General features: G+C 42.5%; 9 protein-coding genes, 1 long non-coding RNA gene and 1 other non-coding gene across 20 annotated transcripts in view; 4 read left to right on the forward strand and 7 right to left on the reverse strand.

The window, feature by feature from the left end:
* Nucleotides 1-353: 353 nt before the first annotated feature.
* Nucleotides 354-130,949, forward strand: kcnd3 (potassium voltage-gated channel, Shal-related subfamily, member 3). 4 transcript variants are annotated; one of them, XM_049580659.1, is made up of 10 exons: nucleotides 354-457; nucleotides 604-693; nucleotides 1,565-2,744; nucleotides 104,603-104,771; nucleotides 120,379-120,480; nucleotides 122,834-122,890; nucleotides 124,473-124,505; nucleotides 124,648-124,740; nucleotides 126,268-126,527; nucleotides 127,559-130,949. In XM_049580659.1, the coding sequence occupies exons 3-10, from the start codon at nucleotides 1,642-1,644 to the stop codon at nucleotides 127,731-127,733; spliced, it is 1,992 nt and encodes a 663-aa protein (XP_049436616.1). In that variant the 5' UTR covers nucleotides 354-457; nucleotides 604-693; nucleotides 1,565-1,641; the 3' UTR covers nucleotides 127,734-130,949. The 4 variants fall into 4 exon arrangements, with proteins under 4 accessions (XP_049436616.1, XP_049436617.1, XP_049436619.1 ...); XM_049580660.1 differs by having other exon boundaries at nucleotides 354-693; XM_049580662.1 differs by lacking the exon at nucleotides 122,834-122,890.
* Nucleotides 104,010-127,660, reverse strand: LOC125891396 (uncharacterized). Its single transcript, XR_007449629.1, has 3 exons — nucleotides 127,525-127,660; nucleotides 104,272-104,392; nucleotides 104,010-104,052 (listed from the first exon to the last, which is right to left on the reverse strand). It is a non-coding gene; the product is annotated as an uncharacterized LOC125891396 (long non-coding RNA).
* LOC125891395 (D(4) dopamine receptor-like) lies at nucleotides 130,950-132,876 on the reverse strand (the record flags this gene model as incomplete). The annotated part of the gene is made up of 2 exons (XM_049580664.1): nucleotides 130,950-131,240; nucleotides 131,806-132,876. Coding segments are annotated over 2 exons (1,227 nt in total), but the record flags the coding sequence as incomplete, so codon positions are not given.
* Nucleotides 132,777-145,712, reverse strand: ddx20 (DEAD (Asp-Glu-Ala-Asp) box polypeptide 20). The gene is made up of 11 exons (XM_049580658.1): nucleotides 145,507-145,712; nucleotides 142,168-142,262; nucleotides 141,626-141,794; nucleotides 141,422-141,536; nucleotides 141,078-141,220; nucleotides 139,567-139,705; nucleotides 139,407-139,465; nucleotides 139,005-139,087; nucleotides 138,797-138,902; nucleotides 137,294-137,395; nucleotides 132,777-135,749 (listed from the first exon to the last, which is right to left on the reverse strand). The coding sequence occupies exons 1-11, from the start codon at nucleotides 145,700-145,702 to the stop codon at nucleotides 134,587-134,589; spliced, it is 2,370 nt and encodes a 789-aa protein (XP_049436615.1). The 5' UTR covers nucleotides 145,703-145,712; the 3' UTR covers nucleotides 132,777-134,586.
* Nucleotides 145,713-151,320: 5,608 nt separating this feature from the next.
* On the reverse strand, nucleotides 151,321-151,392 carry trnag-ucc (transfer RNA glycine (anticodon UCC)). The gene has a single exon. It is a non-coding gene; the product is annotated as a tRNA-Gly (tRNA).
* Nucleotides 151,393-153,638: 2,246 nt separating this feature from the next.
* parapinopsina (parapinopsin a) lies at nucleotides 153,639-157,352 on the forward strand. Its single transcript, XM_049580952.1, has 5 exons — nucleotides 153,639-153,972; nucleotides 156,125-156,215; nucleotides 156,317-156,554; nucleotides 156,845-157,087; nucleotides 157,179-157,352. Exons 1-5 carry the CDS (start codon nucleotides 153,639-153,641, stop codon nucleotides 157,317-157,319), a joined length of 1,047 nt encoding a protein of 348 aa, XP_049436909.1. The 3' UTR covers nucleotides 157,320-157,352.
* A 2,700-nt stretch (nucleotides 157,353-160,052) lies between these two features.
* On the reverse strand, nucleotides 160,053-219,490 carry LOC125892239 (cyclin-dependent kinase 17-like). 6 transcript variants are annotated; one of them, XM_049582123.1, is made up of 17 exons: nucleotides 219,132-219,490; nucleotides 207,042-207,202; nucleotides 202,392-202,556; nucleotides 188,022-188,155; nucleotides 181,550-181,675; nucleotides 173,429-173,485; nucleotides 173,221-173,335; nucleotides 172,984-173,078; nucleotides 172,829-172,891; nucleotides 172,416-172,539; nucleotides 171,075-171,195; nucleotides 170,685-170,782; nucleotides 170,467-170,572; nucleotides 167,956-167,998; nucleotides 167,755-167,845; nucleotides 167,593-167,670; nucleotides 160,053-162,691 (listed from the first exon to the last, which is right to left on the reverse strand). In XM_049582123.1, exons 1-17 carry the CDS (start codon nucleotides 219,344-219,346, stop codon nucleotides 162,654-162,656), a joined length of 1,830 nt encoding a protein of 609 aa, XP_049438080.1. In that variant the 5' UTR covers nucleotides 219,347-219,490; the 3' UTR covers nucleotides 160,053-162,653. The 6 variants fall into 6 exon arrangements, with proteins under 6 accessions (XP_049438080.1, XP_049438078.1, XP_049438083.1 ...); XM_049582121.1 differs by having other exon boundaries at nucleotides 207,009-207,202; XM_049582126.1 differs by lacking the exon at nucleotides 219,132-219,490 and adding an exon at nucleotides 212,732-215,940 and having other exon boundaries at nucleotides 207,009-207,202.
* A 1,471-nt stretch (nucleotides 219,491-220,961) lies between these two features.
* LOC125891593 (secreted frizzled-related protein 5) lies at nucleotides 220,962-222,728 on the reverse strand. The gene is made up of 4 exons (XM_049580971.1): nucleotides 222,535-222,728; nucleotides 221,586-221,761; nucleotides 221,417-221,503; nucleotides 220,962-221,281 (listed from the first exon to the last, which is right to left on the reverse strand). Exons 1-4 carry the CDS (start codon nucleotides 222,711-222,713, stop codon nucleotides 220,962-220,964), a joined length of 762 nt encoding a protein of 253 aa, XP_049436928.1. The 5' UTR covers nucleotides 222,714-222,728.
* A 13,214-nt stretch (nucleotides 222,729-235,942) lies between these two features.
* si:ch211-117c9.5 (sodium- and chloride-dependent creatine transporter 1) lies at nucleotides 235,943-253,212 on the forward strand. Its single transcript, XM_049582120.1, has 14 exons — nucleotides 235,943-236,490; nucleotides 237,793-238,095; nucleotides 242,640-242,771; nucleotides 242,923-243,253; nucleotides 243,501-243,633; nucleotides 244,827-244,961; nucleotides 245,102-245,205; nucleotides 248,700-248,824; nucleotides 248,947-249,059; nucleotides 249,860-250,000; nucleotides 250,354-250,456; nucleotides 250,546-250,646; nucleotides 251,662-251,832; nucleotides 252,078-253,212. The coding sequence occupies exons 1-14, from the start codon at nucleotides 236,460-236,462 to the stop codon at nucleotides 252,204-252,206; spliced, it is 2,052 nt and encodes a 683-aa protein (XP_049438077.1). The 5' UTR covers nucleotides 235,943-236,459; the 3' UTR covers nucleotides 252,207-253,212.
* A 4-nt stretch (nucleotides 253,213-253,216) lies between these two features.
* Nucleotides 253,217-270,035, reverse strand: si:ch211-117c9.2 (solute carrier family 26 member 6). Its single transcript, XM_049582119.1, has 19 exons — nucleotides 269,692-270,035; nucleotides 266,973-267,112; nucleotides 266,356-266,466; nucleotides 265,630-265,802; nucleotides 265,352-265,516; nucleotides 264,949-265,101; nucleotides 264,657-264,739; nucleotides 263,180-263,327; nucleotides 259,894-260,007; nucleotides 259,684-259,761; nucleotides 259,480-259,575; nucleotides 259,272-259,378; nucleotides 259,097-259,166; nucleotides 257,336-257,428; nucleotides 257,046-257,156; nucleotides 256,586-256,936; nucleotides 256,381-256,435; nucleotides 256,014-256,144; nucleotides 253,217-255,883 (listed from the first exon to the last, which is right to left on the reverse strand). Exons 1-19 carry the CDS (start codon nucleotides 269,835-269,837, stop codon nucleotides 255,857-255,859), a joined length of 2,352 nt encoding a protein of 783 aa, XP_049438076.1. The 5' UTR covers nucleotides 269,838-270,035; the 3' UTR covers nucleotides 253,217-255,856.
* Nucleotides 270,036-279,856: 9,821 nt separating this feature from the next.
* LOC125891499 (kelch repeat and BTB domain-containing protein 12-like) overlaps nucleotides 279,857-288,358 on the forward strand; it is an 8,559-nt gene continuing 57 nt past the window's right edge. The window contains exons 1-11 of one of the 2 annotated variants that reach the window (XM_049580837.1): nucleotides 279,857-280,620; nucleotides 283,919-284,135; nucleotides 284,229-284,410; nucleotides 284,611-284,743; nucleotides 285,500-285,733; nucleotides 285,848-286,206; nucleotides 286,298-286,357; nucleotides 286,442-286,571; nucleotides 286,937-287,084; nucleotides 287,186-287,383; nucleotides 287,618-288,358. The exon at nucleotides 287,618-288,358 is cut by the window's right edge and continues 57 nt beyond it. In XM_049580837.1, the coding sequence (XP_049436794.1) occupies nucleotides 283,965-284,135; nucleotides 284,229-284,410; nucleotides 284,611-284,743; nucleotides 285,500-285,733; nucleotides 285,848-286,206; nucleotides 286,298-286,357; nucleotides 286,442-286,571; nucleotides 286,937-287,084; nucleotides 287,186-287,383; nucleotides 287,618-287,766 (1,764 nt within the window). In that variant the 5' untranslated portion in view covers nucleotides 279,857-280,620; nucleotides 283,919-283,964 and the 3' untranslated portion in view covers nucleotides 287,767-288,358. Of the gene's footprint in view, nucleotides 280,621-283,918; nucleotides 284,136-284,228; nucleotides 284,411-284,610; nucleotides 284,744-285,499; nucleotides 285,734-285,847; nucleotides 286,207-286,297; nucleotides 286,572-286,936; nucleotides 287,085-287,185; nucleotides 287,384-287,617 lie in introns of both variants that reach the window. The other variant, XM_049580836.1, reaches the window with a different exon arrangement.

The raw sequence follows: 288,358 nt of genomic DNA on the forward strand, positions 1-288,358 counted from the left end.
CCCTGCTGGGATGCATCCTGTGGATAAACTCAGCAGGAAACCTTTGATATGTGGAAAAAAACAACAACATTTGGTGCACTACTGTATCAATGGTTAGATGCGCGCATCCATTTTTGCTTTAAGGAGAGGAACCCCTTTTGTCACTTAATTTTGAGTGACAACGGAGGAGTATATCATCTTTACTGTTTCTCCTCAGTGAGTAACCCACTTTCTGAGCGTCGTTGCGAGTCCTGATCGAGGTTTCACATAAATGCAGTTTTGAACCAAAATCAGCCCTGCGCAGAGAAAGAGAGAGAGGAGAGAGAGATGCTGCTGCTCCTCCTCCTCCTCCTCCTCTTCCTCCTTCGTCTCTTCCCACCACTCATCCCGAAAAGCCAACGTAAGACGGTCTTCACGGCGGAGTCCTCTCTCGTCACATCTCCACTGGCATAATGGAAACTGAATTAAAACAGCTGTGGTACGTCCGTCTCCGGTACTTTTCCGCTTTCACCTCATCATCATCATCATCAGCAGCAGCAGCAGCGTTTGTCTCATGTAGCTCTCCTCCTCTTCGCTAAAATAACTTCTCCTCTCCTGGTTTAATTTTTATTTCTCTTCCCTCAGACACGCTTTGAGAAATAACCAAACCTACGACTTGTAACTAAACTGCTGTGGAAGAAGGTCGCGTTTGTTTGGATGGAGAATTTTGAGTCGGTGAGTTGCAATGGAAGATAAAGCTGTTGCTATCAGCTGTGTGTAGTTATCAGCCTCTCCCGGCACATTGTGTCGCTTTTTGCCTTTTCCGCGTTGAGGGATAGTTGCCAATATGTCATCAGGGATAGTCAAAAATTGCTTGGTAAAATCGCAACTATATTTAATGGTGAATTTGACCCGGATAATGATCATTTACTGTCATCAATTTAGAGTAAAACAAAGATCCATCTTCTATTTAGTGGCTGGAACTCAACAGGTTTTGAATCTCTGGCTTGTATCTCCCTCCTACCGCCTTGTAAATGTGCCTGTGTATATTGAAGAGTTAACAAAAACACCCTCTATATGTAATTTTGTGATGCAGTTGCTTTGCTTCAGTTTTTTTTTTAACTGTAAGATGCAGTGAGCCCTGGTCCTCAGAAGGCTGCTTCTTAACTGTAACCCAATAGAGGGCATCTAAGAAATATAGCCTTAAAGTAATTACTGGGAAAGATGATGCTTAGTGGAAATTGCAGTATGTCCCTGTAATTACATTAAAGCACACTATATCAAAGAGAAATGTTATTTGTATCGTGCACTGTAAAGGTTTCTCACCTTATGTGTGATGCTTAATTTGATTTCCATTTAAGATACTTTTTCTGCTGTCTCAGCTCGACTGCCATATCGGATATGAGTTGTATTGTTGGTTTTTGTCTTCATTGTTAAATCGCTAGATCTGTGTCTCCATCATCACGTTCCTCTCTCCCACATCTATAGCATTCATTTATCTTTGATTCCCATCCTCTCTTTCCAATCGATCGCTCTCTTGTGATGATCAAAGCAGCACTCCTGTCCTTCCGATCCTTACTAACTCCTTCCGTCTCTTCCCTTTTAGTTGGTGAGTGAGCTGAAGGCAAGCTGGTTGTGAAGGTGCTGGATTTGTTCCCCCCTACGCCCCAAGCCGGACACAGCATGGCGGCGGGAGTAGCGGCATGGCTTCCCTTTGCCCGGGCAGCGGCGATCGGCTGGATGCCCGTGGCCAATTTGCCCATGCCAGTGGCACCCACTGAGAAGAACAAGCGTCAGGATGAGCTAATCATTCTTAATGTCAGTGGACGGCGCTTTCAGACCTGGAGGAACACGCTGGACCGCTATCCAGACACCCTGCTGGGGAGCTCAGAGAAGGAGTTCTTCTACAACGAGGAGACCAAAGAGTACTTCTTTGACCGGGACCCTGACGTGTTCCGCAGCGTGCTCAACTTCTACCGCACAGGCAAGCTCCACTATCCACGCTATGAGTGCATTTCCTCCTACGACGAGGAGCTGGCTTTCTTTGGCATCGTCCCGGAGATCATTGGCGACTGCTGCTACGAAGAGTACAAGGACAGGAAGAGGGAGAATGCGGAGCGTCTGATGGATGACCAGGAGGACAACAAGGACGCTAAGCTGCCTAACATGACCTTCAGGGAGACCATGTGGCGGGCTTTCGAGAACCCCCACACTTCCACCATGGCCCTTGTCTTCTACTATGTCACTGGCTTCTTCATTGCCGTCTCTGTCATCACCAATGTGGTGGAAACGGTGCCCTGCGGCTCGTCACCCAACCAGAAAGAAGTGCCATGTGGTGAGCGCTACACCGTGGCCTTTTTCTGCATGGACACGGCTTGCGTCATGATCTTCACCGTGGAGTACCTGATGCGCCTGTTTGCCGCGCCTAGCCGCTACCGCTTCATGAGGTCCGTCATGAGCATCATCGATGTGGTGGCCATCTTGCCCTACTACATTGGCCTGGTGATGACTGACAACGAGGACGTGAGCGGCGCTTTCGTGACACTCCGTGTTTTCCGCGTGTTCCGTATCTTTAAGTTCTCCCGTCACTCGCAGGGCCTGCGCATCCTGGGCTACACGCTGAAGAGCTGTGCCTCAGAGCTGGGCTTCCTGCTTTTCTCCCTCACCATGGCCATAATTATCTTTGCTACCGTCATGTTCTACGCAGAGAAGGGTTCAAGCTCCAGCAAATTCACCAGCATCCCAGCCTCCTTCTGGTACACCATCGTTACTATGACAACGCTCGGGTAAGAGCAGAGCAGACACTTCTTTTATTTGGTTGCGAGTGCTGTGTGTGTGTGTGTGTGTGTGTGTGTGTGTGCAAGCGCATGCGAGTGAGTACATGTGTATTTGCAGTTGGGTCTGTCATGTGAGAGTAAATGTTTGACAATGATTCCACTTGAAATCTGTGTCTGACTCTGTGGCCCAAAAACCTACAACTGCTTCAAAAGTCAGTGCCCCCCTTTCCAAGACATACTTTACAAACTTTACGCATAATGATGAGAGACTACAGAGTACTTTTCTGTCATCTGTGTCCGCTATGCTTTTATAACTAACGGTATTCTTCTGGGGGAAGAGCGGCCATCAAGATGTTCTCTCCCAGTAATGGCGGTGCCAATGCATGCCCTTTACACATCACCGATAACAGAGGGAGAGAGATGTAGGAGATTGTAGAGGAAAGGGAAAAGCTGAAAGCATCTTAGTGAAACCAAAACACTGGATAGGAATTATATCATTACTTTCATCTCCAACATGCCCTGTGGTTAGTAGAAATGCTCTTTCGGTGCAGGATGAACTGAAACAGTGACTTCGCATTTTGAGAGCCCTCCTCCTCCTCCTTCACTCGCTCTTTGTGAGTTACACTAGTTGCTGGCCTTGAAAATTAAGTGCCTCTTGGTACAAAGGCTCTGATGCAGAATATCAAAACGCTCTCCATTTTAAGAGGCAAGTGAGTGGGCTCACTTATTTGCGTTTGGGCAACAGGCAGAGATAATTATTGTCATTAACGCATTTTTTTTAAGGCATGCATGTTTTCATTATTCACTGAATGCCTAATTAACCTGTAGCCCACAACTGTTGTTATTGTTTGTTTTTACAATGTCATGATTGTGCTTTAAATGAGTTGAGAATGAACACGAGGAGAATTTTGATGAATCCGTTTCGTCTCCCAACCTGTTTTTCCCCATTTATATGTCATCATATATTTCACCAGTCGTTTTATAGCGAGTGAGGGGAACCACACATACATCATTAATTTTACACTGCATGCACAGGCACACACACACACACACACAGAGTTCTGTGATGCGGCACTATTAGGCCTAATGGTAATGTGTTTCATGAGCGTCCCCTGTTGTGGATGTGTGAGTCAGACTGAGAGGCTGACAAATTGCAGCATCCTGCTAAATGTCAGAGTCATGGAGGCCATAAATGGCTCTGAGCTCATTGCTGTGACACACTTGGCACCCTGTCATTGTGCCCCACCATTCACAACCTGCCCAGAAGAACTGGTGTTGAGCAGATGTTTGATTCTGGATCGGTTGTTATCTGCTTGTGGACAGATGAATTGTGGGCAAATAGCATGGCACTCTCCGCTCTGTTGTCTGTTAATTTTGTGCACATGCAGCAGCTTGCTTTGCTGCCAGTCGTCTCTCGGTGAGACCTGAGACACTAAACCGGTCTCCTTTTGCGTTTACAGTAGGACTGTGAAAGACGAGGGTGTGTGCATGTGTATCTGTTTGTGTATTATGAGGGGGGTAGTTGTTGAGCTTGGCCTCATCAATAAAGCAGGGGCCAGAAGTGGGTGTCAGAGTGACTAATGATGTGGCCCACTGCATCTGCTGACTAATGTAAACCTGCCTGACATTCTGGTCTCTGCTCTTGGTTTACGTCATAAACACACACAAACTAACCATACACACAGAGACAATATTTGGCTGTCTGCATGCCTTAACCCACAAAGGCAAATATTGCTGTGACTTTGCATGTGTTTGCATGTTAAAAGACTCTTGCTCTATTTCAAATGGGATACTTATACTTGATATTTTATGCATGAATGCGTTCACACTGAGAGGTTTGAGAATATGGATGGTGCAAAAAGTTGAGCGTGAACTTGGACACTTCTCACCCTCAGTGGTCGCCATGTTGCCTATGTAACAGAGGGGGCAGGACCACAAACACATTTCAAACTTTTGAATTGAACACTGAAGCACTGCACAAAATATACATGTGTATTTTTCGCTACCACTGTACTGTCGTCGGATGTTAGCCATTAGTTTGTTTATCGGGTTAATTTTGATACCGCAAGCTAACAGCGGCAAATTGTATCATCAGGCATTGACATTACAAGTGTTTTGACATGAACTATAAGGTCTCTGGGCGTAAGTTACACTTGGTGTTTTTGCATTTGAAATTGTCATGCATAATGTGGCAGCTGTTATGAACTCGGTACATCAGCTGGTGACAGACGCAGCCGGTATCAGCCACGGGCATTCATAGAAACATGCCGTGACAGCACATTCATTTTTAATGCAATAGGCTATTTAAATAATACAGAAGATGCCATGTGAACAAACAAACAGATAAAGTGAGCATATATTTTGACGAGTGACAATTGTTCGTCAAATGTCAGCAATTGCATGGTTGCAATTGAAAAGCTGCCAGATCTTGCAATTGTCATTCATTTAAGAGTACTAAAGTAAGTATCTGATCTGAGACACAGCACTTGTATGTGGTTTTTCCTTGAGATGGCATAAGCATGTTTTAAAGGATCTTCAAGTGAATGTGATTTCAGATTTGCAATTTCCCTCTTTCCTTCTCTAACTTGCACTGAAATCCGTGGATAGATATCTTGACTGTCTGCTGTGCAGCAATTTATACTCATCTGACTAAATAAGATGAAAGCCAGTTCCCGCAGACAATGTTTTCCTTGACTTCTTGTCTTCCTGTCTAGGTGCCTCAGGGCTTAGTGTTGCGCTGTTGAGAGTGTGTTCTGCTTTGTTCTCCTTGTGGAGATCATATCATCTGCAATCTCATGTTTAATTTACTGCTAACTTGCGAGCTTTAGCCCCTGTGTTTGTGCTGCACTCGGGGAAAGACTGAAGAGGGGGGGGGTTGTGTCCATGTGTGTATGTCAGATTGTGCTTGTTACATGCACGCACATGTGCTCGTCAGCACTATGTATGACACATAACAACAAGGGTGCCCTGCCTGTGCCACATACTTGCTGCCTTGCCCACTGTGGCTTTTTGAGTGTTTTGTTTATCTGACAATAATCCGGCCTCAGTCAGAATCCATAATCCCCCTTCAACAATGGGCAATGAAATACCAGGTGAATAGCTTTTTGAAGTGCAGCTCTCCTCTTTCTTCCTGGCAGTGGAAGTTGCTTTAATGACAACAGCATGTCAGAAAAGACGGGAAATTGAGTCTGGGCTGAGAGGAGAGAAAGAAAATTAGAGATAGATGAAAAGACACAACCAGGCATCTGTTTATTGCATCTGACTCTTAGTTAAATTTGCAGCAGGACAGAATTGTAGGGGACATATTTTGGTAGAAATTGGCTGTGGTACAAACAACAACTCTAAAATCCTCCAAGACAGACCCCTAGAGGCTGTGCTGCTCCTTATAAGCAATTGGACAAAAAGAGGTTTAACCACCCATGCAAGCTAGCGAGCCACCAACCAACACTGCTGTCCTCAGAGCCCTGTGCTCACTCTATAGCAGAGCTAAAAGGCTTAGCTCATATCCGGCAAATGAGGGGCATGCAGGCACACAGTGGTGAGGCTTTAGTTAAATCAGAGACATTTAGGCAATGGGACCTGTGAGGGATTTTGTTCCTCAGGTTGTTAAACAAATTGATTTTGACCTTTGAGTGATGATAACTTTGAGCATTTTTCATATTTGGTGATCCTGTATCATAAACTGCTGTCTGGCTGGAGCAGAGGCAGAGAGGGTGTGTGTGTGTGTGTGTGTGTGTGTGTGTGTGTGTGTGTGTGTGTGTGGGAGAGATGCAGCAGCTACTAAACCTCAGCTTTTCATTACTGGTCCATCTAGACCTCATGTAGTTCATGTCTTTGTTCACGCTGTGGAAGAGACACAAGAAAATGAATTGTTCTAGTGTGATCCCAGTTCAGCAGTTAGGTTTGTAAAGTTAACCTTGTAATGGTTTCTAACAAGACTTTAAGTCTTTTGTTTTTTTATTATGTTTATTCATCATGATCTCGTTTAGGGAACTTCTGTTTACATTTAGCACTGGGACCAAATTGCTTTTATGGCTCACATTTTAATGATAGTGAGTCTAAAATGTGAGTCTCTAAATGCAATAGCAAATGGTCAGCGTACTATCTAAAAAGCAGATAAGAGCAAATTAAAAGTATTGTTTTGAAAAGCTGTATCTTTACATATCACGTGTTCTGCTGCAGTGAATCACAGTCAGTCCAATCTGTTATGTTTGGAATTACCCAACAGGTTTGTCACAATGACATTATGAACATTAAAATGCTAATTCAGCACAGAGGAATGAGGTATTTGCCTGTATCTTATCAAACTTTACTGACTGCTGCACCACTTGAGAAACTCATTTTCTCCATACAGATAATTGGTTGAGCGTTATCTAATTAATAGAAGGAAATAAATGGCTTGGGTTTTCTGTCTATCTAACTATGAACTGTACTTTTTAAAAGGCCTCCATGCTGATTGTCAGCGCCCACTGGTGTTTAGAATCTCTGTAGCAGCTTACCCCGATACCTCTCTCTGCTGTTATGGAGTTAAAAGGGGGTTCCAAGCGTTGTAGAAACCACCACCCATCAGCACTGGTCTGCTGCCATCGTCTTGCTGGTGAGACTCAAAGGGTCCACCACATAATGAGGCTCTTGTGACTGATGGTGGAAGCTAGGCTAGTAATAAAGCGAACCATTACAGCTAAGTGGATAAGGTCCAGTGAGTAGGGTTTAGTGGGATCCAGTGGTGAGGATGCTAAACTGAAAGTTCTCCCATGTGCCAAGCGCATTGATGAGCTACAGTGGCTGATGCAAAAACATGAAAGGCCCCATCTATGGCCAGTGTTGTGTTTGTCCATTCTGGGCTAGGTGGACTCCATGGAATAGACCCAGGTTGTCATTTATAACTATTGCAAATGCACAAAGCAAGGCCTGAAAGAGGCGTACGCCACAAGCTGTGATCTATAAAAACAAACTCTGACCCATGCATACAAAAATTTTGTCGACAGGGAAAAACTTGCAACGCGGATAGTTATGTGGCGAATTAAAGCCAGATTGCAGAAATTAAATGCAAGAAGAATCATTATATGTATAATGATGTCTCTCACACATTTAATTTGGCCTCATATCAATCAATTTCAATCAATTTTATTTATAAAGCCCAATATCACAAATCACTATTTGCCTCACAGGGCTTTACAGCATACGACATCCCTCTGTCCTTATGACCCTCGCAGCGGATAAGGAAAAACTCCCCAAAAAAAACCCCTTTAACGGGGGAAAAAAACGGTAGAAACCTCAGGAAGAGCAACTGAGGAGGGATCCCTCTTCCAGGACGGACAGACGTGCAATAGATGTTATAGTTCTGGCTACTGTGTTACAATATGTTGAAAGTATATGTTAATATCTGACAGTATACGTGTGTGACAATAGTCGTATAATAACAGTAGAAGTATGACTAATGACTAATGATGGCAGCGGCAGCAGGAGGCATCTGGCAGGACCACGGCAGCAGTACAACCACACACGTCACGCTGTCCAGGCACTGTTGCGATATGAGTTAATCTGAGAGACAGTGGAGCACAAAGGCTCCCGAGAAGAGTTAGTGACATCCAGAATGGCCGAGTTAGCAAGATGCAGTAATAGAATACGAGAGAGAGAGAGAGAGAGAGAGAGAGAGAGAGAGAGAGAGAGAGAAGGTGCCCGGTGTATTATAGGGGGGTCCTCCGGCAGACTAGGCCTAAGTCAGCCTAACTAGGGGCTGGTACAGGGCAAGCCTGAGCCAGCCCTAACTATAAGCTTTATCAAAGAGGAAAGTCTTAAGTCTAGTCTTAAATGTGGAGACGGTGTCTGCCTCCCGGACCGTAACAGGAAGATGATTCCACAGGAGAGGAGCCTGATAGCTAAAGGCTCTGGCTCCTGATCTACTATTGGAGACTTTAGGGACCACGAGTAACCCTGCGTTCTCAGAGCGCAGTGTTCTGGTGGGATAATATGGTACTATGAGCTCTCTAAGATATGACGGAGCCTGACCATTTAGAGCTTTATAAGTTAACAGCAGGATTTTAAATTTAATTCTGGATTTTACAGGGAGCCAGTGCAGAGAAGCTAAAACAGGAGAAATATGATCTTGTTTCTTAGTTCCTGTTAGTACATGTGCTGCTGCATTCTGAATTAGCTGGAGAGTTTTTAAGGACTTACTAGAGCTACCTGATAATAGAGAGTTACAGTAATCTAGCCTAGAGGTAACAAAAGTGTGGACCAATTTTTCTGCATCTTTTCGGGTCAGGATAGGCCTAATTTTCGCAATATTACGCAGATGAAAAAATGCAGTCCGTGAGGTTTGTTTTAAATGAGAATTAAAAGACAAATCTTGATCAAATATTACTCCGAGGTTTCTTACGGTAGTGCTAGAGGCCAGAGTAATGCCATCTAGAGAAACTATGTCATCAGATAAAAAGTCTCTGAGTTGTTTGGGGCCAAGAACAATAACTTCAGTTTTGTCTGAATTTAACATCAGGAAATTGGTGCTCATCCAAGTTTTTATGTCTTTAAGGCAGTTATGGAGTTTAGTTAATTGATTGCTTTCTTCTGGCATATCACACGTTACTAACAGATCCACTTTATCATAAACATTAAAAACCAGCAGTGGTGTTTGTGCTTGTGCTAGTGAGCCATAACTTTTCCATAAGCACCTTTCAACTGTAAAATTTTAAGACAACATTTCAAATCAAAGTCCACTCAATATTTCATCAGTGCTGTCTCGCCATGACATTCCCCCGAGTGCAGAGGAGAGGACTGGACTGTATGCTGGAAATGCACACATCAAATAGCCTTAAATAATTTCAGAACAGAGCGTCAATAGTTTTTTAAATAATATCTTCTACTACTGTGTAAAATCGCTGCAGTAAACACGACTGTGTGAACACAAAGCGCACTGGAGACAGCCCGGTGGCTGTCACACACTGACTTCACCAGTCACCTCACATCTTCACAACCTGCACATATGGTTTGTGTAAATTCACTAAGTCTGGAAATAAAGCCGGTTACCGCTCTGGCACAATCAATAAACCACGACATCTATTGCACGTCTGTCCGTCATGGAAGAGGGATCCTTCCTCAGTTGCTCTTTCTGAGGTTGCTGCCATTTTTTCCCCCGTTAACGGACAGAGGGATGCTGTATGCTGTAAAGCCCTCTGAGGGAAATTGTGATTTGTGATATTGGGCTTTATGAATAAAAAACCCTCTCTATGAGTCCTAATCATAATGCAGGCCGTGCTTACCTTAGCAAAACTTAAATAATGAAATTGTGTTCACCATTAAAACCTGTTTTCTAATGTTAATCCAGGAGTGGGGATACCACTGATTGTCACGATGACGACGGAATCAGTCTGATTGCTGTAAACATATAATCTGCAGTGACACTCGTTTCCATGATTCGGAATAAAGAACTGTCAGCTGCCTCATTTCTATGCATTAACATTCGTGAGGTGCTTTACATTGACCATTTATGATAGAATGTGTGCGTGTAGAGGCTGATCCACATGTGGGCAATTCCAAGGTAATTTGGGATTAACTTGGATTAATAAGGATATCGCGCAATGGCAGGCGTACACGCTTTTATAAACCAGTGTATTTTTTGGCGCATGCCATTACTAGCTAGCTAACTACATGCGTAAGACTCAAGGGTTATCTCTGGTTCTCGGAGGTGAAGCCAGTTGAGAAGTGCCTCAGTCCTTCATTCTTCTAATGGCCAGAAGCAGGCAACTCTACTGGTTTCAAAAAGAAGAAATTGAAATGTTTGAGAAAATGACTCTACTTGTCACTTGATTTATTACCTCAGTTAACAATATTCCTAGTGAGGAATGAGTTTATGCTGGTTTCAAGTCTTCCTTTGATACAAAGGAAGACTTGAAACCAAGTTTTAAAAAAAAAAAAAAAAAAAAAAGGTCCCATTTTGTGTGAAACAAACAATAAGCTCCTCTTGTCCAATTATGGTCACTTCTGGCTCCAGAAACCAAGATGGCGCCAGCCAAAATCTCAAGGTTTCAAAACAGCAGTCTACAAACCAAAGGGTGTTGTCATGGTAGCTACATCCACTTCTGCTATACAGTCTGTGCTAAGACTTTATGATGTAACTTGCATTTAATTTCTTGCAGTCAGTTTACAAGGCCTTTATTTCACAGTATATAGTATAAATAGTATATTTGTTTGAGCATTTAAAAAGAACTCATTCCAGTGCCCTCTAAGAGTGCACTCTGTTACACAACAGAACACGTCAGCCGTTCTCTGTGCATCTAGTCATCTTCGCAGACTCATTAGGCCGTTCTATTTGATGAAGTATTGATGAGAGTTGGAGTGTTTGGTTGTGTTGTAGTCATTAGCATAGCCATGCCTGAGTATGATTAATATCCTTATCAAAGACCAGCTTCTTTTGATCACTGCTCCTCCTAGATCAATGGACTGCTCTCTGTCTCCCAGACAACCACACAAGACCTTTCACGTACACAGTTTATTGCTGTGGTGCATAGGTTACGTGTGCATGTGGACATTGTATGGAGGGAGCGGTGTCTGCACTTTCGGTACCTGTGCCTGCTCATGTTCACTTGTATCCGTAAAGGGGCGTGTGTGGCTTTCTTTTTGTGCGTGTGTCTCCACCCTCTTTCGCAAGTCATTGTCACCGTGCTCTGATTTATAGAGCATTTATTTTGGAGCCAACAGCTTGTGAAAAACAATGATCAGTGCAGATGAGTGAATATTGATTTTTTTTTTGCAGTAGAAAGAAAAGTGGTGGCCATTGTTAGTGGTACTAATTAGAATGGGTGATGCAGGTATGACTGAAAGATAGCGCCTAAATGTGATGTCACTGACCCCTTATCTTGGATTTATGAGAGGGGTTAAGGAAGTAATTTGTTCATGGTGATTTAGATCCAGGTCTGTAACCTTTTCTTTTTTTAAGGTCAGGATTAGTGGTGAGCTGACCTATACTTATCTCAATTAAGATGTATTTGGAGTTTGCAAAATGACAGGAGATACTGAGTGCATGACATGCATACAGAACCCTGCAGTGTGAATTAATCATGGCTCTGTGCCATGAGGTTTGTAAATGCAACATGTAAGAAAAGTAAAATGAGAGAGTTCAGCTTTCCAGCTATTTAGAAACCATGTACTGAAGTGTAGCACGTTGAAATGCAAATAATGTAGTGCATGTGTACAGTCAGAGCACTTCAGTTCATACGCTGAACCAAATCAAATTATTTCTTTACCCCTCAATAATTTCTTCATTAAATCAAGGCTAATTATTCATGAAGATAGTAAGAGTTATTATCATGGGTTTTAAGGGATTTACTCATGGGGTTGATATATGGAGATATTCCAGGCAACATTTACAGTCACAGCATTTGGCAGAGAGTCTCATTCGGAGCGACTTACAGTACTTTTCAGTATTCTTTATTTAGACAGCACCATCAGTTCACGTTAAGACAGGGAGTGATTAACTGACCACAAGTGTTTGAGGTACAAAGAGTGTAACAATGTGTGCTAAACTAAACAGCTTTGATTTTAGCTTAGATTTCAGTTCAAAAAGCACTAAGCAATCAACCATGCTTATTTACTGTTAAATAATGTACTGTTAAATTTACTTTCTTTAAAAAATGCAGTGCAACAAATTCTTACTTTACTCTTTCTTACTTACTCCATTTATACATGACAGTAAGGGTCTGGTGTGTAGGATTTAGGGGCATCTATTGGCAGAAATGGCATATAATATCCAGAATTATGTTTTCTAGGGCTGCCCCTTGAAAGTCTGAGATTCAAATCATCACTCTGAGACTGAGGCTGCTTGAAGTCGAACAGTCTTCTTTGTGGGTTTCTATTCAGTGTGCTGTGCAGTGTACCTCTTGGGATGTTTCGGACCCCAGAGTTTGCTGTGGAGTGAGCGCTTCTGACTTTACAGGCGTCTTTCACAATGTAAATCCATGTGAGAAAGTCATTTTGGGCCCAATGGCGTCACGCAATGGACCCGGAAGTTGTAATGTGATGTTTGGCCAAAGACTGGCGCTGTTCCTGGGACTTGTATGGAGTGGGTCCTCTTCAGGGAGTCTGATATGTTGTTTATAGTAGCCCAGGATGGACAAACCAAACATGGTGTCTAGTGTTTGCCACCGTAGTTCTCCTTAGTCTCTATATACAGACTCTACATTCAGTGAATGTGGACTCTGTAGGCAAACCCTGGAGATCTTGCCTCCGGAAGAAAAGTGGAAGAGCCCTGGTTTCCGGTTATAGGCTGTTTGTAGTCCGCGTGATATTGACCAATCACATTTGAGCCGGCTGCAGTTGTTGCCAGGATAAACGGTCCGTGCGGTGAACTAACAAGGTGGAACATAATTGCCGTCACTGCAAACTCTGAATCCATCGCAATGGTTCAGCATATTTACTTATATATAAACGGAAGTCGGAAACAGAAATTCGCCTCCTCCACCCAAATCAAACCGGAATGCCAAAAAATCGGGGGGCTGCCCCCAGAGGCTGTATCGCCATCTGCTGGAAGTCAGACACTGAATACAGCCGATGGGTTCCAAGAATGAGTTCTCCTAAATGCTTTGCACACTTGAGAAGTTCAAATGCAACTTCACTGCTGGATACCAGTAAATCCTACACACTGGACCTTTAACATGCAGTCTGCATCTAGATGTCTTATCTGGGTAAAGAAATCCACAAATTTATACCACCAACATAACTGCAAAGGCCCCACAGATGTCCCTGTCAGATGTAACAGGCCTAGAACACCAAAAGCAACACATCATATACATATACATACCAGACCACCTTTTTTTGTAGCGGAAGTCATTGTTCCATATCTAGAAAATGTTTCATTACATATTGTTTGTTGCCAAGACTGTATTTTGTAGTCTATTTTTAACTACTTTCAATGGACAAAATTTATTGGTCAAAGATTTCACTTCCTGACTGTATTGTCAAGGGGCTTTCTCTGCAGGCTTGCACAGTCTTGTGTTTTTGTATTTCACTGTAGTGTTTTTGTTTTCCTTTTTTTCGCAGCAGCAAACAGCCAATAAAAGCTATGCTACAATAGGCATTTGGCAGGAATCCAGCCAAGTCTGCAAATTTTAAATAACAGTTAAGAGACTGGAAAGGCTTTGTAACTTAATTTTAATATATCAGTGCTTGTCGTGAATTATGGATTAATTACTTCCCCACACTGACAGAAATCCAGCTTCATAATAAAAGGTGGATTTAACAGATTATCCACTTTTTTTTTCTCAGCCATATTTGGGTATGATATCTTCGTCACCTCTCACTGGCTGTAGAGTGAAACCAGAGGGAGTATGAGTGTATTAAATAAGCTTCACTGACATCTACAGTCACCTTTGGCCTCAAGATGGTTTCTGTACAGCACTAACCTTCAGCTGAACTCACTAATTCTTTGTGATGGAGAAACACTGACACGCACATCCGCACAAAAGCATGTATTTAGAAAAAGTGAATGTCGACTTTAACCTCCCAGCTGTTACTCTCCCTAAATGTATCTTCCTCATCCTCCCTCTCTACCTCAGTCTCCATCCAGAGGAAAGAGATGTAAGAAGACAATGCTTGCTACCTCTCACCCAGCCCACTGACCCCTATTCCCCTTTCACTGCTACTCAAGAAAAAGCACCAGAAAAGAGGTCACAAAATAGAAATGTCAGTCCATTTTCACCCAACTCACCTTAGTGTCTTCCTCTCTCTGTGTCTCCGGTGTGGCTCTTGGGATGGCAACATCACTCAGTCAATCTGCTGTTTGCTCCACACTGAAATCTTGACAGACGACATTTTGTGCAGATATTTTTGTCTCCAGATGGTGAATCCTACTGACTGGATTACCAATAAGCCAGCTATTTATAAGATACAGTGCATCCAAAACTGCAGAACTTTAAAGGAACAGTGTGTAAGATTTAGGGGGATTTAGTGACATCTACTGGTGAGGATTGCAGACTGCAACCAGCTGAAACTTCTCCCAGTTAGTTATTTATTGCTGAGGAGGTTTTTCTTTAGAGGTCTCCTCCTCTCCAAAACAAATTGACTCAGAGATTTAAACCAGTAAAAACACTGAATTGAGCTCATTGAGTCTAATCATACAAATCTCTCATGTCTGAGACGGGCACCTGCTAATGTGTGCTCACCTTTTCTCTTTAATAACTTAAAGCTACTCTTACCTTTCTTGCATTTCACACAGCACAGGAAAATTTTAACATCCACAACTCCTGCCTCCCTCCAAAGTCCCATTCCCTCCTGCAACTCCACCTCCCTCCAAAGGCCTTCTCCCCCCTCCTCCATTACGTCCTCATTACGTCTATGATAGACGTAGGCGTTTGCAAAGGTAACGTTAGATACACTGAAGCAGAGAGTGAGTGTAACAGTACAACCAAGACAGTCAGACACAACCCTGGAGTTTTAAAACTCAGCCGGAGTCAGTGATGACTGATGAGTTTTAGAATAAGGTTACAGTGCTAACATTAGATAGCGTTAACGTTACTAGTAAGCGGGAACGTACAAGGAACATAACATTAATGTTTCAGAGGCTATGCTACAGTAGGCTAACGTTAGCCATTAGCAACTGGATGCTGTTACGTGAGCGGTTACGTCAGTCAGAGGCCTCCACATGGGGAAGACAGACAGGACGCTCGGCCAATCATTCGGTCCGAATGCAATGATTGGTCGGAGTTTTCTTAGAACCATATGAGAATGGTATAATTATGAGATTTTTTTCTCTGGTGGAATTCACTTACATTTTAGTGTGCCATCAGCTTATTAATAGCATTTAACCTAATCAAAGAAAAGTGTAAAATTTCCAGAAAGTTAAGTGTTGCTTTAAGATCCAGATGTTCAGAAGGTTTTTACCAGGAGCCAAATCTTCTTCAAAATCAGCGTTTTCTGATGCTCTCGTCACGGAGGGGTTGCTGTATACAGTGGTGGACGCAAAAACGCAGTCCTGTCGAAAGCCAGGAGAGCCATTTGACGAAAGCTGACGTTATTACTGCTGTAGCATGATGTTATTAGGCTAAATATTACGTTTCTAACAGTGTCTGAGCTGATTTATTGACACAGTATGCTTGTAGGCTGCTGTAATGTTAGGTCTCATAATATTTCGACTTTATTCTCGTAATATTATGACTTTTTCTCAGTTATGACTTTATTCTCGAAATATTACGAGTTTTTTCTCGTAATATTTCGACTTTATTCTCGAAATCTCTGAATTTTCTTTTCTTCAATGTGGCCCTAATAATCCGTCGTACGCTCCTTATGTAGATATAAGCGGCTCATTCTAAGATACGGAAAACACAACAACTCTTATTTTCAGGTGATTCGACACTAAAGAAAACATGCTATTATAGTATATTCCATTTCTGCCGATATAGCCACCTTTAATGGTAATAGCAATACAGATAAAATCTTCCATCATGTTCCATGTCATTTATATATATATCATGAAAATACCATACTGTGCACACTTCTAGTACTGTTAGTGCAGCCTGAAAGACTTGAAAAGAAGGAGATGTAACATATATGTCGATATTACGATGAACCAAATCCTACCCCATTGAATTATGTATCACAGTATTGATGTTTTATTGCACAGCTTTAACATAGCATGCCAGGAGCATTCGGCTCAAAACACAGCTTGGGTCAATATAAAGCTGAGTCTATGATGTTTTTGCTCCACTAGTGGTATGGATCTAAGAACACCACAGTTTTCTTCTTTCGTCCGCCTGCACTGATGAATGATACATTACAGACTAACAGAGCTGCATGGCTGTGGACTTGTATTTCTCTTTTTCTTTGACTTTTTCTACATGATTCACTACCTTTAACCCTCTTTCTTTTTCTTGCTTCCTTCTGAACTGTTATGTGTCCTGAGGCTGTATGTGTGCATGTTTGTGTGCATGCCTACGCTGACAGTAATGTGTTTGTATCCCACTCTGAAGGCATGTGTTTACATGTTTAGTATGTTCTGTTCTGTAACTCAGTGTACCTTGCTAAAGTAATTATGTGCCTCCACATTTAGTTTTATGTCCGTAGCTGCTGAATTGCGACTACATTGAGGTTGTTATGAAGGCAGAAAAATCACTAAAGTAATTTTCCAGGTATGCGATTTCTAGGTACACAGCAATAACTCACAGGATTTTCATGTTCCTGCTCATACCAGTGAATGTAACTTACAACTGCCTCGGTTACTGACGGGCACACTGGGTCCATTACCTGGTGGTCAGACGCACCAGAGCACAGGGGCAGATATCCCAAATCTGAACCGTGTGTTTAAATATTGCACCTGAATCCATATAAATAACTGACAGCACAATGTGAAATGGGAAGGTGACATTTTATGGGGTTGTTTGAAAACCCAGACAGAGTCGAGTATTTTTTTTTATAAATAATTCTTCTGTAATTCCCAATTTCAAATCATTGAATGCACACTCTGAACACTTATTTATATGAATGGTACTGGAATATAACCGCATTCTAACATTTTGAACTGATGATGGAGCTAAATGAAAAGTCATGGGATCATCAGAGTCAGTTGGAGTCATTCTCTAGGGATGACCATGTTCCAACAGAAAGCGAGCATCTGACTATTACGTTATATTGCCTAACGTCAGAGCTCTCTGTCCACACCGAATCTATTAAATACACATATTCTGTTAAGTGATAGAGGAAAACCACGTAAATATTAGGGATGTCCCAATCCAGCTTTTTCACTTCCGATCCGATACCGATATTATAGCCTTGAGTTTTGGCCGATACTGATACCGATCCGATCCAAGCGCGTATTATACATATTCACTTATTTTGTTGTCAGTCATGTTAGAAAAGGTTTGATCAAGCGATATTACTCTAACAAGAACAACTACTTAATCGGGTTAGTTAGAATGATCCACAACGGTTGGTATGAGAAACTGACCTGTTTATTGTTAACAGGGTTAAATAAACAAACTTTAAACTTGAACATTAACATTAAATAGAAAATATAGCTGGTTTGCTTTGGCTGCTTTGGCCCCTTAATAAATAGAAAATAAATCAACACAAGAAATCTTTAAAATGTCTAATATTGAAATTAAAATAGCAGCAAGACTCCAAACACTTGTGCTTTGGCCCCCTAATAATTAAAAAAAAGATTAACACCACAAAACATTGTTGACATTAAACAAGTGTCAGTGCCAGCCTGGTGCACAGGCACACAATATTGTACAACTGTTTAAACAAGCGGTAGTCCATCCATGGCTCCAGTTTCACTAATTGTGCTCAAAACAATGCCATCGGTGCTCTTTACTTAAACAGTAAGAGTCTAAACCAAATATAAATATCACTCTCAAAAAACCAGAGCAGAAAACAAATAGTCAGTTAACTAAGTTGAAGCTACTCTTCCTACCCTTCCCTCCATGCGTGTCTGCATGCTGGCCTGGTGGATTGATAGTAAGTGCTGGAGCGGATCACTGAAATGGACTGCTTGAATCGCGGCGCGCTGGGCAGGCCAGAAAACCTGGATCGGACTCCGTGAAAATATATTGTATTATATTGTAATATTTACTGGAAATGACATACAATATAGCCAACAGGTGATCTCCCTCCAGCCATCTGCCACCTTATTTAGGTTTTTGTAGTGAAATATAAAGGTTATCGTATAGATAAATCCTCATTTCAACTTCATGAATCAGCCGTTCCTTGTCCGTTGCCGTGCTTTCAAAGCAAGCGACAGGAATTAAAAGAAGCAAGGCGTCTAAACAAAAGTTTAGCTCAAACGGTGCTCTGTATTGCCAGCAGCCAGTTAGAACACCAATTTCATCAGTTTCAGATGAAATAAAGGAGAGCTCAATTAAAAGCCAGGCTAAAAAGGTAGGTCTTGAGTTTGCTTTTAAGAGCCTAGAGTGGTACGTGCAGGCAGTGAGAATCATGCCAGGGGCTAAACAGCACAGCGAAGGAAAACAAAACTATATATTGGCATATCGGTGGAAAAAATCCCCGATACCGATAACCCTAAAAATTCATAATTTTGGCCCTGTTAATCGGCCAGGCTGATTATCTGTCGACCCCTAATTGGCACAGTTTTAGTTTTCTTACAAGACTAACTCTGCCACGTCTCATCTTGTCAACCAAAAATACACACTGAAATTGGATCTCCGCCATGTTGCTAGCCTGAGCTTGGCATTAACTTTTGCACGGCCTATCAGTACCTAGTGGCTCTGTTAGTCAATTTATAAACAAACATAATATTATGTTAATCACGTTGTCATATTTCTTATTACTATTGCATGTTAAGTTGGATCTAGCGCTTAGACACCGTCAGCACAGGTTGCTGATGTAGGCTTTGTTTCAATTTGCTGAAACATGTCATAATGACAAATTCCATTTCAGCCGGTTTGCACGCCATTAGACAGATTTAAGCTCATACATTGGACCAGCAAAAGCAGAAATTGACCCAACACCCAATCCATCTAGTAGTTGGACCGTAGTAGTAGACAGGCAGACATACTGACATTGCCCTCCATGCATGTCCATGCTGGCAGCATGGTGCTTTTTGCCTGGCTTAAAACTATGTCTTCTTGACCATTTTTTAAATTGTTAACAGACAGATTGATATTCATTGTATTTGGTTTAGTAGCAGCAGTAACAGAAGCGCTACAGTGTCTGTGGCTCACAATGATTTTGCACCCACGGCCTTATTACCATAACCTTTAATTGTCCTTGATTACAGCAGCTCCTGAAAAGATTGTCCATTTTTACAGCAGTTGAAAATTGGTCCAAGAACCTCAAAAGAAATCTGCAAATAATCCATAACCTCTATATGAAGAATAAATAAGACCAGATTAAACATGTCAAAAAGAAGGAATGTACTAGCTAGTAGAGCTGTTACCTGCTGCTTGTGTTTTCGTGTTTGAGGTCACACAAGTCAATACTGCTCCCCAGTCCGCCTTGCAAAATCTGCCACAGAAATGATTCTTTTCAGCTCTGCTAGATGCTCGCTCATCCCCCTCTGTTTTGTTGCCGGTATGTATTTTACCCCCCTTTTCATGCAGAGATCTGGATGGTTGCCCATTTTTTGAAAAGAGATATCGAGCGTCAAGCCTTTCAAGCTTTTGCAAAATGCATTTACCTGGCCACCTGTCAGCCAAGGGGGGAGTTTGTTGTGGCCAATGTGACTGTGAAGGGTAATTGACAGGGAGGGTCTTTCAGTGAGGTATTTCAAGCATGTGCTTTGTTTTGCCACCCCCTTTATTCATCATTGACGTGCCATGCATGCAAATGCTGCCCTGTCATAGGACACCGTGTCCTGACTAACTTCATCGCAACTAACTGGGCAAAAGTGATTGAAGTGATGCTCAAGGTGTTGAAGCAAAAAAGAAACAGTATGTCAGACGTGTGAACATTTCATTAAAGAAACTGTCTCTCTCTCCTGTCTTCCCCCCTGTCTGTCTGTCTCTCTCTCTCTCTCTCTCTCTCTCTCTCACTGTCTGTCACAGCTGATTGCCTTCAGCTACGGTCCCTCCAAGCTCACTACACTCGTGCCCACTCCTCCAATTCAATTACCAGCAGGCTCTCAGCAAGGAGCCTGAAAATGAGTCAGTGATTATCAGTTTCCAGGGTTTTTAGCAACATCCTGGACAACTGATGGCTGCTGCCCACTGAGTGAAACCAAACCCACTACATCAAACCCTGAGCCTAGAACCCCTTCTTATCATTTCCTCCAGCATTCAGACTTGGTGTTTGTTGTGTAAGGGTGTTGGACTTATCTGAGCAATCATATTTAGGCTCATGTTTTGGCTTTTTGCCATTTTTTAGCCATGCTGTCGGCTTAGCTTTAGGGATGGCGGTCTTGATCTGTCGGTCAGTCAGCTGACGGTTTGGTCCAGACTGCAATATCTCTACAACTATCAGATGGATTGCCAAGGAATTTTGTACATACATTCGTGGTCCCCAGAGGATGAAGCCACAAAAGTTTGTTTATTCCTTGACTTTTCATTTTGTGCCATCATGAGGTCAAAAATGTGTTTTACTTTGACACCAGTTGAGTTTACTGCCACTAATTAGTAAATATTAGCATGCTAATATGCTAAGATGGTGCACACAGTGATCATGCTTGACATCGGCATCCCAGCATTGTTATTGTGAGAAGGTCAGTATGTTAATACAGCATTTAGCGCAAAGCACCACTGTGCCTAAGAAAAGACTCACAGTGCTGTTACACTAGCAAAGCTGTAGAGTCTTGGTCACATTTACTTGTGTACTCACAATGTCCCAAGTTCAGTTCCAGCTGGAAACTCTCTTTGCATATCACCCCCCTTGCTTCCCCCACATGTTTTCTGCCTGTTCATACTGCCACCTGTTAAATAATTGTGTGATATCAGACAGAATTGCCAACTTGTTTCACTCTGTTTCCATCTTCAGTCTGACATTGCATCCACATTGATGCGCAGCCATGCCAGCATTCCTGTTTTAGGAGTAGAGCTGAGCAAAGTAAAACAAACTACAATATTGGGCGATATTGAGAAGACATGTCAATTTAGAGCAGCCCCAGTAGCAGTGTCTATCTTGTATGTAGCGCTTGCCATTGTTTTTATAACTCCTCATTGGTTCAGGTGTGGCGTTTGACAACAGCTTGACAACAACGTTTCTTCCGCCTGTGGTGCTGATTGGCTAATTGAGTCCCCCCATGGCGCTAATTGGTTGTTTTCAATGTTTCATGTCACAGGCAAATCAGTTAATTTGAACTCCTTATGCCTGGTTCATACTACACTACATTTTTGTCCATTATAACGGTTACTATTTCAGACTATATGACTGTAGAGTCATAAAATCTTGCCGTGACTTATCGACAGACATGACAGACTAATTGTTGGTCCATGATGTGTGTGTGTGTGATGTCACCGTGTCTGTTCATGTGCCAACCGAATTGTTATTGTAGTACCGTAAAAAGCGGCACCAGATGGGAGGAGCTACATTTGAAGAATCGCAAGCAAACTATGCAAGTCACTGAATCCTCCACAACAAGTTCCTGCAAATGTTTCACAATAAAAGCCTGTTTAGAAATTGCAGGGATTCTCTCAACCGAAATTATAAGGGGCTTTTAATTTTATATGGGTACAGGAAGTGTTGAATTTAAAATGACGGCGCAAAGCATTAAATTTACCAGGATAAATTAGAGTGGATTAAAAACATTTTTTAATTTCATCACTTTAAATCCTCCATTATGAATAAACAACATAAGATGTAGCTTCGTTTGTCGTTTACTATGACACATTACATGAAATGAAATGATGGATTATCATTAACGACAATCGTTGTCATTCAAGATCCGAGCCGACACTGTACGAAGTTGCGTCTTGCTATGATATCGAGTAGTGTGAACTCGGCATTAGAGTAGGCGGATTCAAAGGTGTGGACCCGGCCAAGTAAAAAAATGGCTCAAATGCCAAAAACAATGACACTAAGTGAATCTGCTTCCCAGGAAAATTTAGATGAAAATGCAAACAAGGTTCTGAATATACACAAGAATCCCTCAAAGTAATTACTGAAACAACAAAAGTGCCCGTACCTGTTTAAGCAGTATAAACAGGTAAAGTCCTCCTCGGTTTGATTTCACCGTCTTGCATAAAGCAAAGGCTGATTCAAGAGGATGATTATACCATCACTTAGTAATGCATTGTTATAGTCATCCTTTGGAGTGCCCCTTGATTTAGCTGGCTGCGAGCAAACACCACAATGTAAACAATTATGGATTAGACAGTATTGTGTCCACTGGGCAGACACGCTCATTACAGAGCGGATAATGGGGGCTGAAGTGAATGTGAGTGATAGTTCTCCATATATGTAGGCCAAGTTATAGAAATAAATCGCCTCTCATTTCCCTGTAGAGAATGTGATAAACGCTGTCTGAATGACTCTGATTAATCTTCCCAGACTCGCAGCCAAGGCTTTTTGAACAGGTAGACGTCATTGTTCCATTTTTTTGTGTGCCCACTTTTGCACTGACATACATGCATTTTTTTTTCTCACACACACACCCACACTATCTGTGTCGACGTGTTTCTGAGTGTACTGTAATTCATAAACTGTGTTCTGTGCTGATTACCCAGGGTGACAAAAGCAATTGTTCTGCTACACTAAATCTGCAGGGATTAATGCTTGTCTCTGGAGCTGTTCCCTCTGCTTTGGTGTGTGTGCGCATGTGTGTGTGTCTGTTGGTCGTCTTTTCCTCTCTACTCCACCCTGACAGGCTTCACTGAGGATGATCTTACTGGATTTCTTGTCATGACATATGATTTGCTGTGGGTTAATGAAAACAGCTTACTCCTTACTTAATGGTTAAACATTGCACTCATATTGGAGTTCTCTGCTTTCATTCTCATGTCAGTGGACGGACATACTGCAGGACGTGTCCTTCACAAAGCTAGGAATCAACTTTTTTTTTATCCAGATGTCTTTGGGGGATTACTCATGCTGAGGGATTAATCCTGCCATGTGCCATCTGACAGCGCCAAGCACTGGGAAGAGCATAAAAGTCAAGTCATGGACTAACACCATTAATAGATTTCAGTAAGCCTTTTTTTTCCCTTCAAAGGTTGACTGGTGGCAATATTAATTCAATTTCCAAACCCCTTTCGTAAGTAACCCGTCTTCTACCTCTCTGCCCTGTGAGGAGCGAGGCCATGGTCCGCTGCCGCTCAATAAGAAGTCTCCTCAAAGGATTTTTACCAGCCCCATTTCACAGGAGACAATCTGCATTACAGTATGTTTTAATCTTATTAGCATTGAATTAACACCACATCAATGACCTGCTCAAAACAGAGAGCTTATAAGTCCATCCAGTTTTCAGCTGATATGCAAAACAGATTTAGAAGCACTTCTCAAGGCAAGTGAATCATTGAAGCTATCACTTTACTGTGGGTAACAAATCATGCTGGATGCACCATAAGGAAATGACTTTAGCTGTTGAAGGGAGACGGTCCATAACCTTGGTATCGTACACATGAACAATACGCTTCAATCTTACAAGTGAGGGACAATTGAACACATGCGCAGCGTGAGCAAATTGATTTTGTTTCTCTGCAGAGGGTTGGTGGATAGGACATAACCTCCACGTCCAGATGCAGTGTGTAATATGGCGGAAGTCTATCCGGGATATATGATGCTGTCAAGTGTACATATTGTGGGCAGTCTGAGCGTGAGGAAATGGGGTTATAGCATTCAGTCTCCGCTCAAAAGTAATTTGTATTTCCTGTCTGCATTTGTTAAAGGCTACATGGAGTCATGGCATGAAATAAATGTTTCAGGGAGAATCTAATCTGCGAAAGTGTCTATACAGAAACTCAAAACCTGATTTTACCTTTTTTTTATTCTAGTATCTTTTTTAAAACAGTCTTGTTCATTTTGTCCCATAAATCATTTTAGTTTAGATGTCATTTTTCGTAGATATAAAGACATTTAATTTTGCAGGGAAATGCTAAAAGTCTCAGTTGCATATATAATCTTTAATGCGATCTCACTTTATCGGTCAGCTCTCTTATCTTTTTCTTTCCTGTTTCTCTTTATGACATATTACGTCTTTTACTTGTCCCTTTACCGTCTTTGCATCTCATTTCTCTTTTCTCTCCACCTATAAAGTAGTGTTGGTGATATAGAGACGATTTTTTTTAAGATTCTAAATTATGTTTTTAAAAGTAGAACATTTCCTTTCTAAGTTCTGCATTGCAATGCCTTACAGTCTACAAGAAGCCTGTTTATAATCTCTCTCCTTTTCTTTTTGTCTTTCTCTGTTTTCCACACACACACACACACACACAGACTTTGAACCTGCATAGCTGCAGTACACAGGCACAACACTCAAAGCAGGCTCTATTACAATTAATTTATCAGAGTTTGTGCTCTACGCTCAATAGCCTTCGGCATTGTGTAGACACACAGCGGGGGAATCTCATCTCCCAGCATGTTTGTGAGGTGAAAGAGAAAATTATCTGCTGCTCTTTATTAATACTACAAAAGCGAGGGATGAGGAGGAGAGGGATGAAGCATGAGGGCACATAAAGCCCATTGGTCTGATCTCGGCTTCTGTGCAATACATACAAATAATAGTACGTAGGAGCAACCAGTGCACAAGCTAATTGCGATTCGAGAGTTTTAACATTTCAAATATTGTTTTCTGTAACGCGTGGAACAACACTCAGCAGAGCCTCTACATCTGTAAAGCCCATATAGAAATTTCCCCCTGCTGCTCTGGTAGATTAAGAATGAACTGTGTCTTTCTAAAGAGACTGATAAAAAAAACCTGCAACAGTCTGATGCAGAAATAAGACTTTGATTTCTCTGATTTGGACTTTGGACTTTTGGACGTGTCAGAAATCAATCTCCAAAAGATTTTCCCCATGACACACTAGAACGAAATAGGCTAGTGTTATAAATAAAGAAATCACCCGGACTGCATTCTTCCACCTCCGCAACATCTCCAGACTCCGCCCATCACTGTCCCAATCCAGCACTGAAATCCTGGTTCACTCATTTGTCAGATCCCGCATCGACTACTGCAACGCCCTCCTCACTGGTCTCCCCACCAAACTCATCAACAGGCTGCAAATCATTCAGAACTCGGATCACCACCTGCACCAAATCATCTGACCACATCACCCCCGTTCTCATCCAGCTTCACTGGCTCCCTGTACAATACCGCATCCACTACAAAAACCTTCTCCTCACCTACAAAGCTCTCCACAACTTAGCCCCCACTTATCTCTGTGACCTCCTTCAGGAATACACAGCCGTGGGTGACGTGAAAGGCGCCTCCAAATAAAATGTATTATTCTAATTGTTATTTTATTGGTCTTTGAAAGTTAATATAGGAATAATCGTTAAATATGTTTACCTGCTGCGATTTTCTTTATGCAGACGACATTCTGTCTTCAAGATCTGCTGGCTCCGACTTGTCATTTGCTGCAAACCAAAAATGCTGTGAAAGTGCAGCAAGTCAATTCTTCTTTGTGGTCATACAACATAAATGAAAATGCCACATCACTATTACGAAATAAATTATTTCCCTTTCACCCCTCAACCCTGGCAAGCATTCCAATGTGGCTCATAGACTTTACCAACCACTTGAGAACATACACAAACCCTGAATATTCCAATATGTCTTTACTTTAAAGTTTGCACAGCACTCTGCCTCCCTCTGCTACAGTCAACACTTTGCATGCTGAGTGAGTTGTCTGCATGACTAAAACACCAGCACTATCCTGAGGGATTTATCTATGCAATCCAGGTTCCTATCCACACTCTTCACCAATGTGGCTAATCAGTGTTGGACAGTGATGATAGCGGCAGCCTAATGGGTGGATATAGATCAGACAGCTGTGATGGATGTTGTGGTCAAGTGCCTTGGACCATAATGGATGATCCCAGGCCAGGTGGACCAAGCCGGCAGCAGGTGGCCGCAAGTGAAGCAACAGCTTGCCAGTAATTCCCCTTGGCCGGCGCATTGTGGCCATTCACACCCCTGGATACTCTCCCCTCCATCTCCATGAGCTCTACTCTACTTTCGTGATTTGATAAGTTGCATGTGTGCATGAACAAGAAAGTCAGAAGCAAATTGTTAAGAAAGAAGAGCAATTTAGAGGCTGAGTGAGAGGACGCATACCACACAGCTCCAGAAGTGTGGAGACAGTGTTTCTGTGTTGGTTATGCTCTAGCTGTACCGCGGGGGAGCTGTGACTTTTAAACAGATGCAGATGAGGCCTGTGCTGCTATAATTAGCGGCGGTTGGATCGTGAATCGCACATTTCAACTTTCACTTATTCTGTTACCTCTTTCTCTCCCACAGCATTTCCAAACAGCTACAGCGGAGCTTACACCTCCCTTGAAGACTTATAAATGTTAGATGTCTTGTTTCTTCATATTGCTGTTCATCCTTAGTGAGTTTGACCCGTGTACCCTGTGCTTTAACTAAGAGAGGACGCTAAGAGAGTGTTAAAAACAAAAGTTGCCTAGATGAGGTTGAAAAGTGCAGTCTATTGGCCATTAAAGCAGGAGAAAGAAAGATACTGAAGCAGAAAGTGGAGAGACGCTCAGGGAGTAAACTAAAGTTTTTAGGGAAGACAGAGAAGAGACAGAAAAGTGGACGTCTCTTTGTTTGTATGTGTGTCTGTGTGTCTTTTCCTTTTCCTGTAGAGCAGTCGTAAACTTGGCCTGTGCTCCAGTCTCCAGCCGAGAGGTCATTGATGTGTGTTCTATACAGAAGGCATGCTGGGAAACAGTAACAGATTTGAGCCAGGCCCCATGGACAAGCAGACTGATACCAAGAACCTGGCCAAATGCTTTTAGAAATTCACAGATGGCTGCTATTGAAGGCTTTAACGTTCCAAATGTGTGTATGTGTATGTGTACCTGTGTCCGTTTGTGAGTGCATGTATACAGGCATTTGTATGTGTGTGTTTCTGGATGCAAAGATAGAGTTAGAGAAGCAGATGCGAAGTGATTAAAATATCTTCTGCAGATCCTGCAGAAATTATGGTTGTTTCAAGATGGTGAAAAAAAAAGCTTCAGACTCCGCAGTGTGCAGAGGCTGGTTGGCCGAACTAGTCAAATTGTTTGCATGCCATCACAGACTATCAGTCTGTGTTTGTTCTGAAATATCAGATGATGTGTTGCTTTACAGAAAAGCCTATTTTTTCCCAAGTTTTATTGTAGTTGTTTACATCTTACCCATTATTCATAACCAGAGTAAAACAGCTTCTAAATGCTCCCTTTCCTTCACCTGTGCTTGCTGCTTTTAGACCGCAGACATTACTGTTGTGCTCTAAGGTTTTCTTACTGCTATTTTTAGCTTTCTTGGTCATGATTGCCTTTTAATCTTCATGTGCACCCCACTGGAGTGGCCACTAAATTAATGAACAAAACAAGGCTGCAGTGATTATACCAGATGTCTGCAGCCAAACAAGACCCGGGGGTGTTGACACATTCGGGATGAGGCCCATTTTTACACAAGCATACTGAGGGTCCATACCTAAAATATGAATCATGCTATTTCTAGCCACTGGCGGCGACATGGGTCTGTTGATGGCAGTGTCAGTCGGTCGTTCCAAAACTATGGTCCAGGCTAAAATATCTCAGCAACTATTGGATGGGTTGCTATGAATTTTGGTGCAGACATTAGTGTTTTTAAAAAGATTACACCTCATAGCAGTGGTGAACACCTGTCTTTTCTACTTGTGCTACCATGAATATCACATCTATGGCTTTTAGAGAAATGTCTCAACAACTGTCCTACACCATTACACCACCACCAGCAGCCTGAACCGTTGATACAAGGCAGGATGGATCCATGCTTTCATGTTGTTTACACAAAATTCTGACCCTACCATCTGAATGTGGCAGCAGAAATCCAGACTCATCAGACCAGGCAACGTTTTTCCAATCTTCTATTGTCCAGTTTCGAATTGTAGCTTCAGTCTCCTGTTGTTATCAATCAATCAATCAATCAATCAATCAATCAATCTTATTTATAAAGCCCAATATCACAAATCACAATTTTCCTCACAGGGCTTTACAGCATACGACATCCCTCTGTCCTTATGACCCTCGCAGCGGATATATTGTTAGATGACAGGAGTGGCACCTGGTGTGGTCTTCTGCTGCTGTAGCCCATCTGCTTCAAGGTTGGACGTGTTGTTGGTTCAGAGATGGTCTTCTGCAGACCTTCGTTATTTGATTATTTGAGTTACTGTTGCCTTTCTGTCATCTTGAACCAGTCTGGCCATTCTCCTCTGACCTCTGGCATCAACAAGGCATTTTCCCACTGGATATTTTCTCTTTTTGGGACCATCCTCTGTAAACCCTAGAGATGGTTGTGTGTGAAAATCCCAGTAGATCAGCAGTTTCTGAAATACTCAGACCAGGCCATCTGGCACCAACAACCATGCCAGGTTTAAAGTCACGTAAATCACCTTTTCTTCCCCATTCTGATGCTCATTTTTAATTTCAGCAGGTCGTCTTGACTATGTCTACATGTCTAAATGCATTGAGTTGCTGCCACGTGATTGGCTGATTGGCTATTTGCGTTAGTGAGAAGTTGAACAGGTGTACCTAATAAAGTGGCCAGTGAGTGTGTAGTGAACATGATAAACATAATACCTGCTAAACATGAGCATGATGGCATTGTCCAGGCTGCTCTCACCAAAGACAACATCATAGGTGCGAGCAGCTTGCTCCAACCCCTGCCTGCGTTTATTGTCCGGTGTCGCCCTCCAGCAGTCGCAGTAATTATTACAGAAGCGGAAGAGTGATGTAGCATTAAAAACAACAAAGCCCATGTAATGTTGTACAAATATCGAAGACACCCTGTAAGGTTGGCAGAAGGGATGGTGGATGGGTCAAACATATGCAGGACTTTCACCCTGGAGACCAGTGCTTGCGTTATGAAGTAAAGGTAGACTTCAGCATAGCCTAGTATGCGTGATGTGTTGTATTTAAAATATAGTATGTGACAGACATAGTATTATGTTAGTGACACAAGTATTCATTTAATGCTAAAAAATGATGTTTTGCCTGAACCTAACCACGTAGTTTTCGAGCGGAACTGCGACAATTTCATGATGTCAGGGACGTGTTTAAAACTGCGACTGTTAGAATAGTAATATGATGTATGCTGTTTTGGGGCCAGTTGTTTTGAAATCACTGAAATAGACCTATTCTGTCTTTAAGGTATGAGATAGCGTTTGCATCGTCAGTGTGAGCATGTCAGTATGCTGATGTATAGCCTCACAGTGCCACCAGCGCAGCTGTAGCCCATTACTCTTATTTTATTTTATGCTTTGAATATTAAAATTGCAGTGCTACATTACCTAAATGCATGCTGATAATTTCGTCCGAATGTTTCTGTCCCTGCCAGTCAAGCTCAGTTTTGTTGTTTGTGCCTGACCCCGTCCAGATAATGATTCAGAGAGACGGAGACAGAAAGGGACAAGAGACAGTCTCCATTGGAGACAGATGCAATTACGATTAGACCAAAGTCAGAGGACAGTGCAATTCATCAGGCCATTTATGAGAGGATGATCAGATAAATGTTGTAGTAAGTGGAGGCCAGTCACAGCACGGGGTGATTGATGTGATAGCCATATAATCCAATAAGTGATTGTGGCCCCTGCACTGCAGCTTTGCAAACAAAGATGTATCGCAGAAAGGGAAGCCATGTGTAAAATTGCGTGGTAATTTGGCCACAGTTGATCCGACTTTGTCTGTGCAATCACTCATGATGGTGTCCTACCTTCGGGCCGAGTTATTACGTTTATCATGGTGTTTGAGAAATTGTCTGGATCTGTTACTGGGATGTTTTGATATTGCTCCACGATTTGGATTTATTGATTGATGTCACTTAATCCATCTGGTGTGTGTGTGTGTGTGTGTGTGTGTGTGTGTGTGTGTGTGTGTGTGTATAGCTCTGTGTCTTTTATGTCAAAGCCCAATCATTTTGGGATTAACGAGTGATTGAATGGCTTTATAGACATAATCCTGATTTGATTTCATTGTGATATGATTTTTTTTTCTTTCTGCTGCTTCCATAGTGCACTCAATTTAATTTCAGCGCATTCAATTTACTTGGTTTTATGGAGGCTTTCGGCACCTTCGCCTCCTGGCAGGGAAGGGAAATATTGGGGGCAATAGTTATCTTTAGTCACTCATCTGAAAAATGGACTGTAATTATTTTAGTTACGGTATTTTTATCTCGACAGAAATGCAATTTAATGATAGCAGACAAAGTTACTATTTCAGTGTTGACTTTCAGATGTGAGAATACACAGGATCAGTGTATCATAGCCTGCCGGAGCCTCTCCTACTCTGTGATTTGAACACCTATTGGCATATATCACACATGCAGGCTAAAAATAGAAACCATCCACACTCCTATCATCAGCCCCTCCTTCTCCACCACCTCCACTCCCTCCTATTATCTCCCCTTTCTCAATACATCCCTCTTCCCCACCCCCTTTACATACATACAGCAATGCTCACACACCGTCGTGCAGAATACACACTCCTAACACGCAGTCACACACATGCTAGTCCGAAAGCACACACCAGTATGAGGTGTGATCATTTTTTTTAATCGTTCGTCATATTTTTAAACATGTCATCTGTGCTAGGCTGTTTGTGTTTCCGTGGTAACCCTAGGCTGTAAATGAGAATTATGTGTTGAGTACATAATTAAAACACATGCACACGCACATTCAGAGCTGCAGCAGCAGAGATTCCCACCTAAGAGGATCAGCGGTGGAGTGTTAAGATCCCTCTCCCCCATTTTCAGTGTATCCTAATTCCAGATTTGCTGCAAGAATGTGTCTCCATCTATTTTACTGGCGCTGTCTATATCTGTCTCTCCTCTCTGGCTCTTGCTTTCTCTCTCTTGCAGCCACAGCTGTATGTGTTTAATTGCAGAGGTGACCCAATAAAACACTGTTGCAAGTGTTTCTCTCCGTCTCTTTCGTCTTGAAGAGCAAAGAGGAGTCAATCAAACTATTCTTTACTCTGCACAGCACATCTGGTTAATACACAGTGACTCACTTTGTGTGCCCTCTGTCAACATCAGACACCTGTTGTGGCTCTAATTGAACAGTGTGACTGTTGATCACGATCAAATTGTCACACACATGGCGATATATGATGGCGCCTTCGTGAAACACAGGCAGGAAGCAGCTGTTTCCCCGAATAGCTCTTGGCTTTTACAAGGTCTGTTTGTCAGCTTTTGGTTGAGGTTTGTGTTGGTGTATATGAGACAAATTGGAAGTCTAATCCTTGATCCATTAGCTCCGAGCTTCCTATTAGAGTTTGTTTTGTCTCTTTGTCTTGCTACCTCTCCTCTATGTCTTTATAAAGCAGTGTATGCGCATGTTTGTGTGTGAATGCCTCCCCACAGGCTCCTCTCTGCTGATGATTGCACCGGCCATTTCCCTCGGAGGCTCTCCCTGGATGACAAATTCACACATCCGTTATCAGCCTCCTCTTTTCCACAAAATCAATAGTCTCTCCTCAGTTTTCTCTGCATATATGGGGTGGTGTTGCTGAAGTTTTTTTGTTGTTGTTGTTGTTTTTTTCAGTGCATGCCCGCAGTGTTGTGGGTGCACAAAGCTAGCCACTCACACAGAGAAAAACATGGGAACCTCAATGCGAGATGATGCTACTTTTGCTGAAAACCAGCCACTGTAGCCACAAGTCGCAGTGACAATAATGGTAAAATGTAGCACAACAGAAGCAGAAAAGGAGTCATTAAGTCAGCAAACTGACTCAGTGATGGCAGACACTAGGCTTGTCACAATAGCAGAATTTCAGTAGTCGATACCAATACCAGTGAATTTCCACAATTCTCGATACTCATTCGGTACCACGATAAAAACCAAAAAACAGAACTCATGTATTTCTAAATTCACTACTTTATTAAAACTGTTTCAAACTTTAACTTTAACTCTAACCCTAACCCTCTCCACACACGACTCCTACTACCTGACTTTTCAGCAAGTCGAGATGTGGCTCCAGCAGCACTTGTAGAAGCCATTGTCTCTAGCAAAGACAATGAAGAACAGGCGTTCTTCTTTGGCACCGACTGATGCGCATATACTGGCCCCATCAGTTCCGTCAGGAATCGACACGGCCCGCTGAGGGCAAAGTTGTATCCGGTACTTACGGTACTGAAAAAAAAAAAAAAACAGGTACCGACGTATTTTTTGTGTGTTGGCATCGACTTGGTACCGAAGTATTGGTTCTCATGACAACCCTAGCAGGTACACAACAATATCTATCTTAAGTTTGCCAATACTAGACTAAGTAGAGCTGTAGCTAAAGTAAAGAATGTTATTTATTCTATCAAATGTTGCCTAGTCTGTAGTGATGTGCAGTTCTGGGTTCTTATAACCCACACCAGCCCAGCTTATTATGAGAGCTGATCCACCCTACGGGGGTAAATTAATGGCCCAAGTGCAACCCGTAAACTGGACAAACAAGGGTCTGTAATGACCATCGCTAATAACCACCTACTTGCTGTTGGATATGCTGTATGTCATTTACAGTAACAGTCACAATATAAAATGTACATTTCCTGTTTAAAGAGAAGACAGCAATTGCTCGCCCATCTTTTAAGCAGTTAAGTCTAAGTTAAGTGCAGATTTAACGGCTTCAGTATGGACACAGTAGTGCTTGTTTGCTGTGAGGGCATGGGGTTAGGCCTACATGATCTCAGAGGTAAATATTTTTACCAGTCATCATGACCAGAGAGATTTAATACGTAGGACTTCAACAGATTTGAAAGAAACCATGAACATCGCAGCACAGATGATGAGACTGCTTGCCGTGTGTATTTTGACAGAGATGGAGCAAGGGGATGAGAAGGTAGACTACTGCACAGTGTTTCTCTGAGTTATCATTAACTTATTCAATATGCTGCTTTGTCACTTAATGACCTGCTTGCCCGAAACCGGCTGTATTTTCTAACAAGCCTATCCAGATTGCTGAATCACTCATAGCCTGGCTTTAATGCTAACAGCCATAAAGGTGCAACCTGTAGCAATTCAGCTGTCAGAGGCCGGAGAGCCGTTTACAGAATCAGGGTCAAGGCAGTTGAGTCCAATATCTGACTATTACCAGAGCCAAATAAACGACCTGTTAGTGACACTCGTGTGTTTGTATCTCTGGCTTATTATTTTAAATAGAGAATAGAGAACAGGCAGGAAAAAATGAAATAGTGGGGAAGGGTATATGCACATGAAAGATGCACAGGAGGTTGATGGAGTGCCATTGTTGCTGAAAGCAGCAGCCACTCATGGAGATACCTCCGACATTCATATAAAGAACGAATGGCAGCATGAAACATTCATCTATCATTGCTCTGTTTCTGATTCTTACTGTACCACCACCATCTATTATTCATCAGCGCAGAGGACAGGGAGCGACAGACATGATGAGTGTATTGTCGGTGAAAGAAAGGAGGCAATTGTGTACAATAATGCACACACAAACACAAACACATGCCCTCAGAGTATGAGTATAGTACATATATGGACATTAATGATGAAACGTTTGTCTCACAGAGGCACAGTGGATGTTTATTCTTTGGTTCCTGCACTGCGGGGATTAATAGAACGAAGCACCAAGAAAAACATTTAAGATTAATACATCTCATTAAAGACAAGCCTAATTGAACTCAAACCATTTAGTCAAGTCAATCCTCTTCATGACTTTTCCACAGAAGAAAAAAAGAGTAATTCGGTGTTCATTTTTGTTTTATGTGTGTGTTTGGTCGTGCATGTGTGACGCATGGTGGTTTTGTTGCCATTAAAAAATCAGCCCCTTCATCATTTTGCTTCGTCACCCTACTCTCACGGCAGGAGTAATTAATTTCACACCAGTGATATTGAGGAAGACAGGGATAATGTGCCAAAGCTGACTTGCTCAGTGTGAGCATTCACTTCGCAACATGGAACCAAAGAGTGATTACTAATAATATTTACTAATTTTCCAGTGGATATGGTAACTTAAAGCCACGCTGAACCCAGCAGTTTGCCGCTGTGTGAAGCAATTACCCTCTGTCTTGATGGTTGGAAAAGAATCTTAAAATGTTAGAAAAAAAGTCATTTACTATAACTTAGAGTAATCATGGTGTTTTATTCACAGTATGTGTGTAGAGTTCCAGGTTAGGGGTGACTATTTTGTAACAGCAGTAGGTGGCTAGATGGAGAAAGAGACTGAGGATGAGAGCTTTCAAACTACACCCACCCAGAGCTGCCACCAATGCTGCTGCAACTTCATTTCATACTTTTTTTGTGCGTGCAGCAGTGCACTGGTAGCTCTGTCACGATAACTACTTTTGTTGGACGATATATTGTCTCAGAAATAACACATTTAACCATATTATTGTTATTAAGATAAATAAACTTTTAATTCTTAAAGGGTGTGTGTGTGCAGGTGAACGGTGTTTCGCTTTTCCCTGTGCCAGCAACGCAAGGAACTCCCCACCCATGCTGTGAGCAAAAGTCAGCCTATCAATGACGTGTTACGCACCATCTGGCGGATGAAATCTGGCGGACGGGGAGCTCTGTGAGCTGGCTGCATGGTTGCCGCCTTAACACCATTCATTTGCAGACATTCCCCACACCGCGGTGACACAGACCTGGTTGAAAATCGGCAAAGTATCCCTGAGAATACACAGACACAGGAATTAGAATCAGTAGTAGACAAGAGGATTGAAACAGTGCAACCAGAATTGACGGCAAAGTGCATCTCAGAATAGATTTTTTGTCTGCTCTTTCGGCCAAAATGTGTATGTTGATTTTAAGTATTGTAACCGTCAATGCGCTATCACAAACTGGCTCAGAGAATGTGACAAGAAGGGAGTCCACACAAAAGATTTACTTAAATCAAGGCGAATTTATTAAACTAAAATTAACTTAAATAATCAATGAAGTGTGTAGATCAGCAAAGTCAGTCATGAAAGCCATGCATGGGTGAGTGTCAGGCATGCTGTGGAGGTGTTGAAGCAAAACCAATGATGCTCAGTGGATGTCAGCTGAAAGGAAGGGAGAGACCAAGTGAACAGATTAGGCAGCTTTTATAGCTTGGAAGCCCAGGTGAGCCTAATCATGGTAACAACCCTCCCATGTCAGCCAGCTGCCTGATGAGACTGGCTGATGTGAGAGCATTTGTTAGGCCCCACCCTTAGGCGGCCCTATGGGGCGAACAAAACTCCAAACACTGACCCAGCAATAACCACATGAACATCTTTAAAACATTCAAATCCATGGGATTCATTAGAATTAAAACGGGCAAACAAGACAACAAAAACCCCATGGTGAGAGGCAGCAGGACCAGCAGTCCCCACACCAGAGCCTCTCTGCTGCTGGCACAGGAGCTCTTAAGCACCTTCTCCGTGCCAGGTGTGCTGCACCTCGTTAGGTAATGCAGCACACCTGGGCAGATCTACAAGGAGGGAAAAGGGACAGCGGCAAGTATTTTAAGTATTGTAACCATCAATGCGCACATACCTACATGTGCCCATTATGTTGACATAGATACATCCGATAGATGAAACTAGAGGGCAAAGTCAAAGGTTTCTGAAAAAAACAAACATGGTAACCGTGACGGTGGTGAAAGTCTAGTAATGTACCTTTTTAAGAGAGGCATCGTTGTATCGGTTTTGGTCTTTGAAGCCATTAAATACATCAAAACGTGGACAGAGAATTCCGCCATTTTTAAAATGTCTTTTTTGGTCCTAGGTATGTATCTTGCTTGAACCTTGCCCCTTACGGTCTCTGGTGATACTGCTTCGTTTTGTCCACATCCATAAACGTTTAGAAAACCTGCACAAATACAGACGAAATGAAAGCAGAGTACAGACAGAAGGCTCCTTTCATGTCTATATACCTATTTCAAGTTGAGCATAAATAAGCCATTACAAGCTCTGAGAAAACTGTTAGCCGTCTTTAATGGTCAGGAAACCCCTGCTGTTTATTCTGGTCTCATGTTGGTTAAAATGTTGATGATATTCTGATGTCAACAAACACACATGTAAGCATAACGTGCAGTCTCTATGATATGGACATGACCTCAATGATTTTTGCTGACCCTGATAAGTCGATAATGTAATTCTCGTGACAGGCCCGTGCACTGGTGCCTCATCCTCCATTTCTTCCTCTCCTTCCCTTTGACTTAAACAAACGTCCTGTCCAATCTCCTCTGTTCAGTCCACCTGTCTGTTTCCTGCTGGTTCATTCAGTCTAGTTTCAGAGCCCATTGAGAGCGGCTCTGTTAACTTATCCTCCTCCTCCTCTTCACACCTTCTCTTCTCCTTCACCCCACTCTCCTCCCACTCTGCCATCACTCATCTCTTCAAAAGGGCCCCTGTGTTATTTACCAGAAATGTAATGGGGGTCGAAGGCCCCTCGGACAGGAAGGGGGGTGTAAGAAAAGACGAGCAGGAGAAAGATGAAGGGGTAGACAGGGTTAGACAAGGCTGTATAATGACCTAGAGACAGGCTGTGTAATCAGTCTGTCTGTCTCTTACCTTCACTGGTGCTCCGGGTAGCTCGTGGGGGTCACAAGAACAGCGCTTTTGATTGGTACAGGGTTGTCATGGCACAGTCATTTGGACGGGCAGAGGAGTGGCTGCAAGCAACCCGCTGACAGAATCTTCCAGATTGACGAAGGCTGACTTTCACCCCCTTGACCCCTTTCCATGAGCCCTTGTCCTGATGAAGCGGGTGGGAGGCGGGAAGAGCTATTTTTGGTATCCGGGTCGTCGTCAGTGTTGAAAAGACACAATAAGTGAGATGGTTAGTGGAAAAAAAAAGAGATGACTGGAGGCAGTGATGCGCCACAAAATAGCAGTTAAGGATTTCTAAATGTTTTTAGATTGGTCATATCGTATATTTAAAGATATCCCCACCTCACTACATTAATGTTATTACCAACACAATAGAAATCCATGTGTAGTGTTGTGGTTAAACGAACTGTGTTCTGAACAAGCTTGTGCATTTGACTCAGTGAATTACTCATAAGCTCTGTTGCTACTTATTACTCATAAGTAGCAGACAGCTATATATATTGGATGTTAGAGTATTATAGCTCTGTTTCTCTCTCTTCCCTCTCTCGGCTCTATGATTCTTGGACATAAAAGATGCAGAGTGTCGTAGGTGGGAGAGTTGTGTAAGTGAGGAGGCGCAGAAAGAGATGGTAGGTCAAGTAGCCCTGATTATGTAAAAAGAGTCAGAGAGGGTTGGAAACACATGCCGCTCTACCTTTGGAGAGATTAGATTATGGGAAGATCACACTGAGTGGGATACTCCTAATGTGCTGATTGAGTAACTCTGACATGTCATCCGTATTACCGTCCCTTCATCGAATTTTTTTTAATTCTGTCTCCAGTTACCTGAGTTCAAGTCCTCAACTTCATTTTTCCTTTTATTTAAACGCCTTCCCACTCTCTGTGACTCCCATCTCTCCTCTTTTCACTTACACCCTCATACTTTTCTACCGCAGCTGCTGTCCCTTTTTTTTTCCTTTTTTTTTTACAAGCTGCACCATTTAGTTTCTCTTTTAGATTAGTTCAAGTGAATAAGATGGGCTGGTGGAGCCCTGAGGTGCAGGCTGTCTGAATAGCAGCACTGACAGCAGTTCACCCCTCAGGGAACACAAGATGGACATACAGACAAGCTGTCCTTCACACATACAGAGACGCACTGCCGCTCATCACCTGTTATCATTTCATTATACATCTGACATCTAGATTCTTAACTCAGGTTCACATTTTTTCTTTTGTTTTTAACACATTTTATCAGTCTTTGTTTTTTCTTTTAAAGTGACACCCCTAATCTTTCAAGTCTGAAGAGATTCAAACTAACACGTAGCTCCAATAAATTTAAATCCAACCCACAGAGCCTATCCTCAAGTAAATTAAGGCTGCAGTCACCCTGGACTTCGATTTCCTTTAGAGATGGTTATCAGCACTCCGTACTTTTAAGGTGATGACCAAAGTACGAAGTAGTATTGAAACATCTCCAGTCAAGACATACCTGAATTGGATTCTTTTTGCACTGGGGATCTGATCTCAGACCGCCCCGACTCCTCATCAGATCAGCAAACTTTCTGTTGCTGCTGTCTCCAGAGCTGCTCTCCTCCCTACGAATGGTCAGTTCAACATCAAGCTAGGAAAGCAGCAGCGGCTAATATCCAGCCAGGTCCCAGGGACACTGCTCAGCCTTGCTTTTAATTTTTCCCAGTGGCCACTCATGGTACTGCAGATAAATATATTCTTTGAGGCTCAGAAAGCATTTTCCTCATAGACCAACATTATAAAAGAGATGTCTGTAAAACTGTTGACAGGACACATCAAACTGAAGACAAGTTCCACTTTGATTCTTTCTTTTATTACATTTTAATCCGTGGAGGTTTGTACTTGTAAAACTTTCATTGAGCCAAGAAAAGCAATTTAAAAATCAGTGAAGTGATCACAGCGTAAAGTCTATGAGCCAAATGGGAACTTGCAGGCAGGGCCAGCAGGAGAGACACCACTTGGCATATTCAGTGGGTTGCAAACCTTGGAAGTAAACCCAAAAACTAGAAACTTTTTGGATCTAGGTGAGCAATACCATTAACCCTGTGGGCCCGAACGACACATAGTGCGTCCAAATTCACACCTGTTCTTCTCTATTGATTTTCTCCGCGACCGTGCGTCATAGCGAGAAGCCACGCATATCATGTGAAACAGCTTTCCAACAAGACCAAGCACTTGTCGGTAACCCAGTGTTTTCACAGCGAAAAACAATGATAACGTTACACTAAAATTATGTATAACAGAGCTTTCATACAGCTTTGCACACACATTACTCTTGGATGGATTACAGGGTCACACAGAAATGCCACGCATATCACATGAAAGTGCAGGAGCAGAGCTTTCCAGTGATACCAAACACATCATTGTGCTGTCATCCCATTATGCTATAAATCCAGATTAATTATCTACAAAATAAAAACCTGATTAATTTCTTTACAATCCATTATACAGATCTTGTTAGCAGTCACTTCATATAGTGAGGAATATCGTATCTTACCACGTCTTAGGCTTGCGTGTGTTTCTCCCTGTCTGTCCACATTTGTAGTCCGGCTTTCAATATGCAAATACCTCCATATTGTCCAGTTGACACTCCATCAAACTTTGTATGACAAGACCAGCCACTTCACCTTTGCGCACCCAGATAACTGTAGCATAATTATGCATGCATGCAAATTGTCCAAAATGTCCCCCCAGTATATAACTGAAACTGTCCCCCCAGTATATAACTGAAACTTTGTTTACTGCAAACAAAGTGGCAAATATTATCTTGGAGGACATCATTGCACTTGGTTGACTATTTTTCTATGATCTTAGATGTAAATATTGCATGTTTCTTTCAGATTAAACACATTTTTGACTTGTGAATGAGTCAATGGAATTTCTTGCAATAATGAAAAAATACTGGCAATCATGTCGGCCTGGCACAAACCACATGTTTTGGATAACTGTGAAGTGACAGAATGTCCCGCCATCATGGTTCTTACATTGCCACATTCCAGAAAGCCTCCCCTCTTCATATATGGCAGAATATGTCATTTTCCAACTTGCTATGCTGACATACATGTAAAAATATAAGAATTTAGCAACACAGATTTGTTTTTCACATTGATATAAAAAATTAATATAAAATACAGGCACATAGAAGGACATGGAATGATGGGAAATCTGGATAGCCCACATTGTCCTGAAAAAAACAAAACAAGATATAGCATGTGTATGTAGCCTTTATAATGACTGTGATATGAGCTTAAAAGTAAAGGCAGTAAAAATACCCCAAAAACGCCTAGGGCCCATAGGGTTAAACTAAATAGGTGCCATCTTGGCATCCAGTATCTAGTTATTATTATACATCTATGCATCTTACACTGAGCCGTGAAACGGTCTCATGAAAACTCACATTGACACTGAAATGGCTTGAATTTGTTGTTAAACTGGTTAATAACCATTGGGTAACATCAGCCGTGTGATGCACAGTTAGACCTGTCACTGTGTGTGAGCAGCCGGGTGATCTCATACAACTGTCCCTGGCATGGCGTAGCAGCAGCTATAGCACATACAGCCTGTGGTGTGGTGAAGTCGAGTGCCACCAAAGCGTTCGAAAGTATTGCCATACTAAACGCCACTTCATTCACATTTGTATTGACTGAAGTAATCCACTTTTAAACAATACAGCCCTAATTTCCATTCATGAAAGTGAAGGGCAAGGCATATAAGCTGCTGGTTGTGAAGTGACTCAGCCTTGTGTGTGTGGTGCTGCTGAGTTGCACAGAGTTCGAGGTCGGTAATAGAGGGTAATGTCAAGAAAGCATTTGCTAAAATGTAATTTTTGAATTATGAAGTGCTGTTTTAGCCCACTGTCCATGCTAGCTCCTGCAGTTTATGCCCACACCAATACCCAGCTTTCTGCCTTAGCTTGCCCACTAATTTTGGATATTAAAATGCAATATGCTGACAGAAGTTGCATGCGCTACCTCACCTCAGTGACAAGTTAATGTAACAAGGCCACTGCGTGGAGCAAAGTCACTAAACAAATGGGCAGTGGGTTTTAGGAACGCCCCCAGCTGGTGTATAAGGCATAGCCTGTTCCGCTTATATACTGAGAATGTTTCATTTTAACAGATGATAACTTTTCCATATTCGAACAGTAGTTTGAATTTTGAATCTAAAGTGACAGCCTGGCTAACATTGGTATTACCCAACACTGTGCTGAACCTTTATCAGGTATGTTATGATGTTATTTACAGTTAACACAAGTATGTTTCTTTTATAATTACATAACTTGAGCACTAATATTGAAAAGAAATCCTGCTCTGAGTCTGAATACATGTGTTTTTACAAATAAAAGGATCAGTATCAGGTTTTTCTTGCTGTTGGCCCATGTTAAAACGTACTGTATGTCCTCGGCATATCAGTGAAAGCGTGGTACCGGTACATATGTAACTGCCACTTATCATGACTATTTCCACAACCCTTTTTATTCATCGTTCCCCTGTGGCGTTCTGCCCTGCTGAGAGCACAGATATGGAGTGTAAAGGAAATGGAATTACCACACTCTAAAATCTGTGCTTTTATTTTCCTCCCACATCAATGAACACCAGACATCTGATCTGAGTGGAGAATTAGCCTATATAGCGGAAATGGGCTCTATATTCACAACAGATGACTGTGTTTATGCGTTAGTGCTTGTGTTGCTTGTGTGTGCATGTGGGCATGAGTCTTAGTCAGACTCTGAGTGGGAAGTTGCAGGTGTTTGTGTGTGTGTGTTAATAGGGGGCTGGTAGGAGGAGAGTATAAGCCGTCAGCTTACATGCCTGTGGCTAACCCACCTTATTCATGACTTTGATCCAGTACTCCCTTAAAAAGAGCACCCCGATGGAGGGAGGGAACCCAACAGAAGTGATCGGAGAGAAGAGGGGAAGAAAAAAACAAATGTAACAAATGGGAAAAACCGGAGGGAGAAGCACAAAGACAGGGAAGATAAAGGGGTGTAGATAAAAAAGCAGGAAAGCGATCAGGTGGCTGGAATTGATCAGCAAAGACACACATGTTGATGGATAACTGTTTGATTGATTGTGAATTCTCCGGTCTGCCATCGTAGGATAAGGGGATTGGACAAATGGGGGAGGAGAGGCCAAGGTGTAGGGATGTGATGAAAGAAGGGCTCAAATGTGATTTCCCAGAAGGGATCAAGATGGATGAATGAGGAAGAGCTTTTGGATGGAGCAGGCAGTACAGGGAAAATGAGAGGACTTTATTAAATGCTTTTTGGTTTGAAGTATTATTGCTGGTTTGCCTGGGGGGTAGCTGGTAGTGTTTGTTGTGGCTGTCAGCACTCCTTGAGCAAGGTACTGAACCCCCAAGCCCGCACACTGACCTCTACAATGACTGAGTCTGAAATTATGCATTAGTACAAATATTTTACCTAAATTAAATTCAATTTGAATAAGTTTGTGGCTGAATGTCTTCATTGTCTGTCAAAGTTTAGTCAATAAAATGTCATAAAATATTTAAAAAGGCTCATCACAATTTTCCCGAGCCTTGAAGGGGTTTGACATTTAGGAAAATGCTCTCATTAGCTTTCTCGAGAGGTAAATGACAAGATCAATACCACTCTCTTATCTGTCTGTTTAAATACGAAGCTACATCCAGAAGACATTTAGCTTAGCTTAGCTTAGCATAAAGACTGGGAGCAGGAAGGGTTGAAAAAACAATCTGATTAAGAACATCTCCAAAGTTTAACACGTCACACCTCATTTAATGAATTCACAGAAAAAGACAAGTGCAAAAATGACAAGTTAGGACAACTACCCATGGTGACTTTCGAATCTGTCACAGATTTTTTTTTTTACCCTTGGACAGAGCCAGGCTAGCACTTTAATTCTTTATGCCAAGCTAGGTAGCCATCTCCCAGCTGTGGCTTCATATATGACAGACAAACATGAGAGTATTGGTCTTCTAATGTCTTTCTCTCTGAGTGAGGAAGGGAAGAACTTAACTTACAAAAATGTCAAACCTTCCTAGGACTGTCCCAAATAACATTTTTGGGATTTCGAAGCTTCAGTGATAATTATTTGCAAATATATGAAGCTTCTACTGGATGCAACCTGACCTCAGTGGGAGGAGGTGTAATAATAAGCAGTCAAATTCAAATATGCTAATCAGCCACACGAACCCAACCTGACTTTAGTAAGACTTAGCACCGCTGTGTGTGTGAGGCAAAGTGTCAAAGAGAGGAAAGAGAAGGTGGACTATTGCACGCAATGCTTCTGTAAGTTATTAATAACATGGAATGCTGCATCACTAGATCCAAAGCGAGCAAGCAACCTCACTGTGGTTGCTAGCCGTGAGTATATCCATCCGCAATTCCCTTTCCTAGTCAGACAGCCAGTTCAATTGCTTGAAGCAGGGGTCAGTGATTGCACTGGGGACACTGGCCTCATCCATGTCAGACGCTTGCCACCGCCCTTTAGTTTCCTCCAAAAAACAAAGCATTCGAATACTGATTTAGACGTCTATCACCATGGCAACAATTAAAGCCTTAAAGCATTGGGTCAGCTCTAAATCATTCATTCTACATCAATCATTTTTGGTCCAAACAACAATCTCAAAGTCAATTTACAATAATATAAAACTGAGAAAAGCTGCAAATCTTCACATCTGAGAGGCTGCAACCAGTGAACGTTAGGTATTTCTACTTGTAAACGTAATTCAGTTGTTAATCACACATCAAAATAGATGTTGAATTGATTAATCAACCAACAACTTCAGCGTCAAATGTAATTTTAGGAAGAGGAACAAGATACAATGATGGAAAATTAAAGGCTGAGATTAATGAATGAGTGTCGGATGATCATTGACACAGTGGTGAAATATCAGAGCGATAACAGCAATGGAGAATCAATTAATATGCTAAGGATGCAGCTTTAAACAAAGAAAAGCCTCAAGCCTGATGCCACGCTTCAAATCAGTATCTGTGAATCACTCTGTGTCCCTTCCTTTCCACCCTCTCGTCTTCAGATGGATGGATGAATGGCATGCCTTGGGTTGAGAGCGTAGGTTAGCTAGCAGCTGGGGTCTGTAATGATAGAACTGAGTTAGCCCCGGGAGCACGCTCGCTGAGGTCTCACTAACCTTGGAGCAACTAGAAAATAGCCTCATTCATCTGCCAGGAACCTCCAGCTAATCCAGACCCGCTGTGAATCATTAATGGCAACTCATCTGATTCGCGTGCCGTCAACGGGATCTAAACATGGCGCCGGCAGGCTAAGGTCTAGAATATCAAATACACATGCTGCATACTTGGCCTTGTATGAAGGTTGCCGTATCTGCAGTCGCCCTTTCTCCAGTGAAGCATCATAACATTTACTCAGTTGTTTTTTCTTTTGCAGTAGCATGTTACATGGTCATAACATCATCATACTGACATCAGACATATGAGACATTCAAACTCATGGGGTTTTAATCCAGTGAGACGCTAAAGACACTGATGCCGGTGTATGAGAACATGCCGAGATCTGGTCTGTCAGAAAAGGAGAACTAACAAGAACTTTAGAAATACACTGGGAGTATACGTGAGAGACATGTGTAAGGAGGGAGGGGGGGAAGAACGAGTGATGTGGATGGATGGATTTGAGTCCAGCCTTGCATCCTGTTCCCGGTGGAAACCAGTGAGGAGGTGTCCAAGGCTGCTTGATCTTAGATTAGATGACTGTGCTCTCACAGTGGGCTTCCTGGCATAGCACAGCACTCCACACAAGCTTACAACCCCCCTTACTTCCATGTGTATATGCCCAAAATACAAATGAGCTGTTTATTTAAGCAAAATCTTTCCTCTTGTAGCCACAATGTGGCACCTTTTTATTTCATATCTTCTTTGGAACAGTTATACTGTGGAGGGGTTTAGCACTTTGAAGCATTTTAGAAGCTAATCGGCTGCTATCTCAGTATCTTTTCATTAGGTTATTTTTGATAATAGCGTAGCCACAGATAGCGTATAGCTGCTAAGGTACAGCAAATTCTCTTTCATGTGTGTTTTGCTCCAGTAGCAATGGACTTGGTGGTGTATTTCAGTCATGTTTCAGCAGTAGGTTCAATAGTCATTTGAGTCATCATAGCTCTGTATGTGTGGTTCTGGCAAGCTTTGCCATGACAGATGGACAGCAGACCTGATATTGTCCTGGGAGGCCTGAACCACTGACTTTTAGCGGTGGGGTGCAGGAGAGGGGAGGATTGGATCACCCCAGGAGGAAGTCAGAGCAAAACAGGAGAGGCTGGTCTCATGCTAAGACCCATAATGAACCAGGTGGAGGTGCCTGTCTCTCATGTTGGAGGGGGCAGGCGGGGTAAGGAAATATGGAGGGAAGGAGGAAAATGGGAAAGGTGAAGAAAGCAGGAGGTGGTTGGACAGGAGTGATGGAAAGTCAATGTGAGAATTACCATGGTTGTAGCATGATGTCATCACCATGGACGACGGGGTGGAAGAGGATGGCAGAACAGGTTGTTGCATAATTTGCCTGCATTTGTCTACCCACATGTCACTGCTCCGGTCTCATCTTTTTACCTGTCTGTCATCCAGTGCTGTTATAGCGTGCCTGTGTGCCCTTTTGCGGTTGTGTCCTTTTTTGCATGCGGGCATGGGTGTGGATATGTGAAGCAAAACAAAAGCTTTGACTCAGTGATGTTTATAACTTTGTGCCCTAGGTGATGCTTCATCACCATATTTTCTTTTATTTAAGGAGCCAGAGTACATAAGTTAGCCTGACATCACTGCAGATCCCTGTTGTTTACTGTTTACTCATTTACAGCCTGAAGCAGAGATGGAAAGGTTGTGTAAGTCAAGACCTTTTCCTTCATCGCAACAATGCTTCACAACGCCTCTTTTCATCTTCAATAAACGTTTACTTATGTTCCCTGTCAAACCTGATGTTAAATCCTCCAGATCTTTGTCTGATGGAAATATGAAACTGTTTGGATTCCTGGGGAGCCATAAAAGATGGAAAAAAACAGAGAGGGTGAGACGAAGAGAGTGAGAGGGAAACAGTGCGAAGCGCACGCTGTCAAAGACTGATGTTGGGCCCAGTGATGTGGGGTAATCTGTCAGTGCTAACAGATTGTGTGATAGGGTAAATAGGGCTTGTTGTGATGGCTGGCTGGCCGTCTGCATCTTTCTGTCTCTCTTCTCCCTCTTTGGTATTCATGGCCCGTGGAATAATGACTATGACGAATTATCCAGAATCTGTTGCCCGCGGTTGTGGGTCGGAGAGTAGTGGCCGGACAGGGCCATCTCCCTCACTGGCTCTCCCTTGCACAGACACACAAATATGCGTGAATGCTTTACACGCATCCCTAAAAATTAACCCTGCAGCCACAGGTCATCCAGCTTTTGACACATTTTGGAATTTTATCTGTTTTGTTTTTACAACTGGTATGCAGGGCTTTTGGGTATGCACATTTGTAGGTCTGTATATTTGTTTGTGTGTGTGTGTGTGTGTGTGTGTGTGTGCATGTGTGTGCTCATGCACTCATCCACTCCTTTAATGGCCTCCACTTTGAGATAGAGAAAATAAAACCCTCTGCCTCCTGCTTTGTGTTTCATCAGTTGGGGGATGTTTTGTTAAAGTGAGGAAAATGAATGAACATTAAACTCATTTATTCGGCTCCGCGTGTCCTCATCCGCCGCCACCGAGAGAGGCAGAAAGGAACACGATATGTGATGTACAACTGTCATTTTGAACAGAATACTTTCCATTCGGAAAAGGATGTCATCTTTTGGCATTCGGGCTCCTTTGCACTGTGCTGCAATTTGTACCGGGTCATTTTGTGATGGAGAATGTCTCATCCTTTCTTTCATTATGTTGTTTCACAAAGTGTTTCAGTCCTGTAGAGAGAAGTCATTACTGCTCTAGAAGATAGAACGAAAATAGTGGTATGTGAAGTGAAATGCTTTGGTTGCAGATAAGGTGATATTGCGCGAATTACTATTTTCATAACTCAGTGTTTTGTTGAATGAGAGGTACATTATGCGTCCTTGAAATGTATGTTTTCATCAACGGAAAACACCATTTTCATATCTTAAAATAGCATATGTGTTATGAAGCAATAACCTGCTTTCAGTTTTCTTTTTGGTGTTGCCATTAACTTGTTTTCTTTCTCCTGAATCAACATCGTTTGTGCATTATAAAATTCAGAGAAGCATTTCCTGGGGGTCTTTATGCTGCACTCGTGCATCTCGATAGTCTAATCTGACTTTTTCTTTTTTCCTCAACTTTTACACAAACACAAACCTTTTAATGTTTAATGATTTTCCAGAAGACATCACATAGATTCAGCATTGCAAAAGACATCAGTGAAAGTAAGAGGTGTTATTTACCAACTCTGGAGGCTCTTCTCTGGAGAGGCAGTTTTAGGAGGAAGTTCCTCTTGGTTCAGAGAACAGTTGATACCAGGGGAAGACACACAGGACGAGACCACTTATGTGTCACTTGTCGCTTTTACTTGTTTGGAAATTCAGCACACCTGAGCCACCATCTTCCTCTTCAGCTGTAGTGGATGCTGCCTGGGCTTCAACGGTTAATTGTATTGAATTACATAAGAGTGGGTGTGTAACCTCAAGGACTGCTGGGCTCTCGTCTTGTCTGCCCTCTCTGTTAGTGTGGGTGCACAGCTATGTAGCTAGCTAAATGTTTTCCAATGAAGGTTCAGGGCAGGACTTAACCTTTGCTTTTACTGGAAGCAGTTGTGAAACTGTGTAAACAGCACTGGGTAAAACACAAGAAATTCAAGACCAGAAAAAGATAATGGTATATATAATGGCTAACAAAATGACATATATAATCAAATTAAAAATATATTTCATTCATTTACTTAAATAACTAAGATTTACCTGCCTATTCTGTTCAGATATAAAAACATACAGAATGTTTAATGAAAGGACACAGAATAGTGTCGTCCTTAAGGGCCTGTTTCCACGCTTTTTTTTGGTCTTCTAAGTGCCAGTGCTTTTTTCATTTGTTCCCAATGAGGAGAGAGCATATGTGGACACTTAAAGAGAATGGTGCCACGCCCTGCATATTTTTTTCATAGCATTTTTGTTGTACTGCTCTGAGTGCTCGTAGCTAAAAATCTCTGAACTATTCAAAAAGGTGCTGGTGTCGTCACTGCTGCTCTTTTAGCTACTGTCTATCCCAAGCTGTATGAGCTGTCAAACTGTCACAACAAAGACAGAGAAGCCCATTTGTGGAGCAGATTGGCCGGACACTGACTGTTGCTGGTCAGTGTTGTCTTTTCTTCACCGCACCATTGTAAGCATGTTTGTACTCAACCTTCTGTTAACGTATTGTTACATCAGCTAACGTTAGTGTCAAGGGAAACAGAACTCATGCACAACACGTGATTTAAAAAGATAATCACTGGGAGCGCTCTTTTATGAAGCACTGGGATGAAGCTCTCGCTAGTGCCCTTCACTGCTTTTCTGCTGAAGAGAAACGCTATGTGGACACATGCCCTGATGTGTTTTACATACTGAAATATACAGTATAACTTGCATTTGTTCTTGACCCCAGCAGCTGCACAAGATGGCACTACTTTTCACAGTCATCAACAGCACTGTTGCTTTCTATAATGGGACTCATCAGTGTATCTCTGAATTTTTCTTTTGTCCTTGCATTTGCAATTACAAGTTATTATCAGTGCATTATTTTTTTTATTTTTTTATTTTTTTAATGTTACGAAACCAACAATGTGTTAATTCATCTCTCGGTTCATTTTTACTTCCTTACCCTGTCCGTGGCTGTCATCCTCAAGACAATATGATCCTACTGAAGTGCTTCTTTGACAATATGTATCCATGACTCATATTTAATTTAAAAAAAGCTGAATAGTTACCTTAAATAGCTGGGCACTGTAGTTTTAGCAAACCTTCCTCAAACAGAAGTAAATGGTATGTTGATCAGAGCTCTCTAAGATATGATGGAGCTTGACCATTTAGAGCTTTGTAAGTGCGGAGAAGGATTTTAAACTCAATTCTGGATTTTACAGGGAGCCAGTGCAGAGAAACTAAAACAGGAGAAATATGAACTTTTCCCAACAGAATTGGGCCGAGCACAGAACCTTGTGGAACTCCTCAACTCACTTTTAAATGCAAATATGCTTCATCGTGAACATCTATCTATCTATCTATCTATCTATCTATCTATCTATCTATCTGGCTACATAAACAATATGTTTTGGTACACAAGGTAATTATTGTCAGTTGTGGTCTTTTCTTTGAATGAGTTAACAACAAGAAAAATAAAGAAAATTGCTACTATATACACATTACAATATTTAATATGACAGTACATTGTACTCAAAATTCTCCTTCACACAAAGAAAAGCATGTTTCTCAGTAATTTCACATCAGACTTAACCAAATCTGACTGCTCTGCTGTTGCATCTCTATTTTAATTCTGCCTCAGCAAAGTTAGTAAACTCCTTTTTATACTTTTCAGGAATATTTCATAATTACAGTAACCCACAGGTCAAATAACAAAATCATAATTGTAAATAAAAAAAGGCCTCAATATAGTTTATTGCCCACGCACAGACATTGATAAATGACTCCTGGTGCGGGTGCATGCGTATGAGTTGGTGGAAGTATTTTTGTCAAGCTGATTTATTTATGAGCACTGAGCAGATTGCCTGTTTAATTGTGATTTAGCCGAAGTCACAGCTCAGCACTTTAAGCCAGGGAACAGTCTTGGGTGGAAGTGTGTCATGTGGGGAGAATCAGGAACAGGCATCTCCCGTCATCCCAAGGCAATTTATCACTGTGTCTCCGCCTCTAATGTGAGCATAGTTAAACAGGAGGTCTTGATGGTGGCTGCACTTTTAATATTCGAGTCGATCAATAAAAAAGGCTGCTTTATTTAATAGCTTTGGCCCTCGAGGCTGTTTGGCCCTGTTTAGGTTTCTTTCCGCTTTCCTGTGTAAACATAAATTAGCTGTAATTGAACAAACCGTCACATTTGCACGGCTGAATGCGTGCTACTGTGTGCTGTACGCCAGCCAGCCCTGACTCAGTGATCACCACACTTTTCTCTCTCGGTCTTAATCTCACTGTCACTTCCTCTATTACTGTCATCATTTCGCATTTCTTCCTCGCTCATCTGCATCTCTCTTTCATTGGAATTAATTAGGCATTTTAGTTAATTACCTGCCTGCTTTAGCATTATGGCAGCAACCCCATACAGTTGTTTTATGGGAGCGAAGACAGCCGTCATTAACCTCCATTCTCCTCATTGCATTCGCTTTCTGTCTCTCTTTAACTAATTCTCTTTGTAGCACTTCAGTCCACCTTCAGTGTGTTGTTGCTGTGTCATCTCCTTTTAGCTTTTGTTTTGCTCTTTTAAAATTTAATCGTTTCTCTCCATGTTCCGAAGTGCAGAGTCCCACTTGACATCACTGGAACAAATCCATGAACTCTTGTAACACTATTTCCTGTTTCTACTCCTCTTCCGGCATCAAAACACGTTTTTTTTTTGTCCCAGCTTGTATTAGTGAGGTCTCTCATTTACTCAACAGGATTATATTTACTTTTATGAAAGTATGCTTTGATTGCTTTAAAACACTGAGTATCTCCATTATGCCTTATTAAAAAAGCGAAAGAAAGATCCTGCTACAGTGACTGTCACTCCACAAACCTTATTTTTATTCTTCTGAAATAATTTTTGATATTCTGTGCCTGTTCCTCCCTGCTTGCCTCTCACTGTGTGTATCTCTCTAAGTGCCCACTGTTGTCAATGTTACGCAGGGTCGGCCATACCCAGGTGTGTGTATGTGTAATTATCAGTGCAGAGAGCTTGTCTCCATTCATTTTTAATGAGCAATGAGGCTGTGTTGCCCCCATTAATAGAGAATTAGACCGTCCATCAGCCGGCACATAAAAGCCTTGTTCTCTGCATCTGGGGTGTAGACTGTACTGCGAGAGGCGGTTAATGATGCGGCGTGGCTCCATGTCTGCGCTGACAATAACTCAGAGAGCTGGAGATGGACAGAGTGAAGCGAGGGGGAAGAGGAGAAGGGAGGGAAAGAAGGAAGGAGCGGGGATGGAAAGACGCGAGGGAGCCCTTCAGCACTCACAACACTGTCAGTGTGAGGCAATGAGGCTTAACTACAAGTGCTTTGGTTTCAGTGGGATTCATTAGCATGAGACTTGAGTGTAGAACTTTATGATGTTATAGTAACACATCTGTGCATGCGTCTGTGTGTGTGTGTGTGTGTGTGTGTGTTAATGGAAAAGTCTTTTTAAGACCGGGGTATAATTTTCATAGATTTAGCACTTATTGTAACATTTCACTCGCCAAGTTAATTGCTGAGATCTTGGAGTATGATGATACTGCTCAGAGAAAGCAACATGAGTGGTCAAACATGAGTTGTAAATTAACCGCCAGTTTGGCCATATAATAAACCACTTATTCTGAGGTGAGCACACCTGAATTGTTAGTCATCACCCATTCCAAAGAAAAGCTGTGGTCAAAAGTAGGTAATTTACAACACAGATCAGGTAATAGTTATTTTATTTTTTGTTTCTGTACCAAAAAGGATGGTGAAACTCGGGGTCAACCTGTCTGATTGAATGACTCACATCCTGGTTGTATTATCTGTGTTCGAGCAATGTCACCACAGCTGCAATGAGTTTATCAATTTATAAGCAACTACTGTGATAATACATTAAAGGAACACTTTGCCGATTTCAACCAGCTTTGTGTCATAACAGTGTGAGTAATCTGTGTGAATGAACCGTGGCAAATTTCCCTCCATCTTACCAAAGCCCAGGTCACCCTTCATCTCTCAATTCCATCCATCCATTATCAACCGCTTATCCAAACTGGAGTCGCCGGGGCAACAGGCAAAGCACCCCAGGCGTCCATCTCCCCAGCAATGCTTTCCAGCTCCTCCTGGTGGACCCCAAGGTGTTCCCAGGCCAGATGAGATATGTAATCCCTCCAGTGTGTTCTGGGTCTGCCCCGGGGCCTCCTACCCGTGGGATGTGCCCGAACACCTCCAAAGGCACCCAGGAGGCATCTTGATCAGATGCCTGAACCACCTCAACTGACCCCTTTCAATGCGAAGGAGCAGCAGCAGATGTCCAAGCTCCTTACCCTATCTCTAATGCTGAGCCCAGCCACCCTTCTGAGGGAACTTAATTTGGCCGCCTGTACCTGCAACCTCATTCTTTTGGTCATTACCCAGAACTCATAACCATAGATGAGTAAGGAGGTATCAGGTAGATAACATTCAACTTCATCAATCACCCTTTTTTTTCATCCATAGAGGTGCTGTCAAAGCAAGCAACAGTTAGCCTATAAATAGAAACAAACTGTCCAATAACAGTTCAGCTCTAAATGACGCATCACGCCACATGCAGCCAGTTAGGACACCTCTTTCATCGGCTTCAAAATGTTACGAGTACAGTTTTAGTTTTCTTGTGAGACTCGGACATGTCTCCTCTGGTCACCCAAAAACACACGAACGTTCTAGTAAACAAACACAGCATGTGCAGCTCTCTTCCTCCCACCTCTGCTGAAATTTGATCTCCTTCATCTGGCTGGGCTGGGCTCACAGCCTGTCAGACACTGTTGTCTCCATTAGTCCATTTACAAACAAACACAGTATTGTGTTCTGTATGGTGTCATATTGTTTATCACTAATGCAATACAAGTTGGATTCAGTACCCAGGTGCTGTCAGCATAGATCGCTGATGAAGGCTACCAGAACATGTTATATTGACAAATGTCAGTTCAGCCAGGTTTAAGCATGTACACCAGACCAGACCAGCAAAACCAGAAATCTTCCCGACTCCAGCTGAAGAGTAAAATGCTCATAACTGATACAAATGATAGAAAAATGAATGGAAAAATATTCCTATAATAGCTGCACCTGTGCGTAACGTATATCAAGGTGTGTGTATGTTTGTGTGTGTGTGTGTGTGTGTGTGTGTGTCTGTAGGCCAAGGCTGCTACCTGGACTGTCTGGCGCTGTGCCCTGTCGAAGCTCTGCCGCTCCTCCCTTGAGTGAGATATTTAAGAGTGGAAGCAATTTATTACCATAATATTGAATCATGTCCCTTCTTATGTCCAGTAATGAAAAATTTATAGTTTTTCTAAAACGCTCCTGCAGGAGATTTTGCCCCACTAGCTTTCCATGAACTCACACACACACACACACACACACATGCACACATGCTGTCTGTTTGCAGAGAGACTGGTCCAACCTGCTGCAGCTTGACCTCCATTCATTTCTAAGAGAATGGGAAATCACATCCATGGAGCGATTAGTCAAGCCTCCTTCTTTGTGATATTGATAATTTAACCCGCATTAACCCAACCGCCTGGCGTTCTCACTGATCAGTATTATCAGTGTGATGAGGCTGACACCAGATCTTCGCCTGCAGCCGGCCCTGCGTTGCTTCTGTCTCTGATGGGTAACTAGAACCATTGAACCCTCACCTCAATTTCCAGAGAAATGACAAGGACAAAGATGGTATGTTGCATTGGCAGAGGGGACGAAAGCTGTGCAGCACCTTTGTAATCTATGATACTCACAATGGAGCAGCACACGGCATGCGGGCTGCCCTGCTGCTGCCTGATGTAGCGTGCGCCACATCGCTCTTCCTGTCACAGAAGTAAACAAAGATTTATCATCAGCCTGTTGTAAGGCAGTAACATGTATCTGGAATTCATTGTTCCCTGTTGTCTATCAGAAACGCTATAATGTACAGTACGTGACCATTTGCTCAACTGTGCTTTGCGACATTCAGCCTCTGCCAAGTGCCCTCATGATCTGTCTCCGGAGTGCGTTTATTTGGTCTGCTTTGTCCAAATGTTTACACACGACTGTCTAATGCCTCCCAAAAGACCCCTGTTTCAATACATGTGTTGTTTTTGGCATGTGAGAGGCTAGCATGTGTGCCACTGCAGCACCGTCGCATACTGTAGGTCCCTGTGGGATCTCCATCCCTCCGCTCTTTGCATACACACTAAATACAAACAGCCAACTGAGACTGATGGAGACAGCCAAAACATGCTGATGCACTGAAATCAGATAATAAACACAAACATACGATCAGACACACACTCATGCAGACGTTACATAATATGTTGTCTTTATATAATACTTTGTATGGGAGCAGAAAAGCTTATGGTTAAGGTCCTCTTTTTTGAAATTAACACTGAGTGACCTTCGCGTTCCAAAAGCATGTTTAAAGAATTAAAAAATCCAACTCAGCTTGTTGTTCTGGTGTTGCCCTTGTGTCTTTTTCTCTTGAGGATTTCTAGTCAAAGAGGATTTGGGGCTTAAATTTGCACAAATGTCCTCAAAATGCATTTTCTTTTTGCTACCTTTCACTGCTCTATGTCAGTCAGTTGCTTTTTAACATGTTTGTCATGCATGCAGGCACAATGACATTCGTGTTGGTTACCCACACTAATTTAGCCAGACACACAGACCCAGTGTGCAATCTCCTATGGTCGTAGACAGACAGATCAATAACAGCTCTTTGAAGAGCTCTATAAAGAAACAAATCATTAGCTCAAATGGCTCATTGCAGCAGCAGCGGCACCAAGCGAGTGCACAGCATTCAACCTGAGTACTAATGTGCATGACATTGTGCTTCAGGATATGAGCGCATTATGTTTGGGCGAGCTGATGGAGATTTCAAGGCGCTGTGGCAGAGAAGGAAACATATCATACCGGGACATCATTTCATAAAGCCAGGATGCTTTTTTTGGGGAGTGCAGAGTATTGCACACTAGTAAAAATGTTCTCCCTTACAGCCCTTTCACCCTGTCTTGGTAAATTAACTGCATTACTCTGACCCAGAAAGACTCTCTGCCCAAAGATGCTACAATTGCCAAGAAACATGCGTGTGTGTGTGTGTGTGTGTGTGTGTGTGTGTGTGTGTGTGTGTGTGTGTGTGTGTGTGTCCTCCATGCTCCACTGACTTACTTTAGAGTCCTGTCTTCCTGAGTGCCTACATTAGCAGGCACACAGAGCAATCTGGCCCGGCTGATACAGTAGCACAGTGGCTACCTGGAGGCCACAGATGAGCACGGCACTGCTGTGCTTCACAGCAAATGCAGTGAAGAGACTGCAGCTCTTCTCTGTCTTTTTAGAGAGACAGGCTCGCTTTATAATGTTCTGCCTGGGATGTGTTTATGCGTTGAGAGCTACTGAGGGGTAGAAAGAGAAATGTAGTCCTGTTTGGCTAGCTGAGTGAATATTTTAGAAAATATACCAACACATATGCAACGTAGCATCCTAAATATCAGAATAGCATGATGTATTTCTCAGTCTGCCATTTTCGTAGAGTAGGATCATTTCTTCAGCACCCCATGTTGAGCAATGCTGTACAATCAGGCATGACAAATATGTCTTGTGGTGCACTGTCCACCCACAGTCTATTCAAGAATGCTGTTGTTTTCTGTGGAAATACCAGCTCTGCCTCAGGCTTCACATTCAAAAGTATACTTTGAAGCACATTGGATTTGAAGTTGATTTATTTTTTTAGATTTGGTTTAAATCTTATCCACCTGCGTTGCCTGTAAAAAAAAAAAAACACAACCAAAAAAAACAAAAAACAGGTAACATCGGTTGTGCCTGCTGTCGTGTTTGTGAACACAGATTACACAGACATGACCAGTGTGTGTTCCCATGCAGGCTTTTGTGCCGTCTGTTTCAGTGACTTATTGATCCTGTAGGTGCAAATGTATTGACCCCAACTTGGTAAAGTATTGATTTCCTTCAGGGGATCCATAATCAAATTAGTGTGTTTGATCTCTCCATACCACAAGGTAGAATAGATCTCATTCGAAAAGCTGACAACCACAGAAGCCGCAGGTTTCCTCAGATGGAAAAATGAACGCAAATACCAAAGGTGAAGGAATGTGATGATATGAAGTGAAGCACTGGTTCTTGCGCATATGCAATCCTTTGCGTGTAACCTTTTGTTTTGGAGTGTGTCTTTAGACTACACACTGTGTTGCATAAGACCTGAGTGCAGAGTGCATGAAACATTATGATGTGCTGCCAGCAGTGTAGTAAGATATCATAATGGTTTAAGTGCACGGGAGGGATGTAATGATAAGGTTGGTCTCTGACATGGATACAAAGAGAAAAACGTAGATAAAATGTGGACCAGGGAAATGAAAAATGTCCTTCAGAAAAAGAAAATAAATGGCCATGAAGAAGGACAGACCAATAAAAAGATAACATGTAGGCTCATGACAGGAATATGCACACACATGCATCCACAGAGGTGCACAAGAACACAAATATACACATGCACACATATGTACTCCATGCTCATTGTAGGAGAAGTCAGTCATACCCAGCTGAACTTTGGGAAATTAAGTTCACCTCTCCATGACCATGCACACTAAACTGCTCTGTTTGATCCAAATGAAAGGGTCACAGGTGTCACAGTGACACGCACACACACACATACCGGCACATGTGAGGCACATCAGGGTTTATTTAGTCTTTGTTAGCTGTGTACGTGCATGAGAAATTTGCCAGCTACTCAATAAAGCTTTTTTTGTTTATCCATTTTGATTACAAATCTTGTTTTCCAAATGGTTCAATAAGTGCATACGCAAACATGCACAATACACACACTACCGCCGCCAACACACACACACACACATACGCATACATGCACAAATTCACACAAATTCTCTCATTCAACTGAGCCATTTCTGAAACCTGGACTAATATTTGTATGGATTATTGGCCTTTGTGCTTATCGGCTGCACCATATTGGCAGACTAAAACCTTATTACCAGCCTATTGAATGAGAAAAAAGGTTTTCGACAAGCACACAGTCACGCACTCGCAAGCCGGTCTTACAAAGACACACAAACATTTGTTTGACATGCAACAAAAGCACACATTTTGGAGCTGAAATACACCACGGCGTGGTAGCAGGCACCGGGGTCTTCGCAGAGCTAGCCAAAAGTTTCAGGCAGGTTCCGCCTCATTCATTCTGAAAGCTGCTGTAATAATTGCTTGTGTTTTTTTTTCTTTCTTCCCCTCCAGGGAAAGTAAACAAATACTGTTATGAAAGTGCGACTGATTATGGATGGAGGCAACCATAGTTCTTTTTCCTTTCACCGATTTGGATGTGTAATAACATTATGTGAAATCTATTTAAAACTAATGACACCCTCAGCCTCACAAAGACCTATTTCAGGTTAGCAGGCCCTTGCTTCCTTTCCTCTCTTACTCCGTTGCCTCTTGCAGTGATCTCATCCGGTCGCCGCTGCTCCTCCTCTATTGATCAACTGTCCTCCACGTTGTTGTATATCTGTCCATATGTGTCTGGGTCCTGGCTTCACTCCCTCACCTCTGCATGTTTTTAGCACCCTCTGCACACATTCAACGTTGGGGGAGATGGATGGGTACAAGAAGAGTTGGGGGGGGGGGGGGGTGTTAGGGAGGTGTAGAAGTGTTACCGCTGGGCTTTAGTGAGTAATGACTGGTCTTATTGCGGGCAAATCAGGTAGGCTCTCCTGAGACAGAGATGAACAGCCTCTGTGTCCCCTCCTTCACTTCAGCAGCGTTCTGCTGTGTGTTCAATCCGCACCTCTCTTTTTTGCTCCTCTTTGTTTTTGACACAGAGATGCAGAGGACTCACTCCACTTTCTTTTTTTTTGCTCTCCTTTCTTTAAAGCTACCTCCTAGTCATCCATATAATGTTGTTTCACAGCTCTCCAACTCGGATCCCTTGCCCATCCCTCATGTTGCAGCAGCAAGAGTTCCCATAGCAACTTTTCTAGAGATAGATGAAGGCTTTTAAGGCGACACAAGGACAGGCAAAATTACATAAACGCATTACAATCAGCAAATGCTAAACAGCGCTAACACAGACTGAATTAGAAGAGATGTTTCTGTTTTCCTCTCATTAACCCAACAGGCTCTGCTGGTATGTTGTAGTAATAAGAGTATGTAATAGACCTGTCGCCATTCTCTCACAGAGTTTGTGTTCTAGTGTCAACAGAAAGTGGCAGATATGGTTGTTGGTTGTCAGAGTGAGCTATAAGTGGCTGGATATTGACATCATATTCTGCGCCAAGTCTGTGTGTGTGTTCATTCCTCTTCCTGACAGCTAATGAAAAACCTGTTTTTGATATGTCACTTTCACTCTCTCCTGGTACATATATAGCGAGGGGTTTTATGGAGACGTGACTGACGAGTGTGTATATGTGGGTCTGTGTGTCTGCGTGTGTGGGAGAGAGACAAGAGAGATGACAAGTTGGAAACAGAGAGAGAGAGGAGAGACTCGACAAGACGACAAGAAGGAGAAGGAGGAGAGCACATAAATTGGTGGCATGTATTCAAACATCAGGCACATCCAGCATCAAACACAGAGAGACGTTCAGTAGGTCTCCGTGTTCAAATGTCAGGCCCCAGGTTATTTATAGCCCCTCTAATTAAACCATGCACTGTGCCTCTCTCCTGCTGTCTCTCTTTCTGTTTCTCACTCTAATTCTCCCATGACCCTCTTTCTCACCCTTTGGTCCTTCCTCTCTCTCTCATTCTCAGCTAATTTTCCCCTCGCACGCTCTTCCTCTTGCCCCTCTCGTTTTCCCATCTTGAGCTCCTACCCCGCTATCCTCCACGGGCCAGTCATTAGTGTGGAAATCCTATAAATCCTGTTTGATTTTGATCCCGCGCTGTCTTTTATAGGAGTCTTATGATAAACACAGACGCACTTAATCTGCTGAGATTAAACTCCGTCTCGCCCCATCAGCCCGGTGACAGGCGCGCACGCAAACACACACACACAAAAGCGCACGCTCGCACACATCATTTTAACAAGACTTGATTGTCAGCTGGCGTACTCTTGGGAAACGGTTGCCATGGCGACTCCAGATGTCGCATCTGAGGGTCTTGTCGCTGTGTATATCCAGCGCCGTGCTCTCCTCCCTTGTGATACTCTACCCCCTCTATCTGACACAGCATAGTCATAGAGAGGGGCCTTAACCCAGATTATGCACTGAAGCATAAATATCCATCCATTATATTACATCTTCCATTGAAGCCAATACTTTATACAGGGCATGAGATTTCTCTCCCGGGCTCTCAAGGCCAAACTCTGCTGAAAACTGAATGAAGGGAATGAAAAAAAAGCATTGAGCATTGATAAAAACATCTAGTTAGTTCACTGAAAAAATCTGTTTTTAAACACTTTATTTTATGTATGTGTGCTCCCATGACACGCATGTAGGTGCACTGCACTTTGTTAAGATATATTCATGTGTGTTGCCCATAGACTGTATAAAAAATAATGGATGTGGACTCATTGGTTTGAAGCCTCACATTTGATATTTTGATTGTCGCCATCTTGGATTTTTGATGCCAGAAGTAAAGAGAATTGACCATATTTGGATGACAGGATGGAGTTAATGCTAGTGGCTAGTTTGGTTAGCACAGTGCTTGTCGTGATATCTGTGACATGCTATTGCTACTTTCAGCTAGCGAAAAACAGGCTTAATGCTATTAAAACAAAATGTGCTTCAACAGAAAACAAAAAACTTTTAGTAGAACCAAACACTGAACAAGGCAATTTTGGGGCAACCAAAAATGTTACAGTTACCTTTAATAAACTAAAACACACTGTAATAGGGAAAGCAACATGCCTTTACTCTGTCTTTGAATCTGGGATCATTGCATGGTTATGTTACCTAACTAACAGTGATGCCATGGTAGAGACTTGTCAACAGACAGCACCCACCTGTTGCTGGCCATGCCCTTGATTATGAAGAACTTTAAGCCTTAAGAAAATTTAAAGGGAGATAAAAATTCAACCCCCCATACAGTTGTCATGAACGAGGAAATTGGCTGTTGAGACCAAAACTGGGGGTTTTTTTGGACCGGACTGTGAACACGTTTATTTCTTCTGTAAAGTTGGGGTCTATTTGGAGTGACTCGTTCAAGGAACTACAGGTTGCAACTAACGCTGCAACTAACTAACAGGCCTCCTGAGCTCAACAGCATGTGTCTGATGATGAGGTAGTGATCATGAGACTGATCCCAGCACAGGGTCCTGAACTCTGCCCTTCACATGGCTGCCATCACTCACCTTTTGCCCTCCCTAATCTCCCTGTGAAGCTACACAGCAAACACCAGCCTGCTCCTGAGGTTATATGGTCTTGACCTTCCTGTGTTGCTTCTCTTTGTAAGCATGGATCTCCATGTAAACTGTAACGAGACTCATTTTTCCCTGCTCTCTATCCCTGTGTGTTGGGTATCTACGACAGGGATGGGATGGTTTTATCACAGATCGTGATAAAAAAAACACTCACAATAAGTTGATTATGATGAATTTGCTTTATCTGGATACCAGCAGCACTAATTGAGTCAGGGCTCGACATTAACACTTGCTCGGAGCAAGTTAACTCTGTGTTTAGGCAAGTGGAATGCCTCGTGCAGTTGTCCATTAACCTGGAAATTCAGATGACCCGCCCCCAGCAAATTTGAATTTGCACTGCACGGGGATCTGGCCCTGACGAGCAGAGCCCAGTGAATCGCCATCGGACCAGTCAGATCAGTCTGTCTGACAAAGGCGGGCTCTGGGTGGGCGTAACATGATGAAGACAGCACCGTAGGAGTCGAAAAGTAAACAGCCAAGATGGCAGCTGCCGAAGGACCGCGTCCATTCAGTTTAGCTTTGGAAGAAACGCTAAGCCAACTACACTTATCTTTTTCCCTGAGAGAGGAAAAGAAGACTGCCCTAGAGGCCTTCGTTTCCAGGACGGACGTTGTCACCTTGTTTTTTGCTCTGATTGGCTATCGTGCTATCCAATTGTGTGCGGCGGCATTTGAAATGCCTCAGTTAGTGCCGCCCCTTGGGTAGGAAGGGTGTATCGGTGAGGGCCAGACTCAAAATCTTTCTAGATTTGAGTCTGGATTTCCAGGCTAGTTGTCCATTTGGGCAAATGAAAAGTAGATGTGTTGTCTAATGTAATCTGAAAATAAACTCAGCTGTATTGCGGAAGCAGAGCTTTTCCAGCTGAGCTGCTCAAATAAATCTGTCTCGCCACCAAGCGCTGGACGGGACTGAGGAGAAAAGTCCTACATACTATACTGGGCACTAGAAGTTAACTCTGGGGTCAACGATGTCGTATACAGGGGCGAAATGTGTTGTTTGCTCTTTTGATCAGGATAATTGTGACATGAAAATTTCATATCGTCCCATGCCTACTCTACAGTGTATCATATATTAGCATTTTGCTTGAATGTAAATTTCCATAATGAACGCACCATAAAAGGATACAATATTAGATTTCTTTATCCCCCCCGCCCCGGTTTATTGGAGCTGTAATGAAGTCCATTCTTCCTTTAAATCTGATCACAGTTGGATGTCTACAACTAGATTCAAACCAATTGTTATAAAGCAAATGCAACCGGCAGCTACCTCAACACATCATGTACTAAATGAGACATGCCTGCAGCTACACAGTTAAATCTTTCCAAGCTCCAGTGATGTGATGAAAGCAAATTATGCAACAGCGCTGGCATCACTGTGAAACAGTTGAAGCATGTGGCTTACTGTACATCAAAGTGTTGTGTTTTTCAGCTAAGTTTGACTTGTTGCTGGAAAAATGTCAGCCTGTGTGTGGATCTGTTTAAACATGCATCTCAGAGTGCATATCTGAACTTTTCTGATGCAGAGAACTGGCCTGCAAACTAGAGACTATTTAAAATGAGCATGTGAGTCAGTGGTTGACATTTGAATGGCTGTGTTTTTGGCATGTTATCCACCTCCTTAGCCGTCTATAGATTGTCTGTGGTAACACTGCCGTCATCGCACTGTTGGCAGGTAACGTCGTACGCCTGTAGTTGGATAGTAGAAGTGGTTCTGTGATGCTAAATATTAATACTGGCCTGTGTCTGTGTGGGCAGGTGTCTGTGTATGTATATGTGTTTACGTATGTGTGTGTGTGGCTGTTGCTATTTATATACCCCCTCATCCGTGAATGGTCCATCTTCTCCACATGGATGGACAGGAAAAGCTGTAATTAGGAAGCGGGATGTAAAAATAGAACAGCTGACTGGAACGTCTCCTACTGGTTGAATACAGGCATGTGGGCTTTTGTGTGTGCATGTATTTGTGAGCGTGTGTGTGCTGCAATGACGCAAGGAGTGAGCCTGAGCATCAATATGCCAGTCTATGTGTCTCCAGTGTCCGGCGTGTGAGTTCCTGCCCCCTCAGACCAATTAAAACCTTGTTGAAGTGACACTTTCACATCAGGCGAGGGAATTGTAAATCATGTTCCCGTTGTCCTCTTATCTCCGAGCAGCCCATCAGCCTTGTTTACAGTGAAATCTGTGGAGTAGCTTTCCACTCATGGTTTCTTTGTGCCTCGCTAGCATGTTACAATAACTTGTGTGGAAATGAAATGTTCTCTAATGGAACCGCTGACAAATACTGCAATTAGCCCAATCCAGAGGGAGCAGTGGCACTCTATGCATCCCCAGCAACACCCGAGTGGAGGCAGGAAATAGCTTAACTCCGTTTCTATTATCACTTAGCATTGCATACAAGGAAGGGTGCTCATGCCTTCTAGACCTGCTTCCCGTCTGAAACCAGCCTCTCATCGTACCACACCGCTGGAGCGCAGAGTCAGCCGGAGGAATGCATTTCAGCATCACACCGTCACCGTGGCCATGCAAGCCCTGGCCATGGGTGTGGATAGTCACTGTTGCTGGAAGCTGTTTCATATTCAGAGTCAGAGTCGATCAAAGGATCGGTAAATCAGTAATTATAAATGAGTCTGGATGCTTTGCCACCCACTAGCAGGTATTAGCCATCAGTAGGCAGAGCGGGTCTGCTACATTAATGGACACTATTTGGCAATGCCACACTGTGTCAGGCTGTGCCAGCTGTGGCTTTTTACAAGGGGATAGGAGAGGAGAGAAAGTACATGAGAGATGGAAGCGAGAAGGTGAAAAGAGATTACTTTTTTGCTGAGGGGCAACATGTTCTGAACTAATCCTAAATGGTCTCCTATTGAAATGTGGGATTATGCTCATACTGTATATGTTAGCACATGGCAACCTTTTTAACCTCCTTTAAACTCACTTTTTCTTCCCGCTTACTCAGTGTGAAAATGGCACTGCTGTAGCTGCCATGATAAAAATGATGGGGAGCTAATAGATTTTTTTTTTTTTTTTTAACAGTGAATATAACATATTTCCTGCTCCATTTTGGCCGATGTATATACAATCTCAGAGCAAACATGCACCATCAATTATTACTGTTAGAAAACACTGTTATGATAAATCTCTGGTGTGTTTAGCTCTACCTTGCTGTCTCTCTGTGTCTCTGTCACTCTGGGTTTAAAGTCCAGCACCATTGCCAACAACACTGAAGTTACCTCAGTATTTATTGGCCTCTCAGTCCGCCTTGTTGAAGAGATGACTTTGTTTTTTATGATGTGCATGTTGACAAATAACTGGCTTATGTGTGAATCCGCAGAGGGCATATGATGAAAGGCAGAAGACTGATATCGAGGGCCTCGGCACTTAGGATTCATCAGCTGGCATATTGGAAGGAGAAAGGTAGCGGGGACACGGAGACGAGCCTCCCGAGAGACAAATTGAGACACAGCGAATTGGCATCAATCCGTCCTGATAAAGACAATGAGATTCATGGAAATTCAACGGCACTATTAGTTTTTAGAACGGTAAAGGTCGCAAGAGGAGATGGGCTGGTGACTCATGTGTGACACGAATAATCCCTGCGTGGCTTTGAATACAGTATGGCGGGGCGCCAGATGACACTTTAATGACAGTTACATCTTCTTTATGGTGATATACAGTCTCTTTACCTTTCAAAGCATAAAGAATGACATTTGAGTTCAGTGTAGTATGTATAACGGCCTTCTTACGATGTTTAACATGACATATTTAGGCGCAAGCCCTGCCAGGGCCAACTGAGGACTCTCTGGACAGAGTTAGTATATTAATCGAGGTGACGTGGGTCATTACTGCCCAACCTCAGCTACCGTTAAGCAGTTATTTTTGTCCTGTTGCCACTATACTGATGCACAGTAAACTAGTAATGTAAAGAAAGGACATTGACTTGTAGTCCATGGTCATTTGACTACCACAAGGAAAATGGTGATTGTTGTTAGTTGTTATGGTGACAACACATCACCAAGTAAAGTGTGTCAACTCTGTTTTGACCCATTCTTGTACCTATTTTTCTAATTAAACTTAAACTGCACCAACCTAAGTTTGTCTTTCATCAAAATCACAATGAAGCACACTTTATTCATATTTGACAGAAACAGAATGTAACTGTTTATTCGACAATGATTTCAACTGAAAACGGTAAACTTTAGTTGCGTTTTAGCTGATCGTTTACACGACAGCAGCGTTTTGGGTGCCTGAAACGTTTTGAAAACAGGTTCCAGAGTGCAGTTTTTTTGGAAACTGCATCGTCTCCGTTGTAATGTAAACTTGCAATATGCAGTTCTTCTGAAAACTGAGATTTTTCACACATGCACATTACGGTTCCAGTCACTAGGCATGTGCGAGAAAGTCGACCATCACGACAATGGCGGACTCCCGAGCTCTGTTTGCTCACCCTGTTGAATTTATCAACACTTCTCCAGCAAAATGTAGATTTACTGTAGCAACTCCACCTCGTCCGTCCAGACAAACGGTTGCCATTGTGTTTGCTTATACATCACTCTGTAGAAGGCGTGCACAGGCGCATGTTGTTTCATTACAAAATCACACCGCCAACTACTGGCCTGGCATGTATACTACTGTGTTTTTGGTCAATTTTGCAGATCCATGTGCACGGCGATTGTTATCAAAATATTGTTGTCTGAACACGGAACTCTTTTCAAAATGAAAATGAGAAACAATTCCGTTTTCAGCTGATCATTTTCGTGTAAACATGGCCTAAGTCAGTCTTGTTAGTCATCTGGTTAGTTAGTCCACTGTTCCAACAATCACAAAGTCTGGTTTGATCAAATAAACTCTTAATTCACCAAGTTAGATATGAATATATGCTGATTTGCACGCTGTTTATCCCTACATCATGTTTCAACAAACATACAGTTTAATAGCAACAAAAGAAACAGAAGTAGTTGGATTAAGAATGGATCTTAAAACATACTCCTCCACTGCTCATTTAGTCATCACTGCAAAACCTCCCCTCAGTGGGTTCGCGACTTGCATCAAGTTGTTTATGCGAATGTTTGTGTGGAAGTTAGCCTGCTATAATGGTTGCAATGGCAGCTGTACATAAAAGTGGCCGCCAATCCGACCATCCTGCTATGTTGATTTGAATGGGAATGTCCAATCTACTCCCATTCTATTTCTGTGGCATTTCCTGAGCCGTATGTTTCCAGACATAACTTTTATGCTTCCATGCAGGTGACAGCCATGGCTAGAGGCATTATGTTTTTGGGTTGTCCGTCCATCCGTCCATGCCATTCTCATAAACGTGACATCTCAAGAACATGATGAAGTGATGGCATTTTATATCCATAAGGTCAAAAGCAAACTCCGTTATGACATCATAATGTTTTGCAAACCCATACACTATATGTTAGTCTCGACAGACATGGATGTAAACTGTCACTGCAGCTTGACTTGATTTGCGGAGGCATACATGGTAATTCTAGTTCTTACTCAACTAATAGTTGCACTTAAGTTTTATTACAAAGCATCGGGACGCCATTAAAAGCAACGATGTGCTTGTTTGAAATACTTTGACGCAGCTGAGTCGGAGTAGAAAACAGCGGTGCTCCTATTTACAGAGGGAATCAAATTAGACGTGATTGGTCGTCTCCAGGTAGTTGTGTCTGTGCATCACAGGATAATGTATGTAATGCATACGGGGCCCGTAGCTGGAGCTAATTTGCAATCCCTGGTAAGGCTTTCATGCTGAGTTTCTGCAAAAAGAATTTCTTCTTCAACAGAACAGAACTTGTGTGCAGTGTCCTGAAACCAGATTTAAACTCATTGAGCAAAAAACAGATAACTGTGATGTCAGCCACACCTTCAGCCCCCTTTCTCAGCATCAAATCCTGGATTAGATGGATTCAGGAGCTGCAGCGTTCATCAGGTGTTTTAGATAGTTTTACCCTCTTCTATTCTTGCTTTCTCTTTTTGTCTTCTTCTCACCACTACAGGTATTTTTCTGGCTCAGCACTATATTGATTTATTGAACTGCATTTCATTTTTTATAATGACCTCGGGGAAATTAAATTAGGCTTTGGTACCTTAAAATAACTTTACCTTGGAAGTTTTTTTTTTTTATTATTTAATTATTTATTTTTCTTGGGCTCTCACAGTTTTCATTTTATTGCTTAGTCTGTATTATTAAATTGTGATTTTATTTTCTCCGTCCAATCTGTGCGATCATCTCCTTTTGTGTTGCATTGAAATGAAAGAGAGAAAAAAATCACACCTGTACTGTACTTGGCATTGGTTCTGGCTAATAGCTGAGCATGAGCAAGAGAGGAGAGAAGAAGAAGAAGAAGAGGAGAGAGAGAGAAACAGAAAATAGAGGTGAGAGAAGAGAACGAGTGGAGTGAGGTATTCACATTATACTGGGTTATGTAATCTCCAGAGGAGCATTTTTGTTTGTGTTGGTTTTGCATCCATGCAGTGCCATGGATCAAACAGACAGACAGAGCCTAATTGGGTTCGGAAAGGAATTTTGTGTGTGTGTGTGTGTGTGTGTGTGTGTGTGTGTGTGTGTGTGTGTGTGTGTGTGTGTGTGTGTGTGTGTGTGTGCCGACTCATGCTTGTGTGTGTGGTAACTGATCCTCTCTCTCTCTCAGATTTTTCATACTCCTCCTCTGTTGCATAATTCATGTCTGTACTTTTCACAGCACAACACAAGGGCTGATTTTCTCTATGCTTCTATTATAGCGTTGATCTTGATAATAAAACTTGTCATAACAGTATCTATAAAATCTTTTCATGTTGCTGGTGAACCTTCAGAACAGATGAAGCCTATATTATTGAATTCGGGAGCTCGGATCGGCTAAATACTATTAACCCTAAGACACCCAGAGCCACAGTGATATGAATAATGAAGGCCTGAAGATTATTTTGTAATTTACAGAGAACAGTCTCGCCATTTAAAGGGACATTGCTGGTCTTTCTCGACATTAAGCTGATTGTCTAAGCTGTTGTGCATTATCCCCGGATGTCAGCGCAGTTATAGATATCATGGCCTGTGTTTCTCAGAAGAAGCCATTAGATGCCATTAATTTTTCACAGTATGACAACTTCTACAGACTTAAAATTGCCTGAGCTACACAATTTATTACCGTAAACATGAGGCCTTAATTGGGTTTGTTGTTTGTTTCCCGTCATTATTTATTTGTGGCCAAATTAAGTGTGTGCATATAAGTAAGTATATTATGCTCTGCTCTATGCCAGTCAACAAACTTTTGCCAAACAGTAGACAACAGTGTTTCACCTTCAGACTTTATTTTCAGAAACAAATTATCTTAGTTCAAGTGGTTTGTTTGTTTTTGTTTTCTAGTAATGGAAATGTCAGTTGGTCTGTCCACCACTTTGGTATCTGGTATTCTGTATCTCAACTAGCTACTTAGTGATACCCTGATTTTTCCTCTAGTGCCATCATCAATTTATTTTTTTTTTAATGTATTCAATACTTAAGTTTATGACCAATTGACTCTTTGCGAAGTCCTGCCCCTGGACACAGACTGGCCAGTCGTAACGTAGCATCAGGCTGGCTCAGACCAGGGTCCGACAACAACACAGCTGTGCTCCATTGACTCTAATGCAACCGCTTCAGATTTCCTTCATTTTCAGGCTGGTTTTGTGGATTTGGAGCTAAATGTTGTGCCTGGGGCACGTCGTGTATTAATGATACTCGTTACCTGGAGAGGTTGGAAAAAGACATACGTTTCTTCCCTGTTCCAAAACCAAAATCAAACCCTGAAAAGTGTAGGGTTAGCTAGCTACTGAAGATATAGCCTACTGAATGTATACACATGCTGCTTTTACTTTTTAATGATTATAACAGTGAAAAAAAGACCAACCCTGCTGTACAGGAACCAGTGAGGGGAAGCAGGGAAACTTTGCTGATAGTCAATCAGCTTTGTGTCATCGCATTGTGCGCAGATGAAGTGACTTCCCCTGGAGATCCCTGCCTGTCCGGCGGTGGAGATCATGGTGCTGGCAGCAGCACATGAGTGAAGCCAAACACCATTCATCTCCACACACTGTGATGCCACACAGCTGGTTCAGTATCAGCCAAGTTTCCCTTTACATTCACACAGTGTACGTTGTACTGTAGCTTGGGTGTACTTGGACCCCACCCACCTCCACTGCAAGATACTGTATAATTGTAGGAACTTTACATCTGTTGAAATGGAAAAGCTGATGCTGTATTGAGTCTTCTCTAGCATGCATACCATGCCAAGTTTAAAAAGATCATTTCTCTTCAACATGGTTTAACAGTGAAAGAAAAGATTCAGGCTTTTATGAGAAAAAATTCAGATTTATTCAATTTTTTCATCCATGTTATTCTGCACATCTCGTTTTGCAATCTCCAATATCATTATAAAAAAAAAGTGGCCTTGGTGGAAGGAGAAAAAAGACACAGACTTGGAGAGAATCTGATTTGACAGCATATGCTGATTCCCATAAGATAACATGTCAGACATCTCACACCACGCACACAATTACAGTGAAAGCATGCATGCACACCTCCGTACACTCCTCACCCAAGCCAAGGTCAGCACTGCTCTCTGCCTTCTTGTTAGTGCAGTTTGAAAACATAAATAGAGGATGATGCAAGGAGCGAGGAAAGGACTGACAGTGGCTCAGAGAAACACAGACAAAGAGAGTTGGGCAGCAATGTGGGACAGGGAGCAGAGAGAGCAGTGTGTGGCCGTAGGCTCTTGCCCCGCGCTGGGCAGGATGAGTGGATGATATAAAGGCAGGGTTGCAGCGGTCTCAGGAGGAGAGCTGAATGCATTATTAAACAAAACTTTGACAGCGCTATGGCTCAGGTACATGACAAGTAGCTAAGCATTATCTTCAGTTCAGTACAATTCATATGCTTCACTAGCATAATATAAGTGTTTACCAAAGTATATCAGTTGACATAATATTACGGAGATTACCATCAGTGAATTAATGTCAGTAAATAGTAGTGATAAATGTAAATGATCAAACATACATAGGATGAACTGGAATGGCGACTGTGAGCCAGGCCTTATCGCGGAACAGCAGTGCCTGACCTCTCTAATGCTCCTGTGGCTAAATGGGAGCAAATTCCTGCTGCCAGGTTCCAAAAACTGGAAAGCCTTCTCAGAAGAGTAAAGACTGTTATGGCAGCATATTAATGCCCCTGGTTTTGGAATCAGATGTTTAATGATTACATGTTTGGATAATGTTTCTGTTTGCACGGACTTTGTGTGGGTTACCACACAGTTTTGGCACACATCACTCTGTGCCGTACATGCAATACAATCACGGAAAGAAAGGCATTAAGAGTCCACATCAGTGTCTGTGAATTCTGCTTACGTGTCACTTTTTGAGCACAGTACTTACAGTGAGTGTGTGTACCTGTATGCTTATACATGACTGTGTGTGTAACCGAAAATGAATACTGTCCCCACACTGAACAAGTCCCACCAGGGCCATGCACATTGTGAGATGTAAGGGCATTGTGGGTTAACTGCCGGAGAACAGAGAGGCTAAAAATAGCTCACAGCACAGAGGTGCGACTCCACAGGCCTGAAAAGAGGTCAGTGTGTTTGCACCTCTCCTGGTGTGAGCATCATGTGTCTGCAAGGCTGTGTTGTGGCCTTTTCGGTGCACCTGTTTGTATCGCTGTGCGCATGCTGCCATGTGTCTGCGCTTTCAGGTTTTGCATCTGTACAATCTAATTTGTAGGACAGACAGCATGTTTGACCTTGCTGTCCACCTGGATCGTCTCTCTCTCTCAGCCTCTCTAATGAGAGAGTAACTGCAGTCAGAGAAAGTCACAGAGAAGGGATAAAGTAAGATTTCCTTAGATTCACACATTTTAACCCTGCCTGGGATTTAGGCAACAGCCGAGGGAAGAGCAAGGTGACGAGCTGTTAATCACAACCCATCGGCCAGAATAAATGTTGGCATTGTGTATTTCTGCAAACCACAGATAAGTAACATTTGTACATTATTGTGTTGCGGATGTGTTCAAACTTTACATTTTCTTACCGATGCGATGCCTCTTAAAAAAAACTGAAGAGAGTTTTGTGCCACCAAGTTTGGTACCACAATCATCACTGGCAATGCCGGGATGTCTCACTCAACAACCCATTTGAGTGGCACAAATGTGGTGGGAAATGCCACTTGTGGAAATGTCAATTGTTGGTCTTGAACAGTGGTCTGCAGCTTGGCAGGTCTCACGCCATCTACAGTATAATCTCCTCCATCTCCTGATGACACAGTCAGCTCATGTCATCAGGATTACGCCACCTCTGAAATATTGACATGACACCAATGAAACGTACAAATGTAAGGTTTCTGAGGTTTGCAGAAACATAAAATGTCAACATTTTTTCCCAGCTGTGAATCACCACCAGTGTGTTTTTCACAGGGAAGGTAGGTTAAAAAGGAATAGGTGATTACAGGTGTGCTGTTTAGGGAAAGAAAGAAATGGAGCGAGAAAGAAAGAACAAGAGAGAAAGAGAAAGAAAGGCGTCAGTGGCGAGAAGGGCAGAATTCTCTTTGTTCCTACTTCAAAGGCCACTCGTAGGCACCCAGTGCCTTTCAGTCAGCGCTCATTTGAGATATCATGCATGAATGGAAAAGCAGGAATATGCTCTATGAATATAGGGTCCTGTATAGAAGCTGGCTTGTGTCAGAAGATGTGAAGGAAGCAACACAGTTGTTCAGGTGATAATGAATTGAGAATTGGAGATGTGGATGACGCCAGCACGGCAGCAATGTTGCAAGCGTCTCATTTCTACGCTGTCTGGAAGATGCCAGATGCAGTGAGTGTCACTGTGTGTGCAAGTGTGTGTGTGTGTTGAGGAAATGGCCACAGGTAGTGGAGAAACACAATATAGTTCCGAGCGGCAGACCTCCCAGGAACAGAGCCATCCCCATAGGGGTTTCAATTCTGCCATTCCTGACATAAGAAAAGGTCCCTACAGGTAGAATCCCTGAAGTTCACGTTATCTCATTCCCCGCAGGGCTCCAGAGCTTTCCCTCGACTTATTAGGGCACTGTGTCTGTCATGGCTTTCTCTCTCTCTCTCTCTTTGTAGTTCTTTACAGACATGGAATTTGTAGCATAGCTGGAATGAAGAATGGCCTTTTGGCTTTCACACATATGTGTGTCTCTGTTATAGAAAAGTTCCATCGTGACTGTTTGAACGTGACTGGACTGTTATTATCAGGCATCTGTCAAACAAGACCAGGCAACACAGGAGGTTTATTTATGAGGCTGGAGATTGTTTACTGCAAGAGCCCGGTAAGCCATCTTTGTTATCGTATCATGAGCACAGAGGGTTCTCTAATTTGCGCCAACAGACCAATCTCCAGCCATTTTAACCACAATGTTGTAGCTCGTGTAGCAGGCAAATGTCTTTTCAGATTAAAATTGATTTTGTGTTTGGTTTACACGCAAACTGTTGCAACGTTCTAATCTTGTGCATGTCTTTCCTGGCAACGTACCTGCTTTTCTTTGTAGAGCAATGTTGGTTTAGAAGTTACTAAAGCTGTTTTCTCATGTGAATTTAGGACGATGTCTGGAGAATCAGGTCTGTACGTTGTTCCGAGTTTCTCTTTCACACATGCAGCACACAAGAGAAGATTGTCTGCATCAGAAGCGTACTTACCTGCTGGAAAAAATCAGTTTGGTTTAGGTGAGGGGTGGCACCTGGGTAGAGCATGCAGGATGAAGGACATGACGCTGATTACACCGTGGTCCTGGATCCTGTTGTCTGTTCAGTGAGACATTTTCGTTGCCATCGTTGTGTAAATGACCCTTCTTCCTCACTCTCTTCTTAAGTTTTCTTCCGGTTGCGCCTGAACGTTCCCACTACTTGCTCGCTGTGACCTCCATCGGACATTATATGAACTTTGTACTACAGAGCTGGCAGGGTAAAGTGCGTTTAATGTCCGATCCAGCTGATAGCGTCAAGCTACAATCCGGCATCTTTACATGTTTTAACATGTTCATCAATGTGCACTGTCCCATTCAAATAAACAAATAAATAAATAAATAAATTTGGACGTTTGCATTCTCACATACAGCTCCTCTTGGTAATGTCCAGATCATCTCAAGTTTGCAGTGCAGGTGTGAAAGGGGCATAGGTCTCATGCCGGGAGACTGTAAGAGCAACTTTTACAGAAAAATGACTCTAGGTCCGTTTTAAACATGATGCAAACGGCTGGCAGAACTTTTGTTCGGTACGACTCGAACACACTTGAACACTTCCATATTCAGGTAGTCAAACCTAGCTGTCTGCCAGCAAAGCTGACACTTTTCAAAAACTTTTTTCCTTAGATTTATTCCTATGGTTAGGCATAAAGGATAAGACCTTAGATACAATACAGGGCATAGGTCTGAGTTAAAGTGGAGGCCACAGAAATGAAAGGCTTTGAGAGCCTTAGCCTTTGGGAGCTATAGGACTTCAGCACCATATTGCTCCCCGTTGACTGTAAGCCACAAGCCTGAGCCCTTGTTCTCAGTGGGATAAGATGAGTCTCCTTCCACTGCTGCCTCAAAAAATGTAAAACATATCTTCACTTTTTCTGCTTTCTTCAAATCTATTATATCTTTTTGGATTTGTCCTTCCACCCTATACTTCTGCTCCATCACTGAAACCTCTCTGGCATCTCTATGGACATAAACCATAATGTGTGGACAATCACGCTTCTATACAAACTCTTACATTTCATCCTCTGCATTTCATGTTGGCTTCATGTTCTTCGATAACAGCTGTGAGGCAACACAGAGAACCTTAGCTATAACAATAGAGAGCGGAGAACGCCTCAGGCCATGAAGTGGAGCTGCACCACTGTCTCACCAGGGGGAGGAAAAACTAGGATGAAATATTCACTGCATTTCATCTTTTCTGTGGCACTTCAGGTGCTACAAATTGTGCTTTTAATGTTTAAGCCAAGGAAAGTGCATCATGTCAAATGCAGTGTGATGGCTTATGGGGGAGATGGATCAGCCCAGAAGAAAGGGTATTAGCTAGAGCTGTCCCAAATACCATTTTTTGAGCTTTGGCAGTACTCAACAGTGAGTATCCGAAGTTTTGGTAAGAGGGAGGTGGAACAGCATACTCCATCAAATTTATGATTTGAGATTTATATTTTTACAATTCAGTGTTTCTTTTACACAGGTCAGACGCAGCACTGTAGGACGCTGATCGCCACTTTCCTCTCTGTGAACACAGCTCTACAATGACACAATATTTTACCATAGACTGTATAAAATAATGGACACAGCCACTCTGATGTCACTCATTGGTTTGTAGACTCCCATTTTGAAGCCTCAAGTTGCCGTCCTGGGTTTTTTGGAGCCAGAAGTGATCAAATTTTGACAATAGGGTGGAGCTGTGTTGGAGCGAGGCGGACAGCCTGTTATTCAAAGCGGCCCTGTCCTTAATTATGTGTAACTGTAAGCCTTAATAAAATGTAAATGGGTGAGTTATATAAAAGTTCACTCCCTGTACAGTTGTCATGAAAGGACAAACCAGCTACAGAGAACAAAACCATTTTTGCGCCAGGCTGTAAATATTTCTGCTGTAAAGTTGGGCATTTTCACAAAGGGGTCTATGGGGACTGACTCGCCTCTGGAGCCAGCCTCAAGTGGTCGTTCAAGGAACTGCAGGTTTTGGCACTTGGCATTGGCTTCATGTGTCAGCCCCAGTGGTTTCCTCTTAGATATATCCATTTTAAATAGTAATTAAGTAATAATTAAATAATGACATTGTGGCACACCGCCACAAATCAATCAATCAGGAAACACTAATGCCTGGTTCACACTACATGACATTTTTTGTCTGTTCCAATAGTCACTATGTCATATTAGGTGATTTTGGAGTCAAAAAATTGTTCCATGAATTTGCGAACAGACATGACAGACTGCACGTTGGTCCATGACCAATTGTCCCTGGTTGTCTGTTTTTATTATTATGACTATTATTTCAGTCACAGTGTCTGTTCATGTGCCAGCCGAAATGTTATTGTTGTAACGTAAAAAGCACCACCAGATGGGAGAAGCTACATTTGAAGTACCGCGTGCAAATTATGCAAGTCACTGAATCCTCCACAACAAGTTTATGCAAATGTTTCACAATAAAAGTCTGTTTGGAAAATGAGGGGATTCTCTCAACCAAAATAAAATGGACTTTTAATTTTATACGGGTACAGGAAGTGTTGAAATGACGGCGTGATGCATTAACTTTATCAAGGCAAATGGGAGCTGATAAAAAGTAAAAAATAAAAAATGAAAAAGGGAATAATGAAGCTGGTAGCCTCTGCAGTTGTGGTAAGTAAAAGCCCCGCCTCTACGTTTTAATTTTGTTCTTTGACATCCTTCTTTACTATGAAGAAACAAAATTCTTTGCTAGCCTGATGCCAGTGGCAGTACTCATCGGGTTGCTAAAGCGCCTCTGCTGTTTCACACAATAACTTTTCCCTTTTTACTCTGTATGGTATCATCCCTAGTGGAAATATCAATAAAACTGGGGTGTTGTTGTCATACAATTGTCCACGGCAGCAGATCGCTCTGTGTTCCTATTGGTCAAAGTGAAGGCCATGACAGGACCAGTCGTCGACAAAAAAAATCTTGAAAAAAAATCAAACATGCCAGACTTTCTGTCAGGAGGGCGTGATGCTTCCCAGATGTAGCGTTGGTTGTTGTTTACTATGACACACTACAGGATGTTGAAAATGATGGATTATCGTGCACGACACTCATCGAGCCGACACCGTACGGCGCTGCGTCAGGCTATTATCGGGCTGATACTGTGTAGTGTGAACATGGCATAATTATATTTATTTATATTTTTATTGTCATTTCTAGAGAAATCCTAATCCCAAAATTGAAACCAAATATCCACCCAAGGAACGAATATCCAAATACTCCAATATTAAGAAGAAATTAGTGGGAAATGTAGTATAGTACAAATAAATTATGAATGTATGGCTTTTAAAGTAATTATATTATAATTATTGTTTTCTGTTGAGTAAGTAGTAATGCTGGCAGTTAATTAATTTGCGAGGCTGTTGTAAGCACGGGCAGTTACTGTGTCTGTACTTATGTGTTATACCAGATACTTACTGCAATACAGTTTTTAGTGTAAACTGTGATGTGCATCTAAAGAGTAAATTGCATTTTTTAATACTGTATTACAAATGCCAGTAATTATGTTATTGTTACCACATAAAAGCTCAGCCAAACAATGATCATATAACATATTATTTATGTGAGCGTGCTGTGTGTAGCCCTCAGGGTTTGTTCTTCTAACTGTTGTACTCACAGGTGATGTCATCCTCATTAAGACGCATGCTCCTGCTCCCACACACACACACACGCACACACGCACACACACCACTCACCACTGCGCTCTAATAGAATAATGGAAGAATACTCTCAGTTGTATTTTTAGAGGCTTTGCTCATCTCGGCACAATGGCATGCTTTATTCCCTACCTTCCATTCATATGCCCTTAAACCAAACCTGTCTTATGGTTATGAAGATGTTTCTACGTAGCAGTTGTTGTTGTTTTTTTTACAACAGAAACAAACATTAGCATAATACTATACGTTTGTCTTTCAGTGTGTTTTCCTGCTGCAGTTGAGCCATGCCGCATCTCCCTCTTTTGATGTTATTGTGTTTCCTCCTCCTTAATTTCCTGCTTTGTCTGTTTGTGCTCACTCTGCCGCTAGCCTACATACACCCTACACACACCTCCCATCAGCCCCTTGAGCTCCACATAAAACACCACACTGTTGCTCTGCAGCCAGCCAGCGCCTGCTGCTTTGGAGTCCAAGCAGCAGGTTGACAGTCGGCAAAGCCTTACAAGGCTATTCTAAGCTGCTGCTGCTGTTGCTGCTGATGACCCGCTGGACCTGTTTCGTGGTATACTGATGCGGTTCGATATGCAGCGTGGGCCGCGTAGGAGTTACAACACTTGTTTAAACACTCTCTCTCTGGCTCACTTGAGCTCGCCCTGCATGCTGAATTTAGCTCCCCAGGTCTGTCTTTTACTGCCTTCTCGCCGCATAACTGCTCCCTTTCTTGCTGCGTTGCGTTTTTCAGTCTTGCTTACATTCAGTCTTCTTGCTATGTCACTTCACTTTATCTTTCTCTCTCGCATTTTATATATTACTCTCTGTTTATGCCTTCTTATTTGTTCTGTACTCTCTGTCCTCTCTGCACCTCCCTCTGCAGTTCCCTTTTTGTCTTGATTAGCGTATCATGACGATCCATTCTAATGTTCGTGCCAGAGTAAAGCTGCAGACCCCCGTCCCACATTTCTTTCCCTTCATCTAATCTCTCTTTCTTTCACAAGTCATCTTTGTTTCTCTCATTTCTCCATAGAGATCGAAAAAAAAAACCTGCCTTCTTTAAAAGCCCTGTGGGAATGAAAAAAAATAATCTCAAGTTTATGTGTCTTCTCTGCCTACAAAAGACTCTGCTGAAGAGGGTATGGCCACCGCAGCCCCAAGCCAGCCATTGCCTAAAACCATGCTGGAGGGGGATACAGGTTGAAGGCAGAACAGATTAAATGAGCCAGGAGTCATTGGAGCCCCAAGGGCACCACATTTTGCCCCAATTAATTGTGTTTGTCAGAGCGTGAAAGTCCAAGGTCCCCTCACTGGCAGTAAGGAGAGAGGACAGAAAGGTCTGGTATGGCTCACTACCGTCACCTCCCAGACTTCTACTCTCTTTTTTTCTTTCCCCGTTCCTGAGGGGTCTCAGCAGCTGGCCTGGGGCTCCAGGTACACACAGCTTTTAGGCTGCTGAGGTTTTGAAGTTTGCACCACTTGCTGATTTAGCGGTTAATTTAAAACAAACTTTAATGGTCTCGGTAAGTTGATTACATTTCAACCAATTATGGCTGTTTTGGAACAGGGCTTGAGTGTTGTGTAATGCAACACAGCTTTTGGCTGCGAGGGACCTGAGGGGCTCTGGGTTATTGTGAATGTAATTGTGTGGAACTAAACAATGGAGCATCAGCCACACAGACAGCCTGTGGTTAACCCGACGCAGCCCTTGCTGATGTGTTTGTGAGCTGTGTGTGTGTGCACTGTTTGGTAGGTTTTGTTTACATGTACGCGGAGTTTGCATTTCAGAAAAATCACTCTGGAGCAGACGCAGTCATCGGGTTACAAGCGAGGGGAGTGGGTAGATTTTTGTGCTCCTTTGCAGTCTGCTGGATGACTGACAGGAGAAGTAGCTGCCATGTTTTGGCTAAGGTTAATGTTTTGAATAGGATGAAGTGTAACATCTAATTTGGCTCTTATAAAGGTCAGTGCCCAGAGTTTGACTCCAGAGCATAGCTGCTTTTGACCATCTCTGCTGCTGTGCGCCCCTTGGTCTCTATCTGGGCATGTTTCCGCACCGGAGTGAAAACTTATTTGACATGTGGTGAAATATTAGTCCTGTCAATTCTAACATGAGCCTTCGTTCAGAGATGGGATGTGCGTTTTACGTTTTTACGTTGTGTGTGCTGCATGCTAATTGCAGATCTAAGCTAACCACCCTTGATCGGCCCCTAGCCATGTAGCAATGAGGCTAATTTAGCTTGAGTATTTGGCCACAGGCTGTTTCTGTGCTCCAGGCTTACACACATACATCCTGTGGATACAGTATACACACACACACACACACACACACAGACTCTCTGAACACATACACAAGGCAGGAGCAGCCTTCTGCTTCAGTCGCAGTAATTTATAAGACAGGCTAATATGGAAATGGGATAATAGTCATGCACAGTTACACACTCACATGTTCACGCTGCTCTTTTGCAGACTTGCAGTCTCTGAAATGGAAAAGCTCTCAGCTCAACTCCAAATGTTTACCAAGGAGAATGGAGTGTTCATCTGTGCTTTTTCCATAACCCTGTTAGTTGGTTGTTTTGCAGCTGGTGACCAGATTAATAGGTTGCACCGCACATCATTACAAACACTAGTGGATTTGTTTGGTCTAGGCTGCTGCAGCATTTCACAGTCCTCGTTGATTTTCTTCACAGAGACGGCGTCTGTGATATCTTCATCTAAATGTTGAGCGGAAAACTCTCCCGAGAGCCATTTCATCCGTGGAAAAAAAATAGTTGTGTCCATTGAGGGACTGCTTTGCCTTCTATTTCTCAAGTGAATCTGTCTTAAACTATTTTGCTAGCTTGGGAGAGTGTACTAAAAACAGGATTTTAAATGAATATTTTGCTCTCCGTTGACACCAATTAGTTAGAGGAACATTCAGTAAGTGGAAAGTGAGAAATAATTTATTTGATCGGGGTCCCCGTAGGTTAGCCGAAAATCTCTTCAGAACTTCTTTGGTTCACAAGGATGGGCCCTTAGGAATGGCTGCCAGGCAAACATTGAACAGCGCGCACAGACAGAGCAGAGAGTATAGAGCAGAACGCAGTAGAGTTTATATGCAGCGACTGAACGGCTCCCGGCTGCTCGCTCAGCACAGAGACACAAACGTACAGCAACAGCAGCAGATTTAGTGTGTTTTCCACCCTCTTATAGTTTTTTTTTGTCTGTTTTCGGACAGGCACGCTTTCCAGACGCAGACAGCCGTGATGTGTATCTTGAGTTTTTATATGTGACTGGAGGTGTATTTTATGTGTGTGTGTGTGTGTGTGTGTGTGTGTGTGTGTGTGTGCATGTGATAGACCTTGCACAGTCAGGTCTTGGTGTTGTATATTCCTTTCCCAGCACTGTTGAAATGTTTTGACAGAGCGATTGGCTGCAACATACACAGCTCAGTGGAAGGAATGTCAGTGTGTGACAGTCTAACTATACTGTAGCTGTGTGTGTGTGTGTGTGTGTGTGTGTGTGTGTGTGGATCTGCAAATATGTATGTCTAAGCAGGAAGTGTGTGTCGCAGGCACATGTACACACTCATTCAACAGTGTGGATTTTTTCTGTTTGCACATCTTTCTCTGCCACTGTGCATGTGCTAACACAAAGGGAGCAGGCCGGCTGCAACCATTAACAGCACTATAAATGACATGCTGTTTTCCCTCTCTGCTCTCCATATTTGTGTTGATGAGGGTTTCATTTGTGCAAGAGGCTGGCCCTGTCCTAGTCTGGGAGGGTGCAACAACGGATGTCGGGAACAAAGATGATGTGTTTTCTCTGTCCAAGATCGAGAGCACAGTCGTGTTTGTTCTTCCCGTGAATGCTGTCGTCTCCACACTCAGACACTCTTTTCTTACTCATTTGTTTGCATGCTCTCTCTATGTGCACACATTCAATGTCGCCTTCAGCTGCTTTCTGATAAACTTAGGTGACCCCTCTGAGGAGAGAGCACATTTATGTGGACGGAAATGGCGGATGGATGGAGGTTAAAATGATGGAGGAAAAAGATGAAGAAATCCACATTTAGAGAAAATGAGAGATGTGTTCATTCCAAGATGGTCAAGGGGAGAGTGGGCCGGGAAGAGGGCAGAGATTGGCTGGCTCACCAGCTGCTTAGGTGTAGAGATGGCAATGAGGGGAGTAGAGGGCTACAACAGCCAGCTGGAGAGGGCAAGAGAGCAGAGCAGAGTGAGGGCTAGAGAGGACCAGGCACGCCGGCTGTCAGGCAATCTGCACAAGTCTCTGATACAGGTGGGCTAAGAGACGGAAACTCTTCTGGGAGGACTTGAGTTAGAGTGAAAGAATACAAGAGAGACATGGCTGAGGAAATGAAAGGAAGCGGAGTATGTGTACACGTGTCTTTATCAACATCTGTTATGCCTGCAGGATTATTGCAGGTGTAAGAGTAGGGTTGGGACGAAATGGTTATCTCCGGGGTTGATACAGTCATGATTGTTAGGTGTGGATTTGATATGTATTGCATTTCTATAATGGCAATTTGATATTAGGATTTATTTAAAAAATTTAGAGGAGCCGCAGAATTTTATCATTTTTATGCTTGTTTAAGTTAGGTAAGAGCGAAACCAGAAGTTAGCCCTTGGGCCGTGCTCAGCCAGCGGAAGTGCGCTGTATCCTGTATCCTGCTGTATTCAGTTATACGTCCATGGTGTCCTCTGACTGTCCGCCATTTTCTGCTTCTCACTTTCTTTTTCTTAGAACAGATGTGGCGTCACATTACTCATAGATTACTACAATAAAAGACGCAACTTTTCTCCACCTCCACATTTGAATTATATCGCCATTACGCATGAAAAAAAATATTTTAAAAACAGTAAAAAAGTAACTGCAATACTTAAATGAATTCGTTTTTCCCCACGCTTATAAGAGCAGGTGTCCACATATATATTGGCCCAATTGTTATTGTGTCACAGCCTACAGTACATGGCACAAGCATGTGTATCTTCTCTGTAAGCATCCCCTTTCCTTTCTCTGCTCCCCACCCTCAGCCCACACCCCTATACAACATGAGCAGTATCAAATCTATCCCTCTTAAAAGTGCTAGATGGCAAAGTGCCTTCAAAGAAAGCATAAAACCGCAAACTGGCTGCAAAAAAGTGTCAGATCCTATATAGTGATATACTGTACAAGAACACGCCGGACTGTGTCTGGCTTTCTAAGTATGTGTGTCAGTGTGTGTGTGTGTGTGTGTGTGTGTGTTTGTTTGGATAGGAGCCAGACAGGGATCCCAGCCAAAGAAGGAAGAGTTTAATACAGAGCACGTCTTAAAGGCAGGGTGAGGGAGCAGCTCATCTGCCCACAGAGAGTGGCAGAGGTTAATGCAATCCCTTTAAGTGGACATAGAGCCAGTTAAGAGGCAATCAAGAGAGCAGGAGACTACAAAGTCATCTATGGAAGCCCTCTGTTTGTTTATTTCATAATAACATTCTGCATTGACATTTTTGATAATCAGATATCTCTTCCCTGATAGTTTGCAAAGTGCTCTAATATTTATGAGAGCTTTGATGTTAAAGCATGCAATTAGTGCTTCTTTTAAGCCCCACAGATAGAGCTGCTATAAACAACGTGAGTCAGCGTCTCCTAACATCCATATATGTGGTGATGAGTCTCGTTAGCCTGAAAGACAACAAGGCGTATAGTCATGTCTTCGACCGGTGCCTTTGGGTCCTGTCAGGTATAAGAATGCTCTTATAATACCATGAAAGAGTTCTGTCTCATCACTGCGTAGCTGTGAAGTGCGTCCGCGAGTGTTGTTTGTACATGTGTGCACATGTGTGGAAGGAATTCGGGGGACGGGGGGGGGAGGTTGCGTGCAGCACAACCTGACAGATTGGCTATCTGCAGCATTAGAGATGGCTGTCTGATGGATTAGTATCAGTGGCATTAGCGGTGATGTGTGATGGAAATGATTTGTGATGCCTGGATTCCCCGGTCTTCCATCCTTCTCAGCTGATCCCATTACAACATAGAGGCTTTAAATCATCCTCAGGCTCAAATGTATGTTTGTGTGCGTGTGTGTGTGTGTGTGTGTGTGTGTGTGTGTGTGTGTGTGTGTGTGTGTGTGTGTGAGACTTTTCTGTCATATTTACATAATATGTAACTAGATATAATGAGCCACAAACTCCAATCTGAAGGCGTATTTGTGTTAAAGACAGCATGTTTCCTCCCTCCTTCATTCATCACCATGGTTACTAATTGGCTTATAGTGCATGTTACCAAGCCGGCCCTTTCATATTGACCCAAGCTCTCAATGCGAAATATGTTGCTTTTTCTGTGCTGTGGACAGAGTCACTCTTTTACCCCACCACTCCTCCTTTGAAGGTTATTTTTTACGTTTGACCTTGAGAGAAAAAAACGGACCTCTCTGAAATTAAAATTTAATAGTACCTCCCTGTAGCCTGCCTTCTTTTCTACACCTCCACCCACCCACTGCTCTCTCTTTTTCTCTCTGTCTCTCACTCCCAGATCAGTCAAGACACAATCAGACAGAATCAATACATGAAATGTAAGAGTAGGTCAGCACAAACACTCTCCCTGTGCCACATTACATCAAAAGACCTCACCAGGTGATCCCATCACTGTTTTGACAGACTGCGTACGTGTTTTCATAGTGCTTTTTAAAATAGCTTACTTTTTTCCAAATGAATTATAATATCTGGTGGGAAATGTCTTTTTTTATGTATGCCCCTGTACAGTAGAGTGGATTCACAACAGAAGGTTCTGCTCTGACTGTTCCTGCTTTCGTTTCGATGTCCACAGTTGTTGTCGCACAGTTGCTGTAACACAAACCCAGCCCTCATTACATGTCAGGATACATGACGAGCTAATTCTCCCATCAAAACCTAACCGGGCAACCCGACACTGCACCCACACCCACCTGCCGATGACAGCGCTGCAAGAAAGGCACGGTCAAAGATCAAATAGCTGTGCACGATCCGCACATTAACCTACATCTCCATTCTGATTCGATAACAAGCGCCGGTCATTGAAGTGTAGGGTTGCCGTGTGGGATGAACCCAACCAGGATATAGGCTTACAGAAGGTGCTGGGATGTAACATGGCCTAGCAGTAAAGAGCCCACATGTCAGTTCAAAGGCTGCCCTTATTAAGGTGGTGGTGGTGGAGGTGGAGGGGAGATGCCAGGGATGAATTAGTGATGTGTTGGAAAGCTTCAGAGGAGTGGAGAGCAGGGACTGGTAGATAAATAATGTCTGTCATAGTACAGTAAACACTGCGCGTGGGTTGGCGCATCAGTGAGTGTGTGTGTGTGTGTGTGTTTTTGTGGGTGGGTTTATGCGTGAGTGGGGGTGTGGGAGCACAGTATGTGCTGTGCGGTATAGTGCATACTTGTGAAACTGTACAGCATATATTTACAGTGACACTCGACAGCTTATTTCTTGCACCCACACAGCCAAACAAAAACACCTACATACACACTTCCCCCAACTGTCTGTGCTGCCTTGTTCGGCTCTCTTTCCTGTTGTGAGTCATCTGCCCAGTTGGAGCACACACACACACACACACACACACACACACACACAGGTGACAAATTCCAATAAAGCTCAGAGCTGTTTTCCAGTATGTGTGCACAGACTGTCTGACATTTGGTCTACGCCCTGGGGGCTTCTACCCATCCATTCCACCCCAGCAAAGAGGCCTGTCACTGGGCCTCTTCTCTCCCACAGGTAGCCTCCCTGGAGCTCACCTGTTATCTCTCTGCCTCCTGTGCCTGAAGCTTTCCCCTTACTGCCCAGGGTGCTCCCTCTGTTGAATCACACATACACACACACACACACACAGACAACAAACACACATGCCAGTCTCGCCAGGCAGTGAAATAGGACAGGAGGCTGGGCTGGAGACACCTCTCCCGAGTCTCAGTGATGCCCTAGTTTCTCCTGCAGCCTACTTTTCTCCACTAGCACACACATCCCGACAGCTACCTTCATCCACAAACACTGACCCATGTTGACAGGCTGACTGTCAGCTGTGCTTAACTATTGCTGGTTGGTAGGAGGAAATATTGCTGCGTTAAATATGCATAGCACTATTTTTAGTTGCTGCCCATCTAAGCCAGCATTCACTAGTTTCAGTTTTGCCCCGTAAACTTTTCATGGATAAACATGTCAAGTTGAGATGACATGTTGTTATCTCCGACACGCTGACCAGACGGCATATGGACCAGCCTAAAGCGGATTTAGAGGCACTGGCCGGCTCTAGTTAGCTGCATTGACTGCCTCTCCATCAGACCCAGTCATAGATCACTGCAGTCGATGCTGCCGTTGTGCCGGACACTGATGAGAAGAGCCATGTTGGCCATGTTCGCAGTCAATAAGTCAGGCCGCGTAAAACAGTGTGTGATAAGCTCGGCCTGCAGTGAGCCAATATTCTTGGCCAGAGATAAACAATCTGACAGAGACATCTTTGATTCAAGGAGAGATGAGCAGCAAATTGTGTGTATCAACTCCTGCTCTCCCCTGAATTCACTTTCAGTGATGGAGTGAGATCGACCCTTGTTGGATATTCTTCTGTTGTGTGAAGTGAAATAGATTTTCACTGTATTTTTAGCTTTGTGTGTGTGTGTGTGTAGTTTAAAGCTGTACAGCGCCAAAAGGAAAAGTGGCTCTGAAGTTGTGGCTCTCAGAAACTAGTTGAGTATGAATAACACTTAAACCAGATGGGCAGAGTGTTCACCCCTGATAAGTTAGATTAGCGCTAAATGCTAACCGTGCTGGCCCTGCTACCACAAATGTGTTTTGCTACCACTAATGGGTAATGTAGCCCTGCTCTAATGTACCCTGCCGCTGATGTTAATGTAACCCTTTTAACCGCAGTGACACGGCACTCTGTATGCTGCTCAGCGTTGCAGTGCTCATGAGGTCCCCATGACAACAGGCAACATCAAAGAACTGAGAATAAGAGCCGGCTTTGGCGTTGAAATAGAGCACGGATGAGACAGTACTCCATTTTTTTGAATGAGGCTAAACAAAAATGTTGAAAAATACCTGACAATATCTGAAAATAATTATAAACAGTATACAGTGTGCATATAGACAGAGAAAAAACACACATAGGCCCTCATGTGCACAATTTGTTTCTTTCTTTTCCTCTCAACCACTTGGGCTTATGGTAGTTTTTATGGATCTGTTAAAATTGATTGGATAGGAAACAATTTAATCAGCAAAGTCCACCAGCTACAGGATGTGTAGCATAGAAAATGGCTTCACCTGTGGAGTCACATGGGAGCACAGGCGGGAACCCTGAACCAGAGTTTAATTAATTTACATCTGCTGTGGGAAAAAGTTCAATAGTTCAACACTTTAGTCAAGTCAATCATTTGAGACCTGCTGCACCACCAGGGCCTTTGAGAGGGTTTCTTATATTGAGTTTTCTGGCACATTTGGTTACTTATTGACGCGCTGATATTGCATTGGGCTTTGGAATTCTGGCAGTAGCTCACTGGGGAAGATTTGAGCCAGTGAATGGAGAAAAATCTGTGCATGTATCAACACTCAGTTGTGTGTTATTGTATTACGGACACATGCAGTGTAAGAAATGTTTAACAGCAACACCATGGGACAGATATACACACTCACACAGAAGCGCACAAGCATGTATGCGCTCAGAAATACACACACAAACCTAAACCAAAGAAACACACGCACACACACACACACACACACACACACACACACACACACACACACGCACGCACGCGTCCAGACTCAACGAAAGGAGTCAATGGTCTGGCAAAGTTAAACAAATGCAATCACTGTGACCTGAATGGGAGGCAGAGTAGGTCCTGAAATGTGCCTCACTATTGTCTCTCCCTTTTCCTATCAGTTTATCTCTCCTCCCTCTGTCTCATTTGATGTCTTCCTCTACCTGGGTCATTCTCCAGTCCCACAGCTGTAACCCCCCCCCACCCTCCCTTTTGTTTACTCCTCACAACAGTCCCTTTTTCCGCATTTGCATTTCCCCCTTCCCTTTCCTTTTATGTGTTTTTTTCCCCTCTCTACTGTGTCTGTTCCCTCTTGTCTTTGATCCCCGTGTGAAATATGCGCCGGGACCAGCCGGCCAGTCACCTTGCTGTTATGACCGTGGGTTCACTGCGGCGTGAAGATGACCCCTGAACTCTCAGGCTCTGACCTTTCTTTGTGTCTTCTCTCTGCTCCAACCTTATCTCTCCACACAGCCTCACTTCTTTTCATCTCTGAACATCAGCTCCAGCTAGGGTCAAGCACAGGGAGGAAATAGAAGGGCTGGAGTGAACTGGAGATATGTGTTAAACAAAAAAAAAAAAAAAAAACATCTAAAAGAAACAGATATGATAGATCAAAGAAGTGCGGGACAGAATTCTAACACCTTATAATGCTGGTGTATTCCATTTTAGATGCACTGTGTATGAATAATGTGGACCTGCTGATAGAGTCTCATATAAAAGTCTGTTTCTAACAGAGTCCTGCGCTTATAGTCTCCTCCTGTTGAGACGGATAAAATGCTACAGCGCTCACTAAAGTTTAAAGTAAAATAATGTAGAGAAGAAAAGTTGAAAGCTCCAGAAAAAGACAGATTATTTTGTCGCCTAGCAGAGGATGCAAGAGAATTGCATACTTTTTGTATGGAGAAATAATTAACATTTTTACTTGAGAAGATCCATGAGATTTGGTAATTTCTATATATGCAGATGACCAGATGTTTTAAATCAAAAATCAAACAAAAAGTGGCAGGAAATTAACAAAATACAAACGGTAACTGTAACTAAATTTAATCAAGAAAACAGAGGTACTTTGAGATAAATGCTAACATGCTCACAATGACAACATTTGCATGCTGATGTTTAGCACGTAATGGTTCCCATGGTCACCATCGTAGTGTAGCATCATAGCATCAACTAACTAGCGCCTTACATAGCTGAGTCTGGTGGGAATGTCATTAGTTTTGCATGTTTTTTGTCATGAACAGATTAAAATGTTGACCTGATGGTGGTGCTAGATGATATGTGAAGGGTTCACCGAAGTTATTACAACTCATCCTGCAATGGAAATAAATATATGCACCCAGTTTCACTCCATCCAAGAGTTAGGGTGGAGCCAGAGTAAAAGTCAGGGTATTACCAAGTGAGTAGGGTTCATCCTCTGGAGACCATAAATATCTGTACAAAATTCCACAGAAGTTCATTTAGTAAGTATTTTAAAGGATGCTCCAATTAATCAACAGCCAATGTTATTAGCCGATATTCGGTAAAAATATGCGATCGGGAAATGGGGTTTAAGGCTTTCTAGTTGCCGATCAGTGTGTGTTTGCATCAGGACTGTGTAGTAGAACAGAAGAAATGCAGTGAGTGGATGAGAGAGAACGACTGAAGCAATTTTACGTTTAGCTGTGAAGTGAATATACAGTAGAGGTAAGAAATAAACGTTGCAGGTACTCAAGACCAGCGGAAGTTTCCCGTTTTTTGTTTTGGCGCTATGTTTTGCTAATACCTCACTACAACTCAGCTCCCACTCCTGCAGCAAATGGCTTCCTCCTGCTTACCCCACACTATGCATCCACACACTGACTGCCACAGGAAGGGGAGATTACACCGTGCATTTCAGTTGTCCATCTAGACTTACCTTCAAGGCTACTTGTTGCATTGCTCTTCTGGAACTCTTGTACTGCTCTGTTGATTAAACCGTTTTTGTAATTCTATATCAATACTGTACATCAAACAGCATTTATAGCCTGGACCTGGTTGAGCTCCCAACATTCTGCAAAGCAATCAAAAGCCGTTTTCTCATATGAACTCAGGTCAATTGGAGAATCAGGTCCGCACATTGCCTGGAGTTTCATTTTCACACATGTAGCACACAACAGGAGACTGAGTCAGAAGCATTCTCACACACTGGAAATACTCGGTTTAGGCGAGGGGTGGTACCTGAGTTGGCGCATGACACGGATTACACCACGGTCACATAGCTGGCTCGTACTCTTGCCATTTGTCTTTGAATTTGTCTGATGATATCGGCGTTGGCCTTTACCAACAGAAGTTCCTGAATCTCGTTATCTCTCCAGTTAGGCAATTTTGTTGCCATCTACATGTTAATGACCCTTCTTCTTCACCATCGGATGTTTGTTTTACTCCAGTTTCCTGTGATCCACATGATAGAAACTACATGCACATGCCTGCTCTATTCACACATGGGCTCAATCCGACATCACACAGACTTTGTACAAGGGAGCTGGCAGGGTAAAGTTTGCTTAATGTCCGATCTGATTCAGACATTTGCGTTCTCACATACAGCTCCTCCGGGAAATGTCTACCTAATTCCGGGTTGGCAGCGCATGTGTGGCAGAGGCTAAACTGACCTATACTGTAGTATAATTTTATAGCTGCTATGACAAAACAACAACAAAACAATGGCTATCAGCAGTGTCATCAGCCGTAATGGCTCACAGATGATTGGCAGTTTTTCATACTGGAACAAAGACATGGACTGCCCCAGCAACAAACTGATATTGCCATCGTTGGAGCCGTTAGCATGACTGACAAATGTGCCGTATAAAATATGTATGATGTGTAATTTCATTTGCAATGCATTTCAGTATATCTGTCACAATCTAGCATCCAATCTGTTGTTTGGACTTTAATTTTGTGGCAGACATTGTAATTGCTTCCCTCGTTCCTTTTTGTCCTCTCCCCACCTCTGTCCGTACACTGCTGACTATAATGTCACACACTATTGGAGACATATAACACTGGAGTCGGGCAGGTTGTAGCTGCCTTGCTCACTCTGTAAGTTTGATTCCCAGGTGAAGGATCTATTTTATCGTTGTCTTGCATCCAACAAAAGAGATCAGTCTCAGAATTCAAACATTTCTCCAGAGATTCATGTTTCAAACTGAGCGCGGTTAGTTCTCATTAGGAGTTTAATTGAACCACATATCAAGGTTATTGTGCCCCAGCTCCTCCACCTCACACCGACACACTGCTCAATGTACCCAAGCTCCCAGAGACGGATGGGTTCCTGTTTCAATTACCAACAGCTATTACTGGTTTTATCCATACATCCACTCGTATCAGCTCTCTGAGGCTTGAAAGTATTTCAGCTCTTGTCGAGATATGCCTATTATCAGAAGTGTGTACATAACCATGCTCACACACGTAAAAAAAATTATCATAAGCACATAGATATGCACACAGGCAGATGCACAAATGTGTTAATGGGACTACTATTTTCTGTGAATTAGGCAGTATGCAGGCAGTCAGTAGTGCAAGCTTTGGGGACTAGTCCTATCTCAGATGTAATTCATATTTAAATGTTGTTATGCTCCCTCTCTTCTGGTAATTGTGTTTGCACTTCCTGGTTACTCTTGAAAGTGGATCCACTGAAGCGTTCTGTTGATAGCAGTCTGGTAAACGCTAATTACAGAGGCACGTACACACACTCAGCCGCACACACTCCTTCACACACACACGTGCTCACACACAAATGAGCAGAGCTTGTAGCAGGGTCCCTGGCTATTATTCACTGACATCCTGGCAAGTAAGTGTACTTGCACTGCTTAATGGGACTCTTCAGGAAAACAGCATCTGCAGCATCACATGTAGGTTTCTGAAAAGATGCTAAGAAGCTCAGATTCAGTTTTTTAAACTCACTGCCATGAAGCGTGATGCTTAAAGGAAAAGGGTGGTGGCTGGACGGAGCACCAGTGGTGTGAGGACGTGATAACTACCAGTTGCTGAGTGTTATAGAGATACATTTATTTTAAACTCTTAACCTTGGTTTCACACAGCAGAGCAGAAACAAGCTGTAAAAGCAACATATGTTTATGTTGATACTGCAAAGTTGTTAGCAAACAGTTACCAACAAGCATTCAGTTGCAGTCATGTTTTTGAACCACCAACCTCATGTCTACTGCAACATGCCTACAGTGGCGCACATGCATTATACTTGAATGAAGCTGCTACACTGACTACAGAAGCCACATTTACCCCGTGGGCACCATCTGGCTGTTCGCTGTTCCTATATCAGGAAAATCAGAGCTAGTTAAAGGCTAAAGTGAACAGATACATTTATAGCTTTCTTTTAAAATATTTAGCGAGCTAGCTTCCCTGATATCTATAGGTTGTGTGTTCTATAGCTTTGGGGTGTAATTGACAATGGCTGCATCCCCGATCTTCTTCCGGCTGTTTTTGGGAACCTCCAATAAACCACCAGCAGCAGATGATCGCAGTGTTCTTGGAGGCATTTAGTTACCAAGGTAGTTAGCAATGTAGCTCAGTCCCAGCCCATGTAGGGCTTTGTATACAAGGAGGAGGAGCTTAAAATCAATTGTAAATGTAACAGGAAGTCAGAGCAGAGCAGCTAAGACGTCGAGTCGGCTTGAAATAAAGGTATGATTCAGTCCCTCTGCATCTTCTTCGTTTAGAAATGGCCGTACCTTAGCGATGTTTCTGAGATGGAAAAATTATGTTTGTGTCACCTTGTTAATGTGGGACTTGAAGCTTAGATCTAAATCGAGAATCGCACCAAGACTTGGAACTTCAGATTTAATCCCTGTTGTTAAATTCCCCAGTCATTTAAAAATGATTAAAAAAAATACCTCACTGTACCAGAAGCAACCTTGGTTGTGTTTTTACATTTCACATTCACATAAATCAATTAAATCAATGCATCTTTAAGTTAAAACAATCCTGTTAATGAATTCAGTGCCAGTTAATATGGCCTACGCTATAAAGATATGCACACAGTGAAGCTAGTGCAACCACATGCTACAAACACTGAGTCTGTGTAGCAGGTAAAAAACAGATTCTACCCACCTATGTGATGCATTGGGTTCAGGTATTTCGGCTGTAAGTCCTGTATGCACTCTTTCAAAAACAGTAAGACATACAACATGGACCGCTAATGCAGTGAAAGGTTATGTAGTGACACTCCACAGCATACCCTGTGGTTATTGGAAAATAACTCAAAACACTGGGTATAAGAAATTTTGCGTTGGGAGTTTGCCTCTGTAGAGTGTGTTATTTTATTAATAGCCTCAATGCTTGCTGGGAATTATCCTGCTTGCACCATGACCACTTGCCAAAGATTTAAATATTGTCAAATGTCTGTTCATGCCTGAGGTAAAACAATCAAGAAACTCTGTGTCGGCAAGATCTTTGTCAACTTCAGGGTAAAAGCTGTGCTACTTCTAACAATTATGAGAAGCCTAGTAATGACCAGAGCCTGTAGTGTATTAACTCAGCATGATGAGCTGTACAGTTATTTAAAAACAATGTAGACCCTCCAGCCAATTAAAATCTTTTATGGCCGACGTCATTTTATTATATGGCGGCAAAACACGACTCTCCACGACAGGGCTGTAGGCTACATGGGAGTCTTAAAATGTCATCTTGTGTTACTGGGTGCTAGAATAGAAGGAGTCATGGCTTAAAACTTACATTTCATTGCATACCAGCTGCTGCTGCCCATCAGCAAAAGTGAAGACAACTGTGGTTAAATGCAATTAGACAAAAGCGATAAGACGAAAGCAAAAATGCTCGCATGTGCAGTGCACACTTCATATCAGGTTAGGGAAATAGTATTTCCTGTTGTAGGGCTGAATAATGTTATCTATATTAAGGGTTATTGTGTCCACCTCATCAGAAACTAGGGAGGTATTAAGAATAATATTGTATTTCTCCTTTGCACTAATGTTAGCTCGGTATCAAAACGAAATGGAGGAAACCGTGCAAGTATCATCCTCCTTTGTAAGATTGGCATAGTAATCAACCACAAAGCTTCCTGTGACATCATCCATCCACTGAGTGAGAGCATATGGGTTGGCCAGACTGGTTCCGTTGGTCAGTGTTTACTTATTCAAGTAACACTCGCAGTCCTGGAGAGTGAGTGACTTGACATGGTGTGTTCGTGAAGTCAGTCTGATGCTCCATACTAAAATGTGAGCCCTGTTGGTCGAAGAAGCTGAGCGTTATATTTCTGTATGAATTAACAAATGGTTAAGTTAGTCACACAATCACTCCGCTCGGTGCTCTGCTGCTCCGTCTCCCCAGATGGAGTGCCTAGACTGTGCTTTGCCACAACCAAACACTCCGACAGCGCTCCGGCACTCCGAATGAGTATTTCTGAATGCACACTCGTATCATCTTCCTCCATTGTCCAAAACAAATCAACAGAACTTGCTAGCCAGCACTAGCTAATGCATGTGCAGAATTGTTTTGCCTCACACTGTTTACTAACAGTAAAAGGGTCTATACAGAGTTATTAAAAGTCAATGTTGAGATGAAACTCTGCAAAGTGTCAAAGTGAGTCCAATACCCAGCCATAATGTAGCAAACTGGATGTGTGTTACAGAGAAATGGTGGCAATCCCTCAGTGTGATTCCTTGTAAGATTGGCTGTGAAGTGAGTGATGGTAATGACCTTTCCTCTGTGTGCAGGGCGGTATGAGAGTAATGCCCTTCACTTTATCAACTTATCTGTGTGTGTTTCTTTCCCCATTCCCCCTCTCCCCTCTCTCATTCCCAATGTGCCTGCCTCTCAGTGCAGCCTGGAAGGCTCAAAAACTGGAAGTGTAAAATCAAGTCTTGCAGTTGTGGTTGCTTTTGTGTGTGAATGAAAAAGGGATCATGTGAAATAGTGCTGCATTCATGTGAAGACATTTTTGTAGATCGATTATTCTCACATACAAGGCAGGGCGATCTAGCTAAAATACCTAAACAGCAATGAAGTGAGTTTATTTATTCTATGGTTAAAACAGTGTATTGCCATAATCCTGTTATTGTCAGGTACAGGTGGTTATTTATTGTTTTCTCTATAAAAGGAAACAGCAGTGCTCCAGCAGCAAACACTAAGCATACATAAAAACAAAAGCACCTGTCTGAGGTTAAACACTTCTATGGTGCAACCTAAGCATTTAGCTGCTGCATAAATAGCAATGCAGATTTTGCAATTGCAAAGTTGTTATCTCCAACTTATGAAATGTCCCATATATTAAGTAGTATGTGGGCGAATGGAACTGAAGCTGAAACACAGCCACAGCACTTTGATATTGATGTTTTATTCACATAGTAAATGCAGAAGCACGTCCTTAAAAGAATACTTCACCTTTGTATATCAGTTACTCATCATGTCTTACCTGAAATTGTGAGGAAAACTTTACCTGCATGTCGCTATGATGGACAGAGAATCCAAAAAAGGCTTCATGAATTGAAGTCATGGGGAGACACAGACAAAATAGTTTGCAGTTACAAAATCAGCATTGCTATTTATGACCAGCTAAATGCTTAAGTTTGTCAGTGGATGTTTTGGTATACTTTTGCTTTTGATGAATGCAGCCCCCATTTACTTCGACTCATCAAGAACATTTGCTTTTTTTTTGACTCTCTGGAGGCCTGCGAGAAAATGTTTTCTTAACAAATTCAAGGCAACAGGCAGTGAGTAATTGATATACAAAGAGTGAAGCATTCCTTTAATACTCCAGCATTACAAAAGTTCATTTCACCCTTACAATACCTCTAAAGCTCTGATGAGCCACCTACAGTATGAGCACAATGTGTTACTTCTCCCACTGTGGATAATAAGAGGTGTTTAACTGAAGCATTACATGGAGGTGAACGATTTTAAATATACTGAAGGAGCTACAAGAGTAGCCATAAAGGCAGCTGGCAGAAACATTTTTCTGTAATTTTCACAGATCAAGTTTTACATTTCGGCTGTTGGCATTGTTCCCACCTTTTAACATACCCAGGTTTTTATTGTAGAGTCAAACAAGGTCACTGCTGCAATTAACGTGCTATTCAAAGAGCGGCTATTCACGCAGAGGCTGTGTACTGTGAAAACCTCATGGAATCCTTGTATAAATACCACATTTGTGGTTTTTGTTCTGTTTGTTTCTTCAGCCTTGGCTTCTGAATGAGTTGTTTGATAGGTGCGAGGCAGGGTGTTGTGTGCAGTTATTTGCACTTTGGTACGTTTTGTACCAAGTAGTTTTATTAGCATCAAAGAAACATTCTTATGTGGGTGTAATGATTAGTAACGTGAGAAAGCTTTTGTACTTTGTCCTGATGCGCACTCTTGCGGTCAACTTAAAATGAGCAGTGTGTGGAGGATTTAGTGGCATCTAGCGGCGAGGATTGCGGATTGCAATGAGCTAAAACTTCTCCCATGTGCCAAGCGGGAATACCCAGTTAGGATTCCTTCAGTGTTCCGTGGTCAAGGAGCCGAGCTATCTGCAGAGGTCTTCCTTTCCAAAACAAACTCATCAGGTGATTTAAACTGGTAAAAAGACAGACAGGCCACTAGCCCAGCATCTGCTAATGTGTGCTCACATCTTTTCTCTGAAAACTTAAGGTTCAGGGATGGATTGCACAGAACACCTTAAATTTTCTCTTTAAGTATGACACTTATGGCTTAATTTCTCCTTAGCTGAGGGACTTAAACAGTTGCACAGAATCCCTTAAAAGGTTTCCTTAGATCAGGAAAAACTTATTTACCGGGCTGAAAGAGATTTAACAGCACTAAAAGTTTCTGTGATGCCTGTTATCGTCTCACAAAGTTGATTTATAGTTAGATAGTGAAAAAATGGCAGAAGAAAAGAAGACTAGAAAACCATACTGGTCAGCAGGGAAAAGATTAGACTTCTGGAGGGCTACAATCATAGAAAGCAAACACTACAACGTAAATTTGATCCCCAAATACCAGAAAACAGAAAACAATTGTAGGAAGAAATTACAACGAACATTATTGTAGTAAATCTTAAGTGTAACATCAAAGGCATATCCACTGAGTTCTCCTGGTTGCAGAACACGCTTTTCAGGATGTGTTAGTTTTTTTTCATTTATCACTTTAAACTCAGTCATGGGGCAGTTAAGATAGAGTCAGAGGTACCTTAAGTGTTTTTTTTTATTAATGTGCTTTGGTTTCTAAGGTTATTTCTGTTTAGGGATTCCTTAAGTAAAGGACCAAGACAAGGAGAAAACCATTAAGAGAGAAGACTTGAGGGTGTTTTGTGCAACCAAATTTATTGTGAGGAAACCGTAACTAGGGCGGCATGGTGGTGTGGTGGTTAGCACTCTCGCCTCACAGCAAGAGGGTTGCCGGTTCGATCCCGGGCTTGGGAGCCCTTCTGTGTGGAGTTTGCATGTTCTCCCCGTGTCAGCGTGGGTTCTCTCCGGGCACTCCGGCTTCCTCCCACAGTCCAAAGACATGCAGATTGGGGACTAGGTTAATTGGTGACTCTAAATTGTCCGTAGGTGTGAATGTGAGCGTGAATGGTTGTTTGTCTCTATGTGTCAGCCCTGCGATAGTCTGGCGACCTGTCCAGGGTGTACCCTGCCTCTCGCCCGATGTAGCTGGGATAGGCTCCAGCCCCCCCGCGACCCTCAAGAGGATGAAGAGGTTAGAAGATGAATGAATGAATGAATGAATGAATGAATGAAACCGTAACTAGGACTTTAAGGAAAATCTTAACTTCAGGTGTTTTGTGCAACCGACCCAAGTTGTTTAGTAGGTTTTTACTGAGAGAGGAGAATTATCTGCAGAGGCTGAATAAAACAGTGTCACATTCACGTTTTTGACGCTGCTCATCACAGAGGGGCTGCCGACTACAGTGGCCAGTGCATAAATGTGAATGGCCCTATGTGGATATAAACAGCTTGTTCTAAGGAAACAAAAACACAGTTCTTATTTCCAGGTGATTACACACTAAAGAAAACATATATTTTATATTGTATTCCATTTCTGCTACTATATCCCTGCAGATGCTACACACTGGAGCTTTACGAGGTGTTAGCAGGACTCCCAGTTGCCACTGAGTTTGATCTGAATTTCTTTTTTCCTGGAATATAAAACTTCTTACGTGACAAGCATTTCATAACAACTGCACATTTTGGATCTTCCTTTTCTATTAAGACTCATGAAGCGGCCCTCTCCAAATGAGATATCCCCATCCTTTGGCAGAATAACTATTTTTGGACCTTCTGGGCTTTTTTAATAAGCACACTTGTTAAGCAATCAGTTTCCTGTGTTAAGTCTGAGTAGAGCCGCACAGATCAGGATCACAATCAGAGTTCATGTCTGTGTTGAGCTGTCCTGAGGGAGATGTGCGATTATTGTAGCTCCAGTGTATCTGATTTAATCCATATTAAGACATCTTTTGAAGCGTATTTAACCAAACATATCCGACCCCCTGCATATTAGCACTGACACTATCTGGATCTGGATCTGCTTCTGTCGACTCATCTTTTTCTCCGCTGCTCTCTTGCGTTATCTTGTGCTTGTGCTTCTGCCTCTTCTTCTCTATCCGTCTGCCTATCTGGATCCCTACCTGTTGTTCCTCCACCTCTTTATTTCTTGCCTTCCCGCGGTGACATTTGTGGGGGTGATTATAGATGGCTGTCCCATCCCTCAAGAGCCATGTATCATCAGAGTTACTTCCATCTGAGTGACTGGCCATGAAATGTCAGATGAGAGTACAGATGGATGGATGGTTGAGGGTTAAAGGCCTGGAGAGACAATCTTTCACTCTGCTGAGCCCAAAACAGCCAAGCTTCATTGGCCTGTGACGGGTTTTTCCGATAAAAATGGAACTCTAGTACAACTTATGGATATTTATATGAGGCATCATCATTTATGGCCACTGTAACACAATATATTTTTCACAGCAGAGCTCAGCTATGAATATGAATTGATAAATACGCTGGAAAGACTTTTCTCTGGCTATAATGTTAATCTATGCAGTGGCATTTGATGTTATGGTGAAAGTATACTGTGTTTTATTATATTGATTTTGTTGTGGTGTAGTGATATTGGTCCTATCATAATGACACAGTTATCATTTTACAAGATTATGTTTTCTGAATTCAAAATTAAAACTAGCAGAATTGCTGCACTCATTTTCACGCGTCTTCCTGGTGTAATGGATAACTTTTTTGCAATTTTCCTTGCTATATTTTTGTTGTTGTTTTTTTGGCACTTTGTCTCTTGGATGCCTGCTACTAACAATCTGGCACCTGGTTAGGACCTTTTTGTGAAGCCCTGACCTCACCTGAGCGCCGTGGGGGTACATGCCCAGGAAAATAAGAAAATCTCTGCAGGAAAACACACCGCCACACACTTAAGTGATGATTGAGTGGATTACCTCTGTGTGAGTCTACCTGCATAATATATCTTTAGATAAGCATCATCAAAGTAAAAACAACACATCTTTAGGTGTGATTAATTAGGGTTCAACAGTCGAAAGTGTATTTTTATGGCCATTACCTGTGGACTACAAATTATACCTGCTGTGATCATTCCCGTTTTTAAACAAAACACCTGTAGCCTACAAAGTTACTTAAAGGCATGTAGGCTGCTACCATAGAATTAACTTTGAGTTAATGATGATGGTGCAGACAGACGTTGGTTTTAGCAGTGTGTGGAGAGTGTGTGACAGCAGACACTGTAGAAAGGAGCTATAGTAGCTGTCCATGGTGATGAAGAGTCCCAGCTTCCTCAGGAAACCTGCTGTAAACTGCAAAACAACGTTAGTAATGAATTCAGACTTTATGTTGGCTAAAAACATACAGACAAAAAAAAATAATAATAATAATAGTCACATTCTCTACCCAGAGGCCTGTACTACGAAGCCAGTTCAACTTACCCAGGATATCTTCTCGTTATCTGGTTTGACTAACCCCGTCATTGGCCGTTTGGATAATGGGTACTACAAAGCTGGTTATCGACCAATTCAGTCAACAAGCGACATCATCAGAACCATGAATGAAGTAGGCTACTTCATATGATTTCTGATGAAGCAGTACCAGAAGTGTCTGCGACTACAAGACACTGAAATGTCAGTGGCATGGGATGTACACGACAGTTTGTAATCTTAAAACAGAAAATGTAGAAATATTGAAAATACTATCTAAAACTTCACCGTTGGCTGGGACCTAAATTACATGCAGGTATCACTGAGCTATGGGCCTATGTTACATTAGTACAGAGTATTTATTGCTATTTAGTTGGATGATGATGCAACTGCTCTGAATATGTCATATGATACACTTTAAAGTGATGCCAGACTGTTTCTGCTACTGAAGTAATAGGTGGCAAAGTGGTCTAAAGTTAATGAGCGACGAGGTCTATCTGACCCTAATATTGCATTTATAATAATCAGAGCCAATTAACAGTGTGTGGATCATTTTTTGAACAAATTATTATCACACAGATGTTTCGTGTTATCTTGAGCTGCTGCAACACTGTTGGCAATTACTACGGACTAAAATAATTTAAGTTAAAATCCTGCTAAAGTCATGTGTTAAGGTGTGTAAATGATCTCTGCGTTTGTTAGAAGCTCTGTTTTGAAACCAGTGGAAATAGAGCCCTGGAACAATTAAATTATTCTGCTGCCCTGTAACAACATACGCTACTACTCTTTCTTTACCTGTCCACTGGATTTTTGTCCATGAATACTTTTTTCTTCAGTGATCTGATTGGTCAGAGGTCAGGCTGTGATCTGATACTCTGAAGTTAACCTGCTCCGGAGCAGGTTGGCTATTTATCATAGGTTACCATGGTGATTTATCCCAGTAAAAAGTGGACCAGCTTCATAGTACTGAAAACCCTGAGTTAACTCTGAAGTTACCTCGCTAACTCCAAATCCTGCTTCGTAATACAGGCCTCAGAATGGCTTAAGATAAACAGATGATCCCTGAATTCAACATTTTCTTCTTGTCCTTGATGAAGATAAATGAAGATACTTGGTAATATCTCAATTAATAATGATTGCTATGTCTCAAGTTATGTCGACAAGACAAAAGAAAGAATACTAAACTGTTGGGTGTACACTTGCCTCACCCTGTAACCCAGAATCTTTAACATTGTTTGATGAGCGTTGCACACACTGGATGTGGCGATCTGGGGAGCTAATGTGAAAAAGCTCTTGCTTTCCTAAAGGGTTATGCATTAGTATTTAAAATCAGTCAGATCATTCAGTACATTCAGTTCAGTCTCCAATGCCTATTTTCAGTTTTCCTTAAGAATTAAATAATGTTTCTAAACTTGTTTTTATACTTGTTGTATGTTCAATCCTGCTCAACATGTCTTTTTTCAGTAATTTCCTGTCTCTTGCTGTAAATGCACGAATCCCCCACCCACCCACACACACACACACACACACACACACACACACACACACACACACACACACTAAATGCACATGTCACACATAGAGTAGACACACAAATCCACTCACCAACACTGAATGCCTCCTCCAGTAGGTGATTTCAGTCCTCTGGAGGGTCAATCCACCGCAAGGGATTGTGGTCCAAACAGAATCACTTAGGCTGTATCTGAAGGGAACTGAGGAAAATTGCAGAGGAATCACATGGGATTTGGTCTGTAAATGGAAACCCAACCCTCAACACTTCATGTGTCCCTGGACTGCCTCTCTCTCTCTCTCTCTCTCTCTCTCTCTCTCTCTCTCTCTCTTCCTCCATGCTCCTTCCTCCCTCTCTTTCTAAACAGAAGCTCCTTATCTCGAACATATAAATAAAATGGCAAATTTTATCTTGCCGCACACACATAAAAGCTGTTTATGATCCACAAAGTGAGAGCAAATTCCAGCAATAAATATTTACTCTGTGGGCTCAGCTCAGATCAGTTCATCTCAAGCTTATTCTGCAGATGGTTTTCAGTAGAGCTGTACAATAAAACCACTGTAAGAATCGTATGTTTTACAGAGTATGCTTTTATGTCATTTGTATTTAAATAAAATTAGCCTATGCTGCCTCCTCATTGTGGCCACTGTCATGCTTGTTGTTGTACTGCTGGCTGGGTTCATCGGCAGGCATTTAAGGTGCCTTCCTGACCTGACATGACATGGCGTGCCATCATCACAAATCTGTGTGTCTGTCAGACTTCAGACCATCCCTGATAAGCCCATCCATCACACATACCTCCACAAGAGCACTCAGTCCCACTCAATAACCCCCCATCTATCCTTCCTAGGCTTTATTAATGTAACCCACAGAGAGCCGGCCCTCTGACAATGGGATGTGACAACCCTGACCGAGGACTGACCGGCCCATCTGACCTGTGTGTGTGTGTGTGTGTGTGTGTGTGTGTGTGTGTGGATCTGTGCATGCACCCTGGATTTATTTGTATGTGAGGGTGCACTTCTAACATACAGCAAAGGGATAGTTGTGTGTGTTTGTGCACGTGTGTGAGAGAGGGAGCACGGGCGCTGATGGAGATGAAAAAACCTCCTGGGTACACTGCATCTGCTGAGAAAATATCTCTCACCCCAGTATACTTCCTGTCACTGCTTATCCATCTTCTTCCTGTCTTAGACATTCACCTCCATTCCCACCGTCAGTGAAGACTTGCAGAGTTAGAAACGGCCCCAGCAGTCGTCCACCTCCCCTATTACATGCACGCACATGCACGCGCCCTCGCACCACTTATTACGGCTTTCTTTTTCTTTAATGTGTGCGAGCCCGGCTTTATCTCTGTGCCATGTATAATGGCTCAGAGATGGTATCATCAGAGACAGGCCAGCTTGACTAAATGGGAGCGGCAAATTGACTGTAGTATTAGTAGAGAAGGGCCTCTATCAGGCAATCTGATAGGATCCCATTAAAGAAAGCTTGCAGATGAATATGATTAGCTTTTCATTCCTCCTAATGGAAACATCTTCTGAAGAGAGGAGGAGATGAAATGTTTTGTAGTGATAGGGCCTTTGTACCACTGATGGGATTGTTATTGCCTAATTTGGGTAGAAAGACCATTAAAGTTCTTGGAAGGGACGATGAATGTTCTCTGTAAGTATACTCTCAGTTATGGCTGTGGACCAGTGGTTCACTCTGTGTGGGCAGTGTGGGCAGTGCTTTGCTTTGTTGATGCAAAAAGCCACCCTCCACTTAAATGGCTTCATATTGGGCTTGTTTTTGCCGAAATCTGTGACTAATGAGTATGAGGTTTCATCTCCGTCCCCAAAATGAACTGAATGGGTTTTTTTGTGTTTGTTCGTGGTTTGTGTGTGTGTGTGTGTGTGTGTGTGTGTTACCATCCTGCATTTTTACTATCTCCAACAGACTGTGACAGAAGTGCTTCATTAGATTATAAAACGACTATCTTGTGCACAACTTCTTAAGCTGATTATTGTTCATTTATGGAGAGCCTCTAGGGCACTGTTTGCCAAGTCCTCAAATAACAACCAACACGATACTCTGTGATCTGTCAAAGGGGATGAATTTGATGAGTGCTATTCAGAAACACGTGTCTGGATATTTATTTCTTTTAACTTGGACCCTATTTTCCCATGTTTCTGTGTGTAGGTGACTGATGGGAACAAAAGTTTTTTTTTAAAATAGTCGAGGATTGAGCGAGAGCGCTGCAGCCAACAATGGAAAAAACGCTGCAATGTAACCATCTGAGGCAATTTTGCTATGTCAATGTATGTCCACTAAAAGTGCTTGTTCTTGCCACTGACAGGCTCAAACAATAAAACAGGAAGGATCCCTACAGAAACAAACCCTTTGTTAAAAAGTTTTAACCAAAAACAGCCCCGAAAACACCATTGCCAAAACCACCAGACTCCATTTAAATTAACAGTAATTTAGGGGCGCCGGTGGCTTAGTGGTAGATGTTCAAGGCTGTTGCCGCAGCGGCCCGGGTTCGACCCCAGCCTGTGGCCCTTTGCTGCATGTCACTCCCCCTCTCTCTCCCCCTTTCACACTTGTCTGTCCTGTCCATTAAAGGCTAAAAAGCCCCAAAAAATATCTTTAAAAAAATAAATTAACAGTAATTTTATGACTGTTATTCAAAGCTGACAGAAACTAAATAGGGCTCACAAATCAATCACCAACTCTGGTTTGGTTGAAATAAACCCTTAATCCACCCAGTTAGATGTGGAAACTTGCTGGCTCCATACACACTAAAATTAATGTTTTTTTGAATAGAGTCTGGCTGGTTTGTTAGAGGTGATTTTGGGGCTGTTTCTGGCTAAACAAAAAGGATCTTACTCTTTAAAAAAAGCTCTATGTCTGTTGAATCTTTTCCTTAATGTTTTAGACACTTGGAATAATAATATGAGCCTGTCAGTAGCAAACACAAGCACTTCTAGTGTGCACACATTGAGGTACAGTGCCACCATTGGTCACAATCTCTCGCACAATAGTGGACCAGTTTCAAAAACTGTTGCTCCCATTTCTCACTTAGACACAAAAGCATGGGAGAATAGAGTCAGGGTTAAAAAATATTGACGTTCTGCATCCAAAATTTGTATGAGCAAAAGTATTTAAAGCCTAAAAGCAAAGTACTCATTATGCAGGAAAAGTTGGCTCTATCAGTTTTACATTATTATATTATACCACTGGATTATTGTTAATGTTGCATTAATGTGTAAGTGGCATTTTAATGTTGTAGCCGGCTGTATTAGAGATATTTTTACCCATTCTATATACTGTCTGGTGGTTTAATTTACTGTATAACAATGCATTGTATCTCATGCTCATTTTGGTTTAGAAAATCCTCATTTGTACAGTAATTATGCATGCCAGATAGATGTAGTGGAGAAATAAGTACAATATTTCCCTCTAGCAGAGTAGAAGTAGCATGAAATTAAGATACTCAAAGAAAGTAACTCACTATTTTATACCACTGATACATGTTTAAAACTATGGGTTAAGTGTCTGCTTCCTGAATAGACAGTATCAAAGCAGGTGTTTTGTATATGTGTATGATTCCATTAGTGCATGACGGCAGCTCAAACTCTCTGTAATCCCACCTATCCGTGGTTTATTCACACTCCAGCTCGATGACACACCGTATCTCTCAATTTCCACTGTTTCTGACACGTCACATTGCTTTCTACAGGGATGAGTGTGACGAGCTGGAGAGGAGACATATTCCCTTACAACATTTTGTTGCTGTCTTTCTGGCTTTGCTTCTGCTTGAGACTTTCCCTGTCAGCCTCTCGGCGCCAACCGAACTGCAAATTATGCAAAAGATAATGTTCGCAGATGAGTGTGTCCATGAATCATTACCTCATTTGTCCATCTACCCAAGAGAATCTGTAATACGCGCACAGCAACACATCTAGCACATGCGCTTTGTCGTTATTGTGCAGTTTGATTGGATTTAGTAATAATAACTTAGAGCTACAACACACCATGATTCTTACCGACTGAGTCCGCTGCCTTCAGTGAGGCTGTTTTTGATATGATATGAATTTGATGAATACAAAGTAAAGTTATTGTTAGCAATAATAACATAGAAGGTTAGATTATTTGGTAATACTTTATTTGAAGGTATTGACATAAGGGTGACATGACACTGTCATAACTATGAAATGACATGGTCATGAACCTGTCATAAACATTATGTACGTGTCATAAACATTAATGACTGCTGTCATTGTCATTGGTTTTTTGTAATGACAACTTGACATTAATTAAAGTGACATTACCAGAAGATGTCTTTGTCATGACAAGTTGACATTAAATTTGTTTGGGATGTCCTTATAATGACAACTTGACATAAACCAGGATGACATTACTAGAAGATGTCTTTGTCATAACAAGTTGACATTAAATTTGTTTGGGATGTCCTTATAATGACAACTTGACATAAACCAGGATGACATTACTAGAAGATGTCTTTGTCATAACAAGTTGACATTAAATTTGTTTGGGATGTCCTTATTATGACAACTTGACATAAACCAGGATGACATTACCAGAAGTTGTCTTTGTCATAACAACTTGACATTAAATTTGTTTGGGATGTCCTTATAATGACAACTTGACATTAACCAGGATGACATTACCAGAAGATGTCTTTGTCATGACAATAATAATCACTATGTCAACTTGTCATAAACACAAAAAGAGGTGCATTTCTTGTTCATGTCAAGTTGTTATAACAAAGACATCTTCTGGTAATGTCATCCTGGTTCATGTCAAGTTGTCATTATAAGGGCATCCCAAACAAATTTAATGTCAACTTGTCATGACAAACACAACTTCTGGTAATGTCACTTTGATTAGTGTCAAGTAGTCATAATCAAGACAACCCAAACAATGTCAACTTGTCATTACAAAAACCAAATGACACTTAATGACAGCAAACGTTTATGACATGTACATAATGTTCATGACAGGTTCATGACAATGTCATTTCATAGTTATGACAGTGTCATGTTACTCTTATAGAGATACCTTCAAGTAAAGTGTAACCGATTAGGTAAACTGTGGGTTAAGGTTTATACAGCTCACTTTGAAGGACGGAAGATATGTGTTCAAAATGCTGCCGTATTGATGTAAACACAAACATCTCTCCACAATCAGTCTTCACCTAATTACATGTAATGCTGGACGCTAAAGGCTTTTCATTTCAGCTTTATTTGTGGTGGGACTTGTAGTCAGTTCTCATAAATTCAGTAGAACTTCTTGTTTAGCTGGAAAACAAGAACAAATTACCTGCACTTTTTACTCATGAATAAGAAATGAAGACCATTAGAAATAAAGGTTGCTTTTTCCAACTCAAGTCGTGCTCTTTTAGCTTTTGAATTTCTTCTCCTTCGTCTTCTTTTCCCCCCACTGTTGATTCCTGCAGTCTGGCTTCTTCCTTAGGAAAAAAAGAGAGGAAGGGATTTAATATAGTTATTGTAATTGTGTTGTCTGTCTTTGAAGTCAAGACGAGATTGCTTTTGACTTGCAAATATTTCAGATTGAATTGAGCTAAATGACTTTTGGGAAATGTCCCCGGCATTCACCGCGTCCTCCTCTTTCTCTTTTCTAAAGGTTAATAGTATCTGCTCTCAGTGAATGAGTCGGCGGACTTAACTGTGCCATTCAGTGACGGAGGAGGTTTGGTGGGAGCGACTCTCTTTCTCTCTTGGGGCGGGATGGGGTCAGCAGGTCAAGCTTTATCCTGGTGGGGATGGACACATGCAGCATGGAGAGGCCTAAAAAGACAGTATGTGTGTGTGTGTGTGTGTGTGTGTGTGTGTGTGTGTGTGTGTGTGTGTGTCTGTGTCTTAGCCTGCGTGAAGTGAATGACCCCCAGTTGGCTGTGCATGACTCGAAGGTTGAGCTACCACTGACAGATTTTATTAAATGCATACTAAGACGCTTCACTAAATGTATTCTCTCTTTCTTGCTGTCACCTTTCGCAGGTACGGAGACATGGTTCCAAAGACGATTGCAGGAAAGATCTTTGGCTCAATCTGCTCCCTGAGCGGGGTGCTGGTAATTGCCCTGCCTGTCCCTGTCATCGTGTCCAACTTTAGCCGCATCTATCACCAGAACCAGAGAGCAGACAAGCGGCGGGCGCAGAAGGTACAGGTGAACACAGTTTTATTTCCCTTCAACTGAGCCCTGGAGGGTTGGAACTCCAGACACCCACACTTCAGAGGGGAGCTCTGACGTGTCTCTCCCCCAGAGGAGAGGACTCCAGAGGGTTCAGGTCTTCCCTGAGACTAATGATGATAATGCGCACTGACTTACATTACCATGAACACTAGGTGTGTGATGCATATTCAGTGAGTATCACCATTACTTTTACAGACCTTCTCCCTTGACATGCATACCTAAACTGTGAACTTCCCATTTTCCCTTTGCTCTGCATAAATTAATCAATTTTGAAGGATTTTTTTTTTTGGCCAGATTCAGACAATACTGACATCTTAATCATTTGCGAGGTTAGCCTAGTGTTGTGCAGCTCTGGCTTTCCATGGGGATCAAGAAGATTTACATTTGCTGCATGTTGTAATATACATATAGATAATATATTTATAAACATTATATCAACTTCAGATCAATTTCCTGTTTACAGATTCAAGATTTTGGTAATGTAAGGATTTTGTTTTTTGGTCACTTTTGAAAAGGGTTTGTAAGTTATAACCAATGGATGGTGTTGATGTTTAAAAAATCGTCAACTAATACTTTATAGATCAGTTATAAGCCAGTAACAAGAACAACGTGTAGGTTGCCAGGTTGGAAAAAAGTTCCTCTGGTACGTGTTCATCTGCTAGCAAGACACTCTGTCTTTTTACACTTTATAGTTTGTCGGCAACACCTTCACATGAGCCAGTTACTTTATGGAAAACCTTTGACAAATCTAGAACAAAATGTTTTCGGTAACAACTCATTAACATGTATAGCTTGGGGACTTACTAATGGATTACCAGCATTTGCATTTTCACTACATTATAACCAAATAAAAAGGATAAACACAAGCCAAAGGGATTTTATAGCAACTGGCAACCCAACTATTTTATTAGTGGCTTGTTCATGAGCTGTAAGGTATTACTAAATTATTCATTTGCCATTAATAAAATCAATACTTATAACAGTAGCACCAGATTTTTTAGTATTGCTGTGAAAACTGTTAAAGGCCTTAAAATTTAGAGACAGATTTCTGTTAGTACTCAGTAGCTGTGTCTCGATCCAGGGGCTGCAGCCTTCGAAAGCTGCATCTGAAGACCGATTGCGTCCCATCGGTGCGACCAAGGCTGTCCCATTTCAGAGGCTCCTTCAAATGCGGCCGAGAAATGCAGCCTAGTTTCTTTCGCATCTGGAGGATGCAACGGATGAATTGTTCGTGGCCCAGCCTATCCCAAGATGTATTGCGCGCCAGTGATGATTGTATATTAAGTTAAGTTAACTAACAGTTGTTAACTAATATATCAAACGGCAGTGTCTCCGGCGGTGAATCATCTCCTGAAGTATTAAATTAAAATATATATATATATATATATATATATATATATATTTATATTTATATAGTAAGAATCTCTGGATCCACAATTTAGAGCTAACTAACTTTCTAGCTCCTTCTTTCATTAAGCGCAGCTGGTTGCTAGGATTGGAAGACTGGAAGTCAGTTCCTTTCAGGACCTTTATTTGTCCCTAAGGGGCAATTGGTTTTGCTGCAGTGGCAATGAAAAACAGCCAGGGCTGAACATACAATGTTGAAGACTTTAAATCTACAACAGTGACCATATTCTTGATCCTATAGACACCCAAGACCTGAGCTGAACTGACACCAAAATAAACCCTTTCAAACTGAAGTATCTCTTTAATTCACACTATCTAAATGTCATCATTACTCCAATCGGATCCAAGAACCAAACCCAAAATAGCCTGTCAAAGAAGTGGATATCAGCAACTTACCATCTTTGCATGATTTTCTCTGTCGGCCTGTCCTTGTGAGGAGATTTTATCCTTGTAAGTATAGCAATAAAAACACACGCAGGCACAAATTTATAAATAGATTGTGTAAACTCATGTTTAAACCGTGGAAGATTTAAAGATCCTATCTTGCTTTGGGTAAACAGCCCAGCCTTTAGACCTTTAAAGAATCGTGTTGTGGTGTGTCCGTGAGCCAAACTGGGTAGCGGCATCAGCTGGCGCACATACAAAACTGGGCTGGTAATCATAGCTTAAGGGCAAGCCTGACAGTTTTTGTTCTCCTGAGATAGATAGTAGTGTGTTTGTTTGGAGCTGGCAGACGTGCACACACTGACACATATTTTCAGAGTCCATTCCTCTCTCTCATCACTCTCGTTCACACCTCTCCTAGCGAGGCTTTTTTCACTCTCTTCGCTTATTTCTTCTCCGCTCATTTCTGCTCCTCTGCCTCCATCCATCCACTCCCCCCCCCCCCCCTCCTCCCTCTCACTCTCTCTGTGATTACTGCCATCCATCTCGGCACATGCTCTCTGGTTGTAGTTTAAATCTGTTTAAAGTCCTGCAGTTCGACCGTGGCCTGACCGCTGCCCAGTCTTAACTAACCGTAACCTTGTCTGCCAAGCAAGGCTCCGGTGTAATACAGCCAAGTGTGCGGGGACGAAAAGACACTCAGAGGGGACGGAAGGAGGGTCGGAAGGTTGGGAAAATTATCTAGATTGAAAACAGGTTGGAGCCGATGAGATGTATAGTGTTGACGCAGAGAGGAGAGGAGTGGTGAGGAGGAAGGCCAGAGGGAAGGAGGGAGCGGGGGAGGCAGGGGGGGAGCAGAAAGGGGGGAGAGCTGGAGGCGATGTGTGTCCTAATGCTGTGTTCTTTCCTGAAATAGCCATCACCCAGATGAGGTGCTGGCTGGAAGCATGGTGTGTGTCTGTCTGCTTGTGTACGTACATATGTGCATCTGTTTAAGCGCATATATCCACATCTGTGTGTGTGTGCGTGTGTCCACCGTACTTCCCGTCAGTTGAGGCCTGACCTTGGTCTGTGTTTTCCACTGAGCTGCAGTGTGGTGCAGTGTCCCAAACACCGCTCGGTACCAGATGCCGACACCTACACCTTCAGAAGTACCCACCAAGTGACCAGTGTAGCATGACGGTGCTGTCGTCATTAACCAGCACTAAATGACTCCCTCAGGCACTCGTACGCCGCCCTGCCTTGCCTGCAGTGAGGTCAGCAATTTTCTCAAGCACCCATACATCCATTGGATAGGTTTTCTGTATTTCATAATGGCATGACTCAAATGCCTTATCATTGCCTTCATAATAATATCCCACCTGGATGCTTTGATCCTTGAGAGCGTTATTACTAAGGCAAATCAAGGTCTTAAGTGCCAAGTATGATGATAGGTTTGCAAATGCGATACTTAGAGCATTTAGGAGATGCAATCTATGTACCATCTCTGTCTTTAATTAGCCTGCAGGATTAAGTGTTGCTTAGCATTTAAGCTTGTGCGCTTAAGATCAGTGGAGTATGTCTTGAATTCCATATTGTGTTAGTTTTAGTTGGAGATGCAGTGCAATTATTTGATATCATGTCCCAACTGGTTTTAGCTAAAACACCCCTGCCTGTCTGTCTCTCTGAATGACAGTGTCAGTTTGTCACTTTAGTCCTGACTGAAGCATCTCAACAGCTATTGAATGGATTGGCTTTTGTACAGACATTCACTGTCTCCAGAGGACGAACCCTGATTACTTTGATGATCCCCTTTTCCTCCAGTGCCACTATGAGATTTTACATTTGTGGTCATGAGTGAAATATCTCGGCAACTATTGGGTTAAGTGCCATACAATTTGGTACAGGTATTACATTATGCAGATCTGATTATGGGGGAGAGTTACTGCCTCAAGCGAGGGAGTTCAGGTATCTCGGGGTCTTGTTCAGGAGTGAGGGTAGAATGGAGCGTGAGATGGATCGGCTGGTCGGTGCAGCTTCTGCAGTGATGCCGGCGCTGTGCCGGTCTGTCATGGTAAAGAGGGAGCTGAGCCAGAAGGCGAAGCTTTCGATTTACTGGTCCATCTACGTCCCAATCCTCACCTGTGGTTATGAGCTCTGGGAAGTGACCGAAAGAATGGGATTGCGGATACAAGCAGTGAAAATGGGTTTCCTCCGTGGGGTGGCTGGGTTCAGCCTTAGAGATAGGGTAAGGAGCTCGGACATCCGGAGGGAGCTCGGAGTAGAGCCGCTGCTCCTTTGCGTCGAAAGGGGTCAGTTGAGGTGGTTTGGGCATCTGATCAGGATGCCTCCTGGGTGCCTCCTGCTGGAGGTGTCCCGGGCGCATCCCACTGGTAGGAGGCCCCGGGGCAGACCCAGAACACGCTTACACCCAGGGCACGCTTACATATCTCATCTGGCCTGGGAACGCCTTGGGGTCCCCCAGGAGGAGCTGGAAAGCATTGCTGGGGAGACGGACGTCTGGGGTGCTTTGCTCAGCCTGCTGCCCCCACGACCCGGCCCCAGATAAGCGGATGAAAATGGATGGATGGATATCTGATTATACTGTGGTAATCCCCTGATTTTCATCTAGTGCCACCACTGGTCAAAGTTTCAGTTTGCCTCATACTGTTATGTATGAGCAAATACCTGCAAAACTGATGACCTTTCCATTTTAAAATGGTGAACGTCATGTAAACATGATACCTGTCAAACTTCAGCATGTGTCACTGTAAGCATATTAGCATGCTGGTGTAAACATTTAGCTCAAAGCACTGCAGGTTGCCCTTAAAGCAAAATCAGCACGGTATCATAGCCCTGGTTACCAGAAATCCCATGTTCAGAGCTGATCTTCTTCCAGGCATTATTTTGTAAGTGTGCATTGAAACATTGTCTGTGTGATGGATGCAAAGCTCTGGATAGCCCTGCACTAAAATGATCAACTTCTCCATATTCACCACAGACGGATACTTATGGAAGAAGGGGAAGATATCTGCCAGCTAAGATTGGCTGTTCCTCATCGTATGATGTGTTGCTGGGCTCCAAAAGTCAAACTTTGTTAATCTCAAGGCGTGGCCATTGCACCCTAAAAACAGACATTTGGAAAAGCTTGTGCATCGCGATGGCATCACTCTTTCATCGGTCTTTCGTGCGTCTAAATTGGCAATGATGGATTTGAGGGTACAAAAACACCTTATGGACGGCACAAACAAACAGTCCAACAAAATGCTAGGACAACAAAAGGAGACCAGCATGATATGTTGCTATTTTAAAGTGGTTTTGTTTACAAAGAATGGGAAAAAAATACATTAAATACAATTATTTAATGTCTATTGTTTTATGTAATTATTGTAGTAAAGCATGTGGCTATAAAATGTAGCTTTGCATTTGGCCAGATCTTCCATGTTTTCTTCAGTTGTAAATTCCATGGCACAGGATTGCCAAAAGTTAAGATATATTAACTGTGGAAGGCAGTGCTGTCAACCATTGCTGGTACTCTCTGCCAGCCACACCTAAATTGATATCCGGTTCACCGTCTGCCGTCTGCCTAAATCCATGAGAATGCAGCATTAATCTCGTGTGATTTGTAGCAACTGCGATGGATTTTACTGCCTTTTCTAACAACTGCTGCTGACATGTGTTCAGCTCATTACACGTTACATCACATTAATTTAATGTACTTCGACTCTAGGTTGGCAGACAACAGTCTCTCCCACTATAAAAGATAGTATCTCCAGTGTGGAGAGTGTATGATAGAGCCATTACCATTGTGTGGTCCACTCTTTCACTGCTAATGACAACTGTGATCTTTAATGTCCCGCCCGAGCCATGAATTACTCAGGCATGCCATATCCTTCAATACCCCATTACGACCGCCTGCGTAACATGTAGTGTTCTTTAATGCTCCATAACCTTAATGACATATGACCTCAGCCATTAAGCCAACCGCTAATCAAGTGTCACTGGTCATTTGCCATAGCAAAACGTCGTTTCCTTAGCATTTATTACCAGCGCATGGTTATATTTCACGGAAAATCCATCCTTCCTCAGACCATTTCTTAGAATAAGGCTATGTTTAATTGAGAGTAAAATAGGAAAGCCATTGAAGATTGCCTCTCACTGTACTTAAAAGACCAGCGGAGAGCTGACAGGAGGAGAGGGGGGAATCATTGAGGAGAGGAAGTGCAGCATTAGTCCCTCTGCATTTTCCAGCCTCTCCCCTTTTTTTCTCCTCACATGCTTTTCCTCTCTCTCTCCCGTCCCCCTCCCCCATTCACATCCATCTTCATTCAGGTCTAATTGTTAGCTGTTCTGGGCTCCCATTACAATTAGCCATCCATCTGGGTGGTGGTAGATAGACAGGCCCTGATCTATCTCACTGCACAAAGGCAAGATACATGAGGATGCCACTAGTTGCTGTGAGGCGAGGAGGAACAGCTCCGACACAGACATGTATTCTCTGTTCTGCCTCCCTATAGTGTTCAGTGTCACTGCTTTTGTTCTGCAGTGAATTGAACACTGAGTTTAAGTCCTTCCCTGTCTGTACGCATGATCCCATAAAGTGATTCGAAACAAAGTGTCTAATCTGCAGGGGTTACTCTTTAGTTGCTCCTCGGAGCTCATTTGCATATAGGTAATAATATCCTCAGGTACGTCTAATTACAAATTCTGAATAGTACACCTGAATGAGGGCAAGATTTAAATGGAGAACTGCAAAAGGGCAAGTGATACAGAAGAATTAAAAAAGAGGGGGGGCATTAATTTTAATGAGCTTAACTTTTAAGTGCACCCGTGGTATTCCTGGATCTGGTTCTCTGGCTCTGTAAATAATGTGTCTCCAGGTGTTGTCAGACAGACATGAACCCTGGTTTATTTGTATTTTTACCCATACACTCAGGCATATACATACAAGTTGTCACAAAGGGACTTCACCGCAGCACAAAGACAAGGTTAAGTGAGTAAGAACAATGGGCCTTATACAAGAACCATTGGTACAAACAGATTCATTCTTAAGTGGCACAAACAAGTGTAGGATGTGTAGGATTTTGGGGGATATATCGTCATGTGGTCATTCCTTAGAATCAGCTGTTTTTATCTACATAGGGAGCAGGCCCAGCAGAGTCCATCATGTTGCACAGCCATGTTTCTACAGAGGCCCAGAGGGACATACCAAACAGTTGCTCTAGATAGGGCTAGTTAGCAGCCCCTCTGCAACGAGCAGCATTAGAGAAACACAGTTTTTTTTTTAACGGGAAACTGATTTATTCAGGGGGTTTTGTGGTTTAAATCACCAGATTCATTTTTTTAGAAAGTAGGAGACCTCTGTCAATAATCTGGCCCCTGGTAAAAACTTCTTGAACATCTGGATCTTCAGTTTTCAGAGAAAAAGGTGACCCATGTGAGCCAAACCACATCAGAGAAACACTGATTTGTAAAGTGAAACTGTTTTATTCAGTGTTCTTACTGGTTTTTATCACCTGGGATTGTATTCACAAAGCTCCCTAGTAAAAAAGATCTGCTCCTAGGGACGAAATTCTAAGAAAATTCTTAAAATTGTTTTCTTAGAATTTCCCCTTAAAGTTAAGACTAGGTCCTTAAGAGTTTCTTAAGCAGAGGAGAAAATGGTGGAAGCACAAAGAGGCTGAAGAAATATTCTCCAAATGCTGGATGACAGTGAGGAAATGAAATGCTACAGATTAGATCACGCAGGGATAATACTTGTGGTCCGTGTCATTAGGGATAGGCACACATTTCCCACCTAATGCTATAATGCCAGAAATAAAATTATTACAGTAGCAAGATATTTGAAAAACTGGAAAGATTCAACAGTGCAGCAGTGATGACTTGAGTCTGTCTCAACCCTCCATCAGCAGAGTGATCACACTAACACTGAAAACACTTTCACAGTCAGCAGTTCATTTCATTTCCACTGGGTGTCCACGCCTTGCAGGCTCACAAAAGGGCGAGTCTGTGACAACCAATCACATCAAAAAGAGTTGAAAGAATGCATTATATCTGGCAATGGGGTCAACCACACCTCCTCACTCAGGTAAAAGTTTCTAAGAACCTTCCTAAATCACTCCTTAGCTAGGCGCCTAACTAAAAGCTTTTAGGCTAAGTTAGGAGTTCTCTTAGAGCGTTCTCAAAATATTTGTGAATACGGCACCTGGTCCATTTGTTTCGGAGAGGAAAATACCTCTGTGCATAATTTTGCTCCCGATAAAGACCTCCTAAACTATGAACACTGAAGGAATCCTGACGGAGAGTTCAAGCTTGGCGCAAAGGAGAAGTTTCATCTGGTTGCAACTGCAGTCCTCACCACTAGATGTCACTAAATCCTACACACTTTGCTCCTTTAAGTGGCTGCATGAGGGTCTTTATGCAGGTCGATTTCCATAGAACATTTCAAATCTGACAGTGTAACATCATCTACTGTATAATATTCTCTCCTCTATCTGCATGACTGTCACTTCCCCTTGACCACCTCCTATCTAAGTCGCTTCCCAAAGACATTTTTTAGCATCCAACTCAATGCTCCCTCTGTATTTCTGTCACAGTCCAGCACCTCTCTGATGACACTTCCTGTACAGCTCTACTATTAATATTTTGTTATGGTTTTGGGTTCCCTAATACAACTACTGACACTGCTAGATTCATTCTGTTTTCGTCTGCTGATTCTCGACAGCAGGATTTTAAGTTCCACAGTATAAAGTCCTTATTTTTATGTTCAGAGTAATATGCTCGTGATTGAAACATTGTCAGAAATGGAGTGGAACAAGTAGCCTTATATGGCAATTTAGAGGCATGGTAATCGTCAAATCTCACGAAGGCGCGCCTCCTCATGAACAGGTGGCACTCAACAAGGTGAAACGAATGACACTAGAAGTTAGTGCTGGTAAGAGGTTTTGACAGTCAGACTTGGAACACTTGTAGGAATACATCTTGTGGGAAAAAATAAGACAGATGAATGATTATATGAAAAATGCTGCTTGTTTTAGCAGCTAATTATATCTTGTGTCTTTCTGATACAAGACATTATCTGTAACTTGAAGTATGCCATTCTTATTTAAAGAAGTATTTCAATGGTAGAAAAATGGTCTTTTCATAAAACTAGGCTGTGTATGCAGCAGAAAGACACAACTCCTTTTGAAGTTGGAGCTATATGACCAGAGAAATCAGAGAAAAAGAGCTGTGGTATTTGCTTGTGCTCAAGAGGTAAAAAACCTACAACTACCAGAATGCACTGCGCCGCACCACTGGCTGCCTGCTGGTCACAAACAATCTCGTACTACAGTAGAACAGTGCACTAAAATATGTTTCTGAAGACATTTTAGGAAGAAAGCAGTAACATAATCTTGGAATATATTTTATCAGCACTGCCTGGTTTTACCACTCTGCATTTAAGAGATCTCTCAATCCACTCATATGCTTTTTGTGTCCCTGGTGGCGGGCATAAGAAAGTGCAAAGGGCAGTCTGTAGTTCAAGCAACTACCCTAGATATGGCTGGGCAATATGGACAGAAATTCATATCTCGGTATTTACAGGCTGATTGGCGATACACGATATATAGGCCTATGTCTGTATTTTCAGTTGCAAGTCAAAGCCACATTTGAGATGTCACAAGCAGTTTTTTTTTTAAAAAACAGACTGTGACCAAAACAGAATGCAAAGACAGGGATTTTATTGCCGTTTGAAAATATGCAGCTGCACAACAGTTACACCTCCAGAACACTAGTAGGCGGCGGGGTTTCTTAGTTGATTCAAAACGCACCTGAAAGATAGATTAAACATGGCTTAATAGAGACAATTTCAAACACAAGTACATAAATCAGCTTCACTATAACTCGCAGCATTCACAAACAAACACTTGTCTTTTGCTGGACACGCTTCCCCACAAATACAACATGCTAAAGTTATTAGCACAAGTCTATTAGCCTAGTGGCTTACGGACTCTCCACTCTTATGAAGCCAGGGACAACAGCAACATTTAACAAAGGTAACAGCACATAATTTGGCTCCATTGCAACTCACAAGGTTCACCGACAAAACAACTGTCTTATACTAAACACGTTTTCCAAACAACCATAACATGCTAGCATTATTAGCACAAGCCTATGGCATTTTACATTGTATAGGCTAAATTAGCCTAGCGAGTCACGGAGATTTCCTCTACCCATATGAAGCAAGGATAAATCACACACAAGACTTAAAATGCTATTATGTGGAGGCTTTACTGTCTTCACAATTTATTTTTTTCTTACCTGTGAAATTAAAGTAGATAAAAGCTTTGTTTCCACTGACAGGAGGTCTGTGTATGAATGAGAGGGGCGGAGCTATGTCGACAGTGTGACAGAGGAGAGATGCACACTGGTATGCGTCATGTAATGCAACTTGACCCTATATCAATATAAACGGTGTTGTCTAAATGTATATCTTGCTTGAAAATATATTGCTATATCGTACATAGTCGTTATATCACCCACTTTTAGCCCTAGAGTCAGTGAGATTGAGCTGGGAGATCTAGGAACTGATAAGATGGAGGGAGGTTTACCACAGTTTGTTTACACATACTACCCACAATTTTTATGAAACAAAGCTGGTTAAAATTCAGCAAAGTATACCTTTGAGCAAACCTGACAATTATCAATCGATTGTTTGCTTTATTTCATAACCACAGATCTTGTAAAACTACCCACGAATATACCCCACAAAGACAAACACAGCAGTACCATGTAGAGTTAAACCGTTATGGATCTTTGTTTGACAGAACGTCTTAACGGTAAATCATAAATTTTGCCTCAGGTGTAGAGCAGCAGGATCTATACAGTACATATCTCTCATTGTTTGTTTCCCATTATCGCTCTTGTGTCTGTGAAAATTTACTAGCAATTTCTGTTTTATGGCCTTGTCTTTTCCCCACTTTGACTGGAAATCATTCTCTGCTTGGACCAGTTGTTGTCCTCAGACTTAGTGAATAGTAAAATTACTGTCTGTTGCGGTTCTTGAGCATTACATTGGCTCGGGGCTGACATGGCAGAAACAAATCAAAACAAAAAACAACTCCTCTTCCCTCCCTCCCTCCCTCCCTCTCAGTCTCACTCCCTTTGCTCTAAATCATCTCACTATTGTTTTTAGCCCTCCCTCAGAAGGTTGAAGTCAAAAGGTGGAGATGACTTCTGGCTGAGAGTGTTTTGCCCTTCTAGACGATCAATAAAATCGTCTGCACTTTGGAAGAAGGCAGACCGAAAAGAGAGTTGGGGGGATGTTGACAGGGGACCTCGCTGAGGGGGGTCAAGGGTTCTGCTATGAATTATGTCCTTGGTTTAAAAAAAAAAACAAAAAAACATCCTAAACATTACAGCAGCTTGCCGAGCAGAGCTGTGCTTTTCTCTACAAAGAGGAGGTAATCCAGGCTTAGCAAAGGTATTTTGTCCCTGAGTGGTGTTAGTCCGAGGTTAAGCTGTCTTTGCCGCGGAGGTCTATATCTGTGGGTCAGAGGTGTCGGTGGACTTGATTTTCAACTAGAATCAATTCTCGCCATCGTGGAGTTTCTTGTCTTCACCAGGTCCCAGATGTATTTCCTAAAAGTCACTTTTTCCCCAACTTTCTTTCCATATTTTGCTCTCTGACCCTCCTCTTGTCCTCTTGTGTCTGTGTGTGTGTGTGTGTGTGTGTGTGTGTGTGTGTGTGTGTGTGTGTGATCAGTGTGTGTGATCATAAACCAAGTAACTGACTTATGTCCTCATGGCAAAAATGTCAGCATGTATAAAAGCAGCTCTTTAGATGAGTGGCAGCTGCACAACAAAATCAGACTCTTCCACAGTTATTGTGTGTGTGTGTGTGTGTGTGTGTGTGTGTGTGTGTGTGTGTGTGTGTGTGTGTGTGTGTGTGCATTTGTGCGTGCATGCCTGCGTGTTTGTGCTCCCTCATCAGATGGTCTCCTCTTTCACTTGTATGGTTCCAAGGCAGGCCCGAGGCAGAACCTAATCTGGTCTCATAGCTCGATTGCTCCACTTTTCACTCAGCCAAATCCTATACAGGCAGTCTTGCAAAGCTGTAACTCACAAGGTGCCATGAATTTTTTAACTTTTACTTTCAACTAAAAAAAATGAACTTCTAACAAAACTTCCTGGCAATGCTCAGTGGAGTATGGCATGGGAGCTAAGTGGATATGTAGCGGTTTTTGATCATTTGAAGATATATGCCAGTTTCGATTCCTCAGCTGGCGGCGTACGGTGTTAAAATGAAGCATTTGTGCTGGCTTGCATCCTATAGCTATAATCTTTAAAGTGTGATTGATCCTAAATCGTGGCTCCATGGCAGGAAGTAGAGGAAACAAAGAAGAAAAAAAAGGTGTTTGGATCAGTTTTTTGGCTCTTGGGAGCGAGGAAACATCTGGATTATTTCAACCAGTAATACTGAATATTACTATTCTGATTGGCTGGCAGGTTTCACAGTATTTGGGGTTTGAAAGCTGCTGTTTTTGTTGTTCAAAGTTCAACTGTTTTTTGTTTTTTTTGCCACATCACACATATCTGCTCTGTAAATACTGTTAGTGAGATTTTTATATTTTTTGCTTTCATGATGGTGCCCCCGATTTTTGTATTAATATGTCTCAATACTGTTCATAGAGAACTTCAAACAATCATTTGCACAAAGCCTCATTGTTCAGTGCTCTGTCATTGGCAGATGGTGACAGTGGTTAACAGCTAGACAGCAGCCAACACAAAAACAAAGGGATAAATGTGATTTCAGTTGGACTTTAAAGAGACAACTCACCCAAAAATCAAAAATACATATTTCTCCTCTTACCTGTAGTGCTATTTATCAGTCTAGATTGTTTTGGTGTGAGTTGCAGAGTGTTGGAGATACCAGCCGTAGAGATGTCTGCCTTCTCGCAAATATAATGGAACTTAATGGTGCTCAGCTTGTGGTGCTCAAAGCGCCCAAAACTTATATGTGGAAAACTCAACAGCGATGTCTCTTTCCAGAAATCATGACCCAGTTACTCAAGATAATCCACAGACCTTGTTGTGAGCAGTTTCATGTAGGAACTATTTTCTTACCAACCGTATCACTGAGCAGAAGGAAGCATTCACCCACTGCTAGCTCACCTAGCACCACTGAGCTACCTAATGTTACAGCTCAGCCAAGGACGACACCATTAGTGTTTACATCTCACGCTGTCACCATGAGTAAGTGCACACATCCATCTGCGTGGTGATACGGTTGGCTGGCGTAGTTCAGTCGAAAGAAACTAGTTCCTACATGAAACTGCTCACAACAAGGTCTGTGGATTATCTTGAGTAACAGCGTCATGATTTCTGGAAAGAGACTTTTCTGTTGAGTTTTTTAATGTATTTTTTTGGCGCTTTGAGCACCACAAGCCGAGTGCCATCTAGTTCCATTAAATTTGAGAGACGGCAGACATGTCTGTAGCTGATATCTCCAACACTGTGCAACTCACACCAAAACAATCTAGACTGATAAACAGTACTATAGGTAAAAGGAGAAATGTGTATTTTTGGATTTGGGGTGAACTGTCGCTTTAAAAACATCCTCCATGTATCAAGGAGAAAGTCATTTGTTTAAAAATGGTGACCGGGATCCTGATATTGGAATATACAGTATTTTGATGGACACATTTTGCATGGAAAGTATATTTAATGTATCAAACACCTCATGCTGCATCATCCGCTTTATAGCAGCTTTCTGTGAACCTGTGACCCAAAGTATATTATGTGAGGGAAAAAACTGTTTCACTCTCCTATAACAGAACTCTGTGTCTGTATACATGGTGTTAATGTGACTGCATGTGTCTCTGTGTCAAGGAATGTGCAGCAGATGCACTTTTTCGCCATGTAACATTAACCTTCCACATGCTGTTCTGTGTATGTATAGGTGTTAATGAAAGTCCCGTGTCCGTGGTTCTTCTTGCACTCCTCTGTGCTCTCGATGATGCTTCAGCAGCAATTCAAGCTCAATCTGTCGTGCTGTGGTTCTGCCTGAAAGCACAGATGGGCCTTAGACACAAGCGCCCAGATCCCAAAGGCCCCGGGAATCTATCAGAGAACCGCAGAAGTAGATTCATTCTCGCGGGACATGTTCTTAAGATCCCCTTCATTACCCCTGCGCTGCCTGGCAACCATCGCCACAGTCAGGAGCCGCTGTTTGCGTTGTGACCCCTGAGAAACAATCCCATTGGCTGAGCACAATGCCAGAACATAGGGGTTATCCCAAAGGCCTGTGGGAATGCTGTGCTAGCACAAATGTACATAGGTGTTAGAGTGTGAGGGCACAAAGACGGCGAGGCAAACTTGCCAAGGAGAGCTGCAGGGAGGTGAAAGAGACAACAAGATGCAGGTGAACAGGAGAAGGTAAACAAATAGAAGGGGGTTTGGTTTGTGCTATACATGTTACAGTTTAGATTGGCTGCTGCGCATGTGTGTGTTCACATGCGCCTCTGTTTATCGCTGTCTCTCTTCAGATTACTAAATCACAGCATGAGCTACCTGCAGGTCAACACACATTACCATGTTTTAAATGAAACTCAAGCGAGGGGATGAGCTCAAATTACCATACATTACCATACCCTTACTGAGCCAGGTACTTCTGCAGGTACTCTGTATGTCTTGTGTGTATGTGTATGGAAATTCATCTGTGAAGATGAGGCGTGCATGCATAACCCACATGGAGATATGCAAACACACATCCACACACTCAATTAACCCCCCAGCGGTGCATGGGCCCCCTACTAAACGAGCTCTCTGCTCATCATTTACACAGCTCACATTATCCCTCCACCAATTTCCCCTCAATGAATCCGTCATTCTATTTTAAAATGCGGAAAGCGAAGCAACAGAAACACACACGCACTTTGTAGCTGCAGCCAGCCTGACACCCGGCTCTTGACTTTGACGGGAAAATGGCGGGCCTTTGAGAAGTGAGTGACTCAGATTACACTATCCTGTAAAAGCAGTTGTTCTGGTAACTGAGAGATTTATTGAGACCCACATTTTCACACAGGCCCGTGTACACAAGCGAATGCGCACTCAGAGATGCTTTTCACAGCTTTCAGTAGACACAGTGCGCTTCGGGTAGAGCAGAAACCAGAATGTTGGAGTCCTTCCGCTGTGTCAAAGCATGTAATGCATAAAGAATTCACTCCAAGGACCAGGGTGTATGTGTTCGCCTTCATATTCCTTCTCTTCTTCTTGTTCGTCTCTGTTGCTGACGGCCTCAGAGGAGAGATTTGACAGCGTGAGAGAAAAAGAAAAAAGAGGTTGGACTGCGAGCTAACCATGCTGTACAACGTGTTTGATGACTAAAGATGCATTGCAGCAGACACTAATGATGCAGAGAATTATGAGTCTGGACACTTCCTTGATTTGTTTTGTGAAACTAAACTGCCAAGAACAGCCCAAATGAAGTGAATTCAGTATTTTACATGCAGAATGACACATAGCTGCTTAAGTCATACAGGATTTAGCCCTCGCTTCCTCTCTAACTGATTTTCAACCCAAGGAATGTGTTATCGTGTAGTCACCATAAATCATTCATAAGTATCACAAGAGATCAGAGCGAATTTATCACAGGAGATCAGAGCGAATGCTTTAGCAACACATGTTTGATTTAATCTATAAGATCACAACTAAGCATGTGAATGTGCTGGAGCTGAAATCAGTGGGATGTGTCAGGTGATACCCAATCATTCTGACATGGGATGCGGTATAGGCGCTGACTAACAGGTGGTTTCTGTGGTCTCTGCAGAAAGCCCGCTTGGCCAGGATACGAATATCCAAGACGGGAAGCTCCAATGCCTTCCTCCACAGCAAGCGCAACGGCCTGTTCAACGAAGCTCTGGAGTTCACGGTAAGACCAGCCTCTGATCCACGCACTCCACAATGCCTCACCTGTGTCTCATCAGTGTTTTCCTCACATATTTACATTTTTTAACTGCTGATTCAAAAAGCCTGACCTCTGCGTCTCCCTGGAAGAACGTTTCTGAGGATTTCAGAGCAACAACTAAGTCACTGTCCCTCCTTTAATTATCAATTGTTAGAGTGGACTCGGCGTCCCGTCAGAGCAGCTAACGGTGATCTCATTCGATAGGCTTCTAATGTGAGCATCTCTGAGCCCAGCTGCCCAGCTGAGGAACATGCTTGAGGCGATGCAGCGGGAAATGTAAACACAACTCAAGGATGTTCCTTGCCTCACCAAAATGTTGCGGTTCACAAGCACTATAGTGGCCCGGGGCTGACACAGTGCAAAAACAAAAACAAGTGCTTCTTCCTCTCACTCCCTTTAAGTGTCTCTATAGCTCTCTCTCTCTCTCTCTTCAGTAGCAATGGTTAGGACAGAATCTAAATAGCACCAGTACTTATACTCAAGCCAGGCCTGAATAATGCATTGGATTCATATTGATATTGCCTTAAGAGACGATATGCTGCAAAGGCTGCAGTGTCGTTTTTATTATGTTATTATGTTTCCATTTATCTTAATTGCAAGCAAAGGGTCATGAGTAAAGCTTGCCTGCAGAGTATATACTGAATGTTTAAGTTGCTTTACTGAATGTTTCTTGAGAATGGAGATTACGTCTCAGCACAACAGTGTAAATAGAAACTGTTGAGAGACTCTTGACACTGATGAGGAGTTACAGTTTGCAAAAGTGTTATATAAACAAGGACACTCCTTTTGCTGTTGGTTTTATTCATCACAATCAGATCTGTTCAAAGGACTCCATTCCTATTAGGATTTGGTTTATTAATACAATGTAAATTGCAAACTGCTTCATCAGGACTCCCAGTCTGGTAGTTAAATAAATAATAATGTTGGAAATTAGGGACATTATTAGTTTAAAGAGCAATATATGTCCCTGCTCAGTGTGCTCTTTTGTAGGAATTTCACCACTTAACTAACAAACAAAGCGTGGATGAATTACTGAACAGGTCTGCCAGGGCACAGGCCAAGGGGCCCAGACTGTCAGGGGCCCTCCTAGCCTCTTGCAAAACATCACTGACCAGGAAGAGACACAAACAGACTACAAAGAGACGCAAAGTAACTGCAAAGAGACACAAAATAACTAAAAAAAAGGGGCAAAACAGCTACAAAGAGACTCAGAACAGCAAGAAAAGACACAAAATGATCTCAGAGAGACACAAAATAACTACCAAAAGGGGCAAAACAACCAAAAAAAAGACACAAAATGACTACAAGAAGATACACATTGACCAAAAGAGACATAACAGTACTTGAAGAACACACGAAAATGCAATATTACTTCAAAGAGACACAAAACAACAATAAAAAGACACAAAATGATCTCAAAGAGACACAAAATAACTACCAAAAGGGGCAAAACAACCAAAAAAAAGACACAAAATGACTACAAGAAGATACACATTGACCAAAAGAGACATAACAGTACTTGAAGAACACACGAAAATGCAATATTACTTCAAAGAGACACAAAACAACAATAAAAAAACACAAAATGATCTCAAAGAGACACAAAATAACTACCAAAAGGGGCAAAATGAACAAAAAAAGACACAAAATGACTTCAAGAAGACACAAATTGGCCTCAAGAGGACACAAATTGACCAAAAAAAACCACAAGATTACTTAAAGAACACACAAAGACACAATATTACTTCAAAGAGACATGCAACAACAACAAGAAAAGACAACAAAGAGACAAATAACTACAAAAAGGGACAAAATGACCAAAAAATACACAGAATGACTACAAAGAGACACACATTGACCCAAAGAGACACAAAATTACTTGAAGAACACACAAAGACACAATATTACGTCAAAGAGACACAAAACAACAACAAAAAAGACAACAAAGAGACACAAATAACAACAAAAAGGGGTAAAATGACTAAAAAAAAGACACAAAATGACTACAACAAAAAAGAGCCAAATCACCACAAAGTCTTTGTTTGTATTTCCAGACCTGTGTGAGAGAGGTGGTGGGGCCTTTTACATGCTCAGTGGCCTATTGCCTCATGATCCGCTCATGGTGACACCAATTACTGTCTCTATTATGTAACCCACAATGACAGAACTTTATCTTTTCCATGTTGTGCAGCTCAAAAGTAATTGAGTGCATCATAAAAAATATTTCATGACTTTTTGCTTCTTTCTTTTTTTGCATTGATGCAGTCATTTGTTTAACTTGTAATGTGTCTTGTTTGTGTCACATTAATTTTGTCAGTTTGGACCGGAGTGTCAGTGCCGGTTGGGACCACCAGACTGGCTGCTTCTGTCCAAAGTCAGTGGTTAACAGCTTATTTAAAGATTTATGTCTGCTCAATAAAATATTAATTGTTGTCCAACTTAAGTGTCATTCAAAGGCAGCTATTTACCAACAACATGTACAGCACCATGCAGGGCAACACAGTGTGTTTTGTCGCTCGGCAGATCAAGCCGTTTCCAGTCTCTACAGTATGGTGGCCACCTGGGTGGTGAGCCACAGCCGCCCCCAGACAGACTGCTGATACGGGCTTGTGGTCGCATGTATAGAGACGGACAGAAATAACTCCGTTCTTAACACCTGTGTTTCACTGCTGTGTTAGGTACAGATAAGCAGCGTGAACACAGGTGAGCGGTCTTGGCGAGGACAGACCGAGTCATCAGTGCAGGAATGTACCCTCTCAGCAAAGAAGCTTCTGCTTACAACATCAGCCGCCCCGCTTAACAAACAGAAAATTGCTACTACAAATCTTCCAAACATGGCATTTTACTTGCCTTACGGCGGTGCTGTGGAGCATGCAGGATCAGGGCAGTATTTTTTGGCTTTGTTTTTTATAAACAGCTCAACTGCAGGTTCTGCTGGGGAAGACTGATGCAACCCACTGAAAGTCTGTATATGTGAAACACTGCTTTACTTCCGACACGAATAATGACTGCAGTCTGCAATATACTGAAGAGATATCTTCCCAGGCTCGAGATAAGGCTATTATGACCAATATCTATTACGATAATACAGAATAATAAGTGACTTTTGTGCCATAGCTCTTCCCAAAACCCTTCTGAGATGTTAGATATGTAAGAATAATAAAGCTCAAATCCTGTTTGCTAGATATTAATTAAATGGGCATTTGTTGCAAATATTACTTGAGAAACAGAGCGTGCATAAAGCAGATAACAATGTTTTAAGCTTTATAATATCATATAAAGGTCTGTGTTTCTGAATGTGATCTTTCTTGCTGCACAGAGCAAGTGTTCCTCAAGACCTGACAGCCGAATGATTTATTGGACTAATAATAAAGCAACACAAACACACTGCACTGACAAATATAAGCAAATGAACTGCTGAATTTTTACAATCAAATGTTGTTTCTGTTGCTCTTGCTGGTTTCTTTACTTTCTCAGTGGATCCGCGAGGCTCCCCCAGCAGTCCACTTATTCTCTGACTCACCTCACCGCTGCCCAGAAATGAGCTCCGTATCCAATCCACCACAGAACTAGAAATAGCGCCCACTTGTACACACACACAAACAAACACATAAACAGGCCGCGGCACAGAAAATATGGAAAACAAGTCATTACCGAGTTGCCTGTAGCCAGCCTTTGCAATAACAGAGATGGAGGCGAAATGTCACAATGGAATTTTTTATATTAATCATATACTGTATATCCATTAGGAGCGAGTTGTGCTATAAGTCTCCCTTCCCGCACAGATCAATGCGCTGGTTCCACTGATGTTAGCAGACATGCCTCTCAGGGTCAGTGTAGTAGCACTCCCTGTGTCTGACTGCGGCCCTGACCGCTGTCTGTTCTCCGTGCTGAACTGTGACCACTAGTAAAACTCTGCCTGTCTGTTCTCCTTTTGTCTCCTTCTCCAACTGAAGCAACTTCCGTACAAGATGAACCTTTCAGATCAGGTACTGAGACAGCAGCCGGCCGTGCACCTCCCACATCTGATCAGTGTCTTCCTTGAAAGACAAAAAAAAAAAAAAAAAACGGAAAAAAGGAGCATAGCACTCATTTTGTGTGTGTGTACATGTGAATGTGTGTGTGTTACAGAGTTCCACTGAGGAGGAGCAGCGGTTAAGCAAGTCCACCTCTCTACTAGAGAGCCAGCACCACCACCTGCTGCACTGTCTGGAGAAAACCACTGTGAGTGCATACACACACACATTTAGCCTTTGTATGCTAATAATATCACAATAATATCTCTATTGAAGGTCTAGTTTGTAGGATTTTGAGGATGGAATATAATAAAATACGTCTGTTTTCTTTAGTTTATAATCACCTGAAAATAAGAATCTGTGTTTCCATTGCCTTAGAATGAGCCGTTTATATCTCCATAGGGTCCTCGTCCATGTAGTCCACCATGTTGCACCGACATGTGTGTACAGAACGAATGAACCACGCGCTGGCTGTAGAAAAAGCCATTCGTGTTTTTGCAGTTTCACAGCAGCCCCTTCATTACGAGCTGAACGGTGTCGGAAAAACACAGATTTTTAACATTATGATTCAGTGTTTTTACCAGTTTAAAATCACCAGGTCCATTTGTTTTGGACCTCTGTGGATAATTTGGCTCCCGCAAAAAAAACCTCCTGAAGATCTTAAACTCAAGTTATCAGAGAAATAAAAAGTGAGCACTGAGACGAGCTGGACTGCATTGGAGACACACAGATTTGTAACATGAAACTGCTTTATTCAAGGTTTTAATCACGTGTTCCATTTGTTTTGGAGATGAAGAGACCTCTGCAGATATTTCGGCTACTGGTAAAAACCTCCTGAACAATGCTCGCTAAAGGAATGCTAAGAGGGAGTGCACAGTTAAATTGAGCAGATTTTAAATCATTGTACTTAATTAATATTATTAATTATTATAATCTATATCAGATAGACTCCAGTTAATGCAGTCATCCGTGCTTTTCTGGCTAGCTGTGGCTCATTAGGTGAACACAAGTGACTAACAGGCTTAATGTGGACAGATGTACTGTATTTGTATATGGATGGATTCATCTTATGATACGTGCCTGTCTGCCTGTGTGTGATGCAGATGCACTGTTTGTTTCAAGTGTGGCAATCGAAAAAATCTAGCATGCACTGTAGGGCAAAGTACCAGTCACATCTAAACCGATGCCGAAGTGTATGTCATATAAAAACTAAAGTAATAGTCAAAGCTGTCACAGTGAAATTTAAGGTGTGCTGATGGATTCACATTGTCAATTTGATGTGGCGAATATGTTAGCAAACAGATGCCTATTTACAGATGCAGCAGAGGAGCAACATAAATTCACTTGGATTCATGCTTGTGTCAATAATCAGTCATTCTTCATGGGTTCATTGCTTCTAGTGTCCGCTTCCACATACGAGTAGTCACGTGATCCACAGTTAATATAAAAGTAGCCGCTTTAAGGAACTGACTACGGAAAATTGATTTGGAGGTAATCTCCAACATTATATTTACCATGTGTGTGTGTGTGTGTGTCTCGCACACACAGCCACACACGCCCACATGAAATATAATGACACATTCTCAGAGGAGTTATCGACCCAGAAGCAGAGAATGACAGGCTGTATCAAGCCATATACGGAACATGGTCGTAAATATGAATGTTGCAAATGTCACATCTTTTTTATGACTCTCTCTCTCTCTCTCTCCCTCTGTCCTCCCGTCGTTGTTTGCAGAACCATGAGTTTGTGGACGAGCAGTATTACCAGCAGAGCTACCTGGAGGCGGGGCTGCAGAATTACCCGTCTCGAAGCCCCTCCCTCTCCAGCCAAGACGGCGTGACGGGCACGTGCTGCACTCGCCGAAGCAAGAAGCACCACACCCCTTTACCCAATGCCAGTGCCGCAGCACACATGCAGCCTTTGACACACACGCACACACACCAACAAGGCTTGCAGGAGCTCAGCACCATCCACATCCAGCCCCTCAGCACCAGGTGAGCTCAGGACTAATATCCTTCAACTAAAGTGATGTATGACATGACACCTGGTTTCTCACACATTGTTTACTTTACCACATATATACCACATATATGATGTGTTTGTTAAAAAAGAGTTTGTATTCTGAAGCCAATGATCATGATCATCTAACGTTACCGATCCGTTTTCCATGCTTTTAATAAAACAAGTAAGTAATGTTTTGGCTTTCACCCTCTGTGCTAGCAGTGCAACATCTTAGAAACCTCTAACCAGAGAGCTAAAGCCTCGTTATAAAACTAATGACAACTGACAACGAGGTGCTAATCTAGGCCTACCATACACTAGAGAACTTTGAAAAGACTTTAAAGTCGGATACCGTCTCAAATCTCTATAGACAATGTGCATGGTCACTATATTCAAGACTACAACTAGATCCCTTTTGAGATTATTTCCCAAACTGCTCCTGGTGGAAATATTGCACCAAACTCCCCTTAAGAAATGCTGCTTTACACATACTACCCACATTGTTATGATACAGAGCTGGTTGAAAAGAGGCAAAGTCTCCCTTTAAGCTTGCTTGACTGCATCTGTTTTCCAGCAGCCACAGTTTACTTTGGCCCTCTGTTGTATTTAAGTTAGTTTGCAGGAAACGGCTGACCACAGTTTCATTAGCAGCTGAAACCTGTGGAGAGCAGAGCTAGGTGTTGATTCTCAGTGGGTTTGACGCTGTAATCAACACTTTCGCAATTACACCTGAGTTTTGTTTTTTTAAGCTCCATAAAACCTGTTGTCCCATTCACAGTAATGGTGGTTTAAGGGTTGTTTGTTAAGCGTGGAAAGGGTACACAGGATATTTTCTGGTTCAGAGCACCTCTAAGACAGTTTTCTACTCTGGGAGACAATAAAAGCAATCTTGACCTTCGACAGTAGCTTTCATTTTCTTTTGCCTCAGCCAGGACTGGTTCAGGACGTGAACTTTTAGCAAAGTGTTTTGCCATAGACGAACTACCCTACCCCTTAACTTTCTGTCCTCCCTTCCTTCCTGTAGCCGCTCCAGTCTGAACATGCGTGTAGACGAGCCAGCATCCCTGAACTGCCAGAGCAGCCAGATCACCACAGCAATCATCAGCATTCCCACGCCGCCAGTGACGACTCCCGAGGGCGATGCTCACCTGCCTGCAGGCCCCACCCACCAGAACGTTGTGAAGGTGTCCGCGCTGTGAAGACTAAAGTGCAGGCGCGTCGCAAAGAAAGACAGACAAAGACTCTTCAAGACAGACTGAGGGGACAGAGGAGCACTGGGAATGATGGAGGAGATGGCATTCAGAGTCCTAGTCTGGCCGTGGTGGAGCCTGCCCTCTGCTGGTCATGTACTGTAACGACATGGACTCCCTGTACAGACAGAGGATGGCTTTTAGATCCAGCATATTCATGTTAGTGGTTGCGAGTGTGTGCGTGGGTGAAAGAGTGAAGGAATACGTGTGGGGAGTCGTTGAAGATGAGGAGGCGTGTGAGAGTGTGCCTCCCAAGTGTCGGAGATGAGTTCCCAGAGCGAGTCATGTGTCACTGTGCACAAAGCACCTTTTATGATTTTCGCTTCAGTTTGACTCTTACCGTCTCTTTTTCTTTTTTTTTAGCAGGAGATAAAAAGAAAAAGTAAGAGAACTCAAGGGGAAAGACAAGAAAACATTATCAGAACTTTTTTCCCCACTGATTTAGCCCCGCCCTTTTTGTTTTGTGTCATTTTGGTCCACTCACCTGTTGATAGATAAATACGCCACCATTTTTTTTTTTCAGGTCCGATATTATTCCACTTTAAAAAATCCTTTAAAAGATGAAACATGGTAGGTGTGTCTGTGATGGCGTTACCAATGAGTTTATTTGTGAATGAGTGTATGTGACTTTTTTGCTAGATAGAGGAATTGTGACATTTTGGATAGAAGGTATGTGCCTGTGTGTGTGTGTGTGTGTGTGTGCGTGTATGCGTGTGTGTGTGTGTGTGTGTGTGTGTGTGTGTGTGTGTGTGTGTGTGTGTGTGTGTGTGAGAATGTGTTTGTCTCAGTTGATTCAATTCTCCTGGAAGTCTATATGGCTCAGTATATGGTATATTTGACTAGCTGCCACTCTGATGGGTTCACTGTACACATTTCTGTCCGAAATTCTCAGCTACAAGCCTTTTACACGACATGTGCCTGTTGCTGGAGTAAAAAGAGATTTATTTGTTTTTATAGTTTTCTGAATCCCGCCCTGCCTTCCAGTTCTTTTCCCTTTTGGCTGCCACAGCCCGACAGACCTCAAATAACTCAATTCTCTCACAAGGAAACCAAAAAAAAAAAAAGTACATTTTGACTTCAAACCACCACTATTAAAAGCACAAGGCGTCCACTGAGAATTTCTGACACGAATCTGTCCTGAGCCTGGGTTCTTTGTGAATATTGTTAATAGAATATTTTGTAATATTTGACCATCGTTTGGCAGAACCAGTGAAGCTGTCTTCTCGTTCTCTCTCTTTCTCCCTCAGTCTGTCTTTCTCTCTTCCCCTCTCTCTCTCTCTCTCTCTCTCTCTCGCTCTCTCTCTCTCTCGCTCTCTCTTTCTTTCTCTCGTTGTTGTCCTGTTGTATCCCTACCTCCTGTGTGAACAACAGTATGCTTTCAGTAGTCTTTATAGCTGTCAACGTTTTTTCTTCCCCAAACTCAGCGGGCATTTTTTCAAAGTTGTTGAGTATGTGTACTCTATGTGGTTAGGAAACTTGATGTTTGTACTTTTTGTCCTCCTTGGTGTTTCAAAAGGATTTTATTTACTTTTATCTTCTGGAGAACTTAAAGCAGGGAAGTCTGTTGTAACGGTGACCACAGAGAGGACACTGGATGAGCCATCCACAGATCTCTTGTCACCAAAAAACACACGCTGTTCTGTCTGTTCTCTCGACTCGCAGCCCCCCCAACATGTAACATTAGTATTACTTCTCATCAGATCCCATCAAGGTTGACCTTTGTAACTATGGACGATGACCTTTTAGCTCTGCTAACCTCCGCGTTGATACCTCCCTGTTGGCCTTTTTCATCTCGAATGTCATTCTGAGTCCAACAGCTACACAGGCAGTTAGGTGGATGAGACCACTGAGCAGAGAGGCTTCAGTCACAGCAGACGGAGCACCGACTTCTGCTCGGCATAGATGAAATAAAACGTTGATCAAGAGCACACGGACAGAGCTAGAGAAGCATTAACATATGAGCATACTGTCCATATAAGCCAAGAGCATATTTCAAAAGCAATACTGGAATTGGTCTAATATCATGTCTGCCCATATGTAGCTGAGGTGAAACAGTTTTTTTTTCTGTAGAAGTAGATTATCAACTGTCAGACTAGCAGCAAAAATGTGTAACAGTCTTTTTAGAAAAGTGTTTAATTACCTTAATATGGAGACATCTGAAAAACAGTTTTACACACGCATTTGTATTAAAAAAACACACACATCATTATTATCATATCAGCCAATATGGGTGGAAATATATAGCATAATTGGTACCATATCAGTGCATCACAACACAAGACCCCAAGGTCCCTTAGACTCCTCTGTTGTGCTTTAGTTCCCTCTGATCCTGAGGTTAGTACCAACCCAAAAAAAGCCAAAAAAAAGTCTACAGAGTTGGGACAGGGTGTGTTTTACCTCTGATGTTCTTAGCAGAGACTTAGCACTATTGCTGGTAATGTAGTACTGTACACAGTGACAACAGCAGCCTAGATCCAGTATTAGAGTTTAGTAAATGCAGATTTACCTGGAGTTAAAAAAAAAAGACAAGCACAGACAAGCAGAGCTTTTCCAGTGTAATTTTAAAAATGGGGTTGAAGACATTGACTTCATATTCACAGCATCAAGTCCGACATTTAGAATCTATTGAAGACTACAACAAAGGTATGACATGGGTAACGGCAGAAGTGAGGTTCCCTGTATTTTTTGTTGCTAGGACAGTGATTAAACGTGACTATACTTTACCGCTTCCCTGTTCCACGACAGGTTGTTTTGTGTCAGCCGCACTTTCAAATGACACACTTTGAATTATTATGTAAGCATATCTCCGCTCAAAGTGTCAAAAGGATTGCATTTTTTATTTACAAACAACAAAAACAGAGGTCTGTGATTGTGTTTGTCTCTCTTTCTCTTTCTCTCTCTCTCTGTTACGTACCTTCCTTTGATTGTCTTTTTTTATGGGCTCAGTCAGTTCCTTCCTCTCACTCTTTGCTTTGCCCTCCTATGCCACCTGTCGTTGTTGAGACTACTGCTGTGCGTATCTTGTCAGGTGTTGGATATTATTTATGACCTTGTCTTGTGTCCCGACTGTGAAACGCCTGATAAAACATCTATATCTGCCACAAATACCAAAATCTGTGGGCTCTCTTCTTCACCCGCCTCTGTGTGTGTGTGTGTGTGTGTGTGTGTGTGTGTGTGTGTGTGTGTGTGTGTGTGTGGAAACACAAGGCAGCAGCTTGAGTGTATTTAGCTTCGTTGGTGTTTTTCAATTCCCCCAAGTGCGGTCCGTGTGACCCCAAATGTTTATAAAGTACTTAACCTTCAGACCCTCCGTTTTAGGGGACACCATGGGATGGAGGAGAGGACCTTGCTTAGCTCAGAGCGGAACTGTCTGGTAACTAAAGTAAAGATGAGGGGATCTACTGCAGCCTGCACGCAGGTCAGCACCATAGCCGATGTCTCCAGCTCCATCAGCAGCTGCGGGGAGAAACAAGACAGAGCTTAGGATAGTCCAAAATGTCTGCACAGCAGCTACAGGGCCCAAATTAATTATTATAACCATTAATAATGAATCTGTAGATTATTCTTTGTTTAATTTAATATTTCTTTTTAAATTATTGATTAATCATTTAGTATAAAATGGTAGAAAACAGTGAAAAGTCAGATACAAAGCTGATGTTTGTACTGCTTGTCCAACAGTCAAAAAACAAAACAGATTCAGTTTGCCATTATCCATTTATTCATGATAGATTACAATTGTTCAAACTGTTAATGACTAATTGATTAATCAACTATTACTATGATGTGTTATTGCATTATTGTACTATGTTGTTGGGTTTAGAATATGCTATAAATGTATGCTATGCAATGCAATAGCCATGCAAAATAGCTTGTGTCTAATATTTTGTAGGATGACATCTATTAGAAACCTCATTTAATGCATGCATGTCAAATTGGATTGTACTATATTGTGCAGGGTTCCTGTTTTCACATGTGTCAGCATTGAATTGACAATTGTAGTAATGCAAAAAGCTACACTCACTTTGTCCGTGTCTTGCCACGAGATGACGTTTATCAGCAAAATAACCACCATGGGCACCCAGGAGAGTGTGAACGCAATGATTATGTACCCAAAACGCTGGGCCAGCCTGCCTTCCATCCGTTTTTTGCCCCGCTCCCTGGCCCCAGGTGTCAGCAGACACACTGCCCCCACAATCTCCGGAGGTCTCCCCGGGGCGCCCCCTCTGGAGGAGCCCGCAAAGGGGGCACTGGCCTCGGCCACAAGGAGCACCGTCCGGCGGGGAGGCAGCGGGATGAAGGAGCCGGGCGGAGCTGTCCGTGGTGCTGAAGCAGGCACACTCGGCCAGCCGTACACATGTTCCGTCACCGTCGGCCTCAGCTGGACTCCCCGGCTGAACACTTTCTTCCGGTGCTGTTTTACAACTTTGAAAATGCGCACATAGTGGATGACGATCACAGTCAGAGACAATCCCCAGACCGGGACCAGCACGTAGGGTCCGAATGGATCCGAATATTGCAGACGCTCGTCGCCATGCCCCCCGAGGTGCGGACGGCAGAGCATGTAAAAAAGCGCCTTTCTGGAAAGAGTCAGAGAGATTACAGCCAAAATGAGGCCGCATGCCCAGATGGACAGGATCCAGAGACGGACCCTGGCTTTCCTCCTCTCGGTTTGGAAAGGAAACGCGATAGCTTGGAACCGCTCCACGCTAATGCTGACCAGAGTGAGCAGCTGGACACAGCTGCACAGAGCATAGGTGAACTGCTGCAGGGTGCACACGGACACCGACACCTGGCTGTCCTTCCCGTAACGCAGGAAAGAAAAGAGCAGCAGCGGTATGTCCACAGAGCACTTCAGGAGGTCACTGGCGGCCAAGCTGACCAGCAGCGCGTTATTAAAAGTCTGCAAGCTCTTGGTCCTGAAAACGACCCAACAAACCCACAAGTTTCCGGGTAAACCCAAAACTAATGATAAAGTCAAGACTGTGCAGTTGAATATTAAAAACACAGTGTCCATGTGAGTCTCATTGTGCGCGGTTGTTTCGTTCCAGAAAGTGTACATGTTCATAATGTCACCGCCGGTTTGTGCGTCTGCTCATGAAGTATCTTTGGAAAGAGACCTTTTTGGCTCATGCTGGACAAACCCGTCTCCTTGTTCCAGTCCACAGTGCTGCGCTCAGAGTGGAGCCATTCAGCGCTGCGTAATGGTGATTTCAATCGGTGGCATAAACGCTACAGATGGTAAAAAAATTAAAATCAATTTATTTAGGGGTGCTTGGCTTTTGTTTTGCCCAGCACTGATTGGTTGAATGGCCGCAGGTTGATTAGCCTGTAATCAGGAGCATGTGGAGTAGTCTGACCTTGCCATGTCCTGCTGAAGAGATTACATATAGTAAACTGCAATTTTGCGCTGGGCTTCACCTCCCTCTTGATGAATGGCTTGTGATGTGAATGCTTTGTATACTCTAAAGTTCAAACATAAAGACATCACACTATATACACTCACTGGCCACTTTATTAGGTACACCTGTTTAACTCCTCATTAACAACAGTGACCACTCGTTACAACCAAGGTCTGCAGAAGACCATCTCTGAACCAACAACACGTCCAACCTTGAAGCAGATGGGCTACAGCAGCAGAAGACCACACCAGGTGCCACTCCTGTCAGCTAACAACAGGAAACTGAGGCTACAGTTCACACAGGCTCACCAAAACTGGACAATAGAAGATTGGAAAAACGTTGCCTGGTCTGATGAGTCTGGATTTCTGCTGCCACATTCAGATGGTAGGGTCAGAATTTGGTGTAAACAACATGAAAGCATGGATCCATCCTGCCTTGTATCAACGGTTCAGGCTGCTGGTGCTGGTGTAATGGTGTGGGGGATATTTTCTTGGCACACTTTGGGCCCCTTAGTACCAACTGAGCATGGTTTAAACACCACAGCCTACCTGAGTATTGTTGCAGACCATGTCCATCCCTTTGTGACCACAGTGTACCCATCTTCTGATGGCTACTTCCAGCAGGATAACGCACCATGTCACAAAGCTCAAATCATCTCAAACTGGTTTCTTGAACATGACAATGAGTTCACTGTACTCCAATGGCCTCCACAGTCACCAGATCTCAGTCCAATAGAGCACCTTTGGGATGTGGTGGAACGGGAGATTTGACAAATCTGCAGCAACTGTGTGATGCTATCATGTCATTACGGACCAAAATATCTGAGGAATGTATCCAGCACTTTGTTGAATCTATGACACCAAGAATTAAGACAGTTTTGAAGACAAAAGGGGTCCAACCTGGAACTAGCAAGGTGTACCTAATAAAGTGGCTGGTGAGTGTATGAGAGGAGCAGTTTGGGGGATTTAGTGGCATCTAGCAGTGAAGAATGCAGATTGCGACCAGCTGGAACTTCTTCAGTGCTCTATCTAGAGCCAGTGTTTGGTTTGTTTGTTTTGGGCTACTGTGGAAACATGGCGGTAAAACATGGAAGGCTCTGTGGACAAGGATCTGCTCCCTATCTAGATATGAACAGCTCATTCTGAGGTAATAAAAACCCAACAATTCTTACTTTCAGGTGATTATACACTGAAGAAAATACCTATTTGTGCTATTATATCCCCCTAAATCCTACAGACGTATATCAGAAGAGGGCTTTGAAATACATGCTCCATTCTGGTGATTTATTAGAAAAGTAATATACAGTTTAAGGTATTAATTCATTGAGAAAAAAATAAATCAGAAGTGCAAACATTTGAATTCATTTCTCTGGGGGGGGGGCATTCAGAGATCTTCCGACAGTGTCAGTGTTTCAGGAGTTCTTCCATGTAGACAGCATTCATACGATAAGCTGCCATCCAGCTGTGGGCTATACTGTAGTAGCTCTGGTAACCTTGCTCTTGAAAAGGAGACATGGAAGCGTAGTAATCGTTCCAGGCTCTGTAGCTGGCTCTCCAGTAAGTGTCGGCACTCCACTCTTCCTCCTCCTCCTCCTCCTCCTCCTCCTCCTCTTCTTCTTCCTCAACATCGTGTTCTCTCTTTTCCTCTCTGTTTATCTTCTCGGAAATCTCTTTGCTCCGTTTCCCAGTCTTTTCTTTCATCTTTCTAGATTCATTTCTGCCAGTCTGTGCTGGAGCCGTCTGACTGGGATGCCCACTCGATTTAACGACTGGTATGGATTCAGAGTTCTCCGGCCGAGACGAAGCTTTCCCACTTGATGCGCGGGCTGCCTGGTGATGCATTTTGGGTGCGGAAGGAGCACAAGCTTTGGATCTCGTGCTCTCCGCCTGTAGTTTGGACACAGTTGATGTTTCTCTAGCTTCAGTCTGAGGCTTAGTGATTGCTCTGTATTTATTTCCTCTAGTCTGATCTGTCTTGTCCTCCGCTTCCGATTGTGAGCTTGAAGAACTGGACGCTGACCTTGGGTGTGAAGATGTCCACCGGTTTCGTTTTAAATTCTGAGCTCCGTCATCAGTAAGTATCAAAGACTCTCCCGCTCCATTCTGATCATTGGGGCCACTGTCCTCTCCACCTCTGAACTGCCTGATGACCTCCACTGACCTTCCCAAGCCTGAAGTGATAAAACTGTGGAAGTCCTGCTCAGCTTCCTCAAAGGTCATAAACCTTGACCTGCACTTCTTGAATGAGCTGAGAGGAGGGATCTTTGGCAGAGCGTCCTGCAGCTCCTTTCGAGTGGGCACCGCCCGAGGAGGACACTGTGAGAGAGAGTCCTTTGCAGGAGATATTTCTTTGGGATTCTGTTCACCGTTTACTCCCAGTCCAGGTGCAGGACGGGTCTTCTCTGACTGCCTTTGACCAGTGCGCTCCACAGCTTGATCTGTGACGGACTTGGCACGCTTCTTCTTGTCTGTCCTGGATGACAGCTGGGGTAAGGGGCCTGGAGTGAGAGCCTCGGTGCAGACATCCCAGTCACACGGTTCGTCCATCAACCCAGGCTCTATGGTGGCTGAGAGGACAGAAGACAGAATGACTTTTCCACAATCACAGTGAATTAAAGGGTTTGTGATTAAAGCTTCTGCATGTAACTTTCGACCTGTTTTAATCGTATTCAGGATGAACAGGTTGTAATGTAACTTCTACAGTGCAGCAGTAGCTAACATTAGCTAACAAATGGAGTCTTCGAACACCAAAAACAACCGGCACCCATTACAAATCAACACATGCTGTTTCAGTTACGTACATTTTTCAGCAGCAGCCCACCAAATACGGACCTTCATTTAGCACCCTGTAGCAACTCAAATTCAGCCAGAGCAAGACCAAGTTCCCGAGTAACTGGGTCTGACCCCAGATCGTCCTCTCAACCACCCCAAGTAACGGCTGGATCAGCTTTGCTGCTGCCGCTGTCCACCTGCCCACTGTGACCCTGGGGCAAGCGTTCGCGCTAAGGTCTGAGCTGCCGTCCGCTCTTACCCAGGGAAGTAGGGTCCTAATGGTGGGGAGTGAGGCAGCAGGTCTATGCTAGCTAGCTAGTTCTTGACTCATTTGTGGTCTGATAAACTGTAAATGCTTAAAAATTCAGTGCCCCCTGTTTTTGCTGGCTAATGTTAGCTACCAGTTGCTTGCTTGCTAATGTGGATGAATTGCAAGCTAGCTAACGTAGCAAATTACTGTCTTGTTACGAAGAAACCAATGCCAAATTAATGCAGCGTAGCTTAGTTACAGCAGAGCCTGTTGGTAAACGGAGACAGCCCACTTTAGATTCATTGCCTGTGTCCGTCTCACATGGGTTTCCCCACTGCCCCATCCCTTTAGGAGACTAGCGGCAGTCCTGAGTCTATTCATTCCAAGGGGAAAATGGACATCAGTACAGAGTATTACCGTTTCGTTCTCCCCATAGTCACTGAAGTGAATACTGGATTCAGTTTTCATAAACTCCAACCCCAATAGTGTAAATCAGTTTGTACCATTGGCGCAGCTTGTAGTGGGTTATCTTCTGTTATAGAGTATCTTTAATTACAGCTAGCTGGCTACCTTAGCTTGTTTGCTAACGTTATTGCTGGCAAAATACTGTCACTATCTGAGTGTAATATTTGTTTGGTGATCTTTCCAAATTACTTCCCCGGCTACCACGATACATGATAACTACTTTATGTATGATGACAAACAATACTGATGTAGCAAACCAAAAAAAGGTGTAACGGTAAACATCGCTTTCTGCTAACCAAGAGCAACATAGTAGCGGCCAACAAGCTAACTGTGACCTGAGCTAGTGTTAGCCAGCTATTAGCTAGCTGTAAGTGCAGAGGACAGACTTTAAGCCAGGGGGTTCATAAGCCTCAGCCTCTGGGAAGAAGCTGCACTTTAGCCTCGTTGTTTGTGCTTTGAGGCTGCGCAACCATCTGCCTGAGGGGAGGGGGGTGAACAGGTCATATGACAGGTGATGTCACTAATAACAAGGATTTTCTGAACGTTACACACAAGACCTTTAAGAGAGGAAAAGTTACACAATCTTCATGTTACACTCTTCACAGACGAGTGGGCGGGACTCACATGGCAAAGTAGACAAATTCAGGCCGCACTTTTGAGCAATGGCCATCATCTTGTTCTCCTCCTCGCCATGGCAACAGTAGGTCACAGCCAGCCCCTGAGTGCCTACAAACAAAACGTAATCCTGATGAGAACCCATTCACATAATAGAAGGGGATAAAGGAGGGTGTGTGAGTTGTGTGTCCAGGGATGATAGGTACATACACACACACACACACACACACACACACACACACACACACACACGACTAAGATTGAGTTACTCTGTTTCCAAGACAACGCACAAGTTAAGTCACTATAATTATAATTAAATGCAGATGATTAGGAATCTATTGACCTTGCTAGGTGGGGCACACATGCTTAAACTCCAGAGACTCAAACTAATCTTCAAAATGGTGTTTAATGCAGTCAGGAAGCAAATCAAGTCTGTTTCACCTGCTACGCTGCTCTGAATTAAACAGTTTTCATACGAATAATATATCACCAAGATAGAAACTGATATCTGCGTGGGCTGAACATCAACAATGGGCTGTCTGTTGGTATTTTTTAACTTGGCAATGTTAGGAAAATGCTGAACATGAAAAGATATTCTATCTTTGAAACACTCCTTCTGAATGAGAATGAACAGCCCCTTTTACACTGACTCTTCAAGGTGGGAATTTCACGCTGTTATTCTGCCTCGCCGTTCTTTAAGGTACAAACACAGAGTGGGGGGACAGAGTTGTCTTGCTTTTAAGGCAGCATTAGAGGAAGTAACAGAGCCAAAACGATTTCTGTTTCAGAAGGGAACAGCTAGCAGGACAGGATCACGGCAGCATGGGTGTGACGTCTCGAGGATGTGCGTGCAACCCATCCGCATGAAATGTAAAAAGTAGCAGTTAGGAGCTAACTCAAAGAGGGAGAACAGCTGTCAAAAATGTCCACAAATTAGGAAAACAATGAGGTCCAGGAGCTCATTACGCTGCGAGCAGAGGACAAGATCAGCCGCCATATAACACGGACCATAAATGATTGCTATTGCCAAGTTAATGCCATTGTTTTTGTTTAGAAAGCGCTACCGACGCATATGTTATATGTGACGCTAGAGATCGACGCTGTTGTGTTACACGTCACGCCCTTAATGCGTCATCTGAAGTCACACACTGGAGCAGCACGATGTCGCCGTTTGTTTCTATGTAAAAATGCAAAGCCAGCACGAGGAAGGGACTTTGTTGCAGTCTCATAGCGCGAGAGTGTAAAAAGAGCTAGTATACGCAGCATAACATAACATTTTCTCCTTAAACTGTGAGCTAAAATAACATTTAAGCCACTTTAGAGCGGGTTTTGGGTCAAGTCAATGTGCATAACATGGAATAACAATGATGCTTCTCAGCCTCTCCCCCTGCCCAATGCCATCAACTATCTTAAGTGGTCTCACAAAACATGTAAATGCAGACTGGCATACAAAACTAGTTGTTCATTCTAATAGCTTGTGTATGCGATAACAAGACAGTACTGGAGACTAACCAAAGCGGCCAGCCCGTCCAATTCGATGCATATACGTCTCCCAGTCCTGTGGCACATCTAGGTTTATCACCAAGTTTACTTTGTCTGCATCTATACCTCTGGAAGTCTGACACAGAGAAAACAACCAGGGTTAAAGAACAGAAGCTGAAAACCTTGTATAACACTTGTAAAACATGTGTGACATGGAGAAACAGCATGTGTGTCTCACCAGATCAGTAGAGATGAGCACCCTGCACTGGTACTGCTTCAGTTTTGACATGGCCTCCAGTCTCTGGTCCTGACTCAGACCACCTGTGCACGTCATCACACACAGTCACATGGTCAAAAGTAATAAATAATAATGATGACAGAGCAGAGGTTGTCTGGCCAATATTAAGAAAACAAAACAAAACAAAAAAAACAAAGTACCCAATTTACAATCACACAAAAGACAGTAATCAAATGTTCTATTTTTTTTTTTTTTTACTTTTTTCTTACTTTTCTTTACTTTTTCCCTTAAACAGCTATTCAGTTATCAAAATGTCCATCAATACATTTACTGTCGACTGATTTGTCATTTCATTACTTTGCTCCATACAGAAATCACTGCTTTCCCAAAAGGCCCTCTCACCTGAGATACAAACAGCAGGTAAGCCTTTGGAGGACAGGATGTCTGCCAGGTGTTGAGCTCTGTGGGAGACACCACACCATTTCTCAGAGACAAATAATTCATTTTTTAGACCCAGTGAATGAGATATATATTTTCAAGACAAGGGAAAACCATGTGTTACCTCGTGTGTAGATTGGAGAACACCAGGGCCTGGTTGAATGGGATTTTACTGAAAAGCTCCAGCAAGTGCTGCACCTTCTCCTCGAAAACCTTGTGAGGTAACGGATGGGACTGCACCAGCTTGTAATACTGTTTCAGACCTGGCAGGGGGCACAAGAGGACAACACAGACAGGAGAACATCAATCCAAGACACAAAAGCGCAACACCTTTGTTTTTGTTTTTTTAGGGGGCAAGGAAATCATCCAGAACCAGTTGGTGGGATGTGTTCACAGTTATTGTATCCGTCAATACCGAGGCTTGTTTTCTCAAACTCACAACAAGCTATTCCACTCAAACAAAAAGTCACTTCCAAACACGAGCCCCAAATTTGATTCTGTCAAAGTGATGAGTGTTTTCAGAACAGGCCTTATGTTATTCTTTGTACTGTGTCCATCACCTCACACCCTCAAGAGGAAACACTATTTTCTGACAGGAAACAATCCCTTGAAACATGTCACATTATTATTATACCGACAATGTTGTCTTATTACGAGGAGCCTCTGTTAGCCAGGTCAGCAGTCGATTGCTGACACTTAACGGTTTAAATATATCCTCCTGAGACCCAAGCTTTTGTTTGGTATGCTTTTTTAGTTTCTCCTAGCTATTTGGGATCAGTAGGACCAGATAAGTATAAAAACCTGAACATTATCGACAATATTAATCCTAATGTCCTCAAACGAGACAATAATGAAGTCTTAATGATTTCAAACGAGTCCAGGATCAGCTGCAGACTGAATTCGCAGAGATGGCTGCCATCTTGTTTTTTCATGGATTAGTGTATTGTGCTCTTACTACTATTAGATGGCACAAAAAAGTGTCCACGAACAAGGACAACAGGTTTAAGTTAAGCAGAATTAAGTATAAGGTTAAGTAAACCCTAAATGTGATGTCCACAGGGAGACACAGGGTCACAAGGTTTGAGTTAGTTTTTTTAAGAGAAAAAACTGTTAAAAATGTCAGTATTTTTTGGGTTTCTTTATCCCTCTATGACAGTAAACTGATTTGGGTTGTGGACAAAACAAAACTTTTGGGAAAGTCAAGATTGATTCATACCCGCTTAAAAACTCTTGTAGTTGCATTAAGGGAGCGATCACACCGAGATGAAATGCTAGAAATGCAATGCCAGTAAAACCATTGTTTTCCTATGATACGGCGCGTCTGACTGGCGTTCAAGCGTCTTTTTAGATAAGACAGATTTTTAGAGGCGCGTAGACGGTGAAAAGATAAAATATTTTCAACTTTTTTGAGTGTCAGATGCCAGTAGCTAGCGTGCATTGAATAAGCGCTTCCATCGTTTCAAGCGTCTTTGAAGCGTCCGCGTCTCTAGCGTCTCATTTCTGTGTGATCACCCCCTAACTAGACACAGCTGACAGGCCAAGTAATGTTCCTGATATTAAGTGATGCTTTATCCCTATAAATGTGATTTACTTTTCCTCTGCTATCTGTGGTTATAATGGTAACCAGGGTCTTACCTTTGAGGCCCATGTCACTGGGATTGAGTCTGACAAAAGTGGGCTCTCTCATGTAACGGGTAAGGTGCTGAGCAAGGGATTCTGGGTAGGTAGCAGAGAGCGCGAGCATCTGTTTGTTCACAGGCAGAGAGGAAAAGATCCAGCTGAGGAGACAAGTGGAGGTGATGGGTGAATTTCAGCGTGTGCATTTATGTAAATGAGCATGCAGGTTATGATATTTCATTTACACAGAGTTGCTGTGAAGGGCTCCAGTCTAAGTACTCTGGTTAAGTAACATCACCACCCTGCCACTGTATCGTATCATTAAATAGGAGTATGATTATAGAGGTTTCTGCCCGTCTTACTTGATCTGTTCCTGGAAGCTGCCCTCCTCCAGCAGCTTGTCAGCCTCATCCAAAACAAACAGCCTGATGCTGGCGGTGGATAACATGCCCAGCTCGATAAGCTGCTTGATACGACCTGCATGCATTAACCAGGAGCACGGTTACAAAACACAAATTATATAAACAAGTAATGCCTCATCCATAAATCGTCCACTGGCTTCTCACCGGGTGAGCCCACGGCTACGTGGCACTTCTTCAGATGGGTTTTGTCCTGACTCACCGGCCGGCCCCCGATGAAGACATGGCACTCGAGGCCCTCCATGGCACAGCCTATGGCCATCACCACTGAGTGGATCTGCACCGCTATCTCACGTGTAGGAGCCAGGACGAGAACCTGCGCGAGGAAGAAAGGGCGGTTTGTAGAGAGAGTGAAATGTCAACAACCACATGCATTTGATTGGGGGCAGATTAACAGATAGGGTGGTTCCCAGTGTCAGTAAGACCCTGCAGCTAATATGATTGCACTAGAGTGCAGCCAGTTTATCAACAAGACCAGCTGTTCCTCTGCTTTATCAATAATTGCCCTCTTTCATTTACACTTTTGAAACTAGGTAGCTTACACTCATCAGATTAAGACCCTCACTATCAAAGTAATGACTTCTCATGACCATCTGTTGTTGGCCAAATTAAGCAGTGGCAAATTGGGAAAGATACATTTCTCCATATCCTACTAATCATTTCAACTCGACTGGAGTGACTCCACTCACCTGAGTTGCTGGGTTCTCCAGGACTAGAGAGTCCAGGGCGATGGTGCAGAACACGCACGTCTTCCCCGTGCCAGACTTGGCCTGTACGATCAAATCTGAAACAACACACACATTGTTCAGACAATTTAGGGCCGCACAATTAGTCTGAATAATCACCATCACGTCAATGCTTCACCATCCAGAGTGCCCAATCTGCCGAATCAAATCAAGTGCCTCCTTTCCACAATTAAGATGTCTGACCAATCAGCCGAGTTTACTTCAAGAACACTGTGATTAGCCGCTCTCTCTTCACAGCTGCAGTCGAGAGCTTTTTTCGCAACACAGGAAAATTGCAAGTGGAAACTAACCGCACGTCGTTTGTAAGGACAAGTAATTTTATTAAGTTGTTTGTTGTGGGAGTAAGCATCTTTCCATTTTATTCCTAAAGAATCAAGGAGAATAACTGTCATCACGATAACGGTGGCAGGCAGTGCTGCTTTAATTCTTTATCTGCTGGATCTGAAATGTCAGCCAATGTTTTCACTGAACCTTTTCTCTACTGAAAAATAGTCTCAATGAAAAACAGTACCAGGGATGCTTTTTCAAAAACCGTACTGTATGTTGCTGTTAAATTCTTTCTTAACTAAACTCCATTAACCTCTACTAGTCCATACCCATTGAGTGCACAGTTGCCCACGTACAGTTTCACATGGTGTGTGTTTGGGATACAGGTCATAGGAAATTGCAGATTAAATAGTCAACTGAACCCATTAGGAAGAGCAATGAGTTTTTGTGAACTTGATAGTACGATTGCTTTATTGAAAGTACAGTAGTACCATTGCCAATAGCGGGATAGTTAGTGGGCTAAAACTGTACATTAGTAGTTGAGGTAGTATGTTGAAAGGCAGATAGTTAAAGTCATTGCCTTATAGAAGCTCAGTTTTAGTAAGTTTTCCAACTTTTGCCAAGAGGGAACTTTAGATATTGGTCCCTAGATTATGTTCACTGAGTTTCATGCAGATCGCTCAAACTTCCTAGGAAGAGATCGGTTTGAAGTGTTTTTCAAAAGATTTAAAATGGCGGAAAATCTATAACCGGAAGTTATGGGTTCTTGAGGCAAATTTGTTCCTCGTGAGGAGAGGCAGCTCTGTGCAAAGTTTCATGTCTCTACGACATACGGGGCATGAGATATGCCCATTCAAAGTTTGCAATTTCAATCTGTTGCTGACAGTCATTTTCAAGCAAAAACACCACAAACATTCTCAGATTTCAGGTTTTCAAATGTGATGATTTTTATGATTTTCTTTGTAATATGAGAGTGAATTGAGTCTTTGGATGTTTGACTGTTGATCAGATTAAAACAAGACATTTAAAAATTATAATTTATTATTATGGTAAAAAAAAAAAAAAAAAAGATTACTCAATTTCTATAAACAGCAGATTAATCAATTAAAAAGGCATTATTAAATTGGATGGAACCCTACTAGAACCAGGGATTTTATTTTTCTGTATTTCTGCTTTAACAATAAAACTGCACAATTAGGTGATTAATCAATTTATCATTCAACAGAAATTTAATCTGAAATTATTCTGATAGTCAAATGATCATTTTAGTCATTATCCAAGCAAAAAGGCCATATAATACCTGATCAGAGCCTCTCACATATGAGGATTTGATGCTGTTCTTTGACATGCATGACAGTAAATGTAATGTCTTTGGGTGTTGGATTGTTGGCCACACTAACATATATGAAGATGTCACTTTGGGCTGGGGCAAATCATAAAAATATCAATATAAAATGTCAGCATTTTCTGACATTTTATAGACAAAACAATTAATTACAACATAGTGCCAATACAGAGTGTGGGACTGATGTGTTGCACAGAGAGTTGTAGCTATTGCTAATTTTCAGCTCTTGTCCCTAGTTGGGCTTTTACATGTAGACCTAAAGTGTTATTATTACGGTACATCATACAACCACAATACACTATAAACATGGAAGGCACAATAAAAGCACACATACCACCATACACCAATACTCTTACAGTAATATCCCTTTAAGCTCTGAGTGCATTAGCTAAGAGTGGGTGCAGCTCTGGTTTGCTTGTAGCCAGCACTTGACCTTTGTTGTGAAGGATTTTAAGTCTGTAATCAGTTTGATTTCAGTTGGTAATTTGCGATGTGTAATTTTACCACTGCCATTCACGCTGCTCCTTGTTACTCTATGATGGTTTTGTCTTTGAATAAATCTGGAAAGAGGCTCTGGAGCCAGACTGTTAATGAAGTTAATGAAGCTGTCAAAGCTGAAAAGATTGTATCGCTCTAATATGCAACAGTGATGTCACTGGTCAGGCTTTTTGTCCATTATTCTCAGGGCCTGATTGTATAAAGATGTAAGGGGTCTGATTGAATATATCATTATGCAATATGAAAACAGAGAGAAATAGCTACATTTTCCCTGCAATTTCTGCTAAAAAAAAAAAAAGGCATTATGCTTGATCATCTCACAACTATTCAATTATTTAACATTTTTAAAAGGATAAATGCCACAAATTCTCCACACCCAGCCTCTGAATTAGACCCAGGCACATCACAAATTGCAGAAACAGAATTAAAAAAAGAGTAGTGCGGCTTCTCCACTGATGTCGGACTTCGCTACTGTCTTTATCAATTTTGCCGCTGGGTTTCAATATCCTTCTCTAGTTGGGCCATGGAGTTGCCTCTGGGCCAGACGTGGTCCGCAGTTCGCCAATTGATTAGATCTGCTCTAAATTAATTATCAAAACAGCTGCCAATTATTCTGTTGATTGACTTATCGATTGATCAGCCAATCTCAGCTCTTAACTGAACCATCCCAAGCCTGCACTGTCAGTCATCCCATTATCAGTATGATATTAAGTTAGTGTTATTACTACTTTAAAATGATTCAGTAGTGGAGAAAAGGACCAACAGGTGCTGTACCGTCAGGGTACCTGAAAAAACCTGCAGGTGCTATGTTGTACTTATAATAGGGGTGCACACTGGTGGGTTAAATGTAAATACACAAAGATGTGGTTATTTATGGTGGACGGAGGGTCGTGTACTTAATCCCAGTAACAGAGGGAAGCTCAAGAAGAAGAAAAGAGGCAACGTCACGACCCAGCCAGTCCCCCTACCTTGATCATTTACGTACAGTCCCTAAGTTTTTGCTGACTGTTAGTACTGCGGTGCAATGAAACCCGGAACTAAACTTGAACTCCAGTTAGTCTGCAGCACAAATGACAGATTCAAAGGGCAGATCCAGTCACTGAGTCAGGCCAGTTTCTGCTGTTAAATACACATTCATAAAATGACACACACGTGAAGCTCTATGAACCCACCGAGTCCGCAGCGGCCCAGCGGGATCGCCTTGAGCTGGATCGGGGACGGTTTCTGGAAGCCCGAGGAGGAGAGTCCGTCCAGAACGGCCTGAGACAGCAGCAGGGAGCTGAAGTCGATTCCCTCCGACAGAAGCACATCGTCGGTCCGTTTTCGCGTTTCTATGTCGTGGGCTGCTTTCCTCACGGAGGCAGCCATGTTGACTGGGTTTGTTTACCGCCGGAAATCAAACTCAGCCGCTTTAATGCGCGCTGGAGCTGCAGCTGCGGTCGGTAGCGCCCTCTGGTGGCCGGGAGGAGAACTGATCTGTCCGTGTAAAGTCACAGTGTCTCTTTTCTCTCTGCTAGACCATAGGGGAAAAAACTTGTAAACAATGTGTCAAACAAAGGATGAAGTAAAATTTGTGGACTGTGGAGGTGCACCTTGTTTTTCTTGATAAACTTTATTAACAATTAATCATTGAGCAACTTGATGTAATTTCTTCCAGAAACATGGGAAAAAACGCAAGGTAAGAAATGTCCCACAAATTGCAAAAAAAAAAAAATAAATAAAAAAAAAATAAAATAAAAAAATAATAATAATAATAAATAAATAAATAAATTAATATTAGGGTTTTTTATTTTAGATTTTTTTTTTTTACATTTTTTATTATTTAAAAAAAAAATAGGGAAAAGAGAAAAAACTAGGATTAAACTATATTCATAATATTATGATTATTATTATTATTACATTTTAGAATTATGTTACAAAATTGTTAGAATTTTTAAGCACTCTTCAGATCATTCCCTTGTTTGTTGTTATCTTTCTTTCTTTTTTTCTAATTTTCTTGTTTTTAATGTTCTCTTTTTACTAATTTCATGCAATTTTTTTGGTCATTTCTTATTTTTTTGCTCATTGCCTTCTTCCCATCTCTTTAAAAGACATCGAGTCAGTTTTCTCAGGTTTCAAAGGGTTAATTAGAACAACTTTTTGGTTGCCAGTTTGGGGAAAATTCCTAGCCATTCAGTGCCATTTATGTCCCCATGACATAAAAGCTTGCCTTACATTATCAACCCTCTTCTACCACAGAATTATTATTTATGAAATTATACATTGATCATTATTGTTGTATAATCTTATTTATAGTATTCTTCACCAAACCTTCTTTTTTTTGTTATTTATTAACTTTTATTTCTTAATCTTTTTTTAAAAAAAAAAAATATATGTTGTGTCCCTGAATTGACTGTCTTCTCCCCTGTTACCCATGTTGTTTTGATACAAAGCTGGTTGAAAATCAGCAAAGTACCCTTTTAACCAATTTAAAATGGTCAAGCAGAGAACAAAACAACACTGAAAAAACAAGTATATCATAATATATAATCTGAATTCATTTAAAATTCATCCAAACTACTTGTTTTACACAAACCTGCAGTTATTATGTTCACTATTTGGGTTTATTGTACAGTTAATGAGTTGTTCTGTATCGTTACTGTTATGCACTGAATATAATATGAAATATCCATAAGATACTTAGTGAGGTGTGGTCTGTTTACTGAATGATAGAAAAGGGATGGGACGTTGGAAACCACTGCTTTAAATGGCCTAAATGGTCTAAACATTGGTAATGATAATCAACTTGCACTGACAGATATAGAATATTAGCTTGCTGCCCCCTGTTGACCAATTGAAGTATTGTCACAGAGAATCAGAAACAATGGTCCACTCTTAGAGTATATTAGTATCTTAAATGTAAGTAAGGGCAGTGGGAGAAAAAAACTTGTTTATTGAAATCCAATTTGCATAAGAAAATCAGTCAATGTGGCTTTGTGGACACAATTGGGTCTCATTCATGAAACGTGAGCAGAAGGAATTTGTGTGTAAACTGTTCGCAGACCGAAATTTACGTGCATGTCCGCATTCATCAATATTTTCGTAGCTCCGATCTTTTCGTAGCTACTAACAAAATCTACTCCTGCTCCTGACCACTCGTAGGGCTTGTGTAAATTTAGTTAAGCACATAAATAGGCTATTGCTTGTCACTACTGGAAATTATAATTTTAATTCATATACAACACAGATGCCTTTGAAACACGTAATCTAAACATGACAAAATATTAAAAATATAACACATTTAGTTAAATTAGTTGGCAACTGGCAGGTTTAAGATCCAGATTAGGTTCATGATTGTGAATTATCTATGTAAATCGACTCAGTAGATTACACGTTCTTTCTACATGTTGAATGAAGATAATAAAAATATCCGTAAGGCCTCGGTGCCTGGGTTTGCCTGGCACTAGCTTTTTGATCATTTGAATGAATAAATCTGATTTGAAAAATGTTTAATATACGTTGTCTAAAACAGAGCTTTAGGCTATTAAGATTCAAATAATTTGAAGACGATGCATACAAACTGCTGTAGGCTATATGTTATCCGTATCATTTGTTAAAATAAATGTTAAATAGCTCTACATTCCGACAGCCATCACTGATTTAGAGTTTATCCATTACGCACAAAACATCTCTGGTTTCCCGTTCCCACTTCATTCAAAACCCCACAAATGAATCTTCTGTTTGTTTGGTGACCGCTGTATGTTTTTGTGTGTGTGCTTATGCGTTTCTTTGCCTCCAGTTTCATATCAAACCATTTACGCTTCACCCAGTGCCAGATTAACCATATGGGCAATGGGGCACTTGCCCAGGGGCCCAAGACCTCTACAGGGCCCAGGGCCTGACATTTAGCCTATGATTAATATTTACTATATATCACATTTTTATTTTTTTACATAATTTTGATAATTTTTTGTTAAATATTTTGACTTCTGGCATTATTTTTCACCTTGTTTTGCTAAATTTTCCAATTTTGTTGCAACATTTTGACATTTTGCAATATATTTTACTTAATAATATTGTACTTTTTAGGCTAAATTTTCTTCTTTTTTGCAACATTTTCCAACTTTTTTTTCCAAAAGTTAACTTGCAAAATTTTCTGACTTTTGTGAAATTGTGCAACTTTTTTTTTGCAAAACTTTCCAACTTTTTACCTTAAAATGTCTCAAGAAACTACAATATCTTTTAGTCAATGTACTCTCAAAACTCAATGCAAACATGACAAATAAAAGCAAATATGCATTGTGTGTTTGTGTCTATTTGTCATTTTTGCATTCAGTTTTGTAAACTTTAAGTAACCGGGACGGGGCCCTTGAATGTTGTTGCCCAGGGGCCCAGGGAAGTCTTAATCCAGCCCTGGCTTCACCTCTGACATGGTTCTTTGTACCACGGAGACAGCATTAACAGCATCTGTTACCTCCCTTCAGGCCTTCTCTTTGTCTGTCCCTGTCACACCACTACTAACTGAAGAAAATAAAATGTTTTTTCTTAAGTCCACTTCACCCAAAATTATTTCGAATTCTTTTTCCTTTCTCTGTCTTTCTTTCTTTGCGCCATGACTGACAGGTCGACTGGATGCACCTGCACCTCCTTATATGGTGGTCATTGGCTATTCATGGGCGGGGATTTATGCTAATTGCTGATTACTGGGAGCGCGCTGTCACTTTACGATGGATTGGTATTCATGATCGTACACACGTGTTTACGGTCAAATCTGAGTTTCCCGCAGCGTTCCTGAATCCGGAGTAGGTTTTTAGTAGCGTACGCTTTTATGTGCAAATCTACACACAGATTTACTCACTTTTCATGAATGAGACCCAATATTCATACTGGTGAATGTGAGAGCAAATAGATCTTGTCCTAATTGGGAAGGTGCACGCTTGGCCTTGGTTCTTTACTTCAAAATGATGGCAAATCCTCTGAATAGTACTTGTGATTTGTTTGAATAGAACAATACAATATACAAGGGATGTAGGTATATGGGAAAAGGTGGTAGCTGATGCCATGTGGTTAGAGACAAAGAGGTCAAATTAACACAGAAGTATACACAGGTAGGCTGTTAATATAATGAAGTTAAATTTAAGGATAATTTGATCATAGCGTTAGCTCAGGCTGGACATGATGTCAAGCTCAGCTCACACCCCAGATACATCAGCTGATCTCAAACAGCCCAATCAACTGATGGAGCAGCTGACAGATCACATGATTCCTTTCAATGCAACCAACTGGCAAATCTCATTCAGGACGTCCTATTTAAACTGCTCTGGCCTACCTACTGTTGCTGCTTCCTCTGCAAGCTGCTTTGCAACACGCCTCCACCCCAGCTCCTCCTTTTCATGCTTTGTCTGACTTATCAATGTCATTTCTGTTTGTCATTGATGCTGCTCTGTTCTGTTCCCGGGGGTCTTTGCTGCTGCTGTCTCTGCCTTAGGCTTTCCATGGAGGCACATGGAAGGGCAGAGAGATGTGTTCTCTCCGCCTTATGCTTTCCACATAGGTGCGTGGAAGAGGCTTTCTGTGCAGGCCCAAGGAAAGGCAGAGGGGCCCCAGAACAGAGCCATACCACCAAATATAATACTGCAAATGGAAATAAAGTTTTCTTTGACTAAAGTGTTCCTGACTGAACTGTTGTAAGTGTGAAAAAAAGCAGGTACTCTGTTTCATGTGATGTGAAAAGGATCTTTGTAATAAATTAGTCATCAGAAGATTTGAGCAGTAATACATTATGTAACTTTTGTGGTCATTGTCAAATAAACCCATTAATCTTGAATCCTGACATGTATTCATACGTCTGCTCTAGGGTACATTCAAGGGTGCCAGATGCTTCCAGAGCCAAGGCAAAGATCATCTGGTTATTCATCAGTGAAACCAAAGAGTCTGAAATGTGTAAAGTGTTTTTCTGCTCACGCCTACTCTCCCTCTTTATAAAAGAAACACATGTGAGTGGGTGTTTGGCTTTGATGAGTCTGGTTTTAAATCTTTATGCAGTGCAGGCAGCCCTCCTATGTCATTCTCCCAGTAATGTGACAGAGTAAGAGGGCCATCTGCTGGAAAGAGTGGACAATTCACTTCTACATTTTAACCTCCGGAGACCCTGTGTCCTTATGTGAGGATATCACATGGGTTTACTGCTTCATTCTGCTTAACTTAGACCTGTTGTCCTCGTTTGTGGACACTTTTTTGTGCCATCTAGTGGTAGTAAGAGCAAAATACAGTAATCCGTGAACCGTTCATCTGCACACACTGTGATGCCACACAGCTCATTCAATATCAGCAGAGTTTCCCTTTATATTCATTGTCTTGTGTGGCGATCAGTAGTGATGTGGTGGTTCACTTTTACACTGTGATCTGTAGCCTATAGTTCGGCTTTAGCTTCTAACTATCTTTGTCTTTTTAACCTGTTGTTGCTGCTGAGTCAGTTTGACATCCTGGATATATCCTTCAAACACAGACTGTAGACCCCTCTGTTTGCTTCTCTCTGGAATCACTGTTTCATTGTTCCAAAAATATGATAATATGTCTTCAGGGAGTGCAGTTAGTTACAGTGTGGGCTCCATGCTTACTCCGACAGCTGGTTGGACCATCACAAAGGGGCGGGGCTTAGCGAAAGGTCAGTTACTACACTAAACTGAACACAGGAGCAGGAGTGCAAGAGCTCTGCATTAAATTTAAAAGGCTCAAAAAAGAATTTGTCAACATTCCTGATTTTTGTCCTCTCTGCTGCTGCTTTAGTAATAATGTACACAGGCAAAGCTCATTTTTAAAGCGTGACACATCAGTGAGATTTGTGATATTGGGCTTTATAAATAAAATTGATTGATTGATTTTAAGCGTGACTGATTAATGGTTAGAGAACCATTTCGTGAAGCCTGAAGGCTTGCAGTAGTTTCTACACAGACTCTCATCCAGATGTGACACTTTGCCTGTGTGAAGCTGCAGAGGAAAATGTCTGCGATGGCCGGGAATCGAACCCGGGTCAACTGCTTGGAAGGCAGCTATGCTTACCACTATACCACCATCGCACAGATAAAATGTAGAGTCCGCTGTGAAGTCATCAGTGGAGAGGAGGAAAGTTGCGACGAACGGGAAAGTGAAATGTAAAGTAACCATGTTAGCACCGTGATTATCTAAGACTGGCTGAGCGATAGGCTCCAGACTGTTGGTGCACATCTTGCATTGATAGTTTCTATTTTCATACAGGAGTATGTACAGCTTCTTTCTATGCACCATCTTTTATTCTCTTTTTTGTGCATGAAATGTGTAAGTAGTCACAGAGAGAAGATGTAGGCCTATTTGCATTTGGTATTATATAGTCTATCCCCTGGGTCTTCAACAGGGAGTCCGTGACCCCTAGAGAGTCCTCAGAGTTACTATATGGGGGCCACCAGATGGCCTCTAAATAATCTAAGTAATTAATTAAAGTTTTAGTGAGTAAAATGTGTCTGAAAATCCACATTAATGTGAATCTAATATATTATCAGCCAAGATAAATTAGTCTATTCATAAAACCTATTGGTTAACAGTACACAGCATTTTTGATTGGCTGACTGTTACCCAGGAATCATTAAGCGATCATGTGAGCTAGCTCACGCTACATCACTGTGCGGCACCTGTAATTATTTTTGCATATTAGCCACTTAGCTGTATTACTATGTCAAGTGTACAGACATTCTTGTGTGCCACAATGAATTGTTTCATAACTTTTTAACAGACTCTGACACAGAAACCAAAGTGCAGAGGGTGAGGCTAACGCACCTAGCAATGCTACAACTGCTGCTTAGTTAGCAGCAAGGCAAACAAGAGAAGATATTCAGAACTATCTCAAGTGCAACTCTTTTTTTTAAATATATGTAGGCCTAGTAGGGGTCCCTGCTGTCTGTTTTTGGGCCAAGGGGTCCTTAGCCTGAAAAACTTTGAAGACCCCTAGTCTGTTGCGTTTAATATAATGTATATATAAATGTAAAAAGATTATGCTACATACTTGAAACAGAACAAGGTATTTTTAATTATTGTGAAAAGAATCTGTTTTTGAAGGCTATATTTGAAATGATCATTAAGAATGATAACACATGAAGAGAAGTGTGTGCTGCTGTAGAGTACTGCAGACTATGTATGAATTAAAGTCTTTGCATGAAATATTTGTCTCCAAATTTTGTTACATTCGTGATTTTTTTTACATTATGTCATGAAAAGAAAGTTTTTAGACAGTTATGTAACGATAATAATACCTTTATTTATAAAGCGCTTTTCAAAACAGAGTTACAAAGTGCTTTACATGTCACAAATAACTGATCAAAACATTTTAGTGTATAAAAAGTGAGGAAATAAAAGACAGTTTAAATTAACGTATAACTCAAGTAAAATCAGGAAAGACTCTCCCATAAGATAAAAGCATGTTTTAAGAAGGGACTTAAAAGACATCACTGACTCAGCCGACCTGATTTCCCCAGGCAGATTGTTCCAGAGCCTCGGGGCCCTGACCGCAAACGCTCTGTCCCCTTTAGTTTTCAGCCAGACCTCTGGAACAGACAAAAGATCTCCGCCTAAGTGTGTGGCACTTAGAGGTCAGAGATGTAGCTGGGAGAGAGATCATGAGGAGCCTTAAAAGTAATCAGTAAATTCTTAAAATCTATTCTAAAACATACTGGGAACCTTTGACCTTTGACCTCTTTAGAAAGGGGCTTGATTGATTAGTACATTCGAAACCAAACCTATTTATAGACTGACTGACTTATATTAATCCAGAATAAGTGCATGTGCAAGCTGTGCCACATAGAATTAAAGTTAAGCCTCTGTGTACTGAGTAAATCTGTGTGAACAAAAAAGTGTGACATTAACAAGCAGTAATGCTCTGTCTATGCCTTTAACCAGCAGGCACGCGTTTAACTGTGATTCTAAAACCCACATTGTGCTACTGAATCCCTGCTTCATTACTCAGGAGCAGCTGTAGAGCCAGCAATCATGGAAAGTGCAGTCTTACAGGATATTAAGCTGAATTATTGTCTTCATAATCCGGATCGACAGATTTGGGTTTCAAGAATTAAATGTCATGGTGTAGAGTATCCCTACTCTTATTGGGCTTATTAAGAGGGTCACATCTCCTTCTCTTCTCCAGAGCTGACCTCTGTGGTTGTTGATGTTGTTGGATTGCTGAACAGACTTTTATTGATTTTCTTTTGTTTTTTAAATTTTGTTTGGATGCAATTTGAGCTAAAGTTGACACTTCCAGGAAGCATTTGGATCACTCACCTCATCTACACTGAGCAACATGGAGCATATTCCCCTCCACGATGGAAACTCCTCATCATCTCACAGCTCAATCAACACAGAGCTCCTGTCTCAGAGCGGCTATACAATACTGGCTGTTATCATGGGTGTGTTCTCCGTGGCTGGGATCATCCTCAACCTCCTGGTGATTGTGGTGACAGTGAGGCACAGACAGCTGAGGCAGCCGCTCAGCTATGCCCTGGTGAACTTGGCCATATGTGACCTGTGCTGTGCTGTGTTTGGAGGTCTGCCCACCACAGTAACCAGTGCCATGGGATACTTCAGCCTGGGACATGTGGGCTGCATGTTAGAGGGTTTTGCTGTTGCCTTTTTTGGTGAGTCCATTGATAGATTGCATGTTACTCACAGCTTGGTATGGCTTTATTTGCACAGTGGTGGAAGAAGTAATCAGATGATTTGCCTGAGTAAAAATGCAGCTATGCGAAAAAAATAAATAAAAAAAATACTCCTTTAATTAAGTAATCATGATCCAACAGACACAGTTATATGCAAGATATAAAACTAAAATATCAAATAATATAGAATAAAATTTAATTAAATAAAGTAAAATAAAACAAAATTTAATAAAATAAATCAGCAATTAACTATAAGACACAGTTATACATAACAAGATATAAAAATTAGCAGACAAGAAACAGTTACACGCAAGACATAAGCATTATCAGACAGGACACAGTTATGCACAGCAAGACAGAAGCACTAGCAGACAATGTACAGTCAGTAGTAAAACAGTTTGAATGCATCAAGTGCCACTATACAGACAATAAAATATAAAATAAAATAAAAAAATATATATATAAAAATATCCCCCACACCATTACACCAGCACCAGCAGCCTGAACCGTTGATACAAGGCAGGATGGATCCATGCTTTCATGTTGTTTACACCAAATTCTGACCCTACCATCTGAATGTGGCAGCAGAAATCCAGACTCATCAGACCAGGCGACTTTGTTGAACCTGTGTGAACTGTAGCCTCAGTTTCCTGTTGTTAGCTGACAGGAGTGGCACCTGGTGTGGTCTTCTGCTGCTGTAGCCCACCTGCTTCAAGGTTCGACATCTTGTTGGTTCAGAGATGGTCTTCTGCAGACCTTGGTTGTAACCAGTGGTTATTTGTTGCCTTTCTGTCATCTTGAACCAGTCTGGCCATTCTCCTCTGACCTCTGGCATCAACAAGGCATTTTCACTCAGAGAACTGCTCCTCACTGGATATTTTCTCTTGTTCGGACCATCCTCTGTAAACCCTAGAGATGGTTGTGAGTGAAAATCCCAGTAGATCAGTAGTTTCTGACAGACCAACCGTCTGGCACCAACAACCACGCCACATTAAAAGTCACTTAAATCTCCTTTCTTCCTCATTCTGATGCTCAGTTTGAACTTCAGGAGGTCATCTTGACCATTTCTACATGCCAATGCAATTGCTGTCATGTGATTGGCTGATTAGCTATTTGAGTTAACAAGCAGTTCAGGTGTACCTAATAAAGTGGCCAGTGAGGGTATATATTACATTTTAGATTGTTTTTGATGCATCAATGCAAAGCTAGCATTTTGTAGCTGGCCAAGGTGGAGCTAGTTTTATTATATGCACCTCTGTAGTGTAGTCCAGTGGTTTTCAGCCCAAGGGTCCAGCCCCCTACAATTTTTTTTTACTTTTCTCATATGTCAGCTTTTCTTGTGTAAATTATAAGATCATTTTACCTTTATTTGGCTTGGAAAAGTCATCATGATGGCACCCGAGAGATTTAGAAGGGAAATCACTCTTTGGTGGGACTGCTAACCTCTGAAACGTGACATGAGGTTTCAACTAGATGCTGCTTTTTTTGGGCACATAACGCTTTCATCGTTAACAATGTGCCATATTTTGGAAGATTATAAGGTGTGTTTTATGTTAAATCTTGTTAAAAATAATGAGTAAAGTGGGTCCCTGGGCACAGATATGCAGAAGGCCTCACCACCTTTCCTATATAGGAGCAAGATACACAGACTTTGTGATGGCCATGCCTCTTTTTTAGTCATTATTTTCCATCTTTCTTTAGTCTTTATGCATCTTTTTGTGGTTTTGTGTCTCTGAGGTAATTTTGTGTCTGTTTTGCCATTTTTTGTCTCTTTGCAGTTCCTTTGCATCTCTTCTTCTCTCTTCTTGGTGGTAATTTTAAGTCTCTTCCTGGACAGTAATTTGAGTGACATTTTGCAGATGGAGGCTGTGATGGGCGAGCCTGGGCCTGTGCCCAGTAGGCCTGCTCAGTAATCCATCCATGAATAGAGCTGTGTGGCCAATGTGGTACAGTAAACAGCAAAATATTTCCCCCTGAAACCTAACAAGTGGCACAAAACAGGAATATTAAAAACTGAGCTGAAGTAAATGTTTGTTACTTACTACTACTGAATTTGCATGTCATGAATTGCTATGTCGCAGGATATTTTCCACAAAAAATTAATTGTCTTCATATATTACTTCTTTTTTAGGTATAGCAAGTCTGTGCACAATAGCAGTCATTTCTGTTGAACGCTACATGGTGGTGTGTTATCCCATGGGTGCTGTCCTGTTCCAGACCAGGTACAGAAGTGACCATCAATATTTCACTTGGCAGCATCACCCCGACTACTAATTTTCAATTGCTCCACCAGCATGTGACACACCATCTCTGTTGCCCTCAGACATGCTGTCGCTGGAGTGGTGCTGTCCTGGCTGTGGTCGTTTGTGTGGAACATGCCGCCTCTGTTCGGTTGGGGAAGTTACGAGCTGGAGGGCATCAAGACCTCCTGCGCCCCTAACTGGAACAGCCGGGATGTCGGGGACATGTCCTACATCATCATATACTTTTTCCTTTGCTTTGTTGTGCCATTCTCCATCATTATGGCGTCTTACTCACGGCTCTTGTGGACCCTCCGCCAGGTGAGCGATGTAAATGTTGGGGGCATGTGGGTGCACTCAAAGATGAGTGTACTTCAGTTGCTTGTACCAGCATCATAATCTTACAGGGGCCCTTTTGTTTGTTTTGGAGGGGAAGAGACCTCTGTGGATAATTTGGCTTCTAGTAAAAACGTCCTGAACAATAAACATTGAAGGAAATCTTCAACTGGAGTTTCAGCTTGTTGTAATCTGCAATCCTCAACCCTAAATGCCACTAACTCTACCTAAATCCTTCACACTGTTCCTTGACGTCTTGTGTTTTGGCGTCCTAGGTGACCAAGCTGCAGGTATCCGAGGCCGGCAGCACAAACCGCGTGGAGGTGCAGGTGGCACGCATGATAGTGGTAATGGTGATGGCCTTCTTAGTGACCTGGCTGCCATATGCTGGCATGGCCCTCGCTGTCATCATGGACTCCAGTCTAAATATTGACCCCATCATTGCCACCGTACCTGTTTACTTGGCTAAAAGCAGCACTGTCTACAACCCCGTCATATATATTTTCATGAACAGACAGGTAATCCTCCATCATGCACATGTATATACAAAAAGGAATTTCGGCGTATATAACCATTCGCTATTGCTGACCATGTGCTGTGTGTTTCCAGTTTCGAGCATATGCTGTTCCCACCGTCCTGTGTGGGTGGAACCCGTGGGCCTCAGATCCACAGATGTCTGAGGATGAGACCACGGTCGCTTCTCTCGGCAAGACCCAAAGAGTCTCGCCGAAAGAGTCTTTGAAAGAATGACAGCAGCACCAGATCACCAGAACGACCTTCAGCCATTAGTCTACCCTCTACACTGGACTGCTCGACTGAAAGGACATATGTAGACACACCCAGGATAAAAAAAGGAAGAAGGCAAGATCGTCAAACAAGACTCTCCATGTGTTCAATCTTTTTCCTGCTGCGGCTGTCACCACGTTTTATGTATCCTGACAATAAAGACAACCCCTTTGTCCTCCTCTCTGTCATGGATATTGTTGATCATGTGTTATCCTTTGTGTTTCACCATGACGATTGTGAGAGTTGTCAGATTCTGGGTGGAAAGACTAAAAGTTTTGAAGATTAAAGATTCAAATCCAAGATATTGTGTGATGTCAGATGTCAGATGTTCTCTCTCCTCCCCTCAGAGTGGGATGCATGTAGTGGAGTGTGATTGAATGTTGCAAGGCAGGTGGTGTGTGCCGATTGGGCTGTCCGCAGAGATTGCTGTCACCGGATTGGTCCAATGCAGGACAGAGGATTTTTAAACCACCAGCTGAAGCTCTCCCCTCCTTTTCACTCTTCCACTACCAACAGAAATTGTTTCTAAGTACCTGCTAGCAAAGAAAATCTTGATTTTAGTAGACTAGTGTGAATATTTTGATAACTTCGTCATTTAGGAATGTTATTTGGTCATTGTTTGGCTGAGCAGGTGAGTTGAGTTTTGTTTAACAGTTTACTTTTTAGAGTTATGAGTGGGTTTTTTGTTTGGCAATGCCATGATGTGTGTTTCTGTCATCAGGAGTCTAGCGAGCCCTCACTGACAGAGCGACAAACTTGGAGATGACACATCGTAAAGGCATGGATAGTCAGTGTTGAATCAGATCTGCCTCCAGGGCCTGGGTCTAAACACAACACGCTCCCCGTGATCCTGTGGACGCCGCCATTGTTGTTGTTGCTTGCCGGCCGGCTTGTCGGTATTGCCAGATCTTGAGAGAGAAACAAGCAACCAGGGCTATGGAACAAGCCCAAAAGAAGCAACTATCATGTGTTTAAATAACTTATTAGACGGAGAGAAAGGTGATGTTTAGAGAGCAAGCCCAAATAAGCAACTCCACTTTAGAAACAAGCCCAAAGTCGCGGCCAATAAGCAGACCTGGCAAGAAGCAACCCTGCGGGTTGTCCTCCTCACATTTCTTCTGTCCTCCTGGGTGCTGACGTGGGACGTATCCCGCCTCTCATTGGCTGATGCTCTTTGTCGTGTCAGGCTTCTCCAGTTTTCTAGCATGCCAGATATCCAGTCCCAGTCTCAGACGAGGGGGCGACTTGCTTGTAGGCTTGTTCACACATGAGGACTCATCGTGGCAGACTATCTGCCGACTCACCTCCTACCCAAGGTGGCTCTCAAGATCCTCTGAGGCCTCAAAATCGTGAATCGGTGAAAATCGTATAATGTGTAACTGGGAGTGGGAAAGGTAGGGAGTCGCAGCATGTTATATCTAGGTTCCCCTACACCGGAGACATAACAGTATTGGCATTAATAGTAGAATGAACAAACCAAACACTGGCAAGACATTGGGTCATTTGTGCTTTCGTGTGATGACCCAAACAGTGTCACAAAAAAAAAACTGTAATGTCAATCTGCTTTATTCGGCGTTTATGATGGTTTTAATCACTTCATCTATTTGCTTTTGAGAAGAAGAGATCTCCTGAACACTGAAAGACTCCTAACCAGGAGGATAGCGACTACTATCAATTAAAAAAAGCTGAGCAGAGGCTGAGTGGGCTCTTTACTGTGATTCGTTCAATAAAGTCCATGCTTAAGTCCAACGTTGCGTTTTTATGGTGATTTATTAAACAAACTAATGAGATAAGTAAAGCAAAATGAGATGAATTATGTCTTGTGATTACGTGATATCATACCGTTACGTGAAAAAATATCGGAGCCAACACTCACCCTCTTTGCCTGTGAATGAACAGGGAAAATAATGTGAAACCACACCCACACCTGTGCCACTTACTACCGGAAGTGAAAGTGACAAAACGAAAGTGTAGTTCTTACGGGGAGTTCATGCTTGGCACATGGGAGAAGTTTCAGCTGGTTGCAATCTGCATCCTCACCACTAGATGTCTCTAAATCCTACATACTGCTTGTTTTAATACTAAATTTTTCACATCTTAAAATTCCATTTTAGTCATGTTAAACGTTAAAAAGTGAAGAGAGTGTTAAAAAAATCCCTTTAACACAAATAAAAGTATTTGCTCTGACTTGTTACATACTTAACCCACAGCTGAGAAGCAAATTAAGAAGAGATGAGGATTTGCAGCGAACTGCCAAAGCCCTGTAATGATGAACAATGAGTATATATATGTAGTTGATGATGTAATCTGTCACACTAGTTGGCAACATTTGCTCAAAGGACTTATGACAAGGAATAAAGTAATTACATGATTTTTATTATTTTTTTTCATTAGGTGTACACATCCCCTTTTGCTTCTTAAGGTCTGTGCTCAAACATGGTACACACTTCGCACAAAGACCTTTGTCACCTTTATATGACCTTTATGGCTTTCATTGATAAAAATCAAAATAATCAGTGTGTTATACTCCTTTGAACATGATACTTCACTCCAGCCTTTTGGATCCAGCATGTTAAACAGCAAGAAAAAACACACACGAAAAAAAAAAAAACCTGTCGTCACTTTAGTCAAGTCTCACAGTTTGATCATTCACAGTCATTTCTCCCTCTCTAAAGAAACACAAATGCAATCATACTCTTCCTATTACCTTGGCTTTTTTATTGATTACAGAAATATTGCTATGACTTTCATTAAGGAAAAGCAAAAAAAGAAAAAAGAAAAAAGCCAGAGTGTGAATAGCTGTATCAAACCTGTACACTTTTGTATATACAGAGTGAGGGATCATCTATGTACATGCTACATACTGTCACACTCTGGGTAAATAAGTAGTCCTTCTGACAGGCAAAGACGAGGGATCACTTCACCCTTTGTGAATCTACTTCAGAGAAAGATGTGGAAGTGACCCGAGGTCGGCGCCTGAGGAACGGGAGACTCCAGTCTACACTCACAGGCCATCTCTCAGATACAGTACATGTTGACAAGTCAACTGATTGGTGTGTGGAACAGTTGTGTGCTTGAACACCTGGTGCTTGGGGAGGCTTGACTTTGGTCCTGTTGTTTCTGGCAGCCTGTGACAATATAAGCGGGAAACAACAGTGTGTCTGAGTGCCTCAAGTCCTGCTTAATACTCCGAGATGTTAGCACCCAGTTATACAGGCTACGCAACAGTTGTAACTGCACTGTACACACCTTGAAGCTGAGTCAGATTTGTCATACAAACTATCTGGTCCCAATGCTGGCAGCACATGACATTGCTGCTGAATAATGTGTTGTCACTGTCTTCATCTTATTTAAGAGCACAGTCTCCAGACTGACTGAGGAGCCACTACAGGTTAATGTGGTGTGAAGAAAAATCATGTAATAAGCTCATGTCCCATGCACAGTTCAAACCAACTATTCTTTTTCCGGCAGCAGCTATTTCACATACCAACTGAGTGTTAAATACACAAACATGCTTGAAGAAGATGACAAGTGCAGACATGGGTTAGGTAGTCACTGAACAGCAATATCATGGTCAAATGAACAGAGTGTGACACAGACGACTGACAGGTTGATGCTGAGAAACGATTCTTCTCCCTCACGTACAGTTTGCACCAGCTTTGGGGTTTCGGGCCACGTTCGAAACACTGCTCTACTGGGGAGACGTACAAGACCGGCTGCGCCTCACAGCATCCACAAAACGACACTAGCAATAAGTCCTGAGCTCAAGGAATGTGCAACACGTCCCCAGCCAGTCGCCGCACTGTTCCGGTGGGAACACAGTAAAGACTGAGAACAGCATCCTGGAATTATCATTGCTTCTGACACGTAAAAAGTATGCTCATATATACAGGAAAAAAAAGAGTAAAAATAAATGCAAGTGGAGTCGGGCAGGAGAGGTTCGGGGTTGTCCAATGGTCTACTCGTGGTCTAAAGAGGTAAAATCAGGTGCAAGGAGAACGTTTTTGAACATCAACACCTGAACGTCACACAACAGATCAAGACAACTTCTGAGTCAAGGCAAAAGAGGAGAGGGGGGGCGTCTGAGAATAAGCACGTGAGGATTTGTACACTTCCTTTATCTCTCCGTCCTTACAGGTCGTCCTTGTTGCGGACTGAAACAGGTGCAGCGTGGTGGTCTTTACAGCATGTGAGCAATGTGACAAATGCAGTTACTGTCTCCTACTGGTTTGTGAGTGTTTTTAAATCGCAGTGTAGTGTCCAATTCCAGAGGTGAAGGTAAAAACATCTGTCCTACGTGGTTAGTGAGTCATTGTTTTGCTTTTTTTTTTGGTTTGTTACTTTGATTCGTCTTCATTCTATTATCTAGCATGTACTTTACATCCTACTCTGCTCGAGTGACTGATGAGGTAACGTAATGACAGCCACCCTGACCTCTACTGGACAATAAGGTGCTAAAGTTTATCTTTGTAAACTCCACTGATCTACACACTCTTAACTTTCAAGTGAATCATAAGTGTGTGTGTGTGTGTGTGTTATAGAGAGATACAGAAAGAGAATGAGAGAAAGAGAAAGAGAGAAATTGTGTGTGTTGTTTGTGTAATAAAGGGCCAAGAGGTTAGGCGAGGGGTTTAGGGTTGAGGTGCAATATTCAGAGTTTGGATTCAGGCTGAGGCGTGTTATGAAACAAAAAAAAAGCAGAGTTCTACAGCTCAGTCTCTTTATGTACAACAACAGTCCAAACTAAATAAAAATAAAAGCGCAAAAGAGAAAGTGACAGGTTTCCTCTCTCTCTTTCCTCGCCTTTGAATCGTATCTCACTCCTCCGTCCTCACAGCTCACTGATGCAGCAAGTTCTGTTCAAAAAAAGAGCCGAGTCGGCCCACGTCCTGAACGCTGCCCTCTTCTGGACAGCAGCGGTAGTAGCAGCAAGGAGAATCTTGTACTCTCCCACCATTCCCCCAGAATCTCCGCACTTCTCTCGTCACTTATTTTTCTGTCTTTAGGGTTGAGCTGAGTCTTTATTTTTTTTTTTTAATCGTCAAGTATGAATTCTTCAACCTAAATTCTGTGTGGTTTTGTTTCCATGTTGGTGTGTACGTGTGTGTTTTCTTCTTCTTCTGTGTGTGTGTGTGTGTGTGTGTGTGTGTGTGTGTGTGTCTGTGTGTGTGTCTGTGTGTTTTTGCGGCAGGGTGTGTGTCGCTCCTTCAGTGTGTGTGTGGCAGGGTCAGTGAATGTATGTCTGACAGGACAGCTCCATGTGTCACCGTCCTCCTCACCTCAGCGCCCCCGCCAGCACTAAAACAACACACTCTGCCTCCTGCTCTTCCCCTGGGCTGAGAGACAGACAGAGAGAGACACACACAGAGACACACACAGAGACACACACAGAGAGACAGAGAGAGAGAGAAGAATGTGAAAAAAAAGGTTTGCATTTCATTTGGACACAAAAGCACACACCACCACACGCCCACACATTTCACTCCATGCCAGCAACACATTGCTCACACTATATGGCCAAAAGCAGCAAATTAAAACATTTCAGAGCCTGGAACTGTCACGTTTGCCATTTTCCTCAAAGATTACTTCAATGATTAATTCATTATTAAAACAGTTGTCAATGTATCTTCTGTTCCAAAACCGTGGGCATTAATGGGCTGCTATGACAGCCTTCAATCTTCTGGGAAGGCTTTCCAGATTTCTGGTTGCAGGGATTTGCTCCCATCAGCCACAAGAGCTTAGTGAGGACAGGCGCCGATGTTGGGTGATAAGATGTGTGTCACAGCGGGCGCTCCAGTTCCAAACAGTGTTTGATGGGGTTGAGGTCATGGCCCGTATTGGTTAAACTGCTAATAGTGAAATTTTGGACATTGATTTTGGTGAATGTTGCAACCATTTTCAGTGTTATCGCTCTATTGAATAGGCGTTAGTGGTGGTTATCAGCGTTACAGATACAGGGGCATGCAAAAGTTTGGGCACCCCTTTACAAATCTTTTTTGTACTGTGAGTAGTTAAGTGAGTAGAAGATGAACTCATCTCCACAGGCTTCAATATTTTAAGCAAGATTGCTTTTTAATTTATTTCTTACAGTCCCTCAGTGGAAATGAAGCTTTTATTTACGTTATTCAACACAGATAAGAAACAATACATTGTGAAACAGTGAAGCCTCCACAAAAATAACATTTTATGACTTGTGTGTTATTTATCGTGGCATCATATGAGCAGAGGAAATCTCTCTCAGTATTCGCTAGGCTAATTTATACAATGTAAAATGCCAGAGCCTTGTGCTAATAATGTTAGCATGTCATATTTGTTTGGAAAACATGTTTAGAATAAGATAGTTGTTTTGTATGTGAACCTGCTGTAATGGAGAAGAATTTTGTAACGTTACCTCTGTTAAATGCTGCTGTTGTCCAAGGCTTCATGTGAGTAGAGGAAAAGTATGCTAGCTACTAGGCTAATTTATACAATGTAAAATGCCATAGGCTTGTGCTAAAAACATTAGCATGGTGTATTTGTGGGGAAAATGTGTCCAGCAAAAGACAAATGCTTTGTCTGTGAATGCTGCGAGTTATAATAAGGCTGATTTGTGTACGTATGTTCACATGTAATCAACTATACTTCACAGCACTTCACAGAAACCCTGTCGCCGCTCACTAGTGTTTTGGAGGTGTAACTGTTGTGCAGCTGCATGTTTTCAAATGGGGGAAGTAAATCCCCGTCTTTGCATTTTATTTTGATCACAGTCTGTTTTTATGAAACTGCTTGTGACATCTCAAATGTGGCTTTGACTTGCAGCTGAACACATGTTGCCCATTTCTAGAAAATACCAAGATATATATCGTGTATCGCCAGTCAGCCTGTAAATACCAGGATATGAATTTTCGTCCATATCGCCCAGCCCTACTTTGAGGATATCTGCTGTCAGACTTGCAGGTTCCATATGCAGACTGTTTTGGCCTCCCATGCCTTGTTACAGTTGCTAACACAAGAATGGACTTAAGCTTTTTTAGGCAGGGGCCTAACGAAGGGTAAAATTTGGATCATACAGCTCTATAACTTGTAACACTGCTTATAATTTCATGTTGCTGAAGCTAAATTATACTTACCAGTAACTGTTACACACTGCAATAAAACAAGCAACCCATATACATGCTGATAGAGAATGCATTTGTAACACACAACCAACCAAACACACACTGCACCAAACCCTCACTTACAGACTCAACAAAAAGGCTACATCTCTCGCTGCAGAAACCTAAACAGGACTGCAAATGAAAAGAATCAAATGACTTGATCCCCATTCTCTGATCACAGTCTTTTTCTTTAATGAATATGTCGTTGCTCCTTTCATCCCTGAAATAAACGCTGGGAGTGGCTCACTCTGAGAAAAGGAGGATTAGGTAAGTGAAAGCTGAGATGATGCAGGTGAGTGCAGGGCTTGAAATGTGAGGGGAAGGCCAGTAGGAGCAAGAATGGACAGAGAGAGGGGAATTAACAAAATAGAGACGAGGAAATAAAACAAAACTAAAGCTATAGGGATGTGAGTTTAAACAGGTAACAAATAATGTATTGTTTTGGTTGAGGGAATGCAATGATGGAAGTGAAATGTACCAGCATTTAGTCCAGTTCAGCAACTGCGAGAGCCATACGTTAAAGTGGGACAAAGTGCAAATGGACAGAGGAAAAGAGGCCAGGTGACAGCCAAGGAGGACTGAACAGAAGACAGACAGAATGAAAGAGACCGTATTTACCAGAACGGTAGGGGCCACTCAGCCAGTGGAAGTGGAGGAGAGATTGTGACTCTGAGCCCTGGGATTGGCTGCTTCTCTCTGGAAGTACTGCGAGGGTGCAGAGCCTAGCCTATGGGCCATCGCTTTTTTAGGGTTAGGGGAGAAGGGGGGAAGGTTGGGAATATTGAGGTGTTACGGAGGAGTTGGAGCGGGGCACACAAGGGAGGTAGAAAGGATTAAGGAGAAGATGAACATTGCGAGAGAAGAGAGCATGGGTACCAAGAAAGAGAAGGGACAGTTTATCAGAACAAGACACAGAGGCAGCGGAAGCAGGAAGAAAGAGACACACACACAGACTGACTGTGATAGAGACAGAAACACTGAAGTCAATCTAAGCATTATGGCAAAAGGGAACATCAGGTGTGCACAATAAATGTATAGTGGTTCAGACGAAGGTAAAAGTCATAGTTGTGCAAGTGCTAACTCAATGGCTGGGCGTCCGACTTTCTTTGGTTAACATCTTTTATATGTGTATGTTAGCTTAAAGCTGTGGTAGGCCGTTTAATTTTCGCATTATTGGGCAAAAAAACCCATAATAAACCTTGAGCATATTGTAATTTAAGTGGTCTAATAGAAAACCTGACTCCTGCACATCTTCTTGGCTCTGTTTTAAGGCTAGAAAATCTTTTCTGTGATGGGATGCTTTGGACAATCACAGGTCATTTCAGAGAAACAGTGTTCCGATTGGCTGTACTATAAAACAATTCAACAATAGAAAATCTTGCAGGGAAAGTTGCCATTCCAGCATTGGCAGCAACTGCCTACACTGCATAGCAATCCAAAAAGGAAGACGGACTTAACAGGAAGCGAGTCTAAAGGAGAGTATGACAATAAAACGAATAAAACGCGTGTTGCTAATAGTTCAGCGTTATGCTAACTGGGGCCAAAGGCTCATGGCTGCGGCTTCATGTTCACAATTTTGTAGCTAACATTAACGAGTGCCTGAATCACAGTGTATCCTCCACCTCACTGACTGCCGCTACAGACTACTTCACAAAGGGGAAAGCGGATAGCAGCTTAACAACGAACCCCTGGTCAGTGGCTGCAGCAACCAAAAACCAGACAGCCCAAACCCCAACTCAAGACCGGACAACCCCAGACTTCCTTTTGCTATTCCACAGGTCAGACCAATGACCACCAGCCCACTATGACACCCTGCGCTGGTTGGATTTGAGTGCTGGCTGAATTCGAGCAGCTACAGCCACCAACTGAAGCTCCATCCCCAGAGCTGCTGCCTTCTCTCCTATCAGGAAAGTGGTCCACATTGCTGGGGGGTGAGATGGAGGCACAGTGGGGTGGGTAGCTGTCTAATTTGTGGTCTGATAAACAAAGAGAGCGAGACACAGAGGGGCTGAGCAAATGAGCTGTGGGCAACTCCACGATGAAATACGATTGAAGAAATCAAAGTATGGGAAACACCGGGTTACTTTATAAAGTGCGTGCATATGTTCGTGGTTGTCCGGTGGGAGGGGCTTGGGACGGAGAGAGGAGAGCTGCAGGAGGAGGTTGAATTTTCAAATTCTGGCATTTTTTTGCCTTCTAGATATCTGCCTACCCCAGCTTTAATGTTTATGATACCCTATAGTCCCGTTTCCACCAAACACTCGGTATGGTACCTTTGGAACCAAAAGTAACCCTTCAGACTGGTACACACTCCCTAGTGTTTCCACTGCCAACAGTACCCTTAAATGTGGCGGGGTTGTTGTAAATCACTGCTCCGTCCAGCACTCGCTGTATTGCCTCATTACAGGTGACACAGATGGAAGTCTGCGCCCCGTTTATCGTCCACAGAACGATAATGTATATGTCCAGCTATCATGGATTGTTGGCAGGATGTTGCTGTGTGCATGCTAATATTTGCTAGTAAGCACTAAGCATATAGTGCGCTGTGATTAGTTTGCAGGTATTTGGCCATTAAGTACAAGGAAGTGTTGGACAAGTTACACTTCTGACCAGATGGTGGTGCTAGATGGAAAGATAAGGGATTACCAAAGTGGTTACAACTCATCCTGAAGGGGGACATGAACACTGGCACCACGTTTCATGGCAGTGCAACCAATCGTTCTCAAGACATGTCGCTCAAAACCACAAATGTGAACCTCATGGCGGTGCTTGAGAAAGAGTCAGGGGGGCATCAAAGTCATTGGGATTCATCATACGTGAAACACAAATGTCTTTATAGACATGGACTAATGTGTGTTGCAGTAGCTGTTGTAAAAATTGGGAAGTGGAGATCTGTATGTAGTGCAAGCACAAACCTGGCGATAGACTGGGAATTTGTGTGTGACATGTATGACCACGCAGAGACATGGGACACGACATTAAGCAAACAGAGAGAAAAAGAGCGAGAAGAGGACGAGGACAGGGAGCAAGACCTATTCTCTATCATAATCCCTCTTTTTCTGCTTTTTCCTCCTCTATTATTTTTGTCTTTGAGGACTTACTTGACTCTGGGTAGACTGAGGATCTCTTCCCTGGGTCTTTCTGGAGCTGAATGCCTTTTACAGAGAAGATGGATGCAGCTGGAAACAACAAAAAGGGGGTTGGTGAGACAGTACTTGTAGATTACATGTGTATGTTCAACATGTCAGACTGCGTGTACTCACTGTCCGCCAGGTTTTGAACCTGCTCGCCAAAAGTTCGGAAATATGAGTGTCTGAGAGCGTCCTCGGCTGATACCCGCTTCTTAGCCTCAAACTACAGACACGTGGAGACAAAGAGGGGATATAAAGATGGGATTGTTAGTTTTTAATCCAATGCATTTTGGGTAAAAATCAAAAGTTTTCATTATGGGCAATGTTTGTTACCTGTAGAAGCACTGAGAGCAAGTCGTGACCATCGTTGTCTATCCTGTGCCACAGAAAGAGAGAGGAAAAGTGGGGGGGTGGGGGGGTGTAATTGAGTGGAAGTGGAGTCAAATGCTGACCTAAGCCATATAGAGCAGTGTAGTGTTCCTGCCATTTCAACAGAGGCGGAAACACTTGACCACTGAAAATCTATCATCTTGTTACATCTAACGTATCACAGTCACTTAAAGGATAGGTTCACAGTACTCAGGTGCCCGTGTGAACATTGCAACGGGTTTTGCTGGCTGAACTCATTCCTCTTGTCCATAATGGCCATTAGAGGTCCATTCCCAAATCAATTTTAATGCAAGTGATGGCATACAAAATCCACAGTCCTCATTCTGTGTAAAAATAAACTTCAAAGTTTAGCTGAGGTGAATATGAATTAGACAAACCAAGCGTTTACAGAGTCTTTTCAGTACAAAATTCCCTCTTTATGTTATGATTCTTCCACCCTAGCTCCACAGCGAAAGGTGACAAAAAGAGGGAATCTCAAACTGTGTAAGAAATCTATTTTATTTGTCAGATTTAAAAGGCTGAAGCCCATTTATTAGCTTCAGATATATAACCTTTATTTCTTCTCGAGAGACATTGAGGTTACCCTCATTTTCAGTGCCATTGAGTTGACAAGCCATTAAAATATTGACAGTGATTACACACAACAATATATATTTAACAAGAAAGACAGTCATCTGAAACAATTACAATTAGAAACACAATTATCTATGATTAAGGTCTAAACTCTAAACTCTGTGAGTGAAGAGAGTGTGTCTAATTTCAGGATGTGTTGTAGTGCGTTCCAAGAGCTAGGGGCATCATAACAAAAGGCAGTCTTGTCAATACTTGTACAGACTCGAGGAACTTTGAGTAGCAGCAATTCAGCTGAACCGGTCATGTAAGTGCCTGAGTTCCACTCCAACAAATTTGCAATATACGGTGGTAATTTGCCTAGAAAGGCCTTAAAAATATATCAAAGCCAGTGCCTCTTGCGCCTTTCCTCAAGAGAGGGCCAACCAACTTTTTCATACAGAACACAGTGGTGAGTATCATATTCATCACCAGTAATAAATCTAAGGGCTGAATGATAGACCGATTCCAGACGCTTCAAAGTTGAGGCAGCAGCATGCCTATAGATAATATCACCATAATCCATAACAGACATAAACAGTGCTTCAATTATTACTCTTCTTGAGAGCACTGGGAAACAAGATTTGTTTCTGTACAGAAAGCCAATTTTTTGTCGCAACTTTAAAATAAGTTCATTAATATGATATTTGAATGAGAAATCCTCATGTAGCCAGTTGCCAGGATATTTGTACTCTGTGACTCTCTCGATTTCTGAGCCAGTTTTGGTGTATAAATGCACACTATTGAAATCAATGTTTTTGGCTCGGGTAAACAACACGTATTTTCCACAGATAAACTGTGGAATGGACTTTTGCAAATAACAAGGGTTGTGGATTTTGTTTATCTCCACCAGACTTAAGCCCAGCGTTTGGTCGTGAGTGTGTGAATGTGTGAGTGTGTTTCTGACGACAGCTAATCTTACAGACGACAGGAACAATAAACCTAATATTTTGACTGTATGCTCATGGACCTCTCTTTGTTGATTCATGATTTAATACAAACTTATCATCTCATAAAAATAGGTACAGTGTGGAACCCTGCATGAAGTATAATCCAAATAAAAAACAAAGATCTCTATGTGCACAGTTGCGCTCAGGAACGTTACCATTAGCCTTAGAGACTGGAAGGTTTAATGCCACCCCAGGGGAGGACAGAATTTATTTGTTGTGTAATTTAGGTGAAGCTGCACCTAGATAAAGCACTAAAAAAGATACTCAACACTGATCTTCCTTTGCAATTTTCTACATTATTTTTAGGATGTATGGATTTTTTTTTGGTGTTTTGATATCTGCTTGCAAGAAAGCCCTCACAAGGCGCTGGTTGCTTCCTGAACACCCCACATTGGAGGAGTGCATAGATATTGTAAATTATATTTATGTTATGGAAAAGATTACTTTTTCTCTTCATCTTCAGAAAAATGGGTTCATTAAATTCTGGGCAAAGTGGGTGAAATACATAAAACCCTTATGACCTGATTTTGTGGCAGTACCAAATACCCTATGATGTTTAGTCAAGCAAACCTCATTGACTGCTATTTTATTTTTTTATTTTTCTGTCTCTTTCATCCCTCCTCCCCGACCTATGGCGCTTATATGTACACTTAATCTCTCCCAAAATGTTCTACAAAGTTCTTAAATTGTGGAAAAAAATTTGAACAGCAGGAGAAATTATTTAATCATATTTTCTGTTTTGCTTTGTAAACTGCTGTCGGAAAATGAAAGGATATCACAGAAGCTGCAAGACACTTAGGTGATGCACTTTTCTGGACATATGTGACTATTCTACATAATTCAAATAAACACAGAATCCCTAAAACACACACGCAGCCATGGCACAGCTACACACCTGGGTGCGTGGTTGACGAGAGGCTCTGCGTGGTATCGTGGGAAGTTGTACGTCTTAAACTCTTCACTGGTGGTGATACCAGGCCAAGTCTCCTCTGTAGGAGTACCTGTTGAAGATCAAGACCATCAGTCGACATACCATGTAGACACACACGCACACACCCATGCATCAGTGTTACAAGAGCAAATGCTCATCTGAATCCACTGGTGTTGTCTCACCAAGGATGCGAAATATGAGGTGAAGCTCGTCCTCCACAGTCGATCCAGGAAAGAGAGGTCTGCCAGTGATCATTTCATAAAAGATGCAGCCCACACCCCTGGACAAAGACACAGAGACAGTGGAATAACACAAGTTAACAAGTGGCTTCAAAAACCTGATTTGTCATAGGACACAAATATGAATACAGATACATGTGTTGAGTTTCAAAATATCAACAGTGACAACAGCCAAAGAAAAATCTGAGGGGCAGCTTGGAGAATTGACAGTAGCACTTAAGGTGAGAAGAAAAGTAAGAAAAGGGCATTTAGAAAGAAGACAGGCACACGGGGGTAGCTGTATGTCTTTTTCTCTACACTGTGTGTATTTGCTGTAGATGTGTGTTTGCTTACCACATATCAATAGGTGTAGAATACTCAGTGGAGCCCAGAAGCACATCTGGTGGTCGGTACCATAGTGTTACGACTTCGTTGGAGTAGGTCTTTGTAGGGACAGACTTGGCTCGTGCCAAACCTTCATTCAAACACAGAAAATGACATTAATGTACGTAATATAAATAATGTACCTGTTAGAGCCCTTTAGAGCAAGTCCTAGTTTCCTATTATTTTTGAGTCACGTTAATGCACCACCTGACCTGGCATCTCGGGAACCTTTAATCAAAGGCAGGTGTGCTCAAGCGAGAGTGGAGCGTGGAAGATGCCACAGGGGTTACAATTTTGTTTTCCTTTTTTTTTTTTTTTTGAACGTGACAGTCAAGACAATCAGTTAGCGCCATCTTGCAACTCACACATCCTGCAAATCAGTCAATTTCAGGCACGCTGTGAGTAACTTGAGTAATAAAAACAACCCAAACATATGGGTGCAGTATAACTTATCTGAGGTAATTACATCATAAACCCTACACCGGCATGCGCTCTTCGCTCTCTTGATACTCGTCTCCCTGTCATTCCTTCAGTAAATAAAAAATCAGTAGGCTTCAGATCACTGACCTACAGTGACCCTGATCTCTGGAAAACTTTCCATTACACGTCAAAGAAGCAACAATAACACCCTTTTTACACTGATGTTTTTAATATGGCTGCTTCACTTTAATCTATATTATTTATTATATTCAAACATCCCCTTTAACATGGTTGTTTTATTTTTATTATTTAGTTTTATTATTTTGTCTGCTGTATGTTTAATTCTACTGTAAAGTGTTAGTGATCATGCCTCATACTGATTCTGCACTTTAAATAAAATCAATTGACTGATGTATTATGTACAAAGAGGAACTGCACAACACTACAGTATGTAGTGCACAGTGTGTCATGATTACCTACAGAGGGCAGTGTTGAGTGGTTATTCATGTCAAACCATGCTGTCCTGTTGGGTTTATGGCCTTCAGGGGGCGCTAGTGGGTCTTTCAGAATCTTGTAACTGTTTTATAATACTTTTTTTTTTACTATAAAATAATCACACACTCTGTAAATTACCAGCTAATTCTACTAAAAGTATGTAGAACTGGGGGCTCCATCTCCACCTTCAGCTTTATAGACAAATGTTTAGCAACCAAGGAGAATGTGATCAGGCGAATTTGTTCTGTGTCAACTCTTTTTCAGATTCGTTCAGTATGAAGTGTGTGTTAATCGCTGTTTTTATTCTAGCTTTCATAGTGTAGACTATGATGAAAAGTCAAACCAATATAGGAGGTGTAAAGACAATATACAGGACTGATGTAAGTGGTGATATACCAAAGTCTGCCAGTTTGAGCTCTCCTTTTTCATTGATGAGGAGGTTCTGGGGTTTGAGGTCTCTGTGGAGGACCTTTCTTCTGTGGCAGTACGCCAGACCTCGCAACAGCTGGAATAGGAATATCTGGAGAGGAGAGGGGAATTAGAGGAGATTGTTCGCTGAATACTTGTTATACATTAAACAGCAGCAAGCAGCCATGTAATTCCTCTGATAGCAAAAGTCTGCAGCATTATTTTAACACAGCTAACACAGCTACTGCCACAGTCTAAAGTACAAATCAAGACAAAATGGACGCTGTAACCAAACATAATCCTAAATTGCAGTTGCTGAAAATACGATTATATCCACCAGCAACCCATTTATTCCTCCGGAATTCTATTAAGTGCTGAGCAGACGTATTACTTTGCATTACCTTGACATTGTGAACACTCATGATGCTCCCACAGTCATCCATGTACTGCTTCAGATCTTTCTCCTGATGGGAGACAGAAAAACAAAGATTAGTATAACCCGCTCTCTAAAGACACACACAATAAATCTACACACATGCACAGTACAGACACTCACCAGATACTCAAACACGAGTGTCAGGCACTTGTCAGTGTGGATTATGTCATGGAGAGTGACAATATTGGCGTGCTTCAAGTCTTTCAGTAGAGACACTAGAAGAGGGGGACATGTCAGAGACTGTCAGTCAAACACAGACACATGACAGTACCTTACAAGCTCCTTGACAGTTTGGTCCCGTGTTGGCCTGTAAGATGTTTACTTTCAAATCACATGATTTAAACAGCAGCTCGGTACCTTCCCGGATAGCTGTGCAGGGCGCACCCTCCTCGTGCTCCAGTCGGATCTCTTTCAGGGCTACTAAGTTGTCTGTTAACTTGCTTCGCCCTTTAAACACTGTGGCGTAGGTCCCCTGCAGAGATAGAGAAAGTATGTGAAGTGAATGCAGTTTGAAGTGAGGTAAACTGAGTATTTGACTTTCACTCATTGTCTTCATCGATCTCACCTCCCCTAGTTTGTCCAGTTTGATGTAGGTCTCAAGTTTCCCAAAGCCGATTTCAGACTAGAGAAGACAGAAAGACAGTTGAGGAAGTTATGCATTACACTATCAATGTGCATTATCACTTAAGCAGTTTGCATTTCTTGTGGTTACAGCCTCACTGTAGGCCAGGCCAGACCACTCGCCATGTTTAAGCTAACTATCTCTAGGATCAAATCCTGCAGGCCACGGCTGTTAGTTCAGATTACAGTCCCATTGCTGTTGACTCTTGGCCTACAACTGCAGGGGTCTGAGTCACCAGGCCTTGTTGTTCTCTGTGTGTCTGTGTGCATGTGCTAAAATATTAGTCTGGTTTCCATTCTAATGTAGCACAATTTTTTTTTATAAAATCTGCAAAATAAAATGCTTTTCCATCGACGACTGATGTGCGAATATTTGGAGTTGGTTTGAGATAAGCAGTGGGCGACGCTAACTCTCCACTGGTGCCACTGCAAAAGACGAACCTCAAATGAAAGCAAACAGTGGATGTATAATAGCGAAGAACACACTGGACAATGGAAAAAAACAGCTTTGGATAATTATTATTCCAGCTCTGTGCCCTTGGAGGGTTCTGGTAATGTGTGCATACATAAGCGTGTTGAAAGCCTCTGAAGATGCCAAAGAAAGGTTGCGGTGGCCGATGCAATGTCTGCACATCATGACTGTACGTCATCATTTATTCGCTGAATCTGTTTCCACTGCACCTAGGACCCAGACACACCAAGCTGACGGCCGGCCATTGTTTTACGTTGGGTTGTCAGTGAGCGTCTGCCCTGTTAGTTTTTGCGGTGTGTCCCACAACGTTGGTGCTAGTTGTTCCGTGTCGGCTTTTTGACCAGCATGTCGATTCAATGTCAGAGACGGTGGAGCCCGTCTGTGAATTAAATCGCTCTGATTGGTCGTTTAGCTCAGTGCACAAGATGAGAAGCTAAAGTGAGGAAAGTAAATGTAGCCCAGGCTATAAAGTGACATTATTTTGTTGAAACTATTCCTTTAAAATAATTCCTTTTATTTGTGAAAGAAACAATTTAATGAAAAAAGGCATTAAAAATTCTAAAAGCAGTTCATTTTATTCTGGAATAAATAGATGATTCATAAATAGTTCATTTTATTTTTGAAATATCATTGAAATTAATTTATATGCACCAACAACTGTTAAAACCTGAGTTAAAAGTGGTTAAAACGGAGAAAAGGAGAAATAGAGAGAAAAAAAAGGAAAAAAGAGAGTTGCCGCAGAGGGCTACGTAGAACGACCCAATCAGTGAACCCCTCTGGGTTCAGGTGATCAACCCTGTAGGGTCACGTCCGGTCTTCTCTTCCGGTTCTGCGGTCATGTTTACCTCTGCTGCCTCATGTGCTACCTGATCCAAACCGCGAGTAAACCTGTTGCCATCCACGGGAGCTCCGTGAGACCGGATGATTTCCACCGACCTGGCGAGGGTAAATGCTGAAACTGTGCTCCTAGCTTGATCACTCGGTCAGGTTTTTTTTTCCTGTGACATCATTAGATGACGTCCCAGCCACATCCCACCGTCCAGTGGAGAGCTTCAGCTGGTTTCGTGTGAAGTTTCCAGAGATCCAGAGATTGTTTCCAGATCCCAGATCCATAGATTCCCAGCGTGAGCTGGGTGGCGAGCCGCATTGAAACTACTGATACTGAACTCTGAGAGTAGAGAAGAATTCCTTCATTCCCCCTTTCTCACGGACTGTGTGGTAGGACAGAACAAACATACACTGATACACTGATACACTGATACACTTGACACGGATCCGAAGAAACAAGGGCCCCAACGGTAACTTTGGGACACAAAGGGTTTTTCTTTTTGCCGGCTTTATTATTTTAGTTTGTTATTTTTCATTGAATGCCTTGCAACAACTGTTGTATTTTCATTGTGTTATTGGATAATAATAACAAGTGGCCACAAAAAACTTAAACCATTGCCTGTGTCTTTTGATTGCTCAACCACCAGGGTTCTCACTAGCTGATAGTCTTCTGTTACTGGTCCATCTCTCAGCATTTACTATTACTTACCTGTACTCATGTTATAACATCGTAATAAGGGTTACATAAACAAACTTCTGAAGTCAAGAGGAAGTGAAATCAAAATAAATTAGTTGTATTAGGTACATTTTTTTAGCCATTGAGCTCTTTAGCATAAAGAATTTTTTTGTTGTTCACAAGCACACAGTAATTGTCCTTTGTACTTTCAACACTGGGTTGTGGTGTTAATTTGCTAACTGGCTAACTAGCGTCTTGAATCCATCCTGTTGGTCCTCTGGTTTTCACTTTTGAATGATGAATACACTACTGCCTGCTGGAATTGAGTTATTTTCTGACAAAAAGGCGCAGAATGTACATGCTAGTTGGCCATTAGCTGTTGTCTTTGGGGTTTGTTTAGTGCAACTTTTTGGCCGCGACACAAGCAATGTTGGGCTATTCAACAGTCAGCCATTGTTGCCACTGGTTCTTTGATTTCAGTGTGTCTGGGCCTTTAGCTACATTTGCCTTTAAGCCATGATACCAGCTTTTACACCACTTCTCCAAAAGTGGTATTTTGATATTTTTAAGATTTTTTTTTGTGAAAGTGACAGTTGACAGTGTGCATAAAAAGAGGACCTTACTTGAAATGGACTTTATGTGACTTTATGTGTCTGTGTCTCCACTGTATGTTATGTATGTCTTGTGTTTTGGTTGTCTTGGTCATTGAAAATCACTCACCACCATATACACTGCATTACATGTATGTACACACACATATACCTGTGTCTCACAGAGGGAAAGAAAAGGCTATGGTGGCCTAATCTGAATACAATGTAATTCCGCCACCGTGCTTCCTCCCTGTGTCTCTTTAATGCTGCATTGTGATGCCACTGTATTTTGCACATGTATCCTTTGGCCACAGGAAGTCAGTATAACAAAGACAGCTAAATATCGCTCCTCTACTCCAGATCACTTAATGTGGATATTTACTTTGAAACATTTCTATAGATCTCCAGAAGGCATACTTCAAATCTCTATGTGTGTGTGTATAGTTAATTCAGAATTAATCTGGAATTCACTTAATAAAGGATTAGCTGCATAATGCACTGTATATGGCCCCTGGGTTTCCAGGTCATGAATTATAGATAGATGTAGCTATGTCAAGCTGTGATACCCACATGCCTGTCAGTGTTTATCCCCCTCCCTGTCACTTTCCCTCACTTATTTGTCTATCTCCGTCAGGGTCGTTCCAGCCATGTTTGATCTGTGTTCGTTTCTCTGAATCTACCCATCTCTCTCAATCTTGCGCCGGCCCTTCCCGTCATGATGCTAATATGAATGCCAGGCCGATGCTCGTCTACGAGCGTGTGTGTGTGTGTGTGTGTGTGTGTGTGTATGAGGGGGAGGGTCTCCAGTGACCAAGTTAGCTGATGAAGCATGTGATCTCTTTAAAGGCATGCCTAAAAGCTAACATCAGAACAAGCTCGGACACACAAGATGACATACTTACACACTAGAAATGTGTGTGCATGTGCATGTGTGTGTGTGTGTGTGAGTGCCCATGGACACAAAAGGCAATTTGCATAATTAATTAACAAGCATCATCTTATTTATGTATCAAAATCAATATCTAGTGTTTCTGGGAATTTGCAATTCTTAAAAATAATAATAAATGCAAAACCTTTTCTGTACAAACTGCTGATGTGTGTGCATGTACTCAGAGCTGTACATCTAGTATGTGCAGAACATGTACAGCATGTATGTGTGTGCCTTGTGGGCAAGAGAACATTTGTGATGAGACGCGCAACCTATGCTGAAATGTAAACACACACACCGCCCTGCACACACAAACACACTGTTCCCATCTCTGTGTTTGTGACAGGCGCTGTCAGGAGCTGTTGCTGAGCTGTGCTGCTCTTTTGGCAGGGGAGTCAGTCTCATGAGCAAAACACACACACACAGTAACACACACAGACATTCAAAAACATACAAAACATACGTACGTTATGGCCACATCAACCTCACTCCGGAAAATTAAATCTCCTTGTTGGAACATCTCTAAAAAAAGGAGGGCCCAGCTCTTTACCCGCAGCTCACTCTGAGTTTACAGCATGCAGCTGCACTCCCTGTCAATGTACCTTGCAATCCTTTTCAGATGTGTGTGTGTGTGTGTGTGTGCGTGCGTATGCTTTCGATGGCAACGGGTTCATTCCATTCCCAACGCTCCAGTGAGCTTACTCAGCAGAACTAGGTCAGACCAAGTTTTTGTGACAAAATTACAGCAACACGAAACCAAACAAAATGCGTGTTCCGTCTCAGCTTATACAGGAGCTGAGGAGACGTATGGAGAAACGACCGGACGGCAGAGGTAAGAAATTTGAGAAGGGTGATGTCTGCAGCCAGACTCTAATGTGTGCTGAGAGGAAAGTCCATTACCTCGACCACTTTTCATTTCTAAATAGGGTTTCTCCTTGTGCCATCTGTAAGACGGCTCCACGAAAGAGTGAGAGGATGGATTGAGAGTATTGAATGGGAGAGAGAAAATGACATACTTCCTGAGAAAAGAGGTGGTGGGCGAAGGGGAGGTGGAAAGAAGAGGCCTTTCATTAACATGATGTAGCCACTCGTCAGGGCTTTGATCAATCAAGTAATCAACATGTTGCACTGTGTCACCTTTTTCGTGTAACCCTGCCAATAGCAACAGACAAGGCCTGACCTAAAGGAGAGCTAAACAGCAACATAATATATAGTATGCTATAAATACAGTGTAATATAACCAAGAGGAGAAGGGGAACATAAAATGCCGTGATTGTACACTCAGTTTTACAGTTATAAAGTCTAATATTCTGTCACTGCAGGGCTGAATGGGTTCTAAAAAGTAAGCGCTGCATAACAGTTAAGTGTCGTTGTTTGAGATAAAATGACATCTCTTTCCTCAGCTCCATGGAACACTGAATCTCATTGGATGGCTGTGAATAATTGATTATCAATGGGCAACCACCATGGGAGAAAACTGATACCATCCAACTACATTACATTGGAAGCGATTCAGAGATCAAAATACACGGTTTCAAATGTGAGCATCTGTAACGGGACACCCGACACACGGTCTGTGTTACGGTAACAAATGACAAGCTCACTGATAGCCTGAGAGCCATTACATCAGTGTGCTCAGACACATACCGTCATTTTTAAGCAACCTGGTCTGGGCTTTTATCCATCAGACTTCTTGTTATGCCTCCTTCCTACTGGACAAAAAAAAAACAGTAACATCTGGCTTTTGTCTTTAGTGGGAAGTGTTACTATTGGCATTCATTCCCAAGACAAATGGCTCTGCAGTAGTCGTGTATTTATCGGCTCCAGCGCCAATCAGCAGTCATGGAAAAATGTTCCAAGTAGGTATAGCTGCGGCCGGAGCAGCTACGTGTCCTGCACTTCAGCTACATCACTTGCTCACCATACTAACAGTTCAATCCACTATCAGCCCCCTTCACCTCTTAGTCCAGAAGTGGAAGCTCTGAAGAAAATGGTAAGGGTAGATAAGGTTATGGTAAGGGTCAGTGGTACGTGTCATTACTTTCAAGGTGAATCACGTCATGTAGACCCTACGCCATAACCTACTCTGTAGCCTGACCTGCACCTCCCCAGAATTGTAACTACGCATCGCGGTGACGCAGACCTCCTGTCTATTTCTGTATACTGACATTTCCCTCAATGAAGTTTTTATCTTCTTTTATTTCACACATAAGAAACAATAAACTGTGAAGACAGTAAAGCCTCCACTAAAATAGCATTTTCAGTCTTGTGTGTGATTCATCCCTCAGCGATTTATACTTCGGTATTTATCCAGGTTTCATATGAGCAGAGGAAATATCTGCTCGTCGCTAGGCTAATTCATACAATGTAAAATGCCATGGGCTTGTGCTAATAATGTTAGCATTTTGTATTTGTTTGGAAAACATGTTTAGTATGACAGTTGATTTGTCAGTGAACCTTGTGAGTTGTACAGGAGCCAAATTTTGTAATGTTACCTTTGTTAAATGTTGCCGTTGTCCGTGACTTCATATGAGAAGAGGAAAAGCTACATGCTTGGCTAATTTATACAATGTAAAATGCCATAGGCTTGCGCTAATAATGTTAGCATGTTGTGTTTGTGGGGAAAATGTGTCCAGATAAACACAAGTGTTTGTCTGTGAATGCTGCGAGTTATAGTGAAGCTGATTTGTGTACTTGTGTTTGAAATTGTCTCTATTAAGCCATGTTTAATGTGTGTTTAATGTGTGTTTTGAATCAACTAAACTTTACAGCACTTCATAGAAACCTGCACCGTAGACTAGTGTTTGGAGGTGTAACTGCAGAGTGACACAGACACACCACCACACAAGTATAAATGCTCACAATGGCGTAGGCTACGTGCATAGGGTCTGCGCACAACCATAAATCCCGCCTAAGTTCCAGCTACAGGTGCTCAAACTGACCTAAGGGGCAGCGTTAAACTCTATGAGGAATGCATTAAAGTGCTGACCTAATTAACTCCAAAGTTCCAGCTCGGGGCAAGTGAAAAGTAGGCCTTGAACATGCAAATAGTGTACTGCACAGTCAAAAAGCAAGGGTGCACTGCACTAAATAAAGTCAACAATATGAGCCACTTTAAAAAAAAAATGATCCAGCTGTGTTGTAGCTTCCTACAGACACTCTGCAGGCTCAGCAAGGTGACCAAGATAAAATAAAAGATTTCCTTTCCTGCTGTTCAACTGAAACCTAAGTACAGACTTGTTTTAAATTTCATCTCAGCTGTCTTTTCTTACACTGCAGCTCCTCTCCACATACCTGTTTATCCTTTTCAACATCTTGCTACTTTTAAAATCATGTCTCATCTTCTATTCCCTCCCTCTTCCTTTGCTCTCTGGCTCTCTTCAAGGTGTCCCGGTGTGTAATCCTTGTCAGGAGAGGAGCTGCAGCAGATGAGTCTGACACTGCTGCTGAATTATTGATTGACCTATTACATCACGTGCATACAACAACCCTAAGGAAGATACACAGCCACACACAAGTGGACAGACCCAGGCATGTTAGAAAATGTCCGCCACTCATTTACATTGTGAAGACGCGAGCATCACAATAGTCTATCCCCTTCTTCACATCCACCCTCACGCCATAAACCTCTCTTGTTCCCTGCAAACCTCTCTTCAAAGATTCTTTCCTTTCATGTCTGTGAGACTCCTGCAGAAAAGCTGCGTCATTAAATCGCTTCAAGCAGAGAGCCAGAGGCAGGGCACCGGCCCTGTTCAATAATTACAGCAAAAATGGTTGATGGAGGGCGAATCTTTAATGCTTTCCCATAGCACACAGAGGCTTTTGGTAACCACGTTTAAAGTTAAATATATCAGTAAAGAAGACTGTGTTTTATTAATAAAGAGCAAGCATGTAAGACTGCAAGAATAAGTGAAGCAGAGAGCAGTGCACGCTTGTCTTATTCAGCCGGGTATGAAAGGAAACTTGAGACAAAAGAGTGACGTGGAATAAAGTGTGACCAAAATAAAAACCAAGTGAGAGAGCAGGAGTACTTCAGCAGCAACACAAAGGGATATAAAGGGACATGCTGCATATTCATGAATATCTGCTTACTTCTACCCATCATCCCCTTCTCTATCCATCCCATGGCAAACCCCTCCTCTCTCTCCCACCCCCAGATTCATACCCATAATGCTCTTGGCCTGGATACATAATACAAAATGAATTCATAATGCATCCCCCTACCGAGCCATTGTAAGCTCCAGTCTATAGCGTAAATCATAACAAAAGTGTTAAGAAGTCTGTCTGTCTATGTTTTTGTGTTTCAAATGTGTGAATATGTCAGTTGTGCACAACGGCATTAAAAGTTCATTTTACTTTTTTTTTTTCTTTTTTCAAAATAAAAGCAGCGGCAAAAGAGCAGCACACACCCAGCTGTGCTCTCAAAAGCACATGTGCAGATGCTAAGCAGCAACCGACGCATCACCAACGCAGCTGATGGAAGCTAGTTTCAGCTGCTTTGCACACACAGATGCAAATTTTAACACACACATACACACACACACACACACACACACACAATGATTACTGACCAACGAAGCACGCCGTAGCCTGCGGCTCATGGGCTTGTCAAAAGGCGGGCTGTTCATGGCAAACTTCTCCAAGTAGCCCTCCGGTAGCCTGATATCAGCTGGGAGGGACAAACGTTTGTTTATGTCCTGTAACAAAGAGACAGAGAGATTCAAGAGAAGGGTTACAGGTTAGAAAATAAGAGGTTAAAATGCATCAATCATAACTTTTTTCCCCCTAAATTGAAACCTGAATCCTACGTAAGCAGTGGCATGTAAGAAGGAGGGTTTTCTGTTCCCATTAAAGGAATACTCCACCCACAAAATGATCATTTATATGTCCATTAGGCACCCCGTGTTACTTGAATTTGTGAGGAAAACTTTATTTTTCTCGCCTCCACAATGAAAGAAGGATGCAAAAATGACAGACCTTCTTGAACTGAAGTCACTAGATCATGGAAGATTTAGCCAAACCTCTGCGGTACTTGTGTCAGATGCTCACACTTGACTCATATGTTCTGGTCATGCCCAAGCCTAATGGAATACTGGTGATCTTTTTTTGACGTTATATCTAAGATATTGGATCTGAATCTAGACCCATCACTTCAGATTGCCGTCTTTGGTATCCCTAGAGAGGGTGTTAGAATGACTGATATGCAAAGGGCTGTAATCTCAGACTGTTCACCCGCTCAAATACATCCTGGCTGCAAGACTAAGCGTCATTTTTGAAACTGGAAAAGATCAAATTTTCTGCGCGTGGCTCAGCTGAGAAGTTCTACAAACACTGGCAGCCTCTTATCTACCACTTTGAAACAATGCAATCTATTTCATTAGACAACAGTATGGGAAGTATGACCGGAGAGAGATAAATGTAGATCATTTGGGGTATGTAGTTAGTGCACTCAGTCACATGTATATTGATGTATTTATTGTGTAGGAGACGTAACAGTGTTGAATAAAATTTGGTTACAAAAAAAAAGAAGAGCTAAACTACATCACAACATCAGTTTACAGACTCTCAACTCGTGCAGCATAATCCAAGTCTCATTTATCCAGTTGTGCCTAGTCAACTCAATTGGATGCACAAGCAGAGTTCAAAGACACGCCCTTGTCCAGGCGTGCTACTCCTGCATGGAAGTGTTTTAAATTGCGCGGTTTTAGCGAAAATGCATGCACAAAACTGATGTTTTAATATAGCTTCATCGAGAATGTTTGCATTTTTTTGGATTCTCCGTTCACCTTGGAGGCGCGTGAGAAATTCATATTAATTCATATTAAAATTCACACCATTCACGTTACAAGTTTAAACTTAGTGATTCAATTTTATATCACTGGGACCTGAATATAAAATGATATATTATGTGGACATTGTCGCCTCGCAGCAAGAGGGTTCCTGGTTCGAACCCAGGATGGGGGAGACCCTCTGTGCCCAGTTTGCATGTTCTCCCTGTGTCAGCGTGGGTTCAACCCAGGTACTCCAGCTTCCTCCCACAGTCCAAAGACATGCAGGTTAATTGGTGACTCTAAAATGTCCGTAGGTGTGAATGGTTGCCTGTCTCTATGTGTCAGCCTTGTGATAGTCTGGCGACCTGTCCAGGGTGTACCCTGCCTCTCGCCCAGTGTCAGCTGGGATAGGCTCCAGCCCCTCCGCGACCCCAGACAGGAAGAACGGTTGCGGAAAATGAATGAATGAATAAATATTATTTATGTCATCTGGCATCTTTTAAATGTTCTTTAACATGTATCAAAGTATTGACCAAAATTTAATGAATTAAGTGCAAATAGTCACATTTTTGGGTTAAATAAAGTAAACATGACAAACTGGTCTTTGCAATTACATTCCCTCCTTGTATTCATCACCTCTGTACGTTGAGTGACATCATATTTCTCGGCTATTTCACAATACTTTAATGACTCTGCCTAAACTGATCATCGTGATCTGACATCAAAATTCTTTCTCGAGCCTCGGTTACTACTCGGCCTACTTTTGTACCACTGAGAAAAAAATCTGTTTTCTCCATCTGTCAGTCCTGGCAATGAGTTTGTCAAGTGAGTGCTGCACAAATACACAATATTGCTCCACAGGTGCCATCTGCTGTTGTCAATGACTGATGAATGATCATTTGAATGAAACTTATGTCTCATAGGGTTGAATGAAAGGCCAGTAGGACGGGACATGATGGGACTATGTCCACCGTGGTTCTGGCGTGTTTCAGGCTAATTGTTGAGCACACTGTTAGCAAAGGCAGAAGGTTGGGATGCTGCTTTTCACAAGCTCACTAACTCATCTTTCTTTTTATTTTTGTTACTGACAGATTTCACTACATAGCACATGCCAACCCCATCAGCTGCAACAACTTACACTTCCTGGCTCTTGCTTGAACACAACACATGTGATGCTACTGTTCCCACAATACATCGCTCCTGTGTGTTACCCATGTAGGACATGTTCACTGGCGAGATGCCAATCACACGGTGTTTCCATGGCAGCAGTGGGGGGGTTGGCCCAGTCCCAACAGCCCCACGGTATGTGTCCTTGATGTAAATGTGTGTTTACATCTGAGCGTTAATGGGGGGGTTGGAAAGTGTATATGTGGCTGAAGATGAAAGGCAGAAGGATTTTACGCCTGTAACGGTTTTAACTAAGCTCATTGGCTAACATAACAACAAGCAGTATTACACACAAGCCGTCACCCTAAGGATGGTGACACACTGCACAGTTTTTCGACATACACCCCAAAAGCATACACTCACACAAACTGGAAGCATGAAGCAATGCTCTGCAGACTGCATAAGCACATGTTATTAGAAATAAGCCACAGACGCATGCACTAACATGACCTACGGACTTTGACCTGAGCAATTTACACATTTGTAAGCTCCACTGAATGTGTGAATCATAAGAGTAAAACGCACAAGCACTGGAACACGTCTACAGTGAGATCAACACACTAAAGCGGCATATTACTGCCATAAAAATACTTATTTTCTTCAGCATTTAACAGACCTCATGCAAATGCAAATGCATCTCATGCAATTCTGATGACCAAAACAAACGTGAACTATCCATTCTCCTTTTCCAAAGGGCAACAATGGACAAAATGACACTCGTGCCCTCTTGTTCACTGGTTCAGACTGAATAAAGACCCACGCACAAAAACCTTAACACACAAACACATGTGCCCCCATACTCACAATGCAGAACAGCTCTAGTAGCTCCCTCATTGTCCTCCTTAAACGTGTCTTTCTATACACTCACGCACAAACGTTTTCCACGATGCATGTCTCTGACCTGCCACATGACTGCACACACACTGACAGAGAGAGAGAGAGGCAGAGAGAGAAAGAGGGGCTGGCACTGTGTTGGAGTGCCATCCACATGCTCAGAGGAGGAGGAGGAGGAGGAGGAGGAGAGGGAGGAGGAGGGGGAAGGCAGGAGCAGAGAAGAGAGGAATGGACAGATTCCTGAGGGGAGAAAGGCAGATGGGGGGAAGGGGTGAATGGGGTGGGGGGGTGGGGGTGGGGGGTGGCTGAGAGGAAACATTGTTTTTCGGCTCCCTCCCACTGTCATTTTGTCCTCCATCTCTCCTTCTCTCTTATCATCTCCTGAGCCCTGTTCCTCTGGATCTCCGCTTTCTTTGTCATACCAATAATTATTCCGACTTCTATAATTACTCTCTCACCCCGGCATTTTCCTCTCCTTCGCTGCCCCCCCCCCCCTTTCTTTCTCTCACTCTCTCTGGTAAAAAAAAAGCTCTAAATTAGTCCCCTCCTCTGTTCACAGCAGTCAGAGGCAGCAGCCTGTGTGTCCAGAGGCATTTCCCGTAATACTGCTGCGCTCATCACTCTACAACTCCTTCAAACAGACACACACATGTGCACGCACACTCTGGGATGTGGCAAAACGAAGCAACAAATTGCTGTTACCTGTTCCATAGATAGCACAGGTGCATCCACATAGACCGGCGACTTACTGTATGTTAAAGCTTGTCACAAAAACACAGGTCTGTGGCTGAAATCGTAACAGTAATTACAACAACTATTGGATTCAAGTGATTCCACAGCACAAAAAAAAAATCGATGATTGCTAAACTGGTGTTCACTAACTGAAAGCTAACTACCTGCATGCACTGCGCAGATGGGGGAACAATACGTAAGTTTAATCGGCCAGATAAAAAGAGTGATCTGAGGAGTGTCACAATTAGTTTTTTTGCCATCCAACATAGCCTGATTTTTAAAACATAAACTAGGGCTGAACAATCAATCAAATTCAAATCGATATCAGGATGTAACAGAACGCAATTTTCAAATCGCAAAAGCTGTGATTTTTCTAATGCTACACAATCTAACTGACCAGAAGGTTGAAAACACCCGTTCCCGTGGGTTTCACGTGCACACACACTGCCCTAGAGTAGATGAAAAAAAAAAACTTGCAAAATGCCACAGGCAAGCTTTGGTGCTCGCAGTACTACTGCGTGAAAATGGCCAAGGCTGCGTTCAAGTGCAATCCACATCTTCACATATTACATTGTTTTAAGAGTACAGTTTGCATAGTGAGAGTGTGATCAAGCGAGCAAGTAAGAGAAAGACGGTACATGTGCTCACAGCAGTTGTCAAGTGGTGGTAAATGTATAGCTAAGGTTTCAGGTTGTCCATGACTAAATGCTGCAGCTCATCGAGACTAAGTAAAGTTCCTGTGTCTCAGCTCCGCAACTTCTAGGTAAAGCCTCTCAGTAAGCAGGAACGGTTATTAACATGTTTACAACAAAGCTTTGAGTTATTTAAATATTTACCAGCTGTGACAACGTCGTGACGGCTGGTGTTGTTTTCACCTTATGAATCTGTGTGTGTGTGTGTCATCGTGGGGAAATTTCATCCTGGTGACGCCTATTGTAGTGGGAACTACCGCAGAAGCCCTTTTGAGTATTCTGGAAGGTGTTTATATTACTGTCTGTCTGTTTGCCTGTTTGTCTCTCTGTTTTTGTCAATGCAATAACGTCGCAACCATGCAAGATGCAGTCACCAAACTTTACAGGTGTGCAGTTTAGATCAGAATGAAGGTTGGGTTTGAAGATGGGTGTGGTCTGCGTGAGGCCGCCACAATTACAGGGGTAGGAAGCCACTGCCTCCACCACTGCACGCACTTGAATTTGTGTGATTTGTTACAATACTGTTACTGACAGGAGATCAGTAAGAATCATATCAAAAAGGAAGGTAGTGGAAGATGAGGGACTTTTTAAAAAAATCACACACTAAATTGTAATTGCAACATTGGTCTAAAAAAATCACAATAAATATATTTTCCCATATAATATCTATCTATCTATCTATCTAGATATATATATATGTGTGTGTGTGTGTGTGTGTGTGTGTGTGTGTGTATGTACAACTATATCTGCAGTAAACTAATATCAGCAGATACCTGGGCAACCAACGTTACTATCTAACACACTATATAGTCCAAGGTGTGATATGCGGAAGCTACTTTCCTGTCTGTGATTGATTACGGTGAGAAATTGTATATGCATGCAACCTCCTCAATTTTATATAGCTTTGACTGAGTATACCACGTTTTACTCATCACTGACCATTCACAGACAACAGCACTGGTATATTGGTATATATCTAGTATATCTATAAAGCAATATTGGGCAAACTACCTCTGTACCCTTCTGTGTGTCAGCTCTGGTAGTTACCAGCTACGCTCCTCCAAGTGGTTTGCCTTTAAACCCTTTCAAACCTAAGCTAATTGGCCTGGTTTCTTAAAAAACAAAAACAAAAACGTGAGAATAAGGCAATGAGCAATTAAAAAAGAAATGACCCAAAAGATTAGCAAGAAATTAGTAAAAAGAGAGAATAAAAACAAGATTTTTTTTTTAAAGTTAGAAACAAACAAACCAGGAAAAAGGACCTTAAAAATTCTAATAATTCTGTAACATGGTTTTAAATAATAATAATAAATATAGTTTTTCCCTAGCTTTTTTCCCTTTTCCTTAACTTTTTAAAAATAATTTTCTAAATCTATTAATTTTTTGCAATTTGTGGGACATTTCTAACCAAGTTGCTCATTGCCTTTTACCCCCATGTTCTTAAAGGAAATTGCTCCAATTTGCTCAAATATTTGCGCAAGGTGTCTGAAAGCAGCACAAGAAAAGTGATGTCACCCCAGGTTTCAAAGGGTTAATGAACCCCAGGTTTTAACAGATCTGGGGAAAAGTGCATTCTCCTACTCTGCACCTCAGACATGGGACAATCTTCAAAAAGATCTAAAATTAAATACACTTATATCCAACGATGAATTTGAGGGCATCATAAAAAATGTGGTGACAGAGACGTGCTTGTTTTTCTTGTAGTTGTTTTATTGTGGATTTTTGTATGACATGTTGTATTTGTTGCATTTTAAATGTGTCTATCTTGTAAAAGAGATTTACAATCTCAATGGGACTTCCTGGTTAAATGAAAATAAAATGTGAGGTGTGTATCTGGCTTCCCATACCTCGTTAGAGATGCGCCGATGGTGGTTGTTCCTCATACGAACCCTAACTGGACTCTGGACCTCATCAGAAGACGTCCCAGATGCCTGGTCACTCTCCCCATCTGAACCCATCTTCACATTCTCATGAACGATACCTACGACACACAGAGACACAAACAGACTGTTAGTATTAGAAATTGAGGCAGTACTTTAACTCAGGTCTTCTGGGCTGCTTTTTTGCTTTGTTTTGTGGCACTCTGCCTCTCCTCTCTTCCTCTACCACTCCCCGTGTACCCATCAAAGGACACAACCTTCCGGTTTCTTAGATTTCAATCACCCATCTGAGAAAGCCATATTGGGGTCCCAATCCCCAGGTGATGGATTGTACCACCAGCCATGCAGGGGTGTTAGTGGAGTGTGTATAAAATACCACTGGTAAGATGAGGAGGTCAGAGATCGATATCGCCCTGCATGCAATGAGAGCTTTCCCGTCTTTGCCTCCAACCCCCCCCCCCCCACCCCCGCCCCCCCCCCCCGCCACACACACCTCCATTCCCCGCAGACTCCATCTGATTAATGAGTCACGGTGCAGCAGACAGGACTGCTTCCGTCAGTGGTGTGTGTGAGTAAATGTGGGGGGAAGGGTCTCTCTTTGGGTTTCGGTGTACGGTGCCTGATAGCTCTCAAGTCAGGGTCATGGGCAGCACGTAAAGTGTGTGTGTGTTTTGTGAAAGAAGCTGCTTCATTAGAGGATGTTAAGCTCAATCCTAACGCTTGCAACATCTTACCTTACCCATCATCCACTGTTTACATTTTAGACAGCCACCATAGGCAGAGGAGTGACAGACAGGGAGAAGATTAGGGGATTGGGGGATGGATGGTTTCGCTGGGAGGAAGAAGAAGAGGAATAAGTGGAAAGAAAAATAAGTCCCTTGAGTGATTGTGACACATCAGCCGTAAGATAGCACGACTGAGAGGCGGATAGGTAAAGCTATTTATGATGTAGTGCGCTGTCTGTCAGCTGTGGAGTGGGGCAACACCACCTGAGGCTGATTCCAGGTCATTTGTGTGTGTGTGTGTGTGTGTGTGTGTGTGTGTGTGTGTGTGTCTCTTTAATGCAGTGAAGGTTAGCATTTGAGAAAGGCAAGCTGGTCTGTGGATTCGGCCTTAATGGTGTGTAAAGTCTACGCAGAGCCTACGCCATAGTCTACACAAGCCGCCTGTGCCACTGTGTGCATTTATACCTGTGTCTGGGTCGCTCTGCAATTACACCTACAAAACTGTCTATGCTGCTGTGTTGAGTTTCTGTAAAGTGCGGTTAAGTTTGATTGACTCAACAAACACACCTAAATCAAAACAAAAAAAGACTCCATTATAGCCCACAAGGTTCACCGACAAAACATTTGTCTTTTGCTGGACATTTTCCCCACATATACAACATGCTAACGTTATTAGCTTAAGCCTATGATATTTTACATTGCACAAATTAGCCTGGCAGTTAGCAGTTTTTCTCTACTTATATGAAGCAACTTGGCGACTTTCTAGCTACATTTAGCGACTTTTCAGACCCCCTCAGCAACTTAATTCCTAAAAAGCAACAAATTTAGCGACTTATTCAGACCATCACAGAAAAATGCCTAAAATATTCCCATGCATGCTGCTCAGAGTAATCAGTCCACGGCTCATCCACCATCAGCAAGGGGACTCTCCCCTCTGTCGTCTTTTACAGTGCAGTAGTTGTGGGACAGGCAGGAGGAGAGGAGGTGTCGCTCGCAGTGGGAGCTCTGATGTGGTGAACTTCTACGGTTATGATGACGTTCTCTGAATCAGAAGTGCTGTAATATAAATACCAAAGCTTTCATGCCAGTCAGATGTTTTGTTGAGGGGTTTTCTATTGAATCAAAAGACCCCACCACTATGCAAATGAATGTATGATGTCATCTGGCGACTTTTAGCTTCTTCTGGAGCTAGTACTAGCTGCTTGAATTAAAAAAGAGTTGGCAACACTAACATTTCACAAAGGTAATGTTACAAATTTTGGCTACATTATAATGCACAAGGTTCACTGACAAAACAATTTCCACATTTTCCCCAAAAATACAACATGCTAATATCATTAGCATAAGCCTATGGCATTTTACATTGCATAAATTAGCTGAGTGACTAGCAGACTTTTTCTCTATTCATATAAATCCAGGATAAATCATACAGAGGGTTTTTTTTGTCTTTGCAATTTATTGTTTGTTATCTGTGAAATAAAAGTAAAAACAAAAGGTTTATTTCTGTTGAGAGAAATTGTTTACAGACTACTAGTCTCGCTCACCAGACCTTTCTCAAGAAAAGAAAGGTCTGGCTGCGCCGACTCTCACTTTAAGATTGGAGAAAAAAAACGCCTCGGTTTTTTTTGTTTCTTTCAACCAATCACAATCGTTTTTGGCGGTGCCACAGCAAAAATATTGCCGGGGGAAACAGGTTTTGGTGTAACACGCCCACAAAAAAATCGCCTACAGGATGCAAACCATGGCAGAAAAATGGCTACATCCCCGCAAGATCAAACACCGCAAAAGTTAGTAAAGGACGTGTTGAAAACTGCTACACAACGGGAAGTGGTAGGGCGGGACTTCAGTGGGTGGCTCGTTCCGCCCAATGAGAGGCTGATCTATGCAGTGAACTTCCGCCCACTCAGACTAACAGACTACAAAAGTAAACAGGAAGTCTGCGCTGCTGCAACGTGCTTCTGGGAAGGTGCACGTTAAGCTATCGTAGGTACAGCGTCAGTTCAACACGCAAGGATAAATCCTGCTTCAGGGTTAAAGGATGGGAAAACAATGGAATGGAAAAAATGAGCAGTGTATTGACAAAATGAAGCTCACTGGCTTTTCAACACAGTTTTTTTTTAAATTATAGTTCGTGCAAGATGGATTGTTCACGTGTTAAGTGCTGCTAAAAGCATGATAACCGATGCATTTATCAAGCCCATCAAGCCAAGTGTTCAACATAAATTAACAGGAATAAATTGTGTAAAATATTTTAAAAAGTATGAAAATTATGACTTTATTTTAATTTCATAATAGGATTTTTTCATTTCAAAATGCAACCTGTTCTTTCAGTGGCATTTTCCTCAATAACAGTTTCATTTAATGCAACTTTTTATTTAATAGTGTCCCTTTTCCTGACAGTGGGGAAGTCACAGGCCTCTCACCTTTCCACTAATCACATACCCCCTGCCTATTAAACTAACAAGCAGTTAACTACCTGTGTAGATCCCAGCTGCTAATTTCAGCCTACATCTGTCCATCGGTCTATCTGTTGACAAAAGCAGCATATGCTCATTAGCAAAACACAACCCCAACACATCCATCTGTGTAAATTCTTAGTAAACCTCTTTGTAGTCATTTAAATCTCCAAGTCTGACGTACTGCCTGTGGCCTCAAAGCTAGACACAGGAATGCTGGATGTGCATACAAAGCAGCTTGCTAAGAGAACCGAGCAGTCAGTAGTCATATCAGGAATCAGCCCTCACAACCCTGATGGTGAAACATTAAACTTGAGGTAACTGACACCAGAGTGAAGGAAAATTGATCCAGGATATCTACATACTGACGGACGCACACACATGACCACGTGCCCACCAAGAGTGAGTATCCAGTGCTGCTATTATGTCACAGGTCTGTCTCACTTTCAGAAAAAGGTCCTGATCCTGTCTGTTTGTGTAAACAGCCGAGAAGATGCGGGTGGATCAGACAAAGCAACCTGACCTTGGAGGAAAATTCCATCACCTGGGCCTTGAAGCAGGATAACAACATTCTGCTAACACAAACAGCACGTGGATTTGTCTCCCATATACCAGCTTCCCCAACACACTTTCTCTCCTCTAAATAACACACACAAGTACACACACGGACTTCCTAATCACGTGGGACATTCTTTTCCAGTCTCCTGCAGGTTCTTTCTGCTCCATTACCATAGCAGACTAAGAGCAGACAGTAAATGTCATGAGCTACCACTGCCTCCCCGTGTGGAGCCAGGCTGGCCTAGTTAGGGTTGCTGACTCCCTGCTAGCACATCTGAAAGAGTGAGTGGGCTGCTTTTAGGGCTATTCTTGCCTCACCCAGCTCTGCGTACTTCCACTTAGCTGGAAGTCCATCTCCGGCACATGTTGGCAGTGCCTTGGAAAATGATTGAAAAGCCAGCGGAAAGAATGTTTAAAAAGTAAAGTAAGTGTGAGATTAGATTTAAGGGCCCTTCAAAGAGTAATGGAAATCTTGGGACTTTTTTTTTGTCATAAGCCCTCGCTCGGCAAGGTCAGACATCAAGTTCAGTGGGTTGTTCAAGGTTGCGCTGGCAGAATTAATAGTCACTGTCCACATCCAGTGCATTACCCACTATTATTACTGTGCTTTGAACTGAATCATTTGGCTTCTTCTTTTTTGCTCTTAGGCCAGAGGTTGTCAAAACAGTTTTTAAGTAAATGACAGCATATTTTCTGAATTTGGCATGAGCAGCAGGAATAGAGATACCACAGCCATTGTGCTGACAAGCAAATAGATAAAAAATTCAAAAGACGAAGGACTGTGGGGTCCCTGATGACACCAACACACTGCTCTGGGCTAACCCACCGCATCTGATCTCAAAACCAGCTGCATAAAGGAAATAATATTAATTAATTAATACATTATTATTAATAAGATGTTCAAAGCTGTGGGATCAGCAGATTCTGAGAGAAAGCTACTTTACATAAATGCATGTTTTCATATCTAATAAAACCTCAAGACCTGTTTAATGTTAATTTAAAGGGACAATTTACGGCAAAATAAATAAAAAACATATTTTTCCCCTTACCTGTAGTGCTGTTTATCAATTTAGATTCTTTTGGTGTGAACTGCAGTGTTGGAGATATCGGCCATGTCGACAATGTCTCTTTCCAGAAATGACCCAGTTACTCAAGATAATCCACAGTTGTTGTGAGCATGTAGGAACTATTTTTTTGCTACGGAACTACACCCACCAACAAAATTGTCGAGAAAGAAGCAGGCATGTACTGCTAGCTCACCTAGCAACACTAAGCTAGCTAACGTTGCAATTCAACCAAGGAGGACTCGCCCTGTCTGGAGCAGAAGCCTCTCATCCATGAGTAGATGCACCCTTCCTTCTGCGCAGTGATATGGTTGGTGGGTGTATTTCGGCAAAAAGAAAACAGTTCCTACATGAAACTGCTCACAACAAAGTCTGTGGATTATCATGAGTAACTGGGTCATGATTTCTGGAAAGACACATTGCTGTTTGGTTTTTCAAGTATATGTTTTTTGATGTGTTGAGCACCACAAGCCGAGTGCCACTGCCAAACAATCTAGATTGATGAAAAGCACTGCAGGTTTTGGGGTGAAATGTCCATTTAATGTCCCTCAGAGTGAGATCAGACACATCATGTGTGTTTGTACAATGAGAATAACACTATTCTAGGCCTTTATTATGCACAAAGATGCTAAGTTACTTACAACATCCTCTATTGGACAACATTTATCCTTAAAAAAATCCATCAAACTCATACAAATTGTTATAAAGACTGCTTTAATCAGCCTAGTCTGGATCTGATGAAACGGAGGATCGGGATGTAGATGAACTTGATGATGGGAATGACAGTGATGAGACTCACCAATACGGTTTCCTGGAGGACGGCATGAGTCCAGCACTCGAAGCATACGGAAAGGTGACAGCCTCAGTGGGGTGTCTCTCTCCCCGATTCTTATCCCCTCTCCCACTCTAGCCTCCCCTATCCTTGGGTCTCCCGCGGTGGGAGCACGAGCAGCAGGGCACCCCTGGGGGTTGCCTGGCACATCCATTGTTCCAGAGGACTCAAAAACACTACAGTTGAAAGTGCGATTAAAAATTCAAAAATACATTTCACAAAGAGACGGGGGTAGAAAAAAAATCCTGGCCTTGTTGAGGAGTGGAAATCACTTCGGTCCAGTCTGGGTGGGACCTGGGCTTCAGGAGTTGTAGCTGTTTAACGGCAAAATCCAATCTTCAGGCTGTATCTGTATCTCCAGGACAGCCCCATGCAGAAGAGAAAGAGTCTTACGTAGGGAGGACAGCGCAAACTGCACAGGCACACTAATCACAATGCAACAACTCCCTTGGCTACTACTCCACTTTAACACACTGTCTCTCCCTCTGTCTCTGTTTTCCTGTAGACACTCCCTCTCTCCACCTCTCCTCCGTTCTTGCTCTTTTTCTCTCTCCGCAGTCACACTCTGCTTGCTGACTAAGGAAGGTCAAACTGCGTGCAGGTAGGCAAAATGCTGCAGAGACAGTCCAACACACGCAAGCTTAAAACTGTTACACCCCATCATCTTGCAATAACAGGTGTTGTGTCTCCATCTATATAATTCACGTTGAAACACACACACACACACCAAAACTTACAGCTCCTCCTAGGAAGGAAAACACTTTCATCTGTCTGGTGTTCAACTATCTGATCTCTTTGGCTGCCGGCTCTTTCCTTCACGCTCTTTCTCTCTCTAGTTAATTTTTCATTTCCAGTCCAGTGTCCTCTTCTTCTTCTCCTGGTGTTTTTCTCCTTCTGTCAGATCTCCTCCCTGTTCTCCCACTGTTATTCAGCGCACCACTCTGTTCAGGCTGTTGTGCTGCTCTCCTCCTCTCCACTCCCCTCTCTCGATTGCTCCCTCCTTGCCTCTGGCGCCCCTATCAGTGCTTTCAGTGTTGTTAGTCCTCTTGCTCCCTCCCTTCACCTTGCTATTACTCTCCTCCCTCTCATGTGATACCAATCTCTCTTTCACTCCCTCCTCCTGTGTCTCTGTCCCTCCCTCGCTCTTCCTATCTCCGTCCGGGTCCAGAGATGGTGTTGTATGTGCAGTACAACCCTCTCTTTCTATTCAGGAGCCGATGACAACATTTTCTGTCTGATCAGCCTCTTTCTCGCACTCGGTCTCTATCGCTCGGTCTCATTCGCCTTCTCTCTCTTTCTCTTGCTCTTCTCCTCCTCTCCACCCTCTGCCTCCTCGTCCTTATCACTCTCTAGCGCAGAAATTGAAACCCTGAGGCTTTTGAGTGACGCCTCTGGCATCCTAGCTCCCATCTTCCCCCTTGCATTCGTTCTCTCCACCTTCCTGTTTCTCTTTCTCTCTCTCTCTCTCTCTCTCTCTCTCTCTCCCTCTCCCTCCATCCTTCCCCATGGACCCGAAGAGCAGGCCATTATTCATTCTCGACCCGTGCGCACACACACATGCACTATCCCTTATACATGGCGCCGCACACACAGTAACTGTGCATCCCTATAAAAACTACACACATATATGGCTCTATGTGACACACCTGCATAGCAAACACAATATGGACGAACACACATTCCTTATAGAAATATCAAACAAGGATCTATTCAGCAGGATGTGTAAGTGTTCATCCTGATAAATGTTTTGCTGCATTTGAAAACACCTGTGTGTTGTTGTTTTTTTTTGTAAAGATCCCAAAGGTCCCTTTCAAACCAAATATGCAGAATATACTGAGGGGGCAGCAGCACAAGCATCAGGGGCTTGGAGGTCCCATTACATCCTTAATGTGATCTATTTCCTGTTGCAACACAACACTGAGGGATCGATCTTTAGTGTAAAGCAACAGGCTGTGAGTCGTGGAGAGAACTGATTTGCTTTGATACGGAAAGGCAGAATAATTGAAAGTTTTGTAAAGGATTCATTGGTTGTTTCGGTTTATTATTTAAATAGCTGTTATACCTATTAGTACAGTCAACACTGAAGGTTTTGTGCTTTCTAGGAAACAATCTTTGGTGCAAAGTAACAAAGCACAATTACCCCAACGTGTTCCCAGGCCAGATGAGATATGTTATCCCTCCAGCGGGTTCTGGGTCTGCCCCGGGGCCTCCTACCAGTGGGGCGTGCCAGGAACACCTCTAACAGGAGGCGCCCAGGAGGCTTCCTGATCAGATGCCCGATCCACCTTAACTGACCCCTTCCAACGCGAAGGAGCAGCAGCTCTACTCCGAGCTCCGTCTGGATGTCCGAGCTCCTTACCCTATCTCTAAGGCTGAGCCCAGACACCCCAAAGAGGAAACTCATTTTGGCCACTTGTATCTACAATCTCATTCTTTCGGTCACTACCCAGAGCTCATGACCATAGGTGAGGGTTAGGATGCAGATGGACCAGTAAATCATAGCCACAAAAATCGCAGCAAAAAAAGGCAAATGTAATGAACCAGAGTTAATCTGGGGTTGGCTTTCACTTTCATCTGCAATCCTGTTTTCAAACAGTAAGAATAATCCCTACATAGTAAACCTTTAAGCATTCATTCATTTTCCGTAGCCGCTTATCTTGTTAGAGGTTGCAGGGGGTAGTCGCCAGACTATCACAGGGCTGACACATAGAGACAGACAACCATTCACGCTCACATTCACACCTACGGCCAATTCAGTCACCAGTTAACCTGCATGTCTTTGGATTGTGGGAGGAAACCGGAGTACCCTGAGAGAACACACACTGACACAGGGAGAACATGCAGACTCCACACAGAAGGGCTCCCCCACCCATGGGTTCGAGCCAGGAACCCTCTTGCTGTGAGGCGACAATGCTAACCACTGCACCACCATTACGTGTAATTTTGACATTTAAATGCAGAATACTTTATTTATAATGGGGTATTTATAGCATATGGTATCTGATTACTTCTTCCACCCCTGAAAATAACATGTCCGGGACATTCAAGTGTACACTTTGTGGGATATTTAAAAATAATTCAATGTATTTTTTAAGAAAAACTGTCTGATGGAAGTATATTTTCTAAAAATGACAGAGGACAATCAGACTATAGTGCATTCTGAGAAATATGCAACCACTACCAGAAGCAATTTTCCTCCAAATCACCAAAATTTTGTCCATACACATGCATATTTCCCTGTTTCCTATGGAGCTGTGGACCATCCCGCGATAAAAAATAACCTAAAAGGAAGTCTTTATAGAACATAAATGTGTTGAATGGAAACTGCATCCAAAATGTCAGCAAGTATCAAATGCCATCTTTCCTCATGATATTCTCAAGGTTTCACACATTAAAAAAACCCCCAAAAAACAGTTCTTCAACTGTGTGCGACACGTGTGAGATTAAAGCTCACCTCTCCCTTCATGTCAATAATCAGGTTGTCTTTAAGGTCGTAGCTGACAAAACACGCTCATGCAGAAAAGCTCTCACACCCTACATGTCAATAACGGTGCATTTAACCATGAGACTACTTAAACAAAAACACAATTATACTTGAAACAACTAAAACAAAATGGTATAATTGGCTTAGGTAAGTAAATATATTGGATCATTGGTTTACTGTGCACTTAACACAACTTAAAAAGATTTTTAATCTAGCTGCGTGTTGTTTGCATGAGGTGTATTAAAATAAATATTTGGGAGAACTGTAAGTGTGCCGCGTTCACTTCAATTTCTCCGCACGGGATGCACTCATGGGCCCATACTTTAAATTAGATCCAAGTAAAGAGTAGTGGCCATTTACAGTGCATTGATGGACATATATTGATGTAGAGTGCTGCATCCTTGAACTTATAAAGTCAAGGACAAAAGCTCGCCACTCAGCCCTCCATCCATCCCTGTCTCCCTGTCTCTTTGTATTCACAATTGATGTCTCTCTTGCTCTGCAGCCACATCCACACAGCCTTTCCCTTTCACATTTTCTTGCCCGCTTGCTCAAAATATCTTCATTGTCACATTTCCTTGGCTACATTTAGCTTCCAGTTAAAATATACTGTTGTTTACACCCTTTTTTTTTACCATAAATACCTAAGCCTGCCTCCAGTTGTGGGACAATAAAAATCAAAGTGCATATAACATCCCTGAGGAACAGACACACACACACACACACACACACACACACACACACACACACACACACACACACACACAGAAACGCACTCACATGGCTGCAGGGAGGGAGAATTTAGACTGCAGTAATTACCTCTAAACCTTTTATCTGCATCTGAGGAATCTTATTATTCAATTACTGGGACCGGAGTGCCTACTGTCAGCTACCGGCTCCGGTATGTGCTGGTCCCCAACGCCTCACCAACCCCCCTCCTTTCTCTTATAGCTCTGAAAATCCCCAGCATTCTTTAGCAACATGTTCCTTTCGCCTCAAGCATGGGCTAATGTAACAGCAAGCCCTAATACACACAAAAAGCCTGCAAGACCAGCTACATAAGAGGAGCCCACTCCATTGTTCTTATTAAATCCAATCTGGGAGTGAGCGAAGAGGGTTAGCGTGAGCAAATGGCCGAGAGAGCAGGGAGTAGGGAAGAGGGCTACAGCGATTAATGCAGTGTTAATGCATTACATTAAATCCCAGGCACAGACAAGGTCTCTCATGGTGTGCAATACACAGAGGGCGATAAGGGTGGTCTGAAAAGCTTTCCATCTTTTATCTTTGCCCCATTCTGCTTTTATCAGGAGGTTAAATATAGTATTTTGATGTATGTAGAGAGAAAGCGACGGAGGGGAGAGACGAACGATAGGAGACATCTGTGACAGTATCAGAAATAGCAGCCTGCGACGGGGTTTGAGAAGAGTAGGCAGCTTTCAGCGGAGTCCTTTTTCTCGGGAAAACAGACGGGAGGGCCGACTAATCCTCAGCAGTGTAACTACACATCTTCCACAGAGAGAAAGAGGCGAGGTAGCGACGAAAAGCAAAAGTGCAGTGCTTGTCTCTCCCCACTGTAAGTACAGTGTGGTGGGACTGGGTGTTGGCCCCAGTTAGCAACAGATGAATCACAAACCTGTAAAAGCTCTCTCCGACTCTGGCAATGGGCCAAACACCTCCAACATACACATACATATAACCCAGCAGCCAGGCCCACTTACACGGATGAAAATAGATTTAATTGAACAGTCCTATGGATGGATAGAGCAAGTCAGAGAGAGACACAGAAAGGGAGAGAGTGAGAATGAGAGAAAGGGTGGGCAAGCTCTTTAGTGCAGCAGGAAAGAGAGATTGCATCATCATGTCGCTCTATTAGAGGGTGCGACGTGCTCTGACTGCTGAGTGGCACACAGTGACTCAGCGAGACCATCCAGTGGGAGACACACACACATGCACACAACGTACCTCTTAACATTTCTAACTACACCTTATCGCAATTTTAATAATAGAACAGCATCTATTCTAGGTTCTGAGTCAAGCTACGTCCATTTTAGGGCTTTTCTGAGCTCAGCGACAGCTGTGGATGTCACAGACCAACAGCCTGTGGTCTTAGGACTGCTACATTCAAGACTGTCCTCGCCCTGAAAACACACAGGCTGTTCTCATGCACTGTTCGTACGTTTTCCTATGAAAAGCCGGACCAATGTACCAAAACTCGTGCATATCATACATTATCATAAACCAGTTAACGTGAGTGTAACCCACGGATTTTAGAAGGCTGCAATTATGTGACCAGTGCGCTGATGGGAGTAAAAAAGGAAGCGGTCCCCAAAAAGAAGCAGGCTGGGGTGATAGGAAGGTCACAAAACAGGGTACTTCCCTCCAGGACTTTAACTGGGAGAGCGGTGTTTGGAACCGTGTGAACTTTGAGTCATTTTAAGGTAGGTCGTCGTCGCGTTTCTTTTCCTGAGCGTAACATCAGTAACTATGTTGACGCAGAGCCTACGCCATACTGTAGATACAGAAGTATAAATCCCGCATCTGTTTGGTAAAGACGAAGCCACAGCCAGGAGACGGTTCACTTAATTTAGCTCAACGGCTCAAAGCAGAGGGAGTGAACGCATTTCGTACGATGTCAAACTCCTCTAACATCCCACGTTAACTCCGAAGATTTGTTGCATCCTACTGCAAGTATCTACCATCGACATTTTTTCAGCTCAACTAAAATATGTCAGTAGCACAGATTGAAAACCTTCAAGTGCTGAAGCTGCATTGTCTGTTTTGATTCTTAATGTAATTAATATTTAATCGGATAGACTATCTTATTTTGGGCAAAGTTCTTTTACAGCTTTTTGTGTTTAGACAGCCTTTAACATTTGAGCACTGTGACAACATACTCATAATTGTCAAAGTAAGATACTGAATATTATTTTGGCTCTGGCACCAAACCTCAGGCATCATATTACCAACTGTACCCAGCCCTTTGCTGCTGTCCCTATTTCTTCACAAGGATCGTCTTAGTCTCATCCATCTATTCTTATTATATTCCCAGCTAGCAGGATCACAATGAACTGTAAGCTCCTGATACAAGACTGGTTCTCTTGTCAGCCAGAGTTCAATAGATGCAAGGAGTCTCGTCGTGGTCTATCTGCAGTTCACTCAGCCGAGGACTCAGGGGATACACAGCACAAAGCTAATGTGACTCCTGGAGGAGCCATCGTGGAACTAACGCTCTCCTACCACTCTGCCCGTCGCTCCCTCCTTTCATCTATACTTTTCTCCACCTCTATCGCTTGGTCTCCTGTAATCAATCTCTCGGCATTTTCTAAGCTCCATTTCATTCTAAGCCCATCTCCAACATCCAAGTGTTCAGCCTCCACCGTTTCTCTCCATCCTTCACTTTGCCTTCCTCACTCCATCCCACTGCTCCTGATATAAGCCGTTCTGCCACAGTAGGAAATGAGATTACTGGGATCCATATAGCGACGGACCACACGTTCCATTACATAATGCAGACCGTAAGAAGGAAAAAGTGATTGTGTGAGCATGTGGGTGTGTGCGTGCACTTTGTGTGTGCATGTACGTGGGTTTTCAGTGAAAAACCGTATTTACTGACACAAGTTGGCTATCCTCCCAACATTTACTACGAATCTGGAGGGCTAAAACTCTAATGACCTTAATCCAACACACACACGCACACACGCACACATACACACACACTCCCCTTTATGGAGAGCTAAGTTGACATTTACATGACATCAGTGTTTGTATTTTCCAACCACAGGTGGCAGTGTTGCTCAAACTTGGCATTGCTCTGGTGAAACACATGAAATTATAAAAACGCACACCTGAATATCAAATCATTAATGCATGATGGGAAAAAAGATACATAAGAGCTCTCTTTACTGAACTACTGACACACAGAAGAGGTCCATTCCTATGCAGGAAATAGTGTAGTGGGTTGTCTACGTGAGTATGTGTAATCACAGAGGTATGTGTTTGTTTTAGTGGCGGAGGAAGCACTCGTTTCTTTTACTTAAGTGAAATTAGCAATAGCTCAAATTAAAGAATACTCCTCTACAAGTCTTCCATTCAAAGTTTTACTTAAAGGGGCAGTTCACTCCAAAATCAAATATACATATTTTTCCTCTTACCCATGGTGCTGTTTATCCGTCTCAGTTGTTTTGTTGTGAGTTGCAAAGTTTCTGAGATGTTGGCCGTAGAGATGTCTGCCTTCTCTCCAATATAATGGAACTAGATGGCACTCGGCTTTTGGGGCTCAAAGCGCCCAAAAAAAACATTTGAAAAACTCGCCCGAAATGTCTCTTTCCAGAAATCATGACCCAGTTACTCAAGATAATCCACAGACTTTGTTGTGAGCTGCTTCATGTGGGAACTATTTTCTTTCTACTGTATAACCATGCAGTAGGAAGTGTGCATCCACTCATGGATGAGAGGTGTCCTTCTTGGTTGAGCTGTAATGTTAGCTAGCTCAGTGGTGCTAGGTAAGCTAGCAGTAGTTGCGCGCTTTCTATTGCACGCTGATACAGTTCACGAAACTGCTCACAACAAGGCCTGCGTATTTTGTTGAGTAACCGGGTCATGATGTCTGTAAAGAGACATTGCCGTTGAGTTTTTTTGGCACTTTGAGCACCACAAGCAAAGCGCCATCTAGTTCCATTATATTGGAGAGAAGGCAGACATCTCTTCGGCCAATATCTCCAACACTCTGCGTCACACACCAAAACAATCTAGACTGATAAATCTCACTACAGGTAAGAGGACAAATATGTATTTTGATCTTGGGGTCCTTTTAAACAGAAGTGCAGACACACTGGCAAAATTGACTTCAAAAGTTCTTAGAGAGCAGAATGGCTGCTACCAGTGTTATATTATTTGGATATTCTTACACATACATTGCAGTGTATGCAGTGGATACATTAATCTGTAACAATGCATCAGATTTTATATACAGAAAATATGATTTGTCTGTAAAACCTTGATATTCAAAGTAATTAGTAGCTATTAGCAATGGAGAAGATGCATTAAGTAGCATAAACTGGAAGGAGAGTGCCATCACTTCAAAACTGTACACGGGACAGGCTTTAATTGAATATACAGAAATTTGGAGTCAAACCAGTTGTACATACAGCTATGTTTTTCATTGTGCTGCCTGCATGCATCACTGTGTAAATATATGTGTGTGAGTGTGTGTGTGTACCCAGAGATCCAGTCCTGTGCAGGCTCAGGTAGGCTCTGTCTCTTTCCAGCCCCCCACCCGGCTCTCTGCGCAGGGCGGTGCGGCCCAGATGACCGGCATATTGACGCAGGAAGGAGGGAGCGCTGTGTGAGGCAGGAGGGTGCACGGCGCACACCACCATGGGCTCTGAGACATGCGATGCAGGTGGACGGCCAGGGAGAGGGAGAAAAACGAAAGGGAGACAAGAAGAGAGTGCGAGAGAAATAAAGCTCAGAGGGGCAGCAGGTTGACACAAAACCCCGAAAAAGCAGGACAGGGAAAAAAAGGGAAAGGAAGAGAAAGGGAAGGATGGAGGGTCGAGGGAAAGCAGAAGAGAGGCAAGAGAAGCGGCAAAATAGAGACAGGCAGATGACAGAAATAGTAGGAAGGAACGGGAGGAGAGGGGAAAGAGAAAAAGACATCACAAGGTCACCAGACACAGAGAGGTCGCAGAATGTGTAGGAACAGTACAATATAGATAAAATAGTGGGAATTTATATAGCTGTTGGACTCATGTTAGAAGAGGAAACAGTTGTAGCCAACAGTAACAGAAATAGCCATGGAAAGTGTATGAGGCATGAGGCATGCATAGTGGAAAATATGTTGAGTCACTGACTGATAAAAACAGATTTTGAAGAACAGCGAGTTGGAAAAAAAAGAGAGACATGCACATGAATAACTAGAGGATGCACTGTAGCCGCAGAGGTAAGGGAGTAACCAAATGACTGCTGGAGGGACTGGAAGAGATATTTAGCCGACTGTTAGTAAAAAATCAAAGTCTGTGGCTCAAATTTAAGACTATGGATAAGCTAATGCTCCTTGACTCTTTCAAAGCGAAGTACCTTAAAGGTGCAGTGTATAAGATTTCGGGGGATTTAGTGGCATCTAGTGGTGAGGAGTGCAACTTGCAACCGGCTGAAACTTTCAGCTAGATTTCCGTCAGCGTTCATCGTTCAGGAGGTTTTCACCAGGTGTCGAATTATCCGCAGAGGTTTTATCGAGACCTGAAAGAGGCGTACGCCATTTCCCACGGAAAAGTTGTGATGTATAAAAACAGACTTGACGAAAGGACTTTTGACGCATGCTTACGGACATTTTGGAGACGGGAAATTGGCGACGCAGATACTGAGGTGGAAGCCTGATAGTAGAAATTGTTGAATATTTTTTGGTGTACGCCATTTTTGGCTTTTGTCTGTACGTACATTTTTAGTATGGATTCTACGTATTGTTTTATAAATGGTGATTTAAGGCATGAATGAAGCAGTGTCATGTTGCAAATTATTGTTTCTCAGACGCTGCTCATCACAGGTTGGGCTTCTAAACATGGTGGCTTATCTAGATATAAATGTCTAATCCTAAGGTAATGAAATTGTTATTTTCATGTGATTACACTGAATAAAATATACTTGTTATATTGCATTCCATTTTTGCCAATATATCCCCCTAAATCCTACACACAACTTTAACCTAACCCCTCCAAAATGTGAGGAACACCCTGTCAGCACGCATGCATCATCACCTTCCTTTCACATATATTAGTATTAATGAATCCTTTGTGCAGAATGTGGGTGTAAGCCCACATGTCACATCTCCTATCTTTCAAATAATCCCCAATTTCCACTACATTGCACTGTAAATTCCACTGTGATCCCCGAGCATTAGGCTTTAATGTTCCTCACATGACTCTCTCGCTGTAACACAGCTCCTCCATGAGCACACTGGAAGAACAGATCTGAGGTCAGCACCATCTAATTAGCACTATGAAAAATGTGGTGAGTATTTTTCTTACCGCCCTTTTGCACAGTCTGACTAAGATATATAGAGGCGTGGGGGGGTCGGGAGGGTGATGCAGCGAGAGAAAAGGGCAAGACGGGATGGTGAGTGTAAGATGTAGTGCAGTGGTTAAAGTTTAATGTCCCTCTCCTCATCCTCTACATCACTTCCTCCATCCAACTCCCTCTTCCTCACTCGTTGCGCTCTCTGGAAATGAACTGACTTAGCTTGCACCATTAAAAGACTAAAGAGAGGGGTGTAAAAATAGGAGGAGGAAGACAGGGATTAATCAGGTGGAGGTATGGAGGGATGGATAACAACAACTAGTAACAAAGAACAAACATGATTGCTCCTTGTATCCAAACTGCAAATCTACACTGAGCACTGAGACTTTTTTTTTGTTTCATCACCTTCCATCCGTCTTTTTTCTTTCCCTTTCTCTGAGACAAAAGCAGCTGCTGAAACCAAGGCAATCGCTCTATGGTGTGACCTGGTTTCCATCTGGAGCCAGAATAGGACACAAGCACACACAAAGACCAATCACACACACAGTCTTTGTGTCAGGTGAGGTCTCTGATTTTTTTCCAAAGAGGGGTCCTGCAATCCTGGAGGATGCCCAGCAGATGGCACCCAGAGGTTCTCAGAATGACATTGCTTTTTGCACTTGCAGTCTTGGAGCTCAGACATTCCCTTCTCTTGTGAATTTACATACATTTCCAGTACACTACTCCTCTCAGCCTTGACAATGAACAAGTGAAGTAAAGCCAACAGTGACGGGATGGCAATGAAGCAGATGATGAGGTGAAGACGATGAAGGTGGGTTAAAAGCTCAGGTGAAACTTTGTCTGTCTTCATGAGAATACTGCATATTAATAAACATCACCACACAGTAACAAACACATTATTTCAGGGAGAACTTCAGTGTAAACGGACGCCACAAATGACTGGAGGACTGGAGGTCGTACCTGCCGCCATCATTTTGCATAACCTTCCCGCATCTCTTGTGATGATCAGCTATGACCTCTATTTTGACTCTCTCCACCTACACCATCATTTGCAAACCACTACATCAGTTAATGCTTCTTTGTGTACTGGAAAATCTCCATATGAAGCCTTGAGGTCTTGAACTGTCTGAGCGCATGAGAAACTGCGCTTTAATAACGTGGCTCGCCTGCTCCTGTGTGGTGAGACGCTCGCCGTAACAGATGTTGGAGTCAAACTAATCACTGTGTGACTCCCAAGAGGGTCATGGAGGTGACACAATTACTCTCCATCATACTGACAACAGACGCCTCCTTGCTACCTTTTTGAGAGCTTTTTCTTTTGCTATGAACTGAGATGCTGTATTGACATGCAGTATATAGATATAATTTAAAGGTCCAGTGTGCAGGATTTAGGGGGATATATTGGCAGAAATGGGATCAATTCTAATAAGAGTGTTTTCTTAAAGGGATAGTGCACCTAAAAATGAAAATTCAGCCATTATCTACTCACCCATATGCTGAGGGAGGCTCAAGTGAAGTTTTAGAGTCCTCACATCCCTTGCGGAGATCCAAGGGGAGAGTGGGTAGCAGCACAACTCCACCTAATGGAGGCTGACAGCGCCCCACATTAAAAGGTCCAAAAAAACACATAACCACAAAATATCTCCATACTGCTCAGCTGTAGTGATCCAAGTGTCCTGAAGCCCCAACATAAAAAGTTGTTTGGAAAAACGTCATTTGAACTCTGTTTTAGCCTCATTGTAGCCTGCAGCTCTAACTGCCTCTCTGTGCACCGCGCTCCATGAGACATGGGCACCGCGTTCATGTGTGTTCACATGCTTTTGCTGGTCTTGTGTGCACAAGTGCACACATGTGCACGTGGTGCACACAGAGGCAGTTAGAGCTACAGGCTAGAATGAGGCTAAAACAGAGTTCAAATGACGTTTTTCCAAACAACTTTTTATGTCGGGGCTTCAGGACACTTGGATCACTACGGACAAGCAGTATGGAGATATTTTGTGGTTTCAATTATGTGTTTTTGGACGTTTGAATCTGGGGCGTCTTAAGCCTCCATTAGGTGGAGTTGTGTTGCTACCTCTTCTCCTTGGATCTCCGCAAGGGATGTGAGGACTCTAAAACTTCACCTGAGCCTCCATCGGCATATGGGTGAGTAGATAATAGCTGAATTTTCATTTTTGGGTGCACTTTCCCTTTAAGTGTATAATCAGCTGAAAATAAGAATTGTTGTGTTTAAGTTACCTTACAATGAGGCGTTTATATCTACATAGGGAGCGGGTCCTCATCTACAGAGATTGCCATGATGCATCGCCACGTTTCTACCATAGCCCGGAGCGGACAAACCAATCACTGGCTTGAGATAAGTGCTTTTTTGCATTTTCGCATTTTCCCATCAGTCACCAAGATTGGAATTTAACTTTTTTGTCCACCTGACACTGATAACTGGTGTTTTCTTGGCTGGTGAGTGAAGCTAATCAAGCAGCCACTTGCATATTTTACCAGCATTTGGCTGGTGGCTGCTCCTAATTTTGAACTCTGTCTGCCTCCGTAGTTAGAAGCCCCTCCATGGATTTTACAGATTTTAATCACCTGGTCTATTTGTTTTAGAGAGGAAGAGACCTCTGCAGATAAAAACCTCAGGTATTCTAACTGGGAGCAGTTTCAGCTGGTTGCAATCCTCACTGATTGATGCCAATAAATCCCCCTAAATTTTACACACGGTACCTTTTTTGAAGTTTCGTGTCAGCTGCAGTGTTTGAAATAAGCCCCCTCATGCACACTGTATGCCTGTGTGATGGCATCTGCTGAGATGCTTGTGTGTTACCTGTGTGTGAGTGCACTTGTTCACGTGTCTCACCGTTGTCCCTGGCTGCGGATGGCTCATCCAAGGCCATCTGCTCAGCCAGCTCCGACAGGGAGTCGTCGACGGGCCTAGCGCTGCGTAGAGACATGGACAGCCTCCGCTTGATTATCTTCATCCTGTCCATCTTCTCGACCGCACCACCGGGGCCCACAGGCCTGAGAGAGGAGGGACAACCACCAGCATCGTCATTATCATCATCATCAGCACCACCACCACCTGCATCCATCCCCATCATCCTAATCATTGTTCTCATTACAACCATCAACAGCTAGATCCGCGCTGCCCCGTTAATCTTCATTGTACAGTCAAACTACTGCAGTGCAGCCTCGGCGCATTTTCTACAGTTCTTTGGGCTCCCAATGATTGTGTTTGCTCACGCAGCGTGTGTTCTCATTGTTATGTATCCCAAGTGCAAACATTGCAGAATAAAAGACACAGAATGGGAGAGCAGACCCACAGAGACAGGGAAAAAGAGAGCAACAAACAAAAATTTTTTTACAAAAAAACATGTAGATGGCTGACTATGCAGTTCTCCAGAGGTCTCAGATGAGAGCAGCTCTCCCTGGTGAGGTGTGATTGACATACATTTGACTGGCTCCTCCATCAGCCATCCATAATGAAGTCGGGGTATTCAAACAGTACACATCTACAGTATACCAATGCAAAAATAGAACAGGAAAGTATCGTATGACACAAGAACTCAATATACGATTCTACAGTCGTCCAACCTCAGCTGGTGTCCATGTGACGACAACCAAACAAGTCTGATGGAAAGCTGTTTGCAAATACTGTGTACGCTGTGTGTGATTACAGCAGAGAGAAGCATCCCGTCCTAAGAATAAATAGGGGGAAAGAGCATATTGTTTCTCCAGCAAAGTGCTCTTCACATTCACTGGTGACCTGTCCATGTGTTGTGTATCTGCGTGCGTATACCTCTTAACGTCAGTGAGCTTTCAAAGTTATATATTGTTTAGAGTGCCCCTAAGCAAACATTCAGAACCTGGTTTATGTGTGTGTATGTACAGTACATGTGTCTTTGCACGAGTGTGTTTGTGTGTGATGATGTCACTTTGTGCGCTGTGTCTTCTATACTCTGCTTCACTGGCCCGGAGGTAGAAGCAGCTATGGCAGAGTATTTCTGTCTCCTTTCCACTTCCTGCTACTTCTATCTCACCCATAAGGGCTTCAGAGCTGACATGCCCAAGTGCACACACACACACACACACACACACATATGCACCAGGCACCCACTGCCTTTCCCTTTGTGTCCAATCTTGGAGGCTTCAACAAAAGCCATTCATCCTTTCAGGCTCTCAGTCTTTCAGGCCTATTAGAGACAGCCAGTGCTCTGAGGGAATTCAAAACCCAGCAATCCTCACTCAGGACGACTGGCTTTTTTGTCACCAGAAGATGCGCTTAGGCGAGTATCCATCGCTAACAGCATCGCCTCTGCCAATTTACATGAGCTCAGTTGGATGCGGTTCGCACCTCAGCCGGAGGCGTTTTCTCCAAGATGAAAAAAAAAGTTAAAAAAAAAAAAGGCAACAAAGGAACGAAAGGAGAGCACATTCATTTCATATCATCCGTCACCCCATGGATTATCAGTACGGAACGAATCTCCCTCCCCCCCTCATTTGCATGTTCTCCCAGACTTCACTAGAGAAGAAGCCCGCTCGGACAAGGAAACCGGGTTCTCCTCATGCAACCTTCCAGCCATCATCCACACATTTTCGGGAATAAATGATTCGCATTAAGGGGGAAACAGCCGATAATATAATGCACTGCTTATTATCCAGATAAATACATACCAGTGTTATCATTAACACACACTTACACTCGCATCTGGGCATGCCCGCACACACATGCAGACACACAATAATGACTAATTTCACAGTCTTCATCTTATCTCTGTTGAATTAGCCCAAACAGAAATGCAGTGGGAATCTCATTACCCAGCCGCTCATAGAGGGAAACACTTCAGGCTACCACTGTATATTATATATGTTGTTGAGATTTCCAGTTTTATTTATAATATGATGAACTAAGGTGTAGTCTGCCTACTTAGTTTGTGAACTTTTCTATACTGCTTTTAAAGAATATTTTATTAAACGCCAGATAAACCCACCATCTTTTAGTATCATCATGCATTGATTAACTTAAAAATTCATTGTTTAAATCTGCTGAAATCTGAATTTTGCACTTCAGGATAATGTAAGGCATTTCTGAGAGTATATCTGTGCTGGTCAACAAAAAAGTTCCAGGAAGAATGGAGTGTTATGAATGTGCGTTGGATGTTGAGTCTCGTCTGGTGCAGATGGACGTGGCAGTGTGAAGAGCTTGGCAGAGGCACAACAGTGAGTGGGACGAGACATGTGGCTCCAGGCTGCAGCATGCGCAGGCCACACTCACCAGACACCCGGCAAACCACGAACAGCTCTGATACATCACTCCCACTAAACGGGCGGGAGACGACTCCAGATGACGGAGGCCGCTCTCGCTCCCTCAAAGATGCTATGAGCACTTCTGCTGTTTTCAGTTTGTTTGAAAGCAACACAGTGCGCTGTTGATGCGTTTGCGAGCAGTAAAGCCAAGCTGTGCAATAAAACAAACACAAAAGTGTGGAGGTTAATAGGGGTGAGCGATACAAAGGAGCGGAGGAATTAAACCATCTCCAGCTTTGTAGTAAGTTATTTGTGTGTGTGGTTTCATGGATGTGGTAGCATGGAGGTGAGGTGAACTGACACACCCCTGAGGAGGACAGAGGAGGAACACAGTCTGATTTATTCAAGACACACACCATTTGGGTTGCTAGGTTACAGGCCCAGGCTGGAACCGCAGTTTCGGTCTCTGAGGTGAAGAGAAAAAGAAAGGAGACAGAGAAGAGAAGTGAAGAGCAGAAAATTCGCAATTCGCAACCCTCTATCCACCGACCTCGACGCACAAACACGCGCATGCTTGTGTCAGCTATAAAAACGTCCAGCCCTCCGGTGCTTGGGATGCCACACAGTGCTGCAGCATGTGATCCTTGCCAGCCCTGCTCTGGGTTTCCTCTGCCAAATATGCCTCTTAAGAAGGCAACAGAATGAATGGACTGAAGGACATGAGTCTGCAGTGTACATGGATACTGGTCAGCTGCAAGTTCGACACATTCATGTACAAACATACACAGATTGAAATCACTTCTATCAGAACAGAGGGTAAAATTTCCACAGCTTGACCAAGAGTGAAGCCAGATATTGTATTGCCTCCTGTACCTCTCCTTCGTTCCTTTTCATCACAAACTAACAAGCATTCTTCTGCAATTCAGTGGCACATGAATCATCCGCATGCATGCACTCACATACAATGTGGCAGAGTGGAATGGGCACTCAGTGGCACTCGGAGCACTGCTTTGCGTGGTGGCCTGAGGATGCATGAGTAATGCACGAATCTGCCCAACTACAGAATCCTACACACATCCACACAAACACACACGTAATCCAATAGATCACCCAAAAAGTTGTCCATTCTCCTTGTGAGCTCAGTGTCTCCTCCTCAGCATCTCTTCTGTCACTTAATCTAAATCTCCCAAGTTGAGGAGAGGGAATTACTGGACAATGCGGCTGAAAAATTAAATATAAAATCATCAAATTGCCGACCATATCATCCTGACATGACTCTACGGAAAGATGGTAAATGATAACATTGAGCCAAAACTTCATTATTAAGTACAGGTATACGTTATTACCAAACTTCAATTAAACACCCAGTGTCTTTTACTAGGCTGGCGTGGCTCCACATTTTGACAAATAAAGGCCTGTCTCAATTAGAGGCCTGGTCTGGTTGTCAAGCAGTTCATTTTTTTTATAGAAGTTATTTGGATGTATAAAACCAGGTTGTTGGCGACGTCAAATCATGTGTCCATTCCTTGATTACTCTGTGAGTTACTCATATTCTTTTAGTCTGTAAGGGTCCTCACATCAAAAGAATCAAAAGGGTTTCTCATGAAAATGGATCCAAGTTGTGAGTAGTCGTGTTGTGTCGGTATGCCGGGTGACGTAACTCACGCTGTCTCCGATGCGCCATCTGTCATGGCTAGATCAAATGAATGATTCATAAGAAATACATTATCTGAAGCCTGATTTTTATACAAGTAATATTCATACTGGTTTAAATAAACAAATCAATCATATTCCCATCTTTGCTAAGTAGCAGTTTTGTGTGAAAGGAATTAAAGGCCTGTCCCAAATATAGGCGCGCTGATGTCAGTGATTTAAGCAAATAATAGTCCGGGCTACTATTCGAAGTTTTGCGGTATTACTACTTAAGGACATTCCTCTGAAAGAGAATTGTTATCTCAGGGAGGCCATGTCCTGATTAAACAAGTCATTATTGACCACAGAACAGTGCACAACTGGGTGACATTCAAACCAGAACATGGATACTGGTGCAGTAATTGGTTTCAGGGCATTACACTGTGAGAGAGTTAAGACCATGCAGAAATAAAATAAAATGACTAAAAATAATAATGATACATAAATAAATTAAATTAAATTAAATTAAATTAAATTAAATTAAATTACATTACATTACATTACATTACATTAAAAATCTGTGTGGTGTTTTTAAAGGTACCAAAACTAGTCCCACTGTCGTTATGGTAATAAGACAATTATAACATACAGTACATACAGAGCTAAGGGCTACTACTGGTCTGGGATTATGGGTGCTATTTTCAGTCGGGGTGCATCCACGGATGTGCATCGCCAGGGCAAAGGCGCTGACGGATGCGCATGATTTCCAATCCGGACATCCCACACTGAGATGAACATGAATAATTCAGCGCTAAATGATATCCCCCAACACGCTGCTAAGACATTAAGACTTCATATACATGTTTTTGCCGCAAACAATAACTGCTCAAGCTGTGTTGGTGATGGTACACGTCTCGCAATCGGCGAACATCCACGAGGTTATCGACTACACTGCGTGACCGCAGGACTGGACTGAGGGTCCTGACAATATCCCATGTAAGTGGACATGACTGCGGCCAGAGCGCACATACATACATCGAGTGGACAGCAAGCAGCCGAACGATAAATATCACGGGACTGGATCAAACCAAAGAAAAAAACACGCAGTTGGTGTCGGGCCTGCCTGGCAGAGATTCCTCTACCTTCCAGGCCTTTTGCGTTTTCGGTCAGTTCCTCTCTCCCCGTGTTTTCCTGACGCAAGTATCCGGGAGGAGGAGAGTCAGGCAGGGCGAGGAAAAGTTACACAGCCACCCGACCGGCTCAGAAACTCCACGGGAAACGGACTGGAAATCATTGCAGAGAGTATCCCAGCGTGATCACCGTGGATTTACACTTTACGTACCGACTCTTTGGACTTAAAGTGCCATCATCGCTATTTAACACTTTTATCTGCTATGGTGTCACTTTCGTTCCCCTACAGCGATATGTGAAGAGAACCAAAGTGTCCATATCAGCTCCACAAACGCGCGCATTTACGCAGTATAATCCAGCGAAAACCACCAAATACCTTTTGTTTTAATCGCGAAAAAAGAAACTCCACCTGCAATGTCAGGTGATAGGACAGTCGTGCTTCTGGTTGCCTGCTGTCCCAGCATTGTCGTTACAGGATCAAAACGTGGTGTGAGCACAAGCTGGACATAAACAAACACAAAACCCCCCGCTGCCACTGACCTGCTAGTGTTCCTGCTGCAGGAGACTATTGTTCCACTTGTGTATGGTAATCCAGGCGGCACGCTGGGATGGATCCACTGCGACAAGTTCCTCCAACTAGTTTGCCGTAAAACACACCGGATTTGCCTCTTAACTCGCCGGGTAACTCTTATCCCTGGGTTGCACGGTGTGTCGCAGTGTCCCGTGGCCTCAGTACGCGCATTGTTGACCTGTAATTACGCATTATTTGTCTTTACTTTCGCTTATAAACAGCACCGTCCCGTGTGGTGATGATCAGCCATATCGCTGCTGCTGCTGCTGCTGCTGTGTGGATCCCAAGTGGAAGCGGTGGCGTGATCCCGGAAAACACCGCAAGGGGTGTGTGAGTGCATGTGTGTGTGAGAGAGAGACTTTCAATGTGTGTATACAGACTCTCCTCCTCACTCTGTGTGTAAAAGGGGGGTCCGACGGATTCATTTGGGGGGCAGTGTCACCGGGGAAATTAGCCTTCATTACACAAGCACCATCCCCATCTAAATGTGCACCTCAGAGAAATTCCTTGTGAATAATGCATGGAGTGAAAAATTATGGAAATGCAAGTGTATGATCTCCAACATGAGTGGAAGTCTGAGGATTCATTTGCCCCCTTTGAAATAAATCGTGCGCTCCCACAGCTGCGAGGATTTAATTCATAGTGATGCACACATCAGACAAAATAACTGGATTTCATTTAACTGCAGCCCAGACACACTTTTGACAAGCATATTCTCCATTTGATATAAAATGGCCACTACCTGGATGACCACTGTAGAGACCCAATGCCAACATCTTCACACAACCTCCTTTAAATGTTTTGTTTTATTTTTATTAATGAAACAAACGCGAATAAAACATGAACACTTTTTTTACACCTCCGGGAAACACCTGCATCTGTAACAATGACGTCAGGAATCACAGATGACACAGCAAACGCAGGAGATGAGGAGAAGTCTGCCTGCTGCTCTGGTCTCTATCGCCACCGTGTGGTGTATTTCAAACAACAACAGCATGTTTTCATTCACAGGCCACATCGATTCACTGGAGGGACAGTTTCAGATAGTCCCTGTTAAGGCAAACCCTACAGTCAGGAAGGCGAATAAGTGTTCTTTGGGAAAAGATTTATTGATTGCATTAATGGACCTTAAATAATCTATGGCTTAGCTACCTGCTATGTACACATACGCGTCTTTACAGCCATGCTTTTGCTCATTTGCCCCACTTACAACACAACCTCACTCTTTCTTTTTCTTTCTTTGTTTTTACTCTTACTTTACTTGCACTTTTTACTTTCTTTAGTCAGTTAATCATTAAAAAAGGTTCTTCCTGGTAACTTCAGGCTAACTGTTTAACAACAGGTTATAGGCTATATATGTTCTTAAAGAATTCCTGAACCTCAACAGATGTAGATGACGTGTTGATTTCTATACGGTTATGATGGGTTTTGAGAGCTGACTGTGACATTTTTGGACTAAAAGCTTTTTATGTTTTGAATTTTGATCGATGGATTCAATGGGCACTACGCTGATTTTACATGTGAGGCACGCTGCCTATTTCCTGTGGCCCTTAAAAGGAGCTTTTCAATGTCAAAAACCCTACTCTGCTGATGTCATCAAGGTTATCTCAGTGTAGGCTCAAGATTTAACATCTTAATCTATAAGCTTGAAGGCTTGTGTTACAAACTGGGGGTGCAGATTTAGGAGGCAGGGGTGGCCTAATGTTTAAAATCTGTCTCTTGTAGTTTCCATAACTCTATAGCGTAACTTTAAAGTGCAATACTGATCCCAACCCCACAATTATGCCACGGCAGTGTAACATACAGGGTCATTAAATTGAGGTACTTAAGTTTTTCCATAATATGCTGCTTTAAACTTGCATTCCACAACATTTCAGAGGCAAATATTGCACTTTTTACTGCATTTTTTGACAGCTACCAGCTACAGTAGCTACCAGATAATACCTCTACTACTAAAGTCCCTATTACCATAATGCACTATCTTTAAGAGAACGCCCGCTTACTATTAATGGAGTCTCTATATCTGATAGAAAGTGCATTAACGCCTTTAGCAGAAGTCATCTTGAGCAAGATAGCAAGATAGTTATACTTAAATAGAAAACGATGGACGATATCTTGCTGTTACCTCATGATTATATATTTCCAAATAGAATCAAGGAGTTTCTATTTAAACTTGTACACAGGTTAAAGCTAATATCTGTGATTTCTTCCCAAATGTGAAGGTTGTTTTCATGCCACTTATTTTTGATTTGATTTACAGAGGATCCTTTTTAAACATTCTGAATAAAAGATGTCACGCCAACAAAGATTTATAAATTACTTATTTTTAACAATACCAATTTCTCATCTGATGAAAAGAACAAAGCCTAAAATGATTTGGCCTAATAGACCACCCTCCCATTATATTTTTGGAGATACCAACTTTAAAACAGTCTTGATTGCTACTGAAAATCTAAAATTAAAAAATTATAAACTGGCAAAAACTATTATTAAACGATTATTTAGACACTTCAGTATTATTCCATCTGTTTCATAGACCCTGAGGATTTTTGTTTTCGTTATGTTTCTTTCTTTTCCCTACATTTTATTTCTGTGCAACTTATTTTTACATTATTTTCATGTTATGAGATATATTTTCTACGACTTTGAGACTGAAAATCTGTAATGTACATTGTATTGAATGTATTCAATAAAGTTTTTTTTTTTTTCTTTGTTAGCCCAAAAGTTGAAAAAAGTTGCAAAAGGCCTTGGTCTCTCATTTGTCATGCACTCTGGTTAGTTAGTGCCAATGGTTTATCTGTGGCCAAAATTTAAAGAAGGACGTAGTTTCTTTTTTTTGTCTGACTGAAGCATTCATCGCATCAGAAATGTGAAAATCCAATGATAAGTTCTCTGGCTATGATGAAGTGTGTAATTTAGGCGATTTGCCTTGCTGTTTTTTTTAAATCAGCAATAAAATAAATTCAAAATACAGCCATTTAGAGTTGTATGCCCCTTCCCTAAGACAAAATAAAAAAACATTAATCCCTCCCGAGTGCTTAAAAAATTATTTGACATGCTTCCCCCTTTTCACCACCCTCGCCCCTCATAAGTAAGGAACAGTCCCTAAAGGATGTGAGTAGCCATTTTTTTTGCTTTTCTTTATGATGAATGTTTATGTCAAGATGTCAGCAAAATTAATAAACCCCTGTAAAAGTAAACATGTTGTGTGAAGTGAATGATGTGTCATCAAAAAATTACATGCAAAACATGTCTTGATTTTTTTTTTTTTTTTTTTTTTTAAATTTATGTTATTTTATTGATCTAATTGTTTAACATTCGGGAGAACCGGAGTGCCCGGAGAAAACCCGAGAACCGCCATTGCTGTCTGCCACCAAACAATGAGGAGAATTCTGTTGATTCAGGTGTTGTTCCTCCTCCAGGCCTATGCATGGGAATTCATTTGCATCTCCTTAAAAAGTGGCATGAAAAAAGACAATGGCGAGAAAGTGACATATCTTTTCTACTGGGATCATGTTAACTACAGCCTGAATCATTTGTTGTCTGGGGGAAAATACAGATGCAAGGACTCTGGAGGAGGCAGACAAAATTCTGTCTTGGGTCTTGTTGAAAAGACCTGAACCTGCTGCTTGAGCCCGGCTGAAAATGAGCACAGTTTGATTTAGAACCATGGCCGCAATTCTTGATTGTGCCATGGACAAAATATATGCTACAACTTGTGGTGGGAGCCAGTTCAGTAAAGCCTGTGTAATTCGTTGTCTTATGGAAACAACAGCTGCATGGGCTCTAAAGAAGGTACGACACTTACTGGTAGGACCATGTTGAATATAGCTCGACACGTTCTTTGTGCTCTAGAAAAAACAGCTGCAAGGGCTCTGGAGGAACACGACACAAATATGGCTTGGGTCATGCTGAAAATAGTAGACAGTCTTGCATGAGCCTCGATGAAAGCAAACACAGTTTCTTCTATAATTAGGAACCCCAAATCCATAATTCTCGCTCGTGCCATGGCTAAAAAATGTGCTACACCTACTGGTGGGGCCCCGTTAAATATAGCCCAGATCATTTGTTGTCTCATGGAAAAAAAAGCTTCACCGGCTCTGGAGAGAACGTTGGCAATTCTGGCTCGGGTCAATCTGAGAAGAGCTGAAACAAGTGCATGAGTCAGGGTAAAAACAACAACAGTTTCATCTCTGATCATGATCCCAAAGGCCACAATCCTTGCTCGTGCCATGGATAAATTACGTGCCACACTTTGTGCCCTGGAAAAAACAGCTGCATGGGCTCTGGAGTACAGAGACACAACTCTTGCTTGGGTCACCCAGAGAAGAGTTGATACTGTTTCTCGAGCCTGGGTGAACACAGGCAAAGTTTCATCGATGATCCTGAGACTAAAATCTACAATTCTTGCTTCTACCATGGACAAAAAAGGTGGAACCCTGTTGTAAAGAACCTGAATCGTTCTTTGTGCTCCGCAGAAAACAGCTGCACGGGCTCTGGAGTACAGAGACACAACTCTTGCTTGGGTCACCCAGAGAAAAGTTGATACTGTTTCTTGAGCCTGGGTGAACACAGGCAAAGTTTCATCGATGATCCTGAGACTAAAATCCACAATTCTTGCTTCTACCATGGACAAAAAAGGTGGAACCCTGTTGTAAAGAACCTGAATCGTTCTTTGTGCTCCGCAGAAAACAGCTGCACGGGCTCTGGAGTACAGAGACACAACTCTTGATTGGGTCACCCAGAGAAGAGTTGATACTGTTCCTTGAGCCTGGGTGAACACAAGCACAGCTCTATCTCTGACTGTGACCCGAAAAGCCACAATTCTTGCTTGTGCCATGGGGAAAAACGACACAACAGTTGCTCTGGTTCTAGAATAAAAATCTGCGCATCTTGTTTGCAGTGAGAAGACTGTTGGCTGTGGTGACACTACGGCAAATGTGTCGATATGTTCCCTGCCTCTCCCAAACACTGGGGAGAAACTGGACCGAAACAGATAGCGGAGGCGGGCAAAAGTGGGAAGGTTAACCCTCCTGCCGCGTGATGGACTCCTGTAAATCACAGCGCCGGTGCATACGGCAGTGCTGTCCTGCTCTGTAGGCCTCTCGCTGCCCAAATCCGACCTGGGAATGACTGGGTGGCTGCATAAAGGTCTAGCAAGCTCTCGCCTCCTTTGTAGAGTTTCTTCAGTCAGATGGCCCAGGTCACGTGTTGCGACAGCATCCTGATGCAAAAACTCTGTTGGGGCTGTTGGTGGAAAAAACCTGTCTGGGGGTAGTTCCTGGACAGGTTCTGCTGAGTTAACACTGACTGAACTGGGGCAATCATGTCCCAGAGCAGACCTGATGAGTCTACCAGCAGTTTTGTGGACCCACGGAAGTGCAACCCAGCCCGCAAAAATGATCAACATATTAGCTGATGTAGGGAGTTGAAAATTGAATTTCAAAAATGTCCTCTGACTGCGAAAACGCCAGCGATAAGTTGATAGTCTAGCCTAAGACTAGCCTAGAAGCAAGTGGTATGTCCTCCTATTTCCCTCCTCTCACATCAAAGGCAGAACTTCCAAGACACAATTTCACGTGACGTCAGAATACAATAGGTCTGAGGTGGGCTGTAGGCACGTGATGTCATAAAGGCAGAGAATGATGGAACTAAGTATGGAATCATAGTGTTCCATAATTTATTTTTTTTTTCCTGAATTGGAATTTATTTTTTTAATCGTAATATAATTAGCACTAGAATTCACTGTATAATATCCATGTATAATTTTAATTCATAATTTGGCAACCTTAATTTTGTTGGGCTGCACATATTTGTTTGGAAGAGTAAATAGAGTCTCACCATCATAAGTCTGGTCTGTCCATTTATATTTTGCAGGTGGTATTGTTCCCGGAAATGAATATCTGATAAAAGTATTGTTGGATTTTTTGTCGTGATTATTGTCGTCTTTTCTTCAGTGTGTTAAGAAGTCAGTTCATGGTCCGGACGAGAGTGTTGTTCCGGCGTTGACCGCTAGAGGCCGCTAGCGGTTTACTGTGGGACCTGAAACGGCGGCTCATGTGCTGTCGTTAGCTTGTCCGCCTTGTTGTTAGGCAGGTTGTCAGGGGCAGCGCACCAGCCAGATAAGCTAGCTAACACAGGATTAAGGGACCTTAATGAATGATGACACATTTATTTATCAAAGAAAACGACTGTTTCCATACCTGCTTTTTCACTCGGAGCCGCCCTGTTCCTTTGGGTAAAAGCAGCAGAAACGAAGAACGTCGGTTTTTATCGAAACAGCCACATATTTGCTAGCTAACTAGCTAACTTGCTAGGTTTTTTAACGCCAGACAGCTAGCTAATGCTATCAAAGAGACGCAACCTTACCTTGTGAAGAGACAGGCTATCTCCACGTTTCTCCATTGCGCTCGTTTGCAAACATGGAAGACGCTCAGGGAAATTTGATGGAGCAGGAAGAATACAACGACAGCGACAAACCTCCATCGTATCTCAAAGAGCCTATTCGCTCCACTCGACTGCACATCCAGAGGAGTAATGTCTGCTCTCGGGCTTATTTCGTGGTGGTCATGGTCTTTTTTCATGTGTACATCCTGAATGTTATCGGCCTGCTGCTGTATGTGCACTACAACAACGGCCCAGGGGATCTTGCGGGTGGAGACGAGGCCACCTCAGCATCAGTCAGCGAGAGCGGGGCCCCTTTGCCCCATCCTGCCCCAGATTCAACAGAGCTGCATGTGGAGGACTTCAGTCAAAGTTTCAGTCTGCCTCGCATTGAGGGGATACGGGTAGGAATAGTCAGTTAATTTGATAGTTGATTCATCTGTTTGAGTCATTTTTAAAGAAAAATAATTTAGTGATTCCTACTTCTTAAAGAGAAATACCACCTAAATTAATAAATCCAGTTTGCTATGTTTATGGCCTTGGAAAGTTCAATCAGTATTTGTGAACATGAGCATCTCTCTGTGAAAGCCAGAAACCAGAGGAGTCTAATACTTGTGGTGTTGTCAGGACAATGAGAAGGAGAGATCACTGAATGTTTGTTTTCTCTTTTATACCCAAATGAGCTCTATATTGTAGTGTCCTCCTTCCTGTATCACAAAATGTACAGAACATCCCCCCTGGGTGCTCTCAGTGTCATCAAAACCATCTTTCCCAATTCACTGTCAATGGAGCACTTTCAGACCATATACCGTACGACATCACTGATTTGACTGATTACTACTAGTATTTTTGGACTGTTTTTTACTCCCCTGTGACAGTAAACTGAATATTTTTGGGTTGTGGGCAAAACAAGACATTCAAGGACACCATCTTGGACCTTGGGAAACACTGATCAATATTTTCCACCACTGTCTGACATTTTATAGACCAAACAACTAACCAGAAATTGATAAAATAATCAACAGATTAATCAGCAATAAAAGTAAGCATTGGTTGAAGCCATATTACACTATCATCATATTACTGCCCACTGCCACCCGCAGTAATGACTTTACATATTCACCAACAGCTGTAAGGCCATTAATCCCCAGCCCTGTAAATCACATCTGAAACTTTAATCGCTGATTTTGCTGCCTAGATTTATCAGTATTTACTGTGACACAGAGCGGCCATAGCAACGTCCATGCATTTAAACCCTCATGTCATGAATGTGTTGATAATGCCTCTTGTCCACTTGCAGGTGGGTCATGTTCAGCAGGTGTCCCTCCTGCCAGACAGAACACATGAGATGAGGACAATGAGCCTGAAACCTCTCCTATTTGGTAAGCACACTGTAGTCTTTGGGTATGGTCAGCTGTTCATGAACAAATGGCGTTTCATCAGGATTTAGAGCACAACATTTAATTTTTCACTCAAAGCCATACCAATATAGACCAGCGATATTTACTTAAAATTCACAGATATGTACATTTTCTATTAAACATCTTTTGTTATTTTGACCCCCGCTGCCTGAGAGACACCATGAGCCACTTTATGAGTTTCTTTGTGACCAGCTGAGCTGACTGCATATTATTATCTCCTCCATAACTGTAGAAGTATGGAAAATATTTGAAAAGACCAGACCAAACATGAATTACAGTTGTAGGTATTAAATCAAAAATTCTAAATGCAATGTCTGTCCTTCCTTCATGCATAGCTTTTTAATGCTTGTTCCACGTCTCAGTTCTTTCGAATCCTCCAGTCTAACATGTAGTCCTAGCTCCTGCATCTGTGATGTTTCCATTTGCGTGCAGCTGCCATCAGGTTCTTGTCTCGTCTTTGCCAGGCATAAGCCTTATTGACCACCAGGCGCTCCCCTTGCACCGTGCCTGTCACAAGGAAGGTCCCGCCTCGTGCATGGTGCCGTGTCATGTTCCTTACACAGGTGGCATCCCTCTCCAACCACAGCTCTATGCGGGAGCGTATCTGCCCACCTAACAGGGGTCCGTGCTTCAGAACGTCTAGTTTGGCAGCCAGCGAGAACTGAGACAGGCTTACTGGGCTGTACTTGAGCCGTCTTAGACGCAGCTTCACAACTGGGGAGAAAGCAGATGAACACAAATTATGATTGGCATCAACTTCATGAAAACAGTGTGCTGTTTGTGTCTATTTATTGTCCAGAATTAATGTAAAACTTAGGAGAGTTAAGATAAAATAATACTGATATTCACCAAAATCACTCCTGCAAAAGGTTTCCAGCGCATCTTTTGAAGAGGAGGCCTCCTCCAGCTCACAATCCCGACAGCTTGCCTGAGGCACTGAAATGGTCAAACCACTAATTGAATTTTTTGTTGAATGAAGTTAACTCAAGCTTATGTGTTTATTTAGCCAGCTACTTACCTCTGCGTCCCCCTGCGTGAACAGAGCTGTTGGTGATAGAGGAGATACACATACGATGGTCTGCAGGATACTGGTCGCAGCGCAGAATTTCTGGCCAGGGATAGCCATAACAACTCATGATTGGTGCACAGCTGTCCCGCACAGATTCACACAGACTCCTGCAGGGCGATATAAACCTGATGATAAAAGACACGGAGAGGCGAACATGGTCAGCATTGAATTGATCAAAGGATTTGAGTCAATAGTGTAGTGGTGGGGAACAAACAAGACTGGATTAAATCACATTTGGTTGCTTGTTTTTCTTTTTCTAAACTCAGGAGGTGCTAATGTGACAAAGAAGGAGATTATAGTACTTTGATGGCTTGGTTTCTGAGTGAAACCAGGGCTTCTCCTCAGATATCAGCACCAATTTGCACAGCTTTCAAAAGGTGTTAACCCTTGATGACCCTGCTCCTGTGTAATTTTATCATTAATCTCAGTGTATTTTCCTGTTAATAAGGCCAGTCATTACCTTTCATTCGCAGCCTACTGTAAGGGTGGTTATTTGCTGTAACCCTGGCTACCACACTACAACAACAGCAAGCATTTCTAAACAAACATGTGAGCACCGTCCTCTCAACATCACAGTACCAACAAAAGTAAAACTTAAACACCAAGGCTGTACAGTTAATCACATTATTATCAGAATCGTGGTATGGCCAAGTGCCATAAACAAATTACAGGAGCTGCATTTTTTTTTTCCTTGAAAAAAAAAAAAAGATATTGCAGATGTAAAAGAACACGCTTGTTTGGTACAGACCCCAGCAAAAATCACATCATAAAACATCATCATTATTATTTTAATTCTTTTCAGTGAAAATGAAATACAGATTCTTACTAAAATCATGACTCCTAACGCCCTATTCGACACTATATGATGATAGCAAAAAGCTTTATCATATAAACTTACCTGTCGAGGCAGATGGGTGCAAAGAGAGAGCAGAGGAAGATCCGGGCATCAGGGTGGCACTCTCTGGCAAGTAGTGGCAGCCAGCTCGCACTCTGTTGTACAGCCTCAGCTGGAGACTCGTGGCCCAGCAGGTTGGGCATCCTCATGGTGTCATATCCGATGCTTTGGCACAAGGCCATGCCTGACGGGATAGGGACACAGCGAGAGGAGCTGCGAGGCTCCCACAGTCCACCTTCGCCTATAGAAAGCATGGACCTGAAGCCAGTGGTAGCACCAGGATCCCCCCACACCTCACCATCCTCTCCTGCTGCAGCTCCCGGTCTAGACACACGAGTATCTCCAAATCCAGTTTCAGTGTTGCCGTCAATACTCGCCCTGTCCCCGCCCTTGTCCTTTACTCCAGATCTAACCTTGCCTTCAGCCCGCGCTCGTCCCTCCAGCCCTGCCTTTACTTTCCCAGGACCAAGCGCTACTGTGCTGCTGGGCCCGGCAAGCAGAAGGAGAAATAGTATGGAGGCTGAATGGGAGGACTTTCTGTTAAAATGAGGGCATAGCACTGCAGTCATCCTGTGACAGTAGTTGGAAAGAAGGAGAAATCCTGAAGTTTGCCTCCTGAGTGAATGAAGACCCCTGTGTGACAGTGCAGGAGAGGGGAGTAGAATAGGTGTATTTATAGTGGGCGGTGATTACGTTTGCATAGGAAAGGGTAAGGGGAGGTGTAGAGACTAGTAGGGAAAAGGGGTGGGGCACACATTAATATGTTGTTAGAAATGTGGATCCACTTGCATTTATCAACAGATTTAAGTGTGTTTGACAGAGCCCAGGATCAGTAAGGTGCATGATTTGGCATTTGGATACTTTTGGCTGTCTGCCATTTCCATCCCCACAGCTGTCGAGAAACTCCTCCATCCTTCCATCCCCCATTTTCCTCCAACCCACAGCTAACTACCCTTTTCCTCCCTGACCTCTTTGCTTTTCCACTTCTTTTTTAAGTCCTCCTCTCTTGCTAAAAGGGAAAGATTTAATGTTTTTTTTTAAAATAATTATTGCTCAAGAGAGACCAAAGATGCCCATAATAGCAAGAGGAGACAATTATGCTGCCCAGAGCTACAGCTGTAACCCTCCAAGACAAGATTATCAACATGCAGAAACTCTCTATAAAAGTGCAGCTACTAGTTTACTGACAGAAAATTAAACAGGAACAGTTAAGACATTTTTTCACTGACTGCATCTTCTCTAGTGTGAGATAAGAGTTTTTTCTTGTGCTACATTACACTCATTACACTAAACTGAACATTTGGGGGGGGGGGGGGGGGATTAGACACTTTAGGACATCCACTTCCACTATAAATGAGTTAATGGAGTAAATAATCAGCAGACTAACCAATACTGAATATATTCAGTAGTGCAGCTCTAGTGCGCGCTACTTGTGCGTTGGCGTGGACACACATAAACGTGTGTAGGACACAAACAAAACTGGTGTCGTCCTGCTGCGTAGCCATGGCCTGATTCCTGTTCAGACAAGCAGGTCACTTCCTTTCCGGGGGAGAGAGAGACAGTGGCGGGAGGGAGAAGAGGAGGGCTCAGTCCCCCTTCATTCATATCAGTTATCCAGATTAATGAGGCTTGACTGGACAATAGGGATTAACCAAGTGGGTACAGTGTAAAAGACACGGGTGACAAACAAGGTCTCTACTGTACAGGCAGCCAACCTGCCGGAAGCCTTTTATTAGGAGGGGAAATGACAAGAACAGGCGGGAACCATGGAACAGTAACGTTAAATAAATGTGTCTAATAGAATCAATAAAATATGACTTCGCTTTCTGGTGTAACTAATTTTCTAGGAAAATTCCCGGTGGAGCAAGCAAAATAAATATTTAGGGACAGATCTCAAAATAAGAGAATCTGCAGACTGTTTTGATGTGGGTTGGCTTTCAACAACATTACTAGTAAACATAATAGGTGTAAATGAGAATATACACCAAGTCTGATTCTTTTAGCACTTTGCACTTATTAATTTCAGCAATCATTGACTCCCAGAAGCTCACACTGTTTCCACGCTCTGGGAGAAGTCCAGTGCCATCACTCATTAAACCTGCCCATGGGACAGGCTATACCACAAATGGCACTGTGGGGAATGACAGAGGGGAATAACTTGTACTCATTATATACACAGTGTATGTATACATTCACTAAAGAGTTCCTGTGGTGACATATGCAAGAAAGAAAGGTATAATTAATTAGCACAAAGCAGTTTCCCACAGCAAACTGTATGTGATAAAAATACCATATAATTCTAATTCTGATATCTAACTCTGTGTTCATGTAGTCTGGCTTATTATGACATGTAAATGAATTTAGGACAGATAAAACAAGAGGTGCTAAAACAATTAGCTTGTTTTGAGTCTGTGTTTCAATGAGAGTGTTTTACTAATGCACCGTGTTAAGAAGTTTATGGGATTTGTCTTGCTTTTTAGAGCCGACACATCCCAATCAGACCGCTATTAGCATACACTGATCAAACTGTCTCACAATTGCCCCTTCACACTGAAAGGTTTTGTTAGGCGATCGGGATTAATCCATTTAGTCTAACAGATCAAGCCCACACTGATCTGTTAATCAGATCACTCACTCACCGTCTCAGGTATGCACTAAAGGTTGCGAGTGGGAATTTTCATGAGACGTGAATTAAGTGTTGCATAATCTCCGAGGCACTTTCTTTTGTATAGTGTATATCATTGATTCTCACTCTAATCTTGGGTAGACAGAGGGCCACCCTGGTATCATGATAATATCAGCCTTTCATTTCTATAATTTTGTATTTAGCTGTTCAGTGTGCCATTTCATTTGTGCTTCACAAAATCAGCGACTAAAATTTCATGTATCACATGATTTGGTTGAGTATGTGAAAAAAAAGTGTCTCCATTTCAAACTGGCAGCATCTAACCGTGCATATCCAATGCCGCAATGTGTTTTAACATTCGCCACTGTTGTTTTGTTTTGTTTTTTTTCTCCTGATCCTGTCAGAGATCCCTGGCTTCCTGTCAGAGGAGGAGTGCCGTGTGGTGGTGCAGCTGGCTCAGCTCAAGGGTCTGATGGAGAGCCAGACGACAGCATCCAGCCAGGGACAAGAGGAGTCCACCCAGCCACTACTTTCTCTCAGCACAGAGGAGGTCTTCAGTCTGTTGGACCTGAACCAGGATGGGCTGCTGCAGAAGCAGGAGGTGACATTATATCAATATGCTGTAGTGCTGTAGGAGGGAAATAGATTTCCAGAGAAATCAGTTCTTGGTAATGAAAAATTAGTTGAACTGTCAGAACATATTAAGCATCCTGGTCTCTCCTCCAGATTGTGAGTCACTTGCGCTCTCAGGATGGAACTTGGTTGAACCCAGACAACTTGCGGCAGATACTCACCGGTTTGGAAGCCTGCCCAACAGGTTAGTTTCCCTCTGGCTTATGTGTGTTTGTCTTTTAACCATCATTTGAAATGTAACTTCCTCAAGTGAAAGGAAATTTTCAGAATTATGATTGAGGTCTTTGTGTCATAGATATCTATCTATCTGATTTCTGTACCTTCAAAAGACAGCTTTCTAGGAGTTTTATTCAGTGAGTGTTTCTGTAGCGGCTGTGTACTGGTAATCGTAAGTGGCTGACGGGTGGCTGTGGTAGCGTGCCAGTCTTTGTGAGTGGCAAGGCCGGAAGAGGGGTGACACCGTTTTAACCTAGTGCTATTGTGCCAGGCGTTACACATCCCAGTCCGGATGTGCTTCATCCTATCTCATTAAAAACTGATTATTCTTAATTTTCCCCCGGATCCCCCGCTAACCCCCCACTCCCTCCTCCACTACTCTTTCATCAGCCCACCCCCCTCCCTGGCCACCTCTTCTCTGGCACCCCAGAGCTATTGTTGCGGCTGGGGCGCGGTCTCCCAGGGGAACTGATGGGGGTCAGACATTCATTCAGCTGAGAGTAACAGCTCATGGTTGGACAAGAGGGAAGGAATGGAGGAAAAGGGACAAGGGAGGCTGTTACAGTCTACTGTTCAGAACGTTGTCCAAGAATTCAAGATGAAATTAAACTGAACTGGAATTGTGATACTGCGTGTCTGAAAGAGTGGTAATTTCACAGAGCTCCATTCATGTCTGTGGCTCTGAGGTTATATTGTACTGTACTTTTATGTCCCAGGCTTCCAGCTACATGAAGGAATAAAAATAGTTTACTAAAGGATTGCGTGTGTGTGGGTGTGTGTGCACTTGTGTCCCTGGCAGGGATGCTGACTTTGGAGGACTTCAGACATGTTTATGATGTGTCCCAGCGCCCAGGGCAACAGCGAAGTGGGAAGATCCGGAGTCAGTTCAAACAGAGAAACAAACATACGTGGCTTTACCAAGGCCCAGGATCCCACCACGTGCTGCAGACCATCAGGAACAGGTAACTGCAGTCACCTACACACACTTTGTCATAACCTTACAACAGTGGCCCATACATTCATGATTTAAACTATACCTGTACTTCAATTAGAAATGCACTGATCGATCAGCTAGTGACGACAATCAGCCAATTTTCAGCTTGATGGGATGTAAACGGTGACTGGCCAGCCAGTCATACACCTGTCCTGTTTGATTCAGTTCAATCAAACCCAAGTTTGTTCGTCCCCTAAGTGCAGTTCTTTTAGGCAGGTGTGAACACAGCAATCACACTCGGGCGCACACCAAAACAAACTAACTCTAGTGCGGTTCGTTTGTGGTGAGAATGTGTTCCAACCTTGATCCGAACCAACTGCAGTCACCTGAGTTACAGTCCTGGAGGATTATTAATGTGCACCTCCTCCTGTACTATAATATGCACATTCAGCACATCCAATGCATCAAAACATTGTTTTCTAGTTGGAGCCGCGCCTCGTTTTCAAACTGTATGGTTTGCCTAAAGTGACCAATGCAAACAATGTAGTACACGATGGCCAGAGCTAAAATCAACCTGCGTAGTTGTCCCTCCATTGTGATATTAGAAAGTGTCACATTTATCCTGCAAGTGTACTCTTCCTCAGTGTTTTGTTTACTTCCTGGATTTTTCCCGCATGGAAATTCTGACCAATCAAGAGCAGCTTTCTCGCACAGGGCATTTCATCTGGTCCGCTTGTAAATGCTGCTGTGAAAACACAAACCAACTCTAGGCAATTATGCAACTTTGCAACATAATAGGTCCCTGATTCGGAGAAAGCAAGACAACTCTAGGTCTGAAAACACTCTCAGATTTAGCCGATTCCATGCTGATCAAATGTACATGCATACAGCACATGATGGCTCACCTCGTGCACAGAGCGGCACAGTCAGGCTGCTGCAACTTATCTCCAAGATGTTAAAAAAAGACATTTGTCAACTTAAATCATCAGGGGTAAAGTTGTAATTAATTACCATGCATGCTGCTCAGAGTTATCACACTGACCTCCTCCTCTGCCAGCAGTGCAAGCTCTCTCCTCTCCTCTGGTGCCTTACACACACAATAGAGCAGGAAGGATGATGCTGCTCTCTGCAGGAGTGGGACTTAATGTACAACTGCAAATAGATACTGAGCCATAAATAGTTTTGTTTGAGATAAATAATTAATAGTTGAGCGTGTAATAGGTCTACATACACAGTATATAGTCATATGTTCTCTGCTTCTTCTTCTTCTCTGATTTGTAAAGAATTAGCTTGAGCATATGTAGAGGGATATACCGCAATTCATTTTTAGTTGGATTTTATTTATACAAAGAAGCTCTGTCCAGTAACCTGGTGCAGTCTTGGAGAAAATGTTCAGTACTACAAACATTCAAGTGAATTTTCATCACAGAGAAGTTACAAAAATATTTGCGTGCTTTCAGTTATAGTTTGAGAAAGGAAATCTGAATCGGCAGGTTAGACTTAAATCAAAAATCAGAATCGGCCAAGAAAATTGCAAGTGGTGCATGTCTAATTTTGCTCTCTTCTATCTTTTGCTCAGGGTAATCAGCCTGACACGTCTGCCTTCTGCACTGGTTGAGCTGAGTGAGCCGCTGCAGGTGATTCGTTATGAGCTCGGAGACTTCAGTAACGCCCACCATGATAGCAGCCCTTCCCATTTAGAGACTACATGTGCACACACACGACTGGCAGGAAACGCATCTGCCCTCACAGAGGTCTCATGCAGGTGCGTTTGATATGTATTTTCCATTTAGTTTATTTTCAGTTACTTTCCAAATATTGATAGTTTGACGTTAGTTCTCCCCAGATGAGCTAAGCTTTTCTTTTGACCACCCTGACTGATGCACAGGTTTATAATATATGACTTCTAGTGTTTTCAAAATCTATACTTATCTATTGATACATATTGATTCTGTATATTTGAAACAGTTTCTATACTTACACCCGCTCTCCTTTATTGTTAATGTTTACTGCAGTCAGTCTGCTGTTCTCTGCTACTAAACAAGAGAAGCTTTCGTCAAGTTAAAGCCTTGTTATATTTAGGTTTTAATAAAAAAAATGTATAATTTAATGCTCTCAAATCAGCTGAATACAAGAGGGGAAGGGAGAGCCTTGAAGATGACCCAAGGTCCGGACATCCTGCCACAGCCATCACCCAAGAAAACATTGATCTTGTTCACCACATGGTGATGGATGACAGACATTTGACTGTTAATCAGAAAGCTAATGCTGTAAGCTTCATTCAAAAACATTCTGCACCATGCACTTGGTATCTTTCAGCTTGGTGTGTGCCACGTCTTTTGACCCCTGATCCTAAGCACACCAGGCTGGTAATGTCGCAGGAGAGCTTGGCACATTTTGAGCTGGTTTTCTTGAATGTCTCCTAACCCAGGGTGAGGGTTGGGTCCACCACCTTCGAGCCAGAGACAAAAAGGCAGTCCATGCAGGGGAGAAGGCCAACGTGGTGTCACTGGCAGGGAAGGTGATGGCGTCAGTTTTCTGGGATGCAAAGGGCATTGTGTTCGTTAACTACCTTCAGAAGGGCTAAACAATCAAAGGACAGTACTATGCCGACTTGCTGAGGCAGCTGCGAAAGGCAATCAAGACAAAACGGCCAGGAAAACTGACAAAGGGAGTCTTGTTTCATCAGGACAATGCTCCATCGCTGTGTTTGCAATGGCTGCTGTGCATGACTGTGGCTTTGAACAGGTTGATCACCCTCCATATTCTCCTGATTTGGCACCATCTGACTATTTTCTGTTCGCCAACATGAAAAAACACTTGTCTGGGAAGCAGTATCGGACTGAGGATGAGGTCATATGTGCTATTGCAGGCTTTTTTGACCCTCAGAATGAGAGCTTCTACCAAGGGGGTCCAAGCGCTGCACCATAGATGGAAGGAGTGTGTAGACAGCAGGGGAGACTATGTCAAAAAATAAACTACATTTGGTCTAATTCGACCAGTGCATCATGGTCAGCCTATGCACTTTGAACACTCACAGTGCTGGCGCGTAAAACAAAATAGCGTTTCTTTACAGGAAGACATTTTTTTCACCATTGTGTGTGTTTGTTGATTTCTGTATTCCAGGTATCTTACCGTGTTGTTCTACCTCAGCTCTGTAGAAGAAGGTGGCGAGACTACCTTTCCTGTGGCAGACAACCGTACCTACGAAGAGCAGGTGGGCATGTTTTCACAACTCACAGTCATAAACCAGCGAAGCTTTTTTTTTTTTTTTTGCCATTGTGAAATGATGAGAACTGTACGTGACCTGAATGCTGCTGTTAACCTGCAGACAGTGCTGATCCATGACAAGGAATCTGACACCCAAGTGAACATAGTGTGCCAAAATAAATGATTAGACACAAGCTGTTGACAGTGTTGTGTGTCCTAGGCACTGGTACAGGATGGAGTTGATTTGACAGACACCCAGGAGACATGTGGCAGAGGGAACATGAGAATAAAACCTACTGCCGGGACAGCTCTCCTCTGGTACAACCATCTCTCCGATGGCAGAGGTAAGAACAGAAGGCTTTGTGTCAATTGCCCACACTTTGCAGAGGTGATAACTTACCATAAATTCTGGTCTCCCTTTAAATCCCAAAATGTGTCGCCCACATCAAACACGTAAACCTAGTGAGAAAAAACTTCATTTTTGTCCTTAAATCATCCAGTGTTGTCCCTGAAAGTTCCAATCATCCTTAAATACTGTTCATCTCCTCCAGGTTGGATGGGTGAGCTAGATGAGTATTCCCTGCACGGTGACTGCCCAGTCAGGCGCGGACTGAAGTGGATGGCCAACAGCTGGGTAAATGTGGACCCAGACCATCATCAGCAGGCCCGCTACCAGAGACTAGTTGCTCAGAGGCATCGAGCTAAGTCGAGCATGGATGAGCATTACCAACCTTTCTCACACAGTGACCTCCACCAGGATCTATAGCCTGGTCTTTTCGATGATGAGACAAGGCGATTTTAAAAAAACAGAGTCAGTTTTGCATCTATGAAGCCAGCGAGGCCTGCCGAACCTTTTCGTAATGTCAGATGCTGTAGTTGAGACGAAAATTGCACAAAATAGCTTCCCAGATATCTTCTCCTTTCTGTAAAGGTGTTTTCACATACAGTCCGTCTTTAACAAACCACACTCCCTCCTCTTAAAGTGGACCAAAAAGTGGACGGACAGAAAAGGGAATCAGTTCTTTTTGCGTTCACATTGTGAGTTCATTTAAAAGAGGATTTAGTTTTCTGTCTGGTCAACTTCCACTCTGTCTCGGTTTACTTTCTGTTCACACTACAGCTCCTTTGAAACTCAGACCTTTGCTGCTTTGGTTATATATATGTAGTAATAATAATTTTAGTTATATTGAGAGAGACAGAGACAGAGGTGGTAAATCGCATTTACAGTGCGGTTATGAAGCCTTTCACTTTCATACGAACTGAAAGTTGGAAGAAAACGTCAGCGTCTCTGTGCGTTACAGTTGCCGTTTGAGGTGTCCTTCGTTCCACACCTGGAGTAGTGCAGTAGTTTCTTCCGCCGACCAAACCGCTCCTCATCCCCCTCCTTGCTCGCCTTACCAACGGACATTGTTCATTCTTCTTTTCTGTTTTTTTTAAGCATCCCAGTGCAATAGCATGTGATCTAGAGGGCTAAAATACAATGGCAAAGGGCAAAGCGAACCTGGAGCGCTTTGTGTTTACAACGCGTACTTCAACGCCTCTCACTTTTATATCATATCTCTCAAGCCACTGTTTGGATATGATTGAATCACATTTAGGACAAAAATAACAAATACATGAATTAAAGAGTGACTGCCATCCTCTATTAAATTGAGAGAGAGAGAGAGAGAGAGAGAGAGAGAGAGAAAGAGAGAGAACGCAGATGCAGTCATGTCTAAAAGATAAGTCTGCTTAACTGCCTTCCATTTAGGTTGATAGGCAGCTGTCCCCATTGCAGGTTGGTGTTATTTATTGTTATATAATTAAAGCTTTTGTTACAAGCCATATTACAATATTAATCTGTGAATGTGTTCCTAAGGGAAATCTGTGTGAGATCATTTATGTCTGTTCTGTTCTTCAGAGGTAATGAGCTTTTATCAGAAAATGTTTATTTAATGAGGGTTTTGCAGCGTCTACTGCAAGTGCAGCGCTGTTCTTGACTGGACGAAATGATAGCTTGTCACACTGGCTGTGGGAGGCCAGTTCTTCAGGTGTAATTTAAACTTCGGTCTTTGATATTCCAAACTTCTTTCTTATCCTCACACCTCAAAAATGTTTGTCTGAGAGTATTTATTTGAGTGTTATTTATTACCGCCATTTGGTGATTTAAGTTAAAGGTATGGATATTTATTACAGCTTGATGTTGCACTGAATCTGACACTGTACTTTGCTGTATTTGTTCTGTTATGAAATATATAAAGCTGTGTTTTACTAGTGGTGGTGTGAGTGTGATCACTTGTGCAGACCTGTTGGTATAGACAGTGTCCACTAGATGTCGCCCAACACCCAATACAGCACTGTCATTTCTGTGGGCTTTTTATGAGCTTGTTCAGAAATGGTTCTCATTGTGGTCTATTTGACAAGTGCTGCACTAGCATCCTGTTGGCACCAGTTCCTGTGGGTCTGCTGGAAGCATAAACGCACATGACACATTGCTGGTTAATCCTTTATTGTGTCCTGTCACTAATATGTGAGCGATCAAACAAAAAACGTTTTCTGATGGCACCTGCGCATTCATTATGGACACAGACAGTCTTTAAAGCACAAACATGCACTTAAATTTTTTTATTCCCCCACAGCCACAGTGTCATTGGGTAAGGTTTGTGTTTAATATTATAGGGTCTACAGCCAGTGAGGGCCTGAAAGTTTCATTAGGATCTATTGGAGTGCCAGAATTCCTAGCTACACCCCTGTGAGAGCAGAATTACTTTACTGAAGGCAGATAAAAATCACAACATACTCATTCAAAACATTCAATAACTGCGTAAGATAACTCTGTAGTTGATAAAGTAAAAGTAAATGTGTTTGGGGGCAGTGGCGCCTCTACGGGAGGGACAGGTGGGGCATGGTCCCTTGAACTCTCACCTCAAGATATCTGTGGGTACCCACGAGTCTGCTCTACACCTGAGAAGGCTTGATCCCAGTAATTGTTTTGCTCCTTTCAATCAATAAATTCCTTCAAATTAAAGCTATATATTTGTCTTCTTAAGGAATAAGGCAACCAGCCTTTTTGAAAAACAATGAATCGCCTGGCCACAGGATTGTTGTGGAACTCAAAATGTTAACTGTAGCGGTATTAACTCAGGCCCTGACTACACGTATACAGGTATTTTTGAAAATGGATATTTTTCCTTTTTATTTATCTTAAAAATTAATTCTGTCCACACAACCTTTGTTTTACAAAACATCTCTCTCCACACCAGAATGCAAAGGCAGCTCCAAACGCTTGCCAACGTCAGCTGTCTTTAGCAGTCTACCTCATCACTAAGTTGGTAAACTGTACAGGCTAACGTTACCTTTTAAAAAAATAACAAAAAAAACTACCTAACCATTGATTCCCATTCAATTTAGGGATAAATGAGCTCACTCCAACATATGAGTGATGCTCTGGACACGTGAAAGTTTACTAACCCTGATCCAGCTCTGTCCGTCTGCTTGTGTGTGCATGCTTTTGTGTGTGTGTCCACTCGTCTCTCTTGCACTCTCTTCAGACTCAATTGACAATATGTGGAAGCATATTTTATCATTTATCATAATTAGATGATTTATACTATGTCTACTATAGCCTTTGTATCATTTACAATACAGTTTCAGTGTATTTTCCAGCCAGATGCACCTGCCGCTTGTGGAAAAAATAGACTAGATGCAGAAACTATCACTGCAGATTGCGAGCTGGCCAGAACGCTTGGTGGCACGCCCAGTGAAAACTCCCCAATCAGTTGACATGGGTGCCGAAAGCAAGTGGGCAGCGCTTCACAGAAAATTAGTGTGCTTTAGGGCGCTTCCATGTCCAGTGTGAACACTGCAAGGTTCATGACCTCTTCCCAGTATGATTCATCATTGTTGCTTGCAATCTGGCCAACAATGGTGGTGTTGTCTGCAAACTTTATTATTTACTTTGAGTGAGATGCAGATATGGCTTTGCAAGGTGAACAAAAAGGGGGCTGAGCACAGAGCCCTGAGGGACACCTGGACGAGGTGTTTTATTGTGGAAGCTTGTGTCTTGTGCCAATCCCAACATCCTGGGGTCTGTTGGTGAGGAAGGCGGCTATCCATTAACACCCCTTTTTCATCAACATAGAACAGGTTCAGTTGCATTTCATGCACCTAATTTTGAACTGTTTGAAGCATTTCAACCAAAAAATAAATTTGTAATCAGTTAACCTGCATCCTTGATTACAATAGTTCTGCTCAAAACTGGTGAAAACGTGGGCTGTTTTGGTAGATAGCACTAATGTTCCAAGCATTTTCGAAAAGACAATCTAGATATACAAAATTTTCCCTCTTTGAAGAACGGTCGTGATTTTATTCAAGTCCATTTGTAACAGTTTAGATAACCTCAGATGCTCCAGACAGTTTATAGGGCAACAGTGAAGGTGAAATAAAAGTAACAGGCAGATAAAGCCAGGCCTGCGTGGTGGTGAGCACGTAGCTGACAAGCCATTTCCACCCACGTGGTTTCACATGATGTATTACAGCCTCCATTTGCTTAACAGGTGCACTTAGTACAAAATGCTACAGTGTTCCCGCTATGTTCTCTCACTGGCATATAAACTATCACTGCAGATTGCGAGCTGGCCAGAGCACTCAGCGGCACGTCCAGTGTGAACTGCCCAATCAGTTGACAGGGGTGCCGAAAGCAAGTGGGAGGTGCTCCACAGAAAATAAGCGCGCTTTGCGGTGCTTCCGTGTCCAGTGTGAACATGGCGTTAAACAGTAACCTGGAGTTTTGAAAACTGGCACCTTAGAAGGCAGTTTTAAAAAGCTCAGTTTTAGTGCCCAAACGCTGAAAAAAAATCCTGTTGACAGGGTCATATATTTTAACTAGCTATCCTGATTGAAGACCTATAGCGATAGGCCTACTTCAACAGCTTAATAGAATTCTGAAATTCAGCTTTGGTCTTGGTGTGCCACCCCAAGATTTTCAGTGTCCCATCTAACCACCCCATAAAAAGAGAATCTGGGTGCGCCACTGTTGGGGGCCACCTGGATCCCTGAGATGTTACGCGAGTGGTTATGTCAGTCGGAGGCCTTCACGTGGGGAACATAGACAGGGTGCTCGAGTGATCATTGCATTCAGAGTTTTCTTAGAACCATATGAGAATGGTACAATTATGAGGGGGTTTTTTTAATCTCTGGTGGAATTCACTTACATTCTAGTGTGCCATCAGCTTATTAATAGCATTTTAACCTAAACAAAGAAAAGCATAAAATTTCCAGAAAGGTAAGTGTTGCTTTAAAACACTGATGAAAATACTCGTTGACAAAAATAACTTTAGACATGTAGACAGGATCATATTTAACTAGCTATACTGATTGAAGAGCTATGGCGACAGGGCCACTTCAACAGCTTAATAGAATTCTGAAATTCAATTTTGGTCTTGGTATGCCAACCCAAGACTTTCAATGACCCCATCTGGCCACCCCTATAAAAAGAAAATCTGGGTGCGCCACTGTTGGGGGCCACCTGGATCCCCGTGGTGTACCAGGGGCTCCCAACACCCCAGGTTTTGAACCGTCCACTCACTCCCCACTGTCACGAGATAAAGAGCAGATAAGCAGAGCAGACAGCGCTTTCAGGCCATTTATCTGCAGTTATTTGTGTGATTCCAGGTCAAGGACGAATGCGGTGTAATAAACCCATCCTTGTGACTCCTGTCGTTTTGACTGAGCGCTGCTGATGCTGTGCGCACCGCACTGTGCAGGCTCCAGCCAATCACGTCAGCCGGCGGCGGGAGGAGGCGGGGGGAGCGTCCGTCACAGCTAACTGACCGTGGAGCAGCTCGCATTCCCCGTCCGTCGAACCGCTGCATCATGTACAGGTTCATGGACTCCTGACTGGACTGTTCAAACCAGAAAATCTTCCCCCAAAGGCGCAGTATCATTTTCATCTAACCGTTATCCATGAGATTCTTCAGGCTTACCTTCAAGTGCTTCGTCGACTGCTTTTGAATCTCCTTTGTCAACGGCTCAACTGACCGCGGCGCTTTGTGACAATTTCCATCTCTTGGCTGAGCTGAGGGTTTCCAACGTGTTATACTGACAAAAACTGCGATTTTTTTTCCAATTTCGAGAAGGCGAAATAAACTCAGAAATTCAAAGAGACAACTGGAGCACTGCATACCGAGGCTACATCTCTGTGCCTGCCTCTCTGAGCCCGCCGGGTGTCTTGTTAGCCGGGCACATACATCAAACTTCAGCAGCCCCCTGGCTAAACCATCAGCCAGCTTGGCTGTTTGACAGAAACACCTTTATTTTTGTGCCAACAACATGTCACCAGAGTTGGAAGAGAATAGCCAAGGTGAGTATCAGTGTGTGACCTCAGTATTTACAGCCACTAGCTAACACATAACCACATGCTGATGAATTAGAGCATGCCTGCCTCACACACTGCTTTGATATTATTCTTTGTGGGTGAGAGCAGACCTGTGTTTAACCTGCCTCAGGCCTCACCACAGTATGCAAACACTTAAGGATATCTCAATATACACATCACACCAGAGCTGACTCAACTGCAAGTCCATTTGAAGCTAAATATGGTGCTGCATAGGTGTTAACACAGAAGATCCTCAAACCAATCATTGTCTAGTTGTACGTCATTATCATGAGAGCATCATCAGTTAGTAAAATTGGGTGACTCGTGCACAAATCAGTCTAGAGGTGAGTATTTAGGGTTATATTTTTAACATTTGCACCCAAGGACAGTATCTTTTTTATTGCCTTAACCCTAACCATTTATTTTTTTTCCATTTACTTAAAATTATGCCACACTGTGTGCAACTACTCCTCACACACATTATCTTAAAACCTTCTTTTGTGAACTTGCTGTATGGATGCTGACATCCCATACCTTCCCCACTCTTTCCCCCTCCTCTGTTCACACACCCCCTCAAACTGCTCTGATCTGGATTCAGCTGCCTTGCTTTGCATCCAGCACACACACACACACACACACACAGATAGAGGCTGACGCTGATATCGTGGAATGGCATTAATGAAGCGACACGTTGCTTTTATTTGTGGTTGCGTGTCTGCGTGCATTTGTTCAATCTGTGGTGTCTGTGCGTGGGGGAAAGAGAAAATGAAAGCTTTGCAAGTGACAGAGGAGCTATACCTTGAGCCGGCTCTCTGCTGTGTTGTACCGCAGCACACTAATCACCCTGTCTGTAAGACATGAACATCGGGGGAGGGCTTAGTGATGACAATACAAGTGCAACACGATTTTTGCCCGTATTCTAATTCTGTGAGGGCAATTTACACCACAATAAAAATGGTAAGATGTAATTCAACCCTGTTATGGCTTAGTGGAGATGTGTAATAATTGCCTAAGGTACTGTACTGGTCATGTACTGGCGCTTTGTTGCAGTGAATGGAAGATGAGCAGTCTCTCTCTTTCATTCACTGCAACTCTGCTCCAAGAGACTGTGGTTCATCCGTCTCCATTGCTGACGTGTGATGTAAGGTTGTCAGTGTGTATATATTTGATAAGAATGGGGATGTTATATTAGTGCTACTCAGACCTGTCTGCATCCGTTTGTCCTCCTCCTATCCCTCGTCTACTTTTTGTTCGCACCTGACCCTCGCACTTCTCTTTCCTGTCCAGGTGAAATCAGTCTCCCCCAATTGGAGGCAGGGACCCTGTCCGAGGAGGAGGGTGGGGGGTCAGCTCGCCCCCTGGTGCCTGTGCCTGGAGCTGGCCCAGGGTGTGGTGAGGGTGGAGGGGCTGGCCCGCCGCAGACCCAGGACGGGGCTGCAGCTGGGACTGGAAATGGGGCTGTAGCGGTACCAGTGGTGGAGAGGGAAACTTGGACCAGACAGATGGACTTCATCATGTCCTGCGTGGGTTTTGCTGTCGGCTTGGGCAACGTGTGGCGGTTCCCCTACCTTTGCTACAAGAACGGAGGAGGTGAGTTAATGTAGATGTCTGTGGTATGCAAATGTGCAAATCAACGCTGTTACAGGAGTTTCACTTAAAAATCTTTAAGGCCAATTTATTTACTTACAAATGACTTACTCCAAAATTACAGATGACTATAAAATACTAATATGCAAACAAAGACCACAGAGTACATCATATTAAATATTGAGTTCATCTTGTATCACAGTTCTTTTGTGCATGAGCTCCTCAAACGCTTCATATAGTACACCACTCTGCAAGGTTCATGACCTCTTCCCAGTATGATTCATCATCATTGCTTGCAATCTGGCCAACAATGGTGGTGTTGTCTGCAAACTTTATTATTCGCTTTCAGTGAGATGCAGTCATGGCTTTGCAGGGTGAACAAAAAAAAGGGTGCTGAGCACAGAGCCCTGAGGGACACCTGGACGAGGTGTTTTATTGTGGAAGCTTGTGCCAATCCCAACAGTCTGGGGTCTGTTGGTGAGGAAGGCCACGTTCCATTAACACCCCTTTTTCATCAACACAGAACAGGTTCAGTTGCTTTTCATGCACCTAATTTTGAACTGTTTGAAGCATTTCAACCAAAAAATAAATTTGTAATCAGTTAACCTGCATCCTTGATTACAATGGTTCTGCTCAAAACTGGTGAAAACGTGGGCTGTTTCGGTAGATAGCACTAATGTCCCAATAATTGTGAACGGGACTGGTTCAAGAACCAGAGCTAATTTGGTTGGAAACGGGATATAAGAGGATGGGACTTAGACAAGTGCTTGTTTCAGGTGATTGTTGAATGCTGAGCTAAATTCCACAAAAAAAATCCTTTTTCCTCCAGCACTCTTGCAATGTAATAAAACATTTAAAAAATGTTTCAGAGATAGCCTTCTAGCTATTATGATACAGTAAGCATTTTGGAAAAGAAAATCTAGATGTACAAAAGTTTCCCTCTTTCATGATCATGTGATTTTATTCAAGTCCATTTGTAACAGTTTAGATAACTTCAGATGCTCCTGACAGTTTATAGGGCAACAGTGAAGGTGAAATAAAAGTAACAGGCAGCAAAAGCCAGGCCTGCGTGGCTGTGAGCACGTAGCTGAAAAGCCATTCCCACCCACGTGGTTTCACATGATATATTACAGCCACCACTGGCCTAACAGGCGGACTTAGTACAAATTGCTTTACAGTGTTCCTGCTGTTCTCTCACTGGCATATAAGGTTGTGTGTGTTGTTGTGTGCATTTTGCCACATCCCTTCCTTTTATAACTGTGCCAACTTGTCCACTGGTACCGTGCCCTGACTGCAGCTTTTGGCCTTGACTTCTCTTATCTCTGCCCTGCCCACTTTTCTGTTATTTTATGGGGTGATCCGTTAAAATGAAACTTAGTATGCGGCTGTGTGTGTGTGTGTGTGTGTGTGTCTGTGTGTGTGTGTGTGTGTGTGTGTATTAGTCCAACCCTCCCTCTCACTTATGTGTGTGTATCTTGTGACCTGCGGCTCTGATACCCACCTTCTGGTATCATATAACAATGGCCTGCCTCACACAGTCCACCCCCTGTGTTCGTGCCCAGCACTCATGTAGCATACAAAGGTGCTCTCTCCCACTCTCCTTCTGATAAGGAGGCATATGGATGTGTCACACAATAACCGTCCTGTGACCGTGCCCGTCATTTCTTCCCTCTAACGTCAGCACAGCCACATCCGCTTCAGTACTTCACTTAACTAAGGCTGGGCGATATGGAGAAAATCAAATATTGCATGACCAAATACCTTGGGACAATATTGCAGGGTTGACTCTTGGTTCCCCTACAAAGTATTTACACAATGATATCTTTATAAATACTCATCAGTAATGTGGCTATAATGACTACGTGGATAAAGACAAGTAATAAAACAGCTAGAGCAGCCTAATAAGATATCAAGTCTTATATTATGATATCAAAACAATATCAATATATTGCCCAACCCTCCGTTTTACAGCTTTGACTGACCCAGGGTACACCTTGTAACACAACAACTCTATCAGATAAGCACTGGGGCTCTTCGTCTGACCTGGACACACTCCATTAGAGACATTGGATGTAGTGTAAATGCGGGGCATTAATCTCATTCATTCATTTATTTATTTATGACTGAGCTGCTACTCCTGATATGTCTGGTCAGTAATGATTAGGAAAGGATTTATTTAAGCCTATTGAGGATGCGGTTCCTCGATGATTTGGCCAATATGGTAGGGGTTTGTCAGCACAAGTATTTCCTCCAGTCATTCCATTCACGCCTCCTATTGGATCTCTCAGTCTTTCCCTCTCTATCTCTCTCTGTGTCTCACTCTCCCACCCCTTTCTGTCTTAGACTCACAGTCATGAATGTTTCCTTATATGGCTGCAGTCCTACTCTCAGAGAATGACATAAAGAACGATGGACTGAATGAGGCACAAATTGTCAATCAATAGCACTGTTGCGGAGCCGACCAGGTCGATGCCTCAATGTGTCATTTTTGTATTAGCTGAACCTTCTCTACCACAGCGTTGTCCCAGTTTTTCTGCCTCCCTGTCCTGTGATATATCCATCTTTCCCTCCTTTCTTCTGAGCCTCTCTCTGCTCTGCGTCATAGCTGGTCATGTGACTCCTTCCCATCTGCGCACTGTGGTGGCGTCACCCAGCTCTATTATCATTCAGACCTAATTGTTGCGACTGGATTTAATGTGTTAAATATCTTCCGCCGCCTTTTTTCATATGGTTTTCTGATGTGCTTTCCTGATCACAGCGAGCTCCTGCTACAGTATGAGAATCCATTAGAGGTAGATTATTTATAGAGAACACTGAGCGCAAACCGATTGCCCTGGGCCAACTACTACTAATCAAAATGAAGCAAGTCCTAGATGTCGAATAACTCCCGCCGGAGCCTATTGTCTTTTTCCCGTATCCATTTGAGAGTCCTTCGTGTACCATGCAGCTTTCACATTCAAGGACAGTCCTGACTGGAACTGTCAGCACACTTGTGGAATGTGAGACGATGCAGTAATCTCCCACATACACCTCCTATGCATCGCTTATCTGTGACCTTGTCTGTCCTCCTTCCTGGCTTTCGCACTTTTGCCCTTTATTGCTTCTTCCCCCTCTCTGCTGCTCCTTGTTGTGTCGAGTGCTTGATCTGTATGCCAGTGTTTGTGCTGCTTGTGTCCTTAAAAACTTTAAACATGACTTTTACCTACGATTTTCTGCTGTAAAAGTGTCGCTAATGTACCTTGTCCTCCAGGAGCAGGACATGCTTAATGCTTTTTACTCACTTAATACTTGAAATGATTAACAACAAACTCAGCATTGATTTTAATATGAATAGTTTAATGTAATGTTGATGGTATAATTACATTATATTAATAACAGGGGGAGAAACCACTCAGAACTGTCAATATCCAAACCTTGCCAGTGCTTTAGTTTGGAGCGGAGGTAACTGCATCGTACTGAATGTCCAGCTAATCAGTAGAAAGTATTTCCCAGTATGAGCCAGTGTTCTTACCTGTCTGTTACAGTGTATTTTATATTAGGAACAATTGATTTTTACCATGCCCTCTCCACTTCCACACTGCTCAGACTCATTTATTAGTTAGTAATATTAACACTAGTGTCCAGATTGTCTGATCCATTGGAATCTTACGCCTTCGAGCTGATCAATTGCTTTTGTCGATGTTGCCCATTGCAATACAATAACGTCAAACTCGTGCATCTGCGCTGCTGGAAATTTGCATCGAGAAGAAGTCGTGGCGGAGAGGACGAAACAATCCAGAGCGTGGCTTCGTTTCACAGAGAAAGATAATGACAGTGCTGCTTCTAATATCTGTAAAATGATCATTTTAAGAAAGAGTGGAAACACCAGCAATATACCAAAGCATTTTCCACACAACATGGACTTTAATTTCAGGAATGCCAAGATAAATATCCTATAATAGCAGTAGTGCGATGCAGGCATATTTAGCAGACAGACTGAGAAAATACAAATGCTGTATATCATTTTACACAGTTTGCAGACTCAGAGACAGTAAAACAGTTGTTTTGACGCTGGCAGCTTGTGTTGGCCTACTTTTGTTTTGTTTTTACACACAGAAAATTGCTCAGTAAACAATAAGGAAATTGAGAAAGAATTGGAGCGATAAGCAGAGTTTATAATGCCATCTGTATCGATAAAATCTTAACAAGTCCAAATCCTTGATATGAAGTGTATTGAAGTACTTGAGACAAACAGGTGGACCTTGGTACAGATCGATGGACCATGTCCGGGTACGGTACACAGTACACAGTTTATTTAGTTTATTTATATAGCACATTTAAAAACAACCGCAGCTGACCAAAGTGCTGTGCAAGATAAAAGAAAGACATACAAATATACAGCAATATAAAACTGGTAGGAACACTTACAAACATGAAAAGATAAGATAAAATGCTAAAATTTGGGGTCAGTTGTGCTCAGATCCAGGGCCAAGTCCTTGATATGAAAGGCTCCTCACTTCAGATACCATGTGATAAATGTGACCTTGTGATAAATATGTGTGTTGCAGGGGTTTTCTTGATCCCCTACCTGCTGATTGTGTTCATCGGAGGCATCCCAGTCTTCTTCCTGGAGATTGCACTGGGACAGTTCATGAAGCAGGGAGGGGTCTCTGCCTGGAACATCGCACCCCTCTTCAAAGGTACCTATCTCTGCGTTTGTTAGAGTGTCCGACACACCAAGAGCACGACAGTATTTCTCTGAAGAAGGTATTTTAATGCTGTGCGTTACCTTTTATTTTTAAATCGCATCCCAACACACCTCCTCTGCCTTCCTCTCTCCCTTTCGGTCAGGTCTGGGCTTGGCTTCTATGGTGATAGTGTTCTTCTGTAACACCTACTACATCATGATTCTTGTGTGGGGCCTCTACTTTCTCTTCCACTCCTTCACCAAACAGCTGCCCTGGGCCACCTGCGGACACCCCTGGAACACCCCCAACTGTACACAGGACTTCCGCCGCACCTGCCACAACCGCAGTGCTACCCAGCCGGCTCTGCCATCATCTTCTGCCACCCTCCTCTCCTCCACGTCCCCGTTGAACCTATCTTCAGCCCAGCTACTCCTCAACGGAAGCTGCTCAGAGAGCACTGAAGGCCTGCGTTCCCCAGTCATCGAGTTCTGGGAGTATGTTTCACCTTGTCTGGGTATTGTAATGGAGGAGTTGAGCAGGAGTTATCTCTGACTGTTTGGGGTCTTAACAGTGTGTCGTGTGCTATGGATCCAGAGGTTCCAGTCATGCAGACATTTATTCTGATCAAGTTTTTATGTCTTGATCTTAACTGACAAAATGTATTTCAACTTGCAGTTACCTTATTGATATTGTTCACCTTTTTACTTGGTCTGTGAATCACTTTTGTGTTCTTCCTCCTAGGCGTAAGGTGCTCCGTCTGTCTGGAGGGCTGCACGAGCCTGGTGACATCAGCTATGAGATGGTGCTGTGTCTCATTGTCACCTGGGTCATTGTTTACTTCTGCATGTGGAAAGGAGTTAAATCGACTGGCAAGGTAAAGTCATTTCTGGCTGTACAATTAATGTTACATGTCACTGTCTGGGGTTATTGAGTACAGACTGATACTTGCATGGCTTCATGCAGAGATTTAAATAATTGCAGCATTCTGCCCTTTGACCCCAAATCAGCTTTAATATAGTCAGAGGATCAGTGTCTAGACACTTTTTTTCCTGTTCTATCACGTGTATGTATGTACAGGTGCAGTTTAATGTTTAAGTCAGGCTTTAATCTTCTATTTATCTCAACTTCCCTGTGCTCTACATATACATTGCTCAGAATGACCTTCATTTGACAGTATAGAAAAGATGCTCCACTCCCCAGTCTTTTTAACTGTGTGTGCTCTGATACACTAGAATAATGAATGCATCTTTATTTTGTAGCATGTGGAGATGTCTGTGTTTGCATACTTGTGTCTCCAGAGTAGCCCAAGCTCATAGAGCGAGGGAGAAAATAATGAAGGAGATTGAGCCAGCCAGCCAGCTGTAAGCCGATTAGTAACTTTCCACCATGTAGTTGTCTGAGAGCTGGAAAGGGGCTTTTCTGCCCATGTTCGCCCTAGATCAAGGCAAATATGTGCTTTCTCACTACTTTGCGCTTACCATACTGATTTAGCTGGGATTTGATGCTTCTGCTAGGTAGCAGGGGGGCAGCTTTCTCAGCATAACTTGACAAAGACTACCTTCTGAAAAGGGCTGCCAAAAACCCCTGCTATTGCAGGAGGTTTACAAATTGTCTGGCTTTCCATTTACAGGCTACCTTTTCTTCAAAGTAACATGACAGGGCCCATTACACATCCACTACAGGAAGGACCTAATGGGCTTCTACTTAAGACTTGAGTATTTGCAAAGCAGGTAATTGCTTAATCAAAGTGATAAAAAACATACTTAGGTGCAGTTACACTGAAACATTTGACCATAGCTGATAAACCATGTTGATAAGCACTAAACTTTTCCAACTAGCTTGTTAAATTCATCTTATAACTGCATCTTTTTATTTACTTACTTCATGTAATGTGAGGAGTTTAAATGTGTTAAGGGTTTACTGTGGTGTTTTTTTACTTTCACTTAATTCAAGTTTTAATGCATTGCACTCAAACTTCACCTCCCCACCCCCCAAATATACTTTACAAATTGATCCCACAGTATCTAAAGGTGTACTTCACATTTCTCCTTTTTCGTCTTTCTCTAGGTTGTTTACTTCACAGCTCTGTTCCCCTACCTGGTTCTGGTCGTTCTTTTGGCCCATGGAGTCACTCTACCTGGAGCTTTGGATGGGATTGTTTACTACCTGAAACCAGACTGGTCCAAACTTGGAGAAGCGCAGGTATAACTTTTGTGTGAGCTTGCATTTGGGCATCCCTATACACTTGTCTTTAGTTGACATACAAAATATTGTATGTCAACAACTAAGAAACACAGACAACAGATTGTGAAGCATCACTCAGGCTATTCTGTTTGTGATAGGTGTGGATTGACGCAGGCACCCAGATTTTCTTCTCCTATGCCATCGGACTGGGCGCCCTGACTGCGCTAGGCAGCTACAACCGCTTCCATAACAACTGTTACCAGTGAGTTTATACACAACATAAGATCAGACACCACCGTCACTGGAAGGAGGCCAACATCAACACAACATCAGCACAACTCATGCACACTGCTGCATGGGATTTCAGTCTTAAGTACTAGTATCAAACAAACTAAGAAAAAAAACAGTATTTCCACCAGATTTCTTTCACTAAAGACACTCTGGCAGAAAGAAAGCAACTTCAGTCTTTACAAACAATCACATGAAGTACCACAAGATCAGTTCCTGTTCTCCAAAAACACCCCACTTTCATAATTACCAACAGGCCAACCATTAGAATTGAGGGCTTCACTGAATAGTTAAAAGCATTGAAGGTTAATTTCATAATGTTGTCATTTAAGTTCTGCATAGGATTGTTTCTGACTAGTGTGATTCAAACATTTCCAACAACTCCAGAGCCTTGTCAAGTCCAAAAGTCAAAATGTATTGAAAAATTCACATGATTTCATCTAATGAAATACTCTGCTTCAGTCCATACTTGTTGGCATTTATCCTTTTAAAAGCAACATTTTTACTGAGGTCAAAAAATTGTTTGCTCCTGCCACACACAGAAGGAGGCATGCACTGGTGCTGCAGTCTAGCAGCAGTCTAACAGCGCCTTAGATTACATTTATTCAAAAGAAAGTTGATCTAATATGTAAAAAAAAACTATTTTTAGGATGATGATGTTAATACATATGACAACAGACATTCAAAGCTTCTTCCAAAAACCTCAGCAGAAGCTGTACATGTAAGAAACTGACACTCAGTACAACCCTTATATACTGTACGAGTGTGCCAGGAATGATGAGGCCCACAGACTTCCCAGCACAACACTCACATTTCAGATATAAAATGATTCCCCTCCCTGATCAAAACAAAAGCAAATAGGTTGCCAGGAAGAATCAAAGCAGTATCTTTAAGCACTGAATATAGAAAGGCTCCAAACATGAGGGATATATGTTTTTGTTTTTTTTTTGCATATTTGGAATGTCCATAATAGGAGGAGCCTCATAAATGTCCTGCCATCTGACTTTCTCTGCCTTGACCTTAATTGGAAGTTGAAAGATGAGTTTAGATACTGAGGTATGTTAGCTCTGCTCTGTTTCTCACACACACTCGGAGTAGTCCAGGAATAGCAGGGGAGATGTGTAAATAAACTGCCTGCAGATGCTGATGTACAGTATAGTACATTTAGGGCCTGGGCCGGGACTAAATGTTTTCTTGTTTACTTCCTTCCAAACCACATAGCTTGCCTTTCTCTTTCAGTCATATTGGTGTTGCAGCTGTATGGATCACAATGTCAGTCTGTCCATCTGGTGGTTCAAGACTCTGGTCCAGAGTAGTATTTTTAATCAGATCAGACAGATTGCCATAAATTTTGATACGTTAGCAGTCCTCACATGACTTATGCTAATGTGCTAACATTAGCCAGTGTTTAAGTTGGCATTACATGCTAAACTTTACAAGTTACTGTTGCATGCCAGAGTGTTAAATGTTACATAGTAAACATCAGAACAATAACATCCAATAGTTGTTGGCACAATTGGTAATATTTACATAATGAAGCACACTAATGTTAGCATTCAGGTGAGCTAAAGAAACCAGAGGCAGAATTTCACCTAAAGGGGCCAGTATACTCGCTCAGTAGCAACGACTGTACAAAATAATGCCTGTCGCCCATGTTGAAGTCTCGAGTTTGGCATTTTAGCTGTTGCCATCTTTGATTTTTGGAGCCAGAAGTGACCATTTTTGGATGAGACGGTGGTGCTAACCATAACTAGCTAGTAGCTTAGTTAGCACGGTGCATAAACAGCTATGGTTATTTGTGATAATGTCAATGCTTATTTACACAAGCAAAAGACAGGCTTTAAAACCTTATCAAAAAGTACTGACACCTTAGAGGGTCTTTTATATAACCAGACATCGAACATAACTTTTTTAGGCGACCATAATTAACTTTCTTGAACTGAAAACACACTGAAATAGCGACAGCTACGGCTAGTCTGTGATTCTGCGGTTACGCCATGATTGTGTTACCTAACCAAAGGTGTCCCCATGGTAGGGACTTGTCCCTGGATGGCATCCACCTGTCACTCAAAGTGGTTGCGCCCTTAATGCTTCACTTTAAACCTTACTAATATTTAAACAGGTAAATCTTTTTTTAAAAATGTTTGTACCAGGCTTATTTCTGCTTATGTTGGGCATTTTAACATGAGGGTCTATGGGGATTAAATAACTTTTTGGGGAAACCTTAAGTGGCCACTCTAGGAACTGCAGTTTTTGGCATTTCCCTGTTGGCTTCATTTTTTAGTTGTGGAGCTTCAGAAACCCCCTCTCCACACATCATCAGATTAGGGGGGGTCTATGTCAGGCCATTTCTGTAATTTTTCAAAACTGACGCATTCACAGCTGTGCAGAGGAATTAAACTTCTTTCTGTACCTCTCACTTTTCATGTGAACAACCAAGAGCAATGCTATGAAGGCCCTCCCGAAGAGACTGTCTAAGAATATCGCATCTCCCCTCTCTCTATGTTTTCCGGCTTTTCATTCAAACTTTATGTGTGGTCGTTTAGATCAGGTATAAACACTTCCTGACGTGTTAAGATAGCACATTGCATTTAGAACTACTTCTCTTCAGTTATAACCTGACCCTTATACTGATGAAATCTGAGCCAGGTCTGGCAGTGTAGAGCTGAGCCTGACAAACTGAGTGTGGAATGTCCTGAAATCCCTCAGTACAGTAGATATAAACTTTTGATTTATGTAAAATCCTCAAGCCCTTAGGCAATATGTAGCATTTTTGCACCAGCAGTAGTGAAGTTAAACAGTAAGTGTAAAGTGCATTACAGTGTCATAGGGTTAATAGTGTGGCTATTGACTGTTAATCTTGCTTAATACTTGTGGTCTTGATATGGGCTGCTGTCTTAACCCAAACACTCACACTCATTCTTAAGCATTCTTCTGAGTTTCAGATTCATAGACTACTGTTACTCAGTGGAGGTTGCTGCTCGACACAGCTGCTACAGTGTCATAAGAACCATTATGGTGCAACTGTTGTTTATAAATTCTTCATGTCAGAGAGGATTCTTGGCCGGTGTTGCCAGCTAAATATGACTTGTCAGGATAAACAGAAGGTCATTCCTTGCTATGTGGAGCAGATAACAGTAGTGTTTTTGACTTCATATTAGAATTAGAGCTCCAACATAATTTAATTATACATGCAAGCATTATTATTATTATAATGTTAGTTATATTTAGTTATATTACCTGCCAACTACAGAGACAACAGCAGCTTTCAGAGAAATTGCTATTGATCCCCTATGCACCATCCCAGCCCTTCCGCTGTTTGTCTTGAGTAGCTTACATGAGCCTCATGTTACAGCATATTATAATACATCTTTTTCTCACAATGTCATTCTCTCTGTTCTGCCCCCCCCCCCCCCCCCCCACTCTCTCTCTTCCTTCCTCTTTCTTTCCTTCTGTATTTTTCTGCAGGGATGCATTCTTGCTGGCCATCATTAACAGTGGAACCAGTTTCTTTGCAGGCTTTGTGGTGTTTTCTGTGCTTGGCTTCATGGCTGCAGAGCAAGGCGTGGACATCAGTAAGGTAGCTGAGAGTGGTAAGAATAAACATATGCTGCAATTTGGCTGCCTAAAACCCAGCGCAGAGAGCTAGGTAATGACAGTAAGAGCTATATGCCCTTGATAGTTTATGCGTCTGACTCTGTCTCTTAATGTGCAGGTCCGGGCCTTGCCTTTATAGCCTATCCCAAGGCTGTGACTCTGATGCCACTGGCGCCGCTTTGGGCAGCACTTTTCTTCTTTATGTTGCTCATACTGGGCCTGGACAGCCAGGTAATCCTGATTTCTGACACATTTGAGTTTGTTTACGGATTGCATTCAGCTTAGAGGAACTATAAGGTTTGACTTGTTTCTATATTTTGCCCTCTTTATGTAGACAAGATAGCTAATCTACATTTTTTCCCCTCTCTCTTTTGCTTCCTCTCACACAAGTGCGACACAGACAGTCCTCACCCATCACATCCAGTTTTAGCATTGCATTTCTTAGCAGCCTGTTTGTTGTGTGTCTGCCTGAGCCAGTGCCTACATCCATTGTTTTACAGCCCAGGGATTTGTCAATGAGCTTCTGTCTGATTCACACAGAGAGTGTCTGTCTGCTTTCCCATCCATTCATTTACTCTTACTTTCCATTCTCTCCCTCATTTCTTCATCCATCCACGTCTCTCCTTGTCTTGCCATAGCCACATTAGCCATGCATAGGCAGATGTTTCCAGTAAATGATGCAAAAATAGTGGCGCAGCTGTTATCCTGTCGACTCGATCTGGAGTTTGAAATGTGTTTTTGCAAAGATTCGTGTAAACGTTCTTGCATAGAGAGGCTGAGGAGGGGTGTCTGGTTCTCACCTGGATATTTTTGTAGCATATATCCAACAATGTCACTTAGTGAACACATTAAAGTTACGTGCATGTTTTATATCAGAAGATAACAATGCTGATATATGTGCACAACACTGAGCCATGTTCACTGAGTTAAAAGCATGTTCCAGCAGATTTAACTTCACTCCCTTACCTTTGTGTCCCTCGGTATCCGGCTGTCTCTCATTCTCTCTATTTTCTCTGTGCTCATTTTTTCAGTTTGTAGGAGTTGAGGGTTTGATAACGGGAATCATGGACATGCTACCGCCTAAATCTGCCCTGGGCTCCCTGCGGCGAGAGGTGGTAGCAGCCATCTGCTGCGTCATCTGCTTCCTGATTGACATGTCCATGGTCACTGAGGTACAGCGAGGACTTCTTTGAGTTTTAGTCCTTATTTAGTTCAGTCCTGAGGCTCTCATTTTCGAACACAACAAACCTCTAACCCAGTTACTATGCTTTTCAGAAATTAGATGAAAGGCCAGTCTCTCACCTGAGCTTGAGTTTGTTTTGCTACTGTAGCAGAACATTATTTCAGTGTTCCTTTAAAATGCATGACTTGTGTACCAAATTCTTAATTAGACACACAGGAAACCATTGCCAGGAAAGAACTGGGATGAAAGCCTAAACACTGGAGGCAAGACTGAAAATAGGTCACACATAAAGTATTAACAGGATGGTCTTGATGCAGACTGCTCTCTCTGTGTTTCTGTCAGGGTGGGATGTATGTCTTCCAGCTGTTTGACTACTACTCTGCCAGTGGCATCACTCTGCTGTGGCAGGCCTTTTGGGAGTGTGTGGTGATTGCATGGGTCTATGGTGAGACAATGCTGCACAGTTACAATACAGACAACGCAGACCGCAAGATTCAATGCATTATCACGACGTCCTCATGTTATTTCTGTCAGGCGCAGACCGTTTCATGGATGACGTGGCTCGTATGATCGGCTATCAGCCCTTACCCTACATGAAGTGGTGCTGGTCCTACATCACACCTTTTGTCTGTGTGGTAAGTAGGGGTGGGGAAAAATCACTTTCTCCTTTATTATTGTGATTTTTTATTTGTTATTTTACGATTTTTTCATGTTTAAATCAATATAATTCAAATGCAGAGGTGCTGCTTAGTAACATCATGGCATATCCGTTTCACAGAAAATGGCGTATGGTCCAAGGACACAGACATTGAGTTAGCAGCTGTAGCAACTTGAATTCAGCAGAAAAGCCAAAGTGCCAGAGGCCAGATCAGCAAACTTTCTGTTGCTGCTGTTACACAGGATGAATTCAAGTTGCTACAGTCGCTAACTGAAGGTCAGTGTCCGGAGCTGCCTTCCACTATTCTCCCAGCAAAGTAGTCAACAGGGAGACAGGCAGCGGGGTGTGCTAACTAGCTAATTCTTGTGTCATTTGTGGTCCGAACAGGGAGAGGACAGGGTGAAGGGCTGAGCAAGTCAACGCACTGCACAAAGCTCTACCATGAATAAGATTTTACCCTTTTGAAATACTAAAGAAAAACTTAGAACGTCAATATGTGGTGGCCAATGTTGATACTGTGGTGGCCACCATATATAAATCAGTGTATTGGAAACACTGCGCTGGCTTGATGAGCAGGGACAGCTAAATGTAGCAGTTTATGTCCAAAAAGTATGTACTTTTTATTAATCCTGTTGTGTGTGTACATTTTATTTACCACTTTTATATGCAGTATATAAGGCTGCTGAAATAAAAGTCAGGAAAAACTGACTGACATGTGATGTGCACTGGTTATGGAAATATGCTTCATGATAAGTAGTCTCTAGAAGTGTATGACTAATCTGTTTCCCATGGTCCAGTTTTAAAATAGTAAACAAAAATCACAATACTTGTACAATCGCAGTACTTAAAAATCACAATACATGTCAAATCAGCACCCTAGTTTCGTGACAGTGTTGGGAGACGGGCGTATTGTCCCAGCCGTAGTGTTAAGTGCCTCTCTGTATGTTTTAAGTCTTACTTTTGTAAATGCCTGTCTTCTTTTGTGCATATAGGCAGTGTTCCTGTTCCATGTGGTGAACTACAAACCCCTGACCTACAACACAGTGTACACTTACCCCTTGTGGGGTGAAGCGCTTGGCTGGGCATTGGCCCTGTCTTCCATGCTCTGTATCCCTCTCACCGTTATCTACAAACTGCTGCGCTGCAAAGGATCTTTGCGGGAGGTCAGTGTGGCTGGGTGCAGGCATGCATGGTCGTACACAGTCTCTTGTGTGTGCGTTTCTGTTTGTAATCAGTAGAAATGTGTCTCCTTGGTTACTGCCCCCCCCCCCCCCCCCCCTCCCCTCCTGACTGTTATTTGGTTTGCTGATTTCATCATTACTCATTAGAGAGGGTTCATTAGAGAAGACTTAAGCATCTGTACAATAAATGGTTCATTATCTGTACGCCCGTGTGTCTCTCCATGTAGCGGTGGCAGCACCTAACCACCCCAGTTTGGGGCCGACATCACCTGGAGTACCTGGCACCGGAGAGCGAAGCCAAGCTGCTGCCCCCTGCAGGAACCAAGAGCACGCTTCTCTTTGAAAGTGTCATCTGATGAGCTGCGCCCCACAGAACACAGCGCCAAGGTCACCCTTGACATCAGCACACACAATCACAAAAACACACACACTACACAAAACACACGCACACCACACAAGCCTGGTAAGAGAAAAGCGCAGATTGGTTACACGCCCCGCGGTTTTAAATCAATGGAAAAGCCCTGGACAAATGGACCAAAGATTAAATGGGAGAAGAACTGAAACGCACCCATACAGTCATCATATGCTGATACACCCTCTGCTCTGCTTTCTGACTCTACCTCGCTGACTCTCCCTTCTCTTTTCTGCTCCCCTGCCTTTGTGCTGTCCCGTCCTGTCTTGTTCTGTGAGTGTGATGTGTCGACTGTAGATGCGGTATCTTCCCTTTCTGTGCCTGTCCGTCAGGCTTTTAACAGCCTCATCCGTCCCAGCACGTCATGCCATTTTGTGCTGAATGAGCAGAAAAATTAAAAGATTCTAATGAAACTTTAAAAAAGAAAGACCTCATATCTGCTGCTGATATGCCATGGTCTAAGTGTGTGTGTGTGTGTGTGTGTGTGTGTGTGTGTACGCGCATGTATGCCTGAAAATGTGTACCTGTACGTGTGTCTGTGTGTATGTGTGTGTGCATGTGTCGACAACAAGGAGTGTGTGTTGGACCATGGCAGTGGTGTCTTCATTTACATGTGACATCATCTTTGGTCATTGTTTTCCGCCCACTGTATTCATTCAATTAACTGTATAAAAACAACTTCCATTTGTCAAAAAAAGAATCTAAAAGAGACAATGCATCACCACTTCCAGCTGTGTGTTATGAACTAACTTAAGTATCCAGTGTATTGTAGGGTCTGTGAATCAGTGTTAACAATATTTGGAGGAGATGATGATTGGTATACCACCTTAAGAGAAGGAGAGAAACTTAAGACTGAATTGTGCAAAGAGCAGGAGACTGGTATGTGGGGAGGGGAAAGAGACTTGATGCCATTTTTTTGGGAAGAAGCAATAAATGACCAGCTAAAGAAGGATGCAGTGTTTTTATGACTCTTTATTTACATGGTCTCATTTGTATTTTATTCATAAAGCATACACTAGATAAAAGTACAAAAACTACTCTGGTTTGATCACATTAGATATGTTACACCGACTGTATAAAAATAAACTCAGATCAAAGTTCTCAAGTGTTTTTCAGGCCAAAGACCCCTTAACTTAAAGAGAGACAGAGCAGGAACCCCCTACTACATGTATCGTGTAACAGTGAGCTGCACTTGTTTCTTGGTCTTCTCTAGTTTGCGCTTGCCTGTCGTAATAATAATAAACTAATCGGCCAGTATGTTTCAATAGTACATAAATGTTAGCTAACTAGTTCACTCACTTTCATGGATAAGTCATTGATGTATAATAATAACGAGATACCAAAACTTGCACACAGCAAAAAAAGTTTCTAGCTTCTTCTTTGGCCCACTGAATATGCGCAGCTGTGTTTTTCCCGCCAGTCGAGTTCCTTCTCGACTCATAGACTTAACACTGGTATGACATCACAGATTTTAAAGTGATTTTATCGGCCACAGGAAAGTTTCACAAATACAAAATCTCTGTGGATCAAATATTCATAAGAGGAATATTAATAATTGACCTTGTTTGTAGTTTGAGATATTCTGTCAATAGTTTTACAGAAGTCTTTTTTATTACAGTGGTCTTTGGGGAAAATGCTGCAATATCGAGAGTGGCCACTGGGAAAAATTAGAAGCAAGGCCAAGCAGAGCTCCTAGGGATAGGGCTGCACAGTGACTTAGTGCTAGCTAGCTCACATGACTGCATAGGGATTCGTGGGTAACAGTTAGCCTATCATTAATCTTGTGTGCTGTAACGTAAATGTTGTTTTTTTGTTAGATTTTTCTTTTATGAATAGGATGATTTATCTTTGCTGTTAGATATGGATCCTCAGGGGATCTCAGGCATTAGTCAGCCAGTTAGAACAACAGTGAACAGTGAAATATGTGTGTTCTCTAATTTACAACACTTGACCTTGTTTACATTGCAGTGGTTAATTTGATGAACCAATATTTGAGAATCACTGATACACAGATCAGTGTTTTCTGCAGGTTGATAATTTATTTACGGATGGAAGTCCTGACATCTCACTGAGAGTCACCAGATACAAATGAGTTAATATGATTAGGAAAGTCATTTTTCCAGCTTATACAACTGCACATATAAGTGGACCTCACTTGTGTACATTTTAAACACAAACATATAGTTCCCACATAGATTTTTGAAAGTAAAAAAACAAACAAAAAAAGGGTGGGCGACTCAAATGATAAATTACAATACTGTGTTTAGCCCAGGGATGGGAATCAAGAGCTGGTTCCAGTTGAGATCCGGTCCCACATTGACCAGTCCATTGGAATGGTACGCCTTCCTCGCTTATTGCTTCCTGTTATTGATGCCGGCTTATTTTGCTGACACTTGCACTTTGCAAACTTGCAACAAGACAGTCTAAAGCGCGGCTTAATTTCACGGAGACTGATGACAACAGTGCTGCTCATGACGTCTGGGAAATGATCATTTAAGGGAGGAAACACGAGCAATGTGCTGGAATATCTTTTGACACAACATGGAATGTGGTGTATTTGACATTCTACGCACTGTGAGTGCCACTGCTTCCCAACCGATCAGCAGAGGGTTAATATCCTCTGTTATAATTACATTAGCACCATGCAGGCAGGCTTAGCAGATTTTTTCTTTGACTGAAAACAGACATGTTCTGTGTTCAGACTCGGATAATAAAACTGTGAAGGCTTACTTTTTTTCTACACAGAAAACTGACGAGAAAGCAACAGATAATCGAACCGACAAGCAGAATCGATAATGGCATTGGTATCGATAAATCTATCAGTTCCCATCCCCAGTTTAGCCTCTGATAGTTAGGATGGCAGATGATAACACTTGACACTCGATCCCAAAAATAGAAGGGAGCCCAAGATGTCAGAAGAATCAGACGTGTGAATACTGAGTATAAATACACCCACGTTGTGTTTAAAAGCCGCTGCTCATTTTGACGTCTATTACACCATATCTGCATTTCAGCTGAATCCTGAAGGCATTTGGAGCCAATGAGTAGTAACATAAGGATCAAGCACCCCTCTCAGAGGGATTGGCCTGGGCATATCAATGACAAATATTTACATTTTATTGATTTGTTGTGGAAGGCGTGCATTGGTTCAAGAGTATAGATTGACAGACAGACGTATGCACACCCATCGTGGCCCGTCTGTTCACAGAAACACCTCTCACATATGAGCTTCCCCTTACAGTCAACCTTTCACTCACTCTCCACTCTCTCACACAGGCTATAAATACAGACTCCTATTAGTCCAGTGTTACATTCTCCCACTCAGCCCCCGCCCCTTCTCTGTCTCTCACAGTGAGAGAGCTGCAATGACGTATTGCTGGCTATCTCATTAGACGATATCATAAAAAGCCTGTTGCCACAGCAACCGCTCCCTGTATTGCCATGGCAACCAGCCGCCATGTCAAGATGGTGCATTCTCCCCCACTGAAGGGGGAGGAGACGATGACGATGAATAGCGAGCATTGAAGCAGCCTAAGAAGAGGAGGAAAAGGAGGAGGAAGATTGCCATAGTTGGAACATTCTGACCCCTGCTGGTCACATCCGAGTGCTGCAGGGCACATCCTGAAAGAAAAATCAAGAAGATTTAGAGCTGAGGGTGGAAACATTTCAGAATATATCACAGCAATTACAAGTGATAAGTGAAGCTGAGAGAATGTACAAGTGTAAATAATAGTCAGAGTGATGAACTCACAAGAACAAAGTCGGTCTGTCCCGCTCTCCTGAGAATATGAAGCACTGCATCATGAACTGTGACAAACAGCCGGCTCTTTGGGATGGACTCCGAGAAGAAACCCGCAGTTTCCAGCTGCTCCACGACACATGCTAATATTTGACCACACAGAGAAGCAAGCGTGACAATGAGCATGTGAATGCATGAAACAGAAAGCATTTTGTGATAACAGAAATAAATATTTATGTTAGACTTATGCGTCCCTCAGGGAACAATGTGGCGCCACTGAGGCTGAGACCTTGGTGCATTCATTATCTGAAGCTTCAGTGCCTTGACCCCACATTAAGGACGTTAAGCTTGTCTCTGTTTTGTCTGGTGTGCCACTCACCTTGGCAGCCTGCTAGATAGATGTCCAAATCAATCTCTCCAAAGTCCCTGAATATCTGGTGGAAAAGGCATATCACTTCATGTTTGTTTTTGTCTCCTATTCTTTCTTTTAACAATGCAGATGAACATTTTCTCTCTGGTCATTTATTTAAACATCTGATGGTTAACTAAGAAATGTCAGCACACAAAGATCTTGGCAGACATACATTTTTCAAGGTCTTCACAGTGACTGTGTCCACAAAGCTGGTTGTCGAAATGTCCAAGATGATGCTGTGCATGCCTGATCCGCTGGCCCTTCCCTTCTCCTCATCACCGTGGTGCGATACCTGTGTGGTGCTGTCATCACCGTGGCAACCTGTGTCTGAATCTGAGTCTGACATGGTCGTGTCATGTTGGTAAGCCCAGTTTACTTGTCCTTTGCTGAAGTCATTCGCAGAGGTTTCTTTCAGGCTTAAGGCTACAGCATTGCCCTGACTCTGTCCCTTCAGTCCTGCTGAGACTTTCCTTTCATGCATCTCTGAGATTGTGCCATTGGACAGATGGCTGACTGCTTTAATCTGCCAAAAGGTTGAAAAAAGTGGAAATAAGTACTTGTGACTTACAAGTTCAAATCCATAATTTGTGTAACATGAAGTATCTGTAAATGTGTCAGTTAGGATATCATACTTGTTTTTTCGCCTCCTTTTTGGCTTTCTTTCTCTCCTTCTCTTGTTTACGCTTCAGTTTTGCATCTCGCTTCTTCTTTGCCGTCAGCAGCTTCCCAATTTCAATCCCACTCTGCACAAAAAGCCGAGCATCACATTAAAGAGAGAAAGGGGAAAGTGAGACGAGGGAGAGAGATAATGAAAGCAATTAAGGGGGCTGTAGACAGCGGACTGGGATTACATCTTGTAATCAAATGCAAGCCTACACACACATTCATGAACACACACACACACACACACGTGCGCACACACCTTCTCTTGCAGGGCCTCCAAGTACATCTCAGCATTCGTGTAGTAGATAGTTGTAGATGAACGGAAGATTTTAATTCCTGGAATCTCTTTAGCCTGCAGGGACACATTGCGATGCAGAAGAGTTCAGAAACTCACACCCTGTTTGGCTCTCATTTGCACTTTGTACCTCCCCCAGGTATTGTTCAACTAAATGGAGTTCTTCTACCACTTAATGACTGAAAGTTGGGCTAACTCTATCCACAGAGTGTTCCTGTAAAGGGTCGGTTCACCCAAATTTAAGGGGGTTAAAAGCATTCTTTCTCATTTGCCCTTAGTTGCATCGTGTAATGCGGACAGTCTTGCTTTCATTTGCCTGCTTTGAGAGATATTTCTGTTGCCAACACAGCAGAGCGGCTATGACAGGAATTTTTGTTTCATTTGTGGCGTTCACAGCATTAGCACAATGACACTCAAACAAGACTGATTGAGCAGCCATGCTACCAGCCTTGTGAAAGTGCACCTAGGTCCTTTGGGCTAAATGCTAACACCAGCATGCTAACATGTTTACAATGACAGTGCTGACATACAGATATTAAGCCGGTTTAACATTTACAGGTAGTGTATTTTTTAGCATTTGCTAAGTAGCAAAAAAACACAAAGTGCAGGAATTTGGTCACAAACCAAAGTCCATCCATTTCCTTTCAGTTTCATCCGCTTATCCAGGACCCCAAGGCGTTTCCAGGCCAAATGAGATATGTAATCCTTCCAGCGTGTTCTGGGTCTACCCCGAGGGCTCCTATTAGTGGGACGTGCCCAAAACACCTCCAGTGGGAGGCGCCCAGGAGGCATCCTGATCAGATGCCTGAAAAACCCAAGTTGGCCACGTCCAAAATGTCGAACTCCAGGTTTCAAAACAGCAGTCCATACATTAGTAGGTGACGCCACGATAGCTACAGTATGTCCATTATTTCCAATGCATTCTCACTATGGCCTCGTCACATATCGACGTTTGGTCACGGACTTTCCATGTCCACATATGACGTGCAAGGTACCCTGGGTGTGTTGGTTGTTGATGTTCTGGGACACCGTGTCAAGTTCTGCCTGTTATGCATTGTCTTCTTTCAAGATACACTTCCATTTTGTCTTTCAAAATGAAGGCACTACGTCGGTACAACACCGCAAATTGATGTTTTTTCCCCCCTTTCAACAACAAATACACATGGTTAGGTTTAGGAAAATAGAACAGGGTTTGGCTTTAGAATCTTTTGGGATGCGAACACCACTCTCTTGGGTAAAAGTTGGTGTTTGTTGGACCCATCAACCACCCCTCCCGCCCATCCCACTCAGACTTTTGCCGTCTACCTTTCGTCCCCTTGACACCGCTGGATGCTGTCATTGTCAGTGCTGCGTATCATCCGACATTAAAGGAAGCCCTTTTTTGTTGGTTTCTGAAGCTGCAGGTCAAGGCCCAAGTGCCGGATTTTGACAACTTCACAGTGAGACCGGGCTCTTATTTCATACAGTCTGCAGTGTCAAGTTGTTAACTGCGCTCTAAACATTGACTGTGCAAGAAGGAGTCGTAACCCACTTATCTGTTAACCAGATATCCGCTGGCTGCACCAGAACCCCCAAAATATTGCCTGTTGTCGTCAGAGGCTAAATCGTCTTTGCAATTGCATGCAAACAGCATTTCTTTAAATAATTTGGGTGAGCTGACCCTTAAACTTTCTGCAAATGAATATAAAACTGAGAATCTTTCATTTATCGTTAAAAAACTCTTACCTCCTTGTAGGTGTCTGTGTCCAGATACAGGCCAGTGCCTGACACGTGGCCTAAGATAGAGTAGCGGGGCCTGGAAGGTATTAAAATGACATTATTATTGCAGCTCTGTGAAAGTCTCATCAAAACCTCTCATTGTGTTTACATCAATAACTCATCATTAGTGGCATGTAGTTACAGTTGTGTCCTGAAGATGACGGTGAGCATGGAAAAGCCAATGGAGACAGCAAGACCCAGGTCCAGGTTGAGCAGGATGGTGCTTGTGAATGTCACCAGCCACACCAGCTAGAGGGCAGCAAGCATGAACACTGACGGTCAGCGGGGTCAAAGTGCAACAAAGCTCACACAACATTTAACTGAGCATGTTAAAGAGGATTTAGCCATACCAGATCAACCTTGTTGGTCTTCCACAGCATAGGCACGTCCATGAACTGCTTAAACATTCCTTTCAAATTCACAAACACTATTGTGGATAACACAGCCTGAGAAAAACAAAGACACACAGAGAGGTGTTCACATATATCCACAACCTTATTGGTTATTAAAACATATCTGCAGAGAGAGAAGTGGTACTGGGGGGAGAGTTTTACCTTAGGGAGATCTGAAAATAGAGAACCTATTTTCAAAACTGTGATCAGCACGATGACGGACGAAATCACTCCTGCAACCTGACAAAACACACACACACACACACACACACACAGTTACTGAACAATAAAGGGCCTCACACCGAACATTAGAATCAAACATAATTGGTGGTTTTTGTGCTATTTTTGTACAAAACGTTTGTGCGTGCGTACTTGTGTCTTGCCCCCTGTGCTCTCCTGGACGAGGCTGCGTGACAAAGAGGAAGTCACCGAGTAACACTGAAAAAAGCCACCGACAGCGTTGCTAAGACCCAAAGCAACAAGCTCCTGGAAAAAGAGAAACAGCAAGACAGGCACAACATTTCAGTTCAGAAACTGGTGATCTTTGATACGGACACTGAAATGTAACACTCGTCATATCTATAAATAGCTCTTCATCCACAACTATATGTAAGTAACCTTCAGATGAATAGCATAGCGCACTGTTCATTCACTTTATGGCCATGTCAATACATCACTGCCAGGCTGAGGGCAGTGCCAAGCATATTTAAGACACACTTGATTACATAAAGCTTGTTGAGCATTAATGATTTAGCAGGCCAGCTCTTAGAGGCTGAGTGCCCGCAGTCTGTCGCTCCTCAGAGCAGACTGAACGCAGTCACATGCCTCTGCCAGTGTGTATGCGTGAATAAGTCTGTGCTCTGTAGACAAGAATAAGACATTTAAAATAAAACCTTCCTGTATGTCTCCACGTGCAGAACTGTGGGGGAATGCACAGGTTATTAGAGGTTCGTCCTCTGTGTGTTTCTATTTACAGGGTGACATTAATCTGTTTTTTTCCCAATGAAGTGGCAACATGTCCTGATGTACTAGCAAAGGAAAGAGAGTGCAGTTCAATCTAAGGCTGTGGTTTTGTATAAATAATGAGTTATCAGAAGAAAATGAATATGCAGAAGAGAACATCTCCATGACGGAGGGAGTGATACACGCTCTTCTGTAATACCTGCTGCGATCCCTCTTAGACAGGCTTGTTTCATGTGACATGTATCTACTTTTTATTCAGACAGTCGAGTCTCATTATTCACAAGCTAAACTTAACTGCAAAAATAAATTTACTGTAACTCCCACTTTATGCACGTTGCACATGCGCATGTGTCCGACTGTGGGGCAAGTCCCGGATGGCTCTGCAGTATGACGTTGTGAGACATTTGAGGCATTATGACATTCAGAAATGGACTTCTATAATTACTGGCTTAAATGCATCTTCCGTCAACTCCTTAAGAGGTTTAGGCGATGAAATTTCAGTCTGTCATTACTGTTAGGATATAATTCAGAAATTGATGCTGCGCAAAGTGACTTGTCGATGAGGACTGTGAACAAACAAGAAACATCTTCTACATCACACAAATACGCAGTATAGAATAGGCAAAATAATTTCTCAAATGGAAAACTGTAATTTGTAAACAGTGCTGTCTACAAACAGAGACACACTCAGTGGCGCCCCCCAAAATTTGTCATCGGGGTGTCCTAATAGCCTCCTGTTTCATATATTAAAAGTATACCTGCATGGATTACCTGCATTGAACGAAGTCTTTCGCTCAAACCTTAATCATCACATATCATCTCTTAATATGTACACCTGTAATCTGTAATAAATAATTATCTGGACATTCTTTTTTTTTTTTTTTTAGATATTTCTTTTGGGCATTTTAGCCTTTAAAGGGAAATTTCGGTTTATTTCAACCTATCTCCTATCGTTCTAAATTTGTGATTAGTGACATAAAAATAATAGTTAGCATGTTAGCCGTTAGCCTAGCGTCAGACCTGTTAAAACGTAAGTGAACGGGCAACCTTCAAGTGCAAAGTTAGTCCACTAAACAAGCTTTTTTTCCACAAAGACCGCCTCATATCGTTAGGATAAATGTCAGAGAACATATAGAAAACGACATGTAAACGTGTTGTCTAACCTTACCTGTGTGCTGTCATGTTTATTTACCATTTAGCTCTGCTTTGCAAAGCGCGGCCGAAATATCGCGAGAACGAGCAACGATCTCATACCGTGCCTGAAATCTCGCGCGAACAAGCAGCAACAGCTGGAAGGCAGAACCGGACAGTAGCCTGAAAGGTTTATTCATTTATTTTATGAAAGATTTATAGAATAATAGCTGACTTTTTGCCAGACTTCGACTTTGTGGAGGAGGAATTTGATTTTGCAGAGTTTGATGGCCGTCCTTACTTATTTGAGCCAGAATACACTGACGAAGAGCTTCATGAAATTGAAGAACGGAGGAGGAGAGAGAGAGAGGCGCAACAGGTAGAGGACGACAGAGGAGGAATGGCTGCTGCAAGGCTGTGTAGCTCTGGAGATTGGTGGTGTACCTGTGAATGCTGTGCCCCAGTGCCCACAGAAGAGGAATGCATCTGTTGCAGGGACCGGTTGCAGCCTTATTTTCAAGGTCTGGATGTGACAGAGGACGAGACACCTCCACCTGGAGTAGTATCCAGCTGGGCTTTATCTAGAGTTTGCGAGATTTTAGGCATGGTATGAGATCGCTGCTTGTTCTCGCGATATTTCGGTCGCGCTTTAGAAAGCAGAGCTAAATGGTGAACAAACATGGCAGCACACCAGTAAGGTAAGACAACACATTTACATGTCGTTTTCTATATGTTCTCTGACATTTATCCTAAGGATATGAGGCAGTCTTTGTGGAAAAAAAGCTTGTTTAGTGGACTAACTTTGCACTTGAAGTATGCCTGTTCACTTACGTTTTAACAGGTCTGACGCTACTATGCGCCCCGGCTGTATCTAGGCTAACGGCTAACATGCTAACTATTATTTTTATATCACTAGTCACTTGAAACAAATTTAGGACAATAGGAGACAGGTTGAAATAAACCGAAATTTCCCTTTAATTGACAGGACAGACAAGTATCAAGGGGGGGAGAGAGAGGGGGAGTGACATGCAGGAAATGGCCACAGGCTGGAGTCGAACCTGGGCCCCTGCGGCAACAGCCCTGTAAATGGGGTGCCTGCTCTACCACTAAGCCACCGACGCCCCATCTGGACTTCATTCACCTGTCTCTCCTGATTGACCTCAGCTTAGCTTTTGACACAGTGGACCAAAACGTGTCAATCAACCGCCTGGAAAACTTTGTCGGTATCAGTGTTGTAACTCTGGATTGGTTTATCTCCTATCTGTCAAACAGGCTCTTCTCTGTCTTATTTAGGTCTGAGAAATTATTCCCAGTCAGACTTAAATGAATAACTCCCTCCAGGACGATCTGATTCATTTTCCCACTGATGCGACAGTCCTGACCAACTGTGAGCGAGCACAGTCTAATTTTAGGACAAAGTTTGACTCTTCCCTGTTTGCAGAGAGCCTGCCAGGAACAGGGACTCCAAGTATAACTCTCACAGTTGTTTGTGAGTACCACAGTCTGTGTGTGTGTCCCTTCGTAAATTCAAAGATGTGCGTGGGTGTGTGTGTGTGTTCCTCACCTGGTTGCTATCCACCTTGTAGCCGTGTTTGAGGGCAAACGTTTTGCCCAGAGAAATGTTGATGGCATAGCCTACAATGGCCACTGCAAAAGCATCACCTATCACTTTTGAGAACAATGTGGCATCCGGAACTTGAGGGGCCTTGAGCCTGGAGATGGGAGGTAAAGATGATAAAGATGTTTCAGGTTTTCATCACTTTCATGTCAAAGAATCCTGACACACAGGCAGTGTCACAAACCGCTCAGGACAGCTCACATTTGCCCAGAGGTTGTTAAAATCTCAAAGAACTGTTTTCTTTCTACCAAACTGAGCCCAGTCTAACTGAATCCAGTCCTTGGGCAGTGACTTGCGGCGTCAGAAACCAACGAAATAAAGGCGTCCTTTAACGTCAGCATGATACGCAATTGGTTGTTGTTATAGTTTAATGGCAACCGGCTGCATCAAGACGGGACAAGGACGAAAGTTAAGGTGGCAAAAGTCTGACTTGGGTGGGCAGGAGGGATGGTGAATGGGTCCAACAAACACTTACTTTGGTGTATCTTGACACGGTGTCCCAGAACGTCAACAACCAACACACCCAGGGTACCTTGCACGTTGTATGTGAACATGGAAAGTCCATGACCAAAATGTCAATATGTGACGAGGTGGGAGTGAGAATGTCTTGTCCATGAGTAGATGCACGCTTCCTTCTGTGCAGTGATACAATTGGCGGGTGTAGTGCGTGAGAAAGGAAGTAGTTCCCACATGGAACTGCTCACAACAAGGTCTGTGGATTATCTTGAGTAACCAGGGCAAGAGACATTGCTGTTGAGTTTTTCATTTGTATTTTTTTGGCACTTTGAGCATCACAAGCTGAGTGTCATCTAGTTCCATTATATTAGAGAGAAGGCAGACATCTCTACACCTGATATCTTTAACACCTGGCAACTCACACCAAAACAATCTAGATTGATAAATAGCACTACAGGTAAGGGGAAGCTTTTTTGGTGAGGTGAACTGTTCCTTTAAACTGCAGCAGGATGTGTGACCTTAACACAGACTATAATCCCATACTTGGAAACACATTCTCACACGCCCATCCTCAATCTTTACCAAAAACGACCAAAATGAGAATTCCATGAAAATCAAAACTGTTATCCAAACAAGAAACGCTTTAAGTAGCTTTCAACTATTATTATTATCCTCTGTTTACACAACCTTGTTTTATGCCTTTTGGGGAAACTCTGTTCGCTTATGGATGTTTTTTAGAAAGTAATTTACACAAGCACACACTGTGACTTTTCTTTTGCATTCTTTTCCTTCATCTTATCAACAACCACACACAGTCTCTCCACAAACACAAAATGTGGTACTTTTGAGTTTGTGATCTTGGGAACAGTCTTGCACCTGCAGCTGTCCTGAATCTCACCTCTCCCACCTCTCTCTCTTCTACACACGCACACACACACACACACACACACACACTAGATGAACCTACCCACTGGGAATCTCTCCAACCACATCAATGCTGTATATAGTCGTAAGGCCGCAGAAGTGGATGATAATTGTTGCTGCTATGATCTGTAAAAAAAAAAAAAAAAAAAAAAAAAGGCGCAAGGAATGTTGGTTCTGTATGTCTTGTAAATCATTACTTTCAGCACAAGCAAGCCCTCTTTTTTCATGTGTAAAACAAGGTCATCAGTGCCTCAGTCCGTCACGATCTCTGTGGTCAAGATGCCCCCTGCTGGACTATTAAATGAGCACACCTGCTGAATAAGCGGGGGACTTACCACTATGATTTCAATCGGAATGGGCAGAGGCAGCTTCTGTCTGTAGCAGTCATTTAGTTCTTTGACCACAATGAGTACAGCGAGTGCGACCAGGCTGACCACCAGCTCTGGCACTTTAGTCTCAGGCAGCTGCCGACAAATATCCACCAGAGTCTGTGAGGAAGAGAGTGGAGCAGTGCAGGACAGAGCAAGGGGAAGAAGTTAGAAATAAGAATATTACACATGTTGTGTAGAAAGCAAACAGGTGTGCACAGGCCTACTGACTTTGCCACTGAGCTGGTGGACAAAATTGGCTCATAAATATGTGGCTTATACACAAACTGTGGTGCATTACTTTTTGTAGCTATATGTACAAACAGTGCACGAGAACAGCCTGAAATAGTGTTATGGATGACACACTCACATAAATAAGAGAGAGAGGACCAGTGAAGCGGTCTGGCTTGACTCCAAACAGGTACTTGAGCTGGGAGACGCATACATGGCATGCTGATCCTGTGGTGTAGCCTCGAACCAGTGGCTCAGACAGGTAGGTGACCACGAAACCAAACCTCACCACACCTAACACGATCTAAGAATGGAAAAGGCGGTGAAGAGAAGTAGTACAATATGACTTTAGAGGGGCTGTTCAGTGTCTCGATACAGTCACTTTTTAGTTTGGTCAGAATGGACAAACAGACACACCTGAAAGATTCCTGTCAAGACAGTGAGGGAACATGCTATCTGTACTCTGTACGCATCCCGTTTATCGAAGTCCACAATGTCAGTCCCATTTGTGCCATTTACAATAAAGTTACTGTCTGGTGCCAGCCTCTCCGTCACACTCCCAATCATGATGCTGATCACAGCAAACGTACCTGAACAGAAAAAAAAAGAGGAATGTGTATTAAGGCCCGTTTCTACCAAACACTTTCAGTATGGTACCTTTGGAACCAAAAGTAACCCTTTCATACATGGTACCTAGACCCTAGTGTTTCCACCACAAAGAGTACCCTTAAATGTGGGCGGGGTTGTTGTCACTCACTGCTCCGTCCAGCACTCACTGTATTTCCTTTTTACCCGTAACACAGATGGAAGTCTGCACCTCGTTTATCATCCACAGAACAAAGATGTGAACAGTGGTTTCTGCCTCAAAACCAGCCACAACCGCTATTGACCAATCAACAGACTGCAGTGTTCACAGCTCCACCTTTAGTACCAGATCTGTGTGCTAGGTACCCCAACAGAGGGGGGACCAAAATGGTATGGAACATTTCCATTGGTACATCCGCAACTCTTCATAGTGGAAATGGAAAAAAAGCGTACCGAACTGAACCGTACCGTGCCGAACTGTTCAGTAGAAATGGGGCTTTTGTGTTCTTTTAGTAAATTTAAATCACCCTCACCTTCACACACACTTTTTTTACTCACCTATGGAGATGTGCCTGGAAGTGCCAAAGATGAAGTAGACCAGCACCGGGTAGAGGGAGGTGTAAAGGCCAAACACTGGGCGTAAGGAAGCCAGAAGGGCGTATGCCATGCCTGGTAAAAAGAAATAAGAAACAAAGTCCAAAACAAGTTCAATGAAAGTGTCACATGTTGGCTGTTTAAAACATTGAAAGCATCTTCCAACATTAGCTGAGAATAAGAGAGAAGACCGAATCTCACATCTGTTCGTTAAACATGAGGCTTTAGCGAGGAGACGATTAGCTTAGCTTAGCACAAAGGCTGGAAGCAGGTGGAAAAAGCTGTCCTTGCTTTGGGGGGGGGCTGGTGCCTATCCCAGCTGACACTGAGCAAGAGGAGGGGTACACCCAGACTATCCCAGGGCTGACACATAGAGACAGACAACCATTCACGCTCACATTCACACCTACGGCCAATTTAGAGTCACCTTTTAAACCTGCATGTCTTTGGACTGTGGGAGGAAGCCGGAGTGCCCGGAGAAAAGCAAGCAACATGCAAACCCGACACAGAAGGGCTCCCCGACCCCAGGGTTCATGTGATGTGGATAACCTCTCAGCTCCCTCTCATTCATACGTACACACCCTGCGGCAGATGCATGATGCCCACGCTGCAGCCAGAGATCAGGTCCCCTATGGCGTTTTCTCTGATGGAGTAGTGAGGCAGCCAGCCGAGAACAGGGATCCAGCTCAGTACTATGTGCTTCAGTCTGGACACCGAACACCTGCAACAACCATCCCAAAAATTCAGTACATACCATTTGCATCACTAAGAACACTATTCATAATTCGAGTTTTCCACTAGGGAGGAGTGTGTGTCTGCCTGAAAAGTAGATAAAATATGTAGGTTTTTAGCTTTAATGTTTGAGTTCATTTGAAAGACAAAGAAAGGAACCGATGTTGATGTGATTACATTTGAATTATGTTTGCTGAAGAGTGATTCATTCCTGTAAAACACATTGATACATTTGTGCTGTTTTAGAAAAAAGGGAACAGATGTAATACATTAAAAAATCATAAAATGAGGCTTGTGAATTGTAACACCTGCGACAGGTTTTATCAGCTGGCCTTGTAAAACAGTGACACAGTGCAAATCACCTGCAAATCTAGGAGCTGCTGTTCACTTGTTGTAACAGATGCAGTGTAGTACTGACCTGAATATCAAAATGTAAAAAGCCTGTGTAAACAAATATTAGACCTCTTTTTCCTGGAGGACTTTTAGCAACTTGTCACATCCAGACTGAGTTTTGTCGTCCTCTGCTGAAATGTCACTATCATTCATTCACTGTCTTAACTGAACGGAAAATATTTCATCTTGTGTTACTGTGATTGCTTAATATTCATTTTAAGAGTCTTACATGATGTAACACAAGTTATCATGAACACTTCCTCCTACATAAAACAGTGAACTCTGCTCGGACTCAGGTCACACCATTGGTCAGCCCTTTTTAATCAACCCCGCTTTGCTCTGAGACAGTAAAACACACATAAATTTGCATGCACATGCAACAAACTCATTCATGACTCATTCACTAATTCATGAGTCACTTTTTACAGGTTGAGTGGGCAGTTAGAGGTACAGCCACACACACACAGTTGCAACACATTACTCCCAACTCAAATACCAATGCTTGGTCAGTGGACTTATTCGTCTACACATGACTTGATAGGTACCGCTCCTGCATCAGTTTAGCACATTCAGGGACGCCATGTCAATTTGCGCTCGTTACCATGTGTCTTTTCAAAATGAACCACTGTTTTCACAGGGAATGTACAGTTTCTGCACATTAATTGTGTACAGTCTTTTTTTTAAAAAAAAAAAAAAAAAAAAAAAAAACTTAGAATGAAGGTAAAAACTTGATTTTTATGTTAACTTTCTTAGGCAATAAAAACGCAATAGGTTTAAAAAAAAACAACATCATGGTTTGGCTTAAGATAAGTATGCATGTTACTAATGTAATATAACATCATATGACATGCTAGCATGCTACTAGCAAACAACTGGACTGACTGTGGTTTCACATGTGACAAGAACAGCAGGCTCCCGGGTAAAAGTCCTGAGTTTGTTTGACCCATTCACCACCCCATCCACCCGCCCAATGCGGACTTTCTTGCTTTTAATACTATGGGAGTTGCCAACAAATGTTGCCAAGGTTGTCTCATACAGCCACTAAAGGGTGCCTCTGTGCGGCTGTGTCTGATGGCGACAGGCTACTGACCAAGCATCAGTATTTGAAAGTTGGGAGTGAGACTGGGTTGAATAAAACTTGTAGAAAAGACACTGTGTGGGAATCTTTTCTACAAGTTTTATTCTTCTCGTCCCTCTCCTACGCTCCTGTTTGGAAATAAATGTGCAAAGTAATCCTTTGTAGTGAAACCGAGTTGAAAATTGCAAGTGCGCAAAAACACATTCACATTCAGAAACAGTGTTGGGGAGTTACTAGTTACACCTAACAGAGTTGCGTTATTACATTACAAAGGTACTAAGAAAAAATGTGCAATTAAATTACAGTTACTAATTTAAAGGGGTTATGATGTATTCTTTGCAGCAAAAAGTTCATATGTAGAATATAGTGTTCATTCTGTTCTGGCAAACACGTGTCAGCAAAGCCATGAGGACAAATCTGAGTGCAACACCATTGCCTCCAAGGAGCTGTCTCTATGTCCAGACAGATTCCATTAATCTGGCAGTATGCTCTCACAATTTTGAATGCTGTTTTTGATTGGTTCTCTTGCTCGAATTTGCACCACCTCTCATCTGCCGATCAAATCAAGGTGCATTGCTCTATGCTTTTGAATACTACTATGTCTGGCTGCAACCACTCAACCATGCCAAGGCAGGTGGCGATGTTGTTGGCGTTTCAGTGCTGGAAATTCAACAATATTTTCATTCTGAAATCAGAAAAAGGGCTCTAACATTTCTGTACAGTGTGAAGCTTGTTTACCAGCAGTGAAAATTATATCAGCGTCAAAATGTTTGATGTCAAACCTGAGGAAACATCTACAGGCCAGTTAATGTAACCGCCATCAGCTGCATAAGACAAGTAATCTAAATGTAATAAAATGTACTAAGTTACATTACTTTGATTAAGTAATTAAAATTATTACATTACTTATTATATTTTCAAGAGGGTAACTAGCCATCTATGACTTATTACATTTCAAAACTAACTTCCCAACATTGTCCACAAACACACACAAATATGTCCTTTTTACCAGATTGTGCCATTTCTTAATCTTCATATTTTGCCATTTGCATGTCAGACCACTATCTCCACATATATAGTCTCCTCTCCATCTTTACCTCAGGGACTCTTTCACTCGGTTACCCAGGGTTGGTTTAGTGGACCAAGTCCCTTTTTGTGCCACTTCATCCAGACATAACTCATCCAGGACCTTCCTCTTCACAAAATACTCCCTAGCTGAACAGTCCCTCTCCTCCATGTCCATGTCTGTTAGACCAGATCCAGCCAACCGCCTTAAAACCAGTGTCCTCCTTTCCTGCCTGAAGGTCCTCCTTGATGAAGACAGCACACACACTTAAAGTGTTGTCACAAAAGAAGCCAAACAGTGTGCAGTGAGAGTGAAGCCTCCTCGCCTCTCTGTACTGATTGACAGTGCTTGTTTTTGGACTGTGGGAGTGACTGTTCCTTTCCAGTCCTTATAAGAAGACACCTGCCACCCCACATGTCCCCGTTCTGCACGCACACACCTGAGGTTATCCATGTGTCACCCTGTAGTGATTAACTTGGTGAAAACTGCAGCTGAAAGGCCGAACTTTGGTAAACACACTCCAAACTGTAAAAACTGTTAAAACACTGACAGTCACACAGCAGCACTGCAGCTGACACACTCTGTTTAATGCGCAGGGTACAACACTTTTTCACAGTCCTGTGTTTAAGATTAAAGTTCGCATTGTAGTGTTTATGCAGCAAACGCCTCACCAAACTGTGGAACAGAAAGTATGCTGGTGAGGTTTGTGTGTACGCACCAGATTGAATGAAACATCTTATCTTTATGGCTGCCAAACTTTCCTCCTTCAGAGATAAAGAGACATAAAGCAACAACATGTTTATTGTCAGCAGCAAAGCTGAAACACGTTGTGTTACTAGCATTGCCCAATATGCTTTATGGAATGAGGCAATCAAAAAAAAACAACTTCTTTCCGAAGATTGTTCACATAAACCCAAAATAACTCAGACTGAGAGCAGACCAGCAGATTTACATGTGACTTGTGGCTCGTCAAGTTCTTAAATTTTACTGAACTAAAACAGTTTTTACCTTTACTGAATTAAATTAAATTAAATCAAGTGCCATGTGTTCTGCCTAAATGTTATGCCTAAACGCATCAAATCGGCAGTTGGCTGCTGGTCAATGTCGGGCCGTTGGAGAGCGTCTGTCACCCTATTTTTTGCAGTGTGAATGGTCCCATTGACACTAGCCGGCCCATGTCAGCCCTCGCTGGCTGTATTCACCTGATTCAGCATGTTTAATTGGTGTCGGGGATGGCGGAGCTCATCAGCGATTGAAATCGCTCTGGCAGTTGAGTGCAAGAAACAGAAGTGAAGAAAGCAGACAACCGACCTCGTCACATATTGACGTGCTAGGTCATGGACTTTCCAAGTCCACATACAACATGCGAGGAACCCTGGGTGCTGTCGAAATATCAGGGTTTGGCTTTAGAATCTTACGGACGCAAACACCGCTCTCTCAGGTGAAAGCCTGTATTTGTTGGACCCATCCACCACCCCTTCCTGCTGCCCCACTTGGACTTTCGCCGCCTTAACTTCCATCCTTGTCCTGCCACATTACCTCACTTCTCACTGTGTTGTGTATATAATTTGATCTTTTTTACTCCTGCAAGTTCATATTTTTCTTTTATTCCTTTCTTTTATTTCTTGTATATTTTAAATGTTAGCACTACATGTTTTTGCATATATTTTATATTTCTATATTATCACAAGGCTAACACATAGAGACAGACAACCATTCACACTCACATTCACACCTACGGGCAATTTAGAGTCAGTTAACCTGCATGTCTATGGACTGTGGCAGGAAGCCGGAGTACCCAAAGAAAACCCACGCTGACACAAGGAGAACATGCAAACTCCGCACAGAATCCACCACCCTGGATTTGTACTGGGAACCCTCTTATTGTGAGGCGACAGTGCTAACCACTGCACCACTGTGCTGCCAGTTTTGATGACTGAGTGCCACTGGAATCCAGCATATTACTTTTTTTTTTTTTATGACAAATTATACTATGACTACTATAAACTATATTTTAATGACTTTTTCATGACATACTATACTATGACTTCTTTTATGGCATTTTTGCGAGCTTTTTATGACATCTTAACCAATCAACTACTTTTTTTGTGATATACTAACACTTTACCAAAACTACAACTGAAAGTGTTATAGCCTACGTAACACTCATATTACATTCTAGTTTTCCACTTTTTAATATTTAATAATATTTGATATTTGAAATAAGGGCATTGGTTTGCATATATCTTGGGAGGACAGAATTGTGCCAACCAATATTTGAGCAAACTTGTCCTCATTCTAACAGTTCTGTGCATAAAAACACAGGACACATTGCATCTCATATTGATTCAGTAAAGGACAGGGCATTTTATTTTTCAGTATAGGTTGATCACGTGTTATGCCTGATCAAAAGTGTTTTCTCAGCTTCCCTTATTTCATCCAGAGAGTCCCAGATGTGGTTCTGTGTCTGTCAGGCGGTGTAACAGTGATACTACCACATCAGCAGATGTAGATATTTGAAGTGTATTTTTGTAATATTACAACTTTTTTCTTGAAATATTTAAACTTAATTCTTGACTCCTCAGAGAACACAGATAGGTGGGACGTCTTTTGAGTGTGCAGGCAGGCAGAAACATATATGAGCTATTAAAGTCCAGGTGTTTATCAGTTAATTAAAATGGATTCATTTTTCACTGATGTGAATAGCTGCCACATGCACATGCCACAAAGGTAACTTTCCCCTTACAAAAAACAGGAATGTGGAGTAAATCATGCCTACATTTGTTGATTCCACTATCAAGAGGTGAAATGAACTGAACGCATTCTCATTTCATGATCAAACTCAAACTGTACAGATGAAATATCATACATAATACGTATAATTGTTTCTATATAAACATTCTATATTTAAAAAGGGCCCGATATATCACTCCAGCTACAAAACTTGCTAAATAAAAGCCAATTTAACTGTGAACTGAATGACCCTATAACGCAAATTCATCAGTCACACTCCTGACGGGGCTCGTTTAAATCATCTATTTGATGTTTATGAAGAGCTGGTTAATGTTTAATAGGGTCTTTGTCAAAATTACTCTCAGTATTGATTTTGAGGTTTATCTTGTTTTTCGGTCTGTGTGAAAAGGAGCAGCGAACATGCTCAAATGTGGACACAGAGGTGACGAAGGTTTGAGACAAACAGGATAAACTAACGTGGAAAAATAGATACCGCTATCAGGTTTAGTTATGAGCTATTAAGAATAAGATCACTTACAGATTTATCTGTTTAAAACAAAAACAGTGCACACACACTCTCCCCTGTTTTTGTTGTAACAAAAGTCTGTTTTTCTGTCCAATTACGATCTTAAACCCAAAATTTTCTTTCATTTTCTAGCATTATTTTGATAGATTACCAGAGGTGGGAGCAAGTCATTGTTTTGCAAGTCTCAAGTCTCTGCGCTCAAATCCCAAGTCAAGTCCTAAAAAAGTCACAATGCCTGACATCCCTAAATGTAATGCGGTTTTAACAACAACATAATAATGATAACAATAATAATAATCATGATAGGTTACATTTACAAAAAACATGAATGCTTTTTAAAATTTGTATTTATGTGTTAAAATAAGTTGGTTAAAAAGTTACTCAGCTGTTAGATTAATGCATAGATTAGGGTTCTCACTCTTAACCCAAGCTGGATGGATGGATGGATGGATGGATGGATGGATGGATGGATGAGAGGAAACAGCCAGGCTCCATGCTGGGCCCTCTGTCGTTCCTCTTGGCCAGTGTGGAGCTGGTCCATTTTCCACTGGAGACACATGTTGCTTGCACTGCCACATAGCTGGTGTGTCTCGGGCGCTAGAAGCCAACTGGTACTTTTTTGGGGGGTCGAGCTTGGTTGTGCTCTGGCTCAGTATTTCATGTGATGATCTCGGATGGGCCAGGTTTGCCCTCAACTCACATCGGACAGTTCGGTTTCAGGTTGTAATTTTTTCAGCCTGTTGAGAACTCTAGGATGGATAAGTGAACAGCTCCGCCAGGCACAGGCCCACAGGCCCACAGTGTAAGGGGGTCACCCTGGTCTTTACCTGCAAAATGTCTCTCAAATTAACACATTACGCCCAGAAAGAGACTCAAAGTAGACCAAAAAGTCATACAAATCAACTACAAATAGACTGAAAACTGACAAATAAGACATGAAATCACCCCAAAGAGACATTAATGACTATAAACTGACAGAAAACTACCACATAGACACACAAAACCACAAAAAGATGTATGACAACTACAAAGACATGCAAAACAACCAAAAAAAGTCTGTGTGTGTTGCTCCTGTTCGGGAGGGGTAACATTAGCTCATTAGTTGTGTGAACATCAGCCTCAACTTATTGTCTTTTGTGCAATTTCAAATGTCATATGTAGTTACTGGCTGTTGCGTCTCAGTCTGTCATTTTCGACCTGCATGTTTTGCATACTATAAAAAGCACTGCACACCATCAAAGTTATCTTGGTATTACTTTTCCCAACTGGTGCTCAGTGACATAACATTAGCGCTTCATGGTTCTCTCCTGTACCTTGCCTGGATGCTGACTGATTGGTTCGAACTCAGTGGATCATTTGGGGAGTTAAGCAACAACTTACAGGGAATGTTAATGTTAGTTGATTCTAAAATGAAAATGATTTGGCTCATGGCACACTTTTTAAATATCTTAAGGGAAAATATCAAGTATTTTAAAGTCAGAAGGCTCAAGTCCGAGTAAAGTCATGAGTCATGAGTGTTAAAGTCCAAGTCGAGTTGCAAGTCATTTTTGATTTTGTCAACTCAGATCTAAAGTCATCAAATTTACTAGTCCACACCTCTGTAGATTACACCCTGCACTCATATGAGTGATAAGTACTTGGCAGGACACATACAAATGGCATTATTGTTTTACATTTAACATGCCTCATTGTTTTATGTTTCAATTATGCCTTTACTGACGAGGTGTGGTTGAAGATGAAACGTCCATATCGGTGGAAGATAAGTTGTGTAATTATATTTTATTTTATTTTAACCTTGGATGAAGTAAAGCAGCTGGGAATATACACAGTTTCTCTAAATGCACCATTAGTTTTATGTATTATCACAAAAGCCAATGTTCTTTAATTACTACATGTTTATGTTGTTATTTCCGATGCTGTCCTGTTTTTTATGTTTTCCAGTAATCACTGGCAAAACAACATTTTACGTAAAAGAACATAATGGCTCATGGCAGATTTCCCTTTTGTGACTGAAATGACTAACAGCAGTGGATGAGTGTTAGACATAACAGGAAACGTTCTTGCACATATTAACCCCAGTCCCTGTCGCACCCATGTAAATGCGTGCTGTTAAAACTCGGGAACATCTTAAAGACAAAGCACAGCTGAAAGGATAACTAGCATGAACTGCGAATATATTCTACAACCCCACTCACACCCCAGATCATTTTCAGATGATGCAAGATTAGAGTCAGTTTCATTTCAATACTGGGGGGTGCCTTTTTAGCCTGGCTTTTAATTGAACTTTATGTCTTTTTTTAATTTTGTATTTTTTATTATTTTTGTGTATTTAACTATTTATCTACTTTTATTAATCTGTTTTTTCCAGCTGGCATATATTTATCAATTTTAAGTTATTTATTTATTGATGTAAAATTGTTTTTATTTTGAGTCACCTCAGTTCCTGTTTTTTCCCCTGTTTTTTATGAGTGCTTTGTTTCCGATGAAACCGTACATTTGTGAATTGTTTTAAAGACTGACTTTTTCAGTAGGAACTAGTGGGCTCAGGGCTGAGTGGCTCAGAGAGAGAGAGAAATGTGACCAACCCAGAACAAACATTAGCTTTGCGAAGTAGAAAGAGATAAAAACAGAGAGGGACAAAAGGGGAGAGTGAGGGCACAGTGTGAAACAGTGTGTTATTTGCAGATACCTCTTCACTGGGGTCTTAACTTCACCACAGGTTTACTTGAGAGCACCGGCTGCAGCTGACAAGCACGAAAGCATAATAAAAGAAACCTACATGACAGTATAAGTGTGCTTAACACAGACATATATGCAGAAAAATAAAGTCACAAAGTTAGTTTGCAATGGCTGTGCCATTAACTCCACATGAGACTTCCAAGTATAGGACTGTGTGGCCCACTTCACGTACTAATAGGTAAATAGCTTGATCAATCATTGAACTGCTGGGATTAAGGGGTGAGGTGTTTGTTAACCTATTGAGGGTTATATAATTCTTGGTTGGCAGAAAAACAAAGTCAGTTTGTTCCAGATGAAGTTTTTGAAGATGAAGTTTCTAAAATAGCTTTTATTGGTATGTATATACACCTCAGATCAAAAACATGTTGGGACGCCATGTAAAACATAAATAAAAAGGGAATACAATAATATGCAAATCCTTTTTGACCTTTTTGACCTGTATTCAATTGAATACAGTGCAAAGACGAGATATTTAACATTCAAACTTTATTGTTTTTGGTAGATGTAGACTTATACTGAATCTGATTTCTGCAACTCGCAAAAATTTGAGGCACCGTGTGACATCACCTTTTTTTTTAACAACACTCAGTAAGTGTTTAGGAACTGAGCTCTCAAACTGTTGAATTATAAGCCACATTTCTCACTCAAGATTCACAAGATGGCTCCTGAAAATCTTCAAGATTCAAAGACTGTCTGTGTGAAAGAAAGGGCCCCTTGTCATAGTCCGTGCCTTTCCTTCCTCCCTCTTGTGTCAGCAGTTTTCCCCCCTCCCCTTTATATCTTGGGTTCCTTGTTTGTCTCTCTCTGGGTGTTTCTCAAAGTCAAGGAAGGATCCTCATACGGCCGAATTTCAAGGATGCTACGTCATCATATCCTGCTGAAGGACCGTTCCCAGGGCTGGATTAAGACTTCCCTGGGCCCCTGGGCAACAACATTCAAGGGCCCCTCCCCGGTTACTTAAAGTTTACAAAACTCAATGCAAAAATGACAAATAGCCACAAACACACAATGCATATTTGCTTTTATTTGTCATGTTTGCATTGAGTTTTGAGAGTACATTGACTAAAAGATATTGTAGTTTCTTGAGACATTTTAAGGTAAAAAGTTGGAAAGTTGCACAATTTCACAGAAGTCAGAAAATTTTGCAAGTTAACTTTTGGAAAAAAAAAGTTGGAAAACGTTGCAAAAAAAGAAGAAAATTTAGCCCAAAAAGTACAAAATTTTACAACAAAGTTAAATTTGGATATTATTCAAAAGTAAAATATACTGCAAAATGTCAAAATGTTGCAACAAAATTGGAAAATTTAGCAAAACAAGGTGAAAAATAATGCCAGAAGACAAAATATTTAACAAAAAATTATCAAAATTATGTAAAAAATAAAAATATGATATATAGTAAATATTAATCATAGGCTAAATGTCAGGCCCTGGGCCCTGTAGAGGTCTTGGGCCCCTGGGCAAGTGCCCCATTGCCCATATGGTTAATCTGTCCCTGACTGTTCCAATGTCAAGGATCCTTCCAAATTTCACAGAGGACTGAATCCTTCTGTCAGAGAAATTCCAAGGACGCATGTGTGTGTCCTCAGCAGTTACAAAATCCCCACAATGCACATGATTTGCCGGAAGTGAGAGTGTGGCCTATTCAATGGAACTTTGACAGGATTTAGATAAATATGTCATTTATTTGGAATGATGTGGATTGATGTCTCCACGAGTTTTTGTTATAAAAGCGTGAAAAAAAAAGTATGATCCAGAAGTGTATTCTCCCTAAAAGTCACTTCACTTTGAAAACACTGATACATTTGTGTAAAATGATACAACAACATTAGGGGGTGCAAAAATGATCACAGTACCCTGAAACCTCCTCCGTCTGCTGAGAGTTAATGACTCACACCTGGGGACACTCGTTAGCCTGTTCCAATGTGTGTTGTCTGAATGCTAGGAAGGACTCTTGCCTTGCCTCTGCAGGACCTGTCCTCCCAAGGGAGAATCCTTGTCTTTGAGAAACAACCACTACTGTGTCTGTGTGTCTGGGCGTGGCTCTCACCAGTGCTGCTGCCAATCTGCCGGCTCACCTGAAAGCCATCAACTCATCAGCCCCAGCAGTACAAATACCACTGCTCTGCAGTCCAGTCTCCACCAAATTGTTCAGCCTACCTTGCGGTGCTAACTATGGCCTATTTGTTGGTTATTGCTTTTTTCCCTCTTTGATTTTGTGTCTCTGTGCCTCAGATCCACACTCACCAGCCACCTGTTTGCCTGCCACTCCAGCTTGCCAACCTGTTTACAGCCCTGCTCAGCCAGCCTGCCCTGATTCCCCTGAGTGCCCTGGATCAACACAAGACACCCCTTCTTGCCTTACTGAACATGAATCCACTTTAAAATGAACAGCTGTCTGAGTCAACAAAGTCAGTAGTATTCATCCTCTGGGCATCATGAATAGGTTGTGGGATATTTCAGCCTGAACCAAAGTGGTATTGGCCAGCAGAGCAACACTGCCATTTTTGGAGCTACGCCAACCTACTGTATAACTTGCATAATAAGAGTTCAAGAAAAGAGGAAAAGAACAGCCACTTGTAAATAACTGCACACTGAGGCCTCCCTGCACTTGGCCAAAGGTCCTGATGAAGGGGCGGGATCAGAGCTTGTAGCGTGACAACACTGTCCCTGGAACATGTGAGCAAGCACATTTTACATGCGGAGGCAAGTTTACATATACACATTGTGATCAAGTGTCACTGATTAATCTGCACTGCCTACTGACTGTAAGGACCACATTGTTTTGCTTGTGCTGTTGTGCAATGCACTGTACTCGACTGTGTGTGGAAATACTGTTAGAAAACGATTAGCCTGAAATAACACTGTAGTGACATTTATGTGACCTGCAATAAGGAAGCAGACATATGGCGTGGCGGGACAAGGATGAAAGTTAAGGCAGTGAAAGTCTCATTCAACTCTCCAACAAACACAGACTTTCACCCGAGAGAGCTCATGCCTCGTAAGATTCCAAAACCAAACCCTGTTCTTTTTTCCTAAACCCAACCACATGTTTTTGTTGTTAAAGGAAAAAAAAGTCAACTTGCAGTGTTGTACCGTGCGTTTATTTTGAAAGAGACTGTATGTAAACGTTAAATTTCCTGTGAAAACAGAAGTGTATCTTTAAAGAAGACAATGCGTGTAGCAGGCAGAACTTGACACGGCGTCATAGAACTTCAACAGCTAACGTACCCAGGGTACCTTAAGTCCATGAACAAACGTCAGAATGTGACGAGGTTGGAGTTAGGATGTGATGTTGAACATGGATGGATAGAGAGTTGAAGGCGGAGCCATTCATTCATATGTTAACTGTGTGGTGGTGCATGAAGCCAAAAAAGTCTGACTTCCCAGGCCCATGGAGCAAGCGATCTAGAGACTTTGCCAGCCGTGCGACTAACTTTCCGTTTAGCTCTCCACTAACTTGAATGGTGATAAATTGATTTTATTGGGTAACCCTTCGAGATTTTCAAAATGTTATCGGACCGAATAAATCAAATCCAGAGAGTGAAACGAGTCATTTTGCTGAGGTTGCGATTTTATAATATCTGGGGGCACCTCAAGTTTTGCAATTTGGCTGCTGCCATCTTGGATTTTTTTTGTTTTTTGGGAGCCAGAAGTGAACAAATTTGGAATGAGAGGGTGAAGCTGTGGAGGAGTGAGGGGTAGATCTGACTCATAGACTGTGGTGACACCTCGTAGACAGCCTGTCACCCAAGCGGCCATGCCCTTAATTCTGAGTAACTTTTAAAAGTCCCAGTGAAACAGAAATTAGAGCGACTTCAGCTGCTGTACCAACACATTCTCACTCCGACCTCGTCACATATTGACGTTTGGTCATGGACTTTCCACATCCACATACGACATGCAGCGTACCCTGGGTGTGTTGGTTGTTGACGTTCTGGGACACTGTGTCAGGTTCTGCCTATTACATGCATTGTCTTCTTTCACAATCCTTCCTTTTTGGGAAACAAAGACACACAGACGTAGCATGCTGTTACTTGTTAGCGAACCTAATCTTAGATCTGTGCAGCTAAAAGTTAAAGATTGATTGTTATAGTGGAAGTTGGATATGTGGAAGCATACAACATATTTTGTTTAAATGGAAGAAAACATGATTGGATTTTGATAGAGGATAAAAAGACACTGATTTTTTTGTGTTTTTTCTGGCATATATTGTTAAACGGTGATATTATCTAAAAGGGTTTGAAAGCCAATTTTCATTTCATCTCGAGTTAAACTGTAAATTATATAAAAATTCCCAGTTTACAATAAATCTGCTGTAAAGTTAGGCATTTTAAGATGGGGGTCTGTGGAGACTCACTTTTGGAGCCAGCCTCAAGTGGCCAGTCAAAGAACTGCATTTTTGCACTTCTGCGTTGGCTTCATTTATTAGTCCCCGAGGTTGCTGCTTGGTTTGAAAGTAGGATAAATATCAGAAAGTAAAATTTATTTCAGGTGGTTTTTTGTTGAACATACACGTTACACTGCTGACTGTAAACTTATCAAGAGGTATCTATTAGGTGGGTTTATCCAAGGTAAAGTCCCATCATATAATTATCTTATTTTCTGTTTTTTTGTCTCAACATGTCAACAACCTATAAATGTTGTGCCTCTGGTTCTTGCAGTTTCAAGATAAAATCCGCACTGAAGAAACAGTAATAAGACAGAGGAATTGTAGACTGATTGCCCAGCCACTTCTCGAAACCCGAACAGCACCACTAGCACTTGCTGGTCTATTTTAAACCTTTACACCAGTGAGCATGCTATTGCCCTCACTCACAGGCAGCAACTAGCACATAACACAAGACAGACTTGCCAGCAAACAAAAACACAGTCTGTGAAGAGTAGCATAGGATATCAAAGCTGACATCATCTCAGTTCAATACCATCTGAACCCTGGCGTTGGATAGCCTCAGGACACCTCCGGTACGATAGATCTTTCCTGCATGTGCTTAGCTAATGTCATGCTAACATGCTACTGCTCGTACTCTGAACTGACTGTGCATGTCTGCCTGGTGTGAGGTGGCCTGTGTATGTTTAGCACACCCACTGACAGTGTCACTATGGCCTCTGTAAGTGTCTGAGTTTGTTGGCCAGCTGCTCAGGGGCGGAACCAGTTAAAGATACTGATCAACGTGGAGAAGAAAGGCCTCTACATATGGAGCAAAGCCATTCAGTACCTTTCCAACCAAACATCATCTGAGTGGCTCCTCTTTGATGTTTGTCCATAGTAGGAACAACCAAGTGTCTGTAACATTTTGTACAATTACTGTACTTACTATATAGTGACTATCATGATCATTAACTGTAAGCTTACTAGAGCAAAACACCCAGCAGTGATTCATTAGCTCAGCTGGGGGGAAAAAAAGAAAGTGACCATGCTGTGCTCTGTACATAGATCCAGTTCACTGGACATAGTTACGTAAAGTCAGCTTTCACACTTTGGGAAATGATTTTCTCTTCATGCAGTATTTCAATCAGGCCAGCTGATGCACATTTTTACTCAAGTTACAGCTGTTGGAGCTCAAGTTACAGACCACCAAGATTACAAAGCACTTCTCGAATGGAAGCCCGTAGTGTTTTCGGTGGCGCACCCACAAATCTTTCATAGGGGTGGCCAGATGGGGTGACTGAAAATCTTGGGATGGCACACCAAAACCAAAAGCCATGACTGAATACCATTATGCTGTTGTAGTGTAAAGGCTAGTTGAAAACAGTGTCAATATAAAATTTAATCGCATACTTTGGTTTCTAATTTTACACTTAGGGTCTCATTCATGACATGTAAGTAAATCTGACAGTAAATTTGCACATAGAAAACCTCAGTGCTACAAACCTACTCCGGATTCATGAACACCGTGGAAAAATCGGATTTGATCGTAGGCATGTGTGTATGTTCATGAATGCCAATCAATTGTAAATTCCCAGCACGCTCCCGCTAGTCAGCAATTAGCATACATCTCCGCCCATGAACAGCCAGTGACCGCCATATACGGAAGTGATAATTATGGATAGGCATGTCCTGTTGACCTGCAAACATGGAGCAAACAAAGAAAGACAGGGAGAGACAAAAAGAAAAACTTGTCTGACGCTGACAAATTTATGTGTTTTTTTTTCCTTCTATAACATAAACACATGGTCAGGTTTAGAAAAAAAGAAAAGGGTTTGACTTTACGGGACACAAACACCACTCTCTCGGGTGAAAGTCAGTGTTTATTGGACCCATCCACCACATCTCCTACCCACCACACTCGGACTTCTGCTGCCTTAACTTTCGTCCTTGTCCTGTATACTATAACAGCAACCAGCTGCATATCATGCAGGATGCCTTTTTTCGTTGGTTTCTGACGCTGCAAGTCACTGCCCAAGCGCCGGATTTCAATGACTTCCGAGTGAGACCAGGTTTATTCACTCAGACAGGCCTTTCTGCTGTAGTATTTATATATAAAACTGAAATTGAACTGAAATTATTATTTGTATAGTCCTTTGAGGCATACTTGTGATATCCAACGAATTAGCGCCCTACTGTATGAATGATGCACTCAACGTTAAGTGATGGAGGTTCGGTTTAGACCAGTAAAGTTACTGTGGTTAGGTTTAGGAAAAGAAACATGCTGACCACGTACCTTAAAGGGACATAAAGTTCACTCAGAGTTCACACAGTTCCAAACACTGGTTTACTGAGGAAAGTCCCATGTTTTGAGTCCCATCCACCTCCAAAACCTTCTGCTGCTCAGGACCAATCACTTCTTTACTCTCATCAGGGCATTGGTCACGTGAATGCACCCGTTATGCATGAATAACTGGCTCGTGATTACGTGGGATATATTAGGGTGACCATATTTTGATTTCCAAAAAAGAGGACACTCGGCCGGCCGCGACATAGCCTACTTAAATAATACTCGCAGTTTACTCAAAGATGCCTTATAATTTTAATATATTTAAAATTTATATGTATGGATAGAAAATTCAGTTATATTACAAAATAATATCTCTCAAAGACAGAAATTCAGATAGGCCCCAACAGGGGACACATACACACACTAGAGTGTGGCAATCTGAACCTGACGGTACCCGACAGGTCGGGCCGGGTTTGGTCAAAAATGTAGCTATAAATTATATTCGGGCTCGGGTCGGATTCGGTCAGCTTTCAGTGAAAATGTAGTGTAAAAATAAATAAAATCCTATTGTCTGTCTTGTTTATTGCTTGGGCACTGTTAATTATGTGACAACACCTGAACATAACACACACAGACACACATTGGCTGTTTGTTTCTACCTCTCCTCTCTCTGGAATTCTCAGACCTCCAGCCGCCCGCCTCTGCCTTGATTAAACACTGAAAATAAAATAAAAGAGGGAGACAGGTTTTTCCTATTTTATCTTATTTTGTTTTATTTCTCCCTCTCCTCTCGCTGGAAGTGTCGGACCTCCTGCCTCCCGCTCCCGTCTCAAACACGGAGGTCTCCCTCTCCGCTGAGCTCGCCCGGCCTGTTAAATAGCCTGTAACCGTAACAACTGTGTGACACAAACTCTCTGCTTTGGTCATTAAATAACGTCGGTCTCAGTTCGGTTTCGGACAGAAATATGCGCCCGTGCCGCACTCTAGCGCACACACACACAAACACACGGAAAACCAGACATTATCATCAGTTTATAAAAAACCCCTGGACACCACGGACGCCCCGGACAGGACGTGAAAAGTGGACATGTCCGGGCAAAAGAGGACTTTTGGTCAGCCTAGGATATGTGCGAAATTTGGATCATTACTTACACGAATGAGAACAGCGTGATTAGGGTGGCCAGGCCCCCTTTTCTTTGCCCCCCACTTGGTGGCGCCACTGTATGTTTGGCTGTCAACTTACTTTAAGTTTGTTTTTGTTTGATATGGACAGATTATAAAACCTATTGTGACCTCTTACAAGAAAACAGAGTCCATTTTAAGCCCTTCATTATTTTTCAAATGTTGCAAATGCTAACAGAGACATTTCACTTCTAAATGCCTCAGATGGGTTAATTTAAATACCTCTTTGACAATCACAGAAACAAAGATGAGAAAAAGTCTAAGATATCAATAGAATTTTGTGCAGCAGAGCTTTGTTTATTTCTTTTCCCTGCACCAATAATCATCTCAACCCCTAACTACAATTTACTGCTAAGAATCTGAACCATCTCACTCCTCATTTTCTCTTTTATGATGCGTTTTTGGCATTACTCTGCCACCAGGTCACATATTGTATGCTGACAACAGTGGCACAGACATCCAGAGTCCATGGATGATCCAGAGCTGGACTCTGCTCAGGCAGAGCATGCCTCACTCCTGCTCAGGCAGCTGGAGAGAATGCGAGCAGCCGAGGAGCTCACTGATGTGGTGCTGCTTGCAGAGGGAATTCCCTTTGCTTGCCACAAGGTGGTGCTGTCTGCCTTCAGCCCATACTTCCAGGTAAAGATGCCATGCACAGTTACTTGCAGTTACTTGAAAGTTACAGTGCTGATATGGGAAACTACAAGATGATGCAACATGTGTTTTGTCCAGGCTATGTTTACGTGTGGTCTGAAGGAGACACGGGGAGGAGAGGTACCTCTTAGAGACACACCTGCCAAAAGCCTGGAGCTGCTACTGGACTACATGTACCGAGCTGAACTGCCCCTTTCCAACGACAACATCCAGGGTGTGGCTGCTGCAGCCTTCCTGCTCCATGTAGACGGAGCCTTCAGGTGAGAAGAGACTGAGGAGTGATCATTATTCAGATAAACTAACATATTGATATAAGAATATCAGAGGCATCAAGGTAATATAAGAGCAACGTACATAATAATATGTAAATACGTAGTAAAGAGGACTGTGACCTAAAGTTTGTTTGAAGAAGTACTGACACTATTTTGTTCCCATCACCACCTTGATGTTACTGCCTCAGGTTGTGTCAGAGCCACATGGAGGCCCGGATGGACCCCTCCAACTGTGTCGGTCTGTACCACTGGGCCAGAGACCTAGGGGCCACTGGTCTGGCCGACTGTGCCTTGAGATACCTTTGCCAACACTTTGCACAGGTGGGGCATTCATTATTAGTAGTTTAAGATATTCATCCAATTCGAGCCACAAGTCAACGGTCCGTGACCCCTCAGTGGTCCTCAGCGTTACTGCAGACTTAACAAAAATTGTTCTGTCACCATTTTTACTTTGACTGCCCACCGGTCGGAGCAAACATTCTCATTTTACAGCTAAACAGTGCACTAAAATATGTTTCTGAAAACATCCGTGGTGAGAAATAGGCAGCGCAGTAACAGAATCTTGACTCATATTTGATCAGCGCTGCCTAGTTTGGTCTGACCACAGCTAACGAGCCACACTTGACATGACTCACACTAACATGAGAGACTTCTCAGCTCTGACTGGTTGTTTTTGTTCACATGCAGTAGGGGCCATAGACAGAGGAGAATGATTTTTTAAATGGATTATCTGTCTCATGTAGTGCTGTGTGTTTAAGCAAATGTGAAAATAGTTATTTTATATAAAAGTTACCATCTACAGCTTTAAAGGCTCAGAGCAGATGCTCTCTTTGTTTGCATGACATTTTAGCTTCTCTCTCTGACTTGTTTTTCAGCTACTTGATGATGCCACTAGGTGGCAGAAATCACTTGCTCTTCTTTTGCACAGTCAGGCACAGGTGTTGAGACAGTCTGGGAATTACAGTGTATTGCTTTGGTTTATCACTCTTTGCTACCATCCACTACATACTCTTTCTTTTTAACTCAGCCATTGCTGTGGTTTACTCCCCTTTGTTTCCCCGCTGTGACTGTCTTTAGGTTTGTGAGGAAGAAGAAGTGCTGGAGCTGGATGCCCAAAGTCTTGGGGATCTGCTGGGTTCAGATGACCTCAACATATCACAGGAGGAGGTTGTGCTGGAGCTGGTGCTGCGTTGGGTGGAGAGGCGAAGGGGGGACTCGCAGAGTGAAACCCAGGCTGTGGATTTACTCAGGCGTGTCCGGCTAGAACTTGTGGACCCTGGATTCCTCCGTAAAGCCAGGAGGAGAAACCCGGTGAGAGAGGAAAGGGAGGAAAGGGACAAATAATAAAAGTCAAGACTTCTTATTCACATTTATCAAAGGATTGGTAGATTATCAGACTATTGTGCCTTTAAATGAATCCTCCAGGTGTTGCTGAGGGATGCTGAGTGCTTTGGGATGATTGACGCTGCTCTACAGACCTCAGGTCTCTGTGAGACGTCAGCTCCACCTCGGCCGGCACTCCGTTACGGCATGGAGACCACTGACCTGCTGCTCTGCTTGGGTGGGGTGGATGAAGAGGGGGTGCCTGCCCGCCGTGGAGGACATGCTGACCTCAGTTTTTGCTTTGCCCCCAGTGTTAGAAGGACTTACTACATCCCTTCTCCACTGAGGGGCTGTGGAGGTAGGGGGCAGATCACAGCTGGGGCAGTGACTCGAGACAACAACATAGTGGTGGCCATAGAGACAGAAGACCAACACAGGAAGAAGAAGCTGGATGTCTACAGGTGTGTGTGGGGGGGTCACATATGAGAAATACATTCTCTTTAAATGTCACTGCATTGAAAACCAGATCTAAAATGTTTGTTTATGTTGCAGATACGATAATTCGGAGGAAAACAGCTGGGTGGAGCTGTGCTCGACAGCACACAGGGACATGTACGCTTTAGGGCTGCTAGGTGATTCCCTGTATATGACAGGAGGTCAGATAAAAGTGCGTAATCACTATATCATCACCGACAGCGTGGAGAGATGGTCGCTGAAGAGAGGAGGCAGCTGGCTGAGCTTCGCCTCTCTGCCTCTACCCTTAGCCTGCCACTGCACCGTCAGCCTGAAGGAGCATCTCTATGTGCTGGGGGGCTGGACACCACAGGTACACACACCTGTGCATCTATGGAAAAATACTCATGCAATGACAATGGCTAGACTGACTGGATGCTGAAAAAAAAAAAAAGTTGTGATATTAAGAGAATTTCATGTTTTTGCAAATGCACATGCTCTAAATATCCAGGGGAGAAATTAACCCCCAAAACTCCCAAATCAAGTTGTGTTACAATCACACAAATTCCTGCACCCAGTGGCTTTACAGCAACTCAATGATTTCACGTTAGTAAAAGGTTGAATATAACGTTTGCCCTCTCAGTCCGTCACTGATTCTCCTCTGCTGCTTCTCATCTCTCACCTCAATTTCCCATCTTTTCCCTCCTCCTTCCTTCCAACTCTCTCCTCCACGCTCAGCATCAGCCAGATGATGAGCCTGACAAGCTGAGTAACCGTGTGTTTCAGTATGACCCCGGCAAGGACAGGTGGACTGAGTGTGCCAGGATGAAGTACTCCAGGTACCGCTGCGGCACGGCTGTGCTCAATGGAGAAATCTACATATTAGGTCAGACTACTGGACACACTGCGACTGTATTCCTACAATTTTGCTCCACACAAGAGATGATGATGATCCTGAATGGCTTGTGTGTGTGTGTGTTCGTTCAGGTGGTATAGGATGTGATGGAGAGGACCGTGGGCAATCACGACGTTGTCTGAGCTCTGTGGAGATCTATAACCCGGATACAGACACCTGGAGGGCAGGGCCGACTCTGCCCACTTCTCTACTTGCCCTCCGAACCAATGCCTCCAATGTAGGAGCGCTGGAGGGCAAACTCTACCTCTGTGGATACTACAAGGGGGCCGGTCAGTGATTTTTTTTGTTTGTTTGCTTTGTTTTACAGCTGTTTTTGCGTGGTCTCCTAAAGAACTGCCCCCCAATAAGTTTAACTTAATGGTGAAATGACCTTTGCACAAAAACAAGACACACTTTGTGTCGGCATCAGAGTTAGGGAATGCCACCTAACTAATGAGGCAGTATCTGTGTGGAAATTAGATTTCGGTCAGCCATAACTTACATACTTTCTATCACGACTGCAGGCCGTCATGAGATCATCACCAAGGAGATTTTGGAGCTGGACCCTGCAGACAATGTGTGGACGGTGGTGGAAAGACGAGCAGCCGTGCATGACAGTTATGACGTCTGTCTGGTGGCTAACCTCAATCCTCGAGACCTCTTCACACCCTAATTCATCTCCTCCTGACTCTGAGCAACAACGCATGGAGACAGGGTGTGTGGGAAATGAGCTGTCCTCTTAATCCCGTACAGCTTTATCAAAAGTGGGCTTGATATCTGGTATCACATGTATCAACAGCAAGGTCAATATACATGTGAAGTCAGGGTGTTGGTTGAGGATTTCCCAAAAAAGACAATGGTGTTCTTTTAAAGAGTAAGTTTGGTATTTTAGACCCTATTTTCCTATGTTCTGTGTCAAAGTGATTAGTATTGAGTGACTGCTGCAGCCGGAGGCAGCGAAACAGGCTGCAGTGTAGCCCACTCCGTGCATGTTCGCACTATCAATTGACATAATCTAAAAGTGCTTCTTTTTGCCCTGACAGGCTCAGATTGTTCTTATAAGTTTCTGACAATTTTTGAAAAGGATCACCACAGAGACAGACCTTTTTCTCTAAGAGTAAAAGTCTTTTTGTTTAACCAGAAACAGCCCTGAAAGTGCAGTCGCCAAATCCACCAGACTCCATTTAAAAAAAACATAATTTTATTATTGTTAAACACACTTAAGTGAAAGTCGACGAAAACTAAATGAAACTCACAAAAGCCAT

This window comes from Epinephelus fuscoguttatus, linkage group LG7, assembly GCF_011397635.1.
Source record: "Epinephelus fuscoguttatus linkage group LG7, E.fuscoguttatus.final_Chr_v1".
Classification (NCBI taxonomy): Eukaryota; Metazoa; Chordata; class Actinopteri; order Perciformes; family Serranidae; genus Epinephelus; species Epinephelus fuscoguttatus.

Coding starts and splice junctions, on each gene's coding strand:
- LOC125891593 (XM_049580971.1), bottom strand. CDS start 222,713: ATGGCCTTGTGCCAAAGCATCGGATATGACACCATGAGGATGCCCAAC. Junction 221,762..222,534: donor GCACCCATCTGCCTCGACAG/GTAAGTTTATAT, acceptor TTTTATCATCAG/GTTTATATCGCCCTGCAGGA. Junction 221,504..221,585: donor TCACGCAGGGGGACGCAGAG/GTAAGTAGCTGG, acceptor TGACCATTTCAG/TGCCTCAGGCAAGCTGTCGG.
- kcnd3 (XM_049580660.1), top strand. CDS start 1,642: ATGGCGGCGGGAGTAGCGGCATGGCTTCCCTTTGCCCGGGCAGCGGCG. Junction 120,481..122,833: donor ACGAAGCTCTGGAGTTCACG/GTAAGACCAGCC, acceptor TAATTTTGTCAG/TTTGGACCGGAGTGTCAGTG. Junction 124,506..124,647: donor AGATGAACCTTTCAGATCAG/GTACTGAGACAG, acceptor TGTGTGTTACAG/AGTTCCACTGAGGAGGAGCA.
- ddx20 (XM_049580658.1), bottom strand. CDS start 145,702: ATGGCTGCCTCCGTGAGGAAAGCAGCCCACGACATAGAAACGCGAAAA. Junction 141,221..141,421: donor AGCTTCCAGGAACAGATCAA/GTAAGACGGGCA, acceptor TTGTCTCCTCAG/CTGGATCTTTTCCTCTCTGC. Junction 137,396..138,796: donor TGGACGGGCTGGCCGCTTTG/GTTAGTCTCCAG, acceptor TTTTGTTTGTAG/GCACTCAGGGGCTGGCTGTG.
- si:ch211-117c9.2 (XM_049582119.1), bottom strand. CDS start 269,837: ATGGACATGGAGGAGAGGGACTGTTCAGCTAGGGAGTATTTTGTGAAG. Junction 265,517..265,629: donor TCTTGACAGGAATCTTTCAG/GTGTGTCTGTTT, acceptor TTCCATTCTTAG/ATCGTGTTAGGTGTGGTGAG. Junction 259,762..259,893: donor GCACAGGGGGCAAGACACAA/GTACGCACGCAC, acceptor GTGTTTTGTCAG/GTTGCAGGAGTGATTTCGTC.
- si:ch211-117c9.5 (XM_049582120.1), top strand. CDS start 236,460: ATGTCACCAGAGTTGGAAGAGAATAGCCAAG. Junction 238,096..242,639: donor TTGCTACAAGAACGGAGGAG/GTGAGTTAATGT, acceptor TGTGTGTTGCAG/GGGTTTTCTTGATCCCCTAC. Junction 251,833..252,077: donor GCAAAGGATCTTTGCGGGAG/GTCAGTGTGGCT, acceptor CTCTCCATGTAG/CGGTGGCAGCACCTAACCAC.
- LOC125892239 (XM_049582121.1), bottom strand. CDS start 219,346: ATGAAAAAAGACCATGACCACCACGAAATAAGCCCGAGAGCAGACATT. Junction 188,156..202,391: donor GCACAGGACTGGATCTCTGG/GTACACACACAC, acceptor TGTGTGTCGTAG/GTATCGTTCATGAGAATGTG. Junction 171,196..172,415: donor GCTCAAACTGGCAGACTTTG/GTATATCACCAC, acceptor GTTTGAATGAAG/GTTTGGCACGAGCCAAGTCT.
- parapinopsina (XM_049580952.1), top strand. CDS start 153,639: ATGGAGCATATTCCCCTCCACGATGGAAACTCCTCATCATCTCACAGC. Junction 153,973..156,124: donor TTTTGCTGTTGCCTTTTTTG/GTGAGTCCATTG, acceptor CTTCTTTTTTAG/GTATAGCAAGTCTGTGCACA. Junction 157,088..157,178: donor ATATTTTCATGAACAGACAG/GTAATCCTCCAT, acceptor GTGTGTTTCCAG/TTTCGAGCATATGCTGTTCC.